Genomic DNA, 212,940 nt, shown 5'->3' on the forward strand with positions numbered 1-212,940 from the left:
ATAAAAAGTCTGGAAGAATAAGAAATGTGACCTTGAACTTAGTAATAAGCTGTAACACACAACATCAGAAGCCAATTCAATGAAGAAAAAATGTGCATGTGGACTTTATAAAATTACATATTCTGCTCTGTGAAAAATCCTCTTCAGAGAACAGAAAGACAAGCCACAGACTGTGTGAAAAAAAATTTACAAAATACATACCTGATCAGGAATTTTGGTTCAAAATATACAAAGACTTGTCAAGGATCTACAGTAAGAAGACTAGCAATTCAGTTAAAAATGTGTAAATACCGGAATGGCTACCTGACCACAGGAAGTACAAAGACAGGAAATTTTCATACAAATACCTGCTCACCACCAGATGTCAACTGGGAATTGCAAACGACGGTAATAACGAGATAGCACTGCAGGCTTATCATAACTGTTCAACCCTAAACAACGGCAAGGCCGACAGCTGAGGATCAGAAGCAGGAAGCGTTCTTGGCTGGTGGTGTGCATGGCACGAGAGCCAGTTGGCAGAACAGTTTGGTGGTTAGTGCCAAAGCTAAACAAGTTCCACCTGGTGCTCTCACAATCACACCACTAAACTGTCTGTATTTAGACAACTGATTTGAAAAATGACGTCCAGACAAGCATGCCGTTATGTGCAGCAGTTCTATTCATAATGACCAAAACCTTCCCAGGATGACCTTCAATGGCCCAATGCATAACCAAGTGGAGGTACATCCATGCAATGGAATACATATTCAGGCAATGGGATACACATCATGTAAGGAATACATATTCAGGCAATGGGATATACATCATGTAAGGAATACATATTCAGGCAATGGGATACACATCATGCAATGGAATATATATTCCACAACAGAAATGAGTGCACATTCCAAAGTGCAAAGCGCTGGCTGAATCACCCATTGATTCGGAAGCCTGTCTGAAGGGATTCCACACTGCCTGGACCCTCTCGTGACATTCCAGAGAAGGCAGGACTACAGAGCTGATCAGTAAATCAATGAGTCCATGGGGTGGGGCGAAGCGTTCTGTAGACTGTAACGCTGGATACACGGTGATGTGCATTTGATCTTATAGCCCAAAGAGTAAATCACAATCTCTTCAAATTAAATTAAATTATTTAGGATGTGGGCAAAAGTCACTTCGAAATGAGTGTAATCTATGAACAAAAAAGCAAAATGTTTGGGGCTGCTGGCGCTGTGGTATAATAGGCTAAACCTCCACCTGTGGCACCAGCATCCCATATGGGCACTGGTTCGAGTCCCGGCTGCTCCACTTCCAATCCAGCTCTCTGCTATGGCCTGGGAAAGCAGTAGAAGATGGCTCAAGTCCTTGGGCCCTGCACCTGCGTGAGAGACGTGGAAGAAGCTGCTGGCTTCAGATCGGACCAACTCTGGCCATTGCAGCCATTTGGAGAATGAACCAGCGGATGGACGACCTCTCTCTATATATAACTCTTTCAAATAAATAAATAAATCTTTAAAAAAATTAGCAAAATGTACTGCTGGTACATAAATAATTGACACTATTTTATAAAGCTTTTTCCCAAAGAAAAAAGTCTGTTTTTCCTACACATTCTCAACACTTTTCTTAGACACCAGAGTGCACATGTGGTGTATGTATGTGTGTACGTATGTGTGTATGTATGTATATGTGTGTATGTACGTATGTGTGTGTATGCGTGTATGTACGTGTGTGTGCATGTATGTGTGCATGTGTATGTGTATATGTGTGTGCATGTATGTGTACATGTGTATGTATGTGTATGCATGTGCATGTATGTGTGTGTGTGTGTGTGTGTGGTGCCTGACCCTGCACTACAGAGGTTACCGCCTCTAAACTGTGAGCTGAGATAAACCCCTTCCTTCCCAAGAAGTCCCTCCCCTGCATTTCAGCGCACGGCGCACCTGGGTGGGCACACCCTGGTCCTCGAGCCCATCAAAGTGTCCTGAGGCTGGAACAACAGACTGGCAGGCACGCGGATCCTGTCCACTGAGGCAGGAGTGGAGGTGGGGCCCAGCCCTCGCACTGGGGACCGGAACCAGGCAGACACAGCTCCCAGAGGGAGGCGCGAGGGCGCGGATGCCGGGACGAAGGAACCAGGAGGTTCCACGTCCCTGACAGCACCCTCCGCGGCTGCGGGATCTCAGGTCCAGGAAGCGGACAGGTGGCTCCGGGGCACCCGGAGGACAGTCCGTCCCCGGCTGGCGGTCGGGAGCGGACCATCGGGGACCTCACCCGCTGTGGGGTCAGGCTGCCGCGGACGCGCTCCATTCACCCCGTGCCTTTCGCTGACGTCGCTCCCGGCCAGCCCGAGGCCTGACCCTGGCCTGACCCTGGCCTGACCCCAGCACACCCGCGCGCGCTCCCGTCCCTGTCCCCCGGCCCTGGCTCAGGCCTTTGGCCCTAGGCGCACTCACCTGCCGGGAGCGTCCTCTTCTGGGGCCGTGCCTGGGGACCCCTGGTCGCCTGAATTTGAACCAGGAGGGCGACTTCCTGACGGCGCTCTCCTTAGGGCCGGCTTCCGGGGCTAGGTCGGGTCTAAATTAATTTTCCAGACTCTTTGACTTAGAGAATTCTGAATACAGGCCCAAACACGGCATGCAGGGTGATCAGCTTTACTTATAAAGAGAAAAATACCCAGGCCCATTAGGTCTTTACTTCAGGAAAGTGGGCCAAAGAACGCGATCTATCAGACAAGGAAAAGAACGGGAACTTCCGCTCCTCCTCGCTTTTTAAGCGCTTTAGAAAACCGGAAGTGTTTGCGTGGCTCCACCCCCACGTCCGGTAAGAGGCGGTACTTCCGGCGGCGGTGTCCCCTGATTGACAGGTAGTTGAACATGGCAGCCCAGAGCCAACGAGATATAGCTTCCCGCTCATGGGCTTAAAATTATTTAAGGTTTCCCGCATCACTGGGACTAGAGGCGGGCATCCTGCCCCGAAGGCGTGGAAGTGTTGCTCTTGTGAGTGATTTTGAATTTTTTTTATCATAAGGTATTGCCACAGTGGGCGCCAGGGTTGTTCTTGGCGAAGAAGCCCGAGGCCTGAGGGTGAGCGCCCCATAACCCTGCGGCGATCACCTCGTAACAGCGAGACGGGCGGGGTGCGGTAGCTCAGCGGGGTGTAACTAAGGGGTGCAGTGAGGACGCCGTAAAGCTCCCTAGTCCCAGACATCAGGGGACGTGGACCTCAGGACGGCTCACGAAACCCTGGAATCTCTCGGCGCCTTGTGTGCCCCATTCAGATACCAGCAAAATACCGCTTGTAATTAATTTATTTATTTGAAAGAGAGCGAGAGAGAGGTCTTCATCCGCTGGGTCACTCTCAAAATGGCCGCAACAGCCTGAGCTGGGCCAGACCAAAGCCAGGAGCTTCCTCCGGGTCTCCCACGCGGGTGCAGGGCCCAAGCACCTGGGCATCCTCCGCTGCTTTCCCAGGCCACAGCAGAGAGCTGGATGGGAAGAGGAGCAGCCGGGTCTCGAACCAGCGTCCGTATGGGCTGCTGGCACTGCAGGCGGAGGCTTAGCCCGCTGCCCCGGGCGCGGGTCCCCCAGACGCTGCAGCGCCCGCCTGGCCAGCCGGCACTCCGAATGCGCTGGGATGCGCCGGCCAGGGTTCCCCGCGGCGTTTTTCTCAAGAAGGTGCCCGGCCCCCCGGAGCCCTGTGGACTGCCGCCAGTGCCGGTGTTTGGCTGCGTCCGCGTGAGCAAGGCCTCTGCTCCTGGCCCCCAACAGCCCTGCGCCCTGCTCTCGCCCGGGGACCACCATGGCTCCTTAGGTGTCCGCCCACCACCCCTGCAGTCTGTGCACAGAGTAGACTTCCGCCGGCCCTTGTCCTCACACTCTGTCCTCCTTGTTACCAGTGGCCAGGACCAGACTTGGGGTGACGTCATTATCCACCCGGTGACGCCGAGGGAGAGGCTGTGCAGTGTGCCCAGGGTCTCCGGGGGGCAGACGAAGTCTTGGGTAAGAGGGTCTGCGCTTAATGCTACTCTCTGCTGTCGCTTTCTTTTGTAATAAATAAGCTGGTTTTTTTTTTTTTTTTTTTTTTTTTGACAGGCAGAGTGGACAGTGAGAGAGAGAGACAGAGAGAAAGGTCTTCCTTTGCCGTTAGTTCACCCTCCAATGGCCGCTGCGGCCGGCACACCGCGCTGATCCGATGGCAGGAGCCAGGTGCTTCTCCTGGTCTCCCATGGGGTGCAGGGCCCAAGCACCTGGGCCATCCTCCACTGCACTCCCTGGCCCCAGCAGAGAGCTGGCCTGGAAGAGGGGCAACCGGGACAGAATCCGGCGCCCCGACCGGGACTAGAACCCGGTGTGCCGGCGCCGCAAGGTGGAGGATTAGCCTATTGAGCCGCGGCGCCGGCCATGTAATAAATAAGCTGGTTTTAATTTTGTTACCAGTGCGGTTATTTTCACGTACTTGGAAGCGAGCGAACGAGAGACAGGTGGCGGCTCTACCGGGTATGCCACAATGCGACACAATGCGACAGAGAGATTTTCCACCTGCTGGTTCACTCCCCAGATGGTTGCAATGACCGGGAGCCTGGAGCTCCGTCCTGGTCTCCCACCAGCATGGCAGGGGTCCAAGCACTTGCTTCATCCTTAGTTGCGTTCCCAAACACATTAGCAGGGGACAGAATGGAGCAGCTGGCGCTCACAGGGGATGCCTGTGTTCCAGGCAGCCGCTTAACCTGCCGCCCCACAACCCTGGCCCAGTGGCGTGGTTTTTGCTGAAAAGCCTGTTGTGTTTCTTAGTTCTGCTTCTGTCTATGTAAGGATACAGTGACTCCTCTTTCTCTCTTACTGTTGTGAGGATTCCTACTTATTATTGTTTTTGCTTTTGATGATGGTTTGTTCTTTTTTTAAAAAGAATTTATTTATTTGAAAGGCAGAGTTGTGGGGAGAGGGAAAGGGAGAGAGACAGAGACAAAAACAGAGCGGGATCTTCAGTTTGCCGGTCCGTTTCCCAGATGGCTGCAGCTGCACATACGCACCTGGAGGCAGGGGTGATGGCTCAACTACTTGGATCACTAATGTGTGAGACTCAGGGCAGAGCCCAGCGCCTGGCTTCAGCTTGACCTGGCCCTGCCATTGTGGGCATTTAGGGAGTGAATCAGTGCACGGGAGATCCGGCTTTCCCTCTCTCTCTCTCTCTCTCTGCCCTTTAAATAAAAATAAATAAAAAATTTAAAAGAGAGTGTACTTAAGGTTTTGTCTTTGATCTTTTATATTCCCTTCTTAAAAAAAAAAAAGATTTGTTTCATTTATCTGAAAGGCAGAGTTACAAAGGGGAGGGGGGACAGAGAGAGAGAGAGAGATCTATCTTGGCTCCGCTGCTTCACTCCCCAAATGGCTGCAACGGCTGGAGCTGAGCTGATCCAAAGCCGGGAGCCGGAAGCTTCATCTGGCTCTCCCACGTGTGTGCAGGGGCCCAAGCACTTGGGCCATCTTCTACTGCTTTCCCAGGCCACAGCAGAGAGCTCAATCGGAAGTGGAGCAGCCAGGACTAGACTGGTGCCCATATGGGATGCCAGCACTGCAGACTGCAGCTTTACCTGCTATGCCAAAACACCAGCCCCCTACATTTCCTTTTAAGTGTGGTTGTTTTACCTTTGTTGTTGTTACTATACGTCTTTCTTGATAACATTTCCTTCTGTATAGAGGACTAGTGCCTTTGTTGTTATTTTCTAAAAACTTACATTGCATGTCAACTATGTGTCAGGCAAGTTTTTGGGAGGCCAAAAAAAAGTGAAAAAGGGGAAAAAAGTGATAAGGGATTGGCTCTGCTCCCAGGGAGACAGCCCAGAACTTTCCCTGGATGCCTTTGACCCTGTGATGCTACCATCCGACCACCAGCTTATGCCATACATCAATATAATTTTTATGTGATTATCTTTTTGAATTTTAGTCTTATTGACTTTCAAATTAAATTTTATGTTCTCTGAAGTCAGTAATAGCATGCATGACCTCTTAACATCTTTACAGAATCCACATTTCTCCACACAATTGGAGCTTATAAATATTTCTTTATTGAATTATTTTTTTCTGATGATACTCTAGTCAAATAAACTTGAGCTATTTCTGTCTAGTAGACAGATATCTATAGTATGAAGTACCAGACAATTAAATTTATTTTATTTCTTTGAATGGCAGAGTGATAGGAGACCAGGGGGAGGAGGGAGGGAGGGAGGGAGGGAGGGAGAGAGAGAGAGAGAGAGAGAGAGAGAAAGAGAAAGAGAGAAAGAAATTTTCCTTCTGCTGGTTCACACCCCAGATGGCCACAATGGCCAGAGCTGTGCCAAGCTAAAGTTAGGAGCCAGGAGCTTCACCCGGGTCTTCCACATGGGAGCAGGGGTCCAAGCCCTTTGACCGTTTTCTGCTACATTTCCCAGGTCATTAGCAGGGAGCTGGATCAGAAGTGGACAGCTGGGCCTTGAACTGGTGCCCATTTGGGATGTCAGCATTGCAGCCAGTGGCTTAACTGGCTGTGCCACATGACAGCCCCTTCTTGCCCCAATTTTTAAGTCAGCCTGGATTTCATTTTCCTCTTGTTAGATGCTAAAACAAGTATTTCCTCCCTCTAGAGGGTAGTTGTGTGCGCTTTTAAAATTGACCTGGAGTATAAAGACATAATAAAAAAAGGATTTAAGTTAATAAGAATTCATTAATTTTATTGTTAGTAGCCGACTAACAAATAACTCAGAACAATGTCCTGTGATTTGGAGGGCTTTGGGATTAGTTTTTGTTTTAATTGATCAACAATGCATGACAAGCTGAAGCAGTGAAAATATAAATTGCGGAGTTTAAAACCTTCAGACATACAAGTGGCTGTATTTAGGATCGTGGCTTTTCTTCCTTCCAAACCTAAGCAGCACATGTCTTAAATTACTGTCCCAGATTGAGAATCGCATATAAAAGGCAACTGTGAATTGATCTTGTTTGTCTAGGATTTATTGGGTTCTCTTGGGGTTTAACAGTCTAAATTTATAATCAAAACATTCAGAGTTTCCCAGAAGAACTATAAACCAAGCTTATAAATTTATAGCAGCAACGGTTATACAAGATCCCCAGGGCTGCAACGGAGGGGCTTCGAACATGCAGTGGCCTAGAACCAAGTCAGAGCGTGTGTTTTGAAGACACTTGCTCCCCTGTCCAACACAACCATTTTTGTGTATAACTTCTCCTTAATGAGTCCCAACACAGTGTGGTCAGCTGGGTTCCAGCGCCTGCTTTGGATGCTAAAATGACTTCATTTATTTTAATTGCATTTTGAAAAGCATCATAGAATTACAAACTCACAGTCAAAAAAAGAGATGACAAGTTTATAGCCTGAGTCTGTAGGCAAACAGGAATGGGTGCTTTAGCAAATGGGATACAACATTCCAGCTTGACTAGATTTGGAGCAAAAATAATCACACTTGGTAAATCCAATTTCAGAATCACTAAATATTTATCCTTTTTCTAAGGGTGAAGCTTTTGTTATCTCAAATAATATTTGCAAGCAGAGTTATATGAGGACTTTATTTAGATGGAGGCTGTAAGTCTACTGCTGGTAATAACAGTCAGTTTAAGAGGCCAGCTTGCCTTGTCTAAGATCTCAAATCAAGGACTGTTACTGACGCCTTCTGGATTTCCTCTAATTGCCTTCCACACAGATATTTGTGACTTATTCGCTTGCAAATTTATAGCACCGGTGCTGTGTGTTCAAAAAGAATGTTTTAGTAGAGTTCAGAATTCGTGTGTCGCTGTGTTGCTCTCCACTTGTAAACTGGTTCATGTGGATTGAGTTGCTTACATGGTGACTGTCATTCCCGCCTTTTACTGTCTCGGGACGAGACTGATGGAGGCCAGCATTGCAGGCCATGAAGGAATTCACCAGCAGTCAGAGAGCAGTGAGCAGAGTTAGATGTAGCAAACACACAGCCGGGAGCAGCAGGCCAGCAGGCCAGCTGGAAGCCGACTGCTGCGGGATTGCCGTGGGCAAGGGGCTTCTCATCCCAGTTCATGCTTACTGCTGGGGACTTTCACTGGGGGCCTCCTTGTTGCCTGGGGCCCAGGTGGCCTCCACTCCCCCCTCCCACTGAGAGATCAACAGTGACAAACCTTGGTCATTTAGGCTGGGTCTCATCTTCTCTAACTGCTGGGCAGAGATGTTGATTTGCTTTGCCTAACATGGTGGAGGTGTCCTGGGGTCCTGGCGGTAGGACGCCAGCAGGTGGTGGAGACTCGGGGAAGAGGGGGTGATCTGCTCCATATAAATTGCTGTGTTATCCAGGGGACTGCTGGTGGCTTCGTCTGGAGGAATCTGATGTTTAAGGGGCCGGAATCTTTGTGGCATTGCTGTTTGGACATGGATTTGCCATATGCTGGAGGATGTAAGCTGAACTAGCTTATTCAAAAGAGGAGGCCTGAGAGTTAGGGCGAGGAGGAGAGAGATGGAGGGCTTACTAGGGTCGGTGGCTGTGGGGGGATGGAAGCCGCGTTCTCTACCCGGGGAGCTCAGAACCCAGGCCTAGGGCTTTTCACTCTCTTCTAACCTCAGCCAACCTCAGCCCACACGACATCCAACTCCTGCCCACCTTATGCAGCATTCTTAGATTACCAAGTTATCTCTCCTACCCTTTTCTCTCCAGTCTAGAGTAATGCAGTCATCTTGTTGTAGGACTGAATTTCATATACAGTGCCTTTCCTTATCCAAAAATTATCTTTCCTTAACCTTCTGTGCCCAGAATACATTGTCATGTTCATTGCTTCCTTCCTATTTCACTTTCCTGTCTACAGGCACCTTTAATTTACATTTCAAAATAGTCATTTAAAAATACCTAAATGAAGAGAAGCACTTTTAGTAAGATTACATATACACAGAACACAATGAATATTGTGTCTTTTTCTGAATTATTTGTCTTCCTGGCCAGCAAACCCAGGCACAAATGTATGTTAAGAATTCTGAAAATATCTTTATTCTCCCTGCTTTTCCTTCTTTTTTAAAAGATTTATTTATTTATTTGAAAGTCAGAGTTACAGAGAGGAGGAGAGGCAGAGACAGAGAGAGAGGTCTTCCATCCGATGGTTCACTCCTGAGTTGGTCACAATGGCTGGAGCTGCACCGATCCAAAGCCAGGATCCAGGAGCTTCATCTGGCTCTCCCGTGTGGGTGCAGGGGCCCAGGGACCTGGGCCATCTTCTGCTATCCCAGGCCACAGCAGAGAGCTGGATTGGAAGTGGAGCAGCCGGAGCAGTTTTTTTTTTTTTTTTTTTTTCTCCTCAGAGTCCTAGAAAGGCTTATCTATAGAGTCCACCAATCTTAAGGCAGTCAGGCACCTGTTGTTCAGAAACATTTGTTAAGTCTTCTCCATGGATCTGACCTCAGATGTTCTTAGAGAATACCTGGAACTGTGGCTGACAAGAGACTTAGCATGGTCATGGTTAAAATTGCACAACTCAACAATGTCGAGACCTGAAAGGGACAGATGGAGATCCTGAGGGGCAGACAGCGTGGACTGAGGACTGAAATGTGGGTGCAGGGAAACCAGGAGGGGCTGAATGTGTGGCCCCTGTGTCTGCCAACAACCCCATGTGGTACCCACCACAGCCAGCGAGACCCAGGGCTCAGCCATGGAGATGGGAAATGCAGGTGAGAAAAATCTTACCTCTTCTGTGGCTGGGCTTCCCCACGTAGACAGAACAAGGTCAGCAGCGAATACAAGAGACTTGAAGCTGGGGGACTGTGTCCCAGCTGAGCTTTGCTAAAGGGCTAGAACTCCGGTTCTGGAAGTCTGTGTCGGGGACACATGGAAAACCACACAGCTTTTTTGGGTTGGGGGTTAAACTGATCCCAATTCAGGTGATTGACCTAGAGGCAGAAACCCTGGCGACATGGCCCGAGGAACGCTGGGGTAAGCCATTTCTGGGTCATCCCTCCAAGAAGGAGGCACTCGATTTAAACAGGGCCCTTCACTGGGGTGTCCACCGGCTGCAGCGTGTCCTGGGTGCTTCCTTATTGCTGGGGATTTTCACTAGGGGCCTCCTTGTTGTCAGGGGCCCAGGTGGCCTCCACAATGACGAATTAACCAACATGCCTTTAAGTCATGGATAATCATCCTTTACTCTGTGTGTGTGTGTGTGTGTGACTCAGTTTTGTAAAATCATGGATCTGTGCGCCCAGAAGTCACGACTGTTTTTAAGGACTTGTCAGAGGCTTGGCCAGACTCTTGTCTCTGAAGTCACCTACTGGACTGTAGGACCAGGTACCTGCAGCACTTCTTCACCTCTTGAGCCCCAGTCCCATGCCTTCCCCTTGTCCGTTTTCACGGCCTCCCGAATGCACGCAGCTCTTTGCTTGGACACCTCCCCTCCTCACCTTGACTTAGCATCTGTTTCATGCAGGAGCAGGTGAACTTGGACTTGGGAATGAGGTGAGGGGCCTGCGGGATGTGTGGGCTGTTAGCTAGAGGTCAGATCGTCTTGTGTACGGCTTGTTTTCTGTATGGAATTTCTCTGAAGATGGGAAAACTCGCCGATGTTTCTGGGTTGAGGGGAGAGGGGCTGGAACCCCGGGAGGGAAGGAGAGACTTGGGAGGGGTCGAAAGGCTCAGGATATATTTTGTGACATGTGCTCCATTCTGATCAGTTTGTTGACATTTGCTATTTCTGTTTTCTACTTTGCATACACATTCCCACTTCCTCTGCCTTGAGGGGGAGAAGGGCATCTTAGAGTTGGTAGATGCAGTGTTTTTCCTTGCTGTCATGCACAGGTGTAGGGAGGCCTGCCTATACCCACCAGTCTTGTTGCTTGTGTCATGTTGTGTAGGTCCCTTTGTGATTTCACCTTAGCCAGTGCTTAGTTTCATAGTGGTGGATGGCAGTGGGGGACAATGCCTGGTGTAAAAGTCACCCAGATGTCCAGGAATTGGGGCTACGTTTTGTATAGCAATGAAATACATTTCTGTGAATAGCATCCAAAGGCTTTAGTCTAAAAGACTCAGATGTTGGGAGCCTGCTAAATTAGGATGGGTGCTATGCAAAGTCTGTCCATATTCGATTTACAACTTGGGGGAGAAGGAGCATGTCATCAGGGAGATTCTTTAGATTAGCATCCGGGTCATCAGTGGCAGAAGGAAATGAAATGGAACTGAATCATTGATGTTGAAAACTGTGGAAGATTTGAAAGGCACAGAACACTGACAGAATTTTTCTTGTCCTCAAATGTCAAACATAGGAATAAGAGCACTTAATAAAATTGTCTCACTTTTCTGTTATGGTTCTTAGTACCAGAGGCTGTAAACCATCTGGATTTCAGAGGAATCAAAAAGTAAAGACGTGAATGAGTGACCAACTGGGAATTTTATTTCTAAACTAATTCGCTCACAGTGAAGCTCATGACAGGAGCTGCTGCTTACTCTGTGTTCTTGTGGCCGTGTCTGGGAGTTCAGCAGGAAGTCAGATTGGCATCCTGAAGAATGCATTGTGGTTAGTTAGCAAGAGCAGTTTTAGAAGATAGCATAACGAAGAATCAAGTATAAATTACGTTAGCAGTTGGTGAGAAATCCTGCTCACTGGTTTAGACTCAGTCATTTGCAACTTCATGTTTGGTCTGAGATGAAAAATGTCTTTGGGTGGTTGTTAAGGTAGGCCCTTTGCTTTCGGTGCTACCCTGGGTGTTTCTGTAACAGTGCCCTGGGTTTGGCATCTGTTTCTTCTGGGGACTTTAAGAAACACACTATGCTTTTGATTTGTTATTTTGTTGATCAGAATTGAAAACTGTGTTGCAAGAACAAACAGTGAATATATTATCAAAGATCTTCAAGACAAAAAAGAGGCAAGTGTAACTTATTCCAGCAAGCAGACTGTGTCCAACCTTGAGCCCGTTATTCCCCACAAAGTATTTCTGTGCCTGAACGTGAGCGTGCATGTTGGTTTAGAACTCCTTCAAGTTTCGGTTCTCAGTAGAGCAGCTGAGAAGGGAGAAAATATTGCACAGATTGAGTGAATGCCATCACCCCATGACTCCAAGGAGATTTACTATCTTTTGGTGAGGGCCAATGAGTATACCTGTTACACATAAGACGTCATAGCCCTGAGAAAGAATTTCAGAGTCATCCATCAGCTGGGTCAGCCTTTGGAAATAGATTTGCGCTGGTGCAGTGGGGTCTTTGGTCATAGAAAGAGCCTTCCATTGCAATTCCAGGATGGCTGTACTCATATTGGAAGCTCTTTTGTGGTGAGATCTCTCTGCTTAAGAAGTGTTTCTCAAGTGTGTTTAACCACAGAAAACCTTTTCTTCTTAATTGGTAATGCTAGCTGAATAGATCCAACGCCACCCCCTTGGTTTTCAAGGGAAGGCCCACGTAGTTACGTCATTGCACAAGGTCACACAAGTCATAAGGGCCAAAGTCTGGAATGATGAGAAGCCACTTAAAGACTAAGGTGAGGTGTAGCCTGATCAAGCCAGGAGACACGGAGTCCAGTTTTGGTGCAAGGAATCAGAACGTGTTAGATACGAGACACAGAGCAGTGAGGGTCAGACAGCAGGCAGGAGGTTAGGAGGCACTGAGCAGAAACAAGCTACAAGTAGCAGTGTTGCTATTAGCCTTCCCATTGTTAGCTATTTATTCAAGGGCGCCTGAATTAAACCGAGTACTCACATCTGTTCCGTTCCTCAGTGTTCCCTAAAACTGAGCTTACTACTGCCTTGTGCCTGCCATCACCAGTTTTCCTGGAATTGATCAGACATTTTTGAGTCCCTGCTCTAGGCAATGTAACAAATTTGTAGAAGACTCATGTTCTTTCCAAATAGATAGAATATTTATGTAGCAAAATATACTTTAAAAATAACTCCAAAGATTTATAAACTCCAGTTTTGGGATCATTTATTTTCTACATGAAGAAAAATACTCAAAAGAGCACTGCGTGGGTGTGCAGAGGCCCAGGTTCAAGTTCGGCTGCCACTAATTGGGGTGTTGGCAGGCTACAGGGTTCTTTGTGTTTTAGTTTCCTCATCTGCAAAATAAAACATTCGCATCAGATGATTTCTAATGTCCTGCCCAAGCTTAAAAGGTTATGCTTCCAGGAAACTTTTATGTAACAAAGTTTCCACAATGTAAAACAAAATTTGAGTTTTCCTTTGTTGCCTGGGAATTGGGTTTAGCTAGAGTGTTGCTCACTCTTTGAGAATGTGAAGGAAAACTTTTTAAAGGATAGCTTTAAAATCAGGAAATTAATCACAGAAAGAAATCCTCATTAGGTGTCTTAAAAGCCCAGACATAGTAGTTTACACAGTGAAATATCACCTGAACTGATGACAAGACCGGCTGACAACACTCGAGGGAGTTATTTTGAAGGATCTAACCCTGAAAATTGCAGACAGAAGCAGAAAGAAAATTTGGCTTTTATCACGCTATTCTTACTAGTAACTCCAACAGCTTTCCGATTTCCAGCTATATTTGATGAATGAGACAGTAAGCCATATGGTCCGAGTTCCTTGGGGACTTCGATTGCTGTTATTAAGAAGCCAGGCTCATTCAGCTCCTGGCTCGTGGTCCTCCAGGAGCACTGGTCCTGGCTGCCTCTGAGCACGTGTGATCCCTCTCTTCTCCTCCGCTCCTCCGGTCACCTTGCACTTCTGCCCCTGGGCTCCCTGAGACCGCTCTGTTGCAAACAGACTGCTCTCTCTGTCTTTCAGCAGAACAGCTAAACAGGGATGAGAGGGATCCCTGAGCTCACTTTTTTAGAAAACAGGTCAAATAGTGATTCCAACTATGACAGGAACGGTGAAAAGGCAGTCCCCTTGCCTCTCTATGTGGCTGCACCGTGTGGGTTTTAATGTACTCCTCCTGTCACCCAGTGGTGGTAGAACCTGCTGGTGACTCCACACCTCCCTGTCTCCTGGGGCAGAAAACATGGTCAGACAGCTTCAGGAGTTTGGCCTTCACCACTTTGGGAAAGAGCCTGGTCTTAACAGAGTGTAATCATTAAGCAATCGTATTATTTCTGACCCCCAGCAACTCCATTAAATGTATTCCATGACCTCATTCTTTGCTAATCCAGGATATCTCAGATACTTTTCAGTTTCAAAGAACTCATTTCAGTAGTCGGTTGATTTTTTTTTTATATTGAACTAACCTTGCATTCTTGGGATAAATCACATTTGGTCATGATGTATATTCCTTATTTTTAAAATTTTGATGGTTTGTCAGTGTCTTATAGAAGATTTTGTGTTAATATTTATAAGTGATATTGATCTGTATTTTTCTTCTCTCCTGATGTCTTATAATACTGGTTTTGTAAAATAAGGCAGGAAGCATTTTCTCCTTTTTTATTTCATGAAACTTTTTATGAAGAATTGATACTGTTCTGTAAGTGCCTGGTAGAATTCAGTGGTGAAGCCATGTGGGTCTAAATTTCTTTGCGAGTAGTTAAAAAAATTATTTATTGTTATGTATTTGAAGGAGAGAGAGAGAGAGAGATCTTGAGAGATCCTCCATCCACTGGCTCACTCCCCCAGTGGCTGTAACAGCTGGAGCTGGGCCAGGCCAAAGCCCGGAGTTGAAAAGTCATTCCTGGTCTCCTGCATGGGGGCAGGGGACCTGCTGCTTCCTGGAGTGTGCTTTAGCAGGAAGCTGGAGTCAGAAGTGGGGCTGGACTTGAACTCAGGCACTCTGGTATGGGGTGTGGGTGTCCCAAGTGGTGTCCTAGCTGCTGCGCCGAATGCCTAATGCCTGCCCTGTGGGTGGGTTTTGTGGTTACTGATTCAGTCTCTTCACTTGTTATAGGTTATTAATATTGTCTACTTTCTCAGCAGGTTTTGGAGGTATGTGTCTCTCCACGAATTTGTCCATTTCACCTGAGTTGTCGGTTTTGTTGGTGTACAGTTATTTACAGTATTTTATAGTTTGGAAGAGTTGGTAGTTATATGCTCTCATTTCAGATTATAATAATTTGAGTCTTCTCTCTTTTTTGTTGGTCAGTTTAACTAAGGATTTGTCAGTTTTGTTGATCTTTTCAAAGAACCAGGTTTTTTTTCATTGATTTCCTTTGTTAAAAAAAATTTCTGCTTCATTCAATCTGCTGCAGTCTTTATCATTTACTTCTTCCAGCTTGCTTTAGGTTTATTTTGCTCTTCTTTTTCCACAAAGAGTGAAAGTCTAGATTATTGCTTTGAGTTTTTTTTTTCTTTCTTAATATAGGCATGTAGAGCTACAGATTTCCCTCTAAGCATCGCTAAACTGCATCTCATAGTTCTGGTATGTTTTGTCCTCATATTTATTCATCTCAGAATATTTTCTTGTTTCCCTTTTGAATTATTTTAGGTGTGTGATATATACTTCTTCAATCCAATGACTTTTAGCTTCCTTAGGTTGCAGTCAGAGTATATCCTTTATACTATTACTATCCTTTTACATTTAATAAGGCATATTCCTTGGACTAGCATACAGCTAGGACAACTTTTCATGTATACTTGAAAAATGGATTTCTGTCATTTTTTGCAGAATTGTGCAAATAAAAGATATGACTCCTGAACTCAGGCAGACATTTAAAGTTTAAACTCTGAAGTCTTATGTTCACTAAAAGGGTGGCAACTTAGCCCAATAATTGTGTTCAGGAGGTGGGACTAACAGGAGGTATTTAAGTCACTGAGGGTGTGCCGTTGGAAGGTAATTGGCATGTGTAGGTTGATTATGAAAGCCTAAGCCAGACCTAAGATGTCTCTGCTGGCTCATGATGCAACTGTTTCTGCACGCATACTGGGTCCTTGCCCACTCTGGCCTCACCAGAGAGTCCAACCAACGAGACTCCCAGTTTTGGACTGTGTGTCTCTATAGCTATGAACAAAAACAAGCTTCCTCATTCAAAAATAGCTTGTCTTGGATATTTCATTGTGATGAAAAGCTGGTTAATACAATGTCTGTTAGGTTTAACTGTTATTAGCTGGCTAATACAATGTCTGTTAGGTTTAGTGTTATTCTGGTTCTTTCTTGTTAAACTCTTGTCTCATTGTCCCATATATTATTGACAGTGTAGAATGGAACTGTTTCTCTCCTAATTTCTATCAGATTTTTCTTTGTGTATTTTGGTGCTGTGTTCTAGATGTATGTGGGTATCTAATTATATCTTCCTCATAGATTGACTCATTCCTCATGATAAAGTGTCTCTAGTGGTACATTTTTTGTTTGTTTGTTTTATTTACTTGAGATAGAGATGGGGCTAGGTAGAGACAGAGATAGAACTTCCATGTACCTTCCCTGTAGCAAGTGCCTGCATGCCTGCAATAGCCAGGATTGGGCCAAGGCCAGAGCAGGAGCCGAGGATGCAATCCAGGTTTCCCAGTAGGGTGGCAGGAACCCAGTTCCTGTGGCCATGTAGCTGCCCTAGGGTCCGGAGCCACCTTGTACTGTTGTTTGTTCCGCAGTTGACACAATTATATTACATAGCCCTGCAGCTTCCTTGTCGCTGCTGTCTCCTGACATGCAACCAACTTTTCATTCTTTTACTTCGGTTTATTTGTATCCTTTAAAGTGTCTCTGTTGTAGACAGCATGTTGTTAGGTAATGTTTTCAAATCTGCTTTGACAATTTCTTCTTTTTAATTGGATTTTCAATTTGTTTATATTTAATATTATTATTGATAAAGTTGGATTTACATTTGCCATTTTATCTTTTGTTTTCTATGTGAATGTGTTTTACTTTTTCCCCTTCTATTCCTCCTTCATTGTTTTCTTTTTCATTAAATGAGTATTTTCTAATATGGCACTTACATTTCTTTAATGATTTTCCACTATATATTTTCAATTATTTCTTTAGTGGTTACTCTGGAATATACCATACATGTCTTACTTTATCAGAAGCAAGGTCATAATTATGCTGACTTAATTATAGTGATGTACAGAAATACCCTGAATAACTCTATCCCTCTTTTGTAGTATTAGTGTTGCGTATGACATCTATTAATGTATGTTCTTATAATGATAATAATAACTGCCTATCTTCTGTCATTATTTCCTTATCCAAATACAATTTTGTCCCCAACTACTGCCTTGCTGCTGTTACTGTGCAGGATATCTTTACCTATAATACATTTTAATTTGTTGTAGGTCCAACCTTACCATATATATATATATATATATATATATATATATATGATTGTCTCTGGTTGTTTGCTTGCTTTATTTATTTATTTATTTGACAGGTAGAGTTACAGACAGAAAGAGAGACAGAGAGAAAGGTCTTCCTTCCATTGGTTCATTCTCCAAATGGCTGCAATGGCCGGAGCTGTGCCAATCTGAAGCCAGGAGCCAGGAGTTTCTTCCTGGTCTCCCACACGGGTGGAGGGACCCAAGCACTTTGGCCACCCTCCACTGCTATCCCAGGCCACAGCAGAGAGCTAGACTGGAAGAGGAGCGGCTGGGACTAGAGCCAGTGCCCATATGGGATGCCAGTGCTACAGGCGGAGGATTAACCTAATGAGCCACAATGCCAGCCCTGCTGGTTGCTTTTTTTTTTTTTTTTTTTTTTTGACAGGCAGAGTGGACAGTGAGAGAGAGGTAGAGAGAAAGGTCTTCCTTTGCCGTTGGTTCACCCTCCAATGGCTGCCGCAGCTGGCACACTGCGGCCGGCGCACCGCGCTGATCCGATGGTAGGAGCCAGGTGCTTCTCCTGGTCTCCCATGGGGTGCAGGGCCCAAGCACTTGGGCCATCCTCCACTGCACTCCCTGGCCACAGCAGAGAGCTGGCCTGGAAGAGGGGCGACCGAGACAGAATCTGGCGACCCGACCGGGACTAGAACCCTGTGTGCCAGCGCCGCAAGGCGGAGGATTAGCCTAGTGAGCTGCGGCGCCGGCCTGGTTGCTTTTTAAATCAGTTGTGATGATAAAAGAAGAACATGCATTTGGCTTCTTGTTTATGTAATCACCTTTACGTGTGCTTTTCAGGGTCTGTGTGTGTGTCTGTGTGTGTGTGTGTATTTGGGTTACTGTATTTGGGCTTACTAGTTTTTAGCCAGAAGAACTCTCTCTAGTATTTCTTGTGAGGTGGCTAATAACACATTTTCTGTTGTTTTTTTTTTTTTTTAATCCGGAAAAGCCTTTGTTTTGACTTCAGTTTTAAATGATAATTTTGCTAGATATGGTGTTTTTTGACTTTTATTTAGTAAATAGAAATTTCCAAAGTACAGTTTATGAATTACAATGGCTTTCCACCCCCATAACTTCCCTCCCACCCGCACCCCTCCCATCTCCCACTCCCTCTCCCTCTCCCATTCCATTCACATCAAGATTCATTTTCAATTATCTTTATATACAGAAGATCGATTTAGTATATATTAAGTAAAGATTTCATCAGTTTGCACCCACACAGAACATAAAGTGTAAAATAAAATACTGTTTTAGTACTAGTTACAGCATTAATTCACATTGGACAACACATTAAGGACAGAGATCCTACATGAGGAGTAAGTATACAGTGACTCCTGTTGTTGACTTAACAGTTTGACACTCTTGTTTATGGCATCAGAAATCTCCCTAGGCTCTAGTCATGAGTTGCCAAGGCTATGGAAGCCTTTCCCCAAATGTCTGCAATGGTTAGGGCTGGGCCAGGCTGAAGCCAGGAGCCTGGAGCTTCATCCAGGTCTCCCACATGGGTGCAGGGGCCCAAGTACTTGGTCGTATCTTCCACTGCTTTTCCAGGCACATTAGCAGGGAGCTGGATTGGAAGTGGAGCAGCTGAGACTTGAACCAGTGTTCCTATGGGATACCGGAGCTGCAGGCAGCTGCTCAACTAGCTACAACACAATGCTGGCCCCACGTACGATATTCTTAATTGATGTTTTTCCTTTGAGAACTTTGAATACAATATCCCATTGCCTACTGGCCTCCTTATTTTATGATATAAAGTTGAGTATTAACCTGTTGGGGTTCCTTTATAAGTGATGAGTCATTTTTTTCTTGCTCCTTTCTTCTTGTCTTTGACTTTCCACATTGTTCCTATGATGTGCCTATTTGTGGATCTCTGAGTTTCTTTCACATGGACTTCCTTGAGCATCTGGGATCTATGGGCTACTGTTTTCCAATAAATATAGGATTTTTCAGCCTTTATTTCTTCATATATTTTTTGTTCTAGTCCTTTCTCTGTCTCCTGATAATCCCAGTAGTCATGTGTTAGTGTGTTTGATAGTGTCCCACATTTCTCTGAAGCTCTGTTCATTTTTCTTCATCTTTTTTTCCTCTCTTTTCTTCAGTTTACATAACATATCAGTCTTTTTTAAAAGATTTATTTATTTACTTGAAAGTCAGAGCTACAGAGAGGGGTGTGTGTGTGTGTGTATATATATATATATATAGAGAGAGAGAGAGAGAGAGAGAGAGAGAGAGGGAGCGCATTTCTGTTCTCTGGCTCACTCCCCAGATGGCTGGACCAGGCCAAAGCCATGAGCCAGGAGCTTCATCCAGGTCTCCCGCATGGGTGGTAGGGGCTCAAACAGTTGGGCCATCTTCTGCTACTTTCCCAGGTGCATTAGCAGGGAGCTGGATAAGAGGTAGAGCAGCTGGGACTGGAATTAGTGTCTTTTTTTTTAATTTAAAGACATTTATTTACTTGAAAGTCAGAATTACAGAAATGGAGTTATCAATCTATTTTTAAGTTCATTTATTTTTATTATTTTCTGTGCCAGTTAAAAACTACTGTTAAGCTTCTATAATGAAATTATACTTTCCAACTTCCAGAATTTCTATTTAATCATTTTAAAGTAATTACTTTATTGGTATTCTTAGTTTTGTAAAACATTATTATCAGAGCTTCCTTCCTTCCTTAGTAAAGCTTTGCTTCTGCTAATATATTGGTAACAGCTACCTTGATGTCTTTTTTTAAAAGATTTATTTATTTATTTGAAAGGCAGAGTTATAGAGAGGCAAAGGCAGAAAGAGAGAGAGAAAGAGAGAGAGGTCTTCCATCCGCTGGTTCACTCCCCAAATGGCCACAATGGCCGGAACTGGGCCAATCCAAAGCCAGAGCCTGGAGCTTCCTCCAGGTCTCCCACATGGGGTCAGGGGCCCAAGGACTCAGGCCATCATCTACTGCTCTCCAAGGCCATAACAGAGAGCTGGACCAGAAGTGGAGCAGCTAGACCCAAACCGGTGCCCATATTGGATGTGGGCTTTACCCACTATGCTGCAGCGCCGGCCCCTTGACGTCTTCTTTGGTTATTGTTAAATCTTAGCACAGGTCACTCTCATGGGCAGCTTCTCTTTCTCCCCGTCTCTCTTTCCCTCTCTCTCCCTCCTTCCCTGTTCCTTTGCATGCTTCATAATTGTTGTTATAAGTCAGTGTTTTGCACAATAAATTGTAGCAACACTGGGTTTTGGCACCCCCTTTGAGGTTTGGGGCTATAATGTGCTTCTGTGTTTAGTGACGGGCTGGGTGATTCCAGGGAGGCTTGTCCCCTCCCCTGCTCACTGCAGCGTCCAGCCTCTGGTGCTGCTCCTAGAGGGGCAGCTGTGGTGACGCACATGGCCACTCTGGGGAGCTTCCTTTGCTTCCCTGACCACGCCCAGCTGATGTCATGATGGTTGTTCTATTGTTTCCAAACATACCTGGAATAAAACTTGGGCTGTAAAAGAATCCAGTCGAGTCTGGGCTCCTTTCAGGTAACAGTTTCTGGGATCCCTGTCCGATGCTTGTTCTGACCCCGGGAGGGCTCTTTACAGCATAGGCTGCACCTGCATTGCAGCGGGCGCTCCTGCCCTGTGCCTTCCACTGCAGCCTCCACTGCCCTTAGCCTTGACCTTAGCCTTCCTCCAATGGCCGCCATGGCCGGAGCACTGCGGCCAGCGCACCGCGCTGATCCGATGGCAGGAGCCAGATACTTATCCTGGTCTCCTATAGGTGCAGGGCCCAAGTACTTGGGCCATCCTCCACTGCACTCCCTGACCACAGCAGAGAGCTGGCCTAGAAGAGGGGCAACCGGGACAGACTCCAGCGCCCCGACCGGGACTAGAACCCAGTGTGCCAGCGCAGCAAGGCGGAGGATTAGCCTAGTGAGCCGTGGCGCCGGCCCCATTGCTGTTTTGTGACTGTGAATCTCAGCCTTTGCATTCCGGCATAGGTTTCAGAGAAAACCGAACACAGGACCCAAATAGCCGGAAGCTCTGGGCAAGCAGCAGTCACCTTTTCGTTTCAGTGCAGATGGGTCACTGCTGATACTCCTGCTCCTGGCTGTCGGTCTAGAAAGACAACTCTAGAAAGAGTTGTCTCGGCAACTCTTAATAAATGAGAAACACTTGCTGATGAAAGCATGCAGATGTCACCTTCATAGCTCAGACTATGTACACTACCACGGCTTTGACACAGAGATGACTTTGCAGGTTGCATTTTAGGAGAGACTAAAGGGCGAGTTTAGCTTTGTCTCTAAGACGTGGAAACAGGAAGGTAGGACTATTCATTATTTTAAAACCCTAAGTGCCGGCGCCGTGGCTCACTAGGCTAATCCTCCGCCTAGCGGTGCCGGCACACTGGGTTCTAGTCCCGGTCAGGGCGCCGGATTCTGTCCCGGTTGCTCCTCTTCCTGTCCAGCTCTCTGCTGTGGCCCAGGAAGGCAGTGGAGGATGGCCCAAGTGCTTGGGCCCTGCACCCCATTGGGAGACCGGGAGAAGCACCTGGCTCCTGCCTTCGGATCAGCGCGGTGCGCCAGCCACAGCGGCCATTGGAGGGTGAACCAACGGCAAAGGGAAGACCTTTCTCTCTCTCTCTCACTATCCACTCTGCCTGTCAAACAAACAAACAAACAAACAAACAAAAAAAACAACACACAACCCTAAGAAGCTTGTAGCTTTTGTGCACACCTGGGAAGTAAAAATCAATCTGCACAGGTCCCCGGGAGTAGATTCTGTCCCCTAGAACTTTGGGCCTGATGAGATACCTGCAGGCCGTTTGTGTTGTGTGGCGAGGCCCTGTGAATCCGCCGGTGGCCCGTGTGCCTCTGAGCTCTGGGTCAGTTTCTGTATTCCAGGGACAGGAAGCCACAGCCACCTGGATTTTCCTGAATATGCCTCAAGGTAAAATACTCAACGATCCCACAAAAAGCAGGAACCAAACCACACACCCACACCCAGAGGAAAATTTCAGACAAAAAGCAGCCAAAACTCTACTCTATTGCTTAAAAATCTTTTTTTATTCTTGGGAATTCTTTAATGGTTTCTCTACTGCCTAGGAAAAGGATTCCTATGAGAATTAAAAAAAATCGAAAGTCCAGTGCCATGACCGTTGAGCTTCCGCTCTGTCTGTTCTGACTACACAGATGATTGGATGGACGGTTTCTTCTTCAGACCCTCGCTTGAAGGTGACGAGCGCCTCTTCGTCATCCCAGGAAGGCGCAGATCTGAAAGTAGAAGGAAACAGGGTGGGAGCCACCCGTGGGAGGGGCAGCCCCAGCCCCCAGGGCCGCGGCGCCTGAATCCCCCTGCTGTCCCGGGCTTGTTCTCGGCGCTGACCATGGCGCCACGGTAGCTCAGGCTTGCTGTTCTGATAATGCTGAAGTCGTCAGACCTGCAAGGGCCGGGGGAACCGGGCTGGCAGGGTGGCAGCTGGCACAGTCTCTCTTCTTACCAACGGCACCTTCTAGACCATACTCAGTTTTGGGACGTTTTTGACAGGCCGGGGTTGGGCAAGCAGGGCCCTGCGAAGGGGCCTGGAGCCTCGGAGCCCAGACGTGGGTGACTGTGCCGTGTCCCAGGGCATTCCGGGCGGCAGGTGGTCCATGAGGCAGGTCTGCCCCATGTCCTACCGCGTTCTGGCAGCAGGCGTTGGTGCGCCCACACCTCCGTGGCGCCCTGAGCCCTGCCTGCAGGGGAAGGTGGCCCTTCAGTGGACAGGTCCTGTGCCAACGCAGCTGTCAGGGTGGCAGGCAGCGCCCTGCCCACTTAGGGCCTACCCTGGGAGCGCAGAAACAGCGTGGCAGACGGGGTCACGGGTGACTGCAGGCCGAATGCATGCCCCAGGGCATGGGGAGGAAGGCAGGATCCCAGGGACAGCTGTCCTGCTGGGCTCCTGGCCTCTGCATCTGGTGTGCCTGGAAAAGTGAAGGTTTTAGGACAGCAAAACAACCAGTAACACAGACAAGCTCAAGGCTGGGTGAGTGCTGTGCCAGGAGCCTGAGCCCAGGTCCTTGCCTGCAGTGAGTTTGCAGCGCTGCATGGAGGGGCACAGTGGGCGCCGGCGACTGGGGACCTCAGCAAAGCCCTGTGAGCTCCAGCTTCCTTAGCTGCAAAGTGGATCCTAGGATCTCTGCCGTCTCACAGGTTGCTAAGGTTTAAGGGAGGTGAACCACAGCGCCTCTGCGCAGTCCCTCCCCCAAGGAAAGTGCTGACGGGACATCAGCTGCTCTACTGTCTATTACTGAAGAATAAGCTCCTCCTTGCAAAGTGCGTTCGTGTTTATTTGAACACCAAGGAGCACAGGCCCGCCGTGCAGGCCCAGACTCACTGGCTGACTGCCTCCTCCCCCAAGGCCATCACCGCCGTCTCTTCAGCTGCTTCTGCAGTTGTAGGACGAGGTTGCTGGGCTGCGTTTTGTGTTTTGACGTTGTCACTGTGGGAGCTGGCCTGTCGGGGACAAGCTGTAGCACTTTTTAAACTCCACCGCACAGAGCTCCCGTTGGGGTTCGTTCACCCTGCCCACGGAGTGCTGTCCTTCCTGCTGGGGCTGCTCAGGGTTTACGTGAGCTCGGTTATGTACACGTGGATTAGAGTTCCGCCACGGAATGCGCCGTGATTGCTCGTCCTGTGGCACATCCCATTCCCCCAAGTTAATAACCGTATTCTGTTTTGTTTAGCCTGGGTTTTAATGTACGCATTCTCAAACCAACCTCAAACCTTTTTTTCAGTTGTGTTGATCCCCCTGAATAAGCTAAAATGCATTTGCTCAGACCAGTATTTCGGTGCAGTGGGTTAAGTGACACCAGCATCCCATAGGAGCACTGGTTGGAGTCCCGGCTGCTCCCCTTCCAATCCAGCTCCCTGCTAATGCTCTTTGCAAAGCAGTGGATGATGGCCCAAGTGCTTGAGTCCCTGCCACCCATGTGGGAGACCCGATGGAGCTCCAGACTCCTGACTTTGGCCTACATGGCCCAGCACCAGCTGTTGCAGCCATTTGGGAAATGAACCAGCAGATGGAGGATCTCTTCTTCTGTAACTCTACCTTTTGAAATAAATCTTTAAGTAAAACCACATATGCCATCAATTTCATCTTTTTTTTAAAGATTTATTTTATTTATTTGAAAGAGTTAGAGAGAGGTAGAGAAAGAGAGAGGTCTTCCATCTGCTGGTTCACTCCCCAGATGGCTGCAACGGATGGAGCTGTGCTGACCTGAAGGCAGGAGCCAGGAGCTTCTTCTGGGTCTCCCACGCAGGTGCAGGGGCCCAAGTACTTGGGCATCTTCTACTGCTTTCCCAGGCCATAGCAGAGAGCTGGATCAGAAGAGGAGCAGCCGGGACTAGAACCGGCGCACATATGGGATGCCGGTGCTTCAGACCAGGGCAGTAACCCGCTGCACCACAGTGCTGGCCCCAGCCATCAATTTCATCTTGAGGAAATCTCTCTCAGAGCCCTGTCACATGCCTCAGTTGGGACTGATGGTTTCCTAGGCCTCCTGCACACTGCTGTCTTGCCCTTGCCACTGTGCGGAGCTTGCTAGATGTGTGGTCGGAGGACCTTGGATTTGTAAGTGCACACGTGCATACCTGGAGTAGAAACTCCCTTTTGCAGGCTCCTTTGCAGCTACACAAGGCCATGTGACTAAATTATGACCAGTGAATGCTAAGGGAAAGGACTTGGTGCAGTCTTTGGGAGGCCTCCTCCAAGCAAGGCGGGCCTGTCCTTCCCATCGTCCCTTCTTGGAAGTGCCTGTGTGGGCCAGCTCTCCAGTGGCCCTCTCAGCCGTCAGCCCACTCGGAATTGGCCTTGGGAGCGGAGACACAGCAGCCTGCGTCCTGGTGGGGACGGGTGTCCCAGCAGCCCTGGACAGTGTAAGGAGGAGGCAGTCGTCTGCTCTGTTTAAGGCGCAGTTATTTCTTTATTTGCCATTTTCTGGAGACAGTGACGATTCAAGCTAGAGACATAGTCACTGTGGGGATTCCGGTTGCCTCTCGTTTTGCTGTCTCCTGTCTTCTCCTGCCTCCCCTTATCAACTGAATGAATCACTCACTCCAGAATCTTAGCAAGAAACGATGCGTGAGAGGTAAGTGTTTGAGGATTTGTGCTTTTGGAACTTTCTCCTATCCTCACATTCCAACAGTGGTTTGGCTGGTTGCAGAATTCAGTGTAGAAACACCGTCTCTCAGAACTTGAGGGTGTTTCAAACTCCCAGTGTAGTCATTGAAAAACCCCATGACCTCTGATTTTTTTTTTTTAAAGATGTATTTATTTGTTTGAAAGGGCTACAGAGGGAGAGAGACAGAGGGAGAGAGAGAGAGGTCTTCCATTTGCTGGTTCACTCCCCAAATGGCCAGAGTGGCCGAGCTGGGTTAAGGCAGAGCCAGGAGCTTCACCTTGGTCTCCCACATGGGTGCAGGGGCCCAAGCACATGGGCCATCCTCTGCTGCTTTCCCAGGCACATTAGCAGGGAGCCGGATGGGAAGTCGAGCAGCAGCCGGGACATGAACCAGCGCCCATATGGGATGCCAGCGTCACAGCAGATAGCTTAACCCACTGTGCCACCACTTGGGCCTCGTATTCTTGATTCTCTGAGGGAAGCGTCTTTGGGAGCCTCTCTCCGGTGTCATTTCACTCTGATGTGCCCATGGACTTGCTCAGCTCCCTCCAGAGGGTCTCCTCGCCATCAGGTTAAAAGCTGCAGGCAGGTACCTGCCAGGTGGTCCTGCCCCCAGCCGCTCTGTTCCGCACTCCTCGCCATGGTCTTGGTGGCCGCTCTTTGATCAGCTGTATCTCGAGCCCCTCCACACCCCTGAGCTACCTGAAAATGAGGGCCGCAGCAGGGCTCAGCAGGTGCCTGTGTTGGCCGTGGTGGTGTCACGTGAATGGTTGCACTGCTCTGTCACTCACAGGTGACCAGATGTCCTGTTTTCCTTTGCTGTGATGTTAAGACAGCAGAAATAACTGGATTTGGAAGCCCTGGTCATCTCTGCCCTCAGCTGTGCAGTTGTGTCACATTGCCATGGTAGAAGGGTCCATGGGGCTGCGGCGATCCATCGATCCATCCACCAGCACGACACAGAGGGTCTGGCTCCCAGGAAGGGTGCCCTGGACCCCCAGCAGAGACGTGGCCCCAGCACGAGTGTGTCCTCGCGTGGAATCCCTGCTGCTCGTCTCCTGTGGTGGTCAAAGCTTTTCCTTCCCTAGCTCGGTCCAGGCAACATAAAGTCTGATGACAGGTAGTTTCTAATTCTGAATCTGCGATCCCTAAAAACAAGGGAAAGTTCTAGATTGTTCATCTTTTAGGAATATCTTGGTGGATTACAAAGCTCCCGAAGACGGAGGCTTTTTAGTACAAACCTGAAACTCCCTGACAAGACCGTGGATGTTGCAAACGGACTGCATTTGGTGACGATGGTTTATGTTAGGCTGGGATAAGATAAGCACAGGCGTTAGCCTGGGAGGGAGGAGGGAGAGCAGCCTTAGAGAAAGAATTTTCCCTGTGTGGTGGTCAGAACTGGGGCTGCGTGGGAAATGATAGAAAAGAGCATTTCTTTCCCCAAAGGGAGAATCCAATCACATCAAAACACAGATTTTTATACGCTCTAAAGGGCAGTGCTGAGTTTTCTCTCACAGATCAAGACGAACTCGTCACAGAAATGTAAACTTTGAAACAAGACAAGGGATCAAAATCGTGACACATATTTTTACAAGCATCGTCCTATTTTTAAAGTTTATCTCAGTTTTCCACATTGCTGATTACCGTGCAATACTTGTACATTTTTATGGGGTGCAGAGGAATATCTCAACACATGTACACAAAGCAAACTGGCCTTTCTTTCCTTTCCTTCTGTCTGCAGCCCGCCAGCTCCGCTCTTGCAGCTGTTTGTGCAGAGTGTGGTACCTGACCGTGAGCTGGAGCTGCCCCACTGCACCATGGAACCCTAGAACTCGCCACCCTGGACTGGGCTGTGGCACCCATCACCCAGACAGCCTCTGTCTGCCTTCCTCCCGCCCTGCCCACTTCCAGCCTCTACAGCTCAGCACAGATGCATACATTAAAACTAAAAAGTGGTCCATATATACAGTGGACTATTCTGCCACAAGAAGAATGCAGTCCTGACGGTGGCAGTGAAATTAGTGGAACTGGAGATCCTTATGATAAGGTAGATGCAGAGAGACAGATGCTGTGTGTTCTGTCTCAGATATGGAGGTTGATTAATAAAAAGTTGATAATTAATTTAAAAATATGTTGTGCGCTGTGCCACAGTGGGTTAAGCCGTCGTCTGCAGTGCCCTCATCCCATATGGACGCTGGTTTGAGTCCTGGATGCTCCACTCCAATCCAGCTCCCTGCTAATGGCCTGGGAAAGCCATGGAGCATGGCCCAGGTCCTTGGGCACCTGCACCCACGTGGGAGACTTGGAAGAAGCTCCTGGCTCCTGGCTCCTGGCTTTAGTCTGGCTCAGTCCTGGCCATTGTGACCATTTAGAGAATGAACCAACAGATGGAAGATCTCTCTCTCTCTCTCTTCTCTCTGTAACTCTGCCTTTCCAATAAATAAAAATAAATCTTTAAAAAAAATAGTTGATCTAGACTTCAGAGTGATTATATGTGGGGTTTTTTCTTCATACGCCTCTCTCTTTGTGCCCACCTCCCTACCCTTTCTGCCCCTGTCTCTTCCCACGTGTTGTCTTAATCTAATATTACTGAGACCTTGGAGATTTTCCAACTCAGTGCCTGACCCACAGAGACCCAGAGAAGCTGTGCAACCTGTCTAAGGTCACACAGCAGGTCCAGGGCAGCTGTGGCCCCGGCTCCATCTGTTCCTGCGTTGCTGGTGTTTGTGTTGCTGGAATAGAACGCCTGAGCCTGGGGGATTTAGAAAGGAAAGAGGTTTCTCCTGGCTCACAGGTCTGGAGGTCCATGAGGGTGGAGCCAGCATTTGCTCAGCCTCGGGTGATGGCCCCGTGTTGAGTGGGTGACAGCTGGGCACAGGGGAGCAGGGAAGATGGGGCCAACTCCCACAGTGGCTGACCCATTGCCACGGGAAAGCATTAATCCATTCATCAGAAGCTTGCTCCCGCTGGGTCCTCCCTCCCAGCAGTGCTACCATGGCAACCAGATTCCAAAGTGAGTTTTGGAGGGGACAGCCACATCCAAAGCAGGGCACTGTCCTGCCTAGGCGGCGTTTGCCGTGGAGGATGTAACCATGCACACCTCTTGCTGAGAGCTTGCTTTGAGTCCAGCTGTCTCCTAAGTGTGTGAAATGTGTATTCTCATTTAATCCTCTAAACAATTTCAGGAGCTAGGGAGTATTGCCCCCACTTTATTGATGAGAAAACTGAGGACCGATTAAAGGTGGGGGAGACATAAATTGAACCCAGGTTATTTGACTATGGAGCCATTTTCTTGACAGACACAGAGGGATCTTCCATCCATGGTTCACTCCCCAAATGCCTGCAAGAGCCAAGGCTGGGCCAGGCTGCAGAGGCACTGGGAACTCCATTCAGGTCTCCCGTGTGGGTGCAGGGACCCGAGCACTCGAGCCGTCCTCTGCTACCTCCCAGGATGTGCATTAGCAAGAAGCTGGATCAGAAGTAGAGCCAGGACTTGGATCAAGCACTCAGATATGGGATAGGGCATCCAAAATGGCAACTTACTGCTGGGCCAAATGCCTGCCCCAAGCCCGTTTTTAAATTCAGCTCACTATGCTGTCTCTCAGTAGTTGCCATCTTCATGAGTTTGATCATTTGGAAATTTGGAGACCCTGAAAGTTGGAGTAATAGATTTAAAAACCTTAATTAAAATGTAGATCTCTGCAGTAAGTAATATCTATAGTTCATATGTACTGTGAATTAGAGTGCAGTTGTTTCTTGAACTGTCTGTTGGATTTTAGGAGCTAGGGGATTCAGGGACCAGAATTATCCTCCTTTCTATTTGATAGACCAGGAACATCTTGACAAGTTTTCCAAAGTGTTATCTGGAGAGTGACCACACGGGGCCAGTGGTGAGTAAGCATTGAAGCAAGCTGACAACAAAGCCACTTCCTCCTGTTGGAGAGAAAAGTGCTTCGTATCTAATCTATTCATGCCATATAATCTTGCTCATTCACTGTTTACAGATTATTTTACACACTACAGACCTACTACAGGTGTGACTTTGCGGAATTTCTTAAGAAGCCAGACCAATTCTTTGGAAATGTTGAAATATTAATGTGCTTCATCACTATCAGGTTAGTCTTAGAAATTACAGACCCCAAGATCAAGACCTAGGAGCTCGAAAGAAGGTTGGCTTATTAAATATTTTCAGATCTAGTTAATTACAGGAAAATTAAGATTTCTTTTTAAAAAATATTTATTTATTAGAGAGAGAGAGAGATCTTCCATCCACTGGTTCACTTCCCGGTTGGCTGCAATGGCCAGGCCATCTTCTTGGGCTATCTTCCACTGCTTTCCCAGGCCATTAGCAGGGAGCTGGATTGGAAGTGGAGCAGCCGGGATTCAAACCAGCGCCCATCTGGGATGCCAGTGTTGCAGGTGGTCGCTTTACGCACTACACCACCATGCTGAAAATGAAGATTTCTATTCCACATGTTTCCAGGGAGAATTTCTGTCATCTAACTTATATTAAAACCATGTAAAATAGCGCAGTTCAGAGGAAAACAGGAAATGAATCCACAGCCACAGGAGGAGAGAAAAGCCAGGTCAAGCACGTGTCAGCGCTGACTCTGAACTCCCGTGAGCGGGACGAGGAACAAGGAGAGTCCTGGGAGTTCTCCAGCACCTGCAAGCACGCTGCACCGGGCTGCACGTGGGACGGAGTCTTGGGCTGAGTCTCTGGGATCGCCTGTGGTGTGAAGTGCTCCTCGGATGCCCCCGCAGGGCTTGGGGTAGACAGAGCTTTCACACCGATGCTGCAGCAGGCAGGGCTTCCGGTTGCTGCCCTGAGAGACGCTCTGTGGTGGGCTGAATGTGTGTCGGCATCCGAGCCCCCAGGGTGTTGGTGTGTGTAGTGGGGATGTTGCGGGGCGGTGAGGTCATGGATGGGGTGAGTGCCCTTACAAGAGGGGCCTCAGAGAGCTCCGCGGCTCTTGCTTTGCTGTGTGAGGCCACGTGGAGAAGACGGCGATCTGCAACCCGGAGCCCTGGCCAGACCCCACGTCTGCCAGAGCTTGACCTGGCACCTTCTGTCCCCTCAAACTGGAGAAAAGGCCCTTTGTTGTTCAGGAGCTGCTCGGTCCATGGCTCTTTGTTACAGCAGCTGAGCTGACTAATACGCTCCCTGGAGTCCTTATCCTCCTTCTTGGAACTTGCTTTACTCTCTCTGGTCCCTGGTTTGTCTTTTCCTCTACTTACACTTTATACTCTGTTAATTATGTATCTTCCTGTCATTTAACTCACACTGTCAGGGAGACTATGAGGTCTGTGTCATCTGTGTCGCTTTGTATTGCACCTGTTGCAATGTGTTAATTTATCAAGGTCTGGGAACAGCCTCACAGTATCACGGTGGCAGTGTCCCAGAACAGGGTGCACTGACCGTTGATGTAGTTCGTTGTAATGAAGCCTGGCTCCAGCCACTGCTATTGCTTAATTTTATTCAAACATATTCTGGCAAACTTAAAAAAATTCATCATTAAAGCATTGATTTGTTGTAATTTCAAAGAAAATCATAGGGGCCGACGCTGTGGCGTAGTGGGTAAAGCCACCACCTGCAGTGCTGGCATCCCATATGGGCACCGGTTCTAGTCCCGGCTGCTCCTCTTCCAAGCCAGCTCTCTGCTATGGCCTGGGAAAGCAGTGGAAGATGGCCCAAGTCCTTGGGCCTCTGCACCCATGTGGGAGACTCAGAAGAAGCTCCTGGCCTCCAATCAGCACAGCTCCGACTGTTGTAGCCATCTGGGGAGTGAACCAGTGGACGGAAGACCTCTCTCTCTCTGCCTCTCTGTATAACTCTGACTTTCAAATAAATAAATCTTAAAAAAAAGAAAATCATAGATATTATAGAGTAAATCCGTTGTTTAAAGATTTACTTTATTTATTTGAAAGGCAGAGTTACAGAGAGAGAGAAAGATCTTCAGTCTGCTGGTTCACTCCCCAAACGGCTCCAATGGCCAGGGCTGGGTCATGGCAAAGCTAGGAGCCAGGAGTTTCATCTGGGTCTCCCCTGTGGGTACAGGCATTCAAGGACTTAGGCCATCTTCCGCTGCTTTCCCAGGTGCGTTAGCAGGGAGCTGATCAGAAGTGGAGCAGCGAGGACTTGAACTGGTGCCCATTTGGGATATTGGTGTCACAGGGTTGGCTTTACCCACCACGCCACAGTGTTGGCCCCTATAGAGTAAATATTGCTCAACTAACAGGTGTATATTGAGGGTCTGCTTTGTGCAAGGTAGAAGCCACGTTGTTAGATGGGAGCTTGCATTTTAGTGTGGAGATCTAGAGAATGGCTGAGCAGCAGGAGGGGTGAGTGCCCAGAAGAAAGTCACTTGGGCTCAGCGGCTGGATGTGTGACATGAGAAGCCCCTCTGAGAAGGTGGCATTCGAGGCCTGATCCAGCAAAGGTCACAGCAAGACATGCGCATGGCTATCAGAGGGAAGAGTAGGAGAGATGCATTTTTACGATTACCTTTAAAGATAAAACAGGATTTCCAAATGTTTTGACTTAAGTTGTCTCTTTGGGACCTTTTGGATCTTCTCCCCTAACTTCTTAGGCTACATTTCACTCTAAAATGCTTTAAGAAAAGTGTCTCATTCAGACACTGAATTCTTTTATTAAAGGGCAACTAAGGGGCTGGCACTAAGGCGTAGTGGGTTAAGCTGCTGCCTGCAGTGCTGGCATCCCATACGGGCACCAGTTGGAGTCCCCACTGCTCCACTTCCGATCCAGCTCTCTGCCTTAGCCTGGAAAAGCAGTAGAAAATGGCTCAAGTGCTTGGGCCCCTGCACCCACGTGGGAGACCCGGAGGAAGCTCCTGGCTCCTGGCTTCGGATCAGCGCAGCTCTGGCTGTTGTGGCCAACTGGGGAGTGAACCAGCAGATGGAAGACCTCTCTCTCTCTCTGCCTCTCCTCTCTCTATGTAACTCTGACTTTCAAATAAATAAATCTTTAAAAACAAGGCAAATAAATGATCCTTAGTGATAAGAGAATCTTTCAAGTAGGAACATAGGACCTTTGACCTGTCACAGTTAAGGAAAGATCTGATGTGAGGATGCTGGCCCTAGCCCAGAGTGCACTGCACAACGGAGCCACCATCTCCGAGGGTCTCCTCCTGCCCTGAGCAGCAGACCAGCATCCTGAAGAAGGAGAGGGAATAAGCCTCGGTCTTTCATGTTATTTTATTACTTTTTAAAAAGATTTATTTATTTATTTGAAAGAGTTGCAGAGAGAGAGAGAGAGAGGGAGGGAGACACAGAGAGAGAGATTGTCCATCTGCTGGTTCACTCCCCAAATGGCCACGATAGCCAGGGCTGGGTCAGGCTGAAGCCAGGAGCCTGGAACTCCATCCAGGTCTCCCACATGGGTTGCAGGGGGCCAAGCACTTGGACCATCCTCCGCTGCTCTCCCAAGTGTATTACTAGGGAGCTGGGTTGGAAGTGGAACAGCTGGGACTTGAACCAGTGCCATATGGGATGCTGGCATCACAGACAGCGGCTTAACCCACTGTGCTGACCCTGGTTCTTCACTTTAATGCTGCCTTCCTCCTTGAGTTTCCTCAGCTCAGGCTGCCTGGCGCTGTAACTCCTTACCCAGTTGTTGAAGCCTGTTGTGGTCTCCTCCCTGTCTGAACGTCTAGCCCTCACTTCAATGCACACTTCAGCATCGAGGTATTCTCTGATTATTTCGTGTACATTCCCTGTGGGTTCCCAAGGATGAGGCTTCTTCAATGTAGGGAGACCAGTCTATATACAATATCTTTTGTTGGATGGATGGATGGATGGATGGATGGGTGGAGGGAGGGGCATCCAAAGCAACCAAACAACAAACCAAATGCCTCTCCTCTGTGCAATAGGTCTGTCTGCAGAGGGCCTGCCACTGGCTCTGGCGATTTGGTCCTCTGGAAGTTCAGGGTTTGGGTTGAACAGTTAGTGTTGGGAAAGAGAGAGGGAAGCATAGACGGATCTGTGATAGCCACAGAGGAGGAATTCCCCGAACAGGCCAACTGCGGGGTGAGGAGGGGGTGACGGCAAGAGGAGCAGTGGGTATTGGAATGCTGTTTGGCACCCTGTGGAAGGGAGGGTGATGGGGAGTCTGGACAACCGGGGCTCAGGTCCAAGGTGTGGGCAGTCTGGATGGTTCAGCAGACCCATCCCTGCCTCCCTTCTCTAGAATGAGAGGCAGGGAATGCGAACTGGAGAACATCGGCTGGGAGCTGCCTATGAGGCTGTATCTCTTTGGTAAACAGCTTCCACTAAGATAAATCTGGGGTTGTCAGAAAGAGGAAAATGAAAGGTCAGGTTGATGATGGAAGAGGCAAACATCATGTCTGTTGTGCAATCTCCTGATGGCACGAATGCATTTGAATAGATCATCTAATGAGGGGAGAAGTGCTGTCGAAGCCAGGGTGGCTGATCCACACTTGCTGGCTGTCCGAGCGAATAACTAGAGAGGCAAGGGGAGCAGGAGAGAAGTGCGCTGTGCTGCTCACAACCAGAGGTCGATGGTGAGTGGCTCCACGCTGCCCATGGGCTTCAGGCTCTTATTGCTACAGGAAGATATGGCTAAGGTATAAATACCCTTGCGGCTTTAAATATCTTCTGATTGGGGACATTCATGCTCAGTTCAGTGTTTAGGAAGTATTTCTGTTACGCTGTAAAGAAGTTCTCAGGATAAGATACTTCTTTTCTGCTTGGCGTGTAGTAGTTAAGGGTGAATACGCTTAGGAAACACCTTCCACAGCCTAAAGGGTCTTAGATTCCGATGTCAAACTGATCTTTTTCAGGAGGACAATGGAAGAGACAGTTAACTGCTTAGCTTTATCTCCTAGCGTCGCCTTGAGTTGGGTAGTGGCACAATACGTCCAAACAGTCAGACAAGTAGGAGCATAGTTTCAACAAGGTAGTCTCTCTCTCTCTCTCTCTCTTTTTAAGGTTTTTTATTTATTTATTTGAGAGGTTGAGTTACAGACAGTGAAAGGGAGAGACAGAGAGAAAGGTCTTCCCTCCGTTGGTTCACTCCCCAAATGGCTGCAATGGCCGGAGCTGCATTGATCCGAAACAAGGAGCCAGGAGCTTCTTCCAGGTCTCCCATGTGGGTGCAGGGGCCCAAGCACTTGGGCCATCTTCTGCTGCTTTCCCAGGCCATAGCAGAGAGCTGGATTGGAAGAGGAGCAGCCAGGACTAGAACCGGTGCCCATATGGGATGCCGGTGCCGCAGGCAGAGGATTAACCCATTACGCCCTGGCGCTGGCCCCAAGGTAGTCTCTCTTGGCAGGCGTGTGTGTCTGTGCAAAGCAGTTTCATGGTAGTTACCTTCTTCCTCAATTTAGTAAGGGACTCCAAGACTTTCCACTGCACTGGTTCACATCTTTTGGATTGTTTAACATTTCTTCCCCGTTAACCATCACAAGCCCTACACAGGCAGGGGAAAGACAGCTTCCTATGGGACTGTGTGCCTACTGTGGCCGCAGGTGTAGCAAGTGATTCTGTTTTATTAGCTTTGGAATTGTCGTTGTTTCCTGGAGAGTAGCCGGGACAGACAGTGACACGCCACAACCAGGGAGCTCCCTCCGACAACTGGGAAAGAACTTTGCAGGTTTTCTGTGCTCTGGGCTTCGATGTAGAGCCAATGAGGCCAAAGACAATGGCAGAATTTAACCTTGACTGACCAGATCATGGCACTCTTTTATAGAAGAAAAGTACAGAACACTTTTTTATTTTTTAAAGATTGATTTATTTATTTGAAAATCAGAGTTATGCAGAGAGCAGAAGCAGAGAGAGAGGTCCTCCATCCGCTGGTTCACTCCCCAGTTGGCTGCAATGGCCGGAGCTGTGTGGATCCGACACCAGGAGCCAGGAGCTTCCTTCAGTTCTCCAACATGGGTGCAGGGGCCCAAGAATTTGGGCCATCTTCTACTGCTTTCCCAGGCCATAGCAGAGAGCTGGATTGGAAGAGGAGCAGCCAGGACTTGAACCAGTGCCCATGTGGGATGCCGTCACTGCAGGCGGTGGCTTCATCCGCTATGGCACAGCACTGGCCCCATGCAGAACTCTTAAGAACACTTATGAAAACAGGTTTATTTAGGGGCTGGCTTATCCCAGGTTGAATGAGTCGATACTGGGTAGGGTGGAAACATCGAAAATTCTGTTTTGTTTTTTTTTTTTGTCTTTTTGTATTCAGATCATTTGATATGCAAAATTACAAAGAATTTCCAAAATGTTTTTTCAGATTTATCTTCTATTGATCCTACAAGCCAGGCATTTTCAAAATAGGGTGCTGTCCAAGTGTTAGCAACTAAGGTCTTCATACAGCCCCGGAAAATTTTAGAACATCATAAGTTCTATACAAAAAGTATTTAATTTGGGATGTTCATCTGTTCACATGTTCACTCAAAAATAGCTATTATTTACTATACTGTAGGACTTTCCATGGTTACTGGCCAAGTCTATTTGTGGATGGGTGGTTCTTGCCATACCATTAGCTTACTCAAGATCAGTATCAGACTTTGCAAATACCCTTCTGAAAGGAAAATGATTCTGGAGGCGCCACATGGAATACTTCGGAGGGTCTTTCCTTGGCACTGGCTCATGGGTGATCAGGAAGTCTTGATGGCTGTCCTGATGGGGCTTACAGGCATGCCCTGGAGAATGGCGTGGCTGCCCCTGCTCACCCACTGCAGAGGCTCCCAGCCTCCACGCCCAGTGGAGGAACCAAGCATCTTGAGGCAATGCCGCTCTGGGCACTCCACAAGGACAGCGTGCTTAGACTTCACACTCGTGGAAATGACAGAGAAATGTGACCTGTTACCCCAATTCTTTCTCTGTTTGAGAAGTAGAGAGAAAGAGGGGAATGGCGGGGCCGGGGAGATACCTCGGGGGTATGAGGGAGCCCCACGGCCATCTGATCACGCCCGTGCTGTGGGTGACACCTCCCTGCAAACCTGGGCCTCGCTGCTCCGAGAGTAGGGTTTGTCCTAGCAGGCGCCCTCTAAACAGAGCTCCCCAGGGCCGCCTGTGAGCTGAGGAAGTCTCCAGAGTTCACTTGGGGTGGCCGCTGCTGGCTGCCTGCAAGCTGCAGAGGGGGCCATGGCCCCGGATGGCCCTCTGCCCCGGGGCGAGCCTCTGGCCAGCCAGGGAACAGCAGCTCCACACGGCGGCGCCTCCTGTACCCGTGAACACTAACAAAGGCTTCATGTAGCAGGTGTCAGTTCCCACTTGCGGCCCCCACTGAGCTGGCGCCTAGGGTGTGTGCGTGTGTGTAAGGCGCACTGTGACCCGCAGAGGAACATGGTCCCCGTGTCTCTGTTTCCCGCCCCTGTGCTGCCCCTGGGTGGTTTATACACTGCACCTGCTGACGGTCGCTCTCCTATGGCCCCCTTGTCTCTGGGACGCCCCATTTGGTTTCATCCACTGAAAGACCCTTCCTGGCCTACCTCAGGGGTGCTCTCTGGAAGCCACTTTGTATGGGGATTTGGGGAAGACAGCCCTGTCCTTAGCCTGTTGTTGCAGGTCCTTAACCTGTAACAAGCGGGCCTGGAAACAGTTAGCAGAAGCTTTGAACACCATGCAAACCTTCATGGCAAATTACCCACGCCCTGGCTTTTATGTTCATCCAGGACTGTGAGACAGAAAACTGAGCCAACATTTTAGATCAAAAATAGATTTTGGGAGTTGGCATTGCACGGCAGTGGATTAGGCTGTGCTTGGGATGCCCACATCCCATGTTGGAGTGCCCGGGTCAAGTCCCAGTACTCTGCTTCTGATCCGGCTTCCTGCCAGCACAGCCTGGAAAGAGCCAGTGCTGGCTCAGACACTCGGGTCCTCACCACCCCTGCGGGAGACAGGCTGAGTTCTGCTCGCTGCTGCAGGATTCGGGGAGTGGCTCAGCTGACGGCAGATCTCTCTGTCTGTCTGTCTCTGTCTGTCTCTCTCTCTCTTGATCTGCCTTTCATGTAGATGAAAATAAATAGATTCCACTTTAAGAAGTGGGTTTTGTAGCATTGGGAACAACAGTAAGGGCTGTTACTAGCAATCTCTTGCATATCTTTAGCATTCCTGGTTCTAAACACAGCTGCTGTTCTTCCATGTGCACTTTGGAGTTTAAAAAACATCGTGAACTTTTATGAATATAAGCATGGCTCATCGTGACGTTATTAAAACCGGCGGTTTTCTGGTTGGCCAGGGGCCAGGACGATAATAGTAGGGATCCTTGGGGACCCCGGGGGAGTCTGGCGTAGTTCTATGACGGAGTAAAACAAACTGAGTGAGGTGGTTCTCAGGGATTTTTCCCTTCCCAAAGTTCTTGATGACACAAAGTGACCCTTGCTGACTCACTGCTTAATGAGAGAGAGGGAGAGAGGGAGAGAGAGAGGGAGGGAGGGTTTTGGACGTGCCACAGCTAGTCACTTCTTCCCTGCCTCTCCTGGGCTCAGGTGACTAAGCCCTTTGAGAACGCGGCCCCTGGTCTAGCTCCTGCCTGGTATTTTTCAGCCTAAGAAGCCAGAGGTCAGATTGTGCCAAATTGTTACACACTGAATGTATGCACCTGGCTCCCTGGGTGCACCTTTCCAGGCCTTAGCGCCCAGCACAGGGTGTGCAGTGTGCGAGAGGAGAGGTTTTAGGTTCAAGCCGAGGCCATGAGTGTGGGGTGCCTGTCTTCCTAGGAGATGAAGGGACCAGGGTTCTGTCTTTCCGCTGCCGTGTGAGGGCCTGGCAGGAAGGTAGCCCTGTAAACCCTGCCCGTAGCCTGACCGCTGGCACCCTGGTGTGGGACTTGCAGCCTGCAACTGTGGGAAAATGAGAGCCTGTTGTTTAAGTCACCCACCCTGTGACATTCTGTTGTAAAAGCCTGGGTCGATGAAGACATGGGAAAGGGCTTTAACTCGGAGCCGAAGGATTATTGCCTTTGAGAACTTTAAGGCAGGGCTGGCGTTGTGGTGCACTGGGTAAGGCCCCAGCTTGCAACACAGGCATCCCGTATGGGAGCGCTGGCTCCAGTCTCAGCTATTTTACTTCCTATCCAGCTTCCTGCTAACGTGTCTGGGAAGGCAGGGAGGATGGCCCAAGTGCTTGGGCCCCGGCACCCACACAGGAGATCAGAGTGAAGTCCCTGAATCCTGGCTTTGGCCTAGCCTGGCCTTGGCCATTGTGGCCATCTGCGGAGTGAACCAGTAGATGGAAGATCTCTCTCTCTCTCTCTCTCTCTGCCTTTCAAATAAATAAATAAATCTTTAAAAAAATTTTGACTATGAGTAGAAGTCATTCTAACGTGAGCAGTCACCATCTAAAATACACTTGAGCAATAAGGAACTTATTTTTTTAAAGATTTCTTTTTTTATTTATTTGAAAGACAGAGCTACATGCAACAGGTGGGGCTGGGCCAGGCTGAAGCCAGGAGCCTCTTCCAGGTCTCCCACACAGGTGCCGGGCCCCAAGCACTTGGGCCATCTTCCACTGCTTTCCAGGCCATAGCAGGGAGCTGATTCCGAAATGGAGCAGCAGAACTCGAACCGGCGCCCATATGGGATGCTTAACCCCCTAGGCCACAGCACCTGCCTCAACACAGAACTTTTAATGCAATGCTTATAGAAACTAGTTCTCTGGGTTGTGTGGGCCCCACTGTGCAGCTGTGTCCGGCAGGCACTGATTGGCCTGTTCAAGGTCAGGGGTCAGCCTCTAGGTCATCTTTGGCTTCCACAGTGGCTGTGGTCAGCCATTTCTTGCGTGGCTGTCTGTGCGTGAGGAATTTCGACAAACGTGGACCAGGGTGTGCCCCGAACAGAAGCGGCTTCCCTTGGGAGCCGGCTGGAACTCCGTGCACCCCCCCACCCCAGAAGCGCAGGAACGTGAGGGCCGAGGGTGAATGCGAGCCTGTGGTGTGGCTGCCTCTCTCCAGGCCTTCTCTTGGGATCCGAGGGAAGGCGCACGGGGTGCCGGGGCACTGCCAGCCCCGTGGTAAGAGCTCAGGCTCAGCCGGAGCCGCGGCACAGAGATCGGAGCGTGGAGGAGACGGCGGAGACCCGGCTGGCAGGTGCAGCGGGGTGACCGCTGCCACCCGCGCCTTGGGGGTGCCCAGGCCGAGGATGGGGGAGGCAGCCAGGCAGCTGCTCTGCCCCTCCGACGCCCATGGGGAGGCTGGCGCAAGCTTTTGTCCCTTCACACAAACGGTTGTCACCGTAGAGACCCTCTGGGCGGGACAGCCGCTGGCTCTCGCGAGCCGGACGCTCCTGGCCATTTCTGCCTCCCCCTATGCCGCCCGTCGTGGTTCCTAGGCTGAGAGCCTGCAGCAGAGAGAGGCCAGGAGTGCACAGCCCGGGTTCTGTGCTCATGGAGACCCGGCTCTGCACCTGCTGGCTACTGGCTACTTCCGCTTCATTTCTGGGATCCTCATTTTGCCATTTGTGAAATGGATGCAGTAACACCTTGGTTATGAAGTTGTGATGATAAGTGAGACTGTGAATGCATTTAAAGTGTCTAGCACATAATAAGCCCTTAGTAACTTGCAGTTTTTGTTGTTATGGATTGCAGACTGGGTCAGAGGAGGGATTTGACAGCATTATTTCATGTGGAAGCTATGTGACTCCGGTCAAGTTGCTTAACCTCTCTGTGCATCCTTTCCACATACTTATCATGAGGATAATGAAATTTTTTTAAAAGATTTATTTATTTATTTGAAAGGCAAAGTTACAGAAAGGGAGAGACAGAGGCAGAGAGAGGGAAGCGTTCCATCCACTGTTCACTCCCCAAATGACCACAATGGCCAGGCCCAAATGACCATAATGGTCAGGCCTGGGACAGACGGAAGCCAGGAGCTCCCTCTAGGTCTCCCCACGTGAGTGCAGGGGCCCAAGGACTTGGGCCATCTTCTGCTGCTTTCCCAGGTCATAGCAGAGAGCTGGACGGGAAGTGGAGCAGCCAGGACTTGAACCGGTGCCCGTATGGGATGCCGGCACTGCAAGTGGCTATGTAACCTTCTGTGCCACAGTGCCGGCCCAATAGTGAGGTCCTAGTCTTTTAGGGTTTGTGGGAGGGAAAAAACCAATCCATGGAAACTGTTTAATATGATCTCTGGTATATAACAGATTATGTTTTTATAAGTTTCCATCATATTATTTACTAACTACATGCTTACTGAAACACTTGTTTCACTCAGTAGTGAAACTAAAGGCATTTTAAAAATCAAAATATCTTTTAAACTTGTCTTTTAAAGATTTATTTATTTGAAAGAATTACAGAGAGGTGGGGGGAGAGAGAGAGAGAGATCTGCCATTTGCTGGTGCACTCCCCAGATGGTTGCAGCAGCTGGAGCTGTTCTGATCTGAAGCCAGGAGGCAGGCGCTTCTTCCGGGTCTCCCACGTGGGTGCAGGGGCCCAAGGACTTGGACCTTCTTCTGCTGCTTTCGCAGGTGCATTAACAGGGAGTTGCATCAGAAGTGGGGCAAAACTAAACTAAATTAAACTAAACTAAAAATAAAAATAGTTCCGGCTGCTCCACTTCCCATCCAGCTCTCTGCTATGGCTTGGGAAAGCAGCAGAAGATGGCCCAAGTCCTTGGGCCCCTGCACCCACGTGGGAGACCTGGAAGAAGCTCCTGGCTCCTGGCTCCGAAACGGGACAGCTCCAGCCATTGTGGCCAATTGGGAAGTGAACCAGCAGATGGAAGACATCTCTCTCTCTCTCTCTCTCTGCCTCTCCTTCTCTCTATGTAACTCTCCCTTTGAAATAAATAAATAAATATTTAAAAAAAAAAAAAGAAGTGGAGCAGCTGGGACTCGAACCAGGGCCCATATGGGATGCCAGCACTGCAGGCAGCAGCTTTACTCACTATGCCACAGCACTGGCCTCTTTTTAAAACCTTTAAAGTAAGTTTTTGTAGAGCAAAATGAATTTAGAATTGCTTTTTTTTTTTCTATTTATTTTTTTCTTTCCTAATTTGTTTTTTTTTTATTTAATTTTTAAGGAATACAAATTTTGTAAGTACGGTTTTAGGAATATAGTATTCTTCCCACCATACCCGCCTTCCCACCCACTTCCACTCCTCATCCTCCTCCCTGTCCCCTTCCCAGTCCCATTCTGTATTAAGATTCATTTGCAGTTAATTTTGTACACAGAAGACCAACTGTGTACTAAGTAAAAACTCTAACACACACAAAACGTGAGAATGAATTTCCCAGTTAGCTCTCCTAATACAACTCACTGAGGACAGAGGTCCTGCATGGGGAGGTAGAATCGCTCTTTGACTAACTGGGGTGACTTGGTTCTGGTTTTCCTGGCTTAACACTGATGCCTTGTACATGTCAAGGGAACTGGACCCAGGCTCGAAGGCCCCTAATAGCAAGGCTATTGCAGTCTGTCTGCTGTGTAGACAGACTCCGCGGATCCCCAGCCCCAAGCTTTTGCTGTTTCCCTCCTAGCTCTGACCACAGACATTCTACACACTTGATCTTAGCCAAAAGGCCGAGAAGCGATGACCACGGACATTCTAAGTAGCACATTTTCCACTTCACAGACCTGATGCTTGACACCGGGTCATAGGACGCATATTCATGGTCCTTTCTCTCAGAGCTTACAAGTCAAGACACTCAATAAGGAAAACACAGAAAGACTGGAAAAATAAGAAAATGTGTTGCTTCTTAGGGATCCTACTGAAAAGAACTATTATCTAGGGCTACTGTGGTTGACTTTCATTTTCTGGATCCTTACTGTTTTCCGATAAGCAACAAAATGGTTGACTTCTTTGATAGGGAAGGGATGCAGGGCAGGTGTGCCCCAGGCTGGAAATACCTTGAGCGTGGGTAGCCTGCGTGTGCTCACAGTCCCCAGGACGCTGCAGGTGATTCATCGAAACCGAGGGCACCGCCCACAAGAAAGCACCAGAGGTCGGTGTTGGGTTTGCTGTTCTTCCTTCTCCTGGCCTTCCTGATCTCTGGACGATGCCAGCTCTGCATCCTACCAAGCGGTAGACCTTGTGTTTCCTTAAGAACTTTATCCATGGGACCGGCCCTGTGGCATAGTGGGTGAAGCCACTGCCTTGTGACACTGGCTGGCTTGAGTCCCAGCTGCTCCATTTCCCATCCAGCTCCCTGCTGTGGCCTGGGAAAGCAGCAGAAGATGGCCCAAGTGCTTGGACCCCTGCACCCATGTGGGAGACCTGGAAGAAGCTGCTGGCTCCTGGCTTTGGCCTGGCCCAACCCTGGCTGTTGTGGCCATCTGGCAGGTAAACTAGCAGAGAGAAGACCTGTCTCTCTCTCTCTCTGTCTCTCTCTGTCTCTGTCTTTCCCTCTCCCTCTGGAACAGTGACTTTCAAGGAAATAAATAAATCTTAAAAAAAAAAAAAAAAAAAAAAAGAGCTTCATCCAGGAGAAAGGGGGAAATTGAGTTGTGGCTGACCCCGGATGCCTCAAAGCGCCAGGCCAGTGCTTCCTTGGGACTGGGTGACTGCTGACCTCCCTCGGCGGCGGTGCCCTGACCACTGCTCCCTCAGGCCCTTGCCTGTTGAGGCTCTGTGACCCTTCCTGTGTCTTCTCTGTCGGTTCTTCTTCTCTGTCTGGACCTCTTCCATGCCGCCCCCCGCACCCCGCCACGTGCTGGTGCTCCCCAGGTCCTGCCCTTGGCTGTCTCCTCTTCTCCTCTAAGCATTTCCCAACAACCCCCAGAAGCTCCCCAGGGCAGGCATAAGGTGAGGGCGAGGCCACCAGTCATTCAGGCTCATGTGCTTTGCATGCTACACAGTGGTGTCACATTGCACATGCCTCTGGCTTTCGTGCGATTAATCCTCTCTGCACAGCTTACACAAGACCCAGAGCCCAGGAGGGCATAGGCGGGGACAGCCTGCCATGTGCGGGATCGTCTAGGGCCATCAGCCAGGCATCTGGGAGGGTCGGACATAGCCACGTGTCTAACAGATAATCTTCAGTGTGTGCAGCCGTGTCCTTTACAGGCTGCCCTGGTGTCCAGCTCAGCAGACACAAGCTGCTCAGCTGAAGGGCGGGTCGCCCGCGTCAGCGTGGTCGGGAGCGGTCCATCTGAGCATCACTGGAACCCACAGCACCTCACTGGCGCCACTTTCCTCTTAGAGACCTCACTCCAGAATAACACGGAGCCCCCGTGGGTAGCACAGCTGGCGATGATGGCCGTGGAAAGCAAAGCAGTGCAAAGGCGAAGGTTCGGCTGAACGAGGCTCGGGAAGGGGTCTTGCTCAGGACTGGAAGCTCAGTGTGTGCGGGTTGTTATCGGGTGTGTGTGCAGCGCGTGTGTGCGTGTCCAGTCCTGGTGCCAGAGCACCTGTCAGCCAGCATTCCAGCCCGCCACCCAGAGCAAGCGTGCTGTGCTGGTGGGGCTCCGTTGGGAACCGTCCTCTGCGTTTTTCCTTCCTCTTGTGATTATATATTTTTAAGTTTGAACACACTCTGTTGCCTCAGGATACATCAGGCCAATTGAACGGAACATGCGAGGCAGACCCAAAAAGCCGCAGCCATCAGCTAATGCCAAGTGAACCACAGAGAGCCTGCTCTCCTAGGGGCGCGCTGACCTGAGGGTTGTACCGTGTCCTGGCAGCAGAACACAGGCGCCCTCTCAAACCTTCAGGCTGGAACCTGGCGCAGGAGCCGAGGGAGAGATGTATGCTGAGGGTGGAAACAGGAAACTGAACTCCAAGTGCTCATGCTAGAGAGTATTAGAGCACTTTGTTTTCATCAAGTTACCTGGATGCAGATAGTGTGCTGATTATGTTAATAGTCCTCTGTAGGATAGGATTTCTTAAATCGATTTCTGCAGCAGTCTTCAAAAAAAAAAAAAAAAAAGTAGCCCAGGGTCTTAGGGGTTCGGAAGTTAGCCTGTTTGGAAAAGATGAGCAGAGGACTCTGCCTAGTGGTAATGACGGCTTTGATAATGGACTTGCTTAGTCCTGGGCTTTGCCAGATTCTCGGGCCCTCTCTCCCTCTCACATCCTCCTGTCTTTTTTCTTTTCCTCCCTCCTTTCTTCTGTTCATTCTTTATCCACCATTAATTCAGTCACCAATAAATATTTATTATGTACGTGCTGGGTGGCTGGTACTCCACCAAGCACTGGGGGGTTTTACAAGAGGATTTAGTATTCTGTTAGCATCTAGGGGAGCAAAGTGATGTTGTCAGTATAAAGCCATATACATATGACAATATGTTACAAATACAAGGCAGAGAAATTCTAAAAGTCTCAGAGGAAGGAAAAATTGTATGCATCATGGAGAAGGTAAGGCACAGAAAATTTTTTTTTGTTAAAAATGGATTTTATTGAGTTACTGCATTTTTAAAAAAGATATATTTACTTGAAAGAGTTACAGAGAGAGATAGAGCCAGAAAGAGAGAGAGAGAAATCTTTCCACTGGTTCATTCCCCAGATGACCACAATGGCCAGAGCTGAGCTGATCCGAAGCCAGGAGCCAGGAGCTTCTTCCAGGTCTCCCACCTAGGTGCAGGGGCCCAAGGACTTGGGCCATCTTCTACTGCTTTCCCAAGCCATAGCCAAGAGCTAGATAGGAATTGGAGCAGCCAGGACTCAAACTGGTGCCCATATGGGATGCTGGTGCTGCAAGCCAGAGCTTTAAACCACTGCACCGCAGTGCTGGCCCCACAATAATGTTTTACGATGTATATAAGGCTTTACATAGTTTATGTACTGTGTTCTTCAGTGACAAAAAAGGTAGCTTTTTTAAAATACAAAATTTGGATTTAGATACTTTTGGAGGGAAATATCCTAATGAACAGTAAATTCTATTTCATTCACCACATTTTGCTTTTTTGGTCATTTCTGAATGTGAATCATATGTATAATTAATTACTATATTATAATTTTTGTGCTTAACATTATCTCATACAGAGTGTAAATAGTTGTTATGATTAGCCATTTAGTCACTATGTTAATGTAGTAATAACTTGCTTAGCATTTCTTACTAGTGGACATTGCTGCTTAAATGTTTTCTTTAAAAAAAAATAGATTTATTTATTTGGAAGGGAGGGAGAGAGAGAAAGAGAGAGAGAGAGAGAGATTGATGTTCCATCGTCTGATGGTTCACTTTCCAAATGGCTGCCACAGCTAGGTTTGGGCCCAGCTGAAGCCATGACACAGGAACTCCCACATGGGTGCTGGGCCAAAGCACTTGGGCCATCTTCTGTGACTTCCAGGGGCATTAGCACGGAGCTGGATTGGAAGCTGAGCAGCTAGGACTAGAAAAGGCACTCCAATATGAAATGCTGACTTTGAAAGTGCTGTCTTAACCTACTGCACCACAACACTGTCCCCTTAATGTTTTCTGTAGTAAATTATATTTAATTTTTGTGGTTTCCTTTTAAATTTTTTATATGTGCAGTAGAGCTCAAATTATGTAAACAGTTTTGCCTTGCATAGTATTGGATTGCCATTCAGAAACATGAATACTACCAGGAATGCAGACACTTTCCTCTGTCTTCACTAATAACATGTCAGTTTCTCATTCCTATGTGCTTTCTGTTAACTTAAGGAGTCCTTAACTGTAACTTGTAGCTGCTCTAGTTTTCCTTTCTTTACTCCTCCTGGGAGGGCTGTGGATTTGATGTCCCAGCTGGAGAGTGCACTGGTTTCTCTCTATGGCAGACCTCAAGGTGTCCACAGCTTCAAATGTGTGTGGGATAAGGATGAGTGACCATGGATCCTGCTTTGATTGGGAAAATCCTGAGTGAAACCTGTCACCCCAAGGTACTTCCCTTTGTGTGATAAATTATATATATTGTAAATATATATTAGTGATGAGAGAGGGAGACCCCCCCCCCCCCAGCTAGATTTGGGAAGTGACTCCTGCCCTGTGTCACTGCCACGTGGTCTGAACTCCAGCCTGAGATGCCCTGTGCTGGTTAGCTGGCTTCCTTTAGGAGCCACCATGTCTTCATTCTTCTGACTGGTGTAATTTTTACATGCAAAGACACTTCAAAGAGTTTGATGCAAAAAAGTGTATTCTAGTATCTTCAGAAAGCTCTTTGTAAATGTGTGTTATAAAAAACTTTGGGTGGATTTCAAATTATTTTGCACGAAAATAAACATCTTCTAATTCCATTTTCCATGAACTTTTGAAAGTACCTCCCCTTTTGTGATTATGGGCTTTTATCAGTTAAATGGATCATCTATTGTTTTTCTAATTTTATTGCTTTATTTTAGAATGGACTTCACCATGTGTCGTCCTATGAATTTCTCTTTCGTTCCAGTTTCTGCATATTCAAACCCACTCTCATTTTCTTTGATGGTAACTTCCATTTCTTCAATAATCTGGAAGAGATTTCATTTTCACAGATGGAAAGACTCTATTCTTTTATTTTTTGTGTTTATTTTTCATGTGATGACCCAGCAATTTATTTTGTTAAAAAATTTACTTGAAAGAGCAAAAGAGAGTGGAGGAGAGACACAGAGAGATCTTCCATCTGCTAGTTCACTCCCAAATGCCCTGGTACCCAGGACTGGATCAGGCTGAAGCCAGGATCCTGGAACTTCATAGAGGTCTCCCATGTGAGTGGCAGGGATTTTGGCCATTGTCTGCCACCTTTCCAAGTGCATCATTAACAGGGAGCTGGATCAGAAGTGGAGGCAGAGGTGGGTCTCCACCCCAGGCAGCTCAGTCCATTATGTCACAGTGTCCACCCCCCACTCCCCCGAAGTTTAATGTTTATCAGGTTAGAGTTTCATGTTAAACCAGCACCAGGGAACATTTTTAATGCTTATGTGGTAAGCATTTATGTCAGATGGAGACATATGTCATGTTTTGATACATGACACAGTATCCAGAGAGTGATCCTGAGATGCTGATGAAAGTCGGGCAGTGAAGAGAGAGGTCACTTGAGAATGACATTAGGTTGACTCCAAGGGCTTTGTGTCACCTATTAGCTACTCCTGTAGGGTGAGATAGGCTTCCCTTCTATCTTCATAGATGAGAGCCACGGACATGGAAGGTGGGTGGGGCTGAGGGTGTTTGTGGGGACAGAGAGGGTTTTTGGAAGGATGACTGTTGAGGCTCACTCTGGGCTGTTGATCTGTTGTCCAGCTGGCCTGGACCCAAACTTGTGTGCATGTATGGGCCCTCACATTTTCCTAAGCAATGCATCTCTAATTTATACCACTTCTGACCTGTATCATTGAGCCACTGCAACAACAGATGAACATCTAAGGCTCTTTATTTTATAGATGAGATTTCTGATCCACAAACATGTCACATCACTTGTTTGGGGCCAAAATTATTTTTTTTTAAATTTTTATTGATATAAAGAGAGCTGATTTCATGTATTTTATAGGTACATTTTTTTTCTTTTAAATATTCATTTATTTATTTCAAATTCAGAGTTACAGAAAGAGAGGTAGAAGGAGAGGGAGAGGGGGAGGGGGAAAAGGAGAGGGAGAGGTCTTCCAACCACAAATGGCTGCATTAGCTGGGCTTGGCCTTAGTCTTGCTGAAGCCAGGAGCCAGGAGCTTCATCCAGATCTCTCTCATGTGGGTGCAGGGGCCCAAACACCTGGTCCATTTTCTGCTGCTTTTCCAGGCACATCAATAGGAAACTGGATCAGAAGTGTAGCAGCTGAGACTCTAACTGGTGCTGGCATGGGATGCTAGCATTGCAGGCTGCTGCCTAACCTGCTATGCCACAACACTGGCCCTGAGAGAGAAGATAACACACTTCCCTCCCTTCTTCTTTCCCTCCTTCAATACCTTTCCTTCCTTCTATTTTTTCCTTTAATTTTTGCAAAAATATAACTTCAGTCCACTCTAATCACAGGCTTAATGCACCACTAACCATAATATTCAACAAATAGAAAAATGGAAAGATCACAGTTCCACATATGTATAAATAAGGGCTAAAGACAATCAAATTCTGTGCATTTTTGGTAACCTATATTAACTACTACATATCAGAGAAAACGTATGATATTTATCTTTTTAGGACTGACTTATTTCACTAAGCATAATGGTTTCCAGTTGTATCCATTTTGTTGGAAAAGCTAGGATTTCATTCTTTTTTATGACTGAATGGTATTCCACAGTGTGTATATACCACATTTTCTTTATCCAGTCATCAGTTGATGGGCATCTGGGTTGATTGCATATGTTAGCTCTTGTGAATTGAGCTGCCATAAATAAGGGGGTACAAATAACTCTTTCATGTGCTGACTTCATTTCATTTGGGTAAATTCTCAGGAGTGGGATGGCTGGGTTATATGGTAGATCAGTTTTCAAATTTCTGAGGAATCTCCCTACAGTCTTCCATAATGGTTGTATTAGTTTACATTCCCACCAACAGTGTATTAGGGTACTTTTCCCCTCACATCATTGACAGCATTTATTATTGTTTCATTTTTAGATGATAGCCATCCTAACTGGGGTGAGTTGTATTTCCCTGACGCTAGTGATTCTGAGCGTTTTTTCCAGTGTCTGTTAGCCATTTGTGTTTCATCTTTGAAAAATGCCAGTTTGCGTCTTTTGCCTATTTCTTAACTGGATTGTTTGTTTTGTTGTTGAGTTTCTTGAGCTCTTTATAGGTCCTGGATATTAATCCTTTATCGGTTGCATAGTTTGCACATCTTTTCTCCCATTCTGTTGGTTGCCTCTGCACTTTGGTGAGTGTTTCCTTTGCAGTGCAGAAGATTCTCAGTTTGATGGAATCCCGTTTGTCTAATTTTGCTTGGGTTGTCTGTGCTTCTGGAGTCTTTTCTGAGAAGTTTTTGCCTGTGCTGATGTATTTCTCCCTGATGTTTCCATCTAGTAATTTGGTAGTATCAGGTTGTAGATTTAGATCCTTGATCCATTGTGAGTTCATTTTTGTATAGGATGTCAGGTAGGGAGTCTTGTTTCATACTTCTGCATGCATAGATCCATTTCCCACTACCATTTGTTGAAGAGACTGTCCTTTCTCCAGGGATTAATTTTAGCTCCTTTGTCAAAGATTAGTTGATTTTAGCTGCATGGATCAATTTCTGGGGTTTCTGTTCTGTCCCATTGGTCTACATGTCTATTTTGTGCCAGTACCAGGCTGTTGTGTTTCTAAGTGCCCTGTAGTATGCCTTGAAATCTGGTATCGTGATACCTCTGGCTTTGTTTTTGATCTTTAAGATTTCTTTAGCTATTCAGGGTCTCTTACGTTTCCATATGGATCTTGGCATTGTTTTTTCTAGATCTGAGAAGAATGCCCTTGGTATTTTTATTGGGGTAGCATTGAATTTGTAAATTGCTTTGGGTAGTATGGACATTTGCATAACATAAATTCTTCCAGTCCACAAACATGTAAGATTCTTCCATTCTTTTGTGTCTTCTTCTGTTTCCTTCTTCACTGTTCTGTAGTTTTCATAGTAGAAATCTTTCATATCCTTGTTTGCATTTATTCAAAGACACGTACTTTTTTTAGCTATTGTGATTGAGACTGATCTTAGTTCTTTTGCATTGTTTGTGTTTACAAAGGCTATTGATTTTTGTGTGTTGATTTTATGTCTTGCAACGTTACTAAACTCTTTTATGAGTTCCAGTAGTCTCTTTGGTTCTTCTATATATAGGATTGTGTCATGTTCAAACAGGGATAATTTTACTTCCTCTTTTACAGTAGGGCCACGGTTCTGAGCAGTGAGAGCCAATTCCAAACCCTGTGCCTCCTCACTCTTGCCATTCTAGTAATGCAGAAAGCAGCCTCCATAGGTCTTCAGCAAGATCCTATCTGTCTTTTTCCTTCCCAGGGCAGTGGATATTTGCAGCTGGACCAGCCCTAGGAACGAAGGTGGGCAGTTAGAGGTGCCTTTTGGCAGCTTCACTTGCCCATCTGAGCACCAGTGCAACCTGTCGTATGCTGGTGAGTCTCAAGGGTTGCTGTTTCTCCATCTGGGTCCTTGCAAACCTTTGCTGGGTGTTTCCTCTGTGCCAGGTGGACTGTGGGTGCTGGGAATAGGAACTCGTCCTGTGCTTCACTCACTCAGGACTCTGACCTCTGCTTTTCAAGGGCACAGACTGTTTCTCTGCCTCTCAAGTACAGTGGGAGTCACAGGGGCTTCCCGGACCGTGGTGTGTCTTGTCTTGCGGTGCCGATGCATGGCAAGGCATGGCCAGAGGGTGGGATGGCTTCACTTGAAGCATGTTGGGCGAAGGAGGCAGCAGTTGGCTAGGGCCTGCAGTAGTGCTGGGTAGACAGTGAAATGTCTGAGAACAGCAGGAAGAATAGTGTGTGTGGCAGAGTGGGTAAAGCTGCCGCTTGCAGTGCCGGCATCCCATATGGGTGCCATTTCATGTCCTGGCTGCTCCACTTCTGATCCAGCTCTCTGCTATGGCCTGGGAAAGCAGTAGAAGCAGTAGAAGATGGCCCAAGTCCTTGGGCCCCTGCACACACATGGGAGACTTGGAACAAGTTCTAGGCTCTTGGCTTCGGATCAGCCCAGCTCCAGCCATTGCAACCTTCTGGGGAGTGAACCAGTGGATGGAAGACCTCTTTCTCTGCCTCTATAACTCCACCTTTCAAATAAATAAATAAATATTTAAAAAATAGAGTCTAAGAGTTACTCTCTGATCCTAGACCACCTATCTTTGTTTCTTCAGTGGGGGGGTTCATTCAGTTAATAATTTCTCATGCATTGAGGTCATTGCTGGCTTTTGATCAGAATCCTGATCAAATCCATTTTGAGGAAATTTAGCATCACATGAGGATAACAAGCACTGGTCCATTAACTTGTCTGTCTCCTGAAAGCTTAGATCACCAGACACTGGACGTTCTGTTGTTCATTTCTGTGATGTTCCAAGTTCTCACAAGACCATGGCCAAATTGGTCATATGGTCATCTCCAGCTCTCCTCAAGACAGCTGGAAGAAATCTGCCACACCATCGACCAGCTAGTGGACACATGCTGGCTTGTTCGGGGTCATGCACAGCCGTCTTTTGCCTATTTCTTAACTGGATTGTTTGTTTTGTTGTTGAGTTTCTTGAGCTCTTTATAGGTCCTGGATATTAATCCTTTATCGGTTGCATAGTTTGCACATCTTTTCTCCCATTCTGTTGGTTGCCTCTGCACTTTGGTGAGTGTTTGTCACTTTGGTGAGTGTGGGTTGTTGCATTTGCACTGGACAAGGCTGAGGAGAGGGAAAGAGGCTGGCTGTTCCCAGTGGCCAGATGTGGAGACCTTCCAGAGCCTGGACCCCACCTGGTCCTCACTGACAGAAGAAGAACGGGTGTCACGGTGGCCCACTTACTTGCACAAGGCTGCACATTTGGCTTCCTGGAATTTTCCAGAAAGCTTTAGGAACAAGCAGAGAATGGGTTTTCCTGCATTTCCCTGTCTCTCTCTTTCTGAGGCACTTGTACCCTCTCAGGCTTGCGCCTCTTCCTAAGGAGAAGAAAGCACAGCGTTCAGGCAAACGTGTGACCGTGCACAGGGGCCAGCAAACCTAAAGCAGGGCTTTTCAGTTTAATATTTCGAGCTGGTCCTCTGCTTTTAGACAGATCAGTACGGAAAGCCCAATAGAGAAGACGCAAGAAAGGGAAAGGCACATGGCACAGTGGTTAAGATGCTACGTTAGACATCGTGTCCCGTAGTAGAGCCCCAGCTCCACTCCTGATTCTACCTTCCTACCAATGTGCACCCTGAAGGCAGCAGATGCTGGCTCCCGTAGCTGAGTCCCTGCTAGCCAGGTGGGAGACCCGGATGGAGTGCCAGCTTCTTGGTTTCAGCCCAGTACAGCTCTGGCTATTGTAAACCACCCATGGAAGATTGCATGCTCTCTCTGCCTTTCAGAAGACATAGGAAAAGAGCAAGGGACTCCAGGGTCCTTCCATCTCACCCCCAAACCTCAACAGTGTCTTAAGGTACAGCTTTAAAACCTCTATTTTGTGGCTTTATCTTCACTGTTTGTTTTCAAATTATAATTACTTGGAAATTACTTGAACCTGTTTTATTTTTGTTGTGAAAACTTGACTAGCAGATCCTGCAGTTTAATTGTTTTTCGGATGAGAACTTTGGCAGGTCTGCTCAGCTGGTCAGTGACAGAACTGGCCTGGCTCTGGGTCCTTGAGATCTAGTCATTAATTTCTTGCAATTCCTGGCCATGGAGTGCTGGATGTTTGTTAGCTTTGAGTGATTAAGAAAAAAATCCTAACAAATGACTGAGAAATGAGCTGATAGGTGGTGAACATTGTGTTAGCCACCTCTGTGTCATTATTTGTAACTGTGTCTCAGCTATTGTTGCAAATTCATCTTAGTGGTTTTCTCGTGTTTTCTATTTTGGTCACGTTTTCCTGAGCTTAGTTAAGATGACAGATTGTCACAGACTACCATACATGGCCAACATCACAATTGTCTAGTTTAATGACAGTAAATATTGAAACTCAGTGAAAATCTACCAAAACATTGTCAATTTTACCTGGCCTTGTAACCCCAGCTGCTACCTTTTTAGTTGCTACCTTTTAGTGGGCTGACAGGTGACTATATTTAATATATAGACTATGTCCTTGTAAGCAATATAAATGCACTGAATATACGCAGACATTTGAGTGACACTCTACACTTGATCTTAGCCAAGAGGCCAGTGTTTGAGTGGCACTCAGCACTGGTGCATTGTGGGGGTCTCTTGTTATGGCATTCACTTTTCTCTTCTGATCTCACATAGCAGGCTGAGTGGGGTGAGGGAGAGAGACCTCAGCTGTCTTTACCTACCTGTTTGAAAGACAACTATGGAGAGACGGTTTGAATGTTACAGACGGACATGGCTACAGGAATCAGACTGACGGCCCATGGGTTTCAGGGGTGGAGAACATGACAGTCCTGGTTTGTGTGTCGGTGAGAGGCAGAGTTACAGAAAGGGAGAGACAGAGAAAGACGTCTTCCATCCACTGGTTCACTCTCCAAATGACTGCAACCGCCCGAGCTGGGCCAATCCGAAGCCAGGAGCCAGGAGCTGCTTCCGGGTCTCCCATGTGGGTGCAGGGGCCCAAGGACTTGGGCCATCTTCCACTGCTTTCCCAGGCCATAGCAGAGAGCTGGATCAGAAGTAGAGCAGCCAGGACCTGAGCCGGTGCCCATATGGGGTGCTGGTGCCGCAGGCATAGGCTTAGCCTACCAAGCCACAGTGCTTGTGCTTTGAAAGACCTTTCAAATGAAGGAAGAGAAAAGCCAGGGGCTGTGACCAGCAGGAATGGCTCTGCCCGAACAGGCTCCCTGCTCCTGCTGCCCACACCCTCCCAATCTTCTCCTGCTGTGCCCTCACAGTCTTGCTTCCCAGCTCATCCCACGATTCCTGCAGGTGGTCTGCTGCAGAAGCAGTGAGGGTTAATGGTGAGTGACTCAAGGGGGCCCTTATTCTCGGCAGTATTTGTGTTCTGATCTATGTTCAGAGAGCGTAGCACAGAACTTCCAAGCTCCACTAGACATAGCTCCCGTGGGGTGGCAGGTGCAAACACTGACTTCAGTGCAGAGTGCCCCCGAAACATGGTAGCATCTGCCCAGGTTCAGTGCTGGCGGAGGTTGAAGGCCTGATCCTGTGCAGAAGAGAGAGGTTCTGAGCCGTGAGTGACCTCCAGGTTAACTCCGGGACAGAAGAGCTGAGGATCTGCCTGTGTGTTGGTGTATGCTGAGAGGGGTCCTGGTGAGGAGAGTGTCTCAAGGCACATGCTCGGACCCAAAGCCACAAGGACTGATGAGAGAAAGCGGTTTGTTCAAACAGTTCTTTGGCTTCTTGGTTCAGAATTGGTTGGGTACTGTGGAGGTCAGGACAGGTCAGTGGCAGTACTCAGTCTTCCTATGGGCTTTAGGAACTGGCTGAACCCCCAGGTTCAGCAGGTCAGGTTCAGTCCAACCACAGATAGTCACAGGGCCCCATCAACTGTTTGTCTGCCAACTCTGATCAATTCTGTGGCAAGAACTTTTTGTTCTGGCTCCTTCTTCGGGGGCCATAGCTGCTCAATTCTGTGGCAAGAACTTTTTGTTCAGGCTCCTTCTTCTGGGGCCATAGCTGCTCATTTTGTGTAATTTCTCGTACCCTCTGATCTCTAGGTTTTGTGAATCCTCAATTTTATGACCATCAAATGCAGATTTCATTTTACCCAAGATTATTCCTAATGACTATGCGCTTCTGAGGCACAGAGTGACCCCGTCTGCAGTGTGTGCCCCTTCTTCCTGTCTTGAGTCCTCCATTTTTTTTATAGCTGTCCCCATCCCATATCCCAGCGACCCCCCTGGTCTCGGGCTGTCCCCATCCCATATCCCAGTGACCCCCCTGGTCTCGGGCTGTCCCCATCCCATATCCCAGTGTCCCCCCTGGTCCTCGGGCTGTCTCCATCCCATATCCCAGCGACCCCCCTGGTCTCGGGCTGTCCCCATCCCATATCCCAGTGACCCCCCTGGTCTCGGGCTGTCCCCATCCCATATCCCAGTGTCCCCCCTGGTCTCGGGCTGTCCCCATCCCATATCCCAGCATCCCCCCTGGTCTCGGGCTGCCTCCAATCCTATTTAATCTCCTGCTTCCACTGCAGTTGCTGATGCTCCAAACAAATTCCTCCCAATTAAAAAAAAAATAAAAACAAAACAAAACAAAAAAACACTGGCCTCACCTTTAGTTCTTCTAGAACTCAGGGTTTTTGTTTTGTTTTGGTTTGGTTTGGTTTTTACTAAATAATCAGAGATCAGACTTCTGGCTTTAACAAATACAAAGCATTACTCATTGAAAGTATGTAGATACAGTGCCACTTCGTACACTTATACTGTAAAAGGAAGATTTTGGGGACAAATGCCTCAGCCCCAGAGAATAGTTCTCCAGGGCCTGGCGTTGCAGCACAGTAGGCTAAGCTGTGCCGGCATCCCACGTGAATGCTGGTTCCCATCCTGGCCGCTCCACTTCTGATGCAACTCCCTGCTAATGTGCCTGGGAAGGTAACAGAGGATGGCCCAAGTGCTTGGGGCTCCTGTACCCATGTGCGAGACCCAGGTGGGGTTCCAGGTTCTTGACTTTTGCCTAGGCCAGTCCAGCCATTATGGCCATCCAGTGGCTAGAAGGTCGGTCTCTCTCTCTCTCTCTCCAGAGTTGGATTTTTGAGGCACTCAGAAAGAGCTGACAGAGACATCATTTTGTAACAGTAACAGCAATTACCAATCCTTGAGTCCTTATTATATTAAATATTCCCAGCAAGATTTGTTGCACACAGCCAAGGAAAGAGAGACTTAGTCTGAGATCTGAGTTGTAGCCAGAAGGTGATGAGAAATCAACTCTGGGATGGGTGGATGGGGGCTCACCTTCTACCAGGCTGTAGAAGTGCTTTTACAATGATATGTCATTTCAGTGTCACCAGGAACTTAAGAAGCGTATATTGTTAGTATTTATTATTTATTTATTATTTATTATTATTGTTATTATTTATGTTTTCTTTGTTTTACAGATCAATAAATTACAAGGGTACTTCAAAAAGTTCATGAGAAAATGGAATTAAAAGTTAAGTTTATTTCTGTGCAAAAATTTTGAAATCCATGCAAAAGTTTTTCGTAGTCATGTTCCACAAACTTTTTGAAGTACCCTTTTAGGTGCCCAGAATTTTTAAGTAACCTGCCTGTGTCACTCGGCTAACAAGTGGCAGAACTGTTCCAAGCATGAAACTCTATACCCTAATGTCTTCTGAATTTTCAACAGTCAAGTCAAATTAGACCACAAATATTTGCCTATTGTGCTTAAACAGACTGCTTGCAGGCTGACCTTTGGCTGGTTTCCAGAATATTTTACTGAATGTTCTATTTTGGTCTGTAACGTAATTGTATCTCGGTCTGTAAAACTTTAGAAATTGGGAGTGGGAAGGAAGTGAGCCCCCATCCACCCATCCCAGAGTTGATTTCTCATCACCTTCTGGCTACAACTCGGATCTCAGGCTAAGCCTCTCTTTCCCTGGCTGTGTGCAGCAAATCTCGCTGGGAACGTCAAATATTTGCTCTATTTTATGTTTGAGAAGATGACCTAATGCGAATGTTTGTTCTACTTGTGTTGACTTTATGCTAACAGAATTAAATTTAAACTTCCAGGATCTGATTACTGTAGTCTCTCTCAAGCTTGTTCCTTCTCCATTGGCCCTCAGCTTGCCACGGTGGTGCTGCCCTGTGTTTATTTCCCACTTTACAGCTCGCTTTATTATTGTTTTCAGATTTTCATTTATTGCCTATCAATGCTGACTAAATACCAAGACTTAGTCTTTCCTTCACCATCCTCCCTACCGCTCTCTCCAAGTGAGATGGAATTCTACGGGTGGTTAATTTCTGTTACAAAAAGGTCAGCATGATTGATGGGTAACTTAAACTTCTCAAGAGTATTTACATTAAAAATGTGAATATATCATAATAAATGAACTTCTAACTGGTGAAATGAGGAAAAGCAGTAAGTTGGAAGGATTTTAGGTAGGCTGTTACTTTTCGTGTCAGTTATTCCACTCTTCAGCATCAGAATTTATAGTTTTTAAAATAATTTTAATCTTTATTAATGTTCTGTATCTGGTGAGACAATATTCCTTTTTAAAAAAAGATTTATTTATTTATTTGAAAGACAGAGTTACAGAGAGGCAGAGGCATAGTGAGGTCTTCCCTCCGCTGGTTCACTCCCTAAATAGCCACAATAGCCAGAGCTGGGCCAATCTGAAGTCAGGAGCCAGGAGCCAGGAGCTTCTTCTGGGTCTCCCACTGGGTGCAGGGGCCCCAGGACTTGGGCCATCTTCTGCTGCTTTCCCAGGCCACAGCAGAGAGCTGGAAAGAGAGTGAGGCAGCTAGCTCTTGAAGTGGCACCTATATGGGATGCCGGCACTGTGAACATCGGCTTTACCTGCTACGCCACAGCGCCGCCCCCAAGACAGTATTCTTCTGTGTTCCTTTAGCTATTTAGGAATTATTTTCTTTATTTCTTTGACAGCTGGTTTAAAGTCTTTGGCTAGTAAGTCCATCACGTGAGCTTCCTCTGGAGCGTTTCTATTAACTGCTTTTCTTCCCGGTATGTGGTCCATCCTTTCTTGGTTCCCTGAATGTTTTGTAATGCCTTCTTTCTTTAAGATTGATTAATTATATTTGAAAGGCAGAGTACACAGAGAGAGGGAGAGACAGAGATAGGTCTTCCATCTGCCGGTTCACTTCCCCTGCACCTCAGTGGCTAGAACTGGGCTGAAGGAAGCCAAGAACCAGGAGCTTCCTCCAGGGCTCTCATGTGGCTGCAGGGACCCAAGCATCTGTGCCATTTTCCACTGCTTTCCCAGGCACATTAGCAGGGAGCTGGACAGGAAGTGGAGCAGCTGGGACTTGAACTGGCACCCATATGGGATGCTGGCACTGCAGGCGGTGGCTTAACCTGCTATGCCATGGTGCTGGCCCCTGTAATGCTTTCTTTAAAATAGTATTTTAAAGAATGTAGTGTTGAAAATAGAGGAATACAGTTATACAGATTCCTAGGGTTCGGTATTACTGCTGCTACTTTGTGTGTGTGTGTGTGTGTGTGTGTGTGTGTGTGTGTTTTGTTGTTTGTTTAGTGATTTTGATGAAAAAATTGTCAACTCTCTTATTTTTTATTATATGTGGCCAGTGCAATCTATTCTTGGGTTTGCTTAGGGGACATTTAGTGAGTGTATAGAGATTTCCTTAAGTTCTTGGAACCAACAAATGTTTCTAAGGTTCTGTACAAGTGTTGAGGCCCACCTTAAAAAATTAGCAGATACTTGATAACTCTGCCTTAACTTTCACTTCCTGTTTGCTCAGAGCCTCAAGGTCGACCAGAGGTGAGCACCTAGAGCTTTTCCTTGTATTTCTGAAACCTACACACAGCCCTGGTCAGGTGCGTGGCCTTCTAGATTCCCAGGAATACATCAGAGCTTTACAAGTTTCCAAACTTTTCCTGGAGTTCTGTGGTTAGCCTATTTTTGGCCCAAGCTATTATCCACTGTTTCAGGCAGCTGCAAAGTGAAAGAATTTTCTGCAATTATTTCTGACAAATGCAACACAGGAAAAAGATTTGCACCTTGGATAAGCCCTTGTTGATGTGAAATACTGAGTTTTGCAAGAGGGCTCTACCCAAGATCCACCAAAGAGATGAAATCATGGCAATTCTCTGGAAATGAGGCTTTGAGGAAGCTCGAACTCTAGTTCCTCATCTCAGTAGCTTCTGGGTTTTCCGTGTGAATGCAGACCGTTAGTCTTCGAGGCTAGCGCAGAGCTGGAGAGTGGAGATGGCCTAGGAGAGGTAGGGCTATCCAAGGCTGGCTCTTCTACTGAGACGCAGAGCGGGAGAGTGGGATGGACTAGGAGAGGTAGGGCTATCCAAGGCTGGCTGGTCTACTGAGACACAGAGCAGGAGAGTGGAGATGGACTAGGAGAGGTAGGGCTATCCAAGGCTGGCTGGTCTACTGAGACGCAAAGCGGGAGAGTGGGATGGCCTAGGAGAGGTAGGGCTATCCAAGGCTGGCTGGTCTACTGAGACACAGAGCAGGAGAGTGGAGATAGTCTAGGAGAGGTAGGGCTATCCAAGGCTGGCTGTTCTACTGAGACGCAGAGCAGGAGAGTGGGATGGCCTAGGAGAGGTAGGGCTATCCAAGGCTGGCTGTTCTACTGAGATGCAGAGTGGGAGAGTGGAGATAGTCTAGGAGAGGTAGGGCTATCCAAGGCTGGCTGTTCTACTGAGACGCAGAGTGGGAGAGTGGGATGGCCTAGGAGAGGTAGGGCTATCCAAGGCTGGCTGTTCTACTGAGACGCAGAGCGGGAGAGTGGGATGGACTAGGGCAGGTAGGGCTATCCAAGGCTGGCTGGTCTACTGAGACGCAGAGTGGGAGAGTGGAGATAGTCTAGGAGAGGTGGGGCTATCCAAGGCTGGCTGGTCTACTGAGACACAGAGCGGGAGAGTGGGATGGACTAGGGCAGGTAGGGCTATCCAAGGCTGGCTGTTCTACTGAGACGCAGAGCGGGAGAGTGGGATGGACTAGGGCAGGTAGGGCTATCCAAGGCTGGCTGTTCTACTGAGACGCAGAGCGGGAGAGTGGAGATGGCCTAGGAGAGGTAGGGCTATCCAAGGCTGGCTGTCCTTACTGAGGCGCTACCACTTCTCTTTATAAACACTCCTTGGGTTGCTGAAAGCCTTGGTTTAACTTTTGAAGTGCTGAAAAAGTTTATTCTGATCAGGGTTAGAAGATTTTCGGAGGTTTACACTTCACCATTTTTGCTGATGTCATCCCTCAACAGTTGCTGTAACAATACACTTTAAGTCCCACGGGAGATGGCTGAGCCTTGTGTTTGTTTATATTAGGAAGGTATTTACAGTGCAAGTACTGTCTTGCACATTTCCAAATGGACAGCTAAAATTTTTTATTATAAGTACCTGCAAAGGATGTGATTTCTAGCATATTGTAAATATTCACATTTAAAAATGAAACTCTTTTGCTATTCTTTTAAAAGTTACCAATGAAATCTAAATAAACTGACAATTTGGTGACTACCATCATCCATTTAAAAATACATGCACCAATTTATGTTAATAGATGTAAAGTTCACACAGAGCCTCATTGTTTTGGAATTCTTATTTATATCTCCAGGTAATGTAATATTTCTGGGCTGTGTAGTCCTTTATTGATCTTTGTGAACAAATTGAAGTTAATGTTTTTCCTAAAATTCCCTGGTGGCATCAGGTTCTAAATACTGAAGAATTTCTTCTGAGTTAAGTTATTAGAATTATTAGTACTATACAGATGAAAAAAGTATAAATTTTTATAATTATCAAAATGAAAAAAATTATAAAACAAATGAGAATTTCCTCCATAATTCATGCATTTTTTGATGAATATGAACTGCTTCTGGAATGTGACAGGGTGTAGCGCTAATTCTATTCCTAGTTTTAACTTTTACAAATGTAACTGTTAAGAAAATTTATTCACATAGATAAGAAGATACAAATCAAAGGAATTTTATTGCAACAGTATCATTAAAATCAGAACTCCTTAAGTATCTTGGCAAAAAAAAATCACAATGCTTTATCAACACTAATTGTTTTTTAAAAGATTTATTTGTTGGAAAGGTAGAGTTACAGAGAGAGGAGGAGAGACAGAGGGTGGGGAGGAGGGAGGGAGAAAGAGAGAGAATCTTTCATCCACTGGTTTACTCCCCAGCTGGCCACAACGGCTGGGGCTGTGCCAGGCCAAAACTAGGAACCAGGCTTCTTCCGGGTCTCCCACGCTAGTGCAGGAGCCCAAGGGCTTGGACCATCTTCCACTGCTTTCCTAGGCCCATCACCAGGGAGCTTGATCAGAACTGGAACAGCCGGGGTGCGAACCAGAGCCTGTTTGGGATGCTGGCACTGCAGGCCCTGGTTTAACCTGCTATGGCACAGTGCTGAGCCCAACACTAATTAAGTTTTTCAAAAGATCTTGAAGGCAGAGTTAGAGAGAGGGAGACAGAGATATTCCATCTGCTGGTTCACTCTCCATATAGCTGCAATGGCTAGGGCTTAGACAGGCCAAAGTCAGGAACCTGAGACTCCATCTGGGGCCCAGATGCACATCTGAATGTGTGAAATTTCACCTTAAGTGCCTGAATTTAATTTTAATTTCCTTTTACGTGACTGTTACTCATCACCCCTTAGCCTGCTGTCCTTGCCTGGGGCTGGAGCATCACTGAGCATAGGCCTAAGAAAATGGGGAGGCTGATGCGTCAGCTGACAAGAGGTAACAAGGGAGCTAAGCAGAAAAGAAGCTGCAGTGTGTTGGCTCCTAAGCTGAGGGACGGGGTGTGAGAGGTTGCAAAGCCGTCGGGAGCTAAAGCCAGTGTGAAGAAAGCCAAGGACTCCTTGGCTTTGTTTTAGTGCAAAAGGGAGGGCCAAGAATTTGCAGATGGTTCTCTTGTTTCTCTGTCAAGGGTATGCCCTGGGCAGCTCGGTCCTGTCGGAGAAGCCTGGCTACCGAACGATCCATAGCCCTGCTCCTGGCCGATTCCAGTAACTGCATTGGCACTGGCGGAGGGAGGCTGCAGGAGCAGTGTGACGAGCTGGGAGGGCAGGCAGGTGTCCAATATGGGCCTGTGGCTTGGTCCCCAGCCTTCTCCTGACCACAGGCCCTGACCAAGGGCAGGGAGTGAGGGCCCAGCCCCTGGCGTTCCGGAGGGGTGTCACAGTGAAGTCCAGGTGACGTGTGGTCCATCACGCCGCTCTGCCATCTTAAGGCTGTGAAGCGCATTTCCCATTCATGGTGTTCGTGGCCATCTTCCGTGGGACCTGTGCCAGTGCTTACGTGGCACCCTGAGGGACAAATCAGCTGGAGAAGCAGGTTTGGGCAAATGTTAGCAGAACTCTGCAAACTTCTGTTTAAGAAAAGGGCCACATAGCCAAAGCTTTGGAGGCCACATAGGTCTCCATCACAGCTACTTAATTCTGCCATTGGAGTGGGACAGTAACAATAGACAGTATGGGGGTGAATGAGGGTGCATCTTTTCCAATAAAACATTTTGTACACACACACTGACTCCTGGCCTGTAGGCCCTTTGTGTACTCTGTCTGATTATACTCCTTTGCTTCTTGTTAGAAGTAACCCCAGTCAGAATTTTATGTCTATAATTCCATTACTTTTCATTACACTTTTATAGAACAAGGGTACTTCACAAAGTTTGTGGAAAATGGAGTAAGAAGATAAGTTTATTTTGGTACAATATATTTTTTAAATTCTTGCAGCCTTTTTTAATAACAATCAATTTTTGAAGACCTCTCACAAGTGTGTATTTCAATATTTTAGCACCAAAACTTACTTTGTTTTCTTAAAGACTTATTTATTCGTTTGAAAGACAGAGTTACAGAGAGGCAGAGGCAGAGAGAGAGAGAGAAGTCCTTCATTCATTGGTTCATTCCTCCGATGGCTGCAACGGCAGGAACTGTGCCGATCCGAAACCAGGAGCCAGGAGCTTCTTCCTGGTCTCCCAGGTGGGTGCAGGGCCCAAGCACTTGGGCCATCCTCCACTGCTTTCCCAGGAGCATTAGCAGGGAGCTGGATCCGAAGTGGAGCGGCTGCTATGCCACAGCGCTGGCCCCTGAACTTTTTGATTGCTTTTTCTGAGAACTTTTGAGGTGTAGTTGTTTGTATCCTAAAATGATTAGTTGTGAAGTGTTACATGGTTTTGAATGCTACATAAGTGGTTTTTTTCATACTACACATAGTCTCCTGTGACTGGCCTTTTTCCCTTAGTGTTATGTTTTGGAGATTCATTCTTGTTGATATGAAGACCTACACACCATCCATTTCCCCTGGTAGATACTCTTACATTGCATAACTGTTTCTGACTTATTTGTCCATTCTGTCTATGGACAGTTGGGTTGTTCCCAAATTTTTGCTATTACAAACCAGATTGCTCCAGATCTCACACCTTGTCTTAAGGTATATGCAGAGTTTTCCTTGGCTATAAACCGAGGACTGGAAGTGGGAGGCCATAGGAAATTAACCTATCATCTCTACTACGTAACGCCATGTTGTTTTCCAAAGTAGAAGGAGGAAACTCTTTCCACGAAGGGTCCATCAGGGTTCCTGTTGGCTCACACACTTTACAAAACCAATTACATTCATTAATCTGTGGGTGTCAAATGACTTTATTTTGTGTTTCCTAATTGCCAGTGCAATTAAGCATATTTTCCTGTTCCTAAGCCATGTATATCTGCTTTTATGAATGCTTCCATAGATCTTTTGCCTACATTTCCAGTTGGTTTATCATTTTCTTATTGTTGTTATACCATTATACTTAGTCATAAATATCACAGCTAACGTTTTCTTCTAATCTCAGACCTTTTAGCTTTCCTTACTTTTTTTTTAGTAAAGAGATGGCCTCATTTATGAAGTCAAGTTTATCTGCTGTTTCTTTTACGGTCAGTGCTTCTGCATCTCGTTTAAGCAGTCTTCTTCTGTGAGATCACAGAGTCTTGTATGTTTTCTTTTTTTAAGATTTATTTATTTATTTATTTATTTAAGAGGTAGAGTTACAGACAGTGAGAGGCAGAGAGAAAGAGCGAAGTCTTCCATCCGCTGGTTCACTCCCCAAATGGCCACAACGGCCGGAGCTGTGCTGATCCGAAGCCAGGAGCCAGGAGCTTCTTCCAGGTCTCCCCCACGGGTGCAGAGGTCCAAGGACTTGGGCCATCCTCTGCTGCCTTCTCAGGCCACAGCAGAGAGCTGAATTGGAAGAGGAGCAGCTGGGACTAGAACCCGGTGTCCATATGGGATGCAGCGTTGCAGGCGGAGGATTAACCTGTGCCACAGCGCCGGCCTCTCTTGTATGTTTTCTTCTCAAAGTGTTGTCTTTCACATTTTCCTGTAATCTGCCTGGAATTTGTTTTTGAAAATGGTATGAGTTTAGGTCCAAGTTCATTTTCCATATGAACGAATAAATGGTCCCAGCACCATTTATATTTATTTATTTATTTTAAAGATGTATTGATTTGAAAGAGCAGTAGAGATGGGATGGGGAGGAGAGATTGATTTTCCATCTGCTAGTTCAGTCTCCAAATGGCTGTAACAGCCAGGGCTGGGCCAGACTGAAGCCAGGGGCCTGGAACTCTACCCGGGTCTCCCACCTGTGTAGCAGGGGCTCAGGTACTTGGGTCATCTTCCACTGCTTTCCCAGGTGCATTAGCAGATAACTAGGTTGAAAGTGGAGCAACCGGATCTCAAATCAGGGCTCATATGGGATGCAAACATCACAGACAGTGGCTTAACCCGTGGACCACATTGCTGGCCCATGTATCCAGCAATCTTACAAGACATTTTAATTATTTATTTTGGGCTTTCTCTGTACACAGTCACATCATTTACAAATTCAGGAAAAATTTCCTTTTGTTTTCTTTTTACTGTGTGGGATGGGATTTTCTTTGTGAGATTGCCTTATTTCCTAGTTTCCTTATTTCTTACTTCCCACTTCTTGTCTGTCCACCATTCAGTGTGAAGCTTGCCATGGTTGTGTTGATGCTTCTGGGTCATGGGAAGGATCATCTGAGAGTGTCTGGGGGCTCCCACTGGGTAACTGGACAGAAGTGACACACTTGTGTGGGTGGAGCGCCCGCACCTGAGCTCACCTGCCAGCCATCGGAAAGGCTCCCGTGACCGCCCTCCTTTCCCACCCCTGCCCCCCACCCCCACACCTGCAGGTGCTGCACACTTCCCAGGGCGTCCAGCTGGTTTCCCAGGCTGCCTGGAAACACCACCATAGCTTGTTTTCTGTATGCAGGGTTCTAAATGCTCCTTCTGAAGGAGTTAGAGTCCTCGGGGAGAACGACAGGTACTAGGCTCGAGCCTTTTGTCCTTTAATGGCTTTCAAGTTTCCCAAACAAACCCTATTGGTAAACCAGCAGGAAGGACAGTGTGGATGTCCGCCCATGGCCTGTTGCTCAGCCGTGCACTGCAACAAAGCTCGTCCACTTTCACTCCACATTTGCGCAGTTTAATTGTGAATGAATGTTCATTTTCATTAAAAGCCTTTCTGCCTCTGTGGAGACATCACAGGACTTTTCTCCTTGAATTTGTGATGTGGCGAGTTACATAAATTGATTTTCCAGTGATAGACCCATTGTGTCTATGGGTATCATGATTTGGTCATACGTTGCTGGGTTCGGTGGCTGATAGTAATTTGGTTCATTGTTAGATTAGGTTGGCTGACAATTTGCTACAAATGGGATTTTGTGTGTGTAATTGTGAATGCCATCAGCTTGTCATTGTCCTTTCTTTGGTTTTGGTACCAGAGTACACCACCCTCGTAAAATACGTTCCTCTGTTTGTGTTCTCTGGGCTACTCTGGGCGAGTCCGGCATTGCGTTCCTCGACTGTCTGCCAGCCCTCACCTAAAAGTAACGTGTCCCTGCATTTACACTTTTCTGTGGATGGATTCTCATGAATAACTCCTTTTCTTGAGTCAAGACCATTCTAGCATCTCTCCATAAATTTCTGAACATTCACACCCACATACGATACTTTTCTAATTACTTTTAATCTTCTTTATTGTCATTATAGATGCATACAAATGAAAGAAATGTATTTACATTTTATAAAATGACTATTTTCTATGTGCAGTGGAAGAGTTTTCTTTCTTTCCGAACTTCTGATGGAAAGTAACCATGTCCACATTTCTGTATTTTGAGAAAGACTATTTATTACTTAAAAATTATTTCCCCCTTCCTCTTCCTTCTGTTGTAATATTGCCAACAGTCTTCATGCCTCCCTACACCAGTGCCTGTGGGTTACAATGACATAAGTAAGGTCTGATCAGTGTTTTACGTCACTCGACACCTGCTTACACCCGGGCTACGGCCTCCTGGAAGGGTGGCCCCGACTCAACAGAGCAAATGTGACCAAGCCCTTAACGAAGTGTGAAAAAATGGCTTCCTGCCTTGCACATCAAGCCTCTAAGCTCAGCAAGAAATGATCTGTTCAGACCGTGATGAGGACAGGGAACACAAAAGCAAGTATTTTGAATTCTTTACTATCCATATCCACCTTTTAAAGGAAAGGCAGTAAGAGCAGATGGGGAAGAAGGCTCGGCTAGGGCACAGCAGTGTGTTTTGTGGTTAGGGGAGCAGCTACGAGGGACGGAGTCCCCATTTTGCTTGAATGCAGTGTTCTTGTGAGTGCTTTGTCTCACGCACACCTGTCGGATGGGGCGAGAGGCTCAACCTGCCGCTGGAGTCTGCTGCCCCCTGCGTGTCAGCCACACAGGGTCCCTTCACCAGAATGTCTCCATTCTTTCAAAAGGGACACTTGAACTTGCTTTTCAGTCCCTTATTCTCAGCACCCTAAATCCAGGCAGTGGTGTTGCCCCCCACCCCGCCCCCTCCATGGACGATGCTCCTTGTGTAAATTTCCTCCTGCAGTGTAGCAAACCCATGAACTGGCCAGCCTAAACAGCCGCTGCTTACTGTCTGTAGGACTCCTTGCCCGGCTTGCTGGGGTCCCTGGCTGCGGCGTTTCCTGTGAGGCTGTAACCGAGGGGCTGTCCAGGCCTCTGGGCTCATGTGAGGATCCTCTCTCACAATCATGAGGTTGTTGGGAGGTTTCATTCCTCGGGGCCTGTCACACAGAAGGCCTCCACCAGGTCCTGCCTGGTTGCTGCCCCTCCTCACTCCCATGCCCAGGGCCCTCCCTCATGTGGCCACTGCGCGTCATGGCCACCAGGAGACAGCCCACGAGCAAAAGGGCAGTTACACTCTTACGTAACGCATAAGGTAAGTCAGCTCGCACCCCCACCCCAACATATCTCTGCCCTATTCTGGTGGCTATGAGCAAGTGTCAGTCCTACCCTGACCTAGGGGGAGGGGCTTACATGGGGGTGACTCTAGAGGGGTCCTGCTGGGCCACGCAGAGCCTGTTTTCCTTCTAGAAGGTTCTTCCCTCTCAGGCTCTGAGGCCCTCCTCGGAGGCTGGCCACTGCCACTTCTTTTGGCCTCTCCAGATTGGAGGATGTTGACCATTTGGGAAGTATTTTCTTTGCCTTCAAAGCTGTGGGGAGAAGGCGAGGGTTTGAGGAGGAATCCGAGGACTCGTCTTCGATTCAGATCTTTTTGCTCCGTATCGGGGACCTGCTCTTCAGCGTCCCACAGGGCATCGGCTCTCCCCAGCACGCCAGCGCCCTTTGCATCTGGTTGCCATTGGTGCCCTCTGTAGCCTTTCCTGTAGCTTTAGCTCTTGGGTTTGAAAGCACAGAGCTGTGGAATGAGAGATCTGGGAAGCTGTGGAGAAGCCACCGTCCCGTTTCTGGAATCAGCAGGTGGCAGGCGGCTTCTCCCGGGACCCTGGTTGCATGGTCAGCTCCTCAGACCTGGTCGTTTGTCTTGGCCACATGTCCACGTCTGTTGCATGTTTTCTTCCTGTGGTTTTAGGTTGTGAGCTCCATGTGGGCGTGCGTCCTTTTCGTTATTGCGTCTCTTCCTTATCTACTAACGCAGTGAACATGCGTACCTGGAGCTCCCTCCAACACTGTGCTCTCCACTAAGGCGTGCCAGGGCAGAGGCATGCGTTTAAAGAGAGCGCGTTCTGTCCGTGAGCGGCTGTAGCCATATTAAAAAAGCAAGCGAAAAGGGACAGTCTATTTTATCAGGTTAGATCCAAAATATTATTGGCATGTGTGACACAATTATAAACATATTTGGCATTTTTTTAATGTCTTTGAAATTATGTATGTGTTTTAAGCTTAGAGCATCTTACTGTCTATATTTCGAGTGTTCAATAGCCACATGTAGCTAAAGACTTTTATTTGTACTGATAATAAAAAATAAATCAAGCATCACTCATGTTAACTGTGTATGTATCTGGTACATTGAACTGGTTGGACAGTGTGGGGGTGGGTGCATTACTGTTTTTCTGTTTTCACCTTCTTCCTAACAGATCTGACAGGTCCCCCTTTGCTAGTTTTTCTTAAAATTCTTTTTAAGTTTTTTTTTTTTTTTCATTCATTTGAAAGGCAGAATTACAGCGAAGCAGTGGGAGAGAGAATCGGTCTTCCATCTGCTGGTTCACTCCCCAGATGGTCGCAATGGCCAGAGCTTGGCCAATCTGAAGCCAGGAGCCAGGAGCTTCCTCCAGGTCTCCCACGTGGGTGCAGGGGCCTGGCACTTGAACCACCCTCTGCTGCCTTCCCAGGCATGTTAGCAGGGAGATGGACCAGAAGCAGAGCAACACCCGTGTGGTATAAGTATGTAGTGATTATAGTAGTCCTAATCCTTCCCAACTTGAACCGGCACCGTATGGGAAGCTGGCGCTGCGGATGACACAGCTCTGGCCCCTGAGGAGGGCTCTTAGAGGGCTGGCTCCTTTGATTTCACCATCTCTTTCAGGCATTGTGTCTCACCTTAATTAAAATGTGTGGGCTGATGTAAGCCAAACCTTCGATTTGCAGTGCATTCAAAACCTCTGCACAAACCCCTAAGGACTGGAAAAGAGGTTTCCCAGGCAGCGTCCCTTCTTGGCGGGAGGTAGGTTGGAAGCAGCCAGTCTCCCTTCATGGGACGGGGCGGGGGCCTGGTCAGTGCCATGCAAAACTCCTTAAGCCATTCCTTATCAGTCTCCGCTCAGTGCTGAGCTCCTCATGGTGACTGGAGTCATTAGCAGGGACGGGTCCCAGATCTGAGCTCACTTGGGTTTGGCAGGCCACCAGCTTCCTCCACCCATACAGATCCCACTGCTGTCTCAGGCACACTTTGGACAGCCACATCCGACGTGCCACGCAAGGGAGCTTCAGGAACTTGGCGGAAAGTTGAATGATAGTGCCTGCAGATTTTCCATGAACTTTCTGAAGCCACTTGCCTAGGAGGGGTCACTGACATCCTCACTGCTATGAGTGTCCCAGAATCTCAGCGATGGGTGGGGACACTGCTCCAGCAGGCCTGGCGTGGCCCCGCCCCATCATACTTTCCCTGTGGACTTGGGCTTCAGTTTACCAATGTCAGGTTAATGAGATTTATGGGTAATCCCATAAATCCCTGCTCTCGACTGTTGGCTATGAAAACAGCATGAAAGGAGATTGTGGATTGAAGCAAAGAAGAGGAAGATGGCAGAGCTAATGCATAGTAATTAAGTTAGTCCTATTTACAGCTCATCCTTAGCCATCAGCCGTGTTATAAACTAAAACAATCATGAGCTAATTGTATCTTGTAAAAAACCCATCAGCACTATTACTTTTCAGATGGATTTACCTCCACAACCGTTGACAGTAAACCTTGTCTTAATTTTATATTGCATCTGGAGATACTGAGTAGTGAGGATGTGAAGTCCTTGATGATTAGTGAGGTTTCAAAAAACTAGCCATTGGGGCTGGCACTGTGGCACAGCGAACTGCAACACGGAGGCATCCCATAATGGAGTGCCAGTTCTGCTTCCAATCCAACTCCTGCTAATGCACCTGGAAGAGAGAAGTGGAAGATGAACTAAGCACTTTGGGCCCCTGCCACCCATGCAGGAGACCTGGATGAAGCTCCTGGTTCCTGGCTTTGGCCTGGCCCAGCCCTGGTTATTGTGGCCATTTGGGGAGGGAACCAGTGGAAGGAAGAACTCCCTCTCTTTCTATCACTATGCTTTTCAAATAAATAGATAAATCTTAAAAAACATAAAAAACTGGCTGGCGCCGCGGCTCACTAGGCTAATCCTCCGCCTGTGGCGCCAGCACACCGGGTTCTAGTCCCGGTCGAAGCGCCAGATTCTGTCCCGGTTGCCCCTCTTCCAGGCCAGCTCTCTGCTGTGGCCCGGGAGTGCAGTGGAGGATGGCCCAAGTGCTTGGGCCCTGCACCCCATGGGAGACCAGGAGAAACACCTGGCTCCTGGCTTTGGATCAACACGGTGCGCCGGCCACAGCGCACCGGCCGCGGCAGCCATTGGAGGGTGAACCAACGGCAAAGGAAGACCTATCTCTCTGTCTCTCTCTCTCACTGTCCACTGCCTGTCAAAAAAATAAAAAAATAAAATAAAAATAAAAAACTAGTCCTGGGGGCCAGTATTTGTGGCACAGCAAACTTAACTGCTGCCTGCAACTTTTACATCGCATATCAGAGTGCTGGTTCCACTTCCAATACACTTTCTGCTAATGTGCCTGCGAAAGCAGCAGAAGATGGCCAGAGTATTTGGGCACCTGTCACCCATGTGGAGAATTGGATAGAGTTCCAGGCTCCTAGTTTCAGCCTGGCCAAACCCTGGTTGTTTTGGCCATTTGGGGAGTGTATCAGCAGATGGAAGATCTCTCTCTAGCTTGGCCTCTGCCTTTTTCTGTTACTTTGTCCGTCCTTCCTTCCTTCCTTCCTTCCTTCCTTCCTTTGAAAGAGTTACAGAGAGACACTGGTGTGGGGGGGTCTTCCATCCACTGGTTCACTCCCCAGATGGCTGCAATGGCTGGAGCTGGGCTGATCCAAAGCCTGGAGTCAGGAGCTTCTTCTGGGTCTCCCACGTAGGTACAAGGGCCCAAGTACTTGGGCCATCATCCACTGCTTTCCCAGGTCATTAACAGGGAGATGGATCAGAAGTGGAGCAGCCAGGCCTCAAACCAGCATCCATATGGGATGCCAGCACTGCAGGTGGAGGCTTAACCTACTGCGCCACAGTGCTAGCCTCATACTTTTTCTTTCAAATAAATAAACAAATCCTTAAAAAACCATAAATATGTTTATTCCAGAGCTCAGAAGCAGCCCTTTTTGGTGGTGTCAATGGTATAAAAAAGTACCAACAATCTATTCAGCCTCTTAAAAAACTGTACATGTGGAGTCTCTGAAACTTTTTCTTTTTCTTTTTTTTTTTTAAGATTTATTTATGTATTTAAAAGTCAGAGTTACAAAGAGAAAAAGATCGATCTTCCATCCACTGGTTTATTCCCCAAGTGACCACAACGGCCAGGGCTTGGCCAGAAGCCAGGAGCCTCTTCCAGGCCTCCCAAGTGGGTACAGATGCCCAAGCACTTGGACCATCTTCCACTGCTTTTTCTAGGCCAGCGAAAGCAGGACAGGAGCAGCCAGGACAGGAACCAGCGCCCATGTGGGATATCAGCATGGCACATGGTGGCTCTATCTGCTATGCCAAAACACTGGCCCCCTGAAATTTCTTGATAATGAAAGAGGGGTAGACATCACTGGAAACCTTTCGTTCCTGAGAAGGTTTGGAATCTTTAGTAACGGCAGCACAGGCGTTGGAGGTGGACTTTGAGTTCTCGGAGCTATCAACACGTGGAGCTCACTGCTTGCAGCAGCACCCACACCACTCAGCAGTCTCACGGACAGATTTACGGACACGGGTCCAGGTCTGGGTGGGAGTGCTGGGCTTGGTTGTCAGGTACTTCCTCATCTTCCTCGTGGGCCTCCCAGGGAATGCTGGGAGAGCAGCAGTCAGAGAAGAGAGGGGGCTGTCGGGTGAGGGAGCTGCAGGAGGGCCATGTGTCGCTGAGTTCCAAGGGTGACTGCGGTTTAAACTCCCGCAGAAGCAGAAGGTCGTTCCGGCTCACTATTCTGGGGCCTCCTACTCTTGGAAGAGTCTTCTACAAAATAGGACAGAAAAATCACCTGGTCTTCTGCGAGATGAACAACTTACTAACAGGACAGAGCGGAAGGGTCTGCGATTTCTGTCTGATTTCTGTTTTCAAAAAGTTCGTCGTGGATCATGTCCCGGCCGTTCCACTTCCGATGCAGCTCCCTGCTAATGCACCTAGGAAAGCAGCGGAGGATGCCTGAGTGCTTGGGCCCCTGTACCTACACAGGAGACCCAGAAGAAGCTCCAGGCTCCTGGGTTTGGCTTGGCCCAGCCCTGGCCAATGCAGCCATTTGGGGAGTGAACCAGCAGATGGAAGACTGGTCTCTGTCTCTTTCTCTGTAACTCCTTCAAGTAAAAATAAACAAACATTTCTGAAAAAGTTCATGGGAAACAACAGTAGAAGATAGATTCAGGGGAAGGCATTTGGAGCGGCACTGAAGTCACCATTTGGATTGCTCGAATCCCACATTGGAGTGCCTGGTTCAAGTCCTGGCTACTCCACTTTTGATCCAGCTTCCTGCTAGTGCTTCCTGCAAAGAGGAAGCAGGTGATGGCTCAAGAACTTGAGTCTCTGCACCACACGGGAGACCCAGATTGAGTTTCAGGCTCCTGATTTCAACCTGGTCCAGCACCGGCTGTTGCGGGTGTTTGGGAAGTGGACTAGTAGATGGAAGATCTCTCTGCCTTTAAAATTAAATGAAAATAAATAAAGATTGTGCAAAAATAAGTTAATTTGGTGCAGAAATTTTTGAAATGCAGTCATACCAAAATACAGGCATTTACCTGTAGTAAAAGCACCGTATCAGGTCTCAGCACTGAGAAAACAAAAAGCTGTGCTCAGGGTTTGCTGGGTAGCTGGTTACTGTGCTGTGACAAGGCCAGAAGAAGCAGTACAAGTCTTAGAAACACTCACAGACTAGCAACAAAGGAAACCCCTAAGGGGCCAGGCTGGGAGCGAGCTTCCAGAACTGGTCAAGAGCCTCGTGAAGAGGATGCTCTTCTCAGTGGGGGAGCCACCCCCGCCAGGAGGTGTCTGGAGACTTGGGGAGAGGGTGCTGTTGGCATCACGAGGCTGAAGGCTAGGGCGATGCCCCACTTCCCATGAGGCTCCGGACAGCCTGTGCCACAGAGAACGAGTCCACGCAGCACAACCACGCAATTACTTAGTGCTTTCAGAACAGCTAGAGGAGAAGAGTTGCAGCCTCCCCACACAGAGAAACGATCATGTTGGGGCAGATGGAAATGCTAACTACCCTGGTTTGATGATTATATATTATAAACAGCTAACAAATTACAACACAGTACCCCATAAATAAGTACAAGTATGAAAGTGCTTCAAAAAGTTTATGGAAAAATGGAAATAAAAGACAAGTCTGGGGCAGGCGTTTAGCCTGAGTGGTTAAGGCAGCGGGTCCCAGGTGGGATTCCAGGTGGGAGTTCCTGGGTTTGATGCCTGACTCCAGCTCTCACTCCAGCTTCCCGCTACCACGGGCTTTGGGAAGCAGTGGTGATGGCTTGAGCAGTTGGGCTTCTGCCACCCTCATTGGAGGCCTGGACTGAGTTCCTGGCTCCTGATTTCAGCCCAAGCCCGCCTCCAGGTGGCGCAGGCATTTGGGCAATGGCCACGCTACCGGTTCTGAGAAGTTGAGCCTCCCCTTTCATACCGAGTGTGTGGACGCCCCTCCTGGGCCCTGCAGGTTCCGCTTCTCCCACCTCTGAGTGCTCTCTTGGACTTTTAGAAGAGTGCCCCCCATGTCCATCAACTCCCGCAAGAGGAGAAAGGTGCCTGGGGGCTTCGGTCCCACCCGCAGAGGGGCCAAGCAGAGCCTCCTGTGGGGATACAAACACCAGGTCCTTGGCCCGGGCCAGGACAAACTCTGACTTGCTATTGATCCTGATGAATCTGGCTTGCAAATGACCCTTGTGACCCGCTGTGGACACTTGCAGGAACCCTAGCAAGCGTCAGGAGCTTCTCCTGAGATCTCACTTCTGACCCTTCCCTGGCTCCTCCAGTGGATTCTGCAGGGTTTCTCCCAGGAGAAACCATTTTCCTGGAATCTCCTCGGCTCCTAGTGTGCATCCCAGGAGAGCTTTCCCCGGGGCTCTTTAGTCCTCTCTGCCCTCACCCCAACCACTTTCCCTCTTTGTCTGGAATAGCAACTATTCTAGACATGTGGGCTAAGGTCTCAGCGGGTGGAAAATATGTTCAACCTAACCCTCTGCTAAACTTCACTCGCAAATTCAGCTAGAATGACCTCAAACTATCACCTTCATCCTCGCCTTCACCCCTAACCCTAAACCTAACTCTCACCATCACTCTCAACCTCAGCCTCGCCACTAACTCTGACCCTCAACCTCGTCACCAGCAGCCGTCACCCTCACCCTCACATAACCATGACCCCTAGCCCTAGTCCTGATCCTCACCTTCACCCTGACTCCGGGAGTCCGCTGACCTTAGCTGTGGGCAGCTGCGGCCAGGGCCGTTGAGCACTGAGCTATGGTGCAGGAGAGGGAACCTGGATGTCTCCAGCCTGCTGAGCGAGCCCACCAAGGGAAGCTCCTCACTAGGCGGGGTGAGACGCCCAGCTGATGCATCCAGCAACACAGAAGGAACAGCAGTAAGAAACAGGGACCTTTTCTCCTGGTTTGGATGCTGGGAAAACTTGCAGCCACTGAATGGATTCCAAGCAAAACTTTTAAGATGTCCTGGGAAACAACTGCTCCTTGCAGTCAACCCAGTAGTGCAAGGGAAAAAGCGAATTTGGCAAAGCCATAAAACAATATAGAGAAAGTAAGGGCACATTTGGTAGTTGGGGTCATGGCAGCTGCCTGGTTCTCAGGGGTGGGAGTAGAGGGGAATGTTGTGTGGGACCAGAAGGGTTCTCAACCCAGGGACTGAAGGAATTCATGACCTGGGACTGGCGCCATAATCACTTTATTTTTTCCATCTCTGAGTTAGAGAGTGGGTACAGAGGAGTAAGGAAGCCCACTGCTAATATGTTTTCAACTCCAAAATCCCTGCTATTCCTTAACTCCAAGACATACACCTATTACGCTAAAGGCACATCTGAATAAAAAAAATACACACCTCTGAAACATAAGGTCTGACACCTCTAGAAGGCAGCTGCTACCTTGTACACTCCTTGCCTAGCCTTAGTATCAGGGTAATTCTAGCCTTATAAGAAGAGTTTGGGAGTGTCCCTTCCTCTTGGGTGGTTTGGAAGAGTTTGAGAAGGAATGGTGTTAGTTCTTTTTAAACCTGTGGTAGATTTAGTGGGGAAGCCATCATCTCCAGGGAGATTTTTTTTTATTACTGATTCATTCTCCCTGCTCATTATTGGTTGGTTTAGGTTTTCTGTTGATTCTGACTCGGTCTTGGTAGGCGATATGTGTCCATCTCTTCTAGGTTATCTGGTGTGTTGGCAGGTACTCTTCATCGTAGGCACTTGGGATCCTTTGTATTTATGTGGTGTCAGTTGTAATGTCTCCTCTTTCATTTCTGATTTTATTTATTTTTATCTTCTCTCTTTTTGTCTCAGTTGATCTAGCTGAGGTCTGTCAATTTCTTTTCAAAAACCAACCCTTAGTTCCAATGTTTATTTCATTTAGTACTGCTCTGTTATTTATTTTCTTCCTGTCCCTAACTTTGGGCTTAATTTGTTTTTTCTTTTGCTAGTTCCTTAAGGAACTAGTAATATTAGGTTGTTTGAGATTTCCCTTCCTGTTTTTCTCATGTAGACATTTATTATTGTAGAGTTTCTTTCGGAACTGCCATTCTGTTTTGGTATTTTGTGTTTCTATTTTCATGCGTCTAGCACTATTTTTCAATTTCCCTTAAATTTCTTCATTGACCTTTTGGTTGTTTAGACATATGCTGTTTAGTTTCCATGTGTTTGTGCATTTTATGAAATCCTTCTTATTATTTATTCCTAGCTTCATACCGTCAAGATACTTGATATAATTACAGTCTTGTGAAATTGGCTGAGGTTTGCTTTGTGCCCTGACATGGGAGCTATCCTGGAAGATGCTTCATGAGCTCTTGAGAAGAATGTGGTTGTTGAATGGAAGGCTCTGTGAATGCCACTTAGTTCCATTTGGGCTTAAGTGACATTCAATCCAACATTCCATTGATTTTCTATTTGGATGATGTGTCCATTGTTGAAAGTGGGATGTGGAAGTTCCCTACTATTATTGCATTTGAATACATCTGTCCCTTTATTTTTTTTTTAATTTTTTTTTTTTTTGGACAGGCAGAGTGGACAGTAAGAGAGACAGAGAGAAAGGTCTTCCTTTTGCTGTTGGTTCACCCTCCAATGGCCACTGCAGCCGGCGTGCTGCGGCTGGCGCACTGCGGCTGGTGCACCACGCTGATCCGATGGCAGGAGCCAGGTACTTCTCCTGGTCTCCCATGGGGTGCAGGGCCCAAGCACTTGGGCCATCCTCCACTGCACTCCCTGGCCACAGCAGAGAGCTGGCCTGGAAGAGGGGCAACCGGGACAGAATCCGGCGCCCCGACCGGGACTAGAACCCGGTGTACCGGCGCCACAAGGCAGAGGATTAGCCTAGTGAGCCGCAGCGCCGGCCCATCTGTCCCTTTAGATCCTTAAGCCTCTGTTTTGTTTAGATGCTCTGGTGTTGTATTCATGTATTTATAATTGTTATATCTTCTGATGCATTATCTATTTAATGTTCTTTGTTGTCTCATTTTACAGTTTTTGATTCAAATTCTATTTTGTCTGCTGTCTTTTGGTTTCTATTTGTATAGAACATCTTTTTTCATCCTTCCACTTTCAGTCTATGTGTATCCTTAAAAGTGAGGTGAGTCTATTATGGGCAGGATATAGCTGGGTCTTTATTTTATTAATAGAGAACAGATTTCATGTATTTCATAGGTACAATTCTAAGAAGATAACCATACTTCCCTCCTTTCCATTCTCCTGCCCTGAAGCCCCCTCTTTCCTTCCTTTTTTCTTTAATTTTTATTAAAAAATGTAATTTCAGTTTCCTTTGTAATCACAGGCTTAATGCACCACATAATGCTCAACAAGTGAAAACAGAAAGACCACTGTTCCACAGGAGTATAGACAAAGGCTAAAATTAATAATCAAATCATAAGATGTCTGTTTCATCCTTATACTATTTATTTATTCTATGTTAACTACCACATATCAGAGAAAACATGATATTTGTCTTTTGGGAACTGCCTTATTTCACTAAACATAATGGCTTCCAGTTGCATCCATTTTGTTGCAAAAGATGGTATTTCATTTTTATTATGGCTAAGTAGGGTCCCATGGTATATGTATATGTATATGTGTATGTATATGTATATCTGTATCTATCTATCTAATATCTATATCTATATCTCCATTTTCTTTATCCCTTCATCAATTGATGAACATCTGGGTTGAGTCCATATGTTGGCTATTGTGAATTGAGCTGCAATAACCATGAGGGTACAAGTAATCATATGCTGATTTCATTTCATTTTGTTAAATTCCCAGGATGGGAGGCTGAGTCATATGGTAGTTCTATTTTCAGATTTCTGAGGTGTCTCCATACTGTCTTTCAATAATGGCTGTATGAGTTTACACTGCCACCAGTAGTATATCAACGCACCTTTTTCTCACATCCTTGTCAGCGTTTATTATTTTTAGATTTTTAGATGACAGCCATTCTAACTGGGGTGAGGTGAAACCTCATTGTAGTTTTCATTTGCATTTTCCTGATGGCTAGTGATCCTGAATATTTTTTCAAGCGTCTGTTGGCCTTTTGCATTTCTTCTTTTGAAAATTGCCTGTTCATTTCTTTTGCTCATTTCTTAACTGGATTGTTTGCTTTGTTGTTGCTGTTTTGTGAGCTCTTTATAGATCCTAGATATTAATCCTTTATCAGTCGCATAGCTTGCCAGTATTTTCTCCCATTCTCTTGGTTGCCTCTTTAGTTTGTTGAAACTTTTTTATCGTGCAGAAGCTTCTTGGCTTGATGTAATCTCATTTGTCTGTTTTTTATTTTATGACCTGTGCTTCTAGAGTCTTTTACAAGAAGTCTTTGCCTCGGGGCGCCAGATTCTGTCCCAGTTGCCCCTCTTCCAGGCCAGCTGTCTGCTATGGCCGGGGAGTGCAGTGCAGGATGGCCCAAGTCCTTGGGCCCTGCACCCGCATGAGAGACCAGGAGAGGCACTTGGCTCCTGGCTTCAGATTAGCGCGATGTGCCGGCTGCAGCGTGCCAGCTGCGGCAGCCATTGGAGGGTGAACCAATGGCAAAGGAAGACCTTCCTCTCTCTCTCTCTCTCTCTCTCACTGTCCACTCTGCCTGTCAAAAAAAAAAAAAAAAAAGAAAAGAAAAAAAGAAGTCTTTGATTATGCTAATGTCTTTCAGAGTTTTCTCTAGTAATTTGAGGGTATCAAGTCTTAGATTTATTTATCCATTGTGAGTTGATTTTTGTATTTGGTGTAAGGTATAGGTCTTGTTTCATACTTCTGCATGGGGAAATCCAGTTTCCCCAACAGCAATTGTTGAGGAGACTGTCCTTTCTTAAGAGGTTGATTTTAGCTTGTTTGTCAAAGATTAGTTGGTTGCAGATGTGTGACTTAATTTCTGGGGTTTCTATTCTTATCCACTGGTTTACATGTTTATTTTTGTGCCAGTACCAGGCTGTTTTGATTATAAGTGCCCTGTATTGTCTTGAAATCTGGTATTGTGATGCCTCTGGCATTGTTTTTGTTCTTTAAGATTCCTTTAGCTATTCAGGATCTCTTGTGTTTCCATATGCATTTTAGTATTGTTTTTTATAGATCTGAGAAGAATGTCCTTGGTATTTTTGTTGGGATTGCATTGAATCTATAAATTCTTTGCTAGTGTGGACATTTTGATGGTATTAATTCTTCCAAATCACAAACATTGAAGATTCTTCCATTTTTTGTGTGTCTTCTTCTGTTTCTTTCCTTAATGTTTTGTAATTTTCATAGGACAGAGCTTTCATATGCTTGGTTAAATTTATTCCAAGGCATTTAAAATTTTGTAGCTACTGTGAATGACATTAATCTTACAAGTTCATTCTCAACCATAGCATTGTTTATGTATACAAAGACTATTGGTTTTTATGGGTTGATTTAATAATCTGCAATTTTGCCAAAGTCTCTTCTGAGTTCCAGTAGTCTATTACTGGGGTCTTTTGGTTTCCCTATATATATGATCATGTCATCCATCACACAGGATAATTTGACTTTGTATCCCTTTGATTTCTTTTTCTTGCCTAATTGCTCTGGCTAAAACTTCTAGAACCATATTGATGAACTGCAATGGTGAAAGTGGGCATCTTGTCAGCTTCTAGGTCTTAATGGCAATACTTCCAACTTTTTCCCATTCAATAGGATGCTAGCTGTGGATTTGTCATATATTGCTTTGCTTGTGCAGAGATCACTTCCTTCTAACCTATTTTGCTTAAAGTTTTCATCATGAAAGGATGTTATGTTTCATCAAATGCTTTCTCTGTTTCTATTGAGATAATTGTTTGGTTTTTACTTGTAAGTTTGTTAATGTGTTGTATCGTGTTTAATGATTTGCATATGTTGACCCATCCTTGGCATCCCTGGAATATATCCCACTTGGTCCAGGTAGATGATCTTTTTGATGTGTTGTTGGACTAGGTTAGCTGGTATCTTGTTGAGGATGCTTGCATCAACGTTCATCAGGAATATTGGTCTATGATTCTCTTTCTTGTGTTGTTTTCTGGCTTTGGAATTCAGATCATGCTGGCTTCATAGGAGGATTTTGGGAAGATTCCCTTCATTTCAGTTGTTATGAATAGTTTAAAAAGAATTGGGATTAGTTCTTTAAAAGTCTTGCGGAATTCAGCCGGTGCCGCGGCTCACTAGGCTAATCCTCCGCCTTGCGGCACCGGCACAATGGGTGCTAGTCCTGGTCCGGGCGCTGGATTCTATCCCGGTTGCCCCTCTTCCAGGCCAGCTCTCTGCTGTGGCCAGGGAGTGCAGTGGAGGATGGCCCAAGTGCTTGGGCCCTGCCCCCCATGGGAGACCAGGAGAAGTACCTGGCTCCTGCAATCGGATCAGCACGGTGCGCCAGCTGCGGCAGCCATTGGAGGGTGAACCAATGGCAAAAGAAGACCTTTCTCTCTGTCTCTCTCTCTCACTGTCCACTCTGCCTGTCAAAAAAAAAAAAAAAAAAAAAGTCTTGCGGAATTCAGCAGTAAAGTCATCTGGTCCTTCACTTTTCTTTGTTGGGATAGTCTTTATTACTGATTCAATCTCCATCTTGATAATTGGCCTATTCAGGTTTTCTATGTCTTCATGCTTCACCTTTGGTAAATTGTATGTGTCCAGAAGTTTATCTATTTCTTCTAGATTTTCCAATTTGGTGGCATAAAGCTGTTTGTAATAATTCCCAATGATTTTTTAATTTCCATGACATGATTGTTACAACTCCTTTTCAATCTCTAATTTCATTAATTTGTGTCTTTTCCCTTTTTTGTTTGGTTAGTTGGGCCAGTAATTTATCAGTTTTGTTTATTTTTTTCCCCAAAATATCAGCTCTTCGTTTCACTGATCTTTTGTATTTTTTTTCAATTTTGTTTGCTTCTTCTCTGGTTTTTATTATTTCTTTCCTCCTACTATTTTGGAGTTTGGTTTGTTCTTGTTTTTCTAGGCCCTTGAGATGCATTGTTATATCATTTATTTATCTTTCAATTTCTTGGTGTAGGTAATAATTGCTGTAAATGTTCCTCTTAACACTGCTTTTGCTGTGTCCCATGAATTTTGATATGTTGTATTGTATTCTTCATTTGTTTCAAGGAGCTTTTTAATTTATCTTTTGATTTCTTCTATGATTCACTGTTCATTCAGGAGCATGTTGATCTGTCTATGTGTTTCTGTATTTTCTTGAGTTTCTTATTATGTTAATTTCCAACTTCATTCCATTGTGGTCAGAAAAGATACAAGGTATGATTTTAATTTTTTTGAATTTGTTCAGACTTGTTTGATGGCCTACTATATAGTCTAACCTAGAGAATGTTCCATGCACTGACTAAAAGAATGTGTATTCTGTGGTTTTGGGATGAAATGTTTTATAGATGTCAGTTGGATCCATCTGGACAATGGTATAGGTTTGCTCTGTTGTTTCTTTGTTGATTCTTGCCTATTGATCTGTATATTGATAGGATTGGGGGGAAAACCTACTCATGCACTTGGGGTCTTTTTATTGGAGAATTTATTGCAGCTACACTCAGGTAATTGTTGACAGCAAGGACTCACTACTTACATTTTGTTGGTTATTTTCTTGTTTCTTCACCCCTTGCTGTCTTCTTCCCTTGTGGTTTGATGGCTTTCTGTATCTGTGTGCTTTGAATCCTTCTACCTGTGTTTTATACTTTTACTAAAGATTTTTGCTTCATGTTTACCTTGAGGCTGACACAGAGCATCTTGTGCATATAAAATTTATTTACAACTGATAATAAGTTGATTGCATAGAATAATTCTACACTTTTACTCCACCTCCCGTTTTTATGTATTTGATGTTAGAATTTATATCATTTTGTAATGTGTGTCCCTTACAATTTATTGTAGCTATAGTTGTTATTGATAGTTTTGTCTCTTTTGTTTAAGGGATAAAATTGTCATACACATCATCATTTCAGTCTTAGAATATTGTTTTACTTGTACCATCGAGTTCTGTGCTGCCATATATTTCACGTTATTAACTAACAGGTTTTTATTTTAAAGAACTCCCATTAGCAGTCCCTGAAAGACAGGTCTAGTGGCGATGAACTCCTTTAGATTTAGGTTGTCTGGGAAATTTTAAAATTTCCCCTTCACTTTGGTTTGGATATAGTTTGAGTGTGTACCCCAAGGGCCCATGTGTTGGAGGTGTGATATGGCAAAGTTGGAGGAGGGAGTGAGACTCTGAAGAAGTGGGACCTGATGCAAGATAATTCAGTTATTGAGAGTGCTGCCCTCAGAAGGGATTCATAGTTGCCATGGGGTCCAGGTAGTTCATGAGAGTTCTCTGGCTCCCTTCCTCACCACGTGACTGCTCCCTCTGGCATATGCTCCAGCCATGATGTGAGTGTCCAAGGGGGACCTCTGTAGGGATCAGATCAGTGGATCTACCTGGTCGTGAACTACGAGCCTCCAAAGTGGTGACGTACATAACCCTCTTTACGGGGTAGCCAGCCTCAGGTGTACATAGCCCTCTTTACGGGGTAGCCAGCCTCAGGTGTACATAGCCCTCTTTACGGGGTAGCCAGCCTCAGGTGTACATAGCCCTCTTTACTTTACGGGGTAGCCAGCCTCAGGTGTACATAGCCCTCTTTACGGGGTAGCCAGCCTCAGGTGTACATAGCCCTCTTCACTTTACGGGGTAGCCAGCCTCAGGTGTACATAGCCCTCTTCACTTTACGGGGTAGCCAGCCTCAGGTGTACATAGCCCTCTTCACTTTACGGGGTAGCCAGCCTCAGGTGTACATAGCCCTCTTCACTTTACGGGGTAGCCAGCCTCAGGTGTTGTGTGACAGAGATGGAAACAGATTAATCTATCCCTGACTTAGGAAAGAAAGCTATTCCTTGGTGTCAGGTTTTTCCTTCAGCACTGTGAACATATTCCACTGTCTCCTGGCCTGCATATTTTTATATAGTCATATCAATACACCTTTGTATGTAATGAGCTTCTTATCTCTTCTGCTCTTACATTTTTGGGTAGAATTTGGTAGAAACCTCTGTACTTCGGGGAGTACGGGCTTCTATTCCCAGATCAGGGAAGTTTCCAGTTATTTATTTAAATGTGATTTCTGGTCTTTCCCTTTTTCTTCTCCTTTTATAACTCTTATTGTGCAGATGTCTGCTGGTGCCCCATAATTCCTGTGGGCTTTCTTAATTCTTTTGTGCTTTTGCTTCTGTGCCTGGATAATTTTCAAGTATTCTGCCTTCCAATGCACTAATTCCTTCTGCTTGGTTGAGATTGCTGTTAAATTTTTCTATTCAAATGTTCATTTCAGTCATTTCATTCTTCATCTCTATGATTTCTATCTTTTTCTTTTTTTATTGGTTTATTCCTCTGTCCAAGTTGTTTTTTCCTTGTATTTTTCATATTTTATTAAAGTTTCCATCCATATATTCTTTTTTTTTTAATTTTTTTTTTTTGACAGGCAGCGTGGACAGTGAGAGAGAGAGACAGAGAGAAAGGTCTTCCTTTTGCCATTGGTTCACCCTCCAATGGCCGCCGCGGCCGGCACGCTGCGGCCGGCGCACCGCGCTGATCCGATGGCAGGAGCCAGGAGCCAGGTGCTTTTCCTGGTCTCCCATGCGGGTGCAGGGCCCAAGCACCTGGGCCATCCTCCACTGTACTCCCTGGCCACAGCAGAGGGCTGGCCTGAAGAGGGGCAACCGGGACAGAATCCAGCGCCCCGACCGGGACTAGAACCCGGTGTGCCGGCGCCGCTAGGTGGAGGATTAGCCTAGTGAGCCGCGGCACTGGCCATCCATCCATATATTCTTTTAAATCACTGAACTTCTTTATGAGCATTATTCTGAATTTGTGTCATGCATTTGCTGGATTTCCATTTCTTTGGGGTGCATTATTGGAGTTCTGTTAGTTTTCTTTGGGGATACTATCACTCCCTGGTTCTCCCTTTATCCTTGCACTGTTGGCTGCATATGCGAAGAGATAGTCCCTTCTCCTGGCCTTTAGAAGTTGGTTTTTTTTTTTTTTTTTTTTTTTTTTTGCCTATGATTCAGCCCATGATTGCAGAGGGGCCAACTGGTCACTACCCCCAGCAGGCTGAGCTTGTTGCAGAGTCTGTGGTTCCTGGGCTGCTGCCTTTGCTAAGTCAGCGGGGGCCGCTGAAGAGGCTGTGCTGTCCAGTGAGACCGTGGGCTGGGGTCTGCCGTCACAGGGAGCTGCTGCCTGCTTAGTTTTTCTGATCAGGCTGGTTACAAGATGTACCTCTGGCTGGGCATTTCAGCCATTGGAGTCTGCAGCTGGGCAGGTGCTATCGTCCGGGCTCTGAGGTTAGGTGGCACTGCCGTTTGGGAAAAGTGGGAGCAGAGGCTGTGCTCCTTAGAAATGCATGATGATGACTGAGTTCCTGGGAGGGTCGAGCTGTGGGGTGAGCTTGTCAGGGGGGTAAGTGGCTATTTGACGTCTCAAGTCGGATAAATCGTGTCCCTTTGCAATTCTCTGGAGTCTACAGTTGGGGAGGTCTTCTTGCCTGGGCAAGTTAATTGAGCTGGATTGGCTTCCATGGTTCCAGCCAGTCTACCTCCTAGACATCTCTGAAATTCAGACATGGGATTCTCACCGCCTACGTAGGGGCACTAAGTGCATATTTATTTATTTATTTATTTATTTAGGCTGAGTTGAGCCACTGCTTGAATTTTTCCTTTTTTTAAATAGCCTCTGGATAGAAGAAGTAACCTCGTCCCTGGACGTGTTTGCCAGTGTTCACAGAGAGGCACACGCGGGGTGCATTCACTGTTCGACTCGCTCCCCAGATGCACCCAATGCAGCCTGTGCAGGCCGGTCTCCGCCACACACACTCGCATCCCTGTCCTGGGGCTTCTCATCTTGGCTCCCCCCCCCCCCCCCCCCGCCAGGCCTCCAGCCCGGGCCGCTGTCTTTTCCCTCCTTTTCGCCTAGAGTCTGCTTCTCAAGACAGACCTCCCCCTGAAGCCCTCCATGATGACCCAGGCTCCCAGAGACTCCTTTTCTTCACTGGGACCCTGAGGGAAGAGGTTGTGGGTGCCCCGACTGTATCTCCAAACACTCACCGTCTGCTTCAGGCCCGCCTGGTGCCTTCTGCCTACGGACACCTGGAACACTTTCTGGATCCTTTGTCTGGCTTCTGGGATCCACATGCTGGGGTACAGAGGGCAGGTCTGCAGTTCCGGGAGAGGTCCTCACCCAGGTGCTGACATGAGCTGCAGGGCAAACGCTCCAGCTCCCGCGTGCGCGTATGGATACCGCAGAGCGTGCTGAGAGCTGTCTCCCAACGTTCTCTGGGAGGTTTCGGACCTGGTCAACCTCATGGTCTAGTCTGTTAGTTTCCTTCCCTTCCACGTCTCACTTTGCCCACAGGAACATATCCTGAACACAATGTTTGTGCTCATGTTCATCTTAAGGTCAGATGCTGGGAAACCCAACCTGTGACAACCTCCTTGGATCTAGTTCTACAGAAGGTGTGGATCTAGTGTATATCAAATAGTGGAAAAGATTTCCCTTACCTTGGCGGTGCTTAAACTGTCTTCTTGCCTTTGTCTGTTTACAAAATAGGTCTTGGGAGAAAAATTTTTTTTAAGATTTTACTTATTTATTTATTTGAAAGATAGAGTTACAGTGAGACAAGAGAGAGAAAGGTCTCCCATCTGCTGGTTCACTCCCCAAGTGACCACAATGGCCAGAGCTAGGCTGATCTGAAGCCAGGAGCCAGGAGCTTCTTCCAGGTCTCCCACATGGGTGCAGGGGTCCATGGACTTGGGCCATCTTCTGCTGCTTTCCCAGGCTGAAGCAGAGAGCTGGATTAGAAGTGGAGTAGCCGGGTCTAGAACCAGTGCCTGTATAGGATACCGGCACTATAGGCGGAGGATTAACCTACTGCACCATAGTGCCAGCCCCAGAAAAAAATTTTTTTTATATCTGTTTAAAAACCAGGTTGGTTGTGAATTGGATTTAGTGAGGAACATGATGCCTCCCCCTTGGCCCTGGAGGTGTTCTGGCCAGTTCTTGCTTCAGGGAAGGACTTGCACTGAACTTTGGGCGCCTTGGATATCAGCTCCTTGATGTCGACTTTAGCTGCAGCAGCCATGACCTTCCCCGTGACAGAGCACATCTCAGCACTGCCGCTTGTCCCACAGCCTGCAAACTACTACCTTCTCCGTCTAACACGTCCCTGAAGGTGCATATCCTTATACATAGTTGGCCTCCCAAACTCTGTCTTAGAGCCTGCCGGTGAAGAACTCAACCTGTGACAGGAGTGGAGCAGGTTCTTGGCGAGACCAGGGTTTGAGAAACGTTCTCTAGTTGTAGAGGCATAATTGGATACAAAAACTAGCTTTAGAAGGAATCTGACGTCAGTGATGTGGGCACACTCATTTTTAAAATCTACGCAGAATTTCTTCAGTGTAGGTAAAAAGCAAATGCTGAATTGTTCTTTGAAATAACTGATACTTTGACAAATTCAATCCTTTTAGAGCAAAGAAAACAAAATAACCTTAGACAGTCTCCTGTAGGGTAATCATGTGGGAAGTGCTATGCTAGGAATACTAATGTTTTTTAACACAGGAAGCGAAAAATGGCCATGGTAGGGAACCAGTATTCATTTTTCAGATTTCTAGCATAGTCAAGAATACTGAAAATAGTTAATCACTACCCCTACCCCCAGACACATCACAAAGTTCATGAATGAAAACCGGTTACTTTGAACCCTAAAGTTAACCTTCAAATTTGTAAAGAAGAAGCCAAGAATCTACAGCAGGATTAATAGGAATCGAAAACATGGCACCTTAGGGTTTGAATGTGTTCCCTAGAGTTCATGTGTTGGGACAAAATAATAGGGGATTAGGTCTTAAGGGCTTTGCTCATGAATGGATTAATGTCATTATTTCAGGAATGGGTTAGTTATTGAAAGACTGGATTTTTTAAAAAATTTATTTATTAGAAAGGCAGAGAGAGAGAGAGAGAGAGAGAGAGAGAGAGGGATCTTCCATCTACTGGTTCACTCTTAAATGGCTGCCATGACTGGGGCTGGGGTAGGCTGAAGCCAGGAGCTTCATCCGGGTCTCCCACATGAGTGCAAGGGTCCTAGCACATGGGCCATCTTCTTCTGCCTTCCCAAGCCCATTCGAAGGGAGCTGGATCAAAAGTGGAGCAAGGGGCCAGCGCTGTGGCATAGCAGCCAAAGCTGCCGCCTGCAGTCCCGGCATCCCATATGGGTGCCGGTTCGAGTCCCAGCTGCTCTACTTCCAATGCAGCTCTCTGCTATGGCCTGGGAAAGCAGTAGAAGATGGCCCAAGTTATTTGGACCCATATACCTGCATGGGAGACTCAGAAGAAGCTCCTGGTTCCTAGCTTCTGGCTCCAGATGAGCCAACTCTGGCGGTTACAGCCATTTGGGGAGTGAACCAACAGATGGAAGACCTCTCTCTCTCTCTCTCTCTGCCTCTCTGTAACTCAGCCTTTCAAATAAACAAATCTTAAAAAAAAAAAAAAAAGAAATGAAGCAACTGGGACTCAAACTGCACCCATATGGCATGCTGGTGTTGCAAGCAGCAGCTATCCCTGCCACACCACAGCACTGGCCCCAGACTGGGCTTCTTATAAATACATGTGAGTTCAGCTTCCTCTTGTTCTCCTGCTTTCTCCCACCCTCTCGCTCTTCTGTTTTCCACCACGGGATGACACAGTAAGAAGGCCTGTGCCGGATGCTGGCACTCTGATATTGAACATCTCAAACTCTAGAGCAGGGATGGGGAACATCCTGCCATGGACCATATAAAGCCGCACAAAATGATTTGGTGTGGCCCTGCCAAGGCAACCATGGATGGGACTTGAAGTTCAATAAATCTACTGCAGGCTAATTTTTAAGTTGATAATTTTGTTTGGCCTGCAGATGATGTTACAAATACCCAAATGGCCCTTGGCAGAAAAATATTTTCCATCTCTGCTCTAGAACTATGAGAAATAAATTTGTTTTAGTTGTAAATTATCAAATCCATGGTAATTGTTAGCATTACAAAATTAACTAAGATATCCATTACTTTTTATTTTCTATTTAATTTTTTTAAAGTTATCTTTGGATTTTTTTTTGACAGAGTTAGAGAGACAAAGAGAAAGGTCTTCCTTCTGTTGGTTCACCCCCTTCACCCCCTAAATGGCTGCCACGGCTGGAGCTACGCCGATCTGAAGCCAGGAGCCAGGTGCTTCTTTCTGGTCTCCCATGTGGGTGCAAGGGTCCAAGCACTTGGGCCATCCTCCACTGCCTTCCTGGGCCACAGCAGAAAGCTGGACTGGAAGAGGAGCAACTGGGACTAGAACCCAGCGCCGATATGGGATGCTGGTGCCGCAGGCGGAGGATTAACCAAGTGAGCCATGGCGCCGGCCCCGTCCATTACTTTTTAAATGTATGAACTTGTTTGTGTTTGAATAGTATGACACCCAATTGCATGAGCACCTGGAATCTTTCCATGTGCCCTTATTTTAAAGGTCATTGCAGATGCAATTGAAATGTAAGTTAAGAAGAGGATATCATCCTATAGTATCATCCAATACTATCATCCTTTTAAGAAGAGAAACACAGATGTACACAGAGAGGAGAATGCGTTGGAGACTAAAGCTATGCTGTCTAGAAACACCGAGAGGCAAGGGAGGATTTTCTCCCCAGAACTTCTGAGAGGAGTATGGCCTGATTACACCTTGATTTTGGACTTTTGGAACCGTAGGAGACAAAGAGTTCAACAAAATGCAAAAAGACCCTAGTTCAGCAGGAATATCGGCAAGGATTATAAACAGTAATCTAATGAAAAGAGGTCAGTTTCACTCATGTACCATACATTTTAAAGTAATCGCAGATATTTAAAACTATAGTAGTAAATCATTCTTAACAAGTTGCTTGACAAAACTATTTTCAGCAATATTGTTACGCACAAGCATTTGCTTGCTTGCTTTTTAAATTTAGCTCTCATATATAAGGGAGAACATGCAGTATTTGTCTTTCTGTGGCTGACATTTCAGTCAACATGAGAGCCTCCAGTTACAACTGGTTTGGTGCAAATTATATAAATTCCATTGTTCTGTATGGCTGAATAACATTCCACGTTTTCTTTATCCATTGCTCCAATGACGCACACCTTGGTCGATTCCATATTGTGACTGTTGTGAACAGTGCTGCTGGGAACATGGTGGTGCGGTGTCTCTGATACAACGTGCTCACGTCTTTTGAGTGTATATTCCCAGTAGTGGGCTTGCTGGATCATATGGCAAGTATTTCTAATTTTTTTTTCCACAGTGGCTGCACTAATTTACTTTCCCACCAGCAGTGTCTATGTGTTCACCTCTCTCCACATCCTTGCCAGTGTTTGTTATCTCTGTCTTTTGGATTTTAGCCATCTGACAGGGGTGAGGTGATGTCTCATTATGGTTTTTTTTTTTTTTTTTGGCAGGCAGAGTGGACAGTGAGAGAGACAGAGAGAAAGGTCTTCCTTTTGCCATTGGTACACCATCCAATGGCCGCCGCGGCAGGCGCACCGCGCTGATCCGATGGCAGGAGCCAGGTACTTATCCTAGTCTCCCATGGGGTGCAGGGCCCAAGCACTTGGGCCATCCTCTACTGCACTCCCGGGCCACAGCAGAGAGCTGGCCTGGAAGAGGGGCAACCGGGACAGAATCCGGCCCCCGACCGGGACTAGAACCCGGTGTGCCGGTGCCGCAAGGCGGAGGATTAGCCTATTGAGCCACGGCGCTGGCCTCATTATGGTTTTGATTTGTTTTTCCCTGATGGATAGTGATGTTAAAACATTTTTTTCATGTATTTTTTGGCCATTTGTATTTCTTCTTTTGAGAACTGTCTATTAAGGTCCTTTGCCTATTTCTTAACTGGATTGGTTGTATGTTTATTGTTTAGTTTTCTGAGTTGCTGATATATTCTGGACATTAATTCTTTGTCAGATAAGTAGCTTGCAAGTGTTTTGTTTTTCCTACATTCTGTCAGTCACCTCTCTACTCTGTTGATTGTTTCCTTTGCCGTGCAGAAAATTCTGAGTTTGATGGAGTCCCATTTAGTTCAGTGTTGCTTTTGGGGGTCTTGTCCAATGTCATCACCTACACCTACAGTGTCTTGGAGTGCTCCCCATATTTTCTTCCTGCAACTTCATAGTCTCAGGTTTTAAATTTAGGTCTTTGATCAATGTTTAATTGATTGTATGATGAGAGGTAGGGATCTCATTTCATTTTTCTACATACATATATCCATTTTTGCCAGCACCATTTGTGCTCTAATATATAGTCCAGGCACTTCTGTCAAAAATCAGTTGGCTTTATGGACATGGATTAATTTTCTGGATTCTGTATTCTGCTTTATTGATCTGTGTGTTGGTTTCTAGGCTAGTAACATGCTGGTTTTTTTTTTTTAAGATTTATTTTATTTATTTGAAAGTCAGAGTTACACAGAGAGAAGAGAGGCAGAGACAGAGAGAAAGAGAGAGAGGTCTTCCATCCACTGGTTTACTCCCCAGATGGTCACAATGGCCAGAGCCGCGCCAATCCAAAGCTAGGAGCCAGAAGCTTCTTCCAGGTCTCCCACGCGGGTGCAGGGGCCCAACCACTTGGGGCATCTTCCACTGCCTTCCCAGGCCATCACAGAGAGCTGGATTGGAAGATGGGGCAGCCGGGACTCAAACCGGCGCCCATATGGGATGCCGGTGCTTCAGGCCAGGGCATTAACCCACTACGCCACAGTGCCAGCCCCCATAACATGCTGTGTTAATTACTGTGGCTTTGTGTTATGTTTGGAAGTCAGATATCATTATGCTTCCAGCTTTTTGTTTTTTGTTTTTTGTTTTTTTTTTTCCTTCAGGATGCCTTTGGCTATTCAGGATCTTTTGTGAGAATACCATTGGTATTCCGACAGGGAGTGCAGGGAATCTGTAGACTGCATTAGTTTCTAGGATCATCTTGTTTACTTACTTAATTTTAAAATTTACATATTTATTTGAAAGAGCTACAGAGTGAGAAGGGGAGAGAGAGAGAGAGAGAGAGGGAAAGAGAGAGAGAGAGAGAGAGTTCCATCCACTGATTCACTCTCCATATGGCCGCAATGGCCAAGACTAAGCCAGGAGCTGAAGCCAGGAGCCACAAAATTCATTCATTATCCCACATGGATGCAGGGACCCAAATACTTGGGCCATCTTCCAGTCTCCCACTGCTTTTCCCAGGCCATTAGAAGGGAGATGGATCAGAAGTGGAGCAGCTGGGACACAAACTAGGGCTTAGATGGAATGCCAGCATTGCAGACAGCAGCTTTACCTGTACAATGCTGGCCTGGTATAGACATTTTAATTATATTAATTCTTCCAGTCCATGAGCAAGGAGTATATTTCCATTGTTTTGTGTCCTTAATGATTTCTTTAATGACTGTTTTATAATTTTTATTGTAGAGATTTTTCACATTTTTGGTTACATTTATTCCTAAATATTTGCTGGTTGTTTTTTTTTTTTTTTTTTTTTTTGGTGTCTACTGTGAATGAGATTTCATTCTGATTTCTATTTTGGTGAGGTCATCATTAGCATATAAAAAGGTATTGTTTATTATTTATTTTGTATTTATTTATTATTATTTGCAACTCGGTTTACCAATTCTAAAGGCTTTTTGGGGGGATGTTTAGGTGTTTCCACACACAACGACATGCCACCTGCAACATGGGTGTTTGACTTCTCCTTTCCAGGTTAATGCCCTTCACTTCTTTCTCCTCCCTGATCGCCTTTGCAACACTGTATCCAGTAAGAGTGGTGAGCGTGGACATCCTTGCCTCCTTCCAGGTCTGTGGGGAAATGCCTTCAGCTTTTTCCTGTTCAACCTGATACTGGCTGGTGGTTTGCCATCTACAGCCTTTGTAATTTTGAGGTATGCTCCTTCTTAAAGCTGATGTTGAATCTTATCGAATACTTTCTCCACATCTATGGAGATGGCCACGGGACTTTGGTCCTTGGTTCTGTTGATGTGGTTTCTGACCTTTATTTATTTATTAATTTGCAAAGGAAGGCAACGCTTAAGTTTTGTTCTGGAGCTCAATCCTGCTCATTTCAGCAATTACTGCAGCATAATAGAAAGATAAATTTCCATCCATCCTCACCAAGGTACGTAGGAAAGGGAGTTTAAGAATGAAGCAGCAGGCCGGCGCCATGGCTCGATAGGCTAATCCTCCGCCTTGCGGCGCCGGCACCCCGGGTTCTAGTCCCGGTCGGGGCGCCGGATTCTGTCCCGGTTGCCCCTCTTCCAGGCCAGCTCTCTGCTGTGGCCAGGGAGTGCAGTGGAGGATGGCCCAAGTGCTTGGGCCCTGCACCCCATGGGAGACCAAGAATGAAGCAGCAGTGCGCCTTGCTCCGCTCGCGAGGCGTCCCGAGCCTGCCGTCCTGACCGGGTGCCGCAAAGACAGGGTTTGGCTGGGCAAGCTCGGCACTGCCCACCGTGCCTTCCTGATGAGCGAGCCCCAGGGTCACTGTGGCTTCCAGAAGCAGAGGCAGCTGAGGTTTGGCTGGGAAAGTGGGGGCTGCGTGGTTCCCCTTTCAGTCCACACGCCGTAAGAGCACTTGCCACCTGCTGAGGCTGCAGGGGGCCTCTGCTCCGGGCTGAGGTCCTCATTGCCCAGGTGTTGGGCGGAGAAGAGCTCAGGTGTGTTGACCTCTAGAGGAGGAACGCACCAGCAGGATTGTCCTTGATAAAGGAAAGCAGCAAAGCTGTGCACTCACCCTAGGTGAAGAGACTGAGGCCGAGGGACATTAAGGACTGGAGGCAACAGGAGCGCCAGACTTGAAATCGAATTCTAGATTCTCGATTTTGTATCCAAGCACTAGCAGCAAGGAAGAATGCAACAAATTGCATTAGAGTGGTGGCAGGGTCCGGACATATTAAAGACTACAATTGGTGGCAGCCCTGGGCGGTGCCCTTCCCCACATTATCTCATTTAATCCTCTCCGCAATTCAGGAGGGTGAGCACCATTTTCATTACTTCAGTGCGGCACTGACTTTTACTGCAATGGCTGTGAGTCGCAGGGAGAAGCCTCGGGAGTGGCCAGCGTCCTCTGACTCAGAAGACTTGCGTTTATATAATGAGTGGAAATGACGTTTTAGCTGGCGGGAAATTCACTTAGGGAGAAGGGTCACACTCTGTCCGTGCTAAGCAAATAAATGTGCCTGCCATTGTCTCCAGACAAGACATAGCAATATTTAATGTCTGTGAAAAGCAAACATTAAATTACTAAGATCTCAAGGAGGTCCAATAACAATATAGGGCATCGTAAATAAAGTCCCAGGGGCGTGCTGTCTCAGAGGCACACCCCCCACAACAGTGCTGTAGGCATGGACTGCAAAACTGTTTTGTGCCCGAATAAGCTCATCTATTAAATCTACTTTCCACGGACTTCTAAAAGTAGCCTGCATGTGAAATCTAATTTGTTGATCTCTTTCTGTTGGGTTTCCAATCCAAAAGTTGTTGGAAAAATGTAAAATATAAATACTTTCATTAAACAAAATTAAGGATAATAACTTACTATCAAAACCACTCTGCGGCCTACATCAGTAGCCGAACATGTTACGTGTGTGTCCAAGGAAGGCTATTCTGAACTTTGTAACTTTAGGGGTAAACAAGTTGTAGCTATGTTTTAAAAATTGCTTTTGTCTCCTCTCTTGATGGAGACCTTAGCTAACCATGAGCAGAGAAGTCCCGCAGGCAGAGGTCTCCCTGTGCAGGCACCTCTCTTCTGACCTCTGCTTTGGAAATGTTCATTCGCAGGTTCTCTTTTTAGGGTTTCCCATAGGGCAGAGTGCTGGGTAGTGGTGAAGAACACAGCCTTAGGGCCAGATTAATTAATTGGAAACCTTTATGGGGTACCGGCCATGTGCTCAGTGCAGAGACAGTGGTTAGCAAGATAGACAGGGTCCTTTCCCCATGGGTGCTTCAGTCCAGAGAGGGAGACAGACAGGGATAACAAGTAAATATCAGAACTTCCAATAGGAGCCACAGCTAAGGAAAAAAATGAAGAGTGGTCAGGGAGGGTGACACGGAGATGTTTGGGGGCTGAATGATGAGGAGTGACTAAGCGACAATCTGGGGAAAACCGTGATAAGGAGAACACAGCAGGTGTCACGGCCCAGGGGTAGGGGTGACAGTGTGTCAGGGAACACGAGGAGCAGGGGGAGACAGAAGAGTGAGCCGGAGGGTGGCTTCGGTGAAGAGCTGAGGTTTATGCTAAGGGTGGAGAGAATCTGTTGGAAGCTTTAGGCAGGAGACAGACACAATCTGATCCACGTTTTAAAGGTGACCGTGTGAGCAGTGTGGGAGAGAAGAGGGCGGGGGGTGGGGGGAGATGTAGTAGGCAGGGCAGGCAGGCGGCTTCTCACCACCTGGAAACAGCAGGTCCCACAGCCCAGCAACAGCGAGCTGCTAAGACGCATAAGGGGAAAATACAGCCCCCAGCACCAGCTATGGCTTAGACATTAGGGTGAGCCAAGGCCAGGGATTGAGGTTTTCTGGGCTTCGGCCTGAGCACTTGGTTAGAAAGTTGGTGATGGAAGCACAAGGAGCAGGTGCACCTGCTAGAACAGGGCCCTTGTGTAGGAGGGCAGCCCTCCCTGCCTCAGGTGGGCACCGAGGACCTAGCCACCAAACAGGACACACGCTGACGCCGGGGGACCCCCAGACAAGCAGGTGGGTGGATGCTCATCTAATTGTTCCAGTTTTAGTCAACGAAGTAAAATCACTTGTGACAATTCCAGAGACCTGACTCCACAGTCCTGAATGGTGGGAAAGCAAGTTTGCCAGAAAGCAGAAGGAGGGCTGGGCATCCCAGGCAGAGCAGCCAGCACTGTGGTCAGGGTCCAAGTGAGACCACAGAGCACGCGGTGGGGGAGTGTTCTAGGAAATTCTGGAGGAGTCAGCACGGAGTTGGGCTGTGCTGGACTAAGGGTCTCCATGGTGGGTGCACAGGAGAGTGGGACCAAGAGGAGCAGGCAGTGAGGACATCGGGCAGATGGGGACCATGAGAACGCAGTAGGTCAGTGCACTGCGGGATCCTGCGGGCTGAGCATTGTCAGGGTTCGGCACTGAATAAGTGAGGGAAAAATGTAGAGAATTATCCTCCAAGTGAGGTGCTGAAAGCTTTGATTTTTAAAGAAGAGGCAGGTGCGGGTGACGACAAGGTCAGGAAACACTTCCACCTCAGGGCCTGCATGACATGCAACTTGGGGGCTTTCAGAGGGAAATGATGAGAGGAGGTGTTAACTTAGAGAGGTGCCGTTCCTCTGAGCGTGTGGAGACCATATTGGTCTCGGAGTGTGGAGAGGGTGTTGGTGTGATTGTGTAGAGATGTGGGTCTGAGTGTGCAGACACTGAGGCTCTGGCTGTATGTGGATGACGTCAGTCTAGGTGTGCAGAGACGCTGTTGGTCTGGCTGTGGAGAGAATGTTGTTGCTCATCTGAGTGTGTGTGGCTGCTGTTGGTTGGCTGTTTTAAGCTCTCCCTGGAGGTCAGATTAGGGCTTGGTGGAGCCCAAGGCACCTTCAGATCCCGGATGACCTGAGGAGGGAGAGGGGAGGGAGAGGGGAGGGAGTCGCCCCATCTCCCTGAGGAAGCAAGTGGGAAATCAGGTCTCACTGGAGGTGCTCTGCAGAATGTGTCAGCAGCACGCGGGGAGAATGCTGTGCCTCAGCTGGGAAAGAATGGGATCAAGAGGAGCTCACGCCGCTCTCCGAGGCCTCTGCCCCGCCCCACTTGGAGGCCAGGCTGGGGGAGGACGGTTCCAGATCCAGGGAGAACCCCGCTCGACAACTGACCTCCGCAATCCCAGGCAAGACGTTTCTGTGTCTCCTTTCCTTACCTGGGAAAAGGAAGTGAAAACACTATTGCTTCAAAAACTTGTTACAGTCAACTGAAGCATTAGGTTCAACACCTGACACATTTTTAGGCACATAGAAATCACACAAAAGGGTAATTATTGTTTTTTAACAATCTAATCCTCGCCAGCGCCGTGGCTCACTAGGCTAATCCTCCGCCTTGTGGTGCCGGCACCCCGGGTTCTAGTCCCGGTCGGGGGCCGGATTTTGTCCCGGTTGCCCCTCTTCCAGGCCAGCTCTCTGCTGTGGCCAGGGAGTGCAGTGGAGGATGGCCCGGGTGCTTGGGCCCTGAACCCCATGGGGACCAGGATAAGTACCTGGCTCCTGCTATCGGATCAGCGCGGTGCTCTGGCCGCAGCAGCCATTGGAGGGTGAACCAATGGCAAAAGGAAGACCTTTCTCTCTGTCTCTCTCTCTCACTGTCCACTCTGCCTGTCAAAAAAAATAAAAATAATAAAATAAAATTTAAAAACAATCTAATCCTCACAATGCAGATAAATCATGTCTCTACTTCATGCTGTCTCATTACTTTTCAAAAAGCAATGCTGATGTTCCAAGGAAATTGCCAAGTGAAGGAGGACCCTGTTGAGAAGAGCATCTGCTAGTGTCAAGGGCATTGACTGAACGCTGGCTCGCGTCCGAGAACGGCTTAGTGTCCTCCAAGTAACAGTGTGGGTGCTCAAGCCACTCTCCAGCACGTGGGTGACGTGGGTGCGTGTGAGTGTGAGTGCGGAAGCTGCAGAGATCCTGGGGACCTGGGAGTCCTGGTCACCAGCAGGTGTCATCCACTCCAGCACTCCCACATCAGCTCCTTCTCTGTTCTCAGAGTCAACTCCATTTCGTTTAAATAGAAAGCTTCCACCAGCTAAGGACATGAACTATTTTATATAGCCCAGGCCTGCGGAACATGGCTGATCACGACTCTTTTTTGTCACGTTTCTATCTCCTTTCTGAGTCATCGTATCCATCTTTGAGGGGATGCAATGCTCTGATTTTGCTGCATTAGTGCAGTCTGAGATCCAACATAAGCAAGGAAGTTACAACCATACACCGCGAGGGAGTAAAACGGATCATCACATTTTCCAAGGAACTGAAGTGTACTTTACTTGGAGTGGGAGTGATCCAGTCCACACTCTTCAATATGCTGATGAAGAAAGAGGATTATGGGAAGGGACTGACTTGCTCCAGACTCAGTCGCATAGCTGAGACACTGTGCTTCTCATTCTAGTGCGCTCTGGAATGGGTGTTTCTCAACACCTAGCACATTTATTGAAAATTTTAGAAAGTCCAGATGAGCAAAAAAAAAAAAAAAAAAAAAAAAAAAAGCTGTGAGAATTCTACCACCAAGAGGAGGTCACTGTGGACATTCAGTGAATATCTTCCAGTCACTCCTTCCAATCTGAGTATTGCAAGGGGGGGCCCTGTGCAGGACCTGGGCAAGGCAGCTGTAGCTTTCTGGGTTCCATGGTCAATACTGCAAGTAGACTGGGGTAGAGGTGTCTGTGGAGTGACCGGTCCATTGTATCAGACGTTGTCTTTCCATGTGAATAAGCATAGGTCTAGGACATCATTTTAAGGGTTGTGTAACTTATTACCTGAACTGTATTTTCTTAATTTCTCCATTAGGATATGTGCCTAGATATATTTCTTGGTCAGAGAGTCTGTAACTTTATTCAAGGCTTCAGCTATGTCCTGACAAACTGTCCTGTGGAAAAATTGCCCCAGTCCCTAACCAATGTTGGATATTACTTTATTCCCAAGTGCTTTTCACCTGCATAAAAAAAGAGAGGACCAATTTAGAAAACAGTGACATTATTTCTAACATTTTCTACAGCCTTGTTTTGAACAACAAGGCAGAAACAGCGTGATCCGGTAAAAACAAATTAAAGGGAATGAATTCAGACTTTTGAAAATGTTAGGTTTTAAGCTGGTGTTCCGTCATCACCACAAGTACAGGAGAAAATGGATCATGTTCATTCAAGAACTTCCTTATAGCTCTCATTAGTCAGATGAGACCTCAAACAGCAAGCGAAGATCAACACTTTTAAGTCTTCCAAGCGTTTATTTTTGATTCAGGATCATCAATTTTACCCACTTTAGCTGGCCCTGTTTCGAAACACTGAATATTAACACTCTTCCTTTACCTTACAATAAGCGTTAATGGCACCGTTTTCCCCCAATTGCTCTTCTGAAGGCTTTTTTATCATTTTGTTTTTAAAATCACTGAATTGATCTAGGAGAAGATGCACATACATTTGTCACGCATCTGAAGTGGTTCTGGAATCATTTCAGTCTTCAGAAATCAGTTGACGTCTGTGATTTAAGGTGTGATTACTGTATGCTTGGGGAGAAACCAAGATAACTCCTAGGAACAATAAATTTCAGATAACTGAATATGTGCTTTCAAAACCTATGCATATGACCACCTTTGTTGTAATATATATTAATTTTATGTTTTTATTTATATATTCAGGAGGTAGGGACACACACACACACACACACTGGGAGCTCCCATCCCCTGGCTCACTCCCCCAGAACTCTGCAATGGCCCCAGGCCAGCAGCCAAGGTCAGGAACTGGGAACTCCATCCAGGTCTCCCAGGTGGGTAGCAGGAACCCAACTGCTTGAGCTACCGCCTGCCGCCTCTCAGGGTGCACGTTAGCAGGAAGCTGGGGTTGTGAGCCGAGCTGAGCCTCAACCCCAGGTACTGCAATATGAGTTGCAGGTATCTCAGCCAGCGTCTCAACTACCAGGCTTAAAGCCCACCTCTATATTTATATAATTCCCCTCTCATACATAACTGAGTACACCCCAAATCATGTGGTTATTCCTTGAGAAGTCCCAATTCCTGAGCATTCCAGAAACTCGGAAAGATCTTGCCTCGGAATTCGCACATACAACATGCTCTGAGCCCAGAGTCTACCAGTAATCGGTGTCCCCTGCCATCCCTCCTTGCCTGGCAGGCCATGGCCAGCTTGCTATGGGGCTCGAGGAAGATGCCAAGCCATGTGGAACACGGTTGGTTCCTCCAGGAATTCACAGGCCAGGAGCCCACAGCGTAAACCACAGCAGGGTGAAAACTGGTCCTTGGGAATGAAGGCCTTCATCAGGCTTGGCAGCTGTGGCCCCAGTCTGGCCCAGGGCCTGAGTTGCAGGGGGAACTTTTGGAACACAGTTGAGCTTGCTTCCTTATATTTGCCCCCGGGGAGGTGTACCTGAGACTGTGAGGCTAGAAAGCTTAAAATGTTTGCTGCATCAGCCCCCCACCCCACCCCCGCCCCAGCCAGGGTCTTGATTTCTATGCTTTCACAGTTACTCTTGGTGATGGTAACCAGCGGCCCAAGACTAGTAAGTGGAAAGTTTCAGATATAAATCATTCATGTTTTAGAAATGCAGAATTCATAAGTTTTAGATGGCACTCTGTCCTGAACGGTATGTCATAATTGTCTATGTTATAATTAGTTATTGTGGTCAGTCTCTTACTGTGTCTGATTTATAGGTTGAAGTTTATCATAGGGTATAGGAAAACTCAGCATGCAAACAGCTAACTGCTGTTTCTGGCACCCACTGGGGGTGCTGGGACAGAACTCCCCATGGATAAGGGTGACCAGCACAGATGCAGGAAGAGTTTATTGACCCCTAGCATGGACTCTTGGACCAACACTCCTGATAAAACAAGTAGAAAGGCAAGGGACATGGGGATCTTTTCTTGAAGGCACAGAATGCTAATTTCCAGAGAAGAATCCCAAGGCCTGGCTCCCTTGAGAGAAGTGACCTAGCACCTGGGGGATATTTGAGGGTCTGGGTGAAGTGCCTGGTAGCCTCCTGGGACTAGAGAGAAAACGCTGGTGTCTGGGGCCTGGCAGAGAGGCCCCCTACTCTGGGTTGGAACTCCAGTCTTGTTGTCAGGATGGGAAGCTCTGGTAGGCTGACCACTGTGGTAGACCGCCATCCACGCATGGACGAGCTGGATCTCTTAACACTGCGTGGCACCTGGAAGGACAGACAAGACTAGGTACTGAGAGATGGTAACATCCTGCGGAGTTCTGAATTATTCCCACAAGAATTTCCAAATATAGTCTCTTCAACGCAAGATCAAAAAGCCTTTATGTTCTGGCTGTGATGGGTCAGTGGATATTAGACTTCTGCTTCTGCCATAAAGAAATATGATGGGGGGTACATCCAAAATTTGTGCAAAATGAAATTAAAATAAGTTTATTTTGATACAAAGTGCTTGACATTACCTTTTTTCCACAATACCCATTTTTTCCATGAACTTTTTTGAAGACCTCTTTGTATGCACAGATTTCAAATATTTTTTGCACTGAATTAATCAATAATCTTTTCATTGTATTATTTCACAAAATTTTTAAAGTACCTTCAGATGCAAAGCTATCCTGTGCAAGCATTTGACAGCAATGCAGGGCTGTGATCCTTGAGAGAACAGAGGTACACATGCGAGTCTCACAGCCATCCTGGCTTTAACCTGAGACGGCTTCCAGACTTCAGCATTGGGAGACGAAGCCCAAACACAGACCTGAGCTCTCTCTGCGCAGAGGAAGCAGAGAGCAGAATCCAGGGACCCTGAAATGACTGTGACTTAAGCAGAGGGAACGACAGGCCAGTGGCTCCCAAGGTCTGTGTAAAGGCTTCCCTGTGCCTTTGGCTTACTCCAAGCAGCAGGTGCACAAGAAAGATTCTGGGAGCTTTTGAGACAAGAGCTGACGGAAGGCTGACACTGAGCAGAGATCTTCAGAGGTCATAGGATGCTGGGCGAAGGTGGGGCTGGGCCCAGTGAGGTCCCAGAGACTTCTGCGAACACCCAGGCACTCAGTGGAGACCCTAGAAGGGCAGCAGGCCTTGGGAGTAAGCACTGTGACCCTGGGAAGGGTGGAGCTGAAACTGTTCTACGCTGGGAGGAGGTGATGGTCAGCAATGTCGAAAGCCAAACCTCGAGGGGAGGCTTGGAAAAGGAGTTCAGGCAGAATTGGAGCTTGGACGAAGAGTAAACTGCGGATGATTAAGACTGGACGGGAAATGGAGCTTCATAAAGTGCTTTAAAGAATAATGAAGCAGAGATTGAGCTCCGCACGTGCCTTACCTGGACCTAACGTGTCAGGCCGAGAATAGAGTCACACTTTCCCCCAAGAACACCTCCAGGGGGAGCACCCTCAGAGACCCAAGCACTTGGGCCATCCTCCGCTGCTTCCCCAGGCTCATTAGCAGGGAGCTGGATCGGAAGTGGAGCAGCCGGGACTGGGACTGGCACCCATATGGGATAGAAGGCTTAACCTTCTGTGCCACAGCGCCAGCCCCCAACATGATTATTTTCATCACCTGTTATTTTTCTACCTTATGATTTCTTCTAATCATAGTAGAAGAATTAGACCATTTTTCCCCCTTTGGTAACTATATATTCTATGTGTGAGCATAAATAATATGTTTTCACTATTTGAAATAGTGCTTTTTCAAAGAAAGATTTATTTCGTTTGTTTGAAAGGCAGAATTACAGAGCTAGAGAAGGAAAGACCGAGAGGCGGGAGCTGGGGTGGGGGAGGTGTTTCCATCTCCTGGTTCACTCTCCAAATCACTGCGATGTCCAAGGCTGTGCCAGCCTAAAGCCAGGAGCCGGGAGTGTCACCTGGATCTCCCTCGTGGGTGCAGGGGCCCCAGGACTTGATCCATCCTCTGCTGCTTTCCCAGGCCACAGCAGGGAGCTGGATCAGAAGCGGAGCAGCCGGGACTCGAATTGGCACCCACATGGGATGCTGGCACTGCAGGTGGTGGCTTTACCCACTACATCACAACACTGGCCCCATCTGAAATATTTCTATGGCTGTGTGCTTTTGATCTTCCTCTTAAAACTAACATAAAGTTATGTTTTTTTCAATCTAGCCTGATCACTCACATTTTTAACTAAAATATTTGTATACCTGTTAAAATGACTGATATGTTAGTTTTTTTTCCATCTTACTTCATGCATTCATTTATTTTATCTCTCTGTTAAGTTTCAAAGGTATTTTCGACTTTCACACCTTATTTTGAACTAGTTGATGGTCTTTTATTAATCCATACTTTAAGAGTTGGAATTTATAATTTTTTTGATTTTAGTGGTTATTGTGGACATTTTAATATGCATACTTAAGAACTATAATCCAAATGTAACCAATATCTTTACCCTCTTCTTATTGTAAACATTTCACTGTCACCCAATTTAAATATTACATGCACACATCTGTATATGTAAGCTTCAAATGGAGGCATTTATTTTACTTTTGTTCACCCTTTGTTCCAAGCTTCTATGTGGCCTCCTGGTGCCACGGAGGCCAAGCAGCCAGCAACTGTTTCCCGCTCCTTGCAGCTGCAGTTTCCCCAGCACACTCTTTTTTATTTTTGACAGGCAGAGTGGACAGTGAGAGAGAGACAGAGAGAAAGGTCTTCTTTCGGTTGGTTCACCCTCCAATGGCCACCGCGGCCGGCGCACCGCGCTGATCCGAAGCCAGGAGCCAGGTGCTTCTCCTGGTCTCCCATGGGGTGCAGGGCCCAAGGACTTGGGCCATCCTCCACTGCACTCCCGGGCCACAGCAGAAAGCTGGCCTGGAAGAGGGGCAACCGGGACAGAATCCGGCGCCCCAACCGGGCCTAGAACCTGGTGTGCCGGCACCGCAAGGTGGAGGATTAGCCTAGTGAGCCGCGGCGCCGACCCCCAGCGCACTCTTAGTGCCCTTGACTAATGCAGTGTGCTGTGAGCCATTACTAGGGTGGGAGGGAGGCAGAGGACCTTTCTCACTGCAGTTTTCTGCTGGCGCCTGGCAGCAAGAGGTTGTTCCATCTGGGCTCAGCTTGTCGGCATCTGAGTGTCTTAGAATGTCACATGATGCACTCGTTAGCGGGTTAGTTTCACTAGCCATCTCTTCACTCTTGCTCCCCCAGCCTTCCAGTAATCTCCTAGGCATTTAATTCTACATTAATTCCCCTCTCACAATACCCGAGGAGGTTTCTATTTTCTGTATCAAAGTTTTGATGGCGGGGATATGTATGCACCCTAGCAGCTGGGATGCCGGCTGTGATGCCTTCCTCTCCCATCGGAGCACCTGGGCTTGGCTTCCGGCTCTGGCTCCTGACCCCAGCTTCCTGCTAGTGCAGGCCCTGGGAGGCAGCGGTGCTATCTTAGGTAGTTGGGTCCGATGTGGCAGGCCAGGATTAAGTTCCTGGTTCCTGTCTTTGACCTTTGCCGGCTCTGGCAGCTGTGCCCACTTGGGAACTGAGCTAGAGGATGGAATCTCAATCTCTCTCAAATAAACAGCGTTTTAAAAGTTCAGAAATTCTGATGGACCTAATACTAGATATAAGAAGGAGATGTGTTCAACAGATCCGTAGGATGGGATTTGTAGGCTTGATCTGCCCTGACGGGCTAGGAAGCCACCAGTGGTTCCTGATAATGCAGTTATGAATGGTCTCACCGGGAATAGGTTCTCACTGAAGGCCAGGCTTAGGTGGGTAAGGTGTTGTATAAACACGAGACAGGAATGAGAACTACCGGAGTCATGGATAAGGATAGCTGCTCTCACTGCAGTGAGAATTTAAATAAATTACTGACAAGTTGCCGATCTACAACGTAATCTGAATTCAGGCCTGCCAGGGTTCCTGTGTGGAAGTTGGATATTGTAGATTAAATGTGGGCTCCTGGGAAGCAGAATTGAAATGGCTGTGCCACTCAGCCTTCAGCCCTACTTTTGTGTACAATGAGGTGAATAATGACTTCAGCTAAGGTGGTGCCTTGCAGGGATGATTTTTCTCATGCCCCACCTCTCCTGTCCATCACAGCTTCCAGACTGGTGGGTGGAGTTCGATCCCAGTATGCATCGGGAGCAAGGACACAAAACATAATCCAGGGGAACAGGTTTATGTTTCAGAAGGAGGATCAAAATTTTCAAGCTTCTCATTATAGAAAATTAGTACAAAAATAAAGAGAATGATACGATAAATCCTTATGAATCCATTTCCCAACTGAAATAATTATCTCCTCTTAGCCAATCTTGTTTCATTTATGATCAACCCATTATTTTGCAAACCCCAAACATAATATAATTTTATTCCCAAAGAGTTCATCATGCATTGCTAAAAGATATCTATTTTTAAAGCAATTCCATTACATTAACTCACTTAAAATAATTAGCAATTTCTTAATTTCATTACAAATCCAGTTATTTTCCAAATTTTTTTTGATTGCCATAATTTTTAAAGTTAATTTGTTCAAATTCAGATAAAGATGAGATCCATACATAACAACTGTCTCTCTTCTAATAGTTTTTAGAATTTATTTGTTGAAGGACCTGTGCCGTTTGTCCTATAGAGCTTCCCAGAGCTTGTTCCTGTATCATCAGTATTTCTTATCAGTTGGTGGGTGGATCTAGAGGCTGGATTGGATTCAGATGTGAGTTTTCGACAAAAAGTATTTTTTTACGTGTTTCTGGGGGGATGTTGGCCCGCTTGTCTCTTTTTGGGTAACACTGTAAGCTTCCGATCGCGCTGCCTCAATCATCGCTTTTTTTTCCTTTCTCGTTATTTCAACTGGAATGTTCTATAAACCTGTTCTCACAAGTATTTGGTAAGCCTGAGGTATTGCTGATATAAGAAAGGCAAGAGGGCCGGCGCCGCGGCTCACTAGGCTAATCCTCCGCCTAACGGCGCCGGCACACCGGGTTCTAGTCCCGGTCGGGCGCCGGATTCTGTCCCAGTTGCCCCCCTTCCAGGCCAGCTCTCTGCTGTGGCCCAGAAGTGCAGTGGAGGATGGCCCAAGTGCTTGGGCCCTGCACCCCATGGGAGACCAGGAGAAGCACCTGGCTCCTGGCTTCAGATCAGCGTGGTGCACCGGCCGCAGCGTGCTGGCCGCGGCGGCCGTTGGAGGGTGAACCAACGGCAAAGGAAGACCTTTCTCTCTGTCTCTCTCTCTCACTGTCCACTCTGCCTGTCAAAAAAAAAAAAAAAAAAAAGGCAAGAAAATTGCATGAATCATTGAATCTGTCCCTTTATTTCCTAATTTTCAAAACAGTGAGCTGACCATCAACCCTCTTCCAAAGGTGACCACTTAAAATTAGTGTTTTAGGAATTAAGATGTTAAAACATCGGAAGTGTTCTGATTGGTTAGGGGTTTGTTACTATCATGCTCGCACTGTCCGATTGGTTGGGTGGGAACGTCTTCTAAGCACCTTGACCTGCCCTCAGTCGTCATTTATGGTTTCTTTGCATTTTTCTGTGAAGGATATTTCACGCTCCAGGCTCACCTTGTAAAATTTGTGCCTCACACCTGCATCAGTCGTTTCTCTGAAGAATGTGGGTCTGTTGGGAGAGAAATGGGATTTAGAAGCCATACTGTAAGCACCAAAGTGCTCATGGCTTTTGTGTTATTTTTTGTTCCTAGGCTTTTTCAGTAGGCATTCATACCCAGACACAGATAAGATAAAATACATTGTGAATTTGTACTGATGCTCCCAGTTTAAACTCAAGACTACAGGATTTTAGAAACCTCTCGGATACTTGCTCACTTAGATTGTTTCCCTTGTTTGAAAAGTATGGTTTCCTGATGACAGTAGCGTTATCACTTGCTCCAACTCAGCACACAAATAACGGTCTCATATATCAGTATTTGCATTCCTACCAGTAATTCTATTTCTATAAATAGTTTACAATTATTTTGTTATTGTTTTTGTCCCCCAGGAATATCCCTGTAGAGATATACAATGAAATTATTATATTCAAAAGTAATTTTGAAATGGTTCTTGTGTCACAACTGGAATACACGCTTAAGATCATTTGTTTTATTTTCCTCTTGATTTTTAGGGGTTGATTTTTAAAAATTTCTTTCATGATTATCTAAAATATTAAATGGGGGCCTGCGTTGTGGCACAGCAGGTTAAGCTGCCACTTGTGTCCCTCTCCTTAGGTACATGGGAGCTGACTGCAACTCTTCTCCCCTTGCTTTTTCCACTTAAATATTAAATTAACTTGACCAGGACTTCACAAAAGTACTTGGTGGAGATCTGCTCAACATCTTATGTTACCCTGTAGTAGGTCAAATTTTTATTATTACTGTGTCCTCCCTCCTTGGCTTTGCAGGCACAGGGGCAGTGAATCAGTGGATGGGAGATTTCTCTCTGTGTGTCTCTCTGTCTCTGTCACTCTATGACTATGAGAAGTCCCTTGTTGCAGCCAGCATTGTATCGCAGCAGTGAAGCCACTGCTGGAGATGCCTGTGTCCCCTATCAGAGCACCGGTTCCAGTCCTGGGTGCACTGCTTCCCATCCGACTTCCTGCTGATGCATCTGGGAGAGCAGTGGAAGATGGCCCAAGTACTAGAGCCCCTGCCACCACGTGGGAGACTTAGAGGGGCTCCTGACTTGGGCTGGGCCCAGACCTGGCTGTTGGGGCCATTTGGAGAGTGAACCAGCCAATAGAAGCTCTCTTTCTCTGTTTCTCCCTACCTCTCTGTTGCTCTGCATTTCAAATAAATATATGAACAAAAGAATCTTTAAAAAAGACTTAAGAAAGCAACTAACCAGATCCGTCTACACAAAAACTCTGTTAGCTTTTCATGATTTTCCGTCACTTCTGAATTCCGTAATAGTACATTCATTTACTCATAGTAAACAGAGATAGAGAAGAAATGGGTCTTAGTGAATAAATTCATTCCCTCTCAGTAGTTTTTCTATCATAAAATTAATTAAAGCTAGTATTTGGTTACTAAGATGTTACAAAAATTCTGTTAATGTCTTTAAAAAGTCATAGGTGCTGGAATTCGGTGTTATCTTTTTTTAAAAATTATTTATTTATTTTGAAAGTCAGAGAGAAAGGGAGAGATGGAGAGATATTCTACCTGCTGGTTCACTCCCCAGATGGCCGCAACGGCTGTGCTGGGCTAGGCTGAAGCCAGGAACCAGGAGTTATATCCAGGACTCCCACGTGGATGCAAGGGCCCACGCACTTGGGCTGTCCTCCACTGCTTTTTCCAGGCCATTAGCAGGAAGCAGAATTGGAAGTAGAGTAGCCAGGACTCAAAAGTGAAGCAGTGGGTTGCTGGCATGGCAGGCAATGGCTTAACCTGCTACACTATAATTCCAGCCCCTGGAATTTTACATTATTGAATAGAGGAAAATATGGTATGACTTTGTTCGAAACTGTATCTCTCATTATTTTAATATGTTGAGATACTTATAAAATAATTAGGAAATAAACCTTCTAAAATATTAGAAGATTACAGAAACCTGTAAACAAAGTAAGAACACCTTTTGTACTAGAGACTAGAGATACCTGTCAGTTAAAGTGGGAAGGTTGAGTGAAAGAGCTCCAGTGTCATTGGTTGGAAACAGAGTCAGCTTCTGAGACAGGAAACTAATATTTCACTCTAAGTTTCAGAAGTATCATAGAGAGAGAGAGAGAGAGAGAGAGAATGAATGAACTAACCTGTCTGCTGTCTGTTGGTTCACTCTCCAAATAGCCACAATGTCCAGGACTGGGCCGGGCCAAAGCTGGGAGTTGGGGCTCAGTCCGGGTCTCCCATGTGGGCAGCAGTAACCCAGCTGCGTGCACCATCAGTGCTGCCTCTAAGGGTCTTGATTAGCAGGAAGCTGGGGTCGGGAGCTGGGGCCAGGGACCCTGAGTGGGATTGGCACCAAGCTAACCGCTCTCTCCTGATGGCTTTCCCGAAAAGGGAACTATCATAATGCTGTGTTTCTTTTTGCTTTCATTGTTCAGACTCTGACTTTAAACAATTTTACTCAAGGTCCCTTTTATTATATATTTATCCAAGTGTGTCAGTCGTTACTGAATCAAGAAACTAATCTCATTGTTGGTACAGGCATATCTGGAGCGTGAACACTTACGATTTAGAAAGAATTTCAGGCAAGTTGTTTTTACTCTTTTTGAAAAAGTTATTGTTTTATTTGACAGCTAGAGTTACAGAGAGAGGGGGAGAGACACAGAGAGAAGTCTTCCATCTGCTGGTTCACTCCCCAAATGGCTGCAACACCCAGAACTGGGCTGATCTAAAGCCAGGAGCCAGGAGCTTCTTCCGAGTCTCCCACACTACTTTCCCAGGCCATTGCAGAGAGCTGGACTGTAGAGGAGCCGCTGGGACACAAACTGGTGCCCACATGGCATGCAGGTGCTGGAGGCCAAGGCTTAGCCTTCTCTGCCACAGCGTCAGCCCCAAGTTGTTTTTACTGTAAATCGATATGTATTTTCAGGTTGAGATGGTACATTGAAGCTGTTTGGCTCTAAATAATTAGAATGAATAATGTTTATGAAGTATTTATTATATACCAGACACTGGCAAAAGTGTTCTACATGAATTAAGATAGTTAATACTCTGAGGAAAACAGTGGCAAAAGAGATTAAATCCCTTTACAAAATAGAGTCAGGCTGCAAATGGAAAGACTGAGTTGCACACTGATGCTCATTGTTACAGAGATACTGTCGGAGTCGGTCATGGCACAGCCATGGACATACAAACTATGACAGTCTCATCAAGTTTGGAAAATGATGTCTTTAGAACCGAAATTTGTGATGTAGTATTTGAAAGTCCTTTAAATGTTGAGGGCAAGATTTTATTTTACCCTTAAAGCCAGTTCTAGAAAAATATGCGAGTGCCAACACACTAAAGTTTGCTGATCTGCTCAAATGCTGCAGTAAAGCCCAGTGATCTGCCATTCAGTTCCAGACGGCTTCATTCACATGCTGCTGGGAAGCTGAAAGAACACACGCCCAGCAGGAGGACACCGTGGCATCCCCTCGGCCGCCATTCTTAGGTGCTGCCTGCTCAGAGCGATGCTGCCAGGAGGACCTGCAGGGCTTCCCATGATTCAGAGCCTCCTCATAGTCCAGCCGGAGTGTCTGCAGAGAACTGGTAGTGAGAACAGAGTCAGGGAGAAGCACTTCAAGGTGGATTTTTTTTTCTCTATGTTGCTCCATTAAGGTGATGTAGATGTAACCTTGGAATATTGTGATAGAAATACATGTGCACATTTAATAGAGGCTCTTAAACTAACGAGACCCAAGCAAGGTAGAAACACTGAGAAGCTCTGCTTTTCATTAGAGAGGTGGCACTTGCTCCATTGAGTCTCATGGAGTACCTAATAAACAAAACAATTGCTTCTGTGGTTTGGTGCCTCAACAGGCCCAGTGGAGTCATTCCTGGGTTTTGGTGTTCAGAAAACTCCCCCAGGTCTGAAACCAACAAGGTCAGCAAGCCGGAGATGTAGGAGGGCCAATGGTACAGCAGCCGAGTCTGGTGGACAGCAAAAGAGGACGGTCAGAAGAGCGAGCGCATTTCCCTTCCCCTGCCTTTTGTTCCATCCGGGACTTGTGTGGATTGGTTGCCCCCGGTCCAGCTCTCTGCATTAGTGGGGGCAGTCTGCCTTACTCAGTTCACTGATTGAAATATAAATCACCTGTTTACACTCCAGCCGGAAATAACCTTGAGCCAAACAGCTGGGCATCTCATGACAGAGCCCTCATTGTCCCTTTCCATGTCCTTCTGGCCAGAAATTTGGACATCCTGTTTGGGTTTTAGCTACCGACCCCATGACTGAGGGTTGGAAGAGGGGGGATGCCAGGGGTTGAGAAGGTGGAGGGAGGGATGGGAGAGGGTGGGGGAGAAAGAGGAGAAAGTCTCCATGTGGGTCACTTATTCAGGCTATGACATTCCTTCACAATTTTTATTGATTTTTCAGAATCCTCAGGTAGTTGTTTTTTTCAGCTTGCCCACAAGTTTTAGTTATCATTAGGAGGAGGGATGGGCTTAACTTACTGCAGTGGAATGGGGGCCAAATGACCACATTGTAGGTAGTGTTTATATAGCCTACTCTTTTTTTATTGGATTAAACAAGGATCCTCTTTGTCTCCCAATATATACGTGTGTGTGTGTGTGTGTGTGTGTATTTCCTATATAAAGGAAACCAAGGACACAGAAATACATCATTAAATGGAGACAGTTTGTTGGCATAAAATTTAAAAATTAAGAGTTGTTGATACTTGGAATTTTCCTAGAACACCAAGCATTTCTACCTTAAATTTATATTCTTTTCTAAGAAATGTCTAGGCATACTGACATTTTTACCAAGAATTCTAGCAATAATTTTCAGATGATGAAGTTTCCAAGAATAGAAGCCAGTCCCTTAGCTAGTAGCACCCTGTCTGTTTCTTGGCAGATACTGAATAGACTTTTGGAGTCAGCTGACCTATCACACCGAAATCCAGTCACAGTGCGGTGGCAGCACTAGGATAATCAACTCAGAACTCTTTTGTACATTTCACTGTTAAATGGTTGACACATTCAGTGCATAATAGCTCTCTCATTTTTTAAAAAGATTTTACGTATTTATTTGACAGGCAGAGTTATATACAGTGTGAGAGAGAGAGAGACAGAGAGAAAGGTCTTCCTTCCGTTGGTTCACTCCCAAGTGGGTGCAAAGGCGGAGCTGTGCCGATCTGAAGCCAGGAGCCAGGAGCTTCCTCCCTGTCTCCCATGTGGGTGCAGGGGCCCAAGCACTTGGGCCATCCTCCACTGCCCTCACGGGCACAACGGAGAGCCAGACTGGAAGAGGAGCAACCGGGACTAGAACCAGTGCCCATATGGGATGCTTGCGCCGCAGGTGGAGGATTAACCCAGTGCACCACAGCGCTGGCCCCAAGCTCTATTTTTATATCAACCTTTACATTTTCCTTAGCAAGAATGAAGGTACCCTACTGGTTTGGTGGGAGATTTAGAGAGAGCTGAAACTCCTGGAATGTAATTTTCTGAAAGGATTGGAGTGGACAACAGTGCTTCCTGGGGTAGGTGAGAGAGATCTCTTTAGCCTGGGCAAATCTCTCCCCAGATCCTGGATTTCTTGGAAGCTGCACCAGGAGCTCAGCGTGACCCACTGCTCCTGGGGGACGATTATAGGTGTGGGAGCAGGCACAAACTGCACTGTGCCGTCCACCCTCCTCCTGCAGGCCGTGAAGCTGCGACAGGTGGCGCCTTGTCTTGGTGGTGGCTGACCTCCTACTGCATAGACAATCTGCCATGAACACAGACAGAGCATATTTCAGGAACAATTTCACAGATCAGATTGCCCTGCGTGCTCCCCCAAGATGACTCCAAGTCGTGCATCACAATGCTGTGACAAATAAAGCTGCGACTTCCCAGGAACAAGCCGTCTGGTAGCCACCAGTAGAAGTGTGCCCAACCATTGACGAATCAACCCAAGGAGGAGCAGATGCCCGTCATTACCTACTTTCTGTTTTTATGACATTAGTAGGATGAACCTGATACTACTAAATTTTCTGTAGAAAGAGGGTCACTTTTTTCCATGGGATTTTCTTTTTTTCTTTGTTCTTTTTGTTTGTTTGTTTTTTGTTTTTTTTTTTTTTTTTGACAGGCAGAGTGGATGACAGTGAGAAAGAGAGACAGAGAGAAAGGTCTTCCTTTGCCATTGGTTCACCCTCCAATGGCCGCCGTGGCCGGCGCGCTGCAGCCGGCACACCGCGCTGATCCAATGGCAGGAGCCAGGTACTTATCCTGGTCTCCCATGGGGTGCAGGGCCCAAGCACTTGGGTCATCCTCCACTGCACTCCCGGGCCACAGCAGAGAGCTGGCCTGGAAGAGGGGCAACTGGGACAGAATCTGGCGCCCCGACTGGGACTAGAACCCGGTGTGCCGGCGCCGCAGGCGGAGGATTAGCCTAGTGAGCCGCGGCACCAACCCTCTTAGAGCTTTTAGTTTCCTCATCTATAAAATGAGTTGAGAGGATTGCTGGGAGAATATGATGCTGGGAGAATAGGTGGTTAGTACCTTGTTCTTGTAACTGCTTTTTAAATTATTGTCACCTGAAACTGTGGAAAACATAAAAGCCTAGCACAACAATAACTGGTACAAGTCAGAATGGAAACTATGTCCAGTTCTTCAAAAAAGTTTTCCAGGCCAATGGTTCCTCTGCTGCAAGTCCCCGAGCCAGTTCTTCAGCTGAACCCACGAGATTCCTTTGTTCAAAATCTCTGCAGGCCTTTCCTGTTTCACCCCAACTCTTCCTGGTTCCTTGATCTCATCTTTCCCCACTTTCCCCCACATTGGCCACTTTTTAGCCCATTGATCATGTTGTCTGCAAAAAATGCTGTCTTCCCTCACAAGTCAAATTTCACAAATGTAAGGCCCTTTGGGAAGCTTCCCTTTAGTTTCCTGTGTGGTGTTTGGGTGGAATGACTCTTAAAAACACAAAATTTGCAATTGTCCCCCACCTCCATAGAGTGGTTTGAATGAAACAAACAAACAAACAAACAAACAAAAAACAACAGCTTTCTAAGTTTCTAAGATGACAAAACAGCCTCAACAGGGCTTTGATTTGCAATTGTCACCAGAGAAAAGGCCTTGGAAGCCGGAAGCCGTGGGGTTCTTGTCTTCATGCAAGAAAGAATTCAGGCGTGAGACAGAGAGCAGAGCCATAAGGCTTTATTTTGGTTAGGGCATCCGTCAGAATGGAAGGGACAGAGAGAGGGCGCCCAGTCACTCGGACCAGGGGAGAGCAAGGTCACATGGTTGGCTGGAGAGAATAAATGATTTATTTTAAAGGACTGATTTTTTAAATTCACAAATTTATTTACCTTTTTTTTTTTTACAAGGAGCAATGTAATTTCATTTTTCATTTAGTTCATTTTCCTATTTGGAGCTGAATCCACTGAAACAATGCTTCCACAATTCCTGTTTATGCCTCTTCTACATAGCTCCACGCCATTCGAACAATGCTTTTGTGCTGGTTAAGCCTTAAAACAAAATGAAACAAGAGCACGCTGAATTCCATTAACTTTTGATCGCACAGCAAACCGTATTTTGAGTGATCACGTAATGATGTTAACACGTGTTACCTTCTGGATGGCATGTTAGTAGCTTCAGACTTTTCTTGGCATCTGTTTTTGAGTCACAGAAAGCGCGAGTGTTTGTGTAATAGTCTGTCTCTTGCCTCCAGAAAATTATACCTGAATTATCTCCAGTGCGTAGCTGCAGCTCTATGGAAACTTTTTAAAACTTGCTTTTGTGTGTAGCATGAAAGTATTTACAACAACAGTGCCGACAGATGGCATAGGAGATAATCACGGTATTTTTGGAGGGGCTGCTTCTTCGCCGCCCTTCTTAACTGCAAGGATTTTTCTCATTTTGGTTTTCTTTGTTCTTTCATGCGGTTTTCTTTTCTCGACTCTTCCTTATGGGTCTGATTAGCTTTTCCAGGAACACCAATGATTTAGGAAGAGCAGCGACAGTTTGAGGGCAGTTACACTGGGGTGATGAAGTAAACAGGGCTGTGTGTGTTTGCATATGGGGTGCATTTAGGCTGGAGGGACCTGGCTTCCCAGAATGGCCAGGCCATCCTCTTGCAACCATCAGTGTCAGGGCCATCGATGGCCAACAGATTCAGCCACTGGTCTGGGGCCTTCAGGCTTGCCAAGTTGACTTTAATGCTTTGAAACCCCGGCCAAGAATGCAGCCCAGAACCAAATTCTGTCCCAAACCACAGATCTGTGGAGGAGAGATGTGTGTGGGGCTGAGGGGTGAAGGCAGGCTGTGGGAGGCTCCTCTTCCCCAGGAGTCGTGTTCAGTCCAGAGGGCTGGGTGGGCCGGCGGCGCCGTGGGCCTGAGGGCTTCAGAGCCTTGGGGAATTGGCACACAGTGGCAGCTCCCCGTAAGCTCCTGCAGGGAGAGGGAGGGAGTCTGGTCTGCTGAGATCTTCAGCTGAGTTGAGCAAATGCGTGAGCTGGGCTTGATGCTTCTGCATCAGAATCTTTTTTTAAGAGTTAATTAGGGCTCGCGCCGCGGCTCACTAGGCTAATCCTCCACCTTGCGGCGCCAGCACACCGGGTTCTAGTTCCGGTCGGGGCGCCGGATTCTGTCCCGGTTGCCCCTCTTCCAGGCCAGCTCTCTGCTGTGGCCAGGGAGTGCAGTGGAGGATGGCCCAAGCGCTTGGGCCCTGCACCCCATGGGAGACCAGGAAAAGCACGTGGCTCCTGCCATCGGATCAGCGCGGTGCGCCAGCCGCAGCGCGCCAGCCGTGGCGGCCATTGGAGGGTGAACCAACGGCAAAAGGAAGACCTTTCTCTCTGTCTCTCTCTCACTGTCCATTCTGCCTGTAAAAAAAAAAAGAGTTAATTATTTATTTGAAAGGCAGAGCTACAGAGAGGCAGAGGCAGAGAGAATGAGAGAGAGATCTTTTATCCGCTGGTTCACTCCCCAGATGGCCACATGACCAAAGCTGCACCGATCTGAAGCCAGGAGCTTCCGGGTCTCCCACGGGGGTGCAGGGGCTCAAGGACTTCAATCGTCTTCCACTGCTTTCCCAGGCCATAGCAGAGAGCTGGATCGGAAGTGGAGCAGCCGGAACTTGAAGCGGCACCCATATGGGATGCCGGCACTGCAGGCGGCGGCTTTACTTGCCACGCCACAGCACTGGTCTCGCCTCAAAATCTTGAAAAGCACAAACTTGTTGTAAGCATCAGAGAATATCTCTGACTTACCAATTCTGACTCAGGAACTCAGTGGTATCAGGGTGCAGGCTGGGAAAGGGGAGTCTCTTCCTTCGAAAGCTTCTGCTCTGCTCCATCCCTGATCACGCTTCCAGTCACACCTGCGCGCCCCCAGGGGCCAGAGGACCACGCCTGATCTGACACTGCCTTGCCTTCAAGCTCTCCAACGCTGAGTTCCCTTAAACACCCACAACCTGGGTGACGCACATCTCTCCCGAAGTGCTCAGCCTCTGCTTGCTCTGCACGTCGTGGCTGGCCAGCCTAATGCAGCTCAGTCCGACAGGGTCCTGGGGGGACCCCGCCTTCTCCCCACACCCACCTTCCTCGACTCCTGCGCTCTCTCGCTCTGTCATTGGTGTTTGAGAAGAGCTGGGGGAATTCATAAACCCTTCTCAAGTCCTGTGCTGCTCACTTGACCAGAGTGACGGCTTCCAGCTTTGCAAACCTGCCTGCTCTGGACTGCTCCTGGGACAGCCACCTCAGAGTTCCTTAACTTGCACAAAACCTTCCTGCAAACTCCTTTGGGATGTGGAAAACAGTCATCTTTCTATCCCTCTTAGATAAGACATCTTATAGACGAACGTCTTTACTAAGTGTGTATTCAACTGAGTATAAACGCAGGAGGAGGAGAGTAGTTTGAATACTGCTGGGGAGCACTCTACACGGGGCAGCTGGGTGGGCTACAGTATCTGGCTGGATTTTGTCCCGTGTAACGTGCTTACTGTTTCTCGCATGTGAATCTTATCCAGGCAAGGTCTCTGAGCAAAGGAATGGTGTGCTATGATTTTTATTGAGATTCCCATGTTTATGCAGTGGTCTAAATAATTCCCCGAGTTGCAGGTGAAAAGGACGTGTGTTTACAGTTGGGTCACATCCGAATCCTTCGGGGGGGGGGGGGGGTTTGTAACAAGTTTCCCGGGCTGTCACTGGGTATGGCTGAATCAGAATGTCTAGGGTACAGGTGTGCGTGTGCGACTTTCGGAATTCTGTTTTGCTTGTAGGTTTGGGAGCCCATGATACAGAGGAAACAATGAGAGAGGGACAGGGACGTGCAGCACTGTCTGAGGGGCGGTGAACAGCCTCCAGCGTTGAGTCTTCTTCCCCATGCCTGACATTGCTTGTGCAGAGCACAGGCCTCAGCATCACCTCACAGAGGCAGCCAGTGTCTCCGCGGACCCTGGGTCTACGCTGTAGAGACTGCCTCACCGCAAGCTTGTGCCTCGGGGCCTCGCAGGAGCCTGCCCTGCCTCTGTGACGCACACACTGGACACGGCAGCAAGTTGCCCTTTGTGAAACAGCACTCGTCGGCGGGGAGAGGGTTGGAGGGTGCTTCTGGCCTCCTCCCCTGGCGCAGGTGGCTCTGAAGAGCATTTCCTATGCACTGCAGAAGGTTGGTGGCCACTAGATAACGCCTTTTGGTGTCATTTCCCCCCTTGCCCCGTTTCCCTTTCTGTGGTCTTGCATTCCTGCTCGCCGGAATAACTCCCGAGGTAAACTACCCAAGGTAAAACCACTCCCTTCGGTTCTCCTTTTGAGAGGATCCGAGACTTGGGTGGTTTGGCCCTTAGGATGCTGGAATGGAAGCAGGTGGAACATGACACTTACCAGCAGTAGGTCCCCACTGCCATCAGCCCCGGCTGCAGGGTGGCATCCTTAGGGTGAGTGCTTTAGGGACAACCAGTCATTCAGATAATTGGAATGATCGCAGATTCTGTTGGTTTTCATAGCTGCTTCAGAACCTTGAGGGAACAGTGACAGGCTGAGGATTTAGCAACCTGGCAGGAACTGGTCCCCCTGTGTTGCTGGGACAGGTCTCAAGACACAGTGGTGTCTCGGGAGAAGCAAGACAGAGGTGGCGGAAATACCATGGCAGAATGTGAGGGAAGGGGCTGGGGAGCCAGAGACTGAATTCGTCACGTGCTGCAACCTACTGTGTCAGAGGATCCAGGAGAATAATTTCTCAAACACGGTTAGCAGAAAGGGATTCTGGTACCATGCATTGAGTCACTGGGGGTAGACGGCCCCTGAAATATGGGGTTGACAAGTGGAAGCTGTAGCCATGGAGCTGAATTTCCTAGAATCAATTAGAATCAAAGCTGCTTGGCTGCAAGCAGGTGGTGGTTCCAAATTGTTTGGAGGAGCGAGACATACAAAGTTGGCTCAAAGAACAAGAGGGGAATCAGGGAAATGGGTGTGCCCTGAACCGCAGGAATCCAGCACTGGTGTTTCAGTGGAGAGACAGCTAGGCAGCTGACTCGGGGTGTTGAGTTACTTAACAAGCAAAACAAATGAAGTTGCCACAATACCTGTGTTGTGCTGTTGAAAGGTCACTTTGTATTAGAGAAAGTAGGCTTTAAGTAGTTCATATAGGAGGAGGGAGAACAGTTCAGATAATTGAGGAGAGAGATGAAGGGAGTGTGGTCCAGGCTAGAAGGGTTGGAATTGAGAAGACGGGAAGGACAGGGGTCTGTTTGGAGCTCCTAGAACTTGCTGACAGATTGGAATGGGTTAAAGGAGGAAGAAGAATCAAGGATAGTGCCCTGATTTCTGACTGCACTTGGTGGAGGGCGGCAAGAGCGTTCAGGGGAAGACAGGAAAAGGAGGCATTGCGTGCGCTCTTTGGAACTGGCTACCTTCAAGGTACCTACTCGACCCCAAGGGGGCGTTCCAGGTGAGCTAAAACTTGGTGGGGAGATGGACAGGGGTCGTCCTGGCCGTTACCATCATACCACTGTGCAAGAAAACCTGGAGCAACAGCAGAGACCAGAAGACAGAGATAGGCACGCACCCCGTCTGTGTGAGCCAGCGTGGAAGTTCTGACCGAGGGAAGGATCCAGCAGAGGAAGGCGTCCAGGCACAGCCAGTGAGGCCAGAGGGAAGCTGGAGCAGGACAGTGTGAGGGCAAGAAGGAAGTGTGTCCAGGGGCGAGAAAGTGAAAAAGGGCAGAGTGACCCAGCGGGTTGAAATCTGATGAGAGACACCCAAGGACGGAGGAGCGGCTGGTGAGCTCAGCAGAGTGGAGGCCAGGGATGACATGGACAAGCACTGTTTCCACGGAGTTGGACACAGAAGCCTCTTGGAGCGCGCTGAAGAGCATCCGAGGCTACGGCTGTCAGCGGTGGTGGAGGACAGGAGCGCTCAGGGCCGTCACTCTCCAGCTGTCTCACATTCATCACAAGGAGGTCTCTAGCTCTGCCAAGAAACCGTTCTGTTTTGGTGGGGGTTTGAACTATTCAGGAGGGAAATAGTGTGATTTCTCAAGGAGACGAGGTAGTACAGTGGAGGACCTGCTACCTAAGAGAAAACAATTCCATGTGAGTCAAAAAATCTGCAGGCAGAGAACATTACCTAACTCGAGGGTAGAACCTTAGGAAGCTGATAAAGATTAAACAAAACAGGGGCTGGTGCTGTGGCGCAGCTGGATAAAGCCCAGGCAGCAGTGCTGCATCCCATATGGGTGCCGGTTTGAATCCCGGCTGCTCCACTTCTGATCCAGCTCCCTGCTAATGCGCCTGGGAAAGCAGCAGAAGATGGCTCAAGTGGCTGGGCCCCTGCACCCATGTGGGAGACCCAGATAAAGCTCCTGGCTCCTGGCTCCTGGCTCCTGGCTTTGGATTGGCTCAGTTCCGGCCATGGTAGTCATTTGTGGAGTGAATCAGTGGATGGAAGACCTCTCTCTCTCTCTCTCTCTTTCTCCCCCTCTCCCCTGTCTCTTTCTCTATAACTCTTTCAAATAAATAAAATAAATCTAAAAAATGATTAAACAAAACAAACCAGGTATCAATTTGGAAGAGGAAAAAAAAAGCGAATGGTAAATCATACAAATATCCAAGAATAGAAAGAAAAGATGGAACTGAAGCCAAGACAATGTCCTGAGGACACCGTGCGGGGAGAGAGAGGTTTAGCTGGGTCAACCTGAGCACATTTGGTAATGATACTTAAACTTGGGAATCTTTCAGTTCACTTTTATGTTTACTATTTAATTTGGAAAAGAAAGAAATTACAAAAATATGGTAGTAATGAGGATTTATGTGTGAGTAGACCAAACATGTGTGCATCGTATATTATACTGATCCTTTCTCCATGGCACTCTAAACACAACTGATGCATTCCGCCTCCCCTCTGCTCTGTCATTCGAGGTGCAGCACCTACATCAGTTACAGCAGTTGCCCTGGGATGGAATGAAAGATGGAGCACAAACAAACATTCCATGAAGGTGCAGTTTTCTATCATGAATACACGGAGAGAAAATAAATTAAATGTGGTCCATGAAGTTCAAGTTCTCTTGGGAAAGTTTTATTCATAGCCCCGCCACTGCTATGCCTTTTAATATTTTAAGGGCGGGCAATAGTCATCACCCAGGCTTTCTTGTAGCCAGTCATGAACACTGAAAGGCTGCAGGTGCCCTGAGGTCCACTGGGGATTTTTTCACGCTACTTAAACAGTATAGTGTGGATATTCTAGGACTAAAGGCTATGCATAGCTGTCCAGATAACGAGGCTCTAAGCCTTCTCCTGGTATGAAAGCAGGATTCTCAGCCTCACGCAGGCTGTCCATTTTCATCTGACGTGCCACAGACTGGCCAGAAGGCAACTCTTTCATCAGCCCGGCTCTCTCCGCAGAGTTAATGATTATCCCCGGAGAACCACTGTTTTCTCAGAGCACATCCTGTTTCATTTCAGCCCAAGCTGCCGTTAGGATCTCTGAACCGTGAACTTCAAACCCGTGGAAGGGAATGTTGTGTTGGCTCATTGTGTGTGAAGGTGTAATTGAAGTTCACGAGAGAGTCCACATCTAGGTTTAATCGTTTTACAGCTTTGCTGGAATACTTTCCCCTTATTTTTGCCAATCATAACTTGCACTAAAAATTAATGTCTATAACCGCAAGCTAAAGCTAGAATATTAATCATTTTTGACTTTATATTTTATTGCCAAGCCCAATCATCTGTTTAAGGAAAATTCTGCCTTTGACAAATAAAAATATAATGTGAATCGCCCAAATCTTGATTTTTATACCAGAAGTGAGTCTCAGCTAAGCCCCTTATCAAAGGCAGAGACCATAATAAGAGAATTTGTAAACTGAAAAACTAAAAAAGTTTTTGTGTGGTTTTGCTCTGTCATAAACATTGGCTAGCTTTATAGAGTGTGGATCAAGCTAGCCTCTCCTTAAATGTGCTCCCTAAATGATTCACAACTAATACAAAGTGTAGATGTCCTGGACTATACTCGTGAGCTATGATTAATTTTATAGAAGAAACACAGGACGTGAATAGGTATTGACTCTCTTAGGGGAAGGATGGGGTCTTGTCTCAAGTTGTTCCAAACCAAGCAGGCTGATTGTGTGGGCCAGCTCCTTTCTCCCATGTGACAGGAACAAAGAGCAGCCAGTGATTGGGTTCCAGCAGCCAGAGTCTCAGAAGTTTTGGGTTGGCTGCCCAACAGTTTTCCATTTCTATCCTCTGAGGAGTCAACTGAGTTGTAGGATTATGTACAACTTTCCAATTTATGTCTGTCTGGCAGCCAGAAACTCCCTGCTTCCTGGAATTTGCTGAACAGGATGACCTAAGGCCACCTAAGTCTTGGATGGTCTGTGTTCACTACTTTAAGGCAAGTTTGAAACTGACCATTCCCTTGGGAGAAAGAGCAGCATCCCAGTGATTGCAATTTACTTGGAGTGTGTGTAATATCGCATGCCATAAACACCACCCTGGAGACTTAAAGGTAACGCAAAACCCTGTACAAACCCTTTGTCTGAACCACTAGAACTGAAATTGTCTCAATTAGTTCTCCAACAGATAAGATATGCTTTGAATAAAGGTAAAATGGTTTGAAAATGGCTGGAATACCATCCCATAGTTGCATAGAATGGAGTAAAATTTCTTTCTTAGATGAACACTTCTGCAACCTGGTGGTAAGAACATTCGCCTATTTTGGGGGATTATCATGAGGATTGACATGCTGATTTCTTTTCTTTTTTTAAAGATCTAAATTATTTATGTGCAAGACAGTTACAGAGAGAGGTAGAGACAGAGAGAGGTCTTCCCTCTGCTGGTTCACTCCCCAGATGGCCACAATGGCCAGAGCTGTGCCGATCTGAAGCCAGGAGCCAGGAGCTTCTTCTAGGTCTCCCACAAGGGTGCAGGGTCCATGGACTTGGGCCATCCTCCACTGCTTTCCCAGGTCATAGCAGAGAGCTGGATCGGAAGAGGAGCAGCCAGGACTAGAACCAGCACCCATATGGGATGCCGGTGCTTCAGGCCAGGGCTTTAACCCACTGCGCCAAAATGCCAGCCCCGACACACTGATTTCAAATCCTTTGTACAGATATCCAGTAATGGGCTTACTGGATTCTATGGTAGTTCTGTTTTTGGTTTCTTGAGTTTTCATAAAGTCTGTACTAATTTACATCCCTGTCAATACCAGAGTGCTTCATTTTTTGTAAAAGTGAGATTAAAGGGTAGTTTATTTTGGTGCAATGAACTCTGAAACCCAAGCATAATTTTCTTCATAATAGGTATTTCCCATGAATTCTCTGAAGACCCCTTGTAGAATACAAGTAGGTTCCTTTTTTTCCATATCCTTATGAACATTTATCTTTTATATTTTGGGGATAAGCCATCCTAATAGATAGGAACTGATATCTCAGTATGATTTTAATTTGCATTTCTCTAATGATTAGTGATATTGAACATTTTTTCATATACCTGTTGGTCATATCTCTTTTTAAGGAATGTCTTCTCAGGCCCTATGCCCATTTTATAATATTTTTGTCTTCTTTTTTAGAAATAACTGCAGATGTATAGTAAATTACAAAGATGGCACAAATAGAGCCTATGTACTTTATGCAATACCAAAACCAGAAAAGTGCTTGGCATAATGTGGGTGCATAGCTCTACTGGGCTTTGTACACATTTCTGTCTGGCTGACTGCAGAAGTAGGCAAAATTTTTGTCACCCCCAAATATCTCTTCTATGTACAGTCATAGTCCTTACAGTAATGGTGCATCACCTCGAAATCTATATGAATCAATCCATGATGAAAAGAGAACTCTCTGCCATCTCTGAAATACTGTGTAGCCCCTTTCAAGCTGTGGGGTTGTGCGCCAATTCTGGACAGAACCAGGATGTGCACCTGCAGGGGAACTGTGTTACGTGGTGCCTGCCTGTTTTATTCTGAAAGAAGTTGCCGTGCTGTTTTCCACCGTGGCTGCATCACTTGGCATTCCCCTCAGCACCGGAGGACGTCTTCCCATCTCCCTACAGCCTCAGCAGCACTGGGTTCATCCGTCTTTTTCATTTTGGCCATTCTCACAGTTATAGAATAGTATTTCATGGTGTTTTTTCCTTGCCATTTCCCTAGCAACCAAGGATGTTGAATATTTTCTCACGTTTTCAGTTGTCAGTGTATTAACTTTTTAAGTGCTATATGTCTAGTCAGATCTTTTACCTACTTTTTAAAAAAAACCAGATTGTATGTCTTATTATTGGGTCTTGAGTATTCTTCATCTAGTCTTGATACAAGCTCTTTATGAGATATAGTTCTCCCTATTTGAATCTTGCCTCTTTAGTTTTTAAAACAGATATACACATCTTTGGAATTGTACAAACTTTTAGTTAAGAATAAATCTCAGTTTCATCAATTATTTCTACTGCTATTCATGTTTGGGGTATCATTTATTATTTTTTCCTAAACCAAAGTCATGAATATCTCCTGGGGCCAGTGCTGTGGTACAGTGGGTTAAGCAGCCACCCCCAGCACCAGCATCCCATGTGGGCACCTGTTGCAGCCCTGGCTGCTCCACTTCCAATCCAGCTCCCTGCTGATACAGCTGGGAAAGCAGCAGGAGATGGCCCAAGTGCTTGGGTCCCTGTACCCACATGGAATACCATAGTGAAGCTCCTGGTTCCTGGCTTTGGCCTGGCCCAGCCCTAGCCATTGCAGCCATTTGGGGACAGAACCAGTGGATGGGACATATTTTTCTCTCTTTCACTTTCTCTCTCTCTCTCTGTAACTCTGCATTTCAAATAAATAAAATAAATCTTAAAAAAATATTTTCTCCTGGCTGGCGCCGCGGCTCACTAGGCTAATCCTCCACCTAGTGGCGCTGGCACACCGGGTTCTAGTCCCAGTCGGGGCGCCGGATTCTGTCCCGGTTGCCCCTCTTCCAGGCCAGCTCTCTGCTGTGGCCAGGGAGTGCAATGGAGGATGGCCCAAGTGCTTGGGCCCTGCACCCCATGGGAGACCAGGAGAGGCACCTGGCTCCTGCCTTTGGATCAGCGCGGTGTGCTGACCGCAGCGCGCTGGCCGCAGCAGCCATTGGAGGGTGAACTAACGGCAAACGAAGACCTTTCTCTCTGTCTCTCTCTCTCACTGTCCACTCTGCCTGTAAAATAAATAAATAAATTAATTAATTAAAATTTTTTTCTCCTACATTTTATTCCAGATACCTGATAGTTTATGTCTCCAATACATTATCAGCTAGTCTTAAAAATATGCTGTTGGGGGGCTGGCGCTGTGGCATAGCGGGTAAAAAGCCACCACCCACAGTGCCAGCATCCCATATGGGCACCGGTTTGAGTCCTGGCTGCTCCACTTCTGATCCAGCTCTCTGCTATGGCCTGGGAAAGCAGTAGGAGATGGCCCAAGTCCTTGTGCCTCTGTACCCACATGGGAGACCTGGAGGAAGCTGCAGGCTCCTGGCTTTGGATTGGCACAGCTCCGGCCATTGCGGCCAAATGAGGAGTGAACTAGTGGATGGAAGACCTCTCTCTCTCTCTCTCTCTCTCTCTCTCTCTCTCTCTCTGCCTCTACTTCTCTCTGAGTATGTAACTCTGACATTCAAATAAATAAATAAATATTTTAAAAAATATGCTGTTGGTGGAGAGTCTGTTCTTTTTACCCATATAGATATCCAGTTCTTCCAGTAACATATACTTAAAAGACAATAATTTTTTTCTGTTAAATGACCTTAACTTCTTTGTCCACAGTACGTTCTGTGGGTTTATTTCCAGTCCCTGTTCAGTCCCATTGGCAGATATATCTGGGTTAGTGCACCTTTCTGATACATTTTAAAATCTTGTAAGTCCTCCAGTTTGAACTTTGTTAAAATTATTTTAGCTGTTTTCCATCTATTGAATTAGCATCCGTCTATTCAATTAGCATGCAGCTAATAAATATGTACCACAAACTGGTGGAGTCTGAATTTAGTTGCATCTTTAGATAAAGTGGAAGACAATTAACATTTTAACAGTAAGTCTCCTGATGAATTGATGTGGTACCCCTTCACTTGTTTTTTAAAAAATATTTCAGTAGTATCTGTTGTTTTCAGTGTACAAATGCTGCAGTATACCTCATTAAATATACTCGAGTTATTTTTGTGTTTTATGATGCTATTATAAAAGGTATTGTTTTTGTAATTTTAATTTCCAGTTGTTTATTGCTAAAATGTAGAAGTGCAGTTGATTTTTGCCTACTATCTTGTACGCGGAGACATTATTAAACTCACTTTTAAATTCTAGTAACTTTAAGGTAGGTTCTTTATGATATATTTGAAATTTTGTTGTCTGTGAAGAAACAGGATTCTACTGATTTCTTTTCCTTCTCTATGGGTTTTATGAGTTTCTTCCCTAAGGCACTGGGTATGACCTCTAGTTCAGTGTTGAGTAGAAAGTGCTAACAGTAGACATCCATAGCATATGCCTGATCTTATGGGAAGCCATCAGTCTTCACTGTTTAAAGACTGTTGGCTGTGAGTTTTGTGGATATTGCCTTCTATTTCTAGGCAGCCACATTTCATTGACGCTGAATTTTATAAAAAATGTTTGCTCTATCTTTGAGTTTGGTTCTATGTTTTTGACTTTTTATTTCTATTCTCTTAATATGATGAATTATGCTGATGTTTGGGTGTTAAAGTGAACTTGCAGGCCTGAGAAAATCCCCACCTATGAGGAATTATGCTTTGTATGTACACAATACACACATGGGCGCACACACGTGCTCACACATGTGCACACATATACACACACACGTGTGCACACATATACACACATGCACGCACGTGCACACACATGTGATAGGTTTTGTAGATGTCCTGATTTGGCTGAGAAAGTCCCTTCTAGTTCTACTTTGCTGAGACTTTTTTCTTTTTCTCTGATCATCAATGGATTTTGAATTTTGCGAAATGCTTTTTTTCCACATCCACGGGAATTATCCCATGGATTTTCTTCTTCAGTATGTTAATGTAGTGAGTTATATTAATTGATTTTTTTGAATGCTGACTTAATCTTGCACTCCCAGTTGAAGCCATGCTTGGTCATGACACATTATTCATTTTGTATATTGCTGGCTTTGGTTTAATATTTTAACCTTTTTTTGGGTCTATGTGACAGAGGAATATTGAAGTGTAAGTAGTTTTACCTTGTAATATCTGACTGTTTTTGTTCTCAATGTAATGTTGGCCTTGTGAAATGAGTTGGAAAATATTTCCTTCTCTTCTATTTTTTGGACGAGTTTTGTAGAATTTGTATTATGTCATCTTCAAGTGTTTGACAGAATTAATGAGTGAAGCCATCTGAGCACAATTTTCCTTGTTGAAAAGTTTTTAAAAGTCAATTTAGTTCCTCAGATTCAGGAATATTTACATTTTTTTTGAGTGAGCATCATTTGTGCCTTTCAAAGAATGTTCCTTTCATGTACATTTTCTGATCTATGGCATGATGTTCTAATATACTACCTTTTTTTCCTCCTTTGTGACTGGAGAACTTTGGTGTTGTGGTTGACGGCGCCTCTTCCAATATTCAGAATTTAGTCCTTTGTGTTTATCCCTGCTCTTTCTGTCCTTCTCTTCTCTCCATTTCACTAAATAAATACACACACACACACACACACACACACACATCACCTAAAGGCAGGTGCCCTTGTATGAACACCACGGAGTGTGCTTACACAGATTAAGATGGTTACACGGTGACGGAATCTTACAGAACCAACACTGCACACACAGTCCTTCACTGACTGAAATATCATTATGGGGATTTATCAATTTTATTTGTATTCCAGGGACCAGATTTTGCTTTTATCGGCTTTTCTCTAATTTTCTATTGTCTAGTTCATTGACCCCTTTTCGACTCTATAGTTTTCTTTGCTCTGCTCATTTAGTACGCTTCCCTTTGGTAGTGAAGAAATCTTAGGCCATTGACGGAAGACTTTCTTTTGTCCTAAGATAAGCGTTTAGTGCCCTTTACCTCTCTCCAGGCGCAGCTTCAGCTGCCTCTCACCATCCTGAGTATGTTTCGTTTTCATTAACGTCTAGTTAAAATCTTCTAATTCCTTTTATGACTTTTTATTTGACCCATGGATTATTTCTAAGTGGGTCATTTGATTTCCAAGTGTTTGAGAATGTCCCAGATATGTTTCTATTTCAGCAAAAATACCTTGTATGAATCCACACTCCACCAGAAAGCTGTTAAAACTGATTAACCAATTCAGTAAAGTTGCAGGATACAAAATCAACATACAAAAATTATTTTTTTATACAGCAATAAGTGAAATAAGCCAGACACAGAAAGACAGATAGTGCATGTTCTCCCTGGTATGTGTGGGCTGAAAAGAACAAACCTCAACCTGAACGCACAGTGGTGATTACTGGAGGTTGGGAGGGGTGGGGAATAGAGGGAGTTTGTATAACGAATATCAAATTTGAGTTCAAGCAAAAGAGTCAATTTCTGCTATTACATGTTGTAATAGGTAGACGAGTAGCCTAGTATATATTTTATGAGCAAATGGAAGGAAGGGGCTCCAAGGCTCCAACCCTAAAGTCATGTCAAAGAAGGGGAAATGCCGATTACCCTGTCTTGATCAGTAATATTGCATGCATGCATTGAAGTGTCGCAATGTAGTCCACACATATGTACAATTATTGCTAATAAAAATTTTTAAAGTTTATTATCTTTTATTTTATGGTCCCTAATTTGTCCATCCTGGGGAATGTTTTATGTGCTCTTGAGAAAATATGTACTCTGCAATTCTGGGACAGAATTCTGTAATTGTCACTTAGGTCAGTTTTGTTGATTATGAGGTTCAAGGATTCTACTCCTGTCTGTTCTATTGAATCCTGAGCAGAAGACTTGAAGTCTCTAACTGTAACTTTTGATATGGCTATTTAATCTTTTAGTTCTACCAGTTTTTGTTCATGTATTTTGAAGGCCTTTAAATTGTTACCCCTCTTACTTAATTAATAAATAGCTTTATTACCTTAATACTCCCTTTAATCTCTGTTAATCTGAAGTCTACTTTCTTCATATTCATACAATCATAGAAGGCTTCTTTTGGCTAGTTTTTGTGTGGTGTAATTTTTCCATCCTTTTGCCTTGTAAACTGAATTACTTATTTTCATTTTCTTTGAAATGCACAGGGACAGAGGGAGCCAGAGATCTCCCATGTGCTAATTCACTCCCTAAATGCCTGCACTTGCCAGGGCTGGGTCAGACCAAAGCCAGGAACCTGGAAGTCCATCCAGATTTCCCATGGGAGTAGTTGCCCTCCCCCCCCCAAACATGAGCCATCACCTGTTGTCTCCCAGGGCACACAGTAACCGGAAGCAAGACATGGAAGCAGATTTGGAACTCAGCTCCTGATGTAGTTTGTAGGTGTCCCAAGCTCTGTCTCACCCACTGGGCCAAATACTTGCCCTGTGTCCTTTTTCTTTTAATCCATGTATCTGTGTCGTTATATTTAAAGTGGGTCTCTTATACAGAGCTGTACTTGAGCCTTGCTGTGACTTTTTTGTGGAAAAAAAAACCTAATCTGAAAAATCCCTGTATTTTAGTTGATTTGCTAATCCCATTTCCTTTAAATGTAATTATTGATATAGTTGGGTTGAAATCTACCATCTGACTAAATGTTTTCTGTTTTACCCTTTATTTCCTCTATTTTACATTTCCACTTTTCTCTCTCATTATCCTTGTGTTGTTTTGTGACTATCCTTTACTGTGTCTTATACTTGAATGTGTAGTTCTTGAATAGGTAGCCTGATATATTTTACCATTTACTGAAAAATTCTCATCCATTATCTCTTCAAATACTTCTGCTGTCCTGTTCTTCTTCTGAAATTCTAATTCCAAGTATTTTACATATTTGGCATTGTACCACTTTCTTCTTTTTAAAGTCTTCCTATTCCATGCCTTTGAGTCTGAATTTAAATGAGTGTGGTGTGTGTGTGTGTGTTGTGTTGTGTGTGTTGTGTGTATGTTGTGTTGTGTGTGTATGTTGTGTGTTGTGTGTCTGTGTTGTGTTGTGTGTAGTGTGTGTGTGGCATGTGTGGTGTGTGTGTTGTGTGTGTGGTGTGTGTTGTGTATGTTGTGTATCTCTGTGTTGTGTGTGGTGTGTGTTGTGTGTTGTGTGGTATGTGTGTGTTGTGTGTGTGGCGTGTGTGTTGTGTGTGGTGTGTGTGTGGTGTGTGTTGTGTGTGGTGTGTGTGTGGCGTGTGTGTTGTGTGTGGTATGTGTTGTGTGTTTTTGCGGTGTGTGTGTTGTGTGTGTGTTGTGTATTTGCGGTGTGTGGTGTGTGTGTGGTGTGTTTGCGGTGTGTGTGGTGTGTGTGTGGTATGTGTTTGCAGTGTGTGTGTGTTGTGTGTGTGGTGTGTGTTGTGTGTGTGGTGTGTGTTGTGTGTGCGTGTGTTGTGTGTTGTGTGTGTGGTGTGTGTGGTGTGTGTGTGGCGTGTGTGTTGTGTGGTATGTGTGTGTTGTGTGTGTGGTGTGTGTTTGCAGTGTGTGTGTTGTGTGTTGTGTGTGGTGTGTGTGTTGTGTGTGTGGCGTGTGTGTTGTGTGGTATGTGTGTGTTGTGTGTGTGGTGTGTGTTTGCAGTGTGTGTATTGTGTATTTGCGGTGTGTGTGTGGCGTGTGTGTTGTGTGTGTTGTGTGTGTGGTGTGTGTTTGCGGTGCGTGTGTGTTGTGTGTGTGTTGTGTGTGGTGTGTGTGTGGTGTGTTTTCCGTGTGTGTGTGTTGTGTGTTGTATCTACAAGAGCCCATCTGAGGCATCCTTCTCTGTTACTGTCTGGTGTTTTAATTCCTATCTCTTCTGGTTGATTCTATATTTCCCATATCTATTCTCATCCTTTTTACTAGTGCTTTTTTTTCTTTTAAAAAGATTTATTTATTTGAAAGAGTTACAGAGGGAGGAGGAGAGACACAGAGATATCTTCCATCCCCTTGTTCATTCCTTAAATGGCTGCAACAGCCAAAGTTTGGACAGGCCAAATCTGGGAGCTTCATCTGAATCCAGTCAGTTAGTAGTTAGAATGCGTATGTTTTCTGTTGGATTTGTTGCTATCCTGCCCTTAGTGCACCATGGACTTCAATCTTTGTTTTTTTAAAGATTTGTTTTAATTTGAAAGGCAAGAGTTAGAGGGAGAGGTAGTGAGAGGTCTTCCTTCTGCTGGTTCCCTCCCCACATAGCTGCAATGACTGCGACTGGACCAGGTAGGAGCCGGGAGCCAGGAGCTCTCTCTGGGTCTCCTTGTGGTTGACAGGAACCCTGGGACTCTGGGCCATCACCCTCTGCCTCCCGAGTGAGTTAGCGGGAGGCTGAATCAGCAATGTGGGGTGCTGGGACTCCAAACAGGCAATCCGAGAGGAAGACAGGCATCCCAAGCAGCAGCCTCACCCGCTGGGCCACAGCAGCCACGCCCCTGGATGCTTTTCTCGGTGTTCCTGTTCCATTCTTGGATTTAGCCTCTCCTGAGCCTGAGGCTCAGAGCTGACGTTTGTTCTCTCCACCACTGCACAAGAGTGTGAGCTTACTTTGGATTCCACCCTCAGCAGCCTGCTGTTTAGATCTGGGGTTGCATTCTTGGTCATTCTCGTCCCATTTCAGCCATGGGCAGGCTCCGTACCCGGGTAGAGGCTCTTGGTGAACCTGGCCCCATGGCAAGCATGCCGCACCTTAGATCTTCAGGGTCAGCTGTGGGAAGCTGCCTGCCTCTCTCCTAGCCCTAGGGGATCCTGAACCATCTGGACTCCAGTCATGTGCCTGTCCCCCAGGTACAAAGATCTTCTTTCTTTATCCAAGCGCCAACTCGTCTCCAGTCCTGAGGTCTTTGGGACTCACTGTACTTCCTGGCGGTATTCTGCACTTCCACCTCATTCATGAACATAACAGTTTTCAAGCAGATATCAAGTGCACCCCCTCCAGATACCTGGGGTGTTGGCTTTCCACAGCACGCATTCCTTTCTGTTACCAAAACTTCCAGTTCCCTCTGCCTTCCGTGGCCTGAATGGTGTCTTCTCAGCTCCCTGCAGCCACGGAGCTTTGTTTGAGGGCCCTCCCTCCGTGCAACCTGAATTCTGCCTCAGCTACGGGGGAGCACCAGGGGTCGTCTCTTTGTCCGCTTCCAGCAGGGATTTTGTCCAGCATGATGGTGGTTTCGTAGGTCTTGTCTAGTTCTTGTCCAGTTTTCCCATTGTTTATGGCAAGAGGGCAACTGGCACACTAGTTCATCCTTCATAGGTGGGAACTGAGGAAACAGAAGTGTGCTGTCTTTGTATAATAAAGGTAAATAAATCCCTGGAAACCTCAAGTCCACAAATCTACCTTTTGTTGCTGTCTTCCTGAAAACAGCCCCATGACTCCCCAGATCTCCCAATGGGGTCCCAGGTTAGGAGAGCGGCACGTGAGGCCCCCGGGTACTGCCAGCAGCTCTGCGGAAGCCGCAGGAGCACGGCACTGCTCCCACGTCGCTTCACACCAGACATGCCTTGCTCCTGCTACCCCAGGTCCTTTGCTGAATCAATGACATTCTTGTGGCTTCAATATTGTGGCTCAAGGAGAGTTTCTTAAGTATCTTTACATGGTGAAGCAATGTAAGTACTGGATTATTTATGGAACACTGGTATGTCTACATATGCAATTCCTCATTAGAATCATTTTATGTTAAAAATATAATAGATTTTAAGATAAAGTTATAATAATGAGCCCAGATCTTCACAAAAATGCTGTCAAATCAAATATAATGAGTTTGAAGTATTTTAAATTAGTATTTATTTATTCCTTATTGATTTCCCTATCTGCTGACACTTGCTAATACGCTATTAGTAATAGGTGCCAAAGATTTATAAAACAATAGCGAAGGAAAAATAAAAATAGAGAAAGAGGTAGAGAGCGAGGCAGAGAGCAGCTGTAAGACCACCTGCTTACTATTTCTTCTTTTTCAAGAGAAAAGATCGTGGTTGCTCTTGTGGGCAATGGGATGCCTAGGACCAGCATCTCTGGGACCTTAGTTTGAAAAAAGTCTCTTGTTTGATGGATAGTTGGGTCCTAGGGGTTAGGGTAGGGCCAATCATTTTTAAAGAGGAGAAAAACAGACCATGCCCAGCCGAACCAGGAACATTTGAGGAGAGCAGACCTGAGCGAGGGCTCCAAGGCCAAGGTTCAGGGCTGCATAGTGGCAGAGGAGACGGTGCTGGGCTGAGGTCTTGACGCGAGTCTGCAGAGCTCACCTCTGGCTTGGCCTCCTGTCCTGAGCCCCAGTCCTCTTGCACTCGCTGCCTCTGCCCACTTCCAGCTGCGGGGCCTGCTTCACTTACAACAGTATGCCTAAAGCTCCCTCCCTCTGCCCCCAAACACTCTCTTTTCTACAAACAGTGTTGGGATCTTCTGTGTGCTCCTGGCCAGTCCAGCTCGGGCTTCCCCCGATGCAAACACCCAGATGCCGCACCTTGGAGAGCCTTCCCTGCTGCCGACAATGCCGCATCTCCTCCTGCCCACTCTCTCAGTCATCGGCACATGCTGTGTCCTCTGAGTTCCTCCTTGCCCGTGCCTGTGGTGTCTCCTCTCCTAAGCACGTCCATGAAGAGGCACATCCACACGGTGGACACGTTAACACTGCAGCTAGTGAGGTAGCTCACCCAGGTCACTGCATCTAAGTCATGGTGCACCCTCCCTTCTCTTCCATGGTCTACGTATTGATCAGTGACACAACAGGCACCTGTCCTACAGAAAGCCTTCTGGGGGATGTGGCCTGTAGGTCACAGTCGGCGTTCCATACATACCTGCCCTCATTTCCTGCTCCAGTCCTATCTCTCCTCAGTCCCTTCTGCCTGTCATTACTTATGTTCTATGCATGGCTCCATCGCCTGCGTGACCGCCTTCTCCACCACTGAGGAAAAGCACCTCTGTGTTGCTCAGCTAGCCTACGTGTCTGCCTCGCCGTTGGGGTCAAGCCCAACTGGATCTCTTCCTTAACAGATCCGCTGACCGCCCTGCCCCGCCCCAACATCCTTCCACAGAGCACTCACACGGCACTTTGGGCGACTTTCCTTGGGAGTGACCCTTGTGCCTCCTTCCATATCACAGCCTGACCTCAGTTCTCACTGGGGCCGTAGACACCTGCGAGATTCAGCCACCACCTCCGCCCGTCTTCCCCTCTTGCTGCTTTGCTGCACAGTGGGCTGCGTCAGGCCCCTCTCCTCCCCCGCACTGGCCTTTGGCAAGCCCACGGTGCCCCATCTCAGTCCTTGTCTGTGGCCCACTCAGGACACGTGACTCTTTCTGGTTTCTTCTACAGCCTGCTGCACGGGAGCTGCAGAGAGCTCGAGTTAGTGTCCCTCCCTCCCTGTCCGCTGCCACTCTTGCTGTTCTGTTGGAGGCCACTCACGTTGGCTGGGAACCTGGAGCATACTTCGAGAAATCTAAATGAGGCCTGGGGCACACACCCCGGTGCACCTGTCTCCATCCTCAGCCTATCAGGTATCTCCCACCAGGCTCTGGCAGTGCAGCCTGGACTGAGAACGGCCATGAAGCCGAGATGCATCGCTCGGTCCACTTACTTCTCCCCCTCTCCCTCTCCAAGCCCCAGGCTTCCTCTTCCTACCAGGAAACACTGTCTGTGCCTATCCCTTCCTTCTCTCTCCAAGCAGGATTTGCCCACGTTTCCTCCCTTATCCCATAAAGACAGAATGACAACTGAAGAAGGTGATGTTTGTGGAAGCAGTGAGTCTGCTAAAAAGCTATCAGCTGCATACTTTTAAAGTGGTAATATACAGCACAGGTGGCTGTGTTTTGTAAATTGTAACGCTTGTAAGGATGTAACAAGTACAAATATTATCAACACCTGTTTGGAGAATTGAACACGAGGCAGAAAACATTAATGACAGCATTACCTTAGCCCAGGTGGGCCATGGTGCTCTGGGTTCTGTGAGCGTGAGGGGTGACCTTGTACTTTGGCAAGTTCCTGAAAGTGACCATGAATGTGTCACACAAGAGTGGTGGCTGCCGAGGAGGCTGGTGGGTTTTCAGCCCACCTGTGGGACTTGTGCACAGGTGCTTCTCCCGTTATAATTGGTGTTTGTGCAACTTCCTGCCCCAGGCTTAGGTCTGCCACGGATGGTGCTGTCTACTCTGAAAAGTTGAGATGAGTGTCTTTCCTTGTTTAATCATAAAGCAAAGTGATTCTCCCCGTTCCTGGGCATCCTCTTGAGCTCTACCATCCCCCAGTGCCCCATGTCTCATCACAGAAGCCAAGAATTCCGAGGCCAGAGCAAAACAGATTGGGCTAAAATACTGTCCAATGCCAGGGCTCAGTTTTCTGCAGGAGCAGATTCATCTCAGCAGAATCAGCCTCTTCTCACACTAGATCAAGTCTGTAAGTTGTGTTCCCTCTCAGCCTGGGTCTGGATGTGAGACGCGGTCAGCCATCCTCAGACACCGCCTGACTGCTGTGTTCCCAGGGGCTTCCTGGCTACATCCCCACCAGCAGCGTGAGAGCTGCCTTCCTTGGATCCCGCAAGCCTTTATTTTTGTCTTTTTGATAAGAGCCGTTCTTTTGATTTTAAAAACTATTTATTTATTTGAGAGGTAGAGAAAGCTAGGACACAGCTGGGCCAGGAATGTAATTCCAGTCTCCCAGGTGGGTAGCAGGAACCCAACTACCTGAGTAATTGAAACTGCCTCCCAGCGTCTGCATTAGCAGGACGCTGGAGTCAGGAGCCAGAGCTGGGAATCAGACCCAGGACGCTGGCATGTGGGACGCTGGCATGTTGACTGCTAGACTGAATATCCATTCATTCCCGACTGTAAGCTATTCTCACCAGCATGAGGTGAGAGCTCATCGTGGTTCTGATAACTAGTTAGAAGAGAAGAGCTCCAGGCTCCAGTCCTACAGTACTGACACGGGAGGGAAATGTGCGTTGCCTTGATTTGATTGACACACACATTGCATACATTTATGGAAATATCACACCTGTACTTCATAAATGAGTACAATTATTAGGGGTTAAAAATTTTAAAAATGTTGATCTGATTTTTACACATTAAATATGTGCATTGAGTTATCACACTGTGCCCAATCAATAATTAAAATAATAAATTAAAATAATAAATCAGTGATTTAATAAATGCTTCTGGGGCAGTGTTGTGGCTTAGGGAGTTAAGCCACTGCCTGTGATGTCGGTATCCCATATGGGTGCTGGTTCATGTTCTGGCTGCTCCACTTCGGACCCAGCTCCCTGCTAAAGGCCTGGGGAAGCAGCAGAAGCTGGCCCAAGTGCTTGGGGCCCTGTGCCCATGTGGGAGGTCTGGATGAAGCTCCTGTCTCCTGGCTTTAGCCTGGCCCAGCACTGGCCATTGTGGCCACTTGGGAAAGAACCAACTGATAGAAGATATTTTTCTCTCTCTCTGACTTTCAAATAAATCAATCTTTTAAAAAGTGCTTCTGATATTTAGAATTTAGAGGTAACAGATTCATATCTCAAAGAAAACCTTTTGAAAAATTAGACAACTGAAATGTGAGTCCTGGGGATTCAGATAGGCAAATGAGTGTTGCCTTTCCTCACATTATACACTCCTAGAAAAGACGACTCAGGATGCAAGTGCAGTTTACACGAGCACTCAGTGTGGCGGCCCCTGACAATGCTGCCATCCCATCACACGTGTGCTGTGTTTGGGTTGTGTGCCAGGCAGTGCCACGATGAGTAAGGCAGGGCTCCTCCTCCAGAATGTTCCGTCTGAGGGGAAACGGGAACGCGGCTCCAAGAATTAAGTGCTCTTATGTAAGGGCAGGACGACCCTCGGGACTCAGCTCCCACAGTTCTACCTGACTCTGAAGATGGAAATCCACAGTAGGCTCAAACTTCACAGATTAGAAGTCCATCTCAATCTAACACAGATTCCAGGTGGAAATAAAGCTCAGCTGACATCATGCCCTTTACTTGTGTCTTGCCTGAGCGAACATTCTTCTGTTTGTTGCAACACATGGGCAGATTTGGGAGAACTGGAGTTGGACACGCAAACTGCTCTCAGGGATTAAACTGAAGGGCTGGTGTGGGGTCCCAGCCCCTGGCCGCCTGTGGCAGAACAGCCTCTGAGTCTCCCCGAGCGATAATCAGAACTGCACCTTTCTCCAAGGAGCCCATCACGAACCACCTCGGTGGTGGTCACTGGGACTTTAGGACCACAGCCTCTGGCACCATCCTCAGAACTCAGCAGCCTGCCTTGCATTTCAAACCCTGCCTCTTCCCAGTGCCAGGAGGGTGGAGACACAACTCTCCCGTAAGGTTTTGTCACTTAGATGTCACTGTCAGTCCTGGTCCCCCAGCCCTGCACTTCGGGTAGCTGGGCACGTCAGGTCCTGGGCTTGGCTCTCCTCGGCTGTGTGGACGTGACATCCGAAGTGCAGTGAGGAGAAGGTCACCGCTGGGGACCGTGCCATGCCCACGCCAACCACAGCTGTGCACCTGCTGCTGGCGGGACATCTTCCTGCAGGCCATCTGTGGGCGCTTGGGAGCAGGGAGTTCCGTGTCAAACAGGATCATTCCCGAAACCCTGAGGAATTGACCTCGGCCCCTCTCTTCTCACCTCTTGATTAAGCCCATTAAGAGAAGGAAGTTAGAGGGAGGCCGAAGGTGCCGGAGGAAGCTCTGCACAGCCTCTCAGTGTGGGTCAGGCCTGCTCCTGTGTGATTGTTCCATCTTCAAACCCTTGTGACAGAAGAGCCGATGGTGTGCGTAAAGCACAGACTGTGTCCGTATTTTGTCTGGTTGTAAAACCCAGCCGCACCCAACACGGTCCGGGGGGGTGAAAGGCCACGTGACCTTGTCCTGCTGTCCTCGGAGTGCCCTCCCTCCGCTGGCGTCGCCAGACAGTGGCTCCAGCAACCTCCATGTTGCAAGGCTTTCCGAGGCTCACGGAGATTTTCGCACTGGACTTCTCACTGCAGCCTCAGGGCCGTCAGAACTTGGCATCGACCCTGTAGCTGAGCATAGGGGGTAGGAGGGTAAGAAGTGTAAGGGGGCCGTCGGAGGCTTCCAGGGAGACGGAGCCAGATGGCGCCACCAGCGGGCGCCGGGAGCAAGCCCCGTCGGCAGGTGCCGGAGTCCGGCATCCCACAGGGGACACGGGAGGCAGAGGCCTGGAGAGTCCGGGCGCAGGGGCAGGGGCCGGTCATTGCCGGCAGGCAGCGCCCCGGCTAACGGATGGGGGTGGAGGTTCGAGGGCCGAGCAGGACCGGTTCTGAGGATTCCTTGGCCTGGTTTTCAGTCGACTAAGTCGGACCCTGGAATCTTCCACGTCCCCCGAAGTCAGGGCGGGGCTGCATCCCAGTCTCGGGGCGCCGTCCAGGCTGGCGGTGGAGGTCGAGCCTTCCCCTGCCGGGCTTTACGACGCTTTACGACGTTTTGCGATGTTTGACGTTGTGGAGAAGTCATGGCGCCCGGTCATCAAAGCGGAGTCTCCCCTGCTGAGGCTAAGGATCGCTTTCACCTGTCTAAAAGGGCTCTTCACAGAGGCATCTGCGGCGAGTGAGTGCTGGGCGGCACGTGGCCTCGTCACACCGCGATGGGGGAGGCAAATGCTATCCGAAAGCAGTTTAAGGAAGTTTGAGAGCCGAGAAAGCGGAGTCAAACGCGGACGAGGGCTGTTTTCCTCTGTGGCGACAGAGGGAGGGGTTCCCCCAGCTCGGGGGTGGGGGTGGGGGTGGGCTGGCCACTCGGGGCCAGCGGAGAGAAACAGAGCAGTGCCCCTTACGGAAAACCGCCGGGCCCTTGGAGACACCCGAGTGGACGCATGCGCACTTCGCACTTTGTAGACTGACCAGTGGACGCATGCGCACTTCGCACCTTGTAGAATGACGTAGAAAACAGTAGGGAGGTGAGAACAGGAGCCAGCAGGTGGCCGGCCACCAGCGAGTCCCTGTGCCCCTGCCTCCGCCTCGTTCCTCCCGCCTTGCTCAGCATCTGTGGGGGTAGACACGGTGCATCCTTGCGCCCAGGATCGAAGGCGCGTCCGCCTCCAGGACCTGCGTCTTGGGTAATGTTGATGGCACCGGGCACTGTTTCGGCGGTGCCGTGGCTCTCAAGCAGGGTGGACCTGGATCCCCAGGCGGGCCGGTGGGAACGCGCGCTGCTGATTTGTTCAGCCTGGGCAGGGGACTTCCGCCAGTTGCCAAGCGATGCTGACAGTGCCGCAGCGCTGGGAACCGACTTGGGAGAAGGAGTAAGAGACGCGCCAGAGGCTGAGGGCTGATGCCGAGGGCGCAGCTGCACTGGGAGAGCGGTCTGCCTCGACCCAGCTGGGCACAGGGCCCTCTGGGAAATCCTCCCAGCTCTGCAGCCTCAAGGGTTAGAAGAGAGAGCTGGAAGCTATGCCTTAGTTCTCTACTCGTGTCCTAAGTTGGAAAAGGATACGATTTTTAAAAAATTTACTTATTAATTTGAAAGGCAGAGAAAGAGAGAGGGAGGGAGGGAGGGAGCCAAGAGCCAGGAGCTTCTTCCAGGCCTCCCATGTGGGAGCAGGGGCCCGAGCACTTGAGCCCTCTTCCACTGCTTTCCCAGGCCATTAGCAGGGAGCCGGATCAGAAGTGGAGCAGCTGGGACTCGAACTGGCGCCCATGCGGGATGGGTGGCTGCTTTACCCACTGCATCACAACGCCGGCCCCAGAAAGGGATAAATTTAGGGGAAATAAAGATATGAGGATTGTTAACCTATCAAATAAATTACTCCAAGAGGAACTATATATTAACCATAAGGGTATACAGAGATGCAGAAATTTTGAATATACTTAAAATGATAAACTTCCAGTGAATAGCAAGGGAATCCAGCATGTTTTTTTTTTTTTTTTTTTGACAGGCAGAGTGGACAGTGAGAGAGAGAGACAGAGAGAAAGGTCTTCCTTTGCCGTTGGTTCACCCTCCGATGGACGCTGCGGCCGGCGCACTGCGCTGATCCGATGGCAGGAGCCAGGAGCCACGTGCTTCTCCTGGTCTCCCATGGGGTGCAGGGCCCAAGCACCTGGGCCATCCTCCACTGCACTCCCTGGCCACAGCAGAGAGCTGGCCTGGAAGAGGGGCAACCGGGACAGAATCCGGCGCCCCAACCGGGACTAGAACCTGGTGTGCCGGCGCCGCTAGATGGAGGATTAGCCTAGTGAGCCGCGGCGCCGGCCTGAATCCAGCATGTTTTGTCAACAAATCTAGCCTTCAAAATCCTTATGAGGAATATTTGTTCAGTGTGTCTCATGGGGAAACTTGATGAAGACAAAATGCTGGACCAGTTGCCACATGGGCCAGGTACAACAGATGTGCCCTTGACATATCTAATCTGTAAGCCCTGAAATTCACTGGCATCCTGGATACACTGATGAAAATAACTTGACTCAATCTCTTCTTTTAAAGGGGGCACTGTGTTGTGGTGCAGCAGATTACACTGCTGCCTGAGACACTGGCATCCCACATTGGAGCACTGAACCAAGTCTCCGCTGCTCTGCTTCTGATTCAGCCCCTTGCTAAAGGCCCAGAAAAATCAGTGGAACACAGCCCAAGTGTTTGGACCCCTGCTACCTACATGGGAGACCCAGATAAAGCTCCAGGCTTTGGGCTGGCCCATCCCTGGCCATTGCAGCCACTTGGGGAGTGAACCAGCCAATAGAAGATCAACCTCTCTCTCTTTCTCTCTCCCCCCTAGTAATTGACTTTCAATTAAATCAAGTAAAACTTTCTAAAAAAAAAAAAGGAAGATAACTTGTTTTCTGTATGTATCTTGGACTAGAACAGGCAGGGACTTTGCTTATTTTGTTTGCTATTTTGTTGCAATAACTGAGGTATATAATTTGAAAAAGATTGAACATTATAGCAAAAGCCACATTGCCATCATCCTATAGCCCATACTAATTCAAATGAAAAGAAAAAGTATAAAAACCTGAATCAGTGCCCACTGGTGTGTATTGATGTATGGACATATGTGCACACATTCATTGTGTGCAGACACATGCATTGTTATGTTTCAGCTGAACAGAAATAGCTGCAAAGTTAGGAAAACATAGCCACTGTCTTTATATGATGTCCAGAGGACACGGGAATGGCCCTAGGGAAAGTGGGAAAAGCTGCCAGCTTAGCTATGATCATGGGAGAATGGAAATGCAGACAGTAACAACTGGCTAATGATTTTTTAAAATTTAATTAGAAATATTTAACACTTGGGCCAGCGCCGCGGCTCACTAGGCTAATCCTCCACCTTGCGGCGCCGGCACACCGGGTTCTAGTCCCGGTCGGGGCGCTGGATTCTGTCCTGGTAGCCCCTCTTCCAGGCCAGCTCTCTGCTGTGGCCAAGGAGTGCAGTGGAGGATGGCCCAAGTCTTTGGGCCCTGCACCCAATGGGAGACCAGGATAAGTACTTGGCTCCTGCCATCGGGTCAGCGTGGTGCGCTGGCTGCAGCACGCCGGCCACGGCGGCCATTGGAGGGTGAACCAACGGCAAAGGAAGACCTTTCTCTCTGTCTCTCTCTCTCACTGTCCACTCTGCCTTTCAAAAAAAAAAAAGAAATATTTAACACATACAAAAGATGGGATAGATAAGTGTTCCATGATGTAACATAAGAAATTAGTGTGGCCACTATGGAAAATAGTATGGACATGTCTTAAGAAACTAGCAATAGGCCTGCCTTATGATCCAGCAATCCCCCTACTGGGCAATAGGCAAAAGACAGGAGGAGCACACTGTATCAGAGAGATCCTGTACCACCATGTTTATAGCAGCACTGTTCACAATAGTCAAAATTTGGACTCAGCCAAGGTGTTCATGATCAGACGAATTGATAAAGAAAACATGGTATATATACACAATGGAATGAATATTTTTAAGCCATTAAAAGAATGAAATTCTACCACTTGCAGCAAAATAGATACAACTGGAGGACATCATGTTGAGTGAAATAAACCAGACACAGAAAGACAAATACTACATATTCTCCTTTATATGTGGGAAATAAAATAAAAAACAAAAAGCAAAACAAAAAGGAAACACCTGAGTATATCAGTGTTGCTGAAAATATAGTTTTGTCAAACTTTTTTAAAATAACTTTGTCAAACCAATGGTTAAGAAAGTTAAACTACTAAGCTTTTTTTTTTTTTTTTTTTTTTTTTTTTTGTTTTGACAGGCAGAGTGGACAGTGATAGAGAGAGAGACACAGAGAGAAAGGTCTTCCTTTGCCGTTGGTTCACCCTCCAATGGCCGCCGTGGCCGGCGCGCTGCGGCCAGCGCACCACGCTGATCCGATGGCAGGAGCCAGGTACTTATCCTTGTCTCCCATGGGGTGTAGGGCCCAGGGACTTGGGCCATCCTCCACTGCACTCCTTGGCCACAGCAGAGAGCTGGCCTGGAAGAGGGGCAACAGGGACAGAATCCGGTGCCCCGACCGGGACTAGAACCCAGTGTGCCAGCGCCTCAAGGCAGAGGATTAGCCTAGTGAGCCGCGGCGCCGGCTAAACTACTAAGCTTTAATGGTCTGTGATTACTTTAAAATTTATTAGATATGGGTGAAATGGTCATTTTTCCATTTGATTGTTGTTTAGAGCCTTGTGTATATTCCCACTAAACTAGGGGCTTTTTGCTTTTTTACTTGTTGAACTCTTTACTGGAGCATTAAGCCCTTGATTGCAGTATAAATGGAAGATATGTTATCTCAAAAGTGAAGGAGGGAATAAGGGGGGAACTTACTGATCTAGTCCAGAAGATAGTTTGATAAAAGTGGAGATAGTGTAGTCTCAGGGAAGAGTTAGGGAAAAAATGGCAGAGGAAACTCTTCTGTAATCAGAAGGACACAGTGGATCTATGTGGAGGACGTGGGCACCCACGGCTCTGGACCCCAGCTGCCGAGAGCCTCTGCACCAGTGTTGGAAAGTGAGGTGAGACGAGATTGCAGTAGCCCGAGACACTGGCAGAAAAGTAGCAGAGCAGGGATTGAGGCTTGAAACCCCATGGGGGAAAGTGCACCGCCTAACTAGAGGAGAGAAAAAATAAAGGGGATGGTACAGACACAATTCTCTCTCTCCAATCACCTTACAAAAGCATACGAGCCAATAGAGTGGGTGCCATTTTGGACATATATAAGAGCTGCGCAAGCACAGGGCTACACCTGGCAATCAGCTGAGCAGAGAAACCTGACTCTGGTGGGGAGTAATAACAGGCAGCTGAGACCTAGTGGATGTGTGGAGCTTATGAATTGGGACTGAGAAAAAAAAATGAGGGTGTGTGGGAAAACTCAGTGTGGCTTAGACTTTGAGTAGTCTCGGGAGAGATGCCACAAGCTCGGGTGTCCCTTGCTACCTGGTGAGAGACATTGCAGGGAAATCTGGCTTGGGTGGCCCTGGCTACCAGTGAGAGACATTGCAGGGGAATCTGAGCTTCTACTGAGAACTGCACATATCCTGTGTGTGGTCCTTGGGACAGAGCAGATGGATATTATACCCACTGGGGCTAGCGCTCAGGCACTGATCATCATCAAGGAGAAGAGCTCAGCTGAGCGGAATTACTTCCCTTCTGATTAAAAAAAGAGAGAGATTTACCATGCCAAACCTGGGTGTGTCAACTTGGGCATGCCCTTAACCCTGAAGAACTGAACAGAGCTCTCTGGGCACACCCACCACAAGCCTCTAGAGATTCAATGAAAGCAGACAGTCCACTTATCTACAGAGTCATAGCACAATGAAAAAAGCCACCACAGCAGAAAAAAAAAAAAAAGAAGAAGAAACCAACGATAATCTCGACAAATGCTGAACAACAAACACAGCAACCAAGGAAACAAGAATAAAGAAGACAACATAATGCTCCCAAAAAAACATGACACTTCAATACAAGATTATGAAGACGATGAGATAGAAAAAATGCAAGAAATGGAACTCAAAAATTTGATAACAATACTTAGAAGTAATCAAAAACAAACGCTCGAACTACTAAATCCATGCAGGACATGAAAGAAAATCTCTCTCATGAAAATGAAATCTTAAGGAGGAATCAAAATGAAATGAAGAATTCAGTAGAACAAATAAAAAACTCAGTTGAGAGCCTTAAAAACAGAATCAGTTAGGCAGAAGAGAGAATATCGGACCTAGAAGACAGAGCACAGGAATGTATACAGTCAAACCAAAGACAAGAAGAGGAAATTAGAAATCGAAAAAATATTGTTGGGAATCTACAGGATACTATTAAAAAACCAAACCTTCAGGTTCTAGGAGTTCCTGAAGGCGTGGAGAGAGAGAAGGATTAGAAGGCCTTTTTAGTGAGATACTAGCAGAAAACTTCCCAGGTTTGGAGAAAAAAGAGACCTCCAAGTACAGGAAGCACACAGAACTCCCAATAGACGTGTCCAGAGAAGATCCTCACCATGACACAATGTAATCAAACTCAGCACAGTGAAACATAAAGAAAAGATTCTAAAATGTGCAAGAAAGAAACACCATATTACTTTCAGAGGATCTCAAATCAGACTCACAGTAGACTTCTCATCAGAAACCCTACAGGCTAGGAGGGAATGAAGAGATATAGCCCAAATACTAAGAAAAAAACTGCCATCCCAGAATATTATATCCTGCAAAGCTCTCATTTGTGAATGAAGGTGAAATAAAGCCTTTCATAGCAAACATAAATTGAAAGAATTTGTCACCACTCGTCCAGCCCTGCAATTGATGCTTAAAGATATGTTACACATAGAAACAGAAGGTAAAGGAAAAAAATCTCTCATAGCAAAAGATCACAGGAAGTTTAAACTATATATTAGAAATATCTTTGGGCTGGCGCCGCGGCTCACTAGGCTAATGGGAGACCAGGATAAGTACCTAGCTCCTGCCATCGGATCAGCGTGGTGCGCCGGCCACAGCGCGCTGGCTGTGGCGGCCATTGGAGGGTGAACCAACAGTAAAGGAAGACCTTTCTCTCTGTCTCTCTCTCTATCACTGTCCACTCTGCCTGTCAAAAAATAAATAAATAAATAAATAGATAGATAGAAATATCTTTGGAAAAATGGCAGGGAAGAGTCACTACTTATCAATTTACATTGAATGTAAATGGCCTCAACTCTCCTGTTAAATACACAGACTGGCTGAATGGTTTAAAAAGCAAAACCCATCTATTTACTGCTTACAAAAGCACATCTTTCAAACAAAGGTGCATGCAGACTGAAAGTGAAAGGTTGGAAAAAGATATTCCATGCCAACAAAAACCAAAAAAGAGTTGGCATGGCTGGCGCCATAGCTCACTAGGCTAATCCTCTGCCTGTGGCGCTGGCACCCCAGGTTCTAGTCCCTGTTGGGGCGCTGTTTCTGTCCTGGTTGCTCCTCTTCCAGTCCAGCTGTCTGCTGTGGCCCGGAAAGGCAGTGGAGGATGGCCCAAGTGCTTGGGCCCTACACCCGCATGGGAGACCAGGAGGAAGCACCTGGCTCCTGGCTTCGGATTGGCACAGCACACTGGCCATAGTGGCCATTCTGAGGGTGAACCAACGGAAGGAAGACCTTTTTTTTATCTTTTATTTAATGAATATAAATTTCCAAAGTACGACTCATGGGTTACAATGGCTTCCCCCCCCCCATACCGTCCCTCCCACCCACAACCCTCCCCTTTCCCACTCCCTCTCCCCTTCCATTCACATCAAGATTCATTTTCGATTATCTTAATATACAGAAGATCAGCTTAGTATACCTTAAGTAAGGATTTCAACAGTTTGCTCCCACACAGAAACATAAAGTGAAAAATAATAGATGATTTTTTTTAAATGATGATGAAATCAGATCAGACCTATTGTCATGTTTAATCCCAGTGAGAGTCAAGTTGGTAATTGATAATTTCTTTTTTTCTTTTTTTTTTACAGAAGATCAGTTTAGTGTACATTAAGTAAAGATTTCAATCGTTTGCACCCCCATAGAAACACAAAGTGAAATATACTGTTTGAGTACTCGTTATAGCATTAAGCCTCAATGTACAGCACATTAAGGACAGAGGTCCTACATGAGGAGGAAGCGCACAGTGACTCCTGTTGTTGACTTTACAAATTGACACTCCTGTTTATGGCATCAGTAATCTCCCTATGCACCAGTCATGAGTTTCCAAGGCTATGGAAGCCCCTTGAGTTCTCCGACTCTTATCTTGTTTAGACACAGTCATAGTCAAAGTGGAGGTTCTCTCCTCCCTTCAGAGAAAGGCACCTCCCTCTTTGAAGACCTGTTCTTTCCACTGGGATCTCACTCACAGAGATCTTTTTGCCAGAGTGTCTTGGCTTTCCATGCCTGAAATACTCTCATGGGCTTTTCAGCCAGATCCGAGTGCCTTTAGGGCTGATTCTGAGGCCAGAGTGCTATTTAGGACATCCGCCATTCTATGAGTCTGCTGAGTATCTCGCTTCCCATGTTGGATCACTCTCCCCTTTATTTATTCCATCGGTTAGTGTTAGCAGGTACTAGACTTGTTTATGTGCTCCCTTTGACTCTTAGTCCTTTCATTATGATCAATTGTGAACTGAAATTGATCACTTGGAATAGTGAGATGGCATTGGCACGGAAGGAAGACCTTTTTCTCTGTCTCTCTCTCTCTCACTGTCTAACTCTGCCTGTCCAAAAAAAAAAAAAGAGCTGGCATAGCCATCTTAATATCAGACAAAATAGACTTTAACACAAAAACTGTTAAAAGAGACAGTGAGAAGCACTATATAATTATTAAGGGTTCGATTCAACAGGAAGATAAAACTATTATAAACATATGCACCTAATTACAGGGCACTGGGCTATTTAAAAGATATGTTAAGGGACTTAAAGGGAGACTTAGACTCCAATACAATATTATTGGGGCACTTCAATACCCCACTTTCAGCCATGGACAGATCAACCAGACAGAAAATCAACAAAGAAACCACAGATTTAATCAACACTATAGACCAACTGAATCTAACAGATATGTATAGAACTTTTCATCCTACACTTAAAGAATACACATTCTTCTAAGCAGTGCATGGAACTTTCTCTAGGATTGACCACATGCTAGATCATAAAGCAAGTCTCAGCAAATTCAAAAGAATTGAAATCATACCATCTGTCTTCTCAGACTACAATGGAATGAAGCTGGAAATTAGCAACTCAGGAATCCACAGAGCGTATGCAAACACATGGAGACTAAAGAACATGCTCCTGAATGAACAGGGGGTCATAGAAGAAATCAAAGAGAAATTGAAACGTTCTGGAAGCAAATGAAGATAACAACACCACATATCAAAACTTATGGGATACAGCAAAAGCAGTGTTAAAAGGACAGCTTATAGCAATAGGTGCCTACCTCAAGAAATTGCAAAGGCACCAAATAAATTGGCTATCAATGCATCTTAAGGATCTAGAAAAACTACAGCAAACCAAGCCCAAAACTAGTAGGAGAAGAGAAATAATTAAAATCAGAGAAGAAATTAACAAAATTGAATCCAAAAAATTACAGAAGATCAGTAAAAAAAAGAGCTGGATTTTTGAAAAAATAAACAGTCCATTGGCCCAACTAACCAAAAAAAGGAGAGAAAAGACCAAAGTCAATAAAATTATAGATGAAAAAGGAAATGTAATAACAGAAACCACAGAAATAAAAAGAAACATCAGAAATTACTACAAAGAGTTGTATGCCAACAAACTTGGAAAAATCTATCAGAAATGGATAGATTCCTGGACACATGTAACCTACCTAAATTGAACCATGAGGACATAGAAAACCTAAACAGACCCATAACTGAGAAAGAAATTGAAACAGTAATAAAGGCCCTCCCAACAAAGCAAATCCCAGGACCAGATGGATTCACCACTGAATTCTACCAGACATTTAAAGAAAAACTAACTCCAGTTCTTCTCAAACTATTCAAAACAATTGAAAGAGAGGGAATCCTCTCAAATTCTTTCTATGAAGCAAGCATCACCTTTATTATCAAACCTAAAAATGATGCAGCATTTAAAGAAAATTACAGACCAATATCCCTGATGAACATAGACGCAAAAATCCTCAATAAAATTGTGGTCAATAGAATGCAACAACACATCAGAAAGATCATCCACCCAGACCAAGTGGGATTTATCCCCGGTGTGCAGGGATGGTTCAGTGTTTACAAATCAATTAATGTGATACACCACGTTAACAAACTGCAGAAGAAAAACCATATCATTATCTCAATAGATGCAGAGAAAGCATTCGATAAAATACAACACCCTTCCATGATGAAAACTCTAAGCAAATTGGATATAGAAGGAACATTCCTCAATACAATCAAAGCAATTTATGAAAAACCCATGGCCAGCATCCTATTGAATGGGGGAAAAGTTGGAAGCATTTCCACTGAGATCTGGTACCAGACAGGGATGCCCACTCTCACCACTGCTATTCAATATAGTTCTGGAAGTTTTAGCCAGAGCTATTAGGCAAGAAAAAGAAATTAAAGGGATACAAATTGGGAAGGAAGAACTCAAACTATCCCTCTTTGCAGATGATATGATTCTTTATAAAGGGGATCCAAAGAACTCTACTAAGAGACTATTGGAACTCATAGAAGAGTTTGGCAAAGTAGCAGGATATAAAATCAATGCACAAAAATCAACAGCCTTTGTATACGCAGGCAATGCCATGGCTGAGAAAGAATTACTAAGATCAATCCCATTCACAATAGCCACAAAAACAATCAAATACCTTGGAATAAACTTAACCAAGGACGTTAAAGATCTCTATGATGAGAATTACAAAATCTTAAGATATAGAAAAAGATACAAAAAATGGAAAAATCTTCCATCCTCATGGATTGGAAGAATCAATATCATCAAAATGTTTTTTCTCTCAAAAGCAATTTATAGATTCAATGCGATACCAATCAAAATACCAAAGACATTCTTCTCAGATCTGGAAAAAATGATGCTGGAAAAAATGATGCTGAAATTCATATGGAGCCACAGGAGACCTCAAGTAGCTAAAGCAATCTTATACAACAAAAACAAAGCCGGAGGCATCACAATACCAGATTTCAGGACATACTACAGGGCAGTTGTAATCAAAGCAGCATGGTACTGGTACAGAAACAGATGGATAGTCCAATGGAACAGAATAGAAACACCAGAAATCAATCCAAACATCTACAACCGACTTATATTTGATCAAGGATCCAAAACCAATTCCTGGAGTATGGACAGTCTGTTCTACAAATGGTGCTGGAAAAACTGTATTTCCATGTGCATGAAGCAACACTCCTACCTTTCACCATACACAAAAATCCACTCAACGTGGATTAAAGACCTAAATCTATGACCTGACACCATCAAATTATTAGAGAACACTGGATAAACCCTGCAAGATATAGGTACCGGCAAAGACTTCTTGGAAAAGACCCTGGAAGCACAGGCAGTCAAAGCCAAAATTAACATTTGGGATAGCATCAAATTGAGAAGTTTCTATACTGCAAAAGAAACAGGAAAGTGAAGAGGCAACCAACAGAATGGGAAAAAAATATTTGCAAACTATGCAACAGATAAAGGGTTAATAACCAGAATCTACAAAGAGATCAAGAAACTCCACAACAACAAAACAAACAACCCACTTAAGAGATGGTCCAAGGACCTAAATAGACATTTTTCAAAAGAGGAAATCCCAATGGCCAACAGACACATGAAAAAATGTTCAGGATCACTAGAAATCAGGGGAAATGCAAATCAAAACCACAATGAGGTTTCACCTCACCCCAGTTAGAATGGCTCACATACAGAAATCTACCAACAACAGATGCTGGCGAGGATGTGAGGAAAAAGGGACACTAATGCACTGTTGGTGGGAATGCAGACTGGTAAAGCCACTATGGAAGAAAGTTTGGAGATTCCTCAAAAACCTGAATATAGCCCTACCACATGATCCAGCCATCCCTCTCCTCGGAATCTACTCAAGGGAAATTAAACTGGAAAATAAAAGAGCTATCTGCACCTCCATGTTTATTACAGCTCAACTCGCAGTAGCTAAGACATGGAATCAACCTAAATGCCCATCAACAGTAGACTGGTTAAAGAAATTATGGGATATATATACTCTATAGAATACTACATAGCAGTGAAAAAAAAATGAAATCCAGTCATTTGCAACAAAATGGAAGAATCTGGAAAACATCATGTTGAGTGAAATAAGCCAGTCCCAAAGGCACAAATATCATATGTTTTCCCTGATCTGTGACAACTAACTGAGCACCTAAAAGAAAACCTGTAGAAGTGAAACTGACACTATAAGAAACAATGACTTAATCAGCCCTTGTCCTGACTGTCAAGGAACAGCTTACTATTATATTCTCTTTAGTATTTTCTTTTCCTACTTAATACCGATGGTTCTGGGAGCCAGTGCCATGACTCACTCGGTTAATCCTCTGCCTGTGGCACCAGCATCCTATATGGGTGCCAGTTCTAGTCCCAGTTGCTCCTCTTCCAGTCCAGCTCTCTGCTGTGGCCCAGGAGGGCACTGGAGGATGGCCCAAGTGCTTGGGCCCCTGCACTCACATGAGAGACTAGGAAGAAGCACCTGGATCCTGGCTTCAGATTGGTGCAGTGCTGGCCATAACGGCCATTTGGGGACTGAATCAATGGAAGGAAGACCTTTCTCTCTCTCTCTCTCTCTCTCTCTCTCTCTCTCTCTCTCTCACTGTCTGTAAGGTCAAAGTTTCTGAACTCAAGAGGCTCCCATAGCCTTGGCAGCTCATGACAAGAGCCTCGGGTGATTACTGACGTCATAAACAAGAGTGCCAGTTGTTAAATCAACAATGGGAGTCAGTATGCATTTCTCCCCATGTAGGATCTCTGTACTTAATGTGTTGTACTATGTGAATTAACAGTAAAACTAGTATTCAAACAGTACTTTATACTTTTTTGTCTGTGCGGGTGCAGTCTGTTGAAATATTTTCTTAGTATATACCAAGTTGATCTTCTGTATATAAAGATAATTAAAAATGAATCTTAATGAAGAGTGAGATGGGAGAGGGAGTAGGAGATGGAGTGGTTTGTGGGTGGGAGGGAGGTTAAGGGGGGGAACCATTATAATCCAAAAGTTGTACTTTGGAAATTTATATTTATTTATTTATTTATTTATTTATTGGACAGGCAGAGTGGATAGTGAGAGACAGAGAGAAAGGTCTTCCTTTTGCCGTTGGTTCACCCTCCAATGGCCGCCACGGCTGGCGCGCTGCGGCCGGCGCACCACGCTGATCCGATGGCAGAAGCCAGGTACTTATCCTGGTCTCCCATGGGGTGCAGGGCCCAAGTACTTGGGCCATTCTCCACTGCACTCCCTGGCCACAGCAGAGAGCTGGCCTGGAAGAGGGGCAACTGGGACAGAATCCGGCGCCCTGACCGGGACTAGAACCCGGTGTGCCGGCGCCGCAAGGCGTAGGATTAGCCTAGTGAGCCACGGCACCAGCCTGGAAATTTATATTTATTAAATAAAAGTTTTCTTAAATAAATAAATAAGTAAATAAAAACAGTGATGAAGAAAAAAGTGAAGGAGAGAAGAGGGAAAGGAAGATGGAGGGAGAGCAGGAGGAAGACAGAATATCATTATATTATTAGAATTGTATCTATGAATTATAATGAACCTGTTAAAATCTAAAAAAAACTTTAAAGAATAAAAATTAAACATATTAACAATATATTATAGGGAGAAAAGGATAAGATAAATAGAAATTCTTATTGTATTGCTCTGATTTTGGGGCAAACTATGCAAACTATCTATGCCTAAGTGTTAATGCATAGAACAATATCTGGAAGATATGTACACCACATAATTGACATTTGATATACCTGAAATAGAAGGAACTCTGACATTTCTCCATGGTTCGCATGTCGTACAGCAAGCATTACGAGTTTGAAACTGAAAACATTAAATAGGTAAAGTGTCTGGCAAACAGTAGGTGGCCAATAAATGTCAGATTCCTTTTGTAAGTATGTATTTAGTTAGCAAGTATCAGTTCTTACTGGAATAAAAGGAAAGACACCTAAGCTTAGCGCCATATATATGAAGACTTCAAAAACATTTCTAAGTTTATTATGATCTGAATGTTAACTGTAACTCTCGAAAAATCTGAAAACCTTAGGAAACTCTAAATTATTTCTTCTAAAACTTTCTGTTCTTATAAACACAGGATCTGGCATTCTCTATAGCTTGCAGTTAGATTCCTGCTGAGTTAGTGAAAAGTAACTATGGGGGTCAGCACTATGGCATCATGGGTAAAGCCACCAACTGCGTGCTGGCATCCCATATGGGCACTGGTTCAAGTATCGGCTATTCCACTTCTGGTCCAGCTCTCTGCTATGGCCTGGGAAAGCAATAGAAGATGGCCCATGTCCTTGGGCCCCTGCACCCATATGGGAAAACCCAGAGGAGACTCCTAGCTCCTGGCTTTGGATCAGTATAGCTCTGGCTGTTGCAGCCAACTGGGGAGTGAACCAGTGGATGGAAGACCTCTCTTTATCTCTGGCTGTCCTTCTCTCTCTGTGTAACTCTGACTTTCAAATAAATAAATAAATCTTTTAAAAAATAAAAAGCAACTGTGTGAATTTTAGAGAAAGTACCACAGACATTTTGGTATTTTAATTTTATTTCTTTCTGTGCACATACAAATGCATGCTTGCAGGGCTGGCACTGTGGCATGGCAGGTTAAAGCCCTGGCCTGTAGTGCCAGCATCCCATATGGGCACCGGTTCTAGTCCCAGCTGCTCCACTTCCAATCCAACTCTCTGCTATGGCCTGGGAAAGGGGTAAAAGATGGCCCAAGTCCTTGGGCCCTTGCACCCATGTGGGAGACCTGCAAAAATCTTTTAGCTCCTGGCTTCGAATCAGGGCAGCTCCGGCCATTGTGGCCATCTGGGGAGTGAACCAGCGAATGGAAGACCTCTCTCGCTGCCTCTACCTCTCTCTATAATTCTGTCTTTCAAATAAATAAAATAAAACTTAAAAAAAACAAATGCATGCTTGCATACTGAATTGATATTTCATGCTTTTTCATTTAATTCTATGTAGTGGAAGTATACGTTTCCTTAAAATATATTTGAAGATAATTTTTAATGCCAACTTCATAGCCTATTATAGGGACAGGTATTCCATAACTTAAGATTCACCTGTTGCAAGGTCAGTTAGATTATTTCCAGATTTTTACTACTATAATATTAATAAAATAGTAGTTTTCTCTGCAAGACATTCTTCTGCTTAGAATTATCAGTTCAAAACTTTATCTAGATTTTCCTAATATGGTGTGGATTACTGAGGCACTGATTTATGATACTCTCTATCCTACATTAATCTCAAAAAGTTCATGGAGGGGCCGGTGCTGTGGCAAGGCGTGTAAATGGGTGCCAGTTCATGTCCCTGCTGCTCTGCTTCTGATCCAGCTCCCTGCTGGTGTGCCTGGGAGAGCAGTGGAGGATGCCCAGGTGCTTGGGCCCTTGCACCCACAAGGGAGACCCAGGGGGAACTCCTGCCTCCTGACTTCAGATTGGCCCAGCTCTGGCTATTGCAGCCATCTGGGGAGTGAACCAGCAGATGGAAGACCTTTCTCTGTCTCTCCCTCTCTCTGTCTGTAACTCTACTTCTCAAATAAGTAAATCTTTAAAAAATTAAAATAAATATAAACATTTAAAAAGAAAAATTTAAAAAGAAAGGAATTAAATACTACCAAAGCAGTCAGCACCCTTGACATAAAATTTCTTTTTAAAATTTATTTATATTTATTTGTAAGTCAGAGGTATAAGTCAGGCAAGAGAGGGGGGGGTCTTCCCCCTACTGGGTAACTTCTGATGGCTGTAATGGCCAGGGCTGGGCCAGGTCAAAGCCAGGAGCTTCTTCTGGGTCTTCCACATGGGTGCAGGGGCCCAAGCACTTGGGCCGTCAATCAGTACTTTTCCTAGGCCATTAGCAGGGAGCTGGATCAAGAGGAGCAGCCAGGACATGAACCAGTGCCCATATGGGATGCTGGTGCTGTAGGCTGCAGCTTAATCCACCACGCCACAGTGCCAGCCCCCGACATAAATTTCTTTAATCATATTCTCTTCTCTCCTCACTAAAGTAACACTTCATCTTGAATTTTACATGGACAATTCAGATCTATATATGCTTTTACCACACACATAGACAATGCTAACACACACACACGCGCACACACACACACTTCAATATGTTTATGGAAAACAGGATTAAATATAAATTTATTTTGGTGCAAACATTGAAATTCATGCACAGTTAGGGCCTTTAAGAAGTTCATGGGAATGTGTAATATGAAAAACTATGCATGGATTGAAAAATTTTTCACCAAATAATCTTGTCTTTTAATCATATTTTCCATGAAATTTTGAAGTACTCTTCTATATCCACATTATTTTTGTCCATAATTTTAGGTTTTTTTAGACTCAAATAGTAGATTATTACTATTTTCAAAGGTTAGAGTTTTTTTAAAAAAGTTTATTTTATTTATTTGAAAGGCAGAGTTACAGGGAGAAAGAGGGGAAGACAAAGAGAGAGAATATTCCATCTGTTCATTCATTCACTCCCCAAATGGCCACTTTGGCTGGGGCTGGGCCAAGTTGAAGCCAGGAGCCAGGAGCTTTATTTAGGTCTCCCACATAGGTGCAGGGGCCCAAGCACTTGGGCCATCTGCTGCTGCTTTCCCAGGCACATTAGTAGGGAGCTGGACTAGAAGCAGAGCAGCCAGGACTTGAACTGGCACCCCTATGGGATGGCAGCTTAACCTACTGCACTACAATGCCATCAATAAGGTTAGGAGTTTTTAAATGTACCTTAAGTGTTAATGAATTTTTGCTTGACATTCATACTAGTTAAGTCATTGAATACTGATTAAGAGTTAGTTTTTGGTACAAGAGCTTTATATGTGTTAACTCGTCAGCCTTCACAAGCACTCTGTGAAGTAGGTTCTATTATCATCCTCAGGCCACAACAGAGGACATTGAAGTAATTGACTAGACTAAATTTATCCCCAAATAGGGAGCTGAACAGAAATGTGAGCACTGAGAATTTGGCACTAGGGACTGTGCTCACATGGAGTCTTGTGTTCCAGACTTTCCTTTTGGGGTCATGTTTATCCTTCTTGAAATATGTCTTGTTCTTCTGAGTGATAAACTCTCAGTTATGTTTTTCTTTCATTTTTTGTTGTATATATTTAGGTTGCACAATGTGCTATTTTGATATACTTGTATGCAGGGAAATGATTACTGCAGTCAAGTCATCTCACATAGTTACCTTTGTGTGTGAGTAATACCTAAAATCTACTCTTAGTATATTTCCAGTGTATGATACAGCACTATTAACTATAGTCCTCATGCTGTTTAAAGTCACTTTTGTTGATCTGAAAATATTTTCAATTCATTTTTGTTTTTGAAAGAAAATTGAACTGGGCTTCTGGTTCTAGGTTGACAATTATTTTCTTTCAATTCATTGAGGTTATTTTCTAGTAAAAATTTCAGTTCTAGTGTTGCTAGAACTTTTCATTCCTTTGTAGGTAATGTTTTTATTTATTGATTTTTCTTTAGATGCTTTTAGTATGGCCTATTTACCTTTGGCATCCTAAAGTTTCACTATGACGTGGCTCAGAATGGGTTTAAAGTTTTAAAAATCCTGCTACAGACTCACGACTTCTAAAGACAGAATTGAATCAATTTAATAGTTTACACTTTGCATTATGTTTTAGCAGCATCTCTCTTTTTTTTTTTTTTGAACATTTATTTATTTTACTTGAAAGTCAGAGTTACAGAGAGGCAGAGGCAGAGGCATGAGAGAGAGAGAGAGAGAGAGAGAGAGAGAGAGGGAGGGAGGTCTTCCATCCACTGGTTCACTCCCCAAGTGGCTGCAATGGCCGGAGCTGGGCTGATCCAAAGTCGGGAGCCTGGAGCTTCCTCCGGGTCTCCCACGTGGATGCAGGGGCCCAAGGACCTGGGCCATCTTCTACTGCTTTCCCAGGCCATAGCAGAGAGCTGGATCAGAAGTGGAGCAGTCGGGTCTCAAACTGGTGCCCATATAGGATGCTGGCACTGCAGGTGACAGCTTTATCTGCTATGCCACAGCACCAGCACCAGCAGCATCTCTTTTTTAAACAAAATAATTGTTTTATTTGAAAGGCAGAGTGAGAGAGAGAGAGAAAAGGATCTGCAAGCCACTGGTTTATTCCCCAAATGGCAGCAATGGCCAGGACTGGACCAGGCCAAAGCCAGGAGCCAGGAACTTTTTCTCGGTCTCTCATGTGGGTGCAGGGGCCCAAGCACCTGGGCCATCTTCTGCTGCTATCCCAGGTATATTACTAGGGAGCCGGGGCCGGCGCTGTGGTACAGTGGGTTAATCCTTCACCTTCCTTCACCTGCAGTGCCAACATCCCATATAGGCGCCGATTCTAGTCCCAGCTGCTCCTTTTCCAATCCAGCTCTCTGCTGTGGCCTGGGAAAGCAGTGGAAGATGATTCAAGTCCTTGAGCCCCTGCACCCCCGTGGGAGACCCAGAAGCTCCTGGCTCCTGGCTTCAGATGGGCACAGCTCCAGTGGTTGCGGCCATCTGGAGAGTGAACCAGTGGAAGGAAGACCTCTCTCTCTGTCTCTCCCTCTCACTGTCTGTAGCTCTAACTCTCAAATAAAATAAATAAAATCCTTAAAAAATATATATTACTAGGGAGCTGGGTTGGAAGTGGAACAGCCAGGACTCAGACTAGTACCCCTCTGGGTTGCCAGTCTCGAAGGTGGCGGCTCCACCCTCTACGCCACAACGCAGACTCAGCAGCATCTCCGCTTGCCTGCCTCGTTCTCTCTATCTCCTTTGCTGGAACTCCAATTAGACAGACATTGGACCTTCTTGTTCTATTCCCCATGCTTCCTAACATCTTGTAGTTTCTCTTCACGTCTTTCCATGTAGGATTACGAATAATTTCTCCAGATGTACCTTATGGTTAGCTAATTTCTCTCTCTCTCTCTCTCTCTCTCTCTCTCTCTCTCTCTCTTTGACAGGCAGAGTGGACAGTGAGAGAGACAGAGAGAAAGGTCTTTCTTTTGCCGTTGGTTCACCCTCCAATGGCCACCACGGCTGGCACACTGCGGCCGGCGCACCGCGCTGATCCAATGGCAGAAGCCAGGTACTTATCCTGGTCTCCCATGGGGTGCAGGGCCCAAGCACTTGGGCCATCCTCCACTGCACTCCCTGGCCACAGCAGAGAGCTGGCCTGGAAGAGGGGCAACCGGGACAGAATCTGGTGCCCCGACCCGGACTAGAACCCGGTGTGCCAGCGCCGCAAGGCGGAGGATTAGCCTAGTGAGCCGCGGCACCGGCCAGCTAATTCTCTTTTTACTTACTTAAAAAAATACTGTTCAATCTGCTCATCTTCTTTATAGTTTATTCTATCTGAGTAATTTCTAGTTGTTTATTAAGAGCTTCCAGTAATTTTTACAGTTCTTAAAACCAGTTATTTCTAAATTGTTTTATTTACATTTTTAGAGCATTTTAGATGATATATTCTAAATGGACAGTTCTGGTATTTTAAGTTTTAGGTGTCTAATTCTGGTAAGTTTTGTTTCTTCTCTCTGTCACTCATAGTGTCTTGATCTCTCATGTATTTTCCAGTTTCTGACTAAAAATTCTTATGAGGGAGTATCAAACAAGTTCAAGCAAAAGTTACATTATCTCTTGATTCCATTTCCCTGAATTGTTTGCGACTCCTCAGATTGGGCTAACTTACTCTCATGTATCCTCAGGTGCCTGTATTGAGAATATATTCCTCTAAAAGAGATTGGTGTTTATTATTCCAAGATGACACTACTTTTGGGTGTACGTACGGAAGTGGAGCTACTGGATCATCTGATAATTCTCTATAATTTTTGAGGAATCATCAGATCATTTCCCACAGTGGCTACACCATTTTACCTTTTCATCAGCAATGAAAGAGAGTTTGACTTTCCCCACATCCTTGCCAATACTTGTACAAGGAGACATCAAAAAATACATGGGGAAATTGGCCTAAAAGATAAATTTGCTTTCGTGCAAAGCTTTTAAATCTGTGCATAGCTTTTTCATAGTACGCATTTTCCATGCCTTTGTGAAGACCCCTCACATTTTCCGTTTTGTTGATAATACTTGTCCTGATTGGTGTGAAGTGATACTGTGATTTTGCTTAGCATCTTTCCCTAAAGACTAGTGATGTTGAGCACCTTGTCACATGCTGTTGGCCATTTGAAATATTTTTTGAGAAGTGTTTATTCAAGGTTTTTGCCCATTTTAATATTGGGTTGTTTGTTGCTGTTGAATTCTAAGAATTATTTATATATTCTGGATACAAATTCCTTATTAGATATATAATGTATAAGTATTTTATCTCATTCCATGGGTTGCAATTTTGTTCTGTTAATTGTGTTGTTTTAATGCACAAACATTTTTAATTTGATGAAGTCTATTTTAGTTTGTCCAGTTTGTCTATGTTTGGCTATTGTTCCCTGAGGTTTTGGTGTTATATCTTAGAAACTGTAGTCAAATTCAACGTCATGAAGCTTTTCCTCTGTGTTTCTTCTATAGGCTTTAAAGTTTTAGAAGCAGGTGTTTGGTGCAACAGTTACAACTCTATTTGGGATGCCTGCATCCATAATTGGAGTGACTCATTTGATTCCTGGCTCTGCTCCCAGTTTCAGCTTCCTGCTAATGTGCACATGGGAGGCAACAGATGATGGTTCCAATATTTAGGTACTTGCTATCAATGTGGAAGATCTGGATTGAGTTCTGGGCTCCTGACTTTGGCCCAACCCAGGGTGTTATAGGGCATTTAGAGTGGGAGTCAGTGGATGATAGATTTTCTCTCTCTCTCTCTCTCTCTCTCTCTCTCTCTTTGTGTGTGTGTGTGTGTGTGTGTGTATGTATTTCATTCCATTTCGAATAAAAATAACATAATTATATATATATAGTTTTAAAAATTTTATTTAATTAATACAATTTTCATAGGTACAACTTTAGGAATATAGTGGTTTTTTCCCCCCTACCCACCCTCCCACCCTGACTTTCATCCCACCACCTACTCCTTCTCACATCCATCTTCTTTAAAATTCATTTTTAATTAACTTTATATACAGAAGACCAACTCTATACTAAGATTTCAACAGTTTGCACACACACACACACACACACACACCATAAAAACTACTGTTTAAGAACAAGTTTTGCAGTTAATTCTCATAGTACAACTCATTAAGGACAGAGGTCCTACATGGGGTGTAAGTGCACAGTAACTTCTGTTGTTCATTTAACAATTAACACTCTTATTTATGACCTCATTGATCATCTGAGGCTCTCGTCTAAAGCATGGAAGCCTTTTGTGACCACAAACTGTTAGTATTTAGGCAAGGCCTAAAAGTGGAAGTTCTCTCCTCCCTTCAGGAAAAAAAGTACATCCTTCTTTGATGGCCCCTTCTTTCCACTGGGGTCTCATTCACAGAGATGCTTCATGTAGGATATTTTTTGCCACAGTGTCTTGGCTTCTCATGCCTGAAATGCTCTCATGGGCTTTTCAGCCACATCCAAATGCCTTAAGGGCTGATTCTGAGGCCAGAGTGTTACTTAAAGCAATTGTCTTTCTATGAGTCCCCTGTGTGGACTGCTTCCTATGTCGGACATTCCCTCCTTTTTAATTCTGTCTATTATTATTACCAGGCACTTGATACTGTTTATGGTCTCTTTAACACTAAATCCTATTTATATGCTCTCTTTAACATTTAATATGATCACTTTAACAATTAAGATGACATTTTACAGCTTTACAGTTACAAACTTCCTCCTCCTTCTCTTATTCCTCCTCTTATTTTTTACTGAGATCTTTTTTCAACAGGCTTTATATATATATATGTCATATATATATGATTAACTCTGTTAAGAGTTCAACATATAGTATGAAGAGAAAAGAAAAAAATAAAAACAAAAATAAAAAAATTGAAAAAGTGTTTCTCAGCAGTAAAGAATAGTGCTGTTCAATTCATTGTTTCTCAAAGTGTCAATTTCATTTCTACAGCTTTCATTTTAAGTGCTGTATTAGTTCTTACAGATCAAGGAGAACATATGGTATTTGTCCTTAGGGACTGGCATATTTCACTAAGTATGAAGCTTTGCAGATTGGTACATTTTGTTGCAAGTGACCGGATTTCATTCTTTTTTTTTTTAACTGCTATGTAGTATTCCATAGAGTACATATCCCATAACTTCTTTATCTAGTCTTTGGTTGATGGACATTTAGGTTGAATCCATGTCTTAGCTAATGTGAATTGAGCTACGATAAACGTGGAATTGCAGATAGCTCTTTCATTTACTGATTTCATTTCCCTTGGATAAATTCCCAGCAGTGGGATGGCTGGGTCATATGGTAGGTCTACATTCAGATTTCTGAGGTATCTCCATATTGTCTTCCATCGTTGTTTTACCAGTTTACATTCCCACCAACAGTGGATTAGGGTACCTTTTTTCCCACATTCTCTCCAGCATTTGTTGTTTGTTGATTTCTGTATGAAAACCATTCTAACTGGAGTGAGGTGAAACCTCATTGTGGTTTTGATTTGCATTTCCCTGATGGCTAGTGATCCTGAACATTTTTTCATGTGTCTGTTGGCTGTTTGGATTTCCTCTTTTGAAAAATGTTTATTTAGGTCCTTGGCCCATCTCTTAACTGGGTTCTTTGTTTTGTTGTGAAGATTCTTAATTTCTTTGTAGATTCTGGTTATTAATTCTTTATCAGTTGCCTAGTTTGCAAGTAACTTCTCGCATTCTGTTGGTTGTCTCTTCACTTTCCTATTTATTTTGCTGAACAGAGCTTCTCAATTTGAAGTAATCCCATTTGTTAATTTTGGCTTTGACTGCCTGTGCCTCTGGGGTCTTTTCCAGGAATTTTTTGCCTGTGCCAATGTTTTGCAGGGTTTCTCCAATGTTCTCAATTTTATGGTGTCAGTTCATAGATTTAGATCTTTAATTCATGTTGGGTACATTTTTGTGTAAGGTTTAAGGTAGGGGTCTTGCTTCATGCTTCTGCACATGGAAATACAGTTTTCCCAGCACCATTTGTTGAATAGACTGTCCTTGCTCCAGGGATTGGCTTTAGCTCCTTGGTCAAATATAAGTTGGTTGTAGGTGTTTGGATTGATTTCTGGTGTTTCTCTTCTGTTCCATTGGTCTATCCATCTGTTTCTGTACCAGTACCAGGCCATTTTGATTATAACTGCCTTGTAGTATGTCTTGTGATGCCTCCGGCTTTGTTTTTGTTGTATAAGATTGCTTTAGCTACTTGAGGTCTCCTGTGCCTCCATATGAATTTCAGCATCATTTTTTCCAGATCTGAGAAGAATGTCTTTGGTATTTTGATTGGTATCGCATTGAATCTATAAATTGCTTTTGAGAGAAAAAACATTTTGATGATATTGATTCTTCCAATCCATGAGCATGGAAGATTTTCCCATTTTTTGGTATCCTCTTCTATTTCTTTTTTTTTAAAGTTTTGTAATTCTCATTGTAGAGATCTTTAACATCCTTGGTTAAGTTTATTCCAAGGTATTTGATTTTTTTTTTGTAGCTATTATGGACGGGATTGATCTTAGAAGTACTTTCTCAGCTGTGGCATTGTCTGTATATTCAAAGGCTGTTGATTTTATATCCTCCTACTTTACCAAAGTCTTCTTTTAAAAAAAAAAAGATTTCTTTGTTTGAAAGGCAGAATTACACAGAGAGAGGAGAGGCAGAGAGAGAGAGAGAGAGAAGGAGAGGGAGAGGGAGAGGGAGGGTGGGTTCTTCTATCTGCTGGTTCACTCCCCAGTTGGCTGCAATGGTCGGAGCTGCACCAATCTGAAGCCAGGAGCTTCCTCTGGGTTTTCCAATGCAGATGCAGTGCCACAAGAATTTGGGCCATCTTCTACTGCTTTCCCAGTCCATAGCAGATTGCTGGATTGGAAGTAGAGCAGCTGCATCTTGAACCAATGCCCATATGGGATGCCAGCACTGCGGGCAGGGGCTTTCCCTGCTATGGCACAGCACCGGACACACCAAACTCTTCTATGAGTTCCAGTAGTCTCTTACTGGAGTCTTTTGGTTCCCCTATGTTTAGAATCATGTTGTCTGTAAAGAGGGATAATTTGACTTCCTCCTTCCCAATTTGTATCCCTTTGATTTCTTTTATTGCCTAATGGCTCTGGCTAAAACTTCCAGGACTATGTTGAATAGCGGTGGTAAGAGTGGGCATCCCTGACTGGTACCAGATCTCAGTGGAAATGCGTCCAACTTTTCTCCATTCAATATGATGCTGACTATGGGTTTGTCATAAATTACCTTGATTGTATTGAGGAATGTTTCTTTTAAATCCAATTTGCTTAGAGTTTTCATCATGAAAGGGTGTTGTATTTTGTCAAATGCTTTCTCTGCCTCTATTGAGATAATCATATGGTTTTGGTTTTCAGTTTGTTAATGTGGTGTATCGCACTGATTGATTTGCGAATTTTGAACCATCCCTGCATACCAGGGATAAACCCCACTTGGCCCAGGTTAATGATCTCTCTGATGTGTTGTTGGATTCGATTGGCCAGAATTTGTTGAAGATATTTGCGTCTATGTTCATCAGGGAAATTGCTCTGTAGTTCTTTTTCTCTGTTGTATCTTTTCCAAGTTTTGTAATGAAGATGATGCTGGCTTCACAGAAAGAATTTGGGAGGATTCCCTCCCTTTCAATATATTTGAACAATTGAGAAGAATTGGAGTTAGTTCTTTAAATGTCTGGTAAAATTCAGCAGTGACTCCATCTGGTCCTGGGCTTTTCTTTGTTGGGAGGGCCTTTATTACTAGTTCAATTTCTGACTCAGTTATGGGTCTGTTTAGGTTTTCTATGTCTTCATGGTTCAATTTAGGTAGGTTGCATGTGTCCAGAAATCTATCCATTTCTGATAGATTTCCTGTTTGCTGGCATACAACTCTTTGTAGTAATTTCTGATGTATCTTTTTATTTCTGTGGTTTCTGTTGTTACATTTCCTTTGTCATTTCTAATTTTATTGATTTGGGTCTTTTCTCTCCTTTTTTTGGTTAGTTGGGCCAATGGTGTGTCAGTTTTGTTTATGTTTTCAAAAAACCAGCTATTCATTTTGACAGCTCATTTATTGGATGACTTTCCAATTTCATGATCTAGGTACTAATTGTTTTAAACTTTCCTGCTTTTGCTTTATTCCAAAAGTTTTTATATGTTATATTATCATTTTCATTTGTTTCCAGAAATACTTTGATTTCTTCTATGACCCACTGTTCTTTCAGGAGCATGTTGTTTAGTCTCCTTGTGTTTGCATATGCTCTAGGGATTCCTGAGTTGCTAATTTCCAGCTTCATTCCATTGTGGTCTGAAAAGATGCATGGTATGATTCGAATCTTTTCAATTTGCTGAGACTTGCTTTATGGCCTAGAATGTAGTCAATCCTAGAGAACGTTCCATGCACTGGTGAGAAGATTGTGTATTCTGCAGTTGTAGCTTGGAAAGTTCTATAGATCTGTAGATATCTGTTAAGTCCATTTGTTCTGTAGTGTTGATTAACTCTGTTGTTTGCTTGCAGATTTTCTGTCTGGTTGATCTGTCCATTGCTGAAAGTGGGGTATTGAAATTCCCTATTCCTATTGTATTTGAGTCTGTGTCTGTCGCTCCCCCTCTTTGTGGAGGAACGACACAGGACCCTGCGCTGTTCTTTTGTCTGCTCGGCCCTTCCCGGGTTTGCTGCTGGTTCTTCCCGGGTTGGCTGCCGATCCTTCCACCTCTGTGGAAGGGTGGCTACCCCTGCCACTTTCCCCACTTCCGCGGGGGAGCGGCACACCGCCGGCCAGCTCTCTCGGGGGCTGCTCAGATGTTATCCAGATGTTCCCTTTAGATGTTCCCCGTGCATGTTGTCTCTCTCCTCCTTTATAGTCCTCTTCCACCAATCCATGCTGTGCTACCCACACACCGAGCATGCTGCTCTCCTCCAATCAGGAGCAGGATCAGCTCCTGCAGGTTATTGGTCGAACTGGAGGCAGCTGTGTAGAAGTTGTTTACTCCTCTCCCAGTGCCATATTGTGGGAGAGCAGATGCATAGAATAAGTCTTAATTCCAGTAACTTAGTCTAGTCTGAGTTGCTCCCCACAGTGTCTCCCTGTAGATCCCTTAATATTTCCTTTAAATAGCAATACGTCCAGTAATTAGGTTCATATACATTCATAATAGTTATATCTTCCTGTTGAGTTGAACCCTTAATCATTACATAGTGCCCTTCTTTGTCTGTTAACAATTTTTGTGTTAAAGTCTATTTTGTCTGATATTAGGATGGCTACACCAGCTCTTTTTTGGTTTCTGTTTCACTTTCAGTCTGTGTGCATCTTTGTTGGTGAGATGTGTTTCTTGGAAGCAGCGCATAGATGGGTTTTGTTTTTTGAATCCATTCAGCCAGTCTGTGTATTTAAGTGGAGAGTTGAGGCTATTTACATTCAAAGTGACTTGATAAGTAATGACTTTGTCCTGCCATTTTCCTATAAATAGTCCCATTTTTTACTTCGGATTTCCTTTGTACTTTTACTGGGAGATTTCCTTCCTTTACCTTCTTTTGTAGTGATGACCGTGTTTCTGTGTTTCTGTGTGTAGCACATCCAACAGGGCTGGAAGAGTGGTGACAATTTCTTTCAATTTCTGTTTCTCATGGAAGGTCTTTATTTCACCTTTCATAAATGAGAGCTTTTCAGGGTATAGTATTCTAGGTTGACAGTTCTTTTCTCTTAAGACTTGGAATATATCTTGCCATTCTCTCCTAGCCTATAGGGTTTCTGATGAGAAGTCTGCTGTGAGTCTAATTGGAGATCCTCTGAAAGTAATCTAGAACTTCTTCTCTTGTGCACATTTTAGAATCTTTTCTTTATGTTTTACTGTGGAGAGTTTATTACAGTTTGTCGTCATGAAAATCTTTTTTGATCATGTCTATTAGTTCTATCTGCTTCCTGTACTTGGACGTCCCTTTCTTTCTCCAATTTAGGGAAGTTTTCTGTTACTATTTCACTAAAAAGGCCTTCTAATCCTTCCTTTCTTTGCACACCTTCAGGAACTCCTATAACCTCTATGTTGGGTCATTTGATAGTATCCTGTAGATTCCCAACAGTGTTTTTTAGTTTTCTGATTTCCTCTTCTTGTTTTTTGTCTGTCTAATTTCCGGCTATTTATCTTCTAAGTTGGATATTCTTTCTTCTGCTTCACTAATTCTGTTGTTAAGGCTTTCCATTGCATTTTTTATTTGTTCTATTGATTTTTTTCATTCCAAGATTTCATTTTGCTTTCTTTTTTTATAGTTTATTTATTTGACAGGTAGAGTTATAGACAGAGAGAGAGAGAGACAGAGAGAAAAGTCTTCCTTCCATTGGTTCACTCCCCAAATGGCCACCACAGCCAGTGCTACACTGATCCGAAGCCAGTAACTAGGTGCTTCCTCCTGGTTTTCCATGCGGGTACAGGGGCCCAAGCACTTAGGCCATTCTCCAGTGCCCTCCTGGGCCACAGCAGAGAGCTGGACTGGAAGAGAAACAACTGAGTCTAGAACCCAGCACCCATACGGGATGCTGGCGCCACAGGCAGAGGATTAACCAAGTGAGCCACAGCGACGGCCCCTCATTTTCCTTTCTTTTTAAGATCTCAATTTCATGGGAGAAATTTTCTTTCATGTCGTGTATGCATTTCATTAGTTCATGCATTTGCTTCTGATTACTTCTAAGTAATCCTGTGATCATTTTTTTAGATTCCACTTGTGGCATTTTTTCACACTCTTCATCTTCCCTGTCTAGATTTGTAGTGTTGTATTCTTTTGGGGGCATCATATTGTGTTCCTTATTCTTGTTTCTTGAATTGGTGTGTTTATTATTTGGTACTTGTGGAGACACTTGTTGGTTTCTTGCTTTTTTTGCTGTGGTGGCTTTTATCTTTGGACTGTGTGTGTGGATTAGTGCAATGTCTTCTTTCAGGGAGTACCTGGAGGCCTGTGGAGGTGTGGCCAGGGAGCTCTGCTCAGTACTCCAGGTGAATGAGTGTTAAGGTGACACCCATGGTGGGCATGGGAAGCCTCCTCTCTCTCTTTTTTTTAATCAAAGGGGAAGTTTTCCTTCTGTTGATGTAGACTAAGCTCACTTCCTCTCCTCAAAGGGGACCCGTGCCTGGGCACTAGCCCCAGTGGGTATAACATTCGTCCACACTTCCATGAGGACCGCACAGAGGATCTGTGCAGTCCTCAGTGTAAGCAGATTCCCCAGCAGTGTCCCTCACCAGGAGGACACTCCCTCACCACGGAGCCCTGAGCATGTGGAGCCTCCCACAGTGACCACCCACACAGCCTCCGTGTTTTCAAAGCCATGCAGTCTCAGTGTGTTCACAGTACTGGCTCAGAAGCCTCTCACAGTCACGAGCACCCAACCCCCATCAGTTCTCCTCACCAGACTCAGGAGTCTCCACTCAGCTGGTTCCTGGGCGTGGACATGAGCTGGCACAGCTGCTACATATGTCCGAAATGGTGCCCGCTTTCTATTGGCTTGTTACAGGACACCACTTCAGGGTTATTCGGGAGAGAGGAATGTGCCCCCCCCCTTTTTCTCCTCTAGTTTGGCAGGTACACTACCCCCCATAGGGCTCCAATCCAGATTCCCCCCACCCCAGCTTTTCCTAGCTTTATCGCCAGTGGCTTCACCTCACTCCAAAGCTGGTGTGGAGGCTTCAGCTGCCCAGGTCCTGAGTCTGCTGTGTCCCTCTAATTGCCTGGAGTTTCCTCTGCCATTTTCTCCCTCGCTCTTCCCTGAGGCTGCACTCTCTCCACTTTTTTTTTTTTTTTTTGACTGGCAGAGTGGACAGTGAGAGAGAGAGACAGAGAGAAAGGTCTTCCTTTGCCGTTGGTTCCCCCTCCAATGGCCACCACGGCTGGCGCGCTGCGGCCAGCGCACCACGCTGAGCTGGTGGCAGGAGCCAGGTACTTATCCTGGTCTCCCATGGGATGCAGGGCCCAAGTACTTGGGCCATCCTCCACTGCAGAACCCAGTGTGCTGGCGCCACAAGGCGGAGGATTAGCCTAGTGAGCCACGGCGCTGGCCAGCACTCCCTCCACTTTTTTTTTTTTTTTGACAGGCAGAGTGGACAGTGAGAGAGAGAGACAGAGAGAAAGGTCTTCCTTTGCCGTTGGTTCACTCTCCAATGGCCGCCGCGGCCGGCACGCTGCAGCCGGCGTACCACGCTGAGCTGGTGGCAGGAGCCAGGTACTTATCCTGGTCTCCCATGGGGTGCAGGGCCCAAGTACTTGGGCCATCCTCCACTGCACTCCCTGGCCATAGCAGAGAGCTGGCCTGGAAGAGGGGCAACCGGGACAGAATCCAGTGCCCCAACCGGGACTAGAACCTGGTGTGTCAGCGCCGCAAGGCAGAAGATTAGGCTAGTGAGCCGCGGCGCCGGCCAGCACTCTCCACTTTTTAAAACTATCTTCTCCTGGACTAGAGTGGTAAGCTCCCTCCCTACTCTGCTATCTTAATCCAATCATGACTTTATAATTAACAGGTAAGTGTAAATATAGTGTTTCTCTGAGTTCTGTGAGCCGCTCTAGAAAATTAATCAAATTCAAGGAGGTGGTTGTGGGAACCCCAGTTTATGGGCTGTCAGTGAGAAGCACAGACCACAGAGTGTTAGCAGCTGGCATCTGCAGTGGGGACAATCTTGTGGGTCTGAGCCCTCAGCCCTTGGGATATGACAAAATCCCCAGGCAGATAGCTTCAGAATCGAATTGAACAAGAAGATTCCCAGGTGGAGAATTGCTTGGTGGGTGTGAGGGAAAGCAGTTTCCACACATCTGGTGTCAGGAGTGCTGAGTGGCATGTATGGATGAGAGTAGGGTTTTCCTTACTCTCTGAGAATGTACAGTTAAACAGAGAGGTGTGAATCCTGCTATTCTGTGCACTTTTCCAAGCTGGCATTGGGAAATTTTGTTCCATTCCTAACTCTGTAACGTCTTTAATCATCAGCATCTTCCGAGCCTCTTTGTTTGCCTACCTTCCTCTGCCCTGCCCTCCCTCTCTGACTTCACATTTGTCTCACATAGATCTAGAATGTTTGCTTGTGGATAGGGGTGCAGGATCCCTGCATGGAGTGGACAGATATGGCTGCCATTTGGCAGGAGGCTGGAGATCCTCTCAAGATGGCATTGCCGTTTGGGAGGCAGCCTGTTCTCTGCTTCTCAGCTGTTTTATCTGTCTGAAGTGTGTTTACAGAATTTTCTCATCCTTCTGGACAAGAAAAAGTCAAGTCTAAGGTGCTTACTGTTGTATTTCCAGACCTAACTTGATTGCTGGCTATGATCACGAAAGATTTCTTCCATTCTGAAAAGAATGTTTCCTGATTATAGATGGTAGGAAGTGGAGATACTCAGGTTCTTTCATTAACCTGAATGGTATGAAAAATAAAAAATATAGAGGTAGGGGAGGAAATATCATTATAGTCTTAGAATCATATCTATGAAATCTGTTTATAATAATAACTAAACCATGTAAAAAAAAAAGAAAAAGTGTGAGAAAGAAGGCAGCATAGGAATTTTTGATTTTTAATAAAATTTGGATTAACCTGTAATACATGAACATTTTCATGGGGTACAGTGCAGTGTTTCAACACATAATAACAACATAAAGCAATGACACCAGGCCACCAGGCTTTGCATCTCCGTGCCTCTTCTTTCTGTCTGAAGCCTCCTAAGCTCTCTCTTCAGGTCTTTACACAGTAGGAGGTAACACAGCATTGAAACCTGTGATTGCCCCACTGTGCAGGAACCTGCCACTTCCACCCAGCTGTTTCAGTCATCCCGCCTCCCTGTATCTCCTGGAGATATTTTTTTAAAATTTTAAAATTAAAAAGTGTTTGACCTTTTTGATTTTAAAAAAGTATTGACCTCATAATTTAGTGGGAAGGACTCACCAGCTCCGTGACACTCACCTGCAGTTCTGAGGGACCACAGCAGCTGGAGCAGGAATTTACGGTTGTGTCCTAGCCTGGCATAGCACCCTGGTGGAGGGGCCTGCACTGGTCAAGTCAAAGATGCCTGCTCTTCATTTGAAGCAGGGAAATGTTGCTATGTTTCCAGCTTATTTTACAGTTTTGCTGTGAGGACCAAATCATAAAGTGTAAGGTTTCCCAGTGTAATCAAGAGAAGAGCAGGATTTTTGGGGGAGGGGGGTAGTGGGAGGAATTGGGTGCTCTGGCTCCCTGCTTTGATTTGGTTTTAGTTCTGCTGTTTATTTTGAAATTTAAAAACCCATTACAAGTCCATGAATTGTGGCATTTATCAAAGTGCTTTGTACAAACATTTTAATGCAAAAAGCATTTTAAGCATTGTGTTAAATGAATATAGTTACATGTTCATAATAACCAAAGATTCAAATATGCTAGAATTTATTAACTAAGACAGAAAAGCAGTCACAAAAGCTTTCTGGGTTCCCTGACTCACAAGGCCATTCCAGACCCTTGGAATTCATTCAGGAAAGGTTTATCGAGCTGCTACTGCGTTCTAGGAACCAGGCTGGCCTAACCAAAACCAACGCCATGCTCTCAACAGACTTGACAGTATAGTGGGAGACACATCAACTAGAAGAAATCGTAAGTGGTGTGATGCAGGCTTACATGGGGGCTCAAGAGAGGAGAAAGGTCCTGCTCCCCCTCTCCAGCCTGCTCACAATCAGTCACAGTTCACCTCTGCTCCTTCCTCTCTATCCTTCCCTCTTCGTCTGCCCTGCCAGGCCCCAGCTTTCTCTCACACCCACCAGCAGCTGAGACACGGGTGACAACCTCACAGGAATAAACAACTGCTTTACTAATAAGTGATTTCTCAAGATTGCTTTAAAAATGACATCCCCAAGTGTGGGACTGGACTCCCTGCCAAACGACCAGCTCCCCAGTCGCAGCCTGCACTCTGTCCGATTTGCTATTGTTTGTTCATCACTTGTGTAGCATCTGGGAAGGTTCAGCTGTTGCGATGAACTTGACCACAACATCATCTGACTTCTCTTCCTGCTGCAGTAGTTTGGAGGTGATGTTATCAGAGTGTGAGTGACACTCCTAAGCACTACTGGTGTTTCGAATCACAGCTTCTTTTATTTCATTCAAATGGACTGCATCTATAATTATCTGTAGTGGTGTAACTCTGGGATCTGCCGGCCCCTCAAAAATTTATTTCTTTTCCTTTAAAGATTTATTTATGGGGGCCGGCACTGTGGTGCAGCGGGTTAAAGCCCTGGCCTGAAGCGCCAACATCCCATATGGGTGCCAGTTCTAGTCCTGGCTGCGCCTCTTCCGATCCAGTTCTCTGCTATGGCCTGGGAAGGCAGTAGAAGATGGCACAAGTCCTTGGGCCCCTGCACCCATGTGGGAGACCTGGAAGAAGCTCCTGGCTCCTGGCTTTGGATCGGCACAGCTCCGGCCGTTGCAGCCATCTGGGGAGTGAACCAGCAGATGCAAGACCTCTCTCTCTCTGTGTCTCTACCTCTCTCTGTAATTCTGTCTTTCAAATAAATAAAATAAATCTTTTAAAAATGATGTATTTATTTATTTGAAAGTCAGAGTTACACAGAAAGAGAAGGAGAGGCAAAGAGAGAGAGAGAGAGGCCTTCTATCTGCTGGCTCACTCCCCAGATGGCCACAAGGGCCGGAGCTGCACCAATCCGAAGCCAGGAGCCAAGAGCTTCTTCTGGGTCTCCCATGCAGGTAGAGGGGCCCAAGGATTTGGGCCATCTTCTACTGCTTTTTCAGGCCATAACGGAGAGCGGGATCAGAAGTAGAGTAGCCAGGGCGGGAACTGGCACCCATATGGGATGCCAGCACTATAGGCGGGCAGCTTTACCCGCTATGCCACAGTGCCAGCCCCACAAAATTTTATTTCTAATTCTGCATTTACCTTAATGCTTACATCAGTACGAGGTAGGAGTTTCCAAAATATATATATATATATAAAATGAAAAGCCGTCAGAGGCTCTCTTTCGACCAGTTTGAATGTGATTGTGAGGGTTGAACGGTGTCTGTTACTTTGAGCATATTACATATGAGATGGCTGTCAGGTTGATCTTGCTTTGATTTTGAAGCTTATGGCTTGTGTGTGGAAGCTTTTACAGCAGAAAAACACATCCTTCAAGCCAAGAGCACAGAATTACACAATTTAATGAAATAATAATCACTCGGTAAAAAAAAAAATGCTTAGGAAACCTTATTAGTTATAAGTCACAGTATTAAGCACATATCTAATTTTCAAAAGGCTTCAAAGGTTTTAAGTGGGATGCAAAAGTTGTAATTTAACAAGAGAGACTCACAGGACAGCATAATGTGCTAATAGCAGAAATAAAACATGCTGAGAGGTGCTCAGGATTCTTTTCCTCTCCCTTCGATGGTTTTTAGTCAGAGCTGTGCTTTGTTCAGACCTGGAGGCCCAGTGGAATTAAAGCTGTTGCCAGCATCACATGTCTTTGCTGTGTGTCTGTCAGGGCGATGTTGGAAGCTGGGAGAATCCTGGATGAGGGATGAGGAGAAGGAGACAGGAGGAGGCAGAGGGCCAGGCAGCCAGTTTCATTGGCTGTGAGTAGAGAAGGGACTTGGAATAGCAAAGGATCTTTTAAAGACAGCCTACAAACTACATTAATTCCTTCTCTTTTCTCTGAATCATGTCTGACAAAGCAGTGTCTGGGTCCTCAAAGGACTTCTTCAAGGAAAGAAGGACCCGTGGCCATCTCCTACAGTAAGTTAATTCGCATTTAATTTTTTCTCACTGTGATTTGGTCTCTAGAGAGTTTGTTGGATTATCAGAATGAAAGATCAAAATGAAAGAAATGGACATTCATTTAATTTTGGACGTGAGTTATTTTTTTTTTTTGAAAGAGCATCCTACTTCATTTGCCTAAGCTAAAAGAGTTGATTAATTTTCTTTCCCTGGGCCACTGGGCATGCCCCTAAACAACATAAATTAGCTGATCTTTTTTTTTTTTTTCAAAGGGAAGAACAGTTTAAAACTCTGCTTTGTGACTAAGTTCCATCCGAATCACTGGGTGAAAGTTACGTGGGTCTCAGCAGTCGGTCTTTGTTGGATGCCAGAGGACGCTCATGAATGGGCACACGTGGTGCTTGGGTTTGATGAGTGAGAGTTCACCACTAGTTCCACCACCAAGAAACTCAGATCTGGAGAGTTGTTTAGTGGTAAAACTGACCAGGACTTAATGGGCTTCTTATTACTGTTCCAAGTTAAGCCCCACAGAGTTGGAAACAGTGTTTATGTCAAAATGCAACTTTATAAGCAACTTGGTAGCAATAACTTTCAAGAAAATTGCTTGAAATCCTTTCTTAAAAGTCTTATGATCCTTCTGGCACACCAGCCTGACAGTTCTTCTAAAGTCATTCAGAAATGTTTTTCATTTGGGTGCCAAAAACTACTCACCATGCAGGACAAAAGGAAGTGCTTTGGGCAGTTGAAGGATTCCCTGGATGTAAGTAGTTAGAGTTTTAACTTGGAATAACTAAGAAAGACTCAACTTCATGAGCCCAGTGTATAAATCATAAAGTATTTTGAAAGAAACAAAATATGTACATCTAAGTGCTAAAACAGTGACGGAATTATAAATGTTGAGGTCTTTGGGAACCATTTGCATAACAATACAGCACAATTTATAGTAAAGTTTGTCACCATTTCTTATTTTAAAATGATGAGTGATGTTAGGTTCGTTATGTGGTGGTAATAAAATGACTGCTACAGTCTCATATATACAATATTCTTTTAAAACAAAACCAGAGGGAAACATAAGCGTGAACTTTGTGGGCAGAATAATGAACATGTGATCACATGTTCCACAATGCGGGGGGCAGTGGATTGAGGTTTACCATGGAGCGTCTGTTTGAATTATGTTGGTCAAGCTGCCTTTTACTGTACATAGTTGGGTTCTGCACAGAGAGTCACTATAAATGATAGGAGGACTGGTTCAAGGACCAAAAGAACAGTCTTAGCCTTAGTGTGTGGCTAAGTGTCATCTTTTCTATATGTGACAAGGAAGGGTAGGCAGACCAAGTGATTTATCAATTCGGTTGTAGCCCCCTCCCTCCAACAAAGCCATTGTTCTAAAGGTCAGGTTATTTTTCTACTTCTTAATGCCATATTGTCAGTAGGTGTTAAGGGATGATGATCTATAAAGAGAATGCATAAGGCAGTAGATTTTCTTATAATATGTGGATTTTCAAATAACAATGAGTAATAAATGCCTTGGGATTGCACTAATAAACCTAGATTTAGTGAAAAAAAGTGACAGGAAGCGTAAACAGCACAGACTCAGAGAGGCATATACAGCAGGGAGCAAAACACAGTGCATTTCCTACACTGGCAACTCCACTTTGTCGGGAAGAGGCAAGCAGGAAAACTCAGCAACTCCCAACATCCAGGCAAATTGGCACCCCTAACTCCAGGGGCACTCCACAGCTCTCCTGGCCTTTAAATCCAGCCTGAAGAGTGCCTGGGGTCCAAGTGCTCTGCTCCAAACAAGGAACACACTTGCACACCCTCACCTTGACCTCAGTGCCAAACCCAAGCTGCCGTGGTTGAGCCACTGCTAGACTGTGTTCTGTCTTAGGGCCAGTTAGGCTTCCCTGTTCCACCAGATGCACCCAGAACCAGTACACATCAAAGGGCAGAGAGCCATCCTGCAGCTGTGGAATTCTTGTGCACAAGCCCAGAGCCATGCTCACTCATTCTGCACGGTTGATCTCGGGATGTTCCTCTGTGCTTTCTGGGACTCAGTGCTGGGAGCAACCGAAACAGAAACCCAGGAAGACCTGAGAAAACCATCCCTCTCCCTGTCTGCGTCTTGTGGCCCAGGGATCCTGGCTCTGCATCTCAGAGTATCCAGGGCAAAAGCTCCAGCGTCACTGCCCTCAGATGACCTGAGGATGGTACCTTCTGTTTTCTGCAGTCCTGGAACTGTTGGTGTTAGTGCTGTAATCCCGAGTAAGTCTCACTCACAGGTGGGACTTAGAGAAAGCCCTGTTTGTTCTGCTTCCAGTCCAAGGCTGCCAGTGCACAATCCCCGGAATAACCTGTACTCACCCTAAAGGACCTGCGCAAGGACACTGTGTTCTGTAGCTGAGACCGAGACTGTTGGTGCTGTATTCACCCCGAGCAACCTGGGAAAGATTCTGTATGCATTCCACTGCTCTAGGCCTACACCTGCCAGTTCACAGTCTCCAAGATAACTTGTTGGACATGAGTAAGGTTCCCACCAAATCCAGCAGCTCTGATACTGTGGTTATTAATGCTAGTTCATAGGCAACAGTCACCGGCACTCACCCCATGGAACCTGGAGAAGGCCCTTCCCATGGCTGTGCCTCCCAGGGCACAATCCCCAGCATAACCCATGCTTGCCCTGTAGATACCTCATGTCCCCAGTGCTAAGACTGTGGAGGCTGGTCTGTAAGCTCTGATAGCACCATTGCTCAACCAGCAGGGCCCAGTGAAAGACATAGCCATGTCACACAGCCTGGGGGCCAGGGCTGTCAGTGCCACAGCCCCAGTATCACCAGTGCTCAATTAGTGGGAACTATGGGGGATCGACTCTGTGTCCCATAGAACCAGGAATGTAACTACTGCCATCACAAACCCCTTTCATCTCTGTGGTGTCTGCAGACATACACCTTTTGAAATGCATGCACACTATAATGTTATACCAATACCTATAAAATTGCTATAGGCTAGCCGGCGCCACGGCTCACTAGGCTAATCCTCCGCTTTGCGGCGCTGGCACACTGGGTTCTAGTCCCGGTCGGGGCGCCGGATTCTGTCCTGGTTGCCCCTCTTCCAGGCCAGCTCTCTGCTGTGGCCAGGGAGTGCAGTGGAGGATGGCCCAAGTGCTTGGGTCCTGCACCCCATGGGAGACCAGGAGAAGCACCTTGCTCCTGCCATCGGATCAGCACAGTGCGCCGGCCGCAGCGCGCCAGCCACGGCGGCCATTGGAGGGTGAACCAATGGCAAAGGAAGACCTTTCTCTCTGTCTCTCTCTCTCACTGTCCACTCTGCCTGTCAAAACAAAACAAAACAAAACAAAACAAATAAAAAAATTGCTATAGGCTAGAAAATTATAGCACTTGTATACACTGCTAACACTGTTTACAGTTGAAGAGATCACATGGCGGTTACACTCTGGGCTCATGTAGAAACAAAGTCAAATCAACTACCCAGTGGACACCCTACATCCCAAAAAAGCTCTCTAATAAAACCTGCTCCATAAACAGCTTTCACACCAGATGCACAGACATCAACACAGGGACACAGGGAATGTTAGGAAGCATCTTTGAAGTAATGCAATAATTCTCTGCAAATAGAACCTGATTTAAGGAAAATCTATAAAATGTCTTAAAATAATTCAAAATAATATTCCTGAGGAAACCCTCTGAGATGTAAGAGAGCACAATTAAAAGCAATGAGGAAAACAATGCATGATATGAATGAGAAATTCAATAGAGATAAAAATCATTAAAAACATCAATTAGAAATGTTAGTACTGAAGACTTCAGTCAATGACATAAAAGTTGTAGTTGACAGCTTTAAAACAAAATAGATCAAGGAAAAGAAAGCATTACTGGTCTTGAACGTAAGCTTTTCCAAGTAAGCCAGACCAAGAATGATTTGATTATTGCTTACATCCCTTGTCTATGTTCTGGTGGGACAGTGGTCTTTCCACTTTTTACTTGCTGAACACTTCAGTTAGTGGTACATTAAGCCTGTGATTACAAACTAAGTTGAAAGTTTGTTGCTGCAAAAATGAGAAGGAAAAGAATTAAGGAAGGAAGGAAGGAAGGAAAGAAAGCGAGCAAGCAAGCAAGCAAGCAATCAAGAAAGAAGGAAAGAAAGATGGAGAGAGGGAAGTACAATTATGTTCTTCAAATTGTATCTAAGACAGAAGAATTAAAAAGAATGAAGAAAGTCTGAGATATATGGAACACCACCAGGTGAACAAATATTCATGTTATGGGAATAACTGGAGGGGAAGAGAAAGGAAAAGGCATTGACGAATTATTTAATGAAATAATAGCTGAAAATTTCCCCAATTTTGAAAGAGAGGTGGACACCCAGATGCAGGGGGCTCAAAAAAAAATCAGACTCAACCAAAAATACCTTTTCTAAAGCATTTTATAGACAGTGGGGTGGCAGGAGACACCTCCCACCCACTTCGAGGCTCAGAGCAGAGCTCGGCTTCTGCGGTCTCCATCACATGCTCCACTCCTTGCTCCCTGCCCTAAGCGAGGAGACCAAGAAGGCCTGCTAGTGAGGTTGAGTGGCCAGAGCTGAGGGCGCTGAGGGCTCTGGGGCAGTAAGGACAGCCTCAGCAGGCGGGGAAGGTGAAAGGGGGCCAGATCGAGCTGGGAGATGTGACACCACACAATACTAAACAGTTGAAGAGGTTGAACCAAGTCATCTTTCCAGTCATCTTTCCACTGACAAGTTCTACAGGAATGTGCTGGAGGTTGGAGAGCTAGCAACACCTGCCTATGTCAATGATACTGTTGTGGGTGTGGTATGCTGTAGGGTGGATCATTCACAGAATCAGAAGAGGCTTTACATCATGACACTAGGATTCTGGCACCTTACCAAAGGCTAGGAATAGGGACAAAAATGCTAAATCATGTCTTAAACATCTGTGAAAAAGATGGCACTTTATTTTTATTTTTATTTTTTGACATGCAGAGTGGACAGTGAGAGAGAGAGACAGAGAGAAAGGTCTTCCTTTGCCGTTGGTTCACCCTCCAATGGCTGCCGCGGCCAGCGCGCTGCGGCCGGCGCACCGCGCTGATCCGATGGCAGGAGCCAGGTGCTTCTCCTGGTCTCCCATGGGGTGCAGGGCCCAAGCACTTGGGCCATCCTCCACTGCACTCCCTGGCCACAGCAGAGAGCTGGCCTGGAAGAGGGGCAACTGGGACAGAATCCGGCGTCCCTACAGGGACTAGAACCCGGTGTGCCGGCGCCACAAGGCAGAGGATTAGCCTAGTGAGCCGCGGCGCCGGCCAAGATGGCACCTTTGACATTTAGCTGCACGTCCAGAACAGCAGTGAGTTGGCAGTTGACTCCTACAGGAAGTTTGGCTTGGAGATTATTGAGACAGAAGAACTGCTCTAAGAGGATAGAGCCAGCAGAAGCTCACATGCTGCAGAAAAATCTCGGAGTCCCTTCTGGTCAGAGTGCAGATGTGCAAAGACAGACAACAGAGCAAACTACAAATGAACTTTCTTGCACTTGCTTGTCGCCAACTGAGAGAAAGGCCCATTGATTCCCCGACACACACACTTTGTTTTAAAGCTTTCTTCCTTCCTTGTTCTTGTTTTTCCTCCTTTCTTTACTTTCTTCTAGAAGTTTCATTCTTTCAAGGACTTCAAAAATAATCATGTTTTATTTCTCTTATTTTTGTGAGGTGGTTTGGTTGAAGGAAAGAGATGGTAGATATTTACAGTTTCACAGTTAAGATATACGGTCCCAAAAATTTGGGCATCAAATTATTTCAACTTTTTTAGCTGAATTTTTTTTAATGTCCTGCTTTCACATTGAAGATCAGAGCTTGCAAAAAGTTTCATTTCCAAAGACAAAAAGAAGCAGCAGCAGTATCTTGTTCTGTAATTATAGACAAGTTTAGTGAGTTTGTGGGACTTTGCATTTTTAAAGACCATTTGTGGGATTAATCCCTCTTCATTGCCTTCACTCCACCTTTAGTCCTCATGAGAACTCTCAGGAGTTGAACCATTGTTACCCTTGTTGGAAGTACTAAGTTTATTTTGGTTTCTAGAGCAATTTATTTGATGGGGCAGTTTGGGTAGGCAGTATTATACTTTGGCTTAAGTATTTGAACTAAACTGTTTTTTACTAATGAGTGGGCTTGTTAGCAAGTTTGTTTTTCTTGTTGTTGATTGTTACTAGTGGCATTAACTTTGAGAGTTGGGCTGGTGAGATTAATTTTTTTTAATATCCTAGCTAGAGATAATGGTTTTTTAACTGACCTAAAGAGGTTTGTTGTGATTTAGGTTTTTTCTGTTGTTTTTTTTTTCTTCAGTAAATCCAGTAATAGTTTAATATTAAAAATGGAGTTGATGGCCGGCACCATGGCTCAATAGGCTAATCCTCCGCCTTGCGGCGCCGGCACACCGGGTTCTAGTCCCGGTCGGGGCGCCAGATTCTGTCCCGGTTGCCCGTCTTCCAGGCCAGCTCTCTGCTATGGCCCGGGAGTGCAGTGGAGGATGGCCCAAGTACTTGGGCCCTGCACCCGCATGGGAGACCAGGAGAAGCACCTGGCTCCTGGCTTCGGATGAGCGCAGTGCGCCAGCTGCGGCAGCCATTGGAGGGTGAACCAACGGCAAAAGGAAGACCTTTCTCTCTGTGTCTCTCTCTCTCACTGTCCACTCTGCCTGTCAAAAAAAAAAAAAAATTGAGTTGATGTCCTTATAGCCCAATGCCCTTAAATAATCCCAAAGCAGATGTTTCTTCTCGGACACATTCAAAAAATAACCTAAAAGGAAGCTTAGAGGTACTTGTGGCACATTTAATGCATTTAATGTTGACTAATGCAGACTATTAAAAGTGTGACCACCAATTTTTTGACAATGCAGGTAGGATATCTAGACAGTATTTTTGAGAATAACATAGCTGTGGTATCCCTTACATATTGGAGAACATCTCAGATTTTCTTAGATTCTGTGCCTGTGTATTTTGAGTTGAAGACTTTGGGGTAAGGGAAATTGTTAAACATTGTGCTTCTATTCTTGGAAAAGTAGAAGTAGAAAGTGTTAATAATGCAGATAGTACTGTGACCTCTTCTACAGATATGACTGGTTTATGCCAGATAGTTTCTGGTGCATAGGGAGTGACTTTGACATATTGGTAACTTTTGTGGGATAGGAGACATCTGAAACCTTCATGTTTTCCTCCCGTAGTCCCATCTCCAATATTTAGAACAGATTGCCAGTACTGATGACCCAAAAACTGCTCTCATTAAACTTTAAAACAGTGTTCAGGGCTTGGACTTAAGTGGCATATTGATTCATAATACTTATCCTGTTATGTAAATACTGGTGTAAAGTTTCATCTTCTGATATTTTAAATGACAATTATTAGGCAAAGTGCTTATGTACACTTTATAATGTTGTTTTTGTTTGAGAATGTGAAAGTACAAAGTACAATAGACTTTGCCAGATTTAACTGAGTGCCAAGAATAATACAGAAAAGATCATTGATGAGTGAGTTTATAGGGTTCTAAACTCCAGATAGTTAAATGTAGAAGGGACCATACTGGTTTGCAGGGTGTCAGTTTCTTAAACTTTTAGACAGTCCAAATCTGAGGTTAGAAGAAAAGTTTAGTAGTAAGCACCTTTACCTTCATGGATAAATATCAGCTTGGTCTTGCCAAGAAAAGTATGGGTGAGTCCCAGAGGCATAATTAGTTTGAAGAATTCAGCCTTTTTGTAAACTTCCAGATATCAAAATAGATTTTGATAGACTAATGACACTGCCTCTATATCTATAACCATTTCACCTGGACTGTCTAATTGGTCCTATGAATGTATCCCTAAATTTGTTGTTGAAAAACCGAATAGCTGTGTCATTAGTACATGTTATTTAAGGAAGAAAAAAATTTTGAATTGAGTGTTTAGGCTCCCTATCATTATGGATTTCTTTTTCCACACTAGCCAGTGACTTAATCTAAATTGTAAATGTTTGTAAATCGATTGTTTGTAAATTAATTGTCCTGCATGAAACTTGTATGCTGTCCACTTAGAGGGGAAGAGGAGGTAAAACAAGTAGAAGCTACGTTTAGTTCATATGCCTGTGAATCAGTAAAGACCAATGTAATGTGCCATGTTGATTTTGTTATTTTGATATGTGGTAAAAATTATCTTTAAATTCAAACAATACTTGTGTTAACTGGAAGATTACAGTATATATTCATCATTTTTCAGGACAGATAGTTCTTACTGTAGGCAAAACTGTCAAAATTTTACTGTAGGGTATTCCCATTTGGGTTCTAAAGAAAAGCATCTGTAGAGAAATCCATGCAATATATAGTTTGTTCAGATTAGTTTTCATTTGGGGAAAGAAGTTCTTAAATGTATCTCAAAGGCAATTACTCATCAATTGAAAGTCCTCCAAAAAGAGAACTATTGGGAAACTTTGAAATGTGGTGGTGGAAAAAGAAAAGTTCCTTCAGTTTTTTGGAGAGGATAACTTTAAAAAAAATACTTAATAGCTAGGTTTACTTGGTGCAGTAAAGATTAAACTTATCAATTTTAACATTGCTGTTACATCTGAAATAAACTTATGTGATGCTGTGGTTAAAAAAAAAAGAACATTTTATAGTGAAATTGTCGAGAGTTAAAGACAAAGAAAAGAATCTTAAATACAGCAAGGGAAAAACATCAAGTTGTACGTAAAGAAAAGCCCATTCAACTAACAGGAGATGTCTCAGCAGAAACTTTATGGGGTCAGTAGAAGATGAGATGATTATTCTAGGTCTCAAAAGAAAACAAACTGCCAGCCAAAAATACTACATCTAATAAAACTATCCTTTAGAAATGTTGGAGAAATAAAGTATTTCTCAGACATACAAAAACAGTGAATTCATCACCTCCAGACCAGTGTTAAAAGAAATTCCTACAAAGAAGTATAGGTATCACAACCATAATGAAAATACATGGAAGTACAAAACCCACTAACAGCAGAAACATGAAAGAGAAAGAGAGGAGAGTCAAACCCTATCATGATATAAATTTACCAAAACACAAAGATTTTAAGAGAAGTAAATGATCAGTAAACAATTGACAAAATGACAGACAGGAATTGGTTTGTACCTATCAATATTAACCTTGGATGTAGATAGATTAAATAACCTCCTCAAAAGATAAAGTAGGATGAATGAATAAAAAACAAGACCCAGGGGCTGTTGCCAAGGCTCACTTGGTTAATCCTCTGCCTGCAGCACTGGCATCCCATATGGGCACTGATTCTAGTCCTGGCTGTCCTCTTCCAGTCCAGCTCTCTGTTGTGGCCCGGGAAGGCAGTGGAGGATGGCCCACATGCTTGGGCCCCTGAACCCGCATGGGAGACCAGGAGAAGCACCTGGCTCCTGGCTTCAGCTCGGTGCAGCACCGGCCGTAGCGGCCATTAGGGGAGTGAACCAATGGAAGGAAGACCTTTCTCTCTGTCTCTCTCACTGTCTAACTCTGCCTGTCAAATAAAAAATAAAAATAAATAAAATAAAAACAAGACCCAACTATATGCTACCAACTAGGTTAAGATATATGTAGTTTGAAAGTGAAGGCATGAGAAAAAATTCATGCAACTGCAAACAAAAAGCAAGCAGGACAAAAGCTGATCAATACACAGTTATTCTTAAGTGTTGAAACTTAACTGAAAAGTGATCGCTGTTAAATATAAGAGTGGGAATAAGAGAGGGAAGAGATGTGCAATTCAGGACATGCTCAAGCTGACTTACCCCAAACGGTAGAGTTAGAAACATACCAGGGGATTCCAATTCAATCCCATCAAGGTGGCATGTACCAATGCCATCTCACTAGTCCCAGTGATCAAACTCTGTTCACAATTGATCATAATGAAAGGACTAAGAGCCAAAGGGAGCACATAAACAAGACTAGTATCTGCAAATACTAGCTGATAGAATAAAAAAGGGAGAGAACGATCCAACATGGAAAGCGAGATACACAGTAGACCCATAGAATGGCAGATGTCCTAAACAGCACTCTGGTCTCAGAATCAGCCCTTAAGGCATGTGGATCTGGCTGAAAAGCCCATGAGAGTATTTTAGGCATGGAAAGCCAAAACACTCTGGGGAAAAAAAAAAACCCTAAATGAAAGATCTCTGTGAGTGAGATCCCAGTGGAAAGAACAGGTCATCAAAGAAGGAGGTACCTTTCTCTGAAGGGAGGAGAGAACTTCCACTTTGACTACGACCTTGTCTAAATATGATCAGAATTGGTGAACTCAAAAGGCTTCCATAGCCTTGGCAACTCATGACAAGACCTAGGGTGATTACTGATGCCAAAAACAAGAGTGTCAATTTGTTAAGTCAACAACAGGAGTCACTGTGCACTTACTTGCCATGTAGGATCTCTGTCCATAATGTGCTGTACATGTGATTTAATGCTATAACTAGTACTCAAACAGTATTTTTCACTTTGTGTTACTATGTGGGTGCAAACTGTTGAAATCTTTACTTAATATATGCCAAACTGATATTCTGTATATAAAGAGAATTGAAAATGAATCTTGATGTGAATGGAAGGGGGGAGGGAGAGGTAAAGGGGAGGGTTGCGGGTGGGAGGGAAGTTATGGGGGGGAAGCCATTGTAATCCATAAGCTGTACTTTGGAAATCTATATTCATTAAATAAAAGTTAAAAAAAAAAACAATCAAAATAAGTTCCATGTTGTTAAAGACAAGCAATTTTAAATATACAAAAAAAAAAGCAAGCAGGAGTAGCTGCACTAATATCAGATACACAGACTTTAAATCAAAAAACTGCAAAAAAGAAACAAGGTCATCATATATTGATATAATTGAAGAAGAAGAGATAATATCTGTAATTATACCCAACTCCCAATACCCAACACCAGACCAACCAAATCTATAAAGCAAATATTAGATCTAAAGGGGAAGATAGACTGCAACACAGTAAGGTTGGGGACTTCCACACCCCACTGTTATTACTGCACAGATCATCCAGAGAGTTAAGAAAGACACATCACAGTTGAACTGTGCTATAGAGCAAATAGACAGTAACAGACATTTACAGAAGATTTCATCCAACAGAATACTTAGTCTTATCAACAGCTCCTGGAGTGTTTTGTAGAATAGGCCATACACTGGGCCGCAAATAAAGTGTTGATAATTTTTAAAAAATCATGCCATGTATCTTCTTAGACCACAATAGAACAGAACTGGAAATCAACAGTGAGAACAGTAGAAAATTTACAAATGCATGGCAGTGGGGCAACATGCTCTTGCATGCTGAATGGATGATTAAAGAATTTAAAGGAGAGATCCAAGATGGCTGAAGAGGGAAAAGACATCGCGGATTTTGACCACTGGAAGATGACAGAAGAAAAGGGGAGGAACTACGTTCCCACGAGACAGTTGGAGAGAAGTTTGCAGTAGAAATTCTGTGGAGCAGTTGGGATGGCACAGTCATGCAGCAGTGCTTAGGACATGACAGTGGCGAGTGGGGCACCGCCAGCAACTCCCACAGGAGGAGACACCACCTTCTTGGAATGAGGTGAGAGAAACCTGCGGCAGTCCATGTCACTCGTGGTATTGCCTGTGGGAGAGCCTCACGGACCCCACTTGACTTTGAATAGGGCCTGGAGCACTTGTTGGCGGCTAGGTGCCCACATAACCCCATGGCGGGAGAGCACATTGCTTTCTTCCCATCCCCCAACAAAGGCACCTGGTGACTAGCAGGGAGGAAGTGCCAGCTTCATAAGGGAAGTAGAGGTTGCTGCAGTCTGCATGATTGGGGAATTTTTACCAGAGGGCTAAATCCATGGTCCCCATTGACTTTGAGTCTGGCCTGGATGGTTGGATGGAGAGAAGGGCAACCACCTGGGCCTGTGAAATGCTCCCCCCACCTCCACTCTATCAAGGTGTCTGGACTCAACTTGCCAAGGAAGAGCACCAACCAACTTCCATTGGCACCTTGCTGCTGGCTCACGCCACGGCTCGCTCCTTAGAAAGTAGAGGTTTTTGGAGCTATAATAGATCCTGTGCTCCCTGTGGCTGTGGGAGCCCTGTACGCTATGACTGTGGAAATTCTGTGCCCATGATAGAGCATGAAGTGTGGCTGCCTCTCTGGGCAGTCGCTGTGTCTGGCTTCAGAAGGTCAGAGTTCCCTGAGCCCTGGGGTGGGTCGTTGCAGACGGTTCCATGCTCACACTGAGGAGTGCACAGATTCTTTGTGCAATTCCTGTGCTTGTGTGGGTGGGGTGTCTAGCCACTGTGAGCTCACCGGGTTCAACTGGGGATGAGGCTGTGATTACTAGAGCCAACATGATCACACCCTTCCCCCTGCTGATGATAGAGGAGATCTGCCACGCCCAACATGGGTGTCACTCTGGACACTTGTTCCACCATGGGCACTGGCCGGAGCTTCCTGGCCCCACCTAGCACACAGCTCTGGATATCTGCTGAAGGAACAAACACTCCACTAAGCCACAGAGGCATATTTCAAAGATAAAAACCATCAGAGGAGAAAACCAACAAAGGTTTCCATAAATACTTACAAATAAATGTAGAAATGCAAGAAACATTAAAAAGGAAGACAATAGGACTCACCAAAAGGAACACAACAGCACTTTAATATTAGAATGTGAAGACAAAGAGATAGATGATGCCTGAAAAGGAATTCAATAGAATAATCATAATATTATTAAAAAATACAGAGAAGCAAATACATGAGTTAAAGAAATTTATACATGACATGGATCAGAAATTGCTGGGAGATGGAGATATTGAGGAGAAAATAAAACAGAAATATTAGAAATGAAGAATTCAAGATGTCAAATAACAGATATGGTGCAAAACCTTAACAATAGACTCAGTGAGTCAGAAGAAAGAATACCTGGGGCTGGCGCCATGGCTCACTAAGTTAATCCTCCGCCTGTGGCGCCGGCATCCCATATGGGCACCGGGGTCTAGTCCTGGTTGCTCCTATTCTCGTCCAGCTCTCTGCTATGGCCTGAGAAAGGAGTGGAAGATGGCTCAAGTGCTTGGGCCCCTGCACCCACATGGGAGACCAGGAAGAAACTCCTGGTTCCTGGCTTTGGATCAGCGCAGCTGTGGCCCTTGTGGCCATTTGGAGAGTGAGCCAACGGAAGGAAGACCTTTCTCTCTGTCTCTCTCTCTCTCACTGTCTGTAAACTCCACCTGTTAAATAAATAAATAAATCTATAAAAATAAAGAAAGAATATCTGAGCTAAAAGACAAACCCTTGGAAATAGAAAATAAGAAGAAAAATTAAAAATCTGAAAATAGTGTTCAAGATTTATGGGATACTATCAAATGACCAAACATACATGTTGTAGTAGTTCCTGAAGGTTTGGAAAGAGAGAATGAATTAGAAGACCTATTCAGTGAAATTGTGGCAGAAAATTTCCCTAATTTGGAGAAAGGGACATCCAAGTACAGGAAGCACATACAACTCCTAATGGATGTGATCAGAAAAGATCTTCACCATGACACATTGTAGTCAAACTTTCCACAGTAATACATGAAAGATTCTAAAATGGGCATGAGAGAAATTCCAGATTACAGAGACTGAACATCATACCCTTGAATGAACAGTGGGTCATAGAAGAAATCAAAAGGAAAATAAAAAAATTCCTAGAAATGAAAGAACGTGACAACGCAACATATCAAAACTTACATGGTATAGTAAAACCAATGTTAAGAGGAAATCCTGTAGTAATTAGTGCCTGCATCAAGAAATTGTAAAGGCATCAAATAATTGATCAAACAGTGCAACTCAAGGATCTAGGAAAACAAGAACAAACCAAACCCCAAATTGTCAGAGGAAAAAAAAATAGAGAATTAAACAAAATTGAAACAAAAAAGATACAAAAGATCATTAAAATAAAGAGCTGTTTTTGAAAAAAATAAAATTGATAACAACTAACCAAAAAAAGAATACCTAGATTAATAAAATTGGTGATGTTACAGTGGATATCATAGAAATAAAAAGAGTAATCAGGAATTACTACAGACAGCTTTATGCCAGCAAATTGGAAAATCTAGAAAAAAATGGGTGGATTTCTGGACACATACAGTCTACCAAAATTGAGATCATGAAGACACTGAAAACCTAAATAGACCAATAACCAAGACAGAAATTGAATCAGTAATAAGGACCCTTCAAATAAAGAAAAATCCAGAACCAGATGGCTTCACTGCTGATTTCTACCAAAATTTTAATAAGAACGAATCCCAATTCTTCTTAAACTATTCAAAACAGTTAAAAGGGAGAGAATCATCCCAACTCCTTCTGTAAATCCAGCGTATATTTTCTGAGCAAATAGAAGGGAGGAGCTCCAAGGCTTCAGTCACAAAATAATTACAAAGAGAGGAAAGTGTTAATCATCCTGATTTCATCTGTGCACATTGTATGCATGTATGGAAATGTCATGTTGTACCACATAATATATGCAAATATTGTCAATCAAAAATTTTAAATGCCTTAAAAAGTAAATTTAAAATATGAATGTAAGCACTAAAACTATATGAATTTTTGAAGAAAATATGTATGTAACTATTTGTGATTTTGTTTATGCTATGGTGTTTTAGATGTGACACCAAAAGTATAGCAACTAGGGAAAATATTCGACTTCATCAAACTTAAAAACTTGTGTTCTTCTAAAGACACTCTTAAGAAAGTGAAAAAGCCATTAACAGAAAGGAAGAAATTCTGGAAACCATTTATGTAACAATTTAACTTAGACTGTATAAAGGATATTTAAAAATAATAGAAAGATAGATGACCCTATCAAAATGAGCAAAGAATATGAACAGGTATTCAAAAGGAGGTATAATATTGGTCAATAAACACATGTAAATAGTCTCAATATCATTTATAATCAGAGGAATGCCAATAAAAATGAGTTACTAATAATTATAATAAGAAAATCAGATATTTAATTAGCATTGAAGATATGGAGAAATTGGAATCCTCATAATTTTCTAGTGGAATGAAAAATAATAGCACCACTTTGGATACAGGTTACCAGATGACTCAAAATTACACTTTAAAATATAAGCCCAAAAGAGTTGAAAACAAGGATTGAAATAAAACTTGTATACACATGTTCATTGCAGCTCTCTTCCTAACAGCCAAAACATAGGAACAACTTAAATGTCCATCAACAGGGGGATGGATAAACAAAATATAGTATCTCCAGTCAATACAATATTATTCAGTCATAAAGAGAACGGAATACTGATGTGTACTATAACAAGGAGTGCAAAATTTGTAAAATGATGGCCGTTATGAAAGATAAATTTGCAATATGCTTTTTCATTGATCTGTGATTAATATTGTAAAATTAACGATTTACAGCACCTGTATCATCAGATAACAAACACTGGGTATTGCTCCATTCTTCACTGTTTGCCAATGTGAGTTACAAAATGCCATGTTATTAGGCCAAATTCCATTATTTTATTGAAATAGAGTGGAACACTTTTTCATGTTACACCATTCAGCTTTCTTTTTCTAACTGCTCATTCATATTTGTTGCCATTTTCACGTAGATTGTGTTGTTCTTACTCATTTGCAAAAGTTTTTCATAAATTAATACTTTTAGCATCTTTTCTCTCATATGGATTCCATACAATTGTGTTTTATACCCAGTGCTAATCACTGCTTTTTGTTGTATTTATTTATTTTTTATTATAGTCTCTAGTTTTGATATCATGTTTGGAATTTCCGTTGTCCAAGATTACAAAGCACACCCCTGTATCTATCTATCCATCTCTGTCAAAAAAAAAACAAACCAAACAACAACAAAAAAACAAGCAAACAAAAACAAAACAAAAAGCAGCTTACAACTAGCATAACAATGGACAGGTGTTTAGCTTAGCAGTTGAGATACCTGAGTCTCATGGAGTACCTGGGTTCAGTTCCCAACTCTAGCTCCTGATACCACCTTCCCATTAATGTAGCCTCTGAGAGCCAGTGGTGATGGCTCAAGTGATGAGTCTCTGCCACCCATGTGGGAGACCCGGTTTGAATTCTTAACTCCCTTGACCCAGCCCTGGGTGTTGCAGGCATTTGAGGAGTGAACTAGTAGATAGGAGTCCTCTCCTTCTCTCTGTCTCTCAAAACAACAGCAGCAACATAAAGCATTCTCCTCTATTTCTGGTGCATATATGAATTTAGGAATTGTCTATTCCTTAACTAATTTGAAACACTGTAGAACTCTGAGACTTAGTTGGGAAGGGAAGAACTGTAGATATTTGGCAACCTTTTTTCTGCCAACTCCCATGATAAATAATAGGTAATTTTAGTTTTAAACCTTACATTTTACTGCTGCATACCAATATACACTTGCTATCTTTAAACTTCAGCAAAAACAATATTCCCTGTCAAAGAAACGTTTGCGTGGTTGCTAGGAACTTACCTCTTACAAGCTTTGATAGTGGTAGCACAACATTTGAACATGTAATGGATTACTGCCTGCACATGGCTAACTGCTGATCTCATGCATGTTAGTTCCTTGGAGACTCAAGAGGCACATTTTATAAATGGATTCATATATGAATGATATAGAGATTTGTAGCAGTATCAATTTAAAGTGTTGAAAATGACTTAAATTGTATTAACTGCTATTTCTCTAACCATCACTAATTTCCTCTCTTTACTAATGGGAAAAAACATGTAATACCAATTTATCTTGCCTTTGGGTTCCTAAGCCACTTAATGGAAATGACTTATCTCCTATTGAACATATATTAAAATACATTGGGGCCGGCACTGTGATGTAGTGGGTAAAGCTGCCACCTGCAGTGCTGGCATCCCAAATGGGTGCCGGTTCATGTCCTGGCTGCTCCACTTCCAATCCAGCTCTCTGCTATGGCCTGGCAAAGCAGTAGAAGATGGCCCAAGTGCTTGGGCTTCTGCACTCAGTTGGGAGACCTGGAAGAAGAAGCTCCTGGCTCCTAGTTTCAGATTGGCCCAGATCTGGCTGTTGTGGCCATTTGGACAGTGAACCAGCAGGTAGAAGACCTCTCTCTCTCTCTCTCTCTCTCTCTCTCTCTCTCTCTCCTCTCTCTCTTTGTCTCTGCAACTCTACCTTACAAATAAATAAATTTTTTTAAAGATTAAAATATGTTAATGTTGATGGAAAAGAAAATATGACACAACAACGTTGTAGGCAGCAGGGTTCCTGGTGATGCAAAAACATCCAGAGGAATGGAAGGTGATGTCTGGGGTACATCCCCATCGAATATCCAAAAGGGGTTGGAATTTGGGGTGGGCTCAAACACTGCCCGATACCATACCCTCTTCTGGAAATACCAGAAGCATCATGGTGTCAGGTGCAGGATTGGAGTGGAAGTGCTCCCCATGATGCTTTTATTATAACAACGTGGTAATAACCTAAAGGTCTCGAAGGGGACACATAGTGGATACTTCCAGCTAGTGTGCGTTCTAAGCTCCCAGCGTCACAGAACTTGCAGTTTCTGCCCCAGAGGAGGAAGGGGCGCTTGGTGGTACATGGAAGGCAGACCTGGATGGTACAGAGAAAGCAAGGTTGAGTGGTGCCCAGGAAGGGAGCTGTCCCAAGTGAGGGAAGTGGCAGGCTGTGGTGTGAAGCCGGGCTCGCAGGAGGCTGTCCGTGTGTTACCCGCTCTGCCAAGCCGGCACTGCCTCAGAGCCAGCTGGGATTGTCAGTCCAATTGCCTGTCCAACACAGTGGGTCCTCTGGAGCTGGCCAACAGCGGTTCAGCTGGGGCTTTCAGACCTCAGCTACTCTCCATATCTGCCTGAGTTTAGAGGGTTTTTTTCTCCACAAATACTCATTTTTAAGCTTTAATCTCCTTACATTCTAAATGTTTTATTCTAAATGTTATATTTGAATAATTCATAATAAGTCCACCCATGACTTGGCCTCTGTCTATACTTCTGTTGGAAAAAATTATAACACTTGCTACAATGTTGATTTCAACATGCCGAAGGCATACTCTGAATAGTCCTTATTGCCATGTAGGTAATAACATAGCCACAAACCTACCCATACCATTAGTGAAATTGTATTTTCAATCTTTAAAATTCCTTAGCAGTAAGAAATATTGTAGATTTACTATGCTTTGTGTTCAGCAAATAGTTTTCTTAAAACTGCTGTTGTGAATTTTGATACTTTTGTCTTCTTTCTGGAAGTATCTATTTCTGTAAAGAAAATATTAAGTCAAAATCTAAGTGAGTGGGCTGGCGCCGTGGCTCACTTGGCTAATCCTCCGCCTGCACCCCAGGTTCTAGTCCCGGTTGGGGCAGCAGGTACTAGTCCCGGTTGCTCCTCTTCCAGTCCAGTTCTCTGCTGTGGCCCGGGAGGGCAGTGGAGGATGGCCCAGGTCCTTGGGCCCTGCACCCGCATGGGAGACCGGGAGGAAGCACCCAGCTCCTGGCTTCAGATCGGTGCAGCGCCGGCCGTGGTGGCCATTAGGGGAGTGAACCAATGGAAGGAAGACCTTTCTCTCTGTCTCTCTCTCACTGTCTATAACTACCTGTCTAATAAAAAAATTGAGTGGAATTCCTTCAGATTTTGGTTAATTGTTGATTCGACTTGGTACAGATATCCTGAGGGGCAGTGCTCATCTGGGTACCTCCCAAAGGGTTTACAGCTTTCCTCGCATATTTGCTACCAGCTTTTGTCAATCAGATCATCAGACTGGAAGATATTTAGTCATTCAACAAATCTCAATAGCATTAGACACTATACTAGACCTGGAATACACAGACATATAGATACAATTTTGTCCTCAAAGAACTACTATATGCTCATATTATGTCAACATCCTAGTACCTAGTTCCATTCCCATCATGCACCTCTCTGTGTCTCTGCATCTTCAACTCTGTTTTTCAAATAAATAAATAAATCTTTAAAAAATATGTTAATATTAGGCCGGCGCCTTGTCTTGATAGGCTAATCCTCCACCTTGCGGTGCTGGCACACCGGGTTCTAGTCCCGGTCGGGGCGCCGGATTCTGTCCCAGTTGCCCCTCTTCCAGGCCAGCTCTCTGCTGTGGCCAGGGAGTGCAGTGGAGGATGGCCCAGGTGCTTGGGCCCTGCACCCCATGGGAGACCAGGATAAGCACCTGGCTCCTGCCTTCGGATCAGCGCAGTGCGCTGGCCGCAGCGCGCCGGCCGCGGCGGCCATTGGAGGGTGAACCAACGGCAAAGGAAGACCTTTCTCTCTGTCTCTCTCTCTCACTGTCCTCTCTGCCTGTCAAGAAAAAATATGTTAATGTTGATGGAAAAGAAAATATTGCACAACAACGTTGTAAGCAATAGTGTTCCTGGTAAGGCTTTTTCTAGGTTTTTCCCTTCATACATGAAAGAATTCGTTGGATTAAAGAGCTTTTCAGAAATAAAGACCAAGGTATGCATTAGGGAAGAGGGCATTTGTGTATGTAAAGAACAGAGAACCATGTGCAAAAGGTGTCATCCTCTTGGACATCTACTTAGCCAACTTAAATCATGATGACTTGTGTCCAAGTGGATTGAACAAGAACTACTAGTAGCTACTTAGGAACACATCCTGTATTTCTACTCCCAAGTTTGATTTGTATCCTTAACAAAAGTTAGTTGTCTTTGTGCCCAAGACTGTTTGTACCAACTGTGCTTGCTATTGTAATTAGATAATTTAACTAAAGACTACTTAAAATGAGTAAGTGCAAGTACAAAAAAGAAGTTACTTCTAGGAAAACCAAGTTGAAAATGCTTTGAAAAAAATTTTTAAGGGCTGAATCATTAAAAGGAAATACTACCAGTTAGGAGAGGATGAGATACATGAAATTTGGGGAGATACTCTAAAATTCTAGAAGTAATCTGGACTTAGACTTCTCTACAAATATCTTTAACTTCTTGAACTATTCTTAAAAATCCAAAACTTGAAATTATGGATGTTGGATTTTGCGTGTAGTTGATGAAAAGAGATGGTGCGTGATGCTAACTGGCAGTAATTAGTCACCTTTACTTTCTGAAAAAGTGCCTCCATCCCACATCTGAAGACTGAGTTAAAATAAGGTCTTAAGGACTGTGTGTAACAGGCACTGACAACCAGTTTATTTTCTTGTGTCTCCATGGGCCCTCGCTTAGAGCTGATCTCTGCTGGTAGGTTCTTCCGGGGGCCACTCCTGCAGCTGCAGCTACCTGGAGACATTCCTGGAGCTGGATGGTCTGAGATGGTTTCAGTCAATCACATTACAGTGGTGAGAGTTGGCACTTGATTGGTCAGCTTTCATTATGGTCTCTCATCCACAGGGAGGCTTGGGAGCAATATTCCAACACAGCAAGAGCAGAAACTGAACAGTCTTTTGAAGTCTAGACTTAGAAATCCCAGACACCACATTTGCTGGATCCCATTACTCAAAACAAATCAGAAGACCTGGCCAGATTTAAGGGAATAAAGGCATAGATTCAGAAAGTTGAGGAATATCTTGTTAGGGATTAGAAGGAGGATGTAAAATCAGCAGAAAAGGCACCATATTGACTGCAGGAGGTAATAGGAAACATTTGCAGAAGGAGGTCTCAAACTTGAGTGCATATTAGAATCACTCTGAAGAGCTGTTTAAAAATACTAATGGCTAAGTCCCTCCCCGTCAAGTCTAATCTTACTGGTCTAGGGTGCTGTGTGAATATCTATATTTTTTTAACCTCTAATATGTTTCTTTTTTCCCAGAAACCTTTTATATTAGGAGTACAAACTTCATGCATTTCATAAATACAACTTTAGGAACATAGTGATTCTTCCCACTGTACCCGCCCTCCCACCTGTGCTCCCACCCTTCTTCCTCCTTCCTCTCCTTTTCCCATTCTTATTTTTTACTAAGATCTATTTTCAATTAGCTTTATACACATATACTTTATACTAAGTAAAGAGTTCAACAAATAGTGTGGAAAAAAGAAACTGTTCCTCAACAGTTGAGACAAGGGCTGTTCAAAATCATCGTGTCTCACAGTGTCAATTTCACTTCTATAGATTGCCTTTTAGGTGCTCTATTAGTTATCACAGATCAGGGAGAACATATGGTATTTGTCCTTTTGGGACTGGCTTGTTTATTTCACTAAGTATGATGTTTTCCAGTTTCATCCATTTTCTTGCAAATGACAGGATTTATTTTTTTTTTACTGCTGTGTAGTATTCCATGGTGTATATATCCCATAATTTCTTTTTTCTTTTTTTTTAACTTTTATTTAGTAAATATAAATTTCCAAAGCACAGCTTATGGATTATAATGGCTTTCCCCCCCCATAACTTCCCTCCCACCTGCACCCCTCCCATCTCCCGCTCCCTCTCCCATTCCATTCACATTAAGATTCATTGTCAATTATCTATATACAGAAGATCGATTTAGTATATATTAAGTAAAGATTTCGTCAGTTTGCACCCACACAGAACATAAAGTGTAAAATACTGTTTCAGTACTAGTTATAGCATTAATTCACATTGGACAACACATTGAGGACAGAGATCCCACATGAGGAGTAAGTACGCAGTGACTCCTATTGTTGACGTAACAATTTGACACTCTTGTTTATGGCGTCAGAAATCTCCCTAGGCTCTAGTCATGAGTTGCCAAGGTTATGGAAGCCTTCTGAGTTCACCAACTTTGATCTTATTTAGACAAAGTCATAGTCAAAGTGGAAGTTCTCTCCTCCCTTCAGAGAAAGATACCTCATTCTTTGATGACCCTGTTCTTTCTACTGGGATCTCACTTGCAGAGATCTTTCATTTAGGTCCTCTTTTTTTTTTTTTTGCCAGAGTGTCTTGGCTTTCCATGCCTAAAATACTCTCATGGGCTCTTCAGCCAGATCTGAATGCCTTAAGGGCTGATTCTGAGGCCAGAGTGCTATTTAGGACATCTGATATTCTATGAGTCTGCTGTGTATCCCGCTTCCCATGTTGGATTGTTCTCTCCCTTTTTTATTCTATCAGTTAGTATTAGCAGACACTAGTCTTGTTTATGTGATCCCTTTGACTCTTAGACCTATCAGTGTGATCAATTGTGAATTGAAATTGATCACTTGGACTAGTGAGATGGCATTGGTACATGCATCCTTGATGGGATTGTATTGGAATCCCCTGGCACATTTCTAATCCCATAATTTCTTTACCCAGTCTTCAATTGACAGACATCTGGGTTAATTCCATGTCTTAGCTATTGTGAATTGAGCTGCAATAAACATCTGGGACAGGTAATCTTCATTCATTTCCAGAAATTTTTGGATTTCTCTTTCGATTTCTTCTATGACCCAGTGTTCCTTCAGGAGCATGTTGTTCAGTCTCCATGTGTTTGCATATGCTCTAGAGATTCTTGAGTTGTTGATTTCCAGCTTTGTTTTATTGTGATTTGAGAAGATGCATGGTATGATTTCAGTTTGTTTGAATTTGATGAGACTTGCTTTATGGCCTAGCGTGTGGTCTCATCTATGGAAGGTTCCATGCAGTGGTAAGACGAATGTGTATTCTGTGACTGTAGGATGAAAAGTTTTGTAGATACCCATTAGGTCCATTTGGTCTGTAATGTTGATTAACTCTGTTGTTTGCTTGCTGATTTTCTGTCTGGTTGATCTGTCCATTGCTGAAAGTGGGGTGTTGGAGTTTCCCATTACTATTGTATTTGAGTCTAGGTCTCCCTTTAGGTCCCTTAACATTTCTTTTAAATAGCCAGGTGCCCTGTAATTGGGTGCATATACATTTATTATAGCCACATCTTCCTGTTGAATTGATTCCTTAATCATTACATAGTGTCCTTCTTTGTCTCTTTTAACAGTTTCTGTGTTAAAGTCTATTTTGTCTGATATTAGGATTTCTATACCAACCCCTTCTTGGTTTCTATTAGCATGGAACATCTTTTTCCATAAGATGCTTCTAACAACAAGCTAAACTTAGGAACCATCGCTTTGTAGTGTAGCCAAGGAGAAGCAAGGAAACAGTTTTTAAACTAGCTTCATATTTATTTCATGTATCTTTATGTCTTTTAAAATGTGCTTTTTGGTTGTTTTAGACACTCATTTCTAAACTACTTCATATTTGTGCTTATTTTAAAGTATAGCAGGAGATTGGCAGGGGGGAAGGCATTGGAAACAACACATGGTATCACACCCTTCTCACAACTTAACTACAATAATACAGATTTACATTGCACATGGTAGGGGCATTTATTCATTTATTTATTAACAGGCATTTATAGAGACTGACTGTGTGCCAGGTGCTATTCAAGGTAACACACGAGAGTGAGCATACTAAATTTCCTATTTTCTACCCTACTCTCCTACCATGCAGTTAAATGCACTTTGTGTTTTCCTTAAAAATCCAAGATTGTGGAAGATTTGGGCTCTAAAATCTCTGTCTACCAGCTGTCATTCACACGAGTCCTTTTACAACTCTGCACTGCAACTTACCCATGAGTTTAAACGTAATAAGGGTTAACCATATAATCTAAGATCAGTACCAGCTCCAAGCCTGGCTAATCCTGAAACCAAGTAAATGGTCCTGGGCCAGGGGACTGGGATTGAGTAGGAGTTAGGGAGGTGAGGGTGGAGAGAAAGCATTAAAGAGGGAGCATCATATAGTATGGTCCCTAGTTATGTAAAAGGGCAAGAAGGGAGGGGTGCAGAAAGAGGTCGGTGAGGCAGTTGTGGGCCTTTATAGATTGTATTATAGACTATATAGGGCTGGGAAGCACCAGCACTGAAGACCCGATCTCTGTCACGTCTGCAAATCATATGATCAGATTAATATCAGAAAAAGATCACCCGGGCTCCTTGGTTGAAGATGTATTGGGGTCAACAGAGGACTAGAGGCAAGAAGATGGTATATGCTGTAGTTTAGGCAAGTTTTGACACCCAGGAGTGAATGGTTGGAGCAGATGGTATTTGTATGCTTAACTTCTTAGGAAACTGTCAAATAGTTGTTCAAAGTAGTTGAAACATTTTTACATTCCCACGTATGAAAGTTCTGGCTGTTCCAAACCCTCACCAACACTTGGTATAGTCAGTCATTTTACTCTGAGCCATTCAGTAGAAACAATGAAAGCATAGGACCACACAAAGCCTTACACATGAATGCAACTTTCATTCTTTTTTCTTATTTAAAGATGTATTTTATTTATTTGAAAGGCAAAGTTACAAAGAGAGGGAGAGACAGAGAGAGAGAGGGAGAGAGAGAGAGAGATCTTCTGTCTGCTGGTTCACTTCCCAAATGACTACAACAGCCAGAGCTAGACCAGTCCAGAGCCAGCAGCCAGGATCTTTTTCTGGGCCTCCCATGTGGGTGCAGGGCCCCAAACACTTGAGCCGTCCTCCACTGCTTTCCCAGCAGTCTTATTTCTAATAGTCAGAAATTGGAACAATGATGTCTGTTATTTATAAATAACCCAGTCTCAGGGGTGGTGTAAGAGTCCAATTTCATTCTTTCACCTATGGAAGCCTAGTTCTCTCATCATCCTTTAATGAAAAAAGTTCCTTTGCCATTGTACCTTCTTGTGCTTTCCAAAAATTAGTCGGCTGCATATGTTTTGACTTATTTATGAGTTCTGTATTCTGTGCCACTCATCAGTGTTTCCGTTTTTACGCCAGAACCATAATATTTTTATTACATGGCTTTGTAATATAATTTCAAATGAGAAAATGAGTTGCTTCTTTCCAAGTATTGCTTTGTGCCAATTGAGATGATAATGCAGCTTTTATATTTCATTCTGTTAATGTGATATATCACATTGATTGATTTGCTTTTTTTAAGATTTATTTTTATTTATTTGAAAGGTAGAGTTACAGAGAGAAATGGAAAGACAGAGAGAGAGGGATATTCCATACACTAGTTCACTCCCCAAATGGCTGCAAATGCTGGGGCTGAACCAGGCCAAACCCAGGAGCCAGGAGCTTCTTCTGCATCTCCCATGTGGATATAGGGGCCCAAACACTTGGCCCATCCTCTGCTGCTTTCCCAGGTGCATTAGCAGGTAGCTGGACCAGAAGTGGAGCAGCCAGGACTTGAACTGGTATCCATATGGTATACCGGCAGTGCAGATGACAGCTTAACCTGCCTTACCACAATGCCGGCCCCATTAAACCAATCTTGTATGCCAGGGCTTACTCTCACTTAGTCATGATGTATAATCTTTTTGATATGCTGCTGTATTCAGTTTGCTAATATTTTACTGATATTTTTGATCAGTGTTCATCAGAGATAATTGTCCATAGTTTTCTTTTTTTCACAGTGTCTGACTCAGGTTATCAGTGTGATCTTGGCCTCATAAAATGTGTTTGCAAGGATCCCCTCAAGTTCTATTTTCTAACAGACATACAAAAGGGTACTTCAAAAGTTTGTGAAAATGGAATAAAAAGATAAGCTTAATTTGGTGCAGTAATTTTTTAAATCCATTCATAGCTTTTTTTATTTGAAAGGCAGAATTATAGTGAAAGAGAGTGTGAGAAATTATAGTGAAAAGAGAGTGTGACAGAAAGAGAGAGGTCTTCCATCTGCTAATTCACCTTCTGAATGGCTCCAATGACTGGAACTAGACCAGTCCCAAGTCAGGAGCTTCTTCCAGGTCTCTCACATGGGTGACAGGGGCCCAAGCACTTAGGCCATCTTCCACAGCTTTTCCAGTCTCCTTATCAGGGAGCTAGATCAGAAGTGGAGCAGCAGGGTCTTGAGCTGGTGCCCATGTGAGATGCTGGCATCACAGGCAGTGGCTTTACCCACTACACCACAGTGCCGGCCCCTGGTACAACAAGTTTTTAAATTCATGCAAAGATTTTTTTCTAATTTGAAAAGCAAAGTTGCAAAGAGAGAAAGAGAAGGAGAAGGAGAAAAAGAGGGAGAAGGAGAGAGGGAGAGGGAGAGGGAGAGGGAGAGAGAGAGAGAGAGAGGAGAGAGAGGGAGATAGAGAGAGAGAGAGGTCTTCCATCCACTGGTTCACTCCCCAAATGGCTGCCTTGACTGGAACTTGGCTAGCCCTGATCCAGGAGCTTCTTCCAGGCCTTCCACATTGGTGCAGGGGCCCAGTCACTGGGGCCATTTTCTGCTGCTTTCCCAGGCACATTAGCAGGGAGCTGGATGGGAAGTGGAGCAGCCAGGACTTAAACAGGCACCCATATTGGATGCTGGCATCACAGACAGTGGCTTTAACCACTATGTTGCAGCACTTCCCTGCATAGTTTTTTCATAGTACACATTGTCCATAAATATTTTGAAATTTTAGCTGGGGCTGAAACCAGGAGCTAGGAATCAAATCCAGTCTCCCATGTGGTGGCAGGGACTCTATTACTTGAGCTATCTCTATTGCCTTCTAGAATATAAGTTAGCAGGAAGTTGGAGTCAGGGAGCTGGAGCTGGAATTGAACCCACAGCATGGGCATCTTAGTTGCTAGACTAAAAGTCTGCCCCTGGTACCACATCTTTTGATAGTAGAAATGCAGTCCTCTACACAGCAGACTCATGGAATGACAAACGCCCTAAACAGCACTCTGGCCTCAGAATCAGCCCTTAAGGCATTTGTATATGGCTAAAAAGCCCATGAGAGCATTTCAGGCATGGAAAGCCAAGACACTGTGGCAAAAAATGACCTAAATGAAAGATCTCTGTGAGTGAGATCCCAGTGGAAAGAATGGGCCATCAAAGAAGGAGGTACTTTTCTCTGAAGGGAGGCGAGAACTTCTACTTTGACTATGGCCTTGTCTAAATAAGATCAGAGCTGGCAAACTCAAAAGGCTTCCATAGCCTTGGCAGCTCATGACTAGAGCCTCAGGTGATCATTGACATCATGAATAAGAGTGTCAATTGTTAAGTCAACAACAGGAGTCACTGTGCACTTGCTCCCCATGTAGGACCCCTGTTCTTAATGTGTTGTACTATGAGAATTAACAGTAAAACTAGTCTTCAAACAGTACTTTATACTTTGTGTGTGTGTGTGTGCAAACTGTTGAAATCTTTACTTAATATAGAGTTGACCTTCTGTATATAAAGATAATTAAAAACGAATCTTAATGAAGAATGGGATGAGAGAGGGAGTAGGAGGTGGAATGGGAGGGCGGTATGGGGAGAAGAACCACTATAATCCAAAAGTTGTACTTATGAAAGTTCTATTTATTAAATGAAAGCTTTATATTAAAAAAGGAATGCAGTCGTCTAGGAGGCACCGCGCTGTCACTGCTCTGCTGTTCACACAGATGCCAGCCTTCTTCAGGGAGGCCCCAGACTCCAAAAAGCCTTATCAAGAAGCCTTCATCCTGTTACTCAGCTGTCATTGGCTTCTTGTTTTCATCCAAGGGGATCTTCGAATGTATGAAATATTATTTATTTAACATTTTACATGTTAAGCTGATAGACTAATGCCGGTGAACATTCAGTTCAATAAAATTGGCTGCTTAATGAACCATACCTTATAAACTGTCAGCTCACTTCACAGTCATCCTATGTGGGTGCTAAGAGGAAGTACTGTGCCTGTACATTCAGTTCTAAAATATAAACCAAGTATGAGGTTATTCCTTCCTCCCTCCCTCCCTTCCTCCCTCCCTCCCTTCCTCGCTCCCTCCTGCCTCTCTTTCCCTCCCTCCCTCCATTCCTTCCTTTCTTCTTTTTATTTTTAAATATTTATTTATTTATTTGAAAGTCAGAGTTACACAGAGAGGTAGACAGAGAGAGAGAGGTCTTCCATCTGCTGGTTCACTCCCCAAATGGCCACAATGGCTGGAGCTGCACTGATCTGAAGCCAGGAACCAGGAGCTTCTTCCAGGTCTCCCATGCAGATGCAGGGGCCCAAGGACCATCTTGTATTGCTTTCCCAGGCCATAGCAGAGAGCTGGATTGGAAGAGGAGCAGCCGGGACTTGAACTGGCGCCTATATGGGATGCCGGCACTGCAGGCGGCAGCTTTACCCGCTACCCCACAGCTCCGGCCCTAGTCTTCTTTTTATTTGTTAAAGCAGAGAACAAACTAGAAAGCACAGAATCAGGGAGCAACTTGCCAGGGCCCAGAGTGGAGACTCCCCTCATGGTGTATTCTCATTTGCAGCTGGCTCCTAAGATGTCCCGTGGCAAAATCTCCTGATAGAAAAATTTAAAATAACTTTGTTTATTTGAGATGTCATCTTCTCTAACAGCTGCCTGGCTACATGTTTATTTACAAAACAGAGAACTGATTTTGGAGAAACATGAAAACTTAAAACAGTTGGCTCTAAGTCACAGTCAAGGACTATGCTTTGAGTAATTTTTACCTGGCAGGAGTCTGGCTGTTTCAGAGAGCATAAAATTGCCTCAGACTGATCTGTTGTGAATGTCCTTGTCATCCTGATTGCTTTCTGGTGGGTTCCATCTACTCTCCATCTAAGAAGACGAGGAAAGTCAAGCTAAGGTTCATCTGTTTGGGAATTGGAGGGTAAGAAGTTATGTAAAACGCAGTTTTCTGGAATACGCCGTGCAGGCAGCAGGATACAGAAGGAACAAAGATAGAATCTTTTTGCTAGAAAGCAATTTTAGAGCACGGGCATCCATGCACTGTCTCAAGCTGATGCCAGTTACATTGCTGCCCAGGTACACGAACCCATTAGGAAGCTCTGCTTTTGAGGAAAGAATGGCCACTTTTGTTGGGGCTATGGAGATGGGATGAAGGGAAAGAGAAGATTTGAAATGATGACAGAACACAAATCTCTCCAACTGCCAATGTAGCAAGAACTTGAGGTCTCCCAGGAAAACGTGTCTCTTTGAGGCCTTGCGGGGAAACCATCCACAGCCTTGGGGTGGCATCAGAGCCAGCAGCTTTACTTCCATGGTGTCATTCACAGACGAGTCGCACCCCGAGACACACGTCTACCACAGAGGGGTTCTGAGTCTTGCCCATTTCCAGGCTGTGGGTGTCAGACACACTGTGTTCTCCACGAGGTACCTGGTCCCGGGTCTCATAGCTCAGAGGACAGCATGCGTGTGGCCTCTTTAGAATAATTGGCGGGTTTCTGGACGGTGGAAGCCACCAGGAATATCAGATGCCCGACAGGGTAATTTGAAAAATGAGAAACACAGACCCTGCGCATTCGTCATGGTTTTCAAGGTTAAAACCATTAGTCTCTACGGAGGTCTTGAGGTTAGAGAACAGAACATAGACTCCGGACTTCTGTTTCTTCGTCTGCTCAGGGGAAAGGTGGATTTGAGAGGAGCAAGAGTCCATCCTTGCTTGCCCACAGCTAAGGCCGGCTTGCTTTTCCTTTTGTAAATTGATGGCCTGGGACAGATCTGCTCAAACGGCAACAGCTAACCCAGTGTGGGCACAGGGAGAACTCAGATCTGATGACTGTGAACTGCTGTGTCTAACTTCACTAACAGCCTTTATTCCTTAGCTTTTTGTCAGTTTAATGAATTACTTGAGGTGGCTAACTTTATAAAAAAGAGAGGTTGATTTAACTCACAATTTTGGCAGTGAAAGTCAAACAACATGGTATGGGTTCTAGTAAGGGCTCCTCCCTTTAGCTGCGCTACCTTGTGGCAGATGGCAGTGGTGGGAGGGCATGTGGGGCTGAGTAATTACATCTCCACTGGGGAAGAAATTATACTCAGGAAGTAAATACATCTCCACACAGGAAGTCATTACATCTCTACAGAAGAAGCCAGAGAAAGGCTAGGTGGGGCCAGGCTCGTGCTTTTATAATAATCCTCTCCTGAAAACTAACCAGGGTTCTCTGGAAGACGGCCTTAGTTCCCTTTAAGGGCACACTCCCAGTTGAGCCAGGAATTCCCACTAAGCCCTGCCTCTTAAAGGTTCCAGATCATCTCTCAATACTGCCACCCTGAACACCAAGCTCCCCACATAGAAGCCTTTAAGGGAACAAACAACATTTAAACCATAGCACGGTTGGATTGTGACTAATCCTGGATTCATTCATCATCTTTAGGCTCCATACCCACCCTTTGCAGTTGCAGGCCAGGGACATTTCCTATTTATGCCCTATAAACACTGTCTACATGTGGACAACAAGGGGCTACTTGGCAAGTGCAGGCTTACAAGTATTGAGAATTCGGTCAGCATTTCACTCATGCCTACTGTAGGCTGCCCACTTCAAAATTCACCTTGAGATCCTGCAGTGCTATGTGTGAGTCTTAGACTGCACGGACAATAAACTACGGAAAACTTGTTCTGTAAACAAAAAGGTGCCTCCTCACTTTTAAAATTAGCTGGGAGGTGATAGCTTGATAGCTTTCCACTTTTATTCTTCAAAAACTAGTAGCACTTTGGCCAATACAAGGGTAGAAATTCCCCAGGTTGCATCTTTGGGTCTATAGTAATTTCGATCGGATATTATCCTCAATGGCACAAAGACATAATAATAGGAAATAACTCCAAGTTTTTCTGCAATCATTATTTCCAAACAAATGCAGCTGTTTACTCAGATCTAATTATGAAAGGACTGTAGTGCCCACAGGAAATCACATTTTTTAAATATCTATACAAGAGTATTAATGCTTTCATTAATAACAAGAATATTTCATAAATATTCTTGGTTTCCTTCAAGGCAAAAATGTTGAATTCAGAGAATATAAACCTCTTGTAAGGTGAGACCAACTGTATGCTTGGCTTCCCCTACCCGGTTTATGAAAGTATCTCAAGGTCAACCTAATCTTTACATTAAAAAGAGGTGTTTAAGGATAAAGTAGCAATTTAGAGTGGCTGTGGGGCGTTAGCTCCCTCAAGGGTTGGAGTCCCAAGTGGTTAAACACCCTGTGTGTTAGGTTTACATCCCCAAGTGACACCCACAGAGACACCTCCCTTAGCGAACTGCTAAGAGCGAGAAAGAGTCCTAAGGTTACAATGCTGAGCAGAGCCCCCTCATTTCAATGGTCAAAGAAATCCCAACAGGAGAAGCAGTGCCTCCAGATGGGAGCCAGACGGGAAATTGTCCGGTTTCTAACCCACACCTGTGTGCTTTGATTTACAACAACCACACCACCTGCGGCTTTCCTTGGCCCGTTAACCCCAGATGCCCCCAGCGACTTCCCGCAAACTTTCCCCATCCGAGTCCCTGCCAGCACCCACTTCCCCTCTGTGGCCACTGTTTCTCCTTTCAGGGCCTCTTTCATTCTAATGATGAAAATGAAGAGGATTCTGCTCAGCACCAGAGCTTTAGGATGCTTCTTTGAGGCTTCTGTAAGTTCCGTCTTTATTATGTGGAAAAGGGAGTAAACAGGCACAGTTATCCAGCCAAGTGTGGTGGGTGGGACGGAATGAGTGGAAATAAAGCACCCGCTCATCTCTGCCGCAGGACAGTCTCTGGTTCTTAAAACCACTTCCATTCGTTGTGCTTCAGGAAAAAAATTATTTCCCTTTGATCAATTTTCTTTTCACAGCAATACGATTTTAGGCAAATATATAAGTTAGTCCTTCTCTGATTTTATTTAAACAGTGAGTTGAAAAGAGAATCAACTAGCAGGTGTCTATTAAAACTCTATTTTATGGCGATTATCCCTAAGCTAGGGCTAAGAGGGACAGAAAGCAAATGTCTTCGCAGAAGAATTTGTAAAAGAATGACCACAGATTAAACAGCAATTAATCAGCATGTAATTCACTCACAAGCAGGTGAAAGCCCACAGAAGAGCTTTGGAGGTTGGGGTAGGGCTGGATGATGTCGGAGAGCTCACGGTAGGGCCCCGGCCCACAGCTCTGGGCTTCAGGCTTCTGTCCAGCCCCCTCTGTCTGGGAAGTGTAGCGCCCTGGAGCTCCAGGTTACTCCAGCATGCTGTGCCCTGGAGTACATCCCACTGAGGGATGTACTGGGTTAGCCTGCCTTTGCACACCCTTTGTGAATACCTTTGTTACGTAACTCCTTAGTTCCAAAGCAATGTAAACTTTCAGTTGCTGGAGTTGGTCGTCTTTTTACCCGCCAGCCACAGTATCCTGCAAGTACAGGATAGATCTCCAGGGAATAACGCATTGAGTTCTTTTCCCCTTGATCAGCTACATCAACTGGAAATGTTCTACCAAGGTGGAAGGATTCCAGGTGGGCGTTGAGAATTTGGGGTAAAATGTGGCTAACTTGAGAGCTTTAGCAGAGGCCCCCCAATGCATGGGGCAGTGGGTACAAAGGGAGAAGATATGCAGCAAAAGGCAAGTATCAGAGTGGGCCAGATGCAAGGGGCCTCAGGAACCATGCAGGAGAGCCACAGCTTGATGAGGTCAGTGTGGGGGCCCGGGGCTCTTAGCAGGAGCATGGCATGCAGAGAAGAGCTTCCTTCATGCCTCCACCTGTCACAGTGGGACAGTGGTCCCTGTCTACATGCTTCACTAGGCCGGGAGACAGGGTCTGTGATGGAAGGAACAGAGACCAATATGGCGAGGCACTAATCAGCCGGAGGGGTGAGAGAAAAGTCACTTAGTACAGTTGCCTTCAGCTGGTGTTGGAATTTAATCTCTCCATGACAAATTTAGTTAGGAAATTAGGAAGATTTCTGTTGGTCATGGCAGACATGAGAATAGTTTCCTAAATGAGGCTGTGAACTCTCTCTGTCTGCCTGTGGTTCCCTGGGCAACACAGCGGTAACACCCAGCCAAACTTGGATTGTGTTGGTTGTTACCCAGAGCAGCCAAAATTAGATATGGTCCAAGGGATGAGTACAAGTTGTAGCCTTGGGGAGAGGCCAAGGTTAACATCAGAAGAGTAAGGGCAGCCATCAAGCTCCAGGGCCAGTAGGAAGCTGTAAATAGGTGAGACAAATGGTTAGGCCCAGAGGCAAGAATGCAAAGTGAGATAAACGGTCCAGACACTGTTTGTGGCAGATGATATAAATTAGACTCAAACCAGTTGCAAAAATTGGAAGTATTGACTTGAGTAACAGAGAAGCAGGGATCTAGTTGTTGTGGACAGTGGTCTGGCTCTCTCCCACTTTTGGCTCTGCTCACTGTCCTGGCTCCATGCTCAGGGTACATGCTGCCATCAGTGCCAGCCACACACACCATTCTCTCTGCACCTCCACAGAAAGAAGGGCTTTCTACCTTACTATGCTGAAATCCACTTCAAACCCAGGAATTGCATTCCACTGGCTCTGGTAATCCCCAAACTAATCATGTAACCATGGGACGCAGTGTTCAATGGCCAGGGCTGGGTCATGGCAAATCCTGAAAACTATGGAGAATAGGTGGTTCCTTTCAAGATTCTTTCATCCTAAAAAGATGACTCAATTCTGGCTAGAAAACAATAAGTGATGGCTACCATAGTAAAACAGAGTGAGCACAGTTCCCACGGGGTGCTGTTTCGTTGACCAAGGCCGGGGGCCTCCAGACCAAAGTTTAGAAAGGAGATTGGAGCTTTCAGACAATAGGGAGATGATTTTTCTTAAGTATCTTCCTGTAGACTTGTGGGTAGAGGACTAGACTGAATGACCACCGTCCTCAGTGCTTGAAATGAGCCCCACCTTCTGTCCCCTGATTTTACACACTGGGTCATCTGTTAAATAGACTTAAAGCAGGCAGATGATACTTTCTCTGGGCCAAATTAATTTTTTCATTTCTTCTGGGATTAACATCTGGAAATATGCAGTATATTCCAGTAATGGACTATTAGTGTCCCCCTGGGTCATTTGTATCAGCTAACCTATGGTATCCTTCAAAACACATCATTAGGGCTCAGCTTTTCCTATCAGCATTGTTTTGCTATCAGATCATTACATATAGTATTTATGCCATTGTATGGGAACATGTGTGCTAACATTGTTTAGTTTCAGGATTATGCACAATCCCATTACTTGATGACCTTCTAGTGACATTGAATGCTGGTTTAAATTTTGTTTGTGTAACAGAAATTACCAGGGATGGGTATATTTTCATAAATCTGAAAAAATAAGTAAACTGGCTTGGAAAGATTTATTCTCAGTGAATCCAGAGTCACTGAGTTCCCATGATACCATTCAACTCTTGGAGAAGAGGTCATAATTTTCTTCCCTTTGTTATTTCATAGTGGTCAAGTATTTAATACTAATAGTCACATAAACAGAGGCAAAAACAACACATTTCTCACATTTGTGAACTTGGACATTGGCTTCTGGGGTGAAGACAGCTGGTCTCCTTCAGGTTTGTGAAATATAGTATGGTATTGAGTTCTGGGCACTGTAAATTAGCCCAGTTTGGAATACAGAGTGGTCCATGATAAAGGGATTTAGCTCATTAAAGAGTGGATGCCAGGGAAATGTGAGATCGCAAGTTCCATAATGTGGATGGGGAATTATACGTGTCCAAGAAGACCCCCAAGGAAAAGCTAGGGCCAAGGAGGAGACAATTCAGGAAGAGATGTTTGGCTCATTCCGAATAGCCCAAATGCATCTTGTTTGCCTCTGGTTGAAAGCATTAGGATTTCTGAGTCTTGCATGTGTTCAAGAGGATTCTGATGATCAAAGAGTAATCCTGATATAAAAATAGATCCTACTGTGTTAAACTAAATTCTTCACCTGTGAAGGGCAGGAACGCTTTCTAAAGGACTTTGATCAGCCAATCAGCTCCGTCATCTGGTTCCCTGTCTGCTCCTCCCAGTGTGATTTATGTCTCCTGTCTCACAAAGCAAACATGAACTAAACCCCAAGTACTCCTCACGTCTCCTTCAGCTGGGACCTGTCCCGTGCCATTGAGAGCCATGCGTTTTGAATGCGTTGTCTAGATGTGGTTTGCATGACTTCTCCGTGAGCACTGCAGGAACAGCCCAGCCTGACTTATCTCTGTGTCCCTCCTCTGAGGCCGACCCTTCCGAGGTCACCCACGATTGTCATCAATAAATCCAGTGGACACACTGCAGTGCTCAGAGTGAATGATCTTTCAACATCGTGACTCTTGGGACATCTGTATTCCCGTTACTCCCACGACTGCACATGTTCCTGGTATCCTTACCATCTCCATGACTACGACTTCACAGCCTCATCTGTCCGCTCTTCTTATACCCACTACTTAAAGGAGAGGCTCAAGAATTTTAATTTTGGGACCAGCACTGTGGCATAGCGGGTTAAGTGCCACCTCCGATGCTGGAAGCCTATATATGGCACTGGTTTGATTCCCAGCTGCTCCATTTCCAATCCAGCTCTCTGCTTGTGTGCCTGGGAAGGCAGTGGAAGAGGGCCCAAGTCCTTGGGCCCCTGCACTCATGTGAGAGACCTGGAAGAAGCTCCTGGCCCAGCCCTAGTCATTGTGGTCATTTAGTGGGGTGTGCTGGCAAATGGGAGATTCTCTCTCTCTCTCTCTCTCTCTCCCTCTCTCTCTCTCCTCTCTTTCTCTCTGTAACACTTTCAGATAAGTAAATAAATCTTTAAAAGAAATCATACTTGCCAGCATCTTGAGGGCTCTGTGTCAGTGATTGGAGAAGTGCTGCCTTTCAAGGTGGTGTTCCCCAGGCCTCTCTCCTGACTCTGCCTCCTCTGCCACACATCCCTGGTTTCAGTTACCTCGTAAGGTGAGGATTCCCAAAGGACTTTCCCTTAGGTTCCCGAACTGGAAATAGAACTACCTTCTCAACAGCCTCACTTGGGCCTCAAACTAGACATCAAAACTTCATCTCCCCACTTCACCTTCTTCCAGATTCTCTGTGTCAGGCCGACCTCTTGGGGCATGCAGTAGGGCAGAGAAGGGTAGTGTGTGGATCCTGGAGGAAGGAGAACAGGGAATAGCCAGTAGAACTTACCAGAAATCTAGTTGATCATGCTGGAAACCTGGAAAACAGCCTTTAGGATCCCTCTTGATTTCCCCAGGCAGGCAGTCACCTAGCTCTGCTCACTCCATCTCCTGCATGTTACACGACCCCACCTGTCTGTGTCTCCTCATTGCCGTCATTTAGGTGACCGGGACTTCCTGTTTGTTTGCTTCTTTAGCGTGTCTCATCACCCTCTGGACAGAATCCGCATTCTGTGTCTTGTCCTCTGAGGCCCTCCCCTCTCCCTCTCGCAGTTAACCCTCTGTCCCAAGCACCAGGGTCGTCTTTCAGTCCTCAGTAGGACCGCCTTCTCCTCCTGCGGGTGTCAGTGCATGTTGAACTACTTTTCTATCTGGAACCATCTTTGTGTAGGTCACTGTCATCGTCTGGATCTCAGCTTCAGTGCCGTTCCCCCTAGAAAGCCTTCTCCAAATTCCAGGGCCCTGAAAACTTCAGGCTCTGTGCTGGCCCTTGCCACCCCGTTTTCTGCTCACTTTTCCTGGTCAGCTGTAAGCTCCTGGAGGACATAGCTGTGTTTGCATTCCCGCTACAGAATGCTGTAGCCTAGATCAAGCTTCAGAGACTCTTCCTATCAAATAGAGAAACTCAAATATTTGTCCTGGTCTGTGCTGCCCTAAGACAAGTGCATTTCTGCCTTGTGTTCCCCACTGTTCCTCCGAGCTGGGCTCTGGGGGACTCCGGGAGGCCCCTTGCAGCACTCACCCATTGCTTCCAAAGTGTTGGTCCGTCTCCCTTCCCATGAGGCCCCCTTCTTCCTGCTGCTGAGAACCTGCCGCCATTACCTTTACCTCCTTTCTCTGGCTATAAACTGGGCTGGGCAATCTGGATAATTGGACTGGTGGCCTTCCGGGGGCCTTGCATTGGATTCTGAGATCTTTATCTTTCCTGCCCTCCCTTCTTTGGCTCCTCCTTCAGCATTCACATCTTCCGTCATAAAGTCCACACTTGGCAAAGCCTTCTAAAGCGGTTCCAGACGTTGCTGGAATGTGTATGACCCGGCCATTATCAATGAAGCTCTGGAGTTGAAACTACTGCAGTTGCTTCCGAGAAGTGCACGATTCAGTCACATCTAAGTAGCTGGGCTTCAGATCAGACCCTTGAGAGACCTCAAAATGCATGTTTTTATGGCTCAGTTACGCTAGATTTCTGGGTCAGTTCATCCCATATCAGGATCCCTGTAATCCTCAGAGAAAGGAACCAACAATGAGAAAAGTCCTGGAAGTGAATCCACAGTTTGGGCAACTTGGAGCTCTGTGAGCTGGGTGTGTGGCTAGAAGGTTCTTAAAGCGAGAATATCCTGCCGTAAACCCCAAGAAAGGGCCCTCTAGTGCCCAGCTCTGTGGGACTGTTTACCTTAGAGCACATTTATGTGGCCCTGTTGATGAACACACCCGGCCAGGTCACACTGAGCAAGTGGCCTGGGCCGTGGTAGTGACAAACACGGCCCCTGTGGCCTCGTAGCATGCTGCTCTGGAAGCGAAGAGCCCCGGCAGGCTCCACCAGCCCTCAAGTATAAACACCAGGCCCACGTTAGTGCCTGGCGTCTTGCCCATGGGTGGCTGAGGATGAATAACAGGCAAGCTGCACCCAGGCATCTGTTTCCAGGGACATCCAGGAGAGAGTTTTGTTGTTATGTGAGCGGTTGCTCAGAGAAAGGCCATTGATAATCTCATTGAAAAGGAGATGGGAAATGCTGTTCAATCCACCTTTAACAGGCAGATTTATCTACAGCAAGACAGGGCAGCTGTGGCCGCAGGTGCTCACGGCTCTGGCACAACCTGGTGCCATGAGAAAAGTCTTACAAACCTGGCTGTTTCCACTGCCTTCTGTGAAATGCAGGGACTTGCTTGGTCACACTGGAACACTTCCCAGCTCAAAAAAACTTGAGACCCTTTCCCAGCTCACTGGGCTGGACCTCTACGTCCATTCTTTGTAAAATCCCAAGTCCAGTGTGCGTCTCAGCATCTCTAACTTGCTGCTTCCAAGCACTCAAAGCAGCTAAATCCAAACCCTGACCTCGCTGAAGTGCCCATGGCAGATTCTTTTTCTCGACTTTCAGAGCTCACTGTCAAACAAGTCTTTGACAGGGATGAAGTCAACTCTCAGACAGTCACAGCTCCCTCCTGTCTCCCCAGCAGTGCCCCTGGGGTGGTGTGGGTCTGAGGGATTCCGGACTGGGGGCCAGAGCAGGAGCCCTGATTGATGGACAGCAGTGGGAACCCCTGTCTCTGTGCAGGGCATGGCTTCCTTCCCCATGGAGACAGTGCTGTATGTATCTCCTGCTGCATTCCCATGTGGCCGCCCATCCTCTCAGATCGGAGTGATGAAATGATGTGATGCTGGTAAAATGGACACACTGACTTGAACTTGACAGAGGTCAGTGGCTACGGGATCTCTTGTCCTTAGAGTGTCTCTCTTGGCCAGTTCCCTCTTCTCCACTGCATCAGCGGTGCCCCTGGCCCCACAGGCCGCCTTCCTCAGGACATGTGATCGTCCCATCGCTCGAGCCCTCCCTGAGCACTGCGAACACTGTGCCTGGCTTCTCTGTCCTCAGACTGCACCAGTGTCCTGCCATCGCGGACATCCTCAGAGACGGGCTTGGTGCTGGCAGCACCGTGGTTAGACTGTGGGGAAGGAAGTCGTGGACTTTGGAGCCAGGCTGGGATCTGAGTCCTGGCCCTGGCCCTTGCTGGAGGCATGGTTTTGAGTGGGCTGCCTAGCCTCTGGCTCAGTTTCCTCCCTGACAGAAGAATGCCTTAAGGGCTTTCACAAAGCTGAAGACAGCCTAACCAGGGTGCTACAGGCCCCGCCCCTCCCGCCTGCTCCCTAGGGAGGGGCGCAGTGCACACTCACAGCCCCAGCGAGCTCCCCTTGCCCCCTTGGTGAATGGGATCCCCACTGATCCCATTGCCCAAGCCGGACACCTAAGAGTGACCAGAGACTGCTCCCCATCATTTCTCATGCCCAGTGAGGCTCCAGGTTGCAGTTGCTTCTGTGTTAGCCGTGTGGTCTGGCCCTTCCTCTCCAAGCCTGTGGATGTGGTTTGGAGTGGGCCCTTGTCATCTTGGGCGGCCAGGGGCTGAAGTCTTCTTTTTTTTTTTTTTTTGACAGGCAGAGTGGACAGTGAGAGAGAGAGACAGAGAGAAAGGTCTTCCTTTGCCGTTGGTTCACCCTCCAATGGCCGCCGCGGCCGGCGCGCTGCGGCCAGCGCACGGCGCTGATCCGATGGCAGGAGCCAGGTACTTCTCCTGGTCTCCCATGGGGTGCAGGGCCCAAGCACTTGGGCCATCCTCCACTGCACTCCCGGGCCACAGCAGAGGGCTGGCCTGGAAGAGGGGCAACCGGGACAGAATCCAGCGCCCCGACCGAGACTAGAACCCGGTGTGCCGGCGCCGCTAGGCGGAGGATTAGCCTAGTGAGCCGCGGCGCCGGCCGTGGGGGCTGAAGTCTTCTAACTGGCCATTCTCCCTGTCCTTTCTTCCCCTTCCCTGCTGCCCTGCTGGAGTTACTTTTATGAATGGAATCCGATCAACTCAACATCCTTGACTCAACACCATCCAGGATTCGTACCCCTGCAGGGTGAGATCCACCTTTATCCCCATGGCCTGGCTTCTAAGATCCTGCCCTTGTGGCCCGGCTTACCTTGGCAGCCCCTGCCCAGCTGGGCACCCTGCACCGCAGTTGCCAAGAGAAGCAGACACTGGGCTGCTCAGACTGGGCTTGGCCAGGGACGTGCAGTCTACTTACCTCCCCCAAACGAATGGAACTGCACTGCCTGTTCCCTCATTGCTACCTCACGAGACCCCCTTGTGACACACTTCCTTCCAACAGAAGCTAAACCTAAGCACACAGAACCAACATCCGAGACGAGCAGAGCACCAGGGCCAGCGTCCTCCGTGGCAGCCAGGGCGCCCTCCTGCCCACCCATCCAGAGCCTGTTTAGAGATCGCTAAATCTAGTAAATAAACCAGTAAACACTGGGGACGGAAAGCTGCAGAAAGTGAAGGGCCGGGTCCCCATTCAAGCCTGTTGGGTCTGAGGCTGCCAGTGTGCTTGTATCTTCAGATTTCTGCCTCTCCCCTTGGTGGTTTTGCGGGAAGTGTCGGCGAGGTTAAATAGAATACTTCCCTCCAATACAAAACCGAGGAGACTGTGTGCTTCTGCCCAAATCTCTGTATCCCCCTGCACTTATTTGAAAAATCATTGCCAGCACACAGCCTGAAGAAATATGAAAGGGAAAAATTGAAACAATCCACTTTTGAAAGAATCAATACAAGCCAATTGCTTAGAAATTGCTTGTTGAGAGAGGTATAGGGAAAATTCTGTGAATGATTTAAAAATATCAAAATAATTTGTTCTTGGATGACTTCCTTTAAGTGCCCTTAAGCTTTTTTTTTTTTTTTTTTTTTTTTTTTTTTTTTTTTTTTATGGAAAAGGATAACATAGTATCTTACGGGTTTAGTTTATTCCCGAAACATGATAAGGAATTCCAATAAGCAACCTTCGTTCTTGGAAAAGCTATGGCTTAACATCAAATTATGGGTGAGAGAATAAACAGGGGTGTGTTTTAAGTTAAAACTCTAAAGGTAGACATTTGACGTTTTACAGTTTTCTGGTACAGCTGGGGTTTGACCTCCAGAAGTGGGGCAGTCACCACTGAAACCGCAGCCCAGGTAAGTGCTGGCCCTCGGGGCGTGGCCACACCCGGTCCTGTCTCCATGCTTAGCAGAGACCCTCAGGCGAAACCAGTATTTGCCAAGTGGAGGAAGAACATGTAAGTGCTTGGGGTCGTCAGGCCTGCTGGTGCCAGAACAAAGGGGCAGGGCAAACTGGCTACCTGCTCTCCTGCTGCGTCCTAGGCAGATCTCCCAATGCGATCCCAGAAGCCCTCTCTGGGTCACCTCCCATTGCTGAAAATTTTCTGCATAACTTTCCTTGTTGGACATGTCTGACTCCTCGTATGAATCAGAAGACACCATCCTGCCATCAGCGGAGCACGGGTCAGAACATCAGGTCGGGGCTGCAGTAGGTTAAGCTGCTACTTGCAATGCTAGCATCCCTTAAGGCATCCCAGCTGCTCTGCCTTTTTTTTTTTTTTTTTTTTTTTTTTTTTTTTTTGACAGGCAGAGTGAACAGTGAGAGAGAGAGAGAGAGAGAAAGGTCTTCCTTTGCCGTTGGTTCACCCTCCAATGGCCGCCGCGGCCGGCGCACCGCGCTGATCTGAAGGCAAGAGCCAGGTCTTCCATGGGGTGCAGGGCCCAAAGACTTGGGCCATCCTCCACTGCACTCCTGGGCCACAGCAGAGAGCTGGCCTGGAAGAGGGGCAACCGGGACAGAATCCGGTGCCCCGACCGGGACTAGAACCCGGTGTGCCGGCGCCGCAAGGTGGAGGATTAGCCTATTGAGCCACAGCGCCGGCCGTCTCTGCTTCTAATCCAGCTCCCTGCTAATGCACCTGGGAGGGCAATGGATGATCGCCCAAGTACTTGGGCCCCTGCCATCCGCTTGAGAGACCCAGATGCTGTTCCTGAATCCTGGCTCCTGGATCCAGCCCTGGCTGATGCAGGCATTTGGAGTGTGAACCAGTGAATGGAAGAGATCCCTCCCTCTCTTTGTCTGATACAGTGTAATTAGCTTGTTAGTCAAAGTTTAGATGAGTTGGAATTCTTGTACCCCTGCAGAATAATTCTGTCTCCTTAACTGTGGGTTTGATACACCCATCTTCCTAGGTTGCACCTGTTGCATCCGGGACCAGGGTGCTTGCTGTGACTCCATCAAGTTTATCTATCCCCTACCACATTAGAGCTGAAGAAAGACAGGGCAACCTGCTGTGGAAGGAGGGCCCTGGGTTCCTTCCTTGAGACAGTCTGCCTGTGTCCACGCTGGTGTCCTGCTCTCAGCTGTGGTCAGCCATGCTGGGGCAGGGCCTGCACTGGATGACACCAGCTCCCTCAGGCCAGGATCCTGCCTTGAGCCTGGGAGTCCCTCGGTGGGTGGCAGGGGGTTGGTAGGTGGCAGGAGGGATGCTCTTGGCTTTTACCAAGTGACAAATTAGCACTTAGGACGAACTGAGCAATGTGATATGATGTAAAGCATTTTAAGGAGGTTGGAGGCATTCAGTTCTGAATGTGGAGGAGGCGTGTCCCTCTGAACATATTCACAGAGAGCTAAGTGGATCAGAATGTAGAACAGTGATTACTGGAGACTGGAGGGCCAGGAGAACAGGAGATGGGCAGACTGGTAATGGGTAGCAGAGTAGTTAGATGAAAGGAAGGAATGTGTCCTGGGTTCCACAGCACATGGCGGGGGCAGGGGCGACAATAGTTGACAGTAACTAATCTTCTCTGAGAACCTAGAAGAGAGGAATTTGAAGGCCACAAACATGAAGTGACTGCACAGAGATAGAATGTTAAGTACCCTGGCTTGATTAGCACACATTGTGCCCTGTGTAGACATTGAAACATCGCATTGCACCATTATTAATGCTAATCAACACTTCTTTTTAAGTTTCAGGAAATGGAAATGCTAACTACCTTGTTTAATCATTACATAGATGACTGCACTGCGAGGTTAGCATTGTGAAGGCAACACCCAGACTGGTAATGCTGAGAGTCTGTGCTCAGGCTGGTGGATGAAGCGGCTCGGAAACTCAGTGACTCGTAAAGTGGAAGTTATTAATTCAGTCCCTGTATGGCAGGCTTTTATTAAATAGGTGACAAATACCATCTAAGAATGAAAGACAAGTAGAATATCACTATTAGGATGATTATTATTAATGACATAGCTCATTTCTAATGTAATTGATAATGTGTTTATACTATAAATTTCATATGAAATATTAATGGAAAATGTTTATTAAGACAGCGGTGAGTGGGAGCGGGCTGGTGACCTTTCCTGATTTATTACCTTATAAAAGTTTCCAGGAAGCATATTCTGAAAGCACCATTTCCTGATCCCTTTAAATAAAGCACGTCCCATGGGACAGCGGCCAAGCTGCAAATGCTGAAGCCCTTGGAGGATCTCAGCTACACCCCAGGCTGCAAGGTGGGGAAGGAATCTCTCCCAGAAATGGCCTATTCTGACTTTGAGATACAGAAGAGGAGACCAGGTTGCTTTAGGAAAATCGCTTTTCTGGAATTTAACCAGAGTGAAGTGACCTTGTGAGGCTGGTCCCCGCCACACTCATACATCCCTGCTCTTACAGTTCTCTGTGTCTTCACTATCTGCTCACTTTTTGATCATCCTTCTTCTGCTCAACTGTTTCAGACTTCAAGCAACTTCATTTCCTGCTTATTTACATGTAGTAGAAACTCATTTTTTATGTGCTGTCATTGTTCATGTGAAATCTGCTTTTAAAAATTATTTTATTTAAATAATTCAACAAACACCCGTGAAAGCACTACCTAAAATGAAAACCAAAATATCAGAAAATAACCTACACCTGCCTCTAGAGCCACCCAGCTCTCTCTCTCCTTAGATGACTGACGTCAGCACTTGACTTTCTGTACCTCTATTTCTATCCCATAAATATGTCCCTAAAATCATACTGCTGAATTTTAGTTGTTTTTAAAATTGATTTTGGAATTTCCATCTAGAATTCAAAATTAAATCACTACAGTCCATACTTCTGGTTGTAGGTACTCATGGTTCTTGTGATATTGTAAATATAGTGCATTGTTTGAGTATACAAGGGATTTCCCCAAAGTTCATGGAAAATATGCATTATGAAAAAGCTATGCACGATTTCAAAAATTTTTGCACAGAAATAAACTTATCTTTTTTCATTTAAAGATTTAAAATTTTGTATTTATATAAAGGGAACAGGCTGGCGCCGCGGCTCACTAGGCTAATCCTCCGCCTAGCGGCGCCGGCACACCGGGTTCTAGTCCCGGTCGGGGCACCAGATTCTGTCCCGGTTGCCCCTCTTCCAGGCCAGCCCTCTGCTGTGGCCAGGGAGTGCAGTGGAGGATGGCCCAGGTGCTTGGGCCCTGCAACCCATGGGAGACCAGGAAAAGCACCTGGCTCCTGGCTCCTGCCATCGGATCAGCGCGGTGCGCCGGCCACAGCGCGCTGGCCGCGGCGGCCATTGGAGGGTGAACCAACGGCAAAGGAAGACCTTTCTCTCTGTCTCTCTCTCTCTCACTGTCCACTCTGCCTGTCAAAAAATAAAAAAAATAAATAAAAAATAAAAAAATATATAAAGGGAACAAATTCCACTTATTTCATATATACAGTTTTAGGAGCATAATATTCCCACCCTACCCTCTCTCTCTCCCTTGTTCTCATCATCCTTCTTCCTTCCTTTCTTATATTTCTTTTACTTTTTACAATGACAGACTTTCAATTTACTTTATAATCACAAGCTTAACCCTCAACTAAATAAAGAATTCAACAAGTTGTAAGTAGAGAAACCACTGTTCCTCAAGAGTGCAGACAAGGGTTATGGGTGAGAGAGATCTTCCATTCACTGATTCACCCACCGAACACCCACAATAACCAGGAGAGGGCCCAAGTACGTGGACCATATTTTGCTGCTTTCCCAGACACATTAGCAGGGAGCTGGATCAGAAGGGAGCGGTCAGGACTCTTGTCGGTGCTCATATGGGATGCCAGTGTTGCACACAAAGGCTTCACCCACTGTGCCACAATGCCAGGCCGTAAACTCATCTCTTCATTCCATTTTCCATCAGTTTTTGAAGTCTCTCCAT

At 45.6% G+C, this 212,940-nt stretch overlaps 4 long non-coding RNA genes across 7 annotated transcripts; 2 read left to right on the forward strand and 2 right to left on the reverse strand.

The window, feature by feature from the left end:
• Positions 1–635: 635 nt before the first annotated feature.
• LOC138850473 (uncharacterized) lies at positions 636–2,802 on the reverse strand. Its single transcript, XR_011390269.1, has 2 exons — positions 2,433–2,802; positions 636–1,357 (listed from the first exon to the last, which is right to left on the reverse strand). It is a non-coding gene; the product is annotated as an uncharacterized lncRNA (long non-coding RNA).
• Positions 2,700–122,304, forward strand: LOC103349986 (uncharacterized). 3 transcript variants are annotated; one of them, XR_011390268.1, is made up of 5 exons: positions 2,700–2,975; positions 3,875–3,977; positions 27,010–33,808; positions 90,721–90,899; positions 117,575–122,304. It is a non-coding gene; the product is annotated as an uncharacterized lncRNA (long non-coding RNA). The 3 variants fall into 3 exon arrangements; XR_007923742.2 differs by lacking the exon at positions 27,010–33,808; XR_007923744.2 differs by lacking the exon at positions 27,010–33,808 and having other exon boundaries at positions 117,581–122,304.
• A 10,510-nt stretch (positions 122,305–132,814) lies between these two features.
• Positions 132,815–209,302, forward strand: LOC138850474 (uncharacterized). Of its 2 annotated transcripts, XR_011390272.1 has the most exons (3): positions 132,815–135,223; positions 168,446–168,503; positions 208,841–209,302. It is a non-coding gene; the product is annotated as an uncharacterized lncRNA (long non-coding RNA). The 2 variants fall into 2 exon arrangements; XR_011390271.1 differs by lacking the exon at positions 208,841–209,302 and having other exon boundaries at positions 168,446–173,812.
• On the reverse strand, positions 195,644–207,974 carry LOC103349985 (uncharacterized). Its single transcript, XR_007923750.2, has 4 exons — positions 207,875–207,974; positions 204,090–204,163; positions 195,944–196,019; positions 195,644–195,836 (listed from the first exon to the last, which is right to left on the reverse strand). It is a non-coding gene; the product is annotated as an uncharacterized lncRNA (long non-coding RNA).
• Positions 209,303–212,940: the final 3,638 nt, after the last annotated feature.

Source organism: Oryctolagus cuniculus, chromosome 7 (assembly GCF_964237555.1).
Source record: "Oryctolagus cuniculus chromosome 7, mOryCun1.1, whole genome shotgun sequence".
Taxonomy (NCBI): domain Eukaryota; kingdom Metazoa; phylum Chordata; class Mammalia; order Lagomorpha; family Leporidae; genus Oryctolagus; species Oryctolagus cuniculus.